This window comes from Oryctolagus cuniculus, chromosome 1 (genome assembly GCF_964237555.1).
Source record: "Oryctolagus cuniculus chromosome 1, mOryCun1.1, whole genome shotgun sequence".
NCBI lineage: Eukaryota > Metazoa > Chordata > Mammalia > Lagomorpha > Leporidae > Oryctolagus > Oryctolagus cuniculus.
In genome coordinates, this window is record NC_091432.1 from 20,773,805 (window position 1) to 21,054,824 (window position 281,020).

The 281,020-nt window shown below is 58.7% G+C and overlaps 2 protein-coding genes and 4 long non-coding RNA genes across 9 annotated transcripts in view; 2 read left to right on the forward strand and 4 right to left on the reverse strand.

Annotated features, from left to right (window-relative positions):
* Nucleotides 1-29,593: 29,593 nt before the first annotated feature.
* Nucleotides 29,594-41,818, reverse strand: LOC138849070 (uncharacterized). The gene is made up of 3 exons (XR_011387459.1): nt 41,733-41,818; nt 30,546-30,637; nt 29,594-29,727 (listed from the first exon to the last, which is right to left on the reverse strand). It is a non-coding gene; the product is annotated as an uncharacterized lncRNA (long non-coding RNA).
* Nucleotides 31,349-33,446, reverse strand: LOC138846454 (uncharacterized). Its single transcript, XR_011383946.1, has 2 exons — nt 32,781-33,446; nt 31,349-31,600 (listed from the first exon to the last, which is right to left on the reverse strand). It is a non-coding gene; the product is annotated as an uncharacterized lncRNA (long non-coding RNA).
* On the forward strand, nt 40,001-55,188 carry TP53I11 (tumor protein p53 inducible protein 11). The gene is made up of 8 exons (XM_017346154.3): nt 40,001-40,140; nt 51,073-51,151; nt 51,486-51,642; nt 51,949-52,007; nt 52,127-52,175; nt 52,522-52,618; nt 52,817-52,918; nt 53,327-55,188. The coding sequence occupies exons 3-8, from the start codon at nt 51,514-51,516 to the stop codon at nt 53,458-53,460; spliced, it is 570 nt and encodes a 189-aa protein (XP_017201643.2). The 5' UTR covers nt 40,001-40,140; nt 51,073-51,151; nt 51,486-51,513; the 3' UTR covers nt 53,461-55,188.
* Nucleotides 55,111-222,526, reverse strand: TSPAN18 (tetraspanin 18). Of its 4 annotated transcripts, XM_051852555.2 has the most exons (13): nt 221,747-221,887; nt 189,830-189,915; nt 177,283-177,403; nt 112,067-112,160; nt 78,805-78,888; nt 78,522-78,593; nt 73,058-73,130; nt 71,013-71,207; nt 65,531-65,605; nt 64,564-64,662; nt 63,944-64,126; nt 59,286-59,369; nt 55,111-57,612 (listed from the first exon to the last, which is right to left on the reverse strand). In XM_051852555.2, the coding sequence occupies exons 7-13, from the start codon at nt 73,118-73,120 to the stop codon at nt 57,565-57,567; spliced, it is 747 nt and encodes a 248-aa protein (XP_051708515.1). In that variant the 5' UTR covers nt 73,121-73,130; nt 78,522-78,593; nt 78,805-78,888; nt 112,067-112,160; nt 177,283-177,403; nt 189,830-189,915; nt 221,747-221,887; the 3' UTR covers nt 55,111-57,564. The 4 variants fall into 4 exon arrangements, with proteins under 4 accessions (XP_051708515.1, XP_051708508.1, XP_051708500.1 ...); XM_051852548.2 differs by lacking the exons at nt 177,283-177,403; nt 221,747-221,887 and adding an exon at nt 222,508-222,526; XM_051852540.2 differs by lacking the exon at nt 177,283-177,403 and having other exon boundaries at nt 221,747-222,055.
* On the forward strand, nt 149,155-151,243 carry LOC108177715 (uncharacterized). The gene is made up of 2 exons (XR_001794518.3): nt 149,155-149,251; nt 150,680-151,243. It is a non-coding gene; the product is annotated as an uncharacterized lncRNA (long non-coding RNA).
* A 50,207-nt stretch (nt 222,527-272,733) lies between the features above and the next one.
* LOC127492451 (uncharacterized) overlaps nt 272,734-281,020 on the reverse strand; it is an 11,361-nt gene continuing 3,074 nt past the window's right edge. The window contains exons 2-3 of the long non-coding RNA XR_007921940.2: nt 275,662-275,864; nt 272,734-273,469 (exon numbers count right to left, since the gene is read on the reverse strand). This is a non-coding gene — a long non-coding RNA (uncharacterized lncRNA). The remainder of the gene's footprint in view (nt 273,470-275,661; nt 275,865-281,020) is intronic.

A 281,020-nucleotide genomic window follows, 5' to 3' on the forward strand; every position in this document is an offset into this window, starting at 1 on the left:
TCAAATACATAAAGATTTTTTAAAAAAAATGAAAATGGGAGTATCCTTTGACCTACAAAGTGCTATCAAGGTATTTAGTGGTGACTTTTTGGAAGATGAGAAACGGCTCCCTTCTTTCCTAAGTTGTCAACCAATTAAAAAGCAATAAGCTGGTCATGGAAGATGTAGCTTTCTCCCCAGAGAAAATGATGAGAACACTGATACCCAGAATTGGGCAGAACACCCAGCGGGGGCTCTGGGCCCTCCAGGCCTGGGCTGGCTGGGCTGGGTCCCTGGCAGTTGACCTGGGGTCCCTGGTTACTCTGTGGAGCTGGAGCGGGGCGGCGCTGCCGGGCTTCCTGGTGGAGCTTGCACGTGTGGGAGGCCAGACAGGGAAGGAGCATGGCTCCTGTGTGCACAGCCTGAGAGGTCTTCACAGAAACGGGAAGTTGGAGCCAGCTTGCTGTGGCCCTCCCTGATAGGCCCCAGGGGCATCCAACCAGATGGATCCTTAACCTGGGTCAGTCTCTGAGCCCTGTCTCCACTGCTGTTCAGGGACCTGTGCCTTCAGTGTCCCGGGTGACTGTGGACGAGTGACAGGGGCAGGGGGTGGGGCCTGGGGCACCATTCTTTGCCAGTCGTCACGTGGACCTCACTGTGCCCAGGCCCACGTAAGCCCCACACTCTGTCTCCTCCACTCCAGGGCCACCTCCACGATCCAGGGTGCACCCTGGTGGGCCTGGGCACTGCGGATGTATAGGACATTGGGCTTGACCTTCAGGCAGGATCGACCTGGAGAGAGAGTCCGGCTGGGCTACACTTACCTCATCTTCTAAGAGGCGCAAACCCCGGCCTCACCACTCCCAGGCCAGGACCCTTCCCACTGCAGCCCCCTCCCCTTCAGACAAGCCCCCTTCCTTTCCAGGAAGGAAAGAGGGGGCTATTGTGCAGGCTTTGGGGGCCTGCATGACACAGCATGACGTGGCCCACTGAGAACCTCACCGTGCCCTTCTCCATTTCTTCCCTTGCAAACTGTCCCAGGATCACCCCAGTACTCCACCCCGATCACATACAGATCACACTGGGGAAAATGTTGTTTTCCCCCAGCTGGGAGCCCAGGCAGGGGCTGTGTGGGGGTGGTGTGTGGAACGGGGCTCCCCGCTTGCCTGGAATTTGACCCTGCGGAGCTGGGGGAGCGCCCTAGGCGTGGATCGACCAACGGAAAAATCCAGGGGCCCAGGGCAGAGGTCCCTCCCTGACGGGACAAAGTTTGGGCAGCGCTTGGCTGCCTGAGCCCACGTTCTGGGCACAGAACAGCCGCCAGGAAGGTCCGGGGCGCCTGGAAGGTGAGCTGAGGGCAGAGGTAGCGAAGCCAAGTTTAGTATGCAGACGGCTCTCCCTCCCCGCTTGCTCGGAGCTCCTGGGGAGATGGTACTAAGACCTCAGCCACTGAAATAGGCTTTTCCCTGGCTCCTAGGCCAATTAGCGGTCCACTTCTTTATTATCGCTTTCCGTGAATACACTAATCGCCTGTCGAGTGTCCTCCACTGCGGGCACCGCGCTAAGAGGCACTTAGGCTGCAGCGCGCTTAATTCCCGCATCGGCGCCGGAGCTGTGGTGCCCTCTGGTTCAGGGGACTGAGTCTGGAGAAGTTGGGCAGCTCACGCGAGGGCTCACAGCAGGGCAGCGGGAGGAGGAAGGAAACAGGTCCTGGAAGGCAGGGCTTGCCCTCCACTGGGCTGAGGTCTCGCTGCACCCAACAGAAAGGCAACTGGGGCCAGTGTGGGGGCGCAGCGGGTTCAGCCGCCGCCTGTGCCACTGGGATCCCAGTAAGCACAGGTTCGAGTCCCGGCTGCTCCACTTCTCATCCAGCTCCCTGCTAATGCGCCTGGGAAGGCAGTGGAGGATGGCTCAAGTGTTTGGGTCCCTGCACGCATGTGGGAGACCTATATTGAGTTCCAGGCTGCTGGTTTCAGCCTGTCCCAGCCCTGGCTGTTGTGGTCATTTAGGGGAGTGAACTAATAGATGAAAGACTTCCTCTTTCCCTGTCTCTCTGTCTGTAACTCTGCCTCTCGAATCAATAAATAAAATATAGGCTGGTGCCGTGGCTCACTAGGCTAATCCTCTGCCTGCAGCGCCGGCACTCTGGGTTCTAGTCCCGGTTGGGGCACCGGGTACTAGTCCCGGTTGCTCCTCTTCCAATTCAGCTCTCTGCTGTGGCCCTGGAAGGCAGTGGAGGATGGCCCAAGTGCTTGGGTCCCTGCACCTGCATGGGAGACGAGGAGGAAACACCCAGCTCCTGGCTTCGGATCAGCACAGCGCCGGCTGTAGCGGCCATTAGGGGAGTGAACCAACGGAAAGAAGACCTTTCTCTCTGTTTCTCTCACTCACTGTCTAACTCTGCCTGTCAAAAAAATTAAAAATAAATAAATAAATAAAATCTAGGATTTATTTATTCATTTGAAAGGCAGAGTTACCCAAAGAGAGGAAGAGATTGAGAGACACAGAGAAAATCTACCATCCGCTGGTTCACTCCTTAAAGGGCCACAGCAGGTGGGGCTGAGCCAAGCCAGAGCCAGGCCAAAGCCAGGAGCCGGGAGCTTCATCCAAGTCTCCCATGCAGGTCCAGGGGCCCAAGGACTTGGGCAATCTTCTAGTGCTTTCCCAGGTACATTAGCAGGGAGCTGGATCAGAAATGGAGCAGCCGGGACTTGAACCGGCGCCCATATGGGATACCGGTGCCACAGGCAGAGGCTTTATCCACTACGCCACAGTGCCAGCCCCAGGCAAGTCATTTTTACCTAATTCTTATATCCAACTTTCTTTTCTCCAACTTCCTTACTAGGGCGCTTGGAGTTTTCAAGGTAGAAAAACCACACCATCAGCAAATTGTTCTCATTTTCGCCTTCCTGTTCAGTGCGGATCATTTTCCCATTTGTGTTTTCTTAACCCTGGGGCCAGCTGGGGCGGTTCTTGCTGTGCAAGACGGGCTCCTGTCAAGGTGAGACAAGAGCCTCACACCCCTGAATGTCTCCTGCACATTTAGCATGCAGTCTGCTGGGTGCCATCACCTGCTGTGTGCACCAGCTCACCTGACCCACCCCGTGATCACCTGCTCAATCCCTAGCCGTACGCCAGACACAGGAAGTCAACGAAGCAACAAGTACACCAGACTGTGGCCCCGGATGGCCTCGAGCAGCACCCTCCCTGCTTCACAGAGGAGGCATGAAGGCCCCCATGGGAGAGTGACCGGCACACCTGGGGGTCACGGCTGAGGGGCAAGGCTCTGGTGCAGCTTGAGGCTGGGGGCAGCCCCCGGGCTTGCTCTAACCCAGAATCACAGTTCTTCCGGGGCCCAGATGGCCAGCTATTGCCCAGGCAGTGCCAGTTTCCTTGGCAGTGCCCATTATGGCTGGCTGAGGGCCATGGGTAGGGCTCTTTTTCTGCGACAACACCACCGTTGGCAGAGCTTCTGTGTAGGTCTGGAAGCCTTGGACCCCACAGCTGACACCACCCAGCAGGTCCTCCCTGCCCTCAGGGTTGGCCTGCCCCTGACTCCTACTTTCCTACCTGGTAGGTTGTGCCCTGGGAACTTAAGCTCTGGCCATTGGATGTGACCTGATTCTGTGCCGGTTGGTCATGTGGCCTTAGCCCCAGTTGAAAGCCAAGGCCAAGGCCAGGCCTTGCAAACCGGGAATGAATGTGGCCAGTAAATAGGAGGTCATGTTTGCTGATGCCTGCTGACTCCATGGTGACATAGAACCTTCTAGGGCTCCCACTTTTTACAAAACCAGTTCTCTCCCACAGCAGCCTTCATGTTCAAGGCCAGATGATGCTGTTCCCTATGCTCCACTTGTTTCCCACATGCACTCCCTCCATGTTCGCATATTCTGTTCCCTCCCCAGGATGGCTGTTCCCCTCTCACCACAATCCCCTCATCCACCATCCCACACAGTGCAGCTCACATGCCCCCTCCATCAAGCCTCATCCTCCCACTGCAGCTGCCTCTGAACTCAGCCTCAGACAGGCAGGTGTTTTGGCTGTGGAAGTTGATAGAGGTCCAGAGCCTCAGTTTCCCTCTTTGCAAAGTGGGGCTGCAATGCTCCTGCCTCAGGGGGTCGCAGGAGCAGAGGAGTCCTTGCTAGGTGCCGAGCACTGTTTAAGGGTCTTGGAATGCTACCCCGCTCATCCTCACAGCAACCCCGTCGGGCTGACGGCCGAGGCACAGGGCTGCAAGGGAGCAGGTGCAGGGGCTGGGTGATGGCAGTCTGGGTGCAGGTCCCTTACTGCGTGGGGAGCTTGTGTGTTTTCGAGGTGGCTTCAAAACACTCGTGGAAAACACATATTAGGAAAAAACCCAAAGTACATCTCAAAATTTTGCATACCACAATAAGCTTTATAAAGTCCATTTTCCCACAAATGTCTTTCAGTCCCCTTACACATGAGTGTGTGCCATGTGTGTAACAAACATATGTGTGTGTGGTATATTATGTGCATGCGCACATGCATATGTGCAGGCATGTGTGTTGCATGTGTGTGAATGTATATGCACACATGTGTAGGGTGTGCATGTGTGTGCATTGGATAGTGTGTGTATGTGTGTGTGTGTATGAGAGAGAGAGAGAGAGAGAGAGAGAGAGAGAGAGAGGAAGCACAGTAGTAGCACCACAAGACCTATCCCTCAGGGAACCTTGCCTTTCCGGAGACCCTTAGTGCTATCTCTCTTGGACGTGGTGCCTGATCTCCTGCCCCCGACTCCCACCCCCAACCAGAAGAGTCCTGGGAGGGTGGGGTCTGGGTCTCACTGTGCCTGAGGCTCCAGCACTGCACCCTGGTACCTGCCATGGGTCCTGCCCACAACATTCCCTCTGGTCCGTCCGGGGCTTGCACGATGCCTGGGGGACACCCCCATTCGCCGGAGCCTGACTGAGCTCCTCCCCTGGCCGTGGCGGAAGTGCTCTTCCTCTGATTGTTGCAAGTCTGGCTCAGGCCTCAACTCCCATGGCACGGGCCCAGGAGGTCAGCCCTGGCTCCTCTTCCTCAAACGGCCGCCAGGCCCCCAGCACCCTCCTCCTCCTCTTCACTCGCTTTCACTCTGGTAGATCGAGTTGCTGCCTGAGACCCTGGTATTCCTGTAGTGAGCTCCTGGTGCAAAGGGGGCTCCCCTGGGCTGTGTTCTGCCCGGGAGGCACTGGGCAGTCTCGCTACAAGGTAAATTCTGCGTTAATTTCCATTGAGAGGGAAGGGGCAGGGCCTGGGAGTCTGCATTTCCCACAGTGATGGGGACGCTTGGGTTTAAACTCGGAGACTATTACCTGTGTCCACGGCTCTGCTTCCCTAGCTGTCCGATGGGGCGATAATAGTGCCCTCTTCCCAGAGCTGCTGTGGAGATGGGCTGTGAGAGTTAACATGCATCAGCTGTCAATCACAGCCCCAGGGATTTGCCCACTGAGTGATTAGGACGTCAGCCAGAAGCTGTCAACAGGAGGTGACGTGAGCCGGAACAGAAGGTTGTACCAGGCCGGGCATGACCTAAGCAACCAGCTGCACCTGCTCACGCGGCTGCTGGCTTTCCCAGCACTACTACAGGCTTGGCCAAGCAGGAGGCGGGAGGCGCTGGTGAGCCAGCCAGGATCCGACGCCTGGACTGGCTGCTCGGGTAAGACAGGCATGTGGCTCACCCTGGCCCTGCAGGACTTGCGGTGACTCTGTCACCAGCCCAGGCGGGGGGACACCTGGTGAACTGATGGGGGCCCAGGTCAGCTGGTGAGCCAGCCCTTGCCTGAAGCCACACGAGGAAACCAGGGCTTGGGAATAGTGCTGGCCAGATCTGGGAGCAAACTAGCTGTCCCTGGATGGGGGAGAAGCAAGGGAGGCCTACGCAGAGGAAGACAAAAGCAGGTCCCTTCCCCGGGGGTCTCCATCTTCTTTCACCAGCTCCCCAGGGGCTGAGGGAGGCCCCAGAGCAAGTTCAGCTTCCCAAAGCTAACCTGCTCCTTAGCTCGGGCCCCAGGCCTGGGGACAGAAGGTGGCCCTGCTTCAGATAGGTCGGGGCCTTGTCTGTGCCAGGATTCCATCGTCACCCCCTTGGAGGCACAGACCCTTTGTTGGGGCATTATTTTTTAAGACTTGTTCATTTATTGAATGACAATGTGATAGAGAGAGAGGGAGGGAGAGGCAGAGAGAAAGATCTTCCACCTATGGCTTTATTCCCTACATGTCTGCGACAGCTGAGGCTGGAACAGGCCAAAGCCAGGAGCCAAGCACTCCACCTGGGTCTCCCACATGGCTAGCAGGGACCCGAGTACTTGAGCCATCATCTGATGCCTTCTCAAGCACATTAGTAGGGAGCTGGCTCAGAAGCGGAGCAGCCAGGACTCGAACCAGCACTCAGATATGGGACGCCAGCATCACAGGTAGCAGCTTAAGATGCTGCACCACAAGGCTCGCTCCTTCAGGGGATTGCTTTTAATTCGTAAAATGAAATAGAGGCAGAGAATTGGACAGACAGGCATACAGAGCTCCCATCTGCTGGTTCACTCCCCACAAGGTTCAGAGTCGGAAATCCAGTCCAGGTCTCCGTAGGGGCACAGGGGTGCAATGACTGGATCCATCTGGTGCTTCCCAGGGTGTGCACCTGCAGGAAGCTGGAGTCAGGAGCCGGAGGCGGGACTGGAACTCAGATACTCTGATGTGGAGCGCAGTCATCCCAACCAGCACCTTACCTGCTGGGCTAAACACCTTCCCCTAATTGCAGTTTGGATGTGCGATGCTTTTAACGTACGATGGGTTTATTGGGACAGAACTGCGTTGACAGTCGATGAGTACTTGTGCATAGCATTAAAATGGAAACCAATTACATTGTTAGAATAGGGTGATCAAAGTGAATCCCCCAAAATTACATTGTAGCAATACCTGGGCTGGCTTCCTTGTAAATTCATTAACGGGGGAGACCCAGCAGCGGTGAAATCTACCGTGATTTCCAGGTAGTGAGCACAAAGATTTCATATCCTGCCACAGCTAAGATATGACAGGGAAATCCCTGCGGTTTTTCTTGGCGACAAAGTAACCAGTGCTGCAAAGCACTGTGGTCAGTGTCCCCCGCACACTTGAAGGAAGCGCTAGACTTCAAAGAATAAAGATACCATTCCCCACACCTGCTTCAAATGCGCGGCTCTCAGCAAAGAGCTCTTTGCTGGCTGGAGCCAGGGAGCGGCACTGAGGCGGGTGACCGCTGGTGGGGAGTGCAGCTCTGGGGGTAGGAGAGAGACCTGTGGCCATCTCTTCTCTGTGTCTGCAGCCTGACCACCACGCCCGAGTCCCAGCCTGAGCCCTGATTCCTCCATGTTTCCTCACCAGCGTCTTAGCAGTCTGAAAAGTCCACTTGGGAAGAAAGGCTCGTGGGGAGAGTGGACCCCAAGTCCAGGGCTAGACTGCTTCTCCCCTGGGTTTGCACACACACACACACACACACACACACACACACACCGAGGTCAAGGGCATACCATAGTTGCAGAGGGCAGGAGGCACCACTTGGAGAAACTTGTTAGCATTCTTCCTCATTGGGGACAGTTCTTACTGTTGGTGGGACTTTCCTGCTCAGATCTCATTGAATCCTCACCACCCTCCTGGGGCTGGGAACAGCCACCTCTTCTTTACCTGCGAGGCTCAGAGGAACAGAGCGAGTGCCTCCGGTCACACAGCCGGAAAGCAAACATGCCTCCGTAGCTTGCCCTTTGCTGGGGATCCCTGCTGCTCAGGGAAGCAGAAATGGTTCTCTCACCTTTGCAATTGTGGCCAACTGACTGGGAAGATGGAATTTGTATTTAGGATCAGGCACCATTCTTCCTTCCTTCATGCATCTGTCCATCATCTGTCCATCCATCCATCCACCTACCCACCACCCATCAATCTATCTATATACCCACCTACCCATCCATCCATCCATCCATCCACCCACCCACTCATCCACCCACCCACCCATCCATCCATCCATCCATCCACCCACCCACCCATCCATCCATCAATCTATGAATTCATCCAACCACCTGCCCATCCATGCATACATGCTAGAACGTAGCTGGGATTCAGCAGAAATTGGGACGCCCTGCCCCAGAGCTGGAACAGAAGTATGAGCAGGTGCAGCAGGTGAAGAGAAAGGGGGGAGTGCGTCTGTGTGGAGCAGAGGCAGCTGTGGGTCAGGCAGGGGTCCAAGTCCCAGTGGCCACTGCCCAGCTGTGCAAACACGATGCGCCTTCATACCTTGAGCCCCGATTTCTGGGAAGCCAGGGTTGGGAGGAGGCCCCTTCATGGGAGTGTGATGCAGATTTAATGAGGTGAAGTGAGTCCGCCTCTCAGTGTGGTGCCTGACCCCCATAAGTGCTCTGATTCAGCACCTTAGCGCTCAGCAAGCGTGGACCAGGAATAAACAGATCCATTAGAGCACTTTGCAGGAAGGTCTGGCCATAGCACCGGCTGAGGGGGCCTGGGGAACGTTCTCCCAGACTGCCAGCAGTGGGTCAGCCTCAGCTGCACTCTACAATCACCCCGGGGCCCAGGGGACACCCCATACCAATTAAATAAGCAGGCTCTCTACAGAACGCTCTGGTATCAGCAGCCCTTAAGGCTCCTCTGTGGTTCCAATGCTCAGCCAAGGCCGAGAGCTACATTCTAGGAAGGCGGTTCCCTGAGCACAGCAGAGGGAGCCCCTGGGGCAGATGGTTGAAAGCATGGAAAAGACAGGGGAGGGGATGCAGGCACAGAAGCCTGGAGATCGGGGTGTGGCCTGGCACTCCGGAAATGAGGTGCGACAGAGACTGAGCTGTCCAGAGAGGTGGCCCACCTGGCACTGCGGTTGGGCACAGGTGCCTGGTGCCATGGCTGGAGAGGCTTGCAGGCGAGCGGGTCTGGGAGACCTCCCATCTGCAGGGCGGCCTCTGGGGAAGGAAAGACAAGCAGTGGCTAAGGGGCGGCTCGGCGCCTGCCAGCTGCCAGGACTGCAGTGGCTACGGAGGCCCTGGGTGGGCAAGCAGTCCCCGGCTAGAGCTGAGGATGTCACAAGGGTGACAGAGGGGCATGCTGGGATGAGTGTTTAGTGTCCAGCACCATTCTTCCTTCCTTCATGCATTTGTTCCTCCATCCACCCATCCTCCCATCTATCCACCCAGCCATCCTCCCAGCCATCCATCCACCCATCAATCTATCCATCCACCTACCCATCCATCCATCCATCCATCCATCCATCCATCAATCTATCCATCCACCTACTCATCCATCTGTCCATCCATCCATCCATTCATCCATCCATCCATCCATCAATCTATCCATCCACCTACTCATCCACCCAGCCATCCTCCCATCCATCCATCCACCCATCAATCTATCCATCCACCTACTCATCCATCCGTCCATCCAACCATCCATTCATCCATCCATCCATCAATCTATCCATCCACCTACTCATCCACCCAGCCATCCTCCCATCCATCCATCCACCCATCAATCTATCCATCCACCTACCCAACCATCCATTCATCCATCCATCCATCAATCTATCCATCCACCTACTCATCCATCTGTCCATCCATCCATCCATTCATCCATCCATCCATCAATCTATCCATCCACCTACTCATCCACCCAGCCATCCTCCCATCCATCCATCCACCCATCAATCTATCCATCCACCTACTCATCCATCCGTCCATCCAACCATCCATTCATCCATCCATCCATCAATCTATCCATCCACCTACTCATCCACCCAGCCATCCTCCCATCCATCCATCCACCCATCAATCTATCCATCCACCTACCCATCCATCCATCCATCCATCTGCCTGCCCATCCATCCATACACCCATACACCCATATACACATCCATATGTGCCAATCATTGCACTAAGTAAACCAAGGAGATGAGGTAAAAGTGGACACACCCGAGCCCCTGTGGAGCTTGAGCTGGGGTGGGGGACACACATAGCCAGCTAAGGATAATGGTGCAGTTGAATGAACGCAGCAACCGTGCCACGCACTCTGAAGGAGAGCCACGTGGTTGCTAGAACGTGCACTCTGTAATTTTTTTTCATGGCTTTTGACTTTTGAAAATTACACGATGTTGAAGAGGACCACCCTGGGGTTAGACTCTGTGCTCCAGTGTGTGGCCTGGGGGTGGTTAAGAGGCCTCTTGGGAGGCCAGCGTCTCACACAGAAGAGCCTGAGTTCAAGTCCCGGCTCCACTCCTCGCTCCAGCATCCTGCCGCTGAGCACCCTGGGAAGCAGCAGGTGAGGACTCACTTAGTTGGGTGCCTGCCACCCATGTGGGAGGCCCTGATGGAGTTTCTGGCTCCTGGCTTCAGCCTGGCCCCGCTGTACCTGTTGCTGGCATTTGGGGGAGTGAACCAGCAGATGAACGATCTCTGCCTATCCATGTGTCTCCCTGTCTTTCCAATAAATTAAACTAACAGAAAAGTGAGTACGTGGTCTCTCTGGCTCAGTTTCCTCTTGTGGATGCTAAGAGGTGTGGGCTGAGAACAGAGGCGGCGCAGCCGCTGTGGAGACCGCGGGGGCAGCAGTGCCATCAGCGCCCCCGGGAAGTTTCAGACGAGGAAACTGAGTCTCTGTTGAGCCACTCGGCCAGCTCCCACTGGTGGGAGCCTGCTGTGCCTGCAGGATGAGTGACACATGGCCCGTGCTTGTCGGAGGGTGGGGTGGGTCACAGGCATGCACACCGCTGTCCCGGGCACAGCAGTGGTAGAGAAAGGGACCTGAATGCTTCCCACGGGAGGGAGCGAGGGAAGTGAGAGAGAGGCCAATGCAGGCTGACAGGGGTGTGCGCTGGCCAAGGAGAGGAAGGCACACTGCACACGCCGCGTGGAGGGCACAGCGTTGGCAAAGGCTCAGAGCCATGGTATGCCAGCCACGGCGGAAGGGAAAGCCCAGAATTGAGGAAAGGGTGGCAGGGAGGGGCCTGAGCCTCCAGGAAGACGGACTGACCGGCGGGAGGAGACCCACGCCAATGTCAATCAGAGGGGAGGCGGGGCCGAGGCGGAGTCACAGAGGACATTCTCTCATCCGCCTCGCTGCTCCATCTGCAGCCTCCACCTGTTCAGTGGTGAGCGTGCCTTTCCCACTGCAGGCGTGTGTGCACACTCATACACACGCACGTGCACGCGCACTCAGCCTCCATGCTCACCTCGCCTGGGACCTAGGGAGGGTCGCAATTTGGCACCAGTTTTTACTAAAGCAAATGCAAGGGCACCATCCATACATACCTCAAGGCGGAAGCAGCAGGTGCCACGCTGCACCTGCCCACAGCTTCCCCAGCGCCAGTGCCCCGCCCCCTCCACCCAGCATCTTCTCGCCTCCCCAGTAACTTACTTACTGTCCTCTCACTCACTCCCTCAATGGCTATCCACGAGGGTGTGGTGCTTTGAGCTTTGTCTGTTTTGTTCTCGGATTTATCCCCACTACCTGGAGCTGTCTCAGAGGGAGAGGTTGGGCTTGGGGCGGGAGATGGAAAGCGCTCTTCCACCCACAGGTTTATTCCTCAAATGCCTGCGACAGCTATGGCTTAGCTACCTGCTTAGGGATGCCAATAAAACACAAACTTCCGCCCTTACAGGGAGAAATCCCAAAGGCACCCTAAGGGGCTAAAGTTAAGGTGCCTGAGGGACTGACTCCTTCCAGCGGCCCTTGGGGAGAACTCATTCCCTTTCTCTGGCAGCCTCGGGAGATTGCCGGCTTCCCCTGGCTCCTGGCCACGCCCCTCCAACCTCTGCTTCCAAGTTCACCGGACCGCCTCCCCGCGATTTTAGGGCGTGGGCGTGTAGAGCCCGTCCCTAGGGCGGCCGCAGGTGGGAAGTGATGGGAAACAGTGGGATTGGGCCTCCCTGGGAGACTGCTACCCCTTGGCTGTGACCACCCCCTCAAAGCTCATGTGTCGGAGGCGTGATCCCCCGATACCTAGGTTGGCGGTGTTTGCAGGAAGGTGATGGGGGGAGGGGCGTGGCGCTTCCGGGTTTGTGATCGGAGGGAGACCTGAGCTAGCGCGCTCATTGGGGCTCGGGCTCGCCATGCGCTGCCCTCCGCCGGGCTCCGCTGCTGCAAGGGGCCCCTCCCCGGATGCCAGGGCCATGCTCCTGCACTTGGCAACCTCCAGAACCGCAGGCCAAATAGACCTCTGTTCTTGACCCGTACCCCGGCCTGCGGCATTCGGGTACAGCCACGGAAAACGAACGGAGACCCAGACCATGGCCACCGCTGGCGGAGGGGACGAACGAGGGGCAGGAGGATTAACTCGACCTCTCTCCTCCTGCCAGAGCCTCTCACTGGGCTCAGTACCCCCCCACTCCTCCTGGGGGAATACAGCAGGGGGCCACTGGGACCCGGCACCCAGCTGGGAAGGGAAGGGACTGAGAAGGGACAGGAAAGAGCAGCCCAGGGAGTCTGTATTGGCCCTGATGGCGCAGGGCTGAGGCTTGGGACTTCAGGAGGGGGTCGGGGGCTGCTGCCTCTGCTCCAGTGTGTCCCTGTAGGGGAAGCAGCTCCTTCCCCGCCCTCCCTGTCCCCTCCCCCCCCATGGAGCCTGTGTAGTCTCTGAGCCAGGCTGTCAGGATTTGGGGCAAAGGAGCGGCTGGGGAAATTCAAAGCAAAGCGGCCAGAAGGCTCTTCAAAGCCCATCTCTGTGACAAAGGATGAGAGGAGGTCGGAACAAAAGGCGCCAGCCGGCAGGTGGCTGGCTGAGCCTCTGCCAGGCCGCGCTGAGAAAGGTGAGCTATATGAGGAAGCAATTAGAGCCCCCCTGCCCTCTGATCTTCCTGGAACCCCTCCCTGGTCCTTAAACAAATCCCTCCCGTGCCACCACCGGAGGCTGAGCATGGCGGGCCCAGGCACTCGGCACTGGGAATCTACAGATGGAGGAGCACTCCCAGCTCTGCCACGGCCTGGCTCTGACCCTGAACAAGGGACTGGCATTCTTTCTGCGGCTCAGTTTCACCATCCACGCAATGGGCATAACATCATTTGGTGACATAGGTCAAGGCTTCTTGGGCACGTGACTTGTTGGGAGGGGCTGTGCTCTCGCATAGAATTTGCAGGGAGTTGAGAGAGAAGCAGAGGCAGCAGCCGGAGATGGAACACTGGCAGCAAGAGCCTGGAGGAGGTGAGGAAGGCTCAGGAAATGCAGGTGGCCCCTAACAGAGCAGGTGAAGAAATGGGTCCAGAAAGGATCAGCCCTGCCGGCACCACGACTTTGGACTTCTGACCCCTGGCGCTGCCGGAGAACACACTGGTGCGGCGGCGGTCCTTACGGCGGCGATGGGGAACTCGTGCACCTGCCAGGGCCGGGTGGCCACACCACTCACCCGAGACTCCAAGTCCGTGTGTCAGCTCCGTTGTTACGGGTAAAAGGGCTGCAAAGAAAGGCAACTTCGGTTCTTTGTCTTACGTGAAAGAAGAATCTGCATGCAGACAAGGCAGTGAGCAAAGCGAGACTGATGTAAGTCAAAAGGCTGGATCTGCAGCCCTGTCTGTCCTGGGCAGCCTGCTCAGGATAGGATGAAAAAGCCACCAGAAGTGTGGCGTTGGGGATTTCTTCCTGTCTTCACAGTAAACTGAAAACTCAGAGGGTGGAGTCACTACTTCCTCTCTACGCTCCTGAGAACACGGGAAACTCGGGAAGAGTGGGATTGGCACTTCCAACTTGCTGAAGGCAGCTCTTGGGGGGAGCTAGCATTTTGCACCCCCCTAGTGACTTCCCCTCTCCTCACTCTGACGGGGACGACCTAACTGCCTATTAACTGGTCCATCTCCCTCATGCCACGGGCACCAGCCTAGTGAGCACCTGCAGGCACGGTGACACTGGCAGTGCTGTGCCAGCTCGCTTGCGATCCTCTCACCAATTCAGATTAGCCCTCCCCCCAACCCCAGCTCCCACGGGCTTTGGCCTCTGCCCACCCTGGGCCCCTGGGGCTGCTTTAACCTTGGGTGCACACAGCCAGAAGCCAGGGTGAGATCCCCAGTTGGAGACTGGTGGCCTTTTTATTTATTTAATTTTTTAAAATATTTATTTGCAAGGCAGAGTGACAGAGAGAGATCTTCCATCGACTGCTTCACTCTTCCACATTGCCCCAACAGCCGGGGCTATGCCAGGCTGCAGCCAGGAGCCAGGAACTCCATCTAGGTCTCCCACATGGGTGGCACCTGCTTTCTCAGGTGCATCAGCAGGAAGCTGGATCAGAAGTGGAGCAGCCAGGGCTGAAGCCGATGATCAAGACGCCAGCATTGCAAGTGCAGCCTAACCCTGGCACACAGTGCCCGCCCCGGGGGCCTTGCCTCAGGACTGACCGCTTTGGAGGGGTAGTCTATCCTGAGAGCACTACCTCCTTTCGCAGCATCCTGGCTGGGCTCCCCCTTCTCCCTCGTCCGAGCCCCTGGGAGTGTGCACCCTTCGTGAACCCCTGGCCCTGGATACCAGTCCCCATCTCGGGCTGTGCTGCTGGGGTCCGGCTGAACCACACAGAGCCGGGAACCTTTTCCATCTGGCCTCTGTTGTCCCCAGATGTGCCCAGGAAACCAACTTGCAGATCCAAGGGGTTAAGCCAGACTCTGGAGGGGGGGATCCCCCAGGCCAGGCGCTCCCAGCTTTGGGAAGAATCACCGGGGACAGGAAGTGGCTGTGCTCAATGAGCTGGGCTCTGTAGGAGAGAGGTTGCTGGGGCCTCTGCCTGGCTCATGCTAGCTTGGGGCCCTGTGAGGGGACCTCGGGGTGCTGCTGGGCCCTGAAATGTGGGTGCCGAAGCTGTGACTCCTGAGGCTGTGAGGACCATGGGAAACTGCTCAGTCTTCAGACGGATGCTCAGGTCAGACCCTGGCGAATGGCTCCCCCCTCCCCCATCTTCTCTGTGCCACTGGGATGACCTCACGGCCAGGATGGAGGCAGTGCTGATGGGGCGTGGCTAGGACAGAGCCTGCCCCAAGGCGGGGCTCCTTCCCTGCCAGTGAACTCTCTGGGCCTCAGTTTCTACATTTGTAAAATGGGCATAAGAAACCCCGCCATGGGCCATGGAGAAGAAACACTCCATACGGTGATGGGTTGCAGTGGGAGATCAAGAATCCCAATGCTGGATGACCCTAGAGCAGCTGCTCAACCTCTCTGGTTTGTGAGATGATCAGAGGGGTGCCAGCACACAGCAGGTGCTTAGCCAGCAATGGCTGCTTAACCTTGGGGTGCACGCGCACCTCCACTGCCCCACGGCTTTGCCTCTGCAGCTCCCGGGGCCCCAGCAGGCCTGGAGCATGGAGGTGATTTGTGACCCGTGTGCTTTCCCCACCCCCGGTTCTCATCCAACACTCCTGCTCCCTTCTCTCCCCTCCCAGGGCTCCCCGCTTGCCCTCAGCTAATGGGTGGTGGCTGCTCTGGAGCTGGCGGGGGGCCATGTGACTGCTCTCTCCTCCCAGTGCCCTGAGAGGTGGCTGGCCCCTGGGACCCCACAGGTGCACCTGCCTCCTCTCCCTGAAGAGCAGCTGAGGGAGCCTGGGACTAGATGCAGCCAGACAGGCGCCATCCCATGGCTCCTTGCCAGCAGGTGCACACTCGACAGAACTGCGTGGAAGCCCCTCGTGATGAATAGTTATCAACCATGATGAGATCGAGGTTTTGATAAAAACAAGAAAGGGCTCCATGAAGTCTGCCCCCTCCACACGTCTTCCCAGTCACTAGTGAGTAACCAGGACCTCTGTGCCTCGCAGATGGCGTGGGGAGGACACACAAACGCCCCCAGACTGCGAGACCTCAGCGCCTGGGTCTTTCCACCAGCCCCTCCTATCGTACTGTTCAGCGCATCTCTTCTTCTTACTTAAGGAAAACTTCACGTCTACTCTCACGTCCTGCCCTGGCCTGTCAATCATCATCGACACCAGGACAGGAACCCAGACCCATCCCTCCAGGTGTCCCCGCGACACAGCCTGAGTCGCGCTGCCAGAGCCCCTCCTGCCTCGACTCCGGGGGTTTGCACCTGTGCCTCTCTGCCCAGCTGGGGAAGTACATCAGTACATCCGGGGCCTGGACTGCGGACAGCACTGGGGCGGAGGGAGGGGCTTTCGCCTTCCTTTCCCTGGGCTGTGCAGTATTTGTCTCCTCCTCTCCTGCAGCTCAAAGTCCCAGGGCAGCCCGGAGCCAGCCCCCCTGCCTGCTGTACTCCCTCCAGCCAGGCTGGCCTTCTCCTTTGTCACCTCTTCTCTGCCATCCAGGCGCTCAGCCGGACCCTTGGCTAACCGAGGGGGAGAGACCAATCTTCCAGGCAAAACTGAACCAGGGCAGGCGAGGTTTTGCCTCCTTTGTCAGACAAAACCAACCTAAAAGGCAAATGACTCCCAATGCACCTGCCGCCTGCAGCCCAGCCAGGCTCGGCTGCCTCCAGCCAGTTCCAGCAGGTAAGCCGCGGTCAGGAGTAACAGCCCCCTAAGAGGATCCAGCAGAAGAGAGGTGAGAGTCCCTCTTGCAGAAGTGTCTCAAGACAGGTGTCCCAGGGAGGGCGTGGCCAAAGATGGCCCCAGGCAGGCAGGCAGGCAGGGTGGCTGGTGGCCGCCTGGGGTCCCGCTGGGTCTCGGGTGTCAGGGAGGGCCCCCTTGGATTCAGAGAAGGGCAGAGGTGCTTCCTGCACTTCTGCTGGTGCCCCAGAGGGCCCCTCCCTCCCCTGCTAAGCCCCAGAGCCACCTGTGTGGGGACCCACAGCTAGGGCAGGATGGGGGAGGCTGACTGCCACTTCCTGGGCCCCCCTCCCCCGACTATACTGTACAAGAAGCCAGAGCCGGATGCAGCAGCAGCCAGGAGGGCCAGCACGGGCAGCCCCGGCGCCACTGTCCGAAGAGAGTGTGTCTGGAGAGCTTCGTCCCTGCCTCCTACTTCCCTTGTGGCCATGACGTCTGCGATGGGCAGACAGCGTACTGCTGCCTGGCCCGAGTCTCGGGGCCTGGGAGTGAGGTCAGCACAGTGACTGACGTCTGATCTCGGCATTGCCATGGGGACACTCAGGATGCATGGCCACCTGCAGCCGAGCGGCCCCTCTTCCCCAGGGCGTGGAGCGGATGTCAGCCCGGAAAGGTCCCGCTCAGGGCTGCTGAATTGTTTGCTCCTGAACACGTGTGTTGTCAGCTCGCAGCCTGGCAGGGCGGCTGCAAGGGCTTGCGTAGGGCCTGCGGGCTCCATTGTGTGAGGCTGCATCCGGGGCATGGGGGTGGGGGCGGTGTTTGTTGGGCTGTGGGGTGCCCCAGTTTCTTGCCTCCCAGGGGCTGGGCTGGGCTGCGGCTCCCAGTTCTCCCGGATGGGCCCAGACCGACACTCACGGCAACGTGGTCTCCATAGCAACCAGCTGTGATGGCACAAGGAAGCCAGGGACCCTTTTAGCTGGAGGGAAGAAGCTTGAACGCATGTCTGGGGGGAGAAAAGGCATCTACTCCCCCTTCGGGGGGGCCCCTTGAGTGACAGGGAGGAGGTTCCAGAAACGCCTGGGGGCGGGGCGAGGAGGGTGCCACCAGCAAACACCAGGTTTTCCTCCAGGTTGCAAACCATGGCTTCTCGGCTGCTCGGGAGCTACAAACAGAGCCTAAGTGAATCTCGCTTCTCGCTCTTCCTCTCCCTCCCCCCACCCCTTACAAGACTGTACCTTGATTTCCTGCACCGTGAATGGGGCAAGCGGAAGCCACTCTTTATTGAGTGTTTATTGCGTGCCAGCCACTGTTGGCAGCGCCTTCCATGGGTTTTTCATTCACTTCCAAAGCACCCAGGGAAGTGGCTTCGTCTTCAGTGCTTTGTAGAAGCAGAGGAAGTGGAAGTGGGGCAGCAGGCTCTACGCACAGGGGCCTGACTTCCTGTGGGCTGGAGGATCACCCCAGCTTCTTCCTGCCCGCTGCCCTTCTCAGCAGCGGGCAGGAGGGAGCTTAGCAGAAGGACACATGGATGGAAGCTGGCTTCCACGGGGCCAGCCTCAAGCCAAGGGCCGTGGGAGCTGATGGACGGATGCTCCTGCCCATCAACCTGAGGCCCTTCCTCGCACTGGGGGGCAGGGAGGGGGAGAGGCGGCAGCATGGAGCCCCGGCCACCCATGGTGGGGACCTGATGGCGTACACTCTGCTGCGGGCTTGTCCTGCTGTCTTTTGTCTTCACTTATGCCAACCCCTCATTTCTGGCCCCTGGGGTCACCTCCGACGTAAACTCGCTACACGCAGGTCCTTGCAGGGGGTTCTGCTTCGAGAGGAACTAGGCAGTGGGGTGTGGGAGGGTGACAGGCCGTGGCTGGGTGAGCGCCACACGCCCCAGGCTGTCAGCTGCGAGGAAGTGCGTGGTGACACATGAGGGCACCAGCATTGCAGCAAGAGCGACATGGCAGCGACTGCGGGGAGCGTGGGGCTGGCTGCGTGCTGTGCGCTGCCTGGGAGACCTGAGAGACCTGAGAGAGAGGAACCCCCGGGCTCCTCGCAGCCCGCCGTGAAGACCGGATGCTTCACCGTGACGGCACAGGCTAGACAGGCATCCTAAGCCGGCGTCAGAGCCCCGCTCCTCCCCCTGCTCCGGGACTGCCAGCCACAGGGCCCCTGCGCCCGGACAAGGTCACGCTGGGCAAGGAGTCAGAGATTCTCCGGGGACTGATGCCTCCGAGACTCCGAGTGTGGAAGCAGTCCGATTCAGTAAAGTGCTTCTTGGGCAGCTGGAGCAGGGAGCCAGGGCTCGGCTTCCTCCAGGTGAGGTCACCAGGTCCCTTCCTCCCCACCCCTCCCCCTGCTTGGCTGGGTGGGTGGGGGGCACTGAGAAGCCCCTGGGGTGCAGGGAAGGCTGTGGAGGTCAAAAGCGGTGAACAGGCGCTTCCCCACCCCAGGGCCCCGCTGCACACCAGGCTGTGCCAACGGGCAGCTCCTGCTTCTGTTTCCAAAGTCCTTGCCGTGTGCAGGGTGAGATGGATGCTCAAGAACAAACCACAGCCCCACCAGGAGAGCTCAGCACTAGGCTCTGTGGGGAGTGCTCAGGAACACAGAGCCAGGAGGGCCCTAAGCCTAAGCCACGCCCACGGGGAAGAACCCCGTCCCGCGCCCCTTCTGAAGGAGCAGGTGCGGAGGCTGCCCTCTGACCCCAACGCCCTCCCTCTCTGCCCCCTCTTGCAGCTCGTGGATTTCGCCAGCGAGCGCCAGCCTCGACAGGAGAAAACACATTTGGCCTGCTGGGAAGGTTCTAGAAACCTGCCCGGAGAGGTGGCAAGTCCATTTAGGAATAAGCGTGTGGCACAGCCAGGATTAAGATGAGTCAGGACTCCAGTTTTGGCTCTAGCTGGCAGAAGCAGTTCAAGACCGCACACATGAGAACAGGCACCTGCCCTGGCCGCTGCCTGGTCCCCTGGGGCAGAGCCCCAGCGTGCAGAGCCCGGCTCTGCCCCTGCAGCCTGGGAGAGCAAGCGCTCCGGTTCTCAGGCTTCCCTCCCTGCTCCGGAGGATGGAGCTTTCCCAGATGGGAGGCGGGCTGGACTGGCAGCCAGGGCGCCCCCCACAGGCTGCTGCAACATGAAGGACGAGGCCGCCTCTGAGGCCCCTGTGCTGCTGCCTTCTAGAATCCTCGTCCCGAGCTGTCAGGAAGGACCAGGTCTGGGGACATGACTGCTTCTCCCACCCTCATGTCGGCTCCACTCGGCTCCACTCTGTGCCCAGAGCGGCTGGGTCAGCACATCTGTCTCTGTCTCAACGACATGTGACGCCTTGTCCCTCCTGCTCTCCACAAATCATCCCCCACCCCTGAAAGTCACATGATGAGCCTTCCTCCCAGAGCCTGCCGCTGGGGCGGGGTTGTGCAGGAAGCCCCGCCCCCTCCCCCCGGCCTGGGATTGCAGAGTGGTTATAGTAAGAGGGGGTCTTTGGCTCAGGCTGCGCAAACCTCCCCCAAAGTGCCTGCAACCGAGTACTCCCTCTGCACCCTCCTATCCTCTGCTCCCCACTCAGGCCAAATGTCAGGAAAGATTTTTTTTTTCTTTTCTGTTTCCTTTTTAATGATTTATTTGAAAGGCAGAGTTGCAGAGAGAGAGAGACAGAGATCTTCCATCCACTGGTTAACTCCCCAAATGGTTGCAACAGCCAAGGTGGGGCCAGGTCTCCATCCGGGTCTCCCACGCGGGTGCAGGGGCCCAAGCACTTGGGCCATCCTCCGCTGCTTTCCCAGGTGCATTAGCAGGGAGCTGGATCAGATGCGGAGCAGACGGGACTGGAACTGGCGCCATATGGGATGCCGGCATCACAGGTGGCACCTTAACCCTCTGCAACTTGACAAAGCCGACACCATTAGGATCCCCACTTGATGGATTAGGGAACCGAGGCAGAGAAATGGGGGAGCCTCCTGCTGAGGTCGTCCTGGAAGGACCCAGCGGGGAGGGGAGCTCTAACAGTGAGCTCAACTCGGAGAGAGGCCAAGAGACACGGGGCTGTGGTGCAACCGGCTCCTCCCCTCGCTCCCATGGCAAGGGGCAGGCCACAGGGGAGGAGCCCAGAAAAGGCCTGGTCAGTGGGGCAGGGTTGAACTTGAACCTCAAAGGACAAGAAGATTTGGGAAGAGGGAGGAGGCATTCCTTACTGCAAATCCAGTACCCGTGACTGCAAACTCAGAGTCCCCTTACTACAAATTCGGAGATCTCAGAAGCAGAGAGCTGGATCCCATCTGGGGACGGTTTCCCAGTGTGTGGAAGAAGCCACGCAAAGCTGAGGCTGTGCTTGGGAACCACGAGGACCTGGGTTGAATTCTGGCTTTGTCATTTCCTGCCAGTCACTCATCTCCTCTGCAAGGACAAGGACAGTGCCTCCAAGGAGCTTTCTGGGCCTAAAAGGAACACAGACAACGTTGTACCATTGCAGCAAGTAAGCACTCCATCAGTGTTGGCGGCTGCTTACCGCCGACCCAAGTCACTTAACCCCTGAGCCTCGGTTTTCTCAGCTGCAAAATGGGGCGATGATGCTTTTGAAACAGCACTGCTGGGAAGATGAACGAGATAGCATGCTCCCCTCCCCTCGAGGGCCTGGCACAACACGTTCATTGCTTCCAGCACACGTGAACTTGAACACACAGGTGTGAGCTGAGGAAGCGTCCAGCGTGCTTCCCTCCTTCCCGGTGACGCCGCCTCCTGGGCCTGGGGTGAGGCAGCCGCACACAGAGGAGGCATCCTCCGTACCCAAAAGCTCCTGCTGGGTTCAACTTCCGGGTTCCTCCTCCTCGGGCCCTGCTGGTGCAGTGAACGGGGCAGGGGCAGTGGGGGGCTGGGGGACGCGTCTACAAGGACATCCTTCCAGTTGGGTTGACCAGGGGGAAGGCAGAATGTTCTGGAAGCAGCGGCAGAGACAACGTGCTTCTCCCAAAGGCTGAGCCGCAGACCTCAGCTCTTGCTGTTTTTAAACAAACCACAAATTAATGAGCACTTATTATGTTCCAGGCAGTAGGCCAACAGTCTTCATGGATGCCAGCTGTTCCATCTGTGTGGCTTAAAGCAAACGACTTCGCGTCACTGAACCTCAGTCTCTTGATCCATGAAATGGCCTTAACAATCAGTGTCTGTCTTGCTAGGGCTGTGATGAGAGTTAAATGAGTTAATACGCTAGTAGCTGAGTCGAAGGCAAGCTAGACTTGGTGTGGCCGGCAGCCAGTTCATCAGCTTAATCCTTGCAATAACCCCGAAAGATGGAAATATGGCTTTCTTCACCCCCACTTTGTTTTTAAAAATTACTTATTTATTTGAAAGGCAGAATTACAGAGAGAGAGAGAGAGAGAGAGAGAGAGAGAGAGAGAGAGAGGTCTTCCATCTGCTGGTTCACTCCCCAGATGGCTGCAACAGCCAAAGCTGGGCCGATTGGAAGCCAGGAGCCAGGAGCTTCTTCTGGGTCTCCCACGCAGGTGCACCACAATGCAGACCCCTCACTCCCACTTTTTAAAAAGAGAAAATGAAGTTCAGGGAGATTAAAGTAGCTGTTGCTAAGTGCTGACCTGGTGCCATACAAAGGCACGTGGAGAACACGTGATCAAGCGGGTTCCTGCAGAGAGCGCTCTGTGCCGGGTCTGTAGCGTGTGCAGCATCCCAGGGATCTGCAGGTGGAGACGCCTAGGGGTCAGGGGGCTTGGTGGGGCCTATGTAGGCAGCAAGAGGCACAGGTGGAGGGAACACTGTGACCCAGCACTGACTATGAAGAGACTTCCCTGGCGAGTGCTGTGGCTCCTACTTTACCTCTCCCCAGGCCTGGGGGTTCCCGCTTGGCCTCTCTTTGAGAAGGAAGGAGGGCTGCGGGTGAGGGGCCACTCTTTTTTTTTTTTAAGATTTAATTGTTTATTTGAAAGCCAGAGTTACAGAGAGAGAGGGACAGTGAGAGATCTTCCATTCTCTGCTTCTTGCCCCAAGTGGCCACGAAGACTGGGGCTGGGGCTGGAGCTCCATCCGGGTCTCCCATGTGGGTGCAGGGACCCCAAGCACTTAAGGCCATTCTCCGCTGCTCTACCAGGTGCATTAGCAGGGAGCCGGATCAGAAGTGGAGCAGTCAGGACTCGATCCAGTGCTCATACGGGATGCTGGCACTGCAGGAGGCGGCTTTACCTGCTACGCCACAGCCCCAGCCCCAAGCGGTCACTCTTGAACAAGGTCATTCGTAGGCTACCTGCCCTGTCAGGGGTGTCTGTCCCCACAGCCACCTGAACCACGAACGCAGAGCACCCATCAGCTCTTGCAGAGGCAGGAAGATGTCTCCAGTGGGAAGGGACACTCCCCCCCGTGCCCACCGGCCATCCCCCTGCTGGCTCCACAGCTGTCCTGCCCACAGTCCGTCTCTGCCCTCGGGTGCTGCTGGGCACGTGGAGAGCCCCTGGCAAGCTCCAGGAGCTGCCAGAACAGTTGGTAATTTGCTCATTTTATTAATGAATGTGCACGGATGCCAACCACATGGAAACTGCTGCCTGGGAACCGGAGCCGGAACAGGCTCTGGGGAGTTTCCTGGCTGGACCCTGGCGACGGGAGAAACACAAGGGGACCTAGGGGGAGAAGGGAGGCAGGCAGCCAATGGCCTAAGTTAGGGCAGCTGGGGGGGCATCCAAGAACCTCAGAGATTGTGAGAAGCTTGGCAGGAAAAGGACAGCTGTGGAGAAGTGGCTGGAGAGGAGCCCGGAGCGCCGATCCTCAGCCGGAGGACCAGGCGCCTTGCTTAGCCGGGCACCAGGCACCTGGCACCGCTGTCCCCCAGGCTCTGTTGCCGGAGCAGGGTAGATGGCAGTGGTGCGGCACCTGCAGAGGGTCTTGGAAACCCTCAAAGCAATGGCGAGGACCCTCTCTCGAGGGGCTGCGGGGGCTGATGCCCAGTTCTAAGGACGGCGTGCAGGGCCTGGGGTGTGGCCCAGGGCAGCACCTGCAGGCTGCAAGGAGAGAGGCACTTCCGGGAAGTGGGCCTTCCTGCGGAAGTAGCCGGCAGGTGGACCCGCGTGCGGGGGTGGGGCAAGCTCAGGCCCTGGGTCCCGGGCGTGGGCACTGGAAGCACCCTCTCCTGCTGCCAGGATGTGTGTGCTATTACTGGCCGGCGAATAAATAATCCCTGAGCCTCAACGGGCTCTTTACCCTTTAAGGGAATGAACTCCAGCTGCTTTGGGAAATGAAAGCTGGGCTGGGGGAAGTGTTTCTCCAGCGCCTTGCTTTGCACTTGGTTTGGCCCTGAACTTGTGCTGGGTTAAATTAGTGGTGCTGGGAGGTGGGAGCTTAATCCAGCTCTGGCATGCGGGGGTTTGGGGTGGGGACTGGGGGGAGGGGGGAAGGGAACGGGCCAGGGGGTGGTCCTTAAGCCACTGAGGGCCTGCTCTCAGAAGGCCATTGTCTGTGGAAGGCCCCCTGGCTTTGGGCGCCCGGCCCCTTCCTACTTGCTGGCCACCACAGGACCCTCCCACGACCCACGCCCTGCCTCTCCTATTCTCTGTTCTCAGAGGCAAAGCTGATGGGGCTGTCTGAGTGTGGACTTGAACCTCCAACGCTGAGCTGAGTGACCCTTTTCTGTTTACAAAGTCAGCTTCTCACGGGTATCTCACTGTAGCCGTGAGAAGCTGAGGTACACGTGGGGTGAGTGAGAGAGACGGGCATGGAAGCCAGCGGGGACTTGAGGAGGCACGAGACAGGATCCCTCACCCGCAGGACACTGGACCCAGGGGCCGTAGCAGATGCCCACGCCAGCCCCGCCCTGGCCTCCTCATAGCCTAGCCTGGGCATCTCCGTCTAGTTTGTTTGTACCCTTAAAACTGCCAAATATGTTGCTCATGCTCACCCAATATATATATTCATGTATAAATAAGAACCCTGCTTTGCTGTATAATACATTACAAATGTCAACACATACATGAAAATATAATTAAAATACATATAATACTTTAAAATGTTTTAATAATTGTGATTTTTAAAAATTACTTATTTATCTGAAGGGTAGAGCAACAGAGAGAGAGAGGAGACATGGTAGAGATCTCCCCGCCAATTCCCTCCCGAATGGCTCCAGTAGGCAGAGCTGTGCCAGGCTAAAGCCAGGAGCTCAGAATTTCTCCACCTGGCTCTCTCACACATGTGAGGTTCATCCAGGTCTCCCACGTGGGTGCAGGGACCCAAGCACCTGGGCCATCTTCCACTGCTTTTCCCAGGCCGTAGCAGAGAGCTGGATCAGAAGTGGAGCAGCCGGGACTCGAACCGGCGCCCGTATGAGATGCAGGTGCTGCAGGCGTCGGATCTATCCACCGCGCCACAGCGCCAGCCCCTCGACTGGATCCTCTCACTGGTGCATGGGGTCGCAGAGCAGGGGCCACCAGGAGCGAGGCTGCGGCGCTCGGCCGAGTCCTGCAGGCAGCACGCTTCCCCAAGGCGCCTCTTTCCCTCTTCCCTTTGTTCTCCCTTCTGCTTTCTTTTGAAGTCCGCTGCCCATTTGGTGGAAATCTGTTGAAGGGCATTATTATCTAGAAATCCGCTAACTGGTCTCACATGGAGAGAAAAGTTCCTCCAACTGCTGGAGGCGAGGCTCAGAGCAGGGCTGCGCGCCTCCCTGTGTGGTCCCACTCCCAGGGTCCCACTCTACCCTGGGGACAGAGAAACCCAGTGTGGACACTGGTGCCATGCCTACATGCCTATAGACAGGAGGAGCTGGAAGCCCGCCCGCCCTTCCTCCCTCTGTCTCTCTCTCTCTCCCTCTCCCTCTCCCTCTCCCTCTCCCTCTCCCTCTCCCTCTCCCTCTCCCTCTCCCTCTCCCTCTCCCTCTCCCTCTCCCTCTCCCTCTCCCTCTCCATCTCCATCTCCATCTCCTTATCTCTCTCCCTCTCCCTCTCTCTCTTTCTTCTCATGGATGAGTGGGACTGGAGCTAAATTTTTAATAAGTCTTTCCCTTCCAAAGCTCCCCCTTAATCACCTCCTGGAGTGCTCCCCCTGGGGGACCTCAGGGTCAAGCTCCTGCCCGCCCCTTCCCTTCCTGTCCGGTCCATGTTGCATGCGATCATCGCTGGCATGAGCGAGGAGGGCGTGGCACGTGCAGATCCGTGCAGCCCCTGCCCCATCTCCTGCGAGCCTTAGGGAGAGTGACCCTGCTTAGCAGGTGTCTCGGATGGAACAGGACTTGGCACCCCAAATCATGCAGATGCTCACACCCCCAAAGCCGTACCTTAACAGCTCATGGATCAGTGCTGGTGGCGGATGGATTAGGGTGGAGGGCTGGCCTCATTATGGCGGTGGGTTCAGGGGGAGGTCTTGGAGTCACAGGGGCCTTGTGTTCAGCGGGGCGCTCCCCAGAGAGGGGGCGCTATTCAGGCTGAGTTGGGCCTCGCCGCTCTCTGTGTCCTGGCTCACTGCATGACGGTTCCTCCGCACCTGCTCCGTCATGGCCAGCGCCACCCAGCTCCAGGCTAATTGTGCCACCTGATCTGGTACTGCGAACCTCTATGAGCAGAAAGGAGCCCTATCCTTCCCAAGAGGCTCCTCTCGGGGACATCAGCTAAAGTACCAAAAAGCTGCCTATCACGGCAGGCCTGGCCCTGCCCTTGCTACCCGGCATGAACCCCTAGGGCCGTCTCAGCTCACTGGGCCCACGGGTCCCAGCCTCAATCCCCCCCTCAGAGAGGCCGGGGTCGGTCCCTACCCAAACAATATTGCACACGCACACGCACATGCACACACACACACACATCATTCTCTATCTCTGTACTTGCTCTGTGACCTTGAGAGCGTCCCTCTCATTGTGGACTCTGCCATCTCCACTGTACCAGAAGCCGGGGTACCCAGGGAGGACCTGCCTCTGTGTTATTGTGGCACGCTGGGAGCCCGGCATGGCCCCCGGACCACCGCAGGTGCTCAGTGAATGAGTGACGAAGTGAGGGAGCCAGTGCTGAGCGCTTTCCTGCACTGGGCTTGTCTGTGGTCGCAGCTCGGAGCTCCTGACCTTGGGGAGGCTGGCCTCTCCACTTCACGGCCCGGGTCTCTCCAGCGGCCTCCCTGACACCAAGAGCCGCGGGGGTACAGGTCCCAGGTGCTCAGACAAAGCCTGGAGTGGCTTCCCAGGGACAGAAGAGGCTGTGGACAACGTGGTGACCCCTGCCTCCTAGGAGGGCTGAGACCCTGGAGAGTCTGAGGGGACACACAGCAAGGTCAGAGTGAGAGAGCCATCAGGAAGGAAGGCAGGTGACAGGGGAGTCGGGGCTCTGGTGGGCTGAGCCTTCGGGGACAGGTGTGGCTGCTGGGGACAGGGGATGTGAGCCTCTATGGGGGTCAGAGGCTGGGACCTCCCCCACAGGAGGAGTCCCGGCCAGGGAGCTGCCCCTGCTCACCCGGCTGGCAAATGCCAGCGCACAGGTGCACGCCTGGGCCTCCCCCACACGAGGGCGTGCCCTTCCCTCTTGGTTCGAGCTGGCAGAGAAGAGCGGCGTGCAGGCATGGGGTGGGCGGGCTGCTTCTAGGAGGCCTTCCATCTAGGGCGCTGACCTTGACGATCTGAAACCAGCAGCCTAAGGGCCTCACGGTTGTCGTCTGGAAGGCTTCCTGAAGGAGGTGGGGACCTGTCTGGGTTGAGGATTTGCAGGAGGAAAAGCATGAGCAGATACAGAGTGGGGGTGCCAGGACAGGCTGCCCGGGCCTGGAGACCCTCGGCACAAGTGTGTCCCTAGGAGTCTCCAACAAGCCACCAGTGCCCACTCTGCCTCTGGCGATGGAGACGGAAGGCTCTGCCTCTGCCCAGGTTCCAGTTTCCCCATCAGCAGGTCCGGTGGAAAAGTCCAGAGCGAGTGACCGGGAGGCTGCTGTGGCCCGAGGTTGGCCCTTGTGGGCCCTGCACTCCTCCACCACCACCCCCCCCCCCCGCCCACGGCCTCTCCAGCTCACACCTCTCCCAGCCACCTCTCTCTGGCAGCTGGCTGCTGCGGCGGCGGCGGGGACCTGCTAATCCCCCTTAACCCCCTTGGCCCTGGCTGCTGTTGCCAAGGGCGGCCTTGGGGGCCTCCCCTCCCAGGAAGCAAGGATTGTGTGACTTACCGGGAGGAAGGGGCCGGCCTGACCTCTGTCCGGCCGCCCCCAGCCCATCTGTTCAGTAGGCTGGCTCCCAACAGAGAGACCATTCAGGTCCCAGCAGATGGCCCACCTGCCACCCTCCTTGGAGTTTCTGGAGACTTGAGGCCCCTGCTGGAAGCCAGGGAGAGGTGGGGAGGAAAGAGGGGCGGGGCAGGGGCGGCTATAGAGAAGGGGTCCGTGTCGGTGCCAGACTCCAGGTCCTGGGCACGAAGCCACTGTCCCTCTGTCCCTGGTTGCCAGACCTGGAGTCCCCCACCCCTCCTGCTGCCCAGCCAGCTTTGCTCCAGCCCCCTCAGAGCCCAGGGCCACGCCCTCAGGCCGGTCCATTGGGAGCCCATGGCTCCTGAGAGGACAAAGCAGACCACCCTGGAGGTCTGGCTGGTAAATCTACATTCTTTATTATTATTATTATTATTATTATTTGAAAGTTAGAGTTACACAGAGAGAGAAGGAGAGGCAGAGAGAGAGAGAGAGAGAGAAAGAGAGAGAGAGAGGTCCTCCATCCGCTGGTTCACTCCCCAAGTGGCTGCATCAGCCGGAGCTGCGCCGATCCGAAGCCAGAGCCAGGAGCTTCTTCCAAGTCTCCCATGAGGGTGCAGGGGCCCAAGGACTTGGGTCATCTTCCACGGCTTTCCCAGGATGGGAAGTGGAGCAGCCGGGTCTTGAACCAGTGCCCACATGGGATGCTGGCGCTTTAGGCCAGGGCGTTAATCCGCTGCGCCACAGTTCTTAACGAGCCTCCCAGGAGGTCTCACAGGTGGTGCCCTGGCTCTGCTTCTAGTCCAGTGATAACAAAAGGCTGTGGCCTGGTAGCTCCAGGAGGAATTATCTCACTAACAGGTGAGAGAATGAAGGCTCCCAAAGGCATGGGGTGGGGGGGCAGGACCCCCTCCCCTCCCCCTCCCCTGCACTCCCCCCACACCCCCAGGCCCTGAGAAGATTCCAGTGGCTCCTGTAGCACCTGTGAATCCTAAATAGAGACAGCTCTAAACTCAAAATAACTATAAGGAAATCCCCTGATGACAACAGTATTTTGTGTTTTTTTTTAATATTACATTTTTGACATATTAAATTGTTTAAAGCATCTCCCCTGCCCTGCTTCTGGGGCGCCCGGAGCCAGCCCCTGTCCCCAGTGCCCCATCCAGCGCGGGGGCTGGGCGAGGGCAGGCGCCCACCCCGTCCCAGGCCTGGTCCTTCCCCAGCAGGGGGAGGGGCTTCTCAGGCTTTTCCGGGGTGGGGGGGGAGGTTTAAGCTGAAGTCTCTTGCTTTCTCAGCTTCTGGGGGGCAAAGCCCAGAACCCCCCTCCCACCTAGAGAGGGACCCCCGTACTCCCTGTTTAGAGAAGAAGGCAGTGACCTGCGATGTGGGGGGACAGAGGGGCGCTGCTCTCCTCCTGGGACCGCAGTGTCAGGTGACGCTGGGGAAGAGAGAGGTAGAGGACCCAGGAGCTAGGAAAGGCGGGCTGTGTGTCCTTCCCTGAGTCGCCCACCCTCTCTGAGCCCTGTGCATTAAGCCTACAGCAAGACTGCAAGCACTGGTCCCTGTAACGCAATCAGCTCAGGGCTGGCTTCCCGGCACTCCCCGCCCCCATGAGCCAGCTCAGCACCCTAAGGACGAGCACTGGAGCAGGAGTCAAGACACCTGTGTCCTCATTTGGGCTCTGTCACGGATGGACGGGGTGACATTGAGCCATCCCCAAGCCCCTCAGGGCCTCAGTTTCCCCATCTGTACAATGGGCCAGTGGGACCAAGTGACAGCCCCAGTCCCTTTCAGAGCCAAGCTGCCATCACCCTGCCCCGTAGCTCCTGTTCCTCCCTCGTGGGCTCAGTTACACGTCTGGATCTCCAGGAACCCTGCCTCAAGATCCCTAAGCTCTGAGCCTGGCTGGGGACCCTCTGGAGCTGCCCTCCCCTCTTGGGGTCCCCCGCCCATTCCCAGGCAGGCTGTGGGACCCCCTTCATCAATGCCCAGCCCCGGAGACATTGGAGGCCAAGGCCACGCTTGGCCGGTGCCTTGGGGCTGACAGTTTTCCTTCTGCTGTGCACACGGAGGCAGCGTGGTCCTGGGTGTGAAACAAGCCCCTCTGGGCGGCTCAGGGAGCCTGGGAGCCCCAGCGCCTCCGCCCGGTTTTCGGCAGTGACTCAGGCCTCCGCGTTCGCCGCGGCCGCGATGACTCCTAAAATTGGTTATTTCTCACTGTTGCCTCCACTGTGTGGGCCTTTTTTTTTTTTTTTCAATGTGCATTCACCAGGCTGGGGTGGGGTGGGGGGAGGGGGTGTGAAGCGAGGCAGAAGGAAGAGAAAGAGAAAGAGAGGGGGCGGGCGAGCCGGACAGAAGAGAGAGGCCAGCGCGGCTGTGGGATTCTCACCATCTGCCAGGCTGCCCTGGCCCTGGGTGGGGGCGGGGCAGCAGGTGCGGGGGTGGGCGGGCAGTTCTCACCAGGCTTCTCAGAGGCCAGGGATCAGCGCCTGGGGGAGGGGGGGGAAGCTGAGCCCATCCCCTCCCTTCCCCACACTTTTCATCTTGAGTGCTAGGCACACGGACAATAAGGGGAACAGGTGCAGGCCTGCCCCCAGCTCCTTGCAGGCAGCCGGCCCTGGGCCCTGGGAACCCTGCGGCCAGGCCCTCAAGAGCTGTAGGCGGGTCAGCTTGGGGAGGGATGTCTGTGGGGGCCTGGGGGTGGTACAGGATGGGGGTGGGGTTCCGAAAGGTTTCTGGAGTAATTAATAGTCAAGCTTCGGTGAGAGAAAGACAGGCAGGAGCAGACAGAGACCGGGACCGGGACCGGATGGGGGTGCAGGTCCCAGCACAGATGAGCGCGAGGCCCAGGAGGGGCACCGGGAGCGGACGGCTCTCACTGCCCGGTCGCCAGATTATGAGCTTCTCTGATGCGAAACTGGGTGCAGTCACCACCCCGGCTCTGTTTGTATAGAGTGTGTGTGTATGCATTCATTCCTTCATTTGTTTTAGCTGGAACAATTTAAACTTCATTACCAAGCTTGCAGAATGAAGTGGCGGATCTATGATGGCCTGTTCCCTTGGGCGGCAACGTACTGCTGCACAGGCTGTGCACTGCATCACTCCATCTGCCGTAGGAGAAACACCCCACGGCCCTGCTCTGGAGTGTCAATTATTAGCAGTAACGCTTCTCCCCCACCCCTCTCTCCCCTTACATAATCGGTTTGGAATAAGGTGCTGGGAGTACAGTGGGGAGTGCGACAGAGAAGATAAAGTTCAGGTGTGCCATGAGCTGGGGGTCTGGGCAGACCTCTTCCGAGCTGATCTTTCAGCTAAGACCAGTGGTGAGAGGGAGGTGGCCACGAAAGAGGCCTGCGGGAAAAGCATTTCCAGCCCGAGCTGGGAAGCAGTTCAGCAAATGCAGGAAGCAGGAGGGCAGCTGTGGTCTTGCTTCCCAGTGAGAGTGAGAGGAGAGGGCCCGGGCGCGGGGATCAGAGTGGCTGCAGGCACAAGTGGGCTTTCCTCCCTCGCGGAGGAAAGCCAAGCTTCAGAATCTCTGCTTTGCTGCTGAGAGGGCGCTCCTGGGCTGCTGGCTGGGGCATGGCCTGGGGGAGGCAGCCCCAAGGGCTGGGGGAGCAGCTAGCAGGAATGACAGGCGCCCTGCCCTGCCCAGAGCTGACAGTGGCTGAGGGGAGGCGAGACCGATGGCAGCAGCCAAGCTGGAGGGGGACACAGAGCACAGAGGACAAACACACGGGGCTGCGGACTCCTGTCACTGGTCACTCTCAGTAGTAATAGGAACAATCACATTATCATTATTATTACTCATGAGTACTTCGCACATTTTTAAAAATTTATTTATTTGAAAGGCCCAGGTAGAGAGATAGAGATCTTCCCTCCCTCCGCTGTTTCACTCCCTAAATGGTCACATCCACCAGGGCTGGGCCAAGCCAAAGTCGGGAGCCTGGAGCTCCATCTGGGTCCCCCATGTGGGTGCAGGGGCCCAAGCACTTGGGCCATCCTCCGCTGCTTTCCCAGGTGCACTAGCGGAGCTGGATCAGAAGTGGAGCAGCCGGGACTTGAACCAGTGCCTGTATGGGATGCCGGGGACAGGGTGGGACTTAACCTGCTACGAAATACTTGGCATTTTACAGCCACTTTCAGCACTTGTAGAAGCAGACTAGGTGCTCGGCACAGTCCCATTTCCAGCTGTGTAAACTGTGGAGCCCTACTGAGGGCCCACTACCTGGAGGACACCCACAGGAACGCCCCCTTCACCCGCAAGACCCCCCCTCCACCCGCAGGACCCCCCTCCACCTGCAGGACCCCCCCTCCACCCGCAGGAACCCCCCTCCACCCTCAGGGACTCCCCATCCACTTGCAGGAACCCCCCTCCACCCTCAGGGACTCCCTATCCATCCACAGGACCCCCCCTCCACCTGCAGGACTCCCCCTCCACCCGCAGGAACCCCCCTTCACCTGCAGGGACTCCCCCTCCACCCGCAGGAGCCCCCCTCCACCTGCAGGAGCCCTCCTCCACCTGCAGGACTCCCCCTCCACCTGCAGGAACCCCCCTCCACCCACAGGAACCCCCCTCCACCCGCAGGGTTCCCCCTCCACCTGCAGGAACCCCCCCTCCACCCGCAAGAGCCCCCCCTCCACCTGCAGGACTCCCCCTCCACCCGCAGGAACCCCCCTCCACTTGCAGGGACTCCCCCTCCACCCGCAGCGACTCCCCCTTCACCTGCAGGGTCTCCCCCTCCAATTGCAGGGACTCCCCCTCCACCCGCAGCGACTCCCCCTTCACCTGCAGGGTCTCCCCCTCCACCCGCAGGAGCCCCCCTACACCCGCAGGGACTCCCCCTTCACTTGCAGTGTCTCCCCCTCCACCTGCAGAAACTCCCCCTTCACCCGCAGGGACTCCCCCTTCCCCCTGCAGGAGCCCCCCTCTACCCACAGGGACTCCACCTCCACCCGCAGGGACTCCCCCTTCACCTGCAGGGACTCCCCCTCCACCTGTAGGGACTCCCCCTCCACCCGCAGGGACTCCCCCTCCACCCACAGTGACTCCCCCTTCACCTGCAGGGACTCCCCCTCCCCCCGCAGGGACTCCCCCTCCACCTGCAGAGACACCCCCTCCACCTGCAGGGACTCCCCCTCCCCCCGCAGGAATGCCCCCTCCACCAGCAGGGACTCCCCCTCCACCTGCAGGGCTCCCCCTCCACCTGCAGGGCTCCCCCTCCCCCCGCAGGACCTCCCCCAACCCCATACCTCCTCTCTGTCTGCACCTGGCTGCGTGTCCAGGAAGCCTGGGGTGCAAAGTCCTCCTCTGGGAAGGGCTGTGTGGCTGCCAGGCTCACGGGTCTCTGTTTACTGCCCTGACTTGAGAAGGCATTCTAGCAATGACCAAACACAGGGCAGCTGCAGCCCGGCAGGTTGCGCCTTTCGCTGAAGTAGGAGAGGCTATAAAACAGTCATATGCTCGGAACACTTCCTTCTGCCAGGCCCTCCTGAGTCCCCCTCCTCAGCCCCAGCCCCCCAGGGAACTGAAACTGAAGGAGGCCAGTGCTTGGCTGAGCACCTACTCTTGGCTGCTCCTTAACTGCTTCTCACCGAATGATCCAAACCTCCTGGTGAGAGGGAGCTTAGAGACAAAGGCGCTGGAGACTCCCACCTGCCCAACCACAGTTGGAATCCAGGCTGTTCCTTAAGGCTGCTGACCTGGGGAGAGTAACTTATCTAGAAAATGGAGACCTTGGGTGCCCGTTTGAGTCTTGGCTGCTCCACTTTTGATCCAGCTCTCTGCTGTGGCCTGGGAAAGCAGTAGAAGATGGCCCAAGTCCTTGGGACCCTGCACCCGCGTGGGAGACCTAGAAGAAGCTCCTGGCTCCTGGCTTCAGATCAGCTCAGTTCAGGCCATAGCAGCCATTTGGGGAGTGAACCAGCAATCGGAAGATTCTCTCTCTCTCTCCCTCTCTCTCCCTCTCTCTCTCTCTGTAACTCTGCCTATTGAACAAGTAAATAAATCTTAAAAAAGAAAATGGAGATCATCTCAGATGCTTCCTCCCCAGTGCAGGCGTGTGGAATTCACGAAGTCAGCCACTGGCAGGTGCTTGGCCGCGGTGCTGGCAGGTAGTAAGTGTTCACTGAACACCAACAAGCCTCCTGAGACAGGGGTTGCAATTATTCCTGTTGCTCCAGCAGGGAAACAGAGCCCCAGGGAGGCTGCAGACTGCACAGCTCAGACCAGGCACCACCAATCCGACATTCAGTCTGACAGGGGTCACCTCTCTGTGTGGGACGAGGCGGGGTGGGGCAGGGCAGCTGGATGCCATGGACGCTGGCTTGGAGGCCTCAGGGGGGCCAGACAGATGACCACAGCTTCGGGGATGTGGTGTGGCAGGTGCTGGCCCGGGGCTCCCATCCCTGGGGAGGGTGAGGGGGTGGGGTGCGGGGAAGGACTGGGCCAAGAGGAGATCCTGCCATGGAGGAGAAGGGTGTTCTTAGCAGACGGGGACGGGGTGAGGTGAGGGTGGGGCTGAAGCCCCTGATCTGCGATTCAACAGACCCCCATCACCCTAAGCTGCAAGATGGGAGATGGGGAACACTGGCTTTAGGGCTGACAGATCTGAGGACTGAAATCCCTGGTGCATGAAGCCAGCCGCATCTGAGCCTCAGTTTCCCACTGAAAAGTATAGGCTCGCTCGCAGCGGCTGCCAGGACTTGGAGATGCACGCGGAAGTCACCAAACAGGTTGCTTTATCCTCCTCTTCTTATCCAAAGTCAGGGTGAGGGTGGGGCCGCAGGGGCGACTGCACGTGGGGGAGGAGCGGCTCTGGCTCAGTTTCTAGGGTCCCTGGGGGCAGGGAGCTGAGAATCTGTCTCCAGGGTCCCCTTCGCCCAGTGTGGAGAGCTGCACGCAGCCACGCTGTGGTTAACCCTGCTTCGGGCCGCCAGCCTGGGCTTGGGAGGAGGAGAGCGCAGGGCGGCGCGGATGAGGGCTGTGGCAGGTGCTCCCTCCACCCGCCGGCAGCCCAGAGCCCCGGAGTCTCCGAGCCCCCGAGCCCGGACCGCGGCGGCGCGCTCGCCCTGATCAGCAGCCTCTGGGAGCCCCCCCCTCCCGGACCTCCATTAGCAGGCGGCCAGCGGCGCGCCAGGGGGCCCGCGCCTCCACAAAGCAATTACATAAGGATCCTCCTCGGGGCGCGGTGCGCGGGCCGCCTCTGTGGCTTCCGTCCCCCCGCCTCGGCAGGGGCCCCGCGAGTCTCCATCAACCGCTCCCTCAGAATGCCGGGCTGGGCGCAGGCTCTGTAGACTGGGGTCCGGGTGCCTCCCAGGCCCGCCCCCGCACCTGCCCTCTGTGCCTCCCTGCGACCACCTTGTCCTGGTCTCCAGAATGCAAACCACGTTCCAGATCCCCAGCCCTGCAGTCTAGGCCCATGGCTTCCACAAAGGAGCTTCTCCAGAAGGCCTCAGTCTTCCCTGTGAAATGGGCCAACAATACCCAAGTGTCAGTTCAAATGAGGTCATCCAGGAATCTCTGCAACCCTGAAGCAGTGCTTGGCAGGCTTTGGCTTCTGCAGGACCCACCTGCCAAGCCTCCCCCAGGCCCCTGATTCTGTTGTTCAAAGCCACCTGGGAATCTGCGTTTCTAACAAGCCGCCACTGCCACCGCTGCCTCCTCCCCCATCCTGCACAAGCCAACCAAGCTCTGAGAGCCACATGACTCTGAAGGGGTTTGACCAACAAGAATCTGCTTGGCACATGTTCCCATGGGTCTGCCAAACTTGGGTGCTGACACTAGGGATGGCGTGGCCCTGCCCTGGCCAGCAACACAGCCAGCGGCATCTGGGGCTCCAATCCTGACCCCTCTGCTTTCCGTGGGCCTCAGTTTTCCATCAATGAAATGAGGCAAACAACAGCACCGACCTCCTGAGATTTGTTCCCATAGAGAAAAGCCCATGGATGGGCTCAGAAGACCACGCCCCCGGGTCCCAGCATCCCCTCGGGCAGCAGGCAGGTGAGGTGCTGGCCAGTCCAAAGCCATGGCCCCATAGCCTGGAGTGGCTGCCGTTAGTTGTCACCGTGAACGGGTCCCAAATCCACTACCTTCCTCCCTCTGCCCAACAGCAGTTCTTTCCTTGGCTAGGGTGGGGCTCCTAGAGAGAGTCTGCACCCAGCCCAAAGGGTCCAGGCTCCCTCCCATGTCAGCTTTGGGACTGTCCCTGTAGCATCAGCACACAGCACTGGGGATGTGGGCTTAGGCTCCCAGCCAGCCCTGCAGACACCAGTTCCCTCCCCCAGCACTGGAGGCAGGTTCCTGCAGCCAGCCGGCCACACCAGCCTCCCCTGACCCCTCCCACTGACATCCACCTGCCCATTCAGGGAGCACCTGCGGGGAGGCGGGCCCTGAGACTGACAGGCTGTCCCCCTTAGTTCAACTGCGCTGTGCGTCAGCATGATTTTCATCTTTCCATTTGACAGATGAACAAACTGAGGGTCAGAGAGGCCAAGCAACTTGCCTAATGCCATGAACTGACTTAGCAGAGGATCGGGCTTTGAGTCTCAATCCAGGTTGGTCTAATTCTCCATCCTCCTCACCGGAAGCAGGAAAGGGCTGGCCTTGGCCTTGCAGTCAGACTCTTCGATTTGGAGACACCTGCTCCTGGCTGCTTCCGCCCCCGCTGGATCAGTTCTCTCTCCCACAGGTAAGGAATTGCCTGACATTTTGCGGTCGCAGGGCACCCACAGCCAGCAGCGGCTTTGTAGGCATGAGTCACAAGAGGAAGGCAGCTGGGGGAGCGGGGAGGTGGGGTGGGGAATAGGAGGCCTGGTCAGCCTCCCCTGGTTGGAGGCAGGAAGCGTGGGGCAGGCCTGCCCCAAGGAGGGGGCTGCGGAGCCCAGGACCACCAGGGGCAGGGACGGAGGCCTCTCACCAGGCAGGCCTAGAGCTGGGGCTGTGTGGGAGGGGGCAAGCCAGCCAAGGGGATCTGGGGGAGCCCAGCTCCCCCCACTCGCTCCCTGTGTGCCTGGGGCAGCTTCAACTAACCCTGACTTGACACCTGTCACCCCTGGGCTGCCCTTGGCAGCTGACCCAGTGCCCGTACCCCTGAGGCCCTCTCTCTCCCCTCCCCCTGGGCTTCCCATAAAAGCCCCAGCCACAGCACAGAGGGCGGAACATGCACCTGCTCCCTTGAACTTCGAATCACGCCCAGGACGGTCGGCCTCATCCTTCTCCCCATTTTACAGGTGAGGGAGTGTTGCCTGAGTAACTGACACTCACTTGCCAGTGGCCACCTTGGCATGGCCTTCTCATTCCGCCACAAGGGAGCCGAGGTTTCTGAGAAGTGGAATCCCGGGCCCGGGCTCCCATGACCAGAATTTAACTCCAGTTTTGGCAGCTCCAGGATCCCAGAGTTCCCTCACACCAGGTCTCTGACAGCGTCCTCCCCTCCATCCAGAGAGTGTCCCTGCCCCACCCCGTTCCGGCCCCCCAGCCTCTCTCCTCCACCCCCACGTGCTGACACTGGCCCCACTCCACAGGGATTCCCACCCCAGACCCAGCCACACACCCCCATCCCCACCTGCGCAGGCGCCGACACACAGGCACACCTGTACACACGCGCTCACTCACCCCTGGGCACAAAGGATACAGCTGCCCTTGCTAAGGGAGATCAGGGCCGATGGGGCTACAGCCGTTCCCAGGCTCCCACAGGACCACCTTCTGGCTCCACACCCCCCCCACACACACACTCCCAGGGCTTCTTGGGAGGAATATTCCACCACGAAGCATCACAGTCCTAACGATAAATCGCAAATCAGCATTTGCAGTCCAAGAACCTTTCACGCATCCTGCACACTTGATTCTCACCAGCTCGGAGAGGCAGCGCGGCAGAGGGTCACAGAGCGAAGCCTGCACAGAGCCAGGGCCCCCAGCTCCTCCTCTCGCCCTGCAGGTCCTGGTCTTTGTCCTGCATGGCAAATCACATGGACAGCTCCTTGGCACCACACACCGAGCACCTACTCTCGCCTCCTAGCAAGCGGAGCTGTTTCCTGCCCCACGAAAAGATAAGCTGAAGAGGACAACAACAGAATGGCAGTCTCTGGAATGCTCCCGAACCAGATGCACAGGACTTCAGAAAGGGCCCACGTTGTGGCGCAGAGAACCAAGCTGCCACCCGTGGCGCCAGCATCCCATACTGGGGCACCAGTTCCAGTCCTGGCTGCTCTGCTTCTGATACAGCTCCTTGCTAATGCGCCTGGGAAAGCAGGCTTGGGCCCCTGCCATCCACGTGGGAGACCCGGCCTGACCCAGTCCCGGCCGTTGCCGCCATCTGGGGCAGTGAACCTATAGATGGAAGCTCTCTCTCTCTTCCAAATAAATAAATACATTCTTAACGTGTGCACGGAGAAAGAGACTAAGAGCCTCTGGATGGTGTTTTGGGGAGGGTGGGTGCGGCGTGGTGATGGGAGGTCTCTTCCTTCTCCTCCAGCCCCCCCCACCCCCAGCACTGTTGCTCCCACATGCAAGAGGCAGCCTTAGCGGTAGTGAGCATCCCCTCCCCCTACAGCAGCCTGCAGCAGAAGCCTGGGAGGAGCTGACACGGGGCGGGGCTCACACCTTAGGTGGTGGTGTTTGCTGATGAGGACCTTTGAGCTCTGGGTGTCAGGATTCTGCCTTCTCTTATCGAGAGCTGTTTCCGCTGCTGCACCTGACTCTTTGGAAACACAGGCAGCTCCCAGGGGTCTGGGGGCCCTCCAGGGATGGGACCCAGTCCCCGGCACGCAGTGTCTGGCCTAGGGGAGAAGAAGGGCGCAGCTGAGACTCTCTCTTCCGCAGAGGAAGATGGCACAGCCTTGGCGCCGTGTGTGCTCCTGGCCTGCCTGCTGGTGGGCTTAAGGCGACTGGGACATCCAGAGCTCAAAGGGTATCCCCAGTGAACACGCACATATGGTGGAATCGCTCCCCTGTTGCCCCTCATCAGCCCTTCCTGGTGTCTGCTTGTATGCTGCCGGTGACAGGGTGCTCACTCCCCTTGAAAGGCTGGGGTCCCTCCCTTGAGCAGCCCAGAGCCCAGCCCACAGGAGAGGCAGAAGAGGAAGCGAGGACTGAATGGTGCACCTGCACGTGAGTGTCTGACCCATCTCCCTCCCCCTTTTGTAATCACCAGGATTCAGGCATGGGAGCTGTATCCCGCTATTTCCAAAGACCCCCACCTCATATGAGAGTTGGATTAAGTTCCACCCTGGAACAGCAGCCGATCAGATCAGTTTGACCACGTGGCACCTTGGGGGCCTTTCAAACCCTACCCAAGCCATAGCAACACCCCAAAGCGATGCTGGCCCGGCGTCATTCTTCCAGTGCTTGCTTGTTCAGTCATTCACTACTGGCTATCCCAGGCCAAGTGCTTGGAGGCACCGTGGATTTAATCACCTTGGTAATCAGGACCGCTGACAGGTGCCCGGCGCTGCCCGCGAACCAGACACCGTTCGCTTCACTTCGCACACAGTTTTCTCAGCCGATCCCAGCTCTGGAGAGGGCAGCGAGAGTCTGTGTGCCATGCCAGCTCCGAGCGCCTGGCAACCAGTCGGCGCTCAATAAGCACCAGGTGCCGCTAGTTCACGCCAACCCTCCACGACAACCGTAGGGGCTCCTCGCTGCGGGTCACTCCCACTTTGTAGATGAGGACGGCGCAGAACAGAGCGGGAGGAACTTAGCTACTCAGGGCCACGAGTCCCTCCAAGGCACAGCGCCATCTGAAGCCACGCAGCTCAGTCCCAGAGCCTGCTGGGTTCACTCGGGAGGAACCGGCGCAGAAAGACCCAGTTAAGCTCAGTCTCCCCCAGCCTCCCCCCCACGCCCACAGCCCCGCCGCCCTCGCCGGCATCAGGATGAACGGGGGAGGGGTGTCTTATTATTTGACCCAGTCACACCAATGGGGGGAGGCGGGCGGGCCCAGGCTGCGCCTGCGGAAATCAAACAGTAACTGACAACCACCATCTACACAATGGGCCTCCAACGTCGCGGGGAGAATTAAACGCTCTTTTTCCTGGAAACGCTTCCAGCGCCCGGAGCCCGGCGCCACGCGGGCGCTCCGCACCCGGCGATCGCGGACTTGCACCTTGGGCATCGCCACCGGCTCGCGAAGCAACCCCTCCATGGCACACCCTGGGCTAGGCCCCGGGAAACCCCCTAAGGAGAGCGAGGGCAGCGAGCCGTGCCCGCGCGTGGGGGCGGGGCGGTCCCAGGAAAGGGGCGCCGTCCTCGCAACTTGCCGGCCGCCGAGCGCGCCGCTGGCTTCCCGCACTCGGGTTTCGGTGCCTGCGCCGGCTCCAGCCGGGGCGGGACAGCGCCCCCCGCAGGCCGCCGGCGGGAAAGCCTCGGCTGGAGCGCCCGGGCGCCCGCCCCGGCGGCCACCCTCGGGGGCGAGGCAGCCCGGCGCGTGGGAGGGGACGGCGCGCCATTGGCTCGCGCGCGGAACCGAGAGGAGGGACCAGCGCGGGCCGCCAGACTCGGGTAAAGGCCGGCGGCGCGGGGCGCGCAGTCCAGCCGGCCCTGCCCTGCCCTGCCCTGCCCGGCGCGGGCGGCGCGATGTGAGGCCCGCAGCTCCGCGCAGCACGCGCTAAGCACGTAAGTTGGGGGCCCCGCCGCCGGCCTCGCACCTCCCTGCCGGCAGCCGCCGCCGCCGCCGCCGCCTGCGCAGCCTGCCCGGCTCCCGCGGCCGGGGACTGCTGGGGGGCGGCGGGGTCCCAGTGTGCGCCAGCCGGGCGCCCCGGGACAGGCCGGCATCCGCGGGGTCGGGCTCTCCGCGGCTCGGGCCGCAGCGCCTCCTGCTCCCTTCCTCGGTGTCCCCTGCGGCCCCGCCCTCTGACTCGGTTTCCCTTTCTCCCCCGGCCTTCTGCCTGCGCCGGCCCCTTCCTCTGGGGCTATTGGTTTCCCTCCCGGCCTCCCCCTCTGCCTCGGAGCGAGAGAGCCACGGAGCGAAAAGCAGCCTCTCCGTCCGCGGGGTCTGGCTCTGCCCCCCGCGCTCGGCGCCGTCCCCTCCCCCTCCCGCCTTTGTTCCCGGCCGTAGGAGTGCGCCGCACAAACTTGCGAGTTCTCCCCTCCGCGCCCCCGCAGGGCCGCGGACCGAGGTGGCGGCGGCATTCCCCGCTGCCCACAGGTCCGGCCCGGGGGCTGGGGGTAGGCGGGGATCGGGCTGTAGGAGCCGGGGGCGGCGTGGGGGAGAGGGACGGACCGGAGAGGGAGAGCAAGGCTGGGGCAGACCCCGGTGCCCGGGCTGGAGAGGAGCCGGGAGAAACCCTGGCGGCGGCTGAGCCCCAGCGGGGCGGGGGGTGGTGGCGCGGGGCAGCGCAGGTGCAGGGGGCGCCCCCGGTCTCCCCTGGTGGCGCGATCGGCCCGGAGCGGGCCGTGCGGGGTCGCTGGCCCTGCGCGCGGGGGCTGGGGTCCCCTTGCCCGAGGCTCTGTATGGAGAGGGCAGTCCCTCGCCTCCCCCCAGCCCCGGGCCCCCGCCGCCCCCTCGCGGCCCAGGGCGGCGCGTTTCTGCTCGGGAGCCATGGGGGCGGGGCGAAGGCCGTGAACCCCGCGGCTCCCTCGTCGGAAGCCAGGCGCAGATGGCTGAAGCTGCCCCACCACCCGCACTTCCTGTTGGGTTTCTTTCCGACAAACTTTTCTCCACGGGACCAGCTGGCGGGGAGAAGTCCTCGGGGTTGCAGGGACGCCTCCCGGAACCGGGCAGCCCCAGGGATGGGGCCGGGCCCCCGCAGCCCGCGAGATCCCAGAGACGAGGGGGTCGCTTTGTTGAGGAGCCAGGAGGGGGCACTGTCCAGCCCTTAGCCGCCGCCGCCCGCAGCCTGTCTTTTTGAATTGCTGGGGAATAAGACAGTGCATGGTCCCCGGGGCCTGTGTTGTCCCATCTGTAAAATGGGCCATCTGGTTCCCTGAGGTCCCCCGCGGCCTCGGCATCCAGCTGCCCGCATGCTGTGGGCTTCACCCATGCTTCCCAGTCTGGAGTGGAGCCCCAGTCTGGCTGTCAGCATCCGAGGGGTTCCCAGTACGGAACTGATCTCTGCAGAGCCCTGCCCTGCCCCGGCCCCCACTTCCCCCTTCCCCTGCTCGCCCCCAGCCGCTTTCCACCAAGGTCGGACCTTGGCCCCACCCCGCGGGAGGAGGCCGGGAGCTCAGAGCAGGTGGGAGTCACTGTACCATGGACCCACACCTACCTGGGCTGTCCTCAGTGTATTGTATCCAGTGTTTGTGCCGGCTGCCCCAGAATGTATGGAGCCAAGTGTCGGGCACTTGTTTCTGGGGCTGGCAGCTAAGGGGAGGGGCAAGTCCCAAGCTCATAAGCAGATTGTGTGGTGTGCTGTGGGGAGGGGGGAGGGGGGAGCAAGCAGGTGCCAGACGTGGGGCAATCATGGAGGCTGCACTGAGGAGGTGACTACTTTGAGCTGAAGCCTGGGAGGAGGAGTGGAGCGAGCTGTGGGAAGCAAAGTCTTGCAGGGAGCAGCCCCGGCCCAGGCCCTGAGGCTGGAACATGGAGCTGGGAAGCAGTGACGGTGTGGGGAAGAGGGAGAAGGCGCTTCAGACCCTGGTGGAAAAGTGAATTAAAAAAATTATCTTGGTGCAAAAAAATATGAAATCTATGCAGAGGCAGGGCTGTTAAAGTTCCAGGGAAAGTCAGTCATGTGAAAAACTATGCATGGTTTCATGCCTATACAAATAAACTTTTTTAAAGATTTATTTATTTATTTGAAAGGCAGAGTTACAGAGAGAGGTAGAGAGAGAAAGACAGGTCTTCCATCTGCTGGTTCACTCCCCAGATGGCCACAACAGCTGGAGCTGTGCTGATCCGAAGCCAGGAGGGAGGAGCTTCCTCCGGGTCTCCCACGTGGGTGCAGGGGCCCAAGGACTTGCGCCATCTTCTACTGCTTTCCCAGGCCATAGAAGAGAGCTGGATTGGAAGTGGAGCAGCTGGGTCTTGACCTGGCGCCCATATGGGATGCCAGCACTGCAGGCAGCGGCTTTACCCGCTACACCACAGCACCATAGGCCCCACAAATAAACTTTTAATAGGAGGCCAGGCTGGCTGAGAAGGGATGAAGCTCCCCCACCCACCCACCCAGATGAGGGCAGAGACGCTCAGAGAGGGGATGTAACTGCCCTGGGGACACACAGCCCAGGAGTGGCAGCTGCAGCTGGGTGCCTGATGGGCTGACTCCCACGCAACTCCCGGCTGCCTACCCCACGCCCTGCGTCTCTCTACTGGCCAGGTGCTGGCGACCTGGAGGGGAGCCACCCAGGCTGAGTACCCCGGCGGGGGGGGGGGACTCCAGGCCGCCCCTGAACTGTGCCAGCCTGCTCCCCGGCTGCCTGGCCTCCGGCTGTCAGGTTTTCCTCCTGGCCCGGGGTGGTGCTGGCTCTCTCTCATCCCTCTTCCTGCCTTTGGCCAAGGGGAAGGAGTCCGGCTGGGGCTGGTTGGGTCAGGGGAGAAACAGAGGTTGAGAAGCATCTCCCAGTCTAAAAATACCCGTAGCAGGCACATTCATTACTGAGTGTTGACCCCCAGACACATCCTGTTCTGTGTGTTTGATGTGTGCTTTCTCATCGGTGAGAGGTAGTTCTCATTCCACCCATTTCACAGCTGAGAAGACTGAGGCCCAGGGAGGAGTCACTGGGCCAAGGCCATGGAACCCACGGGCAGTGGTGAGGATGTATGCAGAGGTCTTTTGAGTGGGGACCACAAAGCCTTGTCCCCAGTCATTGGGACTTGTTGATGCCCTGTGTGTGTGGCTCGTCCCTGGGCTGGGAGCTTGCGCCCGCCTCCCCCAGCCCCTGCACCTCACCACCTGCTTCTGAGAAACTAGGCTTCGCATGCTGGCGCTCCCAGGAACCTGGCTGCCTTCCCCTCCCACCCTCCTCCCCGCTGAGCGGCCCCAGGGCTGGGGCAGGGCCAGGCCAGGCATCCACTGCGTTCTCACAGGGAGCTCTGGCCCCTTGGGAGCTCGGAGCCAGGCTGCCCTGGAGGGCCTTGCCATGGTCACTGGGCTGGTGGGCGGAGGCTGGCCCCCGGCGTCGCAAGGGACAGTCTTCCTCCGTGTGCTCTGCCCTCTGTGTGTCCATCGGGACAGCCTGGACCCTCTGGGTGACCCCTGAGTGAGGGCGGGTGGACCGGCATCCCCGGGGAGGTCCCCTCCTTGCCGCTGCCCTGCCCTCTCTCTCTCTCCAACACTGCATGGAATGTTTATTTTGTCCCCAAGCTGTGAGCTGTTTGTGACACAACTCTGCCTTTCTGGGAACTGGGCACGCTCGGAAGAGAGGCCGCAGGGCTGTGCCACCCGGCTGCGGGTGGGACCTTGGGAAGTGCAGGGTTCCAAAGCCCGAATGTGGGCATCAGAGCCCACAGGGGCCCCAGGGCCCTGGCGCGGGGTTTTGTAGACCAGGAAGCCGAGTCTGCCCGTGACCTCGGCTGCCCCACCTGAGCCCAGTGACTCAGGGCCCGCCCTCCACTGCCAGCTGCCGGGATTCCTGTTCCTGGAGTTTCTTGGAAACCCGGCGCCTCGTCCTCTCTTGACTTCGTAGCTGTCGCAGCCCGGGGTTGCTGTGGCCACCGCCGATTCGCACTTGCTCCCTCCCGTCCCCGCCAGCTCCGCTCTGTGTCATCCGATGCACACCTTTGGGGCAGCTTTGGTGACAAGGGATGAGCAGTGAGGCTGAGATGATGACAGACAGCTGATGCGGCGCCGCCCGCCCTTAGGCTTCTCTGCCCTAGGCAAGCCGTCCTGCTCTCCAGGGGCCAGGCGACAGCTTGCCCCAGGGGCTGATGGGCCGGAGCCCTCTGCTGCCACCCCCCAGCCTGCAGGAGCCTCCCCCCTGCCACTTCTCTCTCCCCACCAGGGCCCCCTCCACCCTCTTCCAGACCCCATTTCCAGCTATTTTGCACCAGGGAGATAACAGAACAATGCCACTCTGGCTGCCCTGCCCAGCTCCTGCCCGAGTCACGGGGTCTTAATCCAGGACGGCTGGACCCCAGGGAGGAGTTCAGAGGCCGGGGGTCCCCCAAGGACTTCTGAGGGGGAGATGCAGGCGGCAAGGGGTGCAGAGCTTGGGTTCTTGGGGGGTGTCGGGTGCAGCAAACCCTCGCCTCTTCCAGCACCACACGTGCACACGTGCATGCACGCAAGCAAACACACGCTTGTACACACGCGCATGCGCACGTGCACACACCCAGCTTCTCGCGGGCGCTCTAGTTAAAGCAGAGTTGGCTTGCTTAGGATTCCAGCTCTGCCACTCCCATCAAGAGCACTGGCGTGAACTCGCTGGGGCCCTACTTTCCTTACCTGGGAAATGGGCCTTTCTCACCGGGGCACAGTGGGGATCTGGAAGCACCTGCAGCGCCCCCGGGGCAGGTGTCCCTGCTGGATGGGGAGGGCAGATGTGGCTCCTCTGATTCAGGGTCCCTTGGCTGTGGTGCTCCTACGTGGGGGGGGGGGGGGAGTGACTCACCGTGACTCACCAGGAGGCCCCTCCTCCCCTGGCCGGTCAGGTTTGCTACGCCAGCCCTCCTGGGCATATTCTCCTGTGGTTTCTATGGAAACCGGACTTCCTGGGAAGGCGCCCAGGGTGGTGGCAGGAGTCCTCTCGGACCCACAGGGGAATCCTATACCCTGCCCACCGCCTCTGCTGCCCCAGGGCCGTGCGTGGGCCACCGGCCTCTTCAGTGTCCGTTGCTGTCCTTGGTTGGCGCCCATAGCTGGTGCCAGCTCCCCTGGCTGCGTTTTCTCCACAAACCTCCGAGCTGAGTGGGAAACGTCATTGGGGTTCACAGATGCGGGCCTGAGACTGAGAGGCCAATAACTTTGCTGAGGTCACGGAGCCATCAGGGACTGAGCATACGACCCCTTCCCGCCATGCTCCACCCACCCCCCCACCGAAGTCCCTCTTTCCCTGGCCTGGCTCAGCCCCTGGGGGTGTGGCTCAGCTGTCTCGGCTGCTAGTGGGAGCTCTTTGGGATGTTCTTTCCTGCTTGCAAATGCACAGAGCCTCAGCCCCTCCCCGCTCACCAGCTCAATCAGAAATACTTGTTTTGCTCCTTATGCACCAGGAACTGTCCCAGGCACAGCAAAACCCCTAGAAAAGACCCTAGAAATGGGCACCTTGCAGACCCCTCAGTGTCCAGTGGCCTTGGCTCCCCCGCCCCGCCCCACTGTTCTCCAGCCCACGTGTCTGCATGGCTGGGTCCTATGCCAGCACCCTGCTGTCTGGGTCTTAGGCACCCCGGAAGTCAAGCACCCTTGTCTGATGCCCGGTGCTGTCACAGGCCTGGAGGCCACAGGACCAGTAGGGAGTGGTCAGATTTGAACCCAGCTCTGTCTCATTGCAAAGTCCTTGTCTTGTTCTGTGCCACCAGCTTTTGTGGGGCCTGGGACAGATATGCCTGCCCTGCACCTTGGCTGCCTGCCTGGCCAGTGTGTGGATGGGGCAGAGTCTCTGTCGGACCCGCCACGACTAAGCTGGGGGATTCAGGGAGGCCTCTCCCCTGTACCCCACAGCTGCTCATTGCCCTGTGTTGACAGCAGGAAACACTTGGGTAGGCAGAATCCCCACCCACCCTTGGGCCATTCAGTCTGGGGGAACTGAACTGACACAAAGTGACCTAGACCAAGGGCGGAAGTGGCCAGTGGCCGCCCACACAGACCTGGGTGGGGGATGGGGTTGGGGGGTGGAAGGCACTGCAGCTGAGGCAGGGGCTCCGTGCTGGGCTACTTGGGTGGATGTGCCCGCGTGGGTGAGAATCACTGGCCGGAGGCAGAGGGCAGAGGCCACGCGGGCCCTTGTCCTTGCCTGACAGGTGAGCACAGAGGTGGAATGGCGGCCCTGCTTGCCACGCCCAGCCTGGGGCAGGCAATCAGGCACCCCGGGGGCTGTCAGGAGGAGGAAGCTGAGCCAGACAGGAAACCCAAGGCCTGCCTGCGCTGGCTTTTTCCATGGTGCACGGCTGCACGGCTGAGTGCAGAAAGGGAAGTGGGAACAGCACCTGGCCCCAGGTGCACACCTGCCCTGCGCTCCTCTCCCACCACCGGCCATGCTGCACAATGGCCAGGCAGTGTCCTCGTTGTCGTCTTCTTTTTAAAAGATTTATATCGGGGGCTGGCACTGTGGCGTAGCAAGTAAAGCCACCGCCTGCCATGCCTGCATCCCATTTGGGTGCCGGTTCGAGTCCAGGCTGCTCCACTTCTGATCCAGCTCTCTGCTGTGGCCTGGGAAAGCAGTAGAAGATGGCCCAAGTCCTCGGGCCCCGGCACCCATGTGGGAGACCCGGAAGAAGCTCCTGGCTCCTGGCTTCAGATCACCCCAGCTCCGGCCGTTGGGGCCACCTGGGGAGTGAACCAACGGACGGGAGACCTCCCCCCCCCGCCTCTGTGTAACACTGCCTTTGAAATAATTCTATGAATCTTTCTAAAAGAATTTATTTATTTGAAAGGCAGAGACAGAGAGCTTCATCTACTGGTTCACTCCCCAAATGGCTGCAACAGCCAGGGCTGGGCCAGGCCAAAGTAAGAAGCCAGGAACTTGGGGCCAGCTGTGTTGTCATGAGTTAAGCTGCCGTCTGCAGCGCCGCCATCCCACGTGGACATTGTTTCGAGTCCTGGATGCTCCTCTTCCCGTTCAGCTCCCTGCTAATGTGCCTGGGAAGCAGTGGAGGATGACCCAAGGGCTTGGGCCCCTGCCACTCAGTGTGGGAGACCCGGATGCAGCTCCTGGCTCCTGGCTGCGTTGATTGGCCCAGTTGTGGATATATGGGAAGTGAACCAGCAGATCGAAGATATTTATCTCTGTCTCTGTCTCTCTCTCTCTCCCTGTAACTCTGCCTTTTGAATAAATAAATAAACCTTAAAAAAAAATAAAAGATCCAGGAACTCCATCTGGGTCTCCCACGTGGGTAGCAGGGACCCAAGGACTGGGCCATCATCCACTGCCCCCCAGGCACATTAGCAGGGAGCTGGGTCAGAGGCAGAGCAGCCAGGTCTCGGACCAGCCCTGTGATATGGGATACCAGCCTTGCAGGCGGCAGCTTGCCCCACTGTACCACGGCGCCTACCCCAGGTGGGCATTCTTCGTGCCTCCATTTGCCGGGGTGGGGTGCAAGGACGGAGTGGGGGCACTGGAGTGACTCGCCCTACACTGTGTAGCTCACAAGAGGGCAGAGCCAAGATTCGCACTCACGTCTACCTGCCCCAAAGCCAGTGTGGAGGATGGGGCCTGAGAATATGGGTGTTGGGGGCCTCAGTCCTGTGGGTGAGGTGGGGACAGAGCCCAGCGCTCTGAGCCATGCACTGGGCTGGGAGGTGGGTGTTGGTGGGCCCCCTTCCCTGGAGATAAAGGTCAAGACCCTGTCCTTGCTGGGTGGGTTGGGGGGAGCTTGTGGATGGCTGTGGGCAGACTGAGTGGTCTCCCCAGCCCAGACACCTGATGGCAATGCCTGTGGCTACAGCATGGCCTGCCCCCTAGTGGTGGCAGCTGGACACTGCAGGCCCCACTGTGTACCCACTCTGGAAGGTGGCACTGCAGGGGGCAGCGCTGCATGTGTGTTGTTGGAGAGGGGGTCTTCTGGCAGAGCTCAGCAGTGGCTGTAGTGCATGGAAGCTTCTAGACTGCGGGGTGGCCAGGACACAGCCCAGGCCTGATGGGCCGTGCCGACTGCCAGCCTTGTGCCCTGGTGCTGAGGTCTGGGGACGCTGTGGGGAAGAAGACGGGGAAGGCCAGTCCGGCAGCTCTGCTGACCTTGCCCTGCCCACCCCAGAGCCTCTGTCACCTGGGGGGACGTGGGGTGGGTGGCGGAGTCTGAGTCTGGCCGTTTTCCGTCTGCATCAAGCACCTGGTGCCGGCCAGCCACCGGCTCACCGTCTTCATGAACATTTTCTGTTGCACACTTGCAATACCCCTGGGGGCTAGGAGCCCATTTTCCCCAACTGCAGATGGGGAGACTGAGGCACGCAGCTGAGAAGTGGTTGATCCGGGATTCGAACCCAGGCTGCGGCGTCGGCGCTTGGGCTTCAGCTCTTTCTGGCTGTCACTTTGTTTCTCCAGCTCTAGGGGAAAACGCAAGGGTGGCTGTTCCCATTTCACAGATGGGAATGCTGGCGCTCGGCGAGAAGCGGCTTGCTCGGATCTGGGGCCAGCAGACCAGCGCCCCGCCACGCCCCATAGACCAGCGCCCCACCCAGCCTGCTGTGGGCCACCACCCCCATCCCTGCCTCAGAGCAGACCACAGCACTGTGTGGGCCCTGTGCTTTGACCCAGCCTCTGCTTCGCCCCTAAGAGCCTTGCGTGCGCGCGTGCGCACGTGTGTGTGACAGCTCCACTTCACAGATGGGAAAACTGAGACAGCTCAGGGCAGAGAGGTGACACCGCCATTGATGGACAGGGAGAGCTGGGCCAGGCAGAGCCTCAGGCCTGCTGGGAAGGGTCAGGAAGTGGGGAGAGCTAGTGAGGGGTGGGGCAAAGGCTGACCACAGGTAGGAGCGCAGCGCGCATGCGTGCTGCTGGGGACGACAGGCGCCAACTAGTCCTGGGGGGCAGCTGTGCGTCCCATACAGGTGTACTGCATGGAGAGGGAGTACTGTAGGGAGAGGGAGCAAAAGCGAAGCGCCGAGGCAGGCGTTGTGGGGCGGAGGGCTAAGCGGTGGCTCGGGACCCCTGTATCTCGGGACCCCTGTATCAGCTGTGGGAATGTGTGGGGTCCAGTCCCGCCTCTGCTTCCTACCCAGCTCCCCTGCCAACGCACACCCTAAGAGGCAGCAGTGATGGGCCAGGTGCTGGGCCCCTGCACCCGTGTGCTGGACCTGGAGGAAGCTCCTGGCTCCTGGCTTCAGCCTGACCCAGCCCTGTGGCCACCGAGGGAGGGAACCTGCAGATGGAAGATCTCGATCTCTCTCACACACACATGTTCTGCCTGTAAAGTATAAATACATAAGTAACTTCCTAAATGGTAAAATGATTTTAGTGAAGGGAGTTTTGAAATCCACGTGGATGAAAGGCCTTCAAGAAGTTCATGGGAAATGTGTACTATGAAATCAAAAAGAAGCCTCTGCGTGAATTTCAAGCTTATTTTTTTTTTACCAAAATATACTTATTTTTAAAAGTCATTCTGCACAAGTGCTTTGAAGTTCCCTCCTACCCGTCGGCAGTCTCGCTCTGGGCCATTTACCTTAGAGACTTGAAAACCAGTGGCCCTGCAGGACCACACTGCGTGTGTGTGTGTGTGTGTGTATGTGCACGCGTGTGTGTGTACACGTGGTGGCTCCACTCATCAGCAGAAGCCACGCAGTGTGCACCAGCGAGTGTGTGGGCACACGGGCTGGTGGGCGCTCCTCGGCACTCGGCTCCGCCCCACAAAGGAACCGACTCCGGAGCCGCGCCAGGCGTTGCATGAGGCTTCGCGGTGCCGCTGGTTGCTGGGGTGAGGGGTGGTTTGGAAACTGATGACCTGGCCCAGGTCCTGATGCTCTAGGAATCTATACATGTGTTACACTGTACAGCCAAATTGTACAGCCAAACAAGGTGCATTTTCCGGCATGTCTTACACAAGTGGGAGGGGGGGCTGCCGGAGGATGGACAGGGCCAGGGGACACCAGATGCACCCTGGGCCGAAGGATGGGCGACTCTGTGCGTCGCTCCCTGCAGTGGCCTGCTGGCCCTCAGTGGGCAGCAGGAGGGAAGCCGGGCTAATTATAGCCTCTCTGGTTTCACCAGAGGGTGGCCCCGAGTGACAGAGGTGCTGTCGCAGCACCTTGCTCTCCAGGAGCAGGAAACCGGGTCCCCATGACTGGGACCTGGGGGCCCCGTGTGCCAGGCTGGGAATGGCCGTCATGGCCACCAGCTGCCTCCCCACAGCCACCCCATTTGACAGATGAGAAACTAGAGGCGTGAGGTTAGGGCCATCTGGCCTGGGGATTGGGGGGGCGGGACGCGGGAGCGTCACACTCACTGAAAACCTCGACTTGCCATGAAGGTCCATGATTTCCAAACGTGAGCAGGTGCATGCCCCCACCCCCAGTTTCTCCTTCCTGTTATATTTTTCTGTGCTGGTGTTTGGTGCTTTGTTTATTATTTTTTGTAAGACGCTGGCAGGGGGCTGGCACTGTAGCAGGTAAAGGTGGCACCTGCAGTGCTGGCATGCCATATGGGCGCCAGTTCTAGTCTTGGCTGCTCCACTTCTGATCCAGCTCTCTGCTGTGGCCTGGGAAAACAGTGGAGGATGGCCCAGTCCTTGGGCCCCTGCACTCACATGGGAGATGGAAGATGTCTCTCTGCCTGTCTGTAACTCTGCCTTTCAAATAAACAAATCTTAAAAAAAAAAAAAAAGACACTGGCAGGTGCAAAAACAGGGGCAGAGGGTGCAGGCACTCGGGCTTTCTGCCCAGGTCAGCCCTGATGAGCTGAGGGGGAGTGTGGCAGGAGCATGGGGCTGGTGGGCAGACCGCGTGGGGTGTGGTCTCATCTGTAGAATGGGCATAAATCCCCATCTCTCCCCATTGGCGCTCCTGTCTCCTCGCACAGCCTGAGTGCCCACTGAAGAAGAGGACCCTCCTCTGCTCACCTGGCGCCCAGCACAGCCCCCGCCCCGTGCACACAGCAGGTGCTCAAGGCCGTTCCCCAGCTTCACTGGGTGGGGGTGGCTGGGGAGGTGTGGGGCGCAGGTGGGGAGATGGAAGGGAGGGAGACCCCCGATGCCTTTGCGCCCCATCCTCCCTCCCCCGGGGCGCTCTGGAGGTGGGCTCTGGCCAGTCCCCAGCGCCCCCTCCGGGGCCCACAGGGAGGCCCCACGCAGCCTGGTCCCCTGGCCAGTGCCACGGCTGCCCCAACCCATCTTCCACGCGGGGAAGCTGTGGCCCACAGGTGCTGGTGGGCCCTGGCGGGGTCTGCCTGCTCCGGAAGTGGGGGCGGGAGCAGCAGCCTCAGTCTCCCCTCAGCCCTCCGGCAGGGGGGGCTCCAGACAAGATGGCGGCCAAGCAGCCCCCGCCGCTGATGAAGAAGCACAGCCAGACGGACCTGGTGAGCCGCCTGAAGACGCGCAAGGTCCTGGGCGTGGGCGGGGAGGACGACGACGGGGAGGTGCATCGCTCCAAGGTAGGCGCGGCGCCTTTCTGGAACCTTCCAGGGGCAGTCTGGGGGGAAGAACCGCCAGAGCTGATGGCGCCTGGGGTGGGGTGGTGGGGAGCGGCTGCTCTCTAGGGGTTCCCTGGGGGACGGGGCCGTGTGTGCCCGCCCATGTCACGGAGGAGAAACTGAGGCCCCAACCTGGCAGGTGCCCGGGCTTCCGGGCCTCACCGCCTTACCCGCGGCTTCTCCTACCTCCGGGCGCTGAGGGGAGGCAGGGGCGGGCGGGCTGGGGGTGCCGGGGGCGGGGCTGCCTTCACCACCCTGTACCCACAGATCAGCCAGGTCCTAGGCAATGAAATCAAGTTTGCGGTTCGCGAGCCTTTGGGGCTCAGGTGAGCTTTGCCTTGCGGTGCTGGGGGAGGGGCAGGGTTGTCTGGAGTGAGACCCCAAAGACCCCCTGGCTGGAGAGGGAGGGTCCCCGGGGTGACCTGGCTTCCCACGTGCCCCGCAGGGTCTGGCAGTTTCTCTCCGCCGTGCTCTTCTCCGGCATCGCCGTCATGGTGAGCGGCCCCCACCCTCGTGCCCCCTTGGGTCTTGGCCCTGGGCGCGCCCACCCATCCCCAAGCCCTCTCGAGCCACCACTGGGGGGCCCAGCTGCGTCCCCCTCATACCCCGCGATGGCCCCATGCCGGGGCCCGGCCCCTGGGGGACACCCCGGCTTCCACCGTCTCTGGGCCCGACTCCTTGCCCTGGAAACCCCAGAGCGTCTGTCCCGGCATGGAGGGCTGGCAGGCAGTCGAAGTTTCGGCCCAAGGACCCTGCTCCTGGGGGAAGGAGGGGGCGTCCAGTGCACACAGGACCGGCACCCGGAGCCAGAGCTCTGAGCCCGGCTCCCACTGCCCGCAGGCCCTCGCCTTCCCCGACCAGCTCTACGATGCGGTGTTTGATGGAGCCGAGGTGACCAGCAAGACCCCCATCCGCCTCTACGGGGGCGCCCTCCTCAGTGAGTGCTGCCGGATGGACGCTGGGCGACCTCTCTTGGCCTGGGGCTCCCTTGCGTTTCCCCTGGCTGGTGCTCCTCACCCACCTGTGCTGGGCATGTGCTGCCATCTAGCGGCCGCTGGTGGAATGCTCCCGGGGGGGGGGGGGACTTGGCCATGGTTGAGCCACCCTCAGGTCCCCTGTTTGTCCCCTGCCCCAGGCATCTCCCTGATCATGTGGAATGCCCTCTACACGGCCGAGAAGGTCATCATTCGCTGGACTCTGCTCACCGAAGCCTGCTACTTTGGGGTCCAGTTCCTGGGTGAGTGTTTGGGGGCTGCTGCCCCCCCCCCAGCTGTCACCGCTGGGGTTTGTGGGAGGGGCTGGAAGCCTGTTTGAGAGAGGGACTCCTGTGGCTGTGTGTACCTGTGCACCTGCACACCTGTGCACACATACCTGACATGGACCTGTCTTCGTCAGTCCAGAGTCTTGTCCCGTCTCATGCCTGCACACACCTGCAGCCCAGCACCTGCTGTGTACACAACACCGGCTCTGTGTGGGCCCCTGCCCTGCCCAGCACCTGCCTGTGGAGTGGGCGGTGCCAGGTCCTGCATTCCCGGCAGGCGGGGCGGGCAGCCACCCCGGGGCTCCCAGTGCTATGTCGGGGGCGGTTAGGGTGCATTCTCTCCTCTGACATCTGTACCCTCGGCCCGGCCCTTCTCCCACACAGTGGTCACTGCCACCCTGGCCGAGACGGGCCTCACATCCCTGGGGATCCTGCTGCTCCTGGCCAGCCGCCTCGTCTTTGTCGCCATCAGCGTGTACTACTACTACCAAGTCGGCCGAAAACCCAAGAAAGTCTAGCCCGCCTCAGAGCCGGGGCCTGCCCACGCCTGGGGCCGCCGGCTTCCCTGTGCTTTCTGGAAGGCGGGAGGGTCCCCTCCCTCTCCCCACGCTGCTGTGGGGAGCTGTAGGCCTCTGCACCCGTCTCACCCCATGTGGAGACACCTCTGTGGTGGGACTCCCAGGGTCAGCGGGCAGAGTGGAGGCCAGGGAGGCCTGGATGAGAGAGAGAGAGAGAGAGAAAGAGAGAGAGAGAGGCTGCAGGCCACGCCCTGCTCTCTCTCCGACACCCCGGCCATCCTAGAGCCCAAGCAGCTGAACCGGGCTCTCTCTCTCTCTTTCTCTCTCTGCCTGGGAACCTGCAGACCTTGGCCTTGTGCCCTGACCCCTCCACCAGGGCTCTCCCCACATGTGGGGGCCCCTCTGCACCGGAACACACGCATGCACGGGACACGCGCACGCACAAGCCACGTACACAACGCGCCGCTTCCCATTGGCTGGTCGGGGCTGCCCTGCAGGGAGCACGAGTGGAGTGGGCACTGACTTTTCACACAGCCGGCAGCCCCGCCTCCCGCCCGGGGCCTTGCTGCCCAGTGCCTGCCCCCAGCCCAGGTCCCTGGGAGCTCTACTTCTGGCCTGGGTTCAGCCCGCCCGCAGCCAGCAGTGACCCCGGACAGATGGACACACAGATAGCCCCAGATGGAGGCCTGTGGGAGCGACAGGGTTTGCAGTCCAAGGAGGAGAAAGGCAAAGCTGTGGCCTTGGTTTACCCCCTGACACATCCTGTCCTGGCCTCCCATCCTGGGCTCAGCCCCTCTCCCGGGTGCCGCCCCAAGGCTAAGCCCAGGACTACTGCAGGGGAAATCCGTAGAAGGCTTCCACTTGCCCTGCTCCCCTCCGGGGAAGGCGGGCGGGGGGGCTCCCTTGCAGGCATAGGCCCCTGGCCCTGCCCGCCCCACAGGCTCACCCGCACATGCTGTGAGCCCCCCCAGAAATCCTCACTCCTCGCCTCCAGCACCCCAGGAACAGCAGCCCCTGGGTCCTGGGGACAGGCGTGGAGTGAGGCAGCCCCGGGCGCCAGGTGAGGGGTCCAGGGGCAGGCAGCTCTGCTTGGGGACCGGCTGGCCCACCCCTGTTCCCAAGGGCAGAGCCCACGCCCAGGCCTGCGCCTCTTGCCTCCTAGGTCTGTGCCTCTCTCCAAGGTCCTGCTGCTGAGCCCTGGCGGGCCGGGGGGCTCACTGCTGCTCCCCTAAGGCCATGTTTCTAGTGCCTGGGCCCATCGTTCGTTCTCCTTGGGGACATGGCAGGCAGGTGGCCAGGGAAGCAGAAGGCCATGAAGCTGGGCGCCAGGCTCTGCGGTGGGCGTCTGTGGGCCGAGACCACCGAGCTGCCGTCCTCCCCTGTGCAGTGGACGGGCTGGCCAGGCCCGCACCCAGCAGTGCTCTTGGCCTTGGGGCTTAGGGAAGCATTGTATGAGGTTTAGCAGGGGACCCAGAAGGCAAGGGGCTATGGTGAGGGGGAGGGGTAAGGGGACCCTCCAGTGCAGGGGGGAGGCCCGGTGCGGCCCGCCCTGCCAGACTGGGGATGACCTGTGCCCTCCCTCCCTCGCCTCTGCCTTCCGGCTTCTGCCCCCGCCCCCGGCCAGCCCCGCCCCCTGGAATCAAGACCACCTTTCTTCACGGTCACTATTTATTCTTCGTTCCTTTTTCTTTTGTAAGAAACAGTCACAAAAACCAGTGCAAAACCATCCGAGTGGGCGTCCTGTTTTATATTACAAAAGCTCTGGGTGATCCTAGAAAAGGCGGCGTTCTCGCGGGAGGGGGCCGCGGAAGGTCAGCTCTGCTGCTCCCTCGAGGCGCGACCGCAGGCTGGGGGATCCTCCGGGGCCCCTTGGGCCTGGACGGGGAGGGACAGAGGTGCCTGGGGGACGCCCGGGCCGCAAGGCTGGGAGTGGGGCAGGGCTTGGTCTGCAGGACATGGGCTTCCTGGAGAACGCCATTCCTGGCCTTGTTGGCTGGGTCGCGGGAAGTCGTGGGCGTGGGCTGTTGGATCCTGGAGTGCAAAGCAGAGGGGAGGCCTGGCCCGCTGTCCCCACCAGAACTGAGCGGCGGCATCCTGGTGCCCACGGGTCCTGGGCCCTAGGGGAAGCCCCAGTCTAGTGTAGGCGGGGCTTTCTTCACCATGCCCCCACCCTGTTCCAGGCTGGTCTCAGGCAGCCTCGCCCAGCACTAACAGCCTGGGCTCCCCTGCCTGTGTGGTGGGAACAGCAGCCCCGCCCAGCCTGGCTGTGGGTTTTCTTTTTTTTTTTGGTCAGCCTCCAAGCAGGCATTGCCTCTCCCAGGAGGCTGCAGCCACATGCAGGAGGGGTCCAGAGATGGGCAAAGCCCCGTGGCCTTCCCACGCTGGGCTGGGGTGCCCATCGCAGGTGCCCCTGCAGCCTCCAAGGGGCTCTGAGGTCAGCACAGCAGATGCCCCCAGGGACACTGGGAAGACGGCTTAGAGACGTGGTGAGCAGGGCCTGGACCAGTGGGCACAGCAGCAGGGGGCCTGGGGAATGGGGAGAGGGCCAAACTGAATCTCGCCAGTTGGCCCAGAGCTGCTGCCTGCAGCTCTCCCCAGGTGGCCGGTAAGCCCTAGGGGAGGCCAGGAGCTGGTACAGGGGCCAGTGGCAGGTGAGACACAAGGGTCTCTAACTAGGGCAGGCACCATGCTGTTCCTCCCATCCCCGTGCCCACGGCAGACGTCACTAGTCAAACTCGAGGTGTCCGACAGACATCACTAATCGAGATTCCATTGCCCTCTCTCACTGAGCCCAGACCAAGTCTGAGGTCCTCGGCACAGCCTTTGGCGGTCACTCCTGACCGATGGGCATGAGGCATCCGGCAGCCTAGCTGCCAACACTGGTGTAGAAGTTGAAGCCCTGGTGTCTGCGAGTGGTGCGTGGGCGTGAACGTGTGTCAGTGGGAAAATCTCTCTCTGCCTGAGCCTGGACGGGCAAGGGACAGGGAATGGTGGCACAGCCGAGAGGGCCCAGAGGCCCCAAGGGTTCTTCAGTCCAGGAAGAGACGCAGCGAGTGGGATGCCATGGCCAGAACCAGGGAAGTACAGAATGCTCTGCTGTGTAGTGAGCTAACGCTAGGTCAGAGCAGGCCAGAGGCAGAGGCTGCCTGGGGAGGTAGTAAGCTCTCCATCCCTGGAGGTATGCAAGGAGAGGGTGGCGAGGTCTTGGCAGGAACCCTGCAGAAGCCGTGCGGCCTCCGTTCTGGGTCGGGGGTGGGACTCTTCTCTCCCAGGAGCCAGGGAACAGACGTGGACAGGGACACGGGGATGTGGTGAGTGTACGTGAGTGTGTTCGTGGGGGCGGTGGGAGGGGGCAGGGGGCACAAAGTCCAGAATGTTCTTAGCCGTCGAGCTCGGCCTGCGGGGGGCGTCGGGAGGCTAAGGCCGCAGCACCCATGAGCAGCAGCAGCTCCGGCCGAGTCCCGGACACAGCGACCGCAGCCATGCGTGTGCTCTGCCGCCACCTCTCTCTGGGCCTCCAAGGGTGCGCGGCACGGTCCAACAGACCCTGCCAGCCAGGTCTTGGATGCCCATGGTTCCAAGCTGAAGCAGGGACAGCGCCACCCTCTGGCAGTCACGGGATTGCGCTTAGGTTGAGTCCTGGAATCTCCTTGACGACCCCCACTCCCCCCGCCCCGCCCCGCCCAACCCAGGGCTTCTGTGAGGTCGGCTGCTGCCTGCTCGCTGCTGAAATCCTCACTCGCTTGGCACCGGGTCCTGAAGCTGAGAGGAGAGAGGGTCCTGGCTGGGGGACGCCAGTGTCTGGCTGGGTCACAGAGGGGGCCCGGGACCGGTGCCCCTTTGGTTTCCGGAGCAGACCTGGTCCTGCATCAATGCTGGCGTCCCTGTGGAGGGCCCACGGCACCTGCCCTGGCGTCCAGGCCACAGTTTTGTCTTCATTTTGTTTTGTTAAAAAAATAGCTCTCTTCCCCCGGTCCTTCTCCTGGCCATACACCAGGCCGCTTCCTCCCCTGCGGCCCAGGACAGGGAGGGCGGGGCGGGGGGAAGGGGAGAGCGCTGGGTGCTGGGCAGCGGTGGGCAGGGCCAGTCCTCAGGCCACGCCCCCTACTGGATGCCCCGGAAGAGGCACATGGCGAAGACCATGACGCACAGCTGTGGAGGAAGCAGAGGTCGGCCTGTTAGGTGGGCGCTGCAGCCAGGGGGAGGGGCCCACTACTCCCGGGCCACACTCGGGGACGGGGTCTCGGGACACAGAGCCCAGGCAGCAGTCAGCTCCCTGATCCAGCAGGCACCCGGACCAAGCACCTCCCTTCGCTGGACCCCAGAAGGCAGCAGGAGCTTTCCCGGAATCCTTTCCCTTGACCAGGAAGTGAGGCTCAGAGAGGTCACAGGACCGCCTATGGTCACACAGCACAGGGCGGGAGCTAGGGTTTCAGCCTGGGCACTCTGAGCCCAGTGCTCGTGCTCATACTCCCCATGTTGTCCCTGTGTAGCGCACAGGACGCTGGGGAGACTGCCGTGCGGGGCGGGTCTCTAATGATGCGATGACACCTGGCACACGCTTAATTAAAGGTGACTCATGGGCAACTCCCCAGGCTCGAGCTCCATCACTGAGCACCCATCCAGGGCCCTGGAGCGGGTGGGGGAGGGCGGCAGAGACCCTCACTCAGGAACTCCCCTCTAGAGATTGATTGCTGTCCCCTCTGGCCAGGGGCTCCTTAGCCAGCAGCACAGGGAACGAGCCCCCAGACCACAGGCTTATGGCACAATGGTGGAGAGGCCCCATGGGGCAGGGGGTGATGAGGCTGGGCCAGGGTCCTGGTGTAGGATTCTGCCTCCCAGCAGGACTTGGTGCTAGGAGCCTGCTGATTGATGCCATTCTACGGATGAGCAGGCCGAGGCTCAGAGGACCTGGGTCTGGGGAGAGGCAGAGCTGGAGCGAGCGGGACACAGAGCCCGGGCTCTTCCCGCCCAGGACAGATCCTGCGATCTCCGGGGCCCAGGTGTGCAGTCTCCTGTTTCTTGTCTGTGGTTGCTCTGCCCGAGGGGACCCATCCAGCTACAGAGGTGCGGGCACACAGTAGGGGCTCCATAGGTGTTTTTGGAACAGATGAATGGATAATGAATGCGTGCGCCCCCATCTCTTCCACAGAACCGCACGGTTTAACCGAGCAAGGTGGCCCTGATGTTGCCAGGTGCTCCATGGGACGTGGGTCTGAGGATCAGGCTACCTTCCTTTCTCTGCGGGCTGGGGACCTGCTGGGCCCCCAGAGAGCTCCTTGCTGGGGCTGGGCGTGGCTCGGCGATGCTGGAGCCTGCCGCCTGAGAGCCCAGAGAGGCCTCCCCGTGGCTGAAGCGCCACCTAGTGGTGTCTACGAAGCCCGCAGCAGCTCAGCTTTGGAAGTGGCTCTGGGATGCCCCCAGGAAAGGGGCTAAGGTGTCCCTTGGGAGGTGAGGAAGGCTGCCCTGCCCTCTCCCAGGCCCTGAGCATCCTACAGAGCAGGGGGCTACCTGGGGCCACAGGCTGCAGCCACCACCCTGGTGAGCCCACTGCAAGGGCACACCCTGAACTTGGAGCTGGGGGAGGGGAGGGGATGGGGAGGAGGTGGAAGTGACTCTCAGGGCCTCCCATGTGTCCTGCTTGCGGTCCAAGGGTGGCTCTCAGGCTGCAGACAGACAAAGCCCGGCTTACCACCCACAGTGCCCAGAGCCTGGGAGATAGGGAGGCTGGGGGTGCAGGCCCCCAGGGAGAGGGGGATCTGCCCCAGACTCCATGTGTAGCTCCCTCCCCCAGGGGCGCAGCAGAAGTGGGGTCCACCACCTACCTCGATGGCCAGCACCCCGATGGCTAGGGCTCCGGCTAGGTAGACGTAGGTCTCGAAGGCATTGAGGATGACCGTGTAACAGCCCTGGGAGGGAAGGGCCACGGGTGAAGCAGCAGCCAGGGGGCCGGGGAGGCCTTGGATGCCAGCGTCAGCACTAGGGGCTTGGGGTCCATGGTGAGTGGGCCCACAGCTCAGGTGGCACCAGGTCTGCCTGCCAAGCCCCCCTTAGGCCAGCACAGGGGAGGTGGGAGGCCCACAGACCCCTGCCATCGGGCAACTGAAGGCCAGAGACCCACTTAGCCACCTGCCCCTAGGGCAGGGCCAAAATCCACCAGCTTCAGACCAGTCCGCCACAGACCCATGTGATGTCATTTTGACAGCGACCCGAATATTGGAAAATTTCCCACAAACATGTGGACGGCCCACTGCTCTGAAACACACACACACACACACAGACACACATACACACAGACACACACACACAGACACACACACAATGCAGCAGCAGGTGAACCTGCCCCTTGCAAGGCCTGCATCCCACAGGGGAGTGCCTGGCTTCGAGTCCCACCTCCACTTCCGATGCAGTGGCAGTGCTAGTGCACCCCCAGAAGGCACAGGTGAGGGCTCAGCTACGTGGGTCCCTGCCCCACACATCAGGGAGACCTGGATGGAGTTCCAGGCTCCCGGCTCTGGTCCGACCCAGCCCTGGCTGCCGTGAGCATTTGGGGAGGGAACCAGTGGATGGAAGACCTCTCTCTGCCTTTCAAATAAAGAATTTTTTTTTTTAAAGCACAGGGTCCAGCCCCGTGAGCCCTCCGGCCTCTGTCAGCCTCCCCAGGAGCTGCTCCCTGTGGATGGGACAAGTGCTCCCCAGGGGGCCCTACTGTCCCACACCCAGCGTCTCTCCCCCTCCTCACCACCTGCCAGGCTACGCAAGGATTTCCGGCTTTCAGTTTCTGCCCTGAGGCAGCACAGCCCATCTTCAAAACTTGGCTTCCATCCCACCTCCTTCGGGCAGCCCTCCAGGATCAGGCGGACCCACTGGGCCCTTTGACTGGATTTCTTTCCCATGCTCTTTTGCTCTCCCAAAGCATCCTGGGACTCAGAAACAGGAGACAGAGAGTGGAGGGGGGGAGAGGAGCTGCCCCCACCCCGACCACGGCCCCACAGGGCCCCAGTCACTCATACTGGCATCTTCCTGTCCACCCCCTGCGCAAGCCATGCTGAGCCGGCACTGTGGCATGGCAGCTGCTTAGAGTGAAGTGTACAGTTAAAGGCGACGGGGAGGGGTTTCTTTCCAGACCCCCATTTCACTGGACTGGGGATCAGAATTGTAGGCAGGTCCCCCAGGAAATTTTGAAGGCCTGCAGATAGCAACCAGGGCAGAACGTCACAGCTTCACCTTCAGGTCTGATTTCGCCTGCGCCATCGCTGGGGGCCCAGCCAAAGGCTGTGATGGAGCAGAGCCCTGGGAGGCCCAGGCGCCCTAGGAGCCCACTGCGGCTGGGAGGGGCGCCCGTCTGCCTGTAGACCCATGTTGCCCCTGACCTCAAACCTCTGTGTCGATGGCTTTGTAAAGTAATACGAGGATCTGGACCGAGCAGGGAGTTAGAGGGCGTGGAGCTGGAATTTCTGCACTGTGACTCGATTTCCCCACCTGTCTGACCCGCCACCTTCCCAGGATGCACCTGTGTCTCGTCTGGGGCCATGATGGCCATGTGGAGCTTGAACTCCACCTGGAGGCCATGGAAATCCCATGAAACTCCTGCACACTGACTGAGCTGTACCCAGGCCTCACCCCATCCTCAGGAAAAAGGCGAGAGCATGAGGGATCCTGCTCGGGCCTCCTGTCTCCAGCTCCCTCCTCAGAGGGGCTCTGAGGTCCGCTCATGATACATTTCTCCGTGTGGGGTGGCCCACGCTCACGCGTGAACGTGTGCTCACTCTCCCTCTTGAAGAAATCAATCCTGCTCTCGCGCAGGTCCCTTACTTAGGGGGTCTGGTCTCTGTGAGGCCAAGGGTGCCGACCAGTAAGGACTAAGACACCCAGGCCCAGAGCAGAACAGAGCTGCTCCGTGGGGGAGGAAAGGGAGATCCTGGGCTCCGTCCTGGGAGGGAGGGGTCCTTCTGGCCTCCTGCCCCTCCCCCCACAGCCCCTGTGTGCCCCCTGCCGGCGGGGACCCACCCCTCTCCCTCTCCTCCAGCTCACGCTCCAGGCTTGCGAGGGGCCATCAGCTGCTCTGTGCTCCTTGGTGTGCAGATCCTGAGTGGGGGGCGGGTGTCTGAGTACACAGGTGGGTGTCACTGCCCGGTACTTTCTCTCTCTCTCTCTCTCTCTCTCTCTCTCTCTCTCTCTCTCTCTCTCTCTCGGCCTGAGAAGCGGCAGGCTCCTTCCTAAGCACACAGCTGAGCTGGACACAGCTTACCTGGAGGACCGGCAGGTGCTGCCGGCACCTCCGAGCCTGCACCTGTTGCCTGGCACCTGGGACTTCACTGCTACATTCTCTTGGCAGACTGTAGCACCAACAAACCCCCCAGGCCCCTAGACGGATGCAAGCCCACCAGGAGGGTGAGCGGAGGCTTCCAGGGTACTGAGACACGGTGGGGGGGTGGGGGGGGTGGGGAGGAATGGACAGCCCAGCTGATGCTGCCCTCAGTGAGCGTCCCTCTGGAGGGTGCCGGGCTGGGGCCTTGGGTGCTCTTGGCTCTCTCTTAACCTGCACTGCAGCCCCTGGTGGCAGAGGGGTCCACCTGCCTTTTAGCCATGGGAAGGGAGGGAGAGAGGGAGCTGCGGCCCCAGCACTGGCTGGAGCAAGGGGAGCCGGGGTTTGCACTGAGCTGCACCCCCAGCTGTGCTGCTAGGTAGGGAAGGGAGCCGGGCATCGGCAAGGCCGGGTTCTGCCCCCAGCATGGGGGGGGGCAGGCCCTGGGCTCAGAGCCCACTCCTGGATATCGCCTCGCCCCATGACCCCGCAAGGTCCAGCCCTGCGCCACCCAGGGAGGCGCGTTGGGGGGACCGTCCCTCCCTGGGCCTGCCGCTGTGGACTGAGCAGGGAGGGACCGCCCCTCCACCCTCCACCCCAGCCCACCCCTCTGACGGGGCGCCCACTGCAACTCAACACTAAGCAGCTCTCATAGCTCCACCCCCACTGACCCATGGGGCACCTCGGCTCGGGTGCTGCAAAGGCACTGCACGCTCGCCCACTCTCGACGCACACGCCCCAAGCCAGGCTCGCCAGCCTCCCAGGACAGAAACCCCAGAGCCCCCATCCCCCACGAGGACCCAGCTCTCCCAGCATTCTCTCTGCAGGCTGCCAGCTGGGCTGCAGGGAACAGAGACAGTCCCACGTGGAGGGCGGCTGCAGGGTCATCCTCCCCGAGGGTGAATGCAGAAACAGCCCGTCAAGTGTGGCACAGCCCCGGGCACCATGCAGGTGGCCCCAGAAGTTTCCAGGTCGCAAGCACCCCTAACAGCCGGCGGCAACTCCTTTGTGGTTTGCATCAGATCCTGACCCCTGGCGGCCGCTCTGCTCTGCTCCCACAGAGCTGCCCGTGGCCCTGGCTCCCTCTCTCTGGATGCTCCCAGGGCTCTGTCACTAAACCACAGCCTGGGCGGGGTGGGGGAGGGGAGGTGCTGGCACAGCAGGTCCTCCTCGGGGCGTCACTCAAGGTGTAGGAATCATCTCTCTCTCCCAATTGGTAAGAAGTTGGGGACAGACACGGCTGCAAGGGAGCCAGGGAGGGGCAGCCCGTGCCTGGTGGTTGTAGGGAGTGACCCACAGCCTCTTCCCAAGGCCAAGGGTGTGAGTGGGGTCCGCAGGCCAGGCACTGTCTCTGCTGCAGCACGGGCAATCAGGTTCAGGGCGGGTGCCTGGGCCAAGGCGGCACTGCAGGCAATAATGAAGGCCTACTGCGGCCTCTCCTCGAGCCTGGGTGAGGCCCGGCCTGCCCCTCAGGACCAGGGCCGGCCCCGCCCCTGCTGGCCTCCCCCTGGAGAGCCTGACCAAGTGAAGGGCCCGGGGCACAACTCAGTCCACCCATCCCTTCCTCCCTCCCCTTCCACCCAGCCTGGTCTCCCCTGTACCCCTCCTACAGCTGTAGGTTCGGCCGGGGTGGAGGGTGTGGGTGGGAGGACTGGTCAGTGAAGAGGCGCAAGTACAAGGGCTCTCTGCATCTCGCGCAGGCGCACAGGGGACACTGTCGGGGCCTGTTTCCCAGAGGCCACACACGCAGGAAGTGGGGGGGTCTCTCCAAGGAGGAGAAGTCCTTGGGGTATGAGAGGCAGGGAGTCTGGAAGCATCCGCGACCTTGGAGGCTCAGGTCAGAGAGACCTTGTCCCTTGGCATGAGTGGGATGCATATGTGAGCTCCTTCAAAACGCAGTGCATGGCTGAGGAGGGGCCCCCACTGGGTACGTCGGGGGCTCCCCTCAACCTGTGCTGCAGAATCTCACCGAACCATAACCCTGCCCAGTGCCCCCTGCAGCCCTGGGCCACCTGCCACCCCGCCTTCTCCTCTGGAGTTGGGTCTCGGCAAGGACGGAGCCTCTGTCTGCTCCCACCAAGGTGCAGGAGCCCCAGATCCCCACGACACCTCCACGGGAGTGCAGGGGTGCCCCTCCCCGCCCCAGCCCTGGCCACCCCGGCCACGGCCTGGCACCTGCTTGTTGAGAAACGGGCTCCTTCCCAGAAGGCACTCCTCCCTGCTCAGCAGGACCCCGGCCCGCGCCTGGGGCTCTCTCCGGCAGCAGGCCTCTGGCACCTCTTCACTGTCCAGGGCCAGGAGTCGAAAAACAGATGCAACCTTGAAGTCCTCAGGGCCGTTGACCCCACAGCAACCAAACTAGGAGGAGAGCAGAGAGAAGGCGCAGGTGTAGGGGTGGGGCACGACCAGCCCCTCCAAAGGAGTGGGGTCGGAAGACCACTGGTGGGAGCTGGCTCCACCTGCCCTTCCTGTGTGACCCTGGGGAAGTCACTCAGCTTCTCTGAAGCAGAGGTGGTGGGGGCACTTAGTACCTGCTCAGTGAACGGTTGCTAGGTTACCATCACTTGAAAACCCTAGTGAGGGCAACCAAACAGGATGCACCCCAAGTTCAAATTGCAGTCCACCCGCCGGGCTGCCTGGGAGGCCGTGTGAGTACTGATTTCTAAGGCCAGGCCTGAGCTGGGTGGAGGAGTACTCTGATCGATTGTTGATGTCTGGCCCGGGCCGGGGAACAGAGAGGAGCAGGTGGCTGGAGTGTGCTGCCACAGGCATTGCAGCTCTGAGCGGTCACTCACCGTGATCATGACCGAGTTCCAGGTGGCGGAGAAGACGTCCGTGTCATTGTTGCCCTGGTAGTGCTTGGTGAGCTCCTTGGTGAAGAACTCCCGGGTGAGCTGGTGGCAGAGGGCAGGCGGCTGAGATGCGGCAGCTTGGTGCAGCCCCAGCCTGTGTGCCAGTCATCTGTCTGCTGGGGCTGGGGAGGGGGAGCGCCCCCTTGGGGAGATCCGAGGCCAGGGCTCCCTGGTATCCTCTCTGTACCCTGCAGCTCTTCTCAGCGGGAGGGTGTGGGGGCTTCTCCAGGGTGGGGGGCTTGCCCCCACCTGGTCCCTTCCATCCTGACTTGTTCCTCGGACACAGCCAGGCAGGCGCTTCCACCCAGTCCCAGCCTGGCCTTTGTACAGCCATGGTTCCCAGACGTCTTGGTAAGACGCTGCCTCTCTCAAAGCATTCTCCCAAGGTCTGGCCACCCTTTGTCCCGCTGCCCGGGGCACCCTTCTCTGCCCACAGCCGCCGCCGTGCCCCTCTGCCCCAAGGCCAGCTGTGCCTGCTGCTCCTCTGCCCCTCTGTCCCCTGTTCTGCTCCAGGCTTTGACTGTGGGGCTGGGCTCCTGTCCACTCCGGGGAGGGAGTTAACTCGGAGGGGTTGGGGCCTCTGGCATGGGGATGGGGGGCTGCGGGATGGGGCACCTGCACGCGTCCTAGGGTTTGGGCACAGCTCCCTCTGGGCAAGGTGTGGGGCTGCACTCTCAGACGCAGGGCAGACCGCAAGGGCCTCCTGTCTCTGGAACCTTCTGGAATAGCCCTTGCAGAAAGGGGCTCCCTGGGGATCTTGCTGGCTGCGCTGTGGGTCAGGATTTGGGCTGGAAGCGCTGCGTGAGGGAGGCTGCCAGCCCTGAGATGCTGTAGGAGGGGCGGGGTTTCTCAGAAAGGCCACGGGGTGGCAGCAGAGAGCAGGGCCTGGGGCCCGGGACCTGGTACCTACATTTTCCCTGAAGATGAAGGCCAGGATGGCTGCTGAGAGCTCCGCCAGGAAGATGATGAGGATGAACAGAAAGAACTGCGAAGAGAGGGAGGCGGGTTCCTGAGGCTGGCGGCTGGGTATCGCTCCTCCCTCTGTCCCACTGTTGATGGCCCCAGCTTTGTAAGACTAAGACACCCCGCAGCCACCACTTAGGTGTTTTTCATAAAAGTCACACCAATGACCCATCCTTGGAGGCCACAAGGTTGCCATCAGGACATGGAGAAAGTAAACAAATGACATAGCTTCCATGCAAAGGAACCCCCTTAGAAAGACAACTTTGTGCAGTGCACGGTCTGAACCACTGGACCAGGCAGCCCCAGAGGGAGATGGCTGGTGAGCCCGAGATGTGGGGACCCTGAGTTCTAGGGGATCCCCAGCCCACCAGCCCTGGTGGGAAGTGGGGAGTTCCTGTTTGTCCTCAGCAGAGATGAAGGAGAGAGACTGAGGAGCAGACACAGTGCCGGTGCGGACCGGAGAGCCGGGAGCTTGGTGTCCTGCTGTCTTCTCCGCACTTCTGGTTGTCCCCCAAGTTAACCATGGAGCCTCGCACACCAAGACCCCCACTTCTGCCAGGAAGGCCCCTCCCCACCTCGCCCATCCACGCCTCGGTTTTCTAGGCCAGGTGAAGCCCAGGTCTCTGCTGCGAGAAGCCTTCCACGACTCCCCTAGGACCTCTGGGGTCCCCCACGTCACAGAGGCACTTCCCCCCAGCCAGACACAGGGACCATGACCCAGCATGCAGCACTCCCCAAGCCCCCTGGCCGTCAGAGGAATGAATGCACAATGAGCCAACAGCCCGCCGAGAGAACCTCGCAGGAGGAAGACGAAGTGGCTGTGCTGTCCTGATTACTTCCTGTTGTGAGCTCCTGGGTGCCCCTGCAGGCACCGACTTCCGGTTCGCCAGCTGCCCTGGCCCTGCTGCCGGGGGGTGGGGGGAGGGATGGGAAGGACCTCCTGCAGGTGCACAGGGAGAGGTGCTGCTGGCTCAGGAGCAGCCACTCGGAGCCACTTCCTCACACCCACCCCTGAGCACCGCTGCCATCGCCTGGAGGAGTCTGTCCCAGCCAGATGGGGCTCTGTCACTTCCCCCCTCCCTGGGGAGCCCCGGCCACGCCCCCATGGGTTCCCCAGGGTTCTTCAAATCCCTTGGTCTGCTTTTGGGGAGAGAGGCTCGGGATGGATCAGAACCATGTCCATCTTGGAGATGGACATGAAGCATCCCCTGGGCCTGGCAGAGATGGCCAAGGCCAAGGCCAAACCCTTGGTGGGTGCAGCCCCTTGGCCAGTGATGGATGCTCATCCAGCTCCGGCTCGGGAAGACCTACGCTATCTGCCCCACACCCCCACGCTGCGGCCGCTGCCGGCACCTTGGCAGTGATCTCCCTCCGCGGGGGGTGCACCCGAGCTGGCCGTGGCATGGACGTGGGCGGTACCCCTCCATGGGTGGGGTGAGATCCAGGGTGACTGGGTGCAGAGCTCCGCCTAAAGCCGGCGGGCGCAGGTGGTTCACACAGCTGCGGCCAGTGGAGAGGGAGCTCCGTGTGTCCCAAGACAGGTGCCAGCGAGCGTGTCCTTGGCAGAACCAGCAGCCTCCACCACTGTGGAGCCCTGCTGATCCAGACCTGGGGACCCTTCCAGCAGCCTGGTGGGGCAGGGCTCTTGGCATCTTTCCCTGATGGAGACTGGCACCCCAAGGAGCTGGCACCGCTGGTGGGCACACACCAGGGACTGAGACACGGGCTCCGTGAGTCAGGATAGCCTCTCGATAGCATGTTCTCCTGGAAGCCCCAGAAACGCAGGCTAGAGGCCAGCAGCGATTCCGAGGAGTTAGGGAGCAGGTACCCCAAAGCCAGGCTCTTCCCTCCCCTCTGAGTGCCGCCTTCTCTCTGGCCCTCCGTCCCGGGGCTATTCTTGGAGCACCTGCTCCAGGCCAGGTCCTGTAGGCGGTGCTGCTGCGTGCGCTCGTACACACACGCACACACACACCAGTGGCCAGCTGCACGGAGCCGGAGCGTCGGGATGAGATGAATGAATGAGTGCCCTACATCACTGCCTCCCTGGAGGAGGCAGCCACGTGGGCAGGGGCTCCCGGGGCACAGCGACTGAGAGGTGTGTGCTAGGGGACATCCGGTGAGCAAGCGTGCATGCTGCCTACAGCGGTGACAACGCCACCTTCTCCACCTTGTCCCCCACCCCGGCCACCCACTTCACAGCGCCTGGGCTGGCCACTCGGCAGAGGGGCAGACGCCGTGGTTTGGCCCACTCATGGGCGTTTCTAGGCTTTTCTGGTGCACGCGCCTCCAGCAGTGGCTGCTTCCCGGGCTCCCAAGCAGACACACTTCGTGCCCACCCCAGTTCCCTCGTGTCCTCTGGAGGCACGCGTCTCAGGGCGGTGTCACGGCACAGTGGGCGCTGGTTCGGGGCCTCACTTCCTCGGCTTCCGGTCCAGGTCCCTGCTCATGCATCCTGGGATGCGGCGGAAGACGGCCCATGTGCCTGGGCCCCTGCCACTCACATGGCAGACCTGGAGGAAGTTCTGGGCTCCCGGCTTTGGCCTGGCCCAGCTCTGGCTGTGGCAAGCATTTGGGGCGTGAGTTAGCAGATGGAAGATGCTCTCTATCATTCTGCCTTTCAAGTAGATGGAAATAAATCAATAAACATTTGCAAACTGCATTCAGTTCTAAATTTTGGCCATCTTCCTTTCCAATTTAGCATATCTTTGTTATATTTTAAAAATTCGGACATCTAAATAAATTGGAGGCAAAACACCCTTGAAATACTCAAAGAGAAGCCAACAGGAAAAAGGTGCCATGGAAACTCACACACAGGCTGATCCTGCCACACTGCCCACGAGTGCTGTGGAACCCAGCCACGGGGCCAAGTTTGGAAATGTGTGTTTACATACGCTGATCAGCAGGGGGTTTGGTCATTAGGCCGACTGTCCCCAGCCCCGACTGTCCCCAGCCCTGGCTGTCCCCAGCCCTGGCTGTCCCAGCCCCCAACTGTCCCTGGCCCCGATTGGCCCAGGGCCCAGGGGTTTGCAGCCTTGGAGCAGATGATGGCGAATGACACACTCCCTCCTTTTGTCTCCCTCTCTCAGGCCCGCTCAATGCACCTGCATGCCCTCCCGGCCGGTGGAAGGGGCAGTCACTGGCTTCTAGAAGAACCCAGAGCCCACCAGGGGGCCCGCCCCACGCCCTACTCCTGATGGGTTCAGGTTGTCTCACGTTCTAAGTCTCGCATCTTTTTGGAAACCTTCTAGAAGCTGTGTGCCTTCCCCAGAGACGCGTACCCCCTACCCCATGAGCATGGACACACACACAGCACATATGCAACCAACTCACATAGAACACACACACACCACACATCCACAGTCATATGCATACCCCCAGCACAGACATGCGTGCATCCACACAGGGTGCACATGTGATGCAACACACACATGCGTACACACCAGCGTGCACACGCACACCACAACGGAACATTCTCCACGTGATTTTAGGCGGATTTTGGTCAGTCTGGGGCTCAGAGCCCCTCCCTGGGAGCCCCTCCATCTGGGAGACAGGAGACCAGGATCCCAGTGTCCCCTGCCTCTGACCCGCGCTGGGACCTCAGATGAGCCTGTGCTGGGTCTCAGAGAGAGGGGAGGGGAAGGAGCGATGGGCAGAGGCAAGGAACGGGGTGGGAGTGGATCCCGCGAGATCTGGGGTGGTGGAGGGGAGACAGGGAGGCTGCAGAGACGGAACAGAAGGCAGCCACCCAGACACCCAGAAGAGGGACAAAGGGATGAGTGGGGGGAGACGGAAAGGCCCGGCCCGTAGCCAGGTCCCACCTCTCCCGCGAGGGCAGTGCCGGTGCTGGGCCTGGGTCTGGCGGCCTCCTGCGTGTGCACTGGGAGGGATGCCGTCCTCAGCCAGCTGGCGGCCTCACAGCCAGCCACTTAGCTGGAGAGGCCTCTTGCTGCAGCCCAGGCCCCTGCCTGCTCCTTGCCAACAGCGCCAGCCTGGCTTCCTGTCTCAGCTTCAGTGCTGAGCTCATTAACAATGAATGAGCCCCCAGGGGCCGAGGTGAGGAGGGGGAAAGGGCCGTTTGCTGTGTGTCCTGGGACTCATATCCCAGTTCCTTGCTGAAGTCCGGGTCCCTAGCCAAGATGCTTCTGTGCCTGAGCCGACCTTGATAGAGAAGCTTCCACCAGGGGGCGCTCACGCCTTCCCTTTGTCTCCAGATGAAAAGTTTGCCTTGTTGATGTAGAGAGGCCGCTCGCTCCACTCAAGACACCCGGGCCACTCATCTCACAGCTGATTTCACTTCCTCTCCGGATGTGCAGCTGGGACAGGAGCGGGGCCCGTGACGTGTGCTCTCATCTAGGCCACATCACATCTCTGCTTCCCTGCTTGTCCACACCACCTGGCAAGATGTCCCGCTCACCAGCCTGGGGTTCCCCCACACTGCACACTCCGCACCACTCCCCCCACAACTCCCGCCCTGAGGAGTGGGACCCAGCCACACACATCCTTCTCTGTAGCAAGGCTAGAGCAGGACCAGAACCTGGAGAGCCCCCCTGGGCCCTTCAGGGAGGAGCAGTGCCACCCCTCCAGGCCAAGAAAACAAGCAAAGGCCCAAAGCACCAGAGTGCGTGGGAGTCCAGGGAACCAGAACAGCCAGGGTTTGTCTCATGTGTCCCTAAACTTCAGCTGAGCTGGCCGGGCCCCTCGCCGACAGGCTCAGAGAGGTCAAGAAACTAGCCTGGAGCCACAAAGCCAGGCCACGGGCAGGTGCGCACTTAAACACAAGCCGGCCGCCACTGCCAACTGCTCCCCATGGGCTCGGCTGCCTGTCCGCCTCGCCCAGCCACCCGTGCACTCCTCTCTGTTTTGGAACTGGATAGCTGAGAGCTGGCGCTTCATCCAGTAGCAGCCCGAGTTCTGTCGCGAAGCAGGGAGGGATGATCATTTCGGAGGGCAAGCATCAGGGCCAAGGTCAACGGCTCAGAAGCCGGGCTGTCACACCTGGAGGCCAAGGCCAGTCTGCAGGCTCTGGAAGCTGGGGCCCCCGAAGGCATGAGGCCGAGGTCGGAGCTTCCTGCTCCTGGAGGGCAGCGACAGTGGCTCCCACCTCCGGGCAAATCTCTGGTGGGCGGACCCATGCTGTGCCCCGGCTTGACTTGCGGGAGGAAGTCAGGTGCACTGGGACGCGGGAGGAGCTGCTGCCGCCGCAGGACCTCAGCTCCCGTGCCCTGTGCCGTGGACTTCCCATGGGGGCTCTGGGCTGCCCATGCTGGCCTCAGGGGGCCCTACTGCTGCCCACAGCCCCAAGTTTGGGACAAGCTGGTCAATTTCTGCATGCGAGCCAGGAGAGGCCCGCAGGTCAGCAGCCCCAGCCTCCCACCCACGGGCGTGTGTGTGTGTGTGTGTGTGTGTGTCTGTGGGGGGTGGGTACTCACAAACAGAAGCAGACACTTGTTCTCGCGCACGGCCCCGCAGCAGCCCAGGAAGCCGAGCAGGAAGAGCAGGCCCCCCATGGCCAGGAGGATGTAGGCGCCCGTGACGAGCAGCGGGGTGGCGGCCACGATCTCCCGGAAGCCCGTGGGGTCCACCATGACCCAGATGCCGACGCCCAGCAGGCAGGCCCCGCCCAGCTGCTCCCGGGCCAGCCGTGGGGGAAGAAAGGAGAAAGAGCACACACAGGAGAGTCAGACACTCCCTTTGCAACGTCAGTCAATGTCCCAGCAGCGGTACCCGGATCTTAGACGCCACCCGTACCCTCCAAGTGCAATATGTGAGCCACGCCCCGCTTTGGCTGCAGGAGAGCATCTCAGGATCACCAGGGCCTCCAATTGCACACTGAGGCCCAGAGAGGGCTCCCAGCTGGCTGGAGGTCACACAGCAAGGGACCAGGGAGCCCCAGGAACAGGTGGCTTAATCCACAGAAGAGGCTGGGCTCCTTCTCAGCTGTGGGATCTTAGCTAAGTGGCTTAACCTCTCTGAGCCTTAGCGGCCTCGTGTTTTAAAGGAAGAGTCTGGCTGGCACTTTGCAAAGGACGAATGCACAGAAGGCACAGGGATGTCTGTAGCGGATTTCAGTCCAGCCCCATTCTAGGTTTCACGGGCACAGACAAGGATGGGAAGTGGTTCTGTTGTGCAGGAGCCAAAGTTCCGCCCCCAGGGGGTCTGAGCCTTGGGCGACTTGGGGCAGGGGTGGGGCGAGAAGGGCAGACGACAAGAGCAGCCAATGACTGGCCAAGGCTGTCGTTACCCCTCTCCCCTGGCCCTGCAAAATCTTTCTCCTTCCCCCCGCCCTAATAAAACCTACTCTTCCTCATTGCTGGGAGAGGTCTGGGGGCTCGGGCACACAGGAAGCTGGCCCAGGGCTGCTGGGGCTGGAGGCGGGGTGGGCTTGCCTGGGTCCCCCCCAGCGTGGCAAGTGCAGGCCTTGGGCATGGAGTTCAAGTCTGCAGGGCTCCTGGCTCTTCAGGGTGGTGAGGCTGGGGGAGAACCTGCGGGAGGGACTGGGTTGTCTACTTCCGGGGCAGGCGCTTGGCACAGCTGTTAAGACTCCACTCAGAATGTCTGCGTCCCACAGGCGCACCCGTGGGTCCCGCCCCAGCTCTGCTCTGATCCCAGTTTCCTGCGGATGCGCACCCTAGGAGGCTGCAGGGATGGCTAAGCACTTGGGTCCCTGCCAGCCACATGGGAGACCCGGATGGATGCCAGCCTGGTCCAGCCCCAGCTGTCTGTGGGCATTTGGGGGAGTGGACCAGTGGATGGGCGCAGAGAGAGTCTTGGCTAGAGGGGGACCTCTCTCCCCTAGGACTGGCCCTGGGGAGGCTCAGTGCGCCAGATAGCACAGGTCTCAGTTGCACTAAGCCGGGAACGCGCTTCTGTCCCTAGGACAGGCCGCCATGCCTGAGCGGAACCTTCCAGAATGTTCTGGGCCCCCTGAGCACTCACAGCCGCTGACCCCTCCCACGCTGGAGAGGGGCTCAGCTCTGCTGGCCCCCACCTGCCAGGCACGTGGTGACCCTCCCTTGCGCCATCTTCAGAGAGCCTGCTGAGGTCAGCTACTGGGAGAGGAGACAGGGGTTCTGAGAAGCTAAGTGTGCGCCACGTCACGCCGCTGGTGCAATGGCCTTGGCCAAGCCTGCACAGCCTCCTGATCAAGTCAGTGGCCTCCCCGCCCAGCTCCTGCAGCTCTGATGGGGAGAAGGTTGGGGTCCCCTCTCGGTGCCCTCTGATGGCCCCCATCCCCTTCTCCCCTCCTCCCTACCAGGGGTCAGCTCCCAAGCACCAGGACCTAAGCTCACTCATGACCGCTACCCCCACATCTCCACCCCCACCCTTGCCTAAGCCAGACTCCGTGTGAAACTCTCCAGTGATGACACTGGGGTGAGCGCTGCGGGGCGGTGGCTCCGCCCCCTCCTGAAAGCTCCGCCTCCCACCCCCCCTCCCTCAGCCCATCAGGGGCCCAGGGAGACCCAGGAAGACTTACAAATATGAAGAAGTTAAACACAAACATCAGGTATTTCATGCAGTTCAGACAGTCGCCCTCCATGGTGATTGGCCTAGGAAACACAAAGCTGCCTCAGTGGCCCCCATACTGGGGCCCCCGCCCAGGAATAAAACCCCACGACCTCCCCAGAGGGGCCCCAAGGCCAGCCCTGCCCTGGCAGCTGGAGGAGGAGGAGGAGGGAGGCAGAGAATCCGGCTGGGGTTGGCAACAGGGAGCAGGCTGGAGCCAGCCTGCTGTGGTCCAAGCCCCAGCTCTACCACTCATGTGCTGTGTGACCCTGGGCAAATTACTCCACCTCTCTGGGTCTTAACCCCCACCCCCAACTTGAAAATGGAGATTAAAGCCAGAGCCTCATGTGATCAGTGGTTAGTTAGCACAGGCGTGAGTCTTCCATCGGCATAAGCAAAAACACAGGCTCAGAGCCTTGGGGGCTTGCTGAGGTCCCCAAGCCTGGATCGGAACCCAGGTCCTGTGCTCTGTGCAAGCACACACCCTCCAGCCACAGGACGGGAGGGCAGCCCTGGGTGCCAGCGAGGAGAGAGCATCCAGGAAAGGGGACACGGGCCCCTCCCAGGGCTCCAAGCCCTGCATCTTAGGCTCCAGCCGGAGCCCTCCGTGTCCCTCCCTAGACGGATGCCCGTGGGGGCGAGGCACGGAACACCGCGCTGTCCAGCCAGCTGTAACTGGGCAAGCCTCGGCGTGCCTGGCCCAGCTGTGTCGGCTCCCTCGTTTTGTTTGTAATTGACACTCAGTATTCCCACATCTTCTTTATCGCTGCTCTGGGGAGAGACTGGGGGCCAGGATTAGAGGTCCATGTGACAGAAGGACCATGACACGCCTGTGTCCCATGGGAGTCGGGGTGGGGGTGGCGCAGACCCCAGGTCCGTCCTGGGTTCCTCCTCGGGTGCTCCCGGCAGGTGGCATGAGCCTTTACGCCAGGACTTGGTGCAAAGCATTCTGAGAGTGTGTTGGGCGTGGGTGGATGTGGGGAGATGCTGCCTGGTTGCCTTGTGCAGCGCCTAGGTTCTCCCCTGGGACGTGGCTGGACTCAGTTCCAACCCGCCACAGAGGCAGGTGGCTGAGTGTGTGAGGTTTATTACTAATGCCATCACAAGTACTCTTTTAATATCCTGAGCAGTATTATAGTATTAGGAACATTAAACATCACCCTGTACCCCATACCTGTGCACAACTAGTCCTTAAAATAAAACCAATAGGGGCCGGCGCTGTGGCGCAGTGGGTTAAAGCCACTGCCTGCAGTGCCCGCGGCCCATATGGACACCGGTTTGAGTTCTGGCTGTTCCACTTCTGATCCAGCTCTCTGCTATGGTCTGGAAAAGCAGTGGAAGATGGCCCAAGTGCTTGGGCCCCTGCACATGTGTGGGAGACCTGGAAGAAGCTCCTGGCTCCTGGCTTCGGATTGGTGTAGCTCCAGCTGTTGTGGCCATCTGGGGAATGAGCCAACGGAATGGAAGACTTCTCTCTCTCTCTCTCTCTCTGGCTCTACCTCTCTCTGTAACTCTTTCTTTTCTTCTTTCTCTCTCTCTCTCTCTCTCTCTCTCTCTCTCTCTCTTTCTTTCTTTTTACAGGCAGAGTAGACAGTGAGAGAGAGAGAGACAGAGAGAAAGGTCTTCCTTCTCCATTGGTTCACCCACAATGGCCGCTGTGACTGGCATGCTGCAGCTGGCACACCACGCTGATCCGAAGCCAGGAGCCAGGTGCTTCTCCTGGTCTCCCATGCGGGTGCAGGGCTTAAGGACTTGGGCCATCCTCCACTGCACTCCCGGGCCACAGCAGAGAGCTGGACTGGAAGAGGAGCAATCGGGACAGAGTCCGGCGCCCCGACCGGGACTAGAACCCGGGTTGCCAGTGCCGCAGGCAGAGGATTAGCCTAGTAAGCTGCGGCACCGGCCAAGTAACTCTGTCTTTCAAAGAAATAAAATAATTTATTAAAAAAATATGGCTAGATGTGGCACCATGGGTTAGCTGCACTTGCAACACCAAAACCCCATACTGGAACACTGGTTTGAGTCCCGGATGCTCTGCTTCTGATCCGGCTCCCTGCTGAAATGCCTTAGAAAGCATCCTTGGGCCCCTGCCACCCACGAGGGAGACCAGGATGGAGTTCCTGGCTCCTGGCTTCAGCCTGGCCCAGCCCTGACTATTTCAGGCATTTGGGGAGTGAACCAGCAGATGGGTGATCTCTCTCTCTTTCTCTCCCTTGCTCTTTGTTGCTCTACCTTCCAAATACATACATAAATAAATCTTTAAAAACACAATGATAGCAGCCACTGTTTGGGGAAGAGGCAGGGTGCCAAGGGCTTTGCAGATATCATCACATCAAATTCCCACAGCAAGCAATGGGGCGATATTCAACGGCCAATCCCGACCTCAGGCCGGTGAAGTGGATGAAATAGCAGAGGGGCTAAGGAATTTGCCCAAGGCCACACCACTTGTAGGCGGTAGCACCAAAGCTTGTGTGGGGTGCCTGGCGCGAGGCGGGCACTCAGCCTTCTCTGCCTGAGACCCTAACCCAGCGCCCTCTCCAGCAGGCAAAGCCAACGCTCCCAGATTCCCAGGAGAGGCGCCTGGCAGCAGGGCCGGGGCCTTCTTCTCTCCTCGTGCGGCTTCTGCCGATGAGCCTGGTGTCTGTCCATCAGCCGACCTTGGCTGGTCAGTGCCCGTGACACCACTCAGGCACTGCGGCCCTGGGGAGGGTGTGACAGGCACACCCGCCGTTTGCTCTGGGTACCGGCCCCGTGGCACCTGGCTCTCTGCACCTGCTTCCTGCGCTATAGAAAAAACAGCTCAGCAGGTGGCACACGGGCAGGGCCACCCGGCATCGAAGCCAGGAGACGGGGGACCACTTGGAGCCCACCTGGGACGACACTCTTGTTTCACCCAAAGGGGAAACTGAGGCAGCAAGTCGCCCAGTGATGAACGCATGGCCGTGCAAAGAGGAAAGCATGGTGTGAACTGGAAGCAAGGCTCCAAGGACTTTATTTCAATTGGGTGGGAAGGGGAGGGGAGAGGAACGGCCCAGGTGGGGCCTCCTGCTCTGTGAGTCACTGCTGTGGGACCTCAGGCAAGCACGAGCCCTCTCTGATCTCAGCATCTGTAAACGAGCGGAAATGTAGTGGCCTGTCCATTTCTGACTTGGACCGGAGGTGCTGTGGGGAGGGAAGAGCAGCCCCGGCCCTGAGAGGCCAGGATGTGTGGGCTGCCCGGCCCAGTTGTCCCTCCCTGCTGCCCACCTCGGCAAAGCTTCTCTCCAGGGGGCCATCCTGCTTTTGCTGGCTCTGGCTGTTTAGCAATTAAGGAATAATAAAGACGGCAGCTCATAAAGGGGCTCCGGTGTTTATTGCGGCTCTGCAGCCGCTGCAGGTTGCATTTCACGGGCTGGGCTCTGCCCTGAAAGGAGACGTGTCTCCCGGGAACAGCCTGCGGCCACCTCAAGGGTGAGGAAGGTAGGAAAGCAGGTGCGGGCCAGAGGGTGGGGGATCCAGGGTCCGGCTTGAGGGCAGGGTGGGTGAGGGGTAACGAAGTGGACTTCCAGCCCTGCCAGGCTTGCCTGGGAGGCCAGGCTCCTGGATTGCGTGTGACCTGCTTCCTCATAAGGTGTGGAAGACACCGAGGGCAGAGCGTGGCACGAGGCGGCTAAGGACCGCAGCAGCGGGCACCGGCGGCCCCCGAATGCACGATTTCCCTGAGCCCCTCCAAGCTCCAGGAAGCAGGGAACGCCATTCCACTCTTCCAGGGCGGGAACTGAGGCTCGGAGAGGTGGGGTCGCTGGCCCAAGGTCACACAGCACCGAAGTGCCCGCCCAGAATTAGGACCCATGCCTCTCCGACTCTGCGGCCCCATCCCAATCATGGTTTTTCCCTGGATGTTTGTCCTGCAAAGTGCAGACCGGGCTTCAGGCCGCCATTTGTCTACTCTATGTCCCACTGTCCAGGGGAGACAGCCTCACGGGGCACCGCCCACCCGCCAGGCTGAAGTGAACAGAAAAACCGTCACTAGCTCCACCCCCTGAAAGGGCGGGGGCTTCTGAATGTGGGGACACATCTCCAGAGCACATTGGCTAGACTATCGTGACAGACACACAGGACATCCAATCTCTGCCTGGATCTGGCTTTAGAGCCCCTCCTCCCCTCAGAGCCTTCTAGAAGCTAAGTCATCCCTACCTAATTCTCTAATTTACTTTAAAGGAGAAGGGGGACACGGAGAAGCTCTGGCAAAGGAGGGGGAGCTAACAAGAACCCCGAGCCATCCTGTGAGTTTCTGAGCAGGGCTCGTATTTGGAGGGTCTCAAGCTGGGTTCCCCGAGACTAAAGCAACATCCTACAGTTATTTTCCGTATTTCCAATTGCAGCTCAGAACTGCACCTGTCACCGTAGGCTGGCTCAACAGGGGCGTGCCTTTGGTTTGGGGGCAATTAAACCACCCCAGGGTGGGGACCCCGTGTCTTAGCAGCTCTGGCCACAGCACGAAGATGAAGGAGAAAGCGTCAGGGGTCCCCAAGAAGGCAGCAGCACTCTCGTGAACCCTGGGGCCCCGAGGGAGGAAAGGCGGCGTCCGTGTCGCAGGCAGACTGACCCAGGGTGACTTCCACTGCCCACGCGGGAGCACTGAGACACTGTGGTCCTGCCCATCCTTCCACGCCACAGCGTCTGCCCCAGGGACCCCACGAATGGGCGCCCTGGATCTGCCCTGTGGGTCTCCTGTGCCTGTCACAGAGACAGTGAGCCCGGCCATGGGACTGTCCCGTACTTAGTGGGTGTTTATGCAGACGGCCTGACCCCCAGACGTGCCCGCCGGTCCTGTGTGTGTGTGGGGGGGGCAAACCCAGGTGCGCAGGGCTTGGAGGGAATCTAAGGGGAGCCTCTCTGTGATGTCACTGCTTGTTCCGCGCAGACCTGGACCCAGCCCTTGTGTAACTGACGCCACCAGTGTATCCACCGAAGCACTCGACAGACTTGGGTTCAGTTCCCTGCTCTGCTCCTGCCGGTGTAGCCCCTGGCAGGCAGCGGTGATGGCACAAGGCACGGATCGGGTGCCGGTCACTCCTGTGGGAGACCCGGATGGAGGTCCCGGCTCCAGGCGTCAGCCCTGGCGCAGCCTGGTCATTGCAGGCATTTGGGTGCGTGAATTAGTAGATAAGAGCCACCACCACCCCTAACCCCCTGCCTCTTCCTTTAAAATAAAATAAAATAAACTGTAAATAAAATAAAGGAATAAATAAAGGAAGGTCGCAGGTGTGAAAGGTCAGGGAGCAGTGACCCCGCCCAGCGCCCTCCTTTTGGTCACGAGGATTCTGCAAGGGGCTTTGGCCAATCCCAGAGTGGTCAGTGCTGGGTCTGAGGTTGGAAGCCCCGCCCCGGCGCTCCTTGCTGACTTCCAGAGCAGCCCGGAGACTGCGGAAGCCTCACCACCACACACTCACTTCTTTTGTCCGCTGCCACCGTCCTAGGGCTTGGAGCGGTGCCTGCCCAAGATGGCTCCTCAATGAATAAACCTGAATGAATGAAGAGTGGGGGTGAATGAGTGCACGCGGGAGAAGAGGAACCAGGGATAGCACAGAGAACAGTCAGCAGACCAGAGACACAGATAAAGCAAGTCCGAAGGGGAGGGAGAGGCAGAGCAGGAGGCGGCACAGGAGAGACAGACTCAGGGCGGGAGGCGGGCCACGGGCGCAGCCAGAGGACAGGTGACCGTGGACTCGGCACCTGGGCAGCTCTCCAGGCGTCAGCAGGACGGAGTCTTGTGCTCCGTAGGGCTCGCGTTCGCTTCTTTCGTCAGCCCAGCTTGTCCTGTAAGAGCAAATATTCAGTTACTACCGCAAATCAATATGGAGCCATTGATGACACCCGCCCTCCCAGTGCACACGCCCGGGGCCAGGGTCTTGCTCAGCCGCACCCATTAGCGCTAATGAAAAGCCGCAGCACCTGGGGCCACTCCAGCCGGGGAGGTCGGCTCCGGTGCCCGCCTCTGCCTGGACGGCGGTGCTAGGTGCCCTGGCCGGGGCCGGGTGGTGAGCCACATCTCCCAGAGGTGCGCAGGTCCTGGCCTGGGCCGTATCTCGGCTGATCTGGCTGCATGTGACTGAGGAGTTGACGGGAGATGCTGGGATCGGGGGCCCACGTGCCTGGATGCTACCCGGGTGCCACCTGCACCTGATTCACCGAACCTCCCCTGGAAACCCCGACTCTGAGCAGCCAGGAATTTGACGCTGGAAAGGCTTCCTCGGCTTTGCATGAGGATTTGCCAGAAGGTTCTCTTACGGGGCCGCTGCCAGTACTGGGAATGAGAGTTTGATTTCAGAAGTCAAACGGGCACCATCTGGAGACCCCTGTTCTAGCACCTGCGGGGGATTCCCCAGCCAGATCTGCTCAGACAGTGCTACAGGACAATCCTGAACAAACACGTGGCCCAGGGAGCTTGGGCTGTGGTGGGTGTTCCCGTGGGGAGGAATGGCGACATTTCCAGCTCTCAAGATACAAGTCTGCCTACAGCCTGTGAGGGGGCGGTGGGCGAAGGATTCCTCTACACCCACCCTCTCTCCTTCTTTCCCTTCATCTCCCATATCCATCCATCCTCCCATCCATCCATCTATCCATCCATCTAATCCATCTATCCATCTGTCCAACCATTCACCCATCTTCCCATGCATCACATCCATCTATTATCCATATCCATCCACCCATCCATCCATTCACCCATTCTCCTGCTCTCCCATCCATTCACCCATCTATACCCATCCATCCATCCATTCACCCATTCTCCCTCTCTCCCATCCATCCACTCATCTATACCCATCCATCCATCTATACCCATCCATCCATCTATACCCATCCATCCATCCATCCATCTGTACCCATCCACCCATCCATCCATTCTCCCTCTCTCCCATCCATCCATCCTCATCCATCCATCTACACCCATCCATCCATCTACCCATCCATCCATTCTCCCTCCCATCCATCCAACCCATCTATCCATCCCCATCTATCCATTCATCCACCCTCCCATCCATCCATCCATCCACCCATCCATCCCCATCCATCCATCCTCCCATCCCCTCTTCCCTTCCCTCTACTCATTCACCTGTCTACCCATCAAATATTCATTAGATGAATACTGAGCTCCTACTGTGTGTTGTGAGCTACACTGGGAGATATGGATGCAAATAAGCCCCTTCTCCCCGCAGCGCGTTAGGGGGAGCAGGAGGTGAGAGGAGCTAAGGCAGCACAGACAGCCACAGGGCTGGGGAGCCGGAGGAGGGGGGCTCACTCCACTGGTGTAATCATCCTGCAGGTGGAGGAGAGGACGGTGAAGGAGGGCTTGAGCGAGAGCTGAGATGGAGAGAAGCAGAGGGGCAGACAGCAAACGGGGCGTCCCCACTGAGCGCTCGCTATGGCCCAGGTGCTGGAAGCCCTGCGTGGCCTACACATGCGCACTGTGTGCACCAGCTTTGCATGTGACACGCACAATGGCACTGACACGCCTGAGCTCGCTGTATGCTCGGAGCATCCTAGGAGGTTGCACTTGTAGTATGGGACAGGAGTCCTGGAGAGGGGTGTGGCCTGTCCAGCATCACGCAGCCAGTAAGCGATGGATCCGACTGAGGGGGCTGGAATCAAGGGTGTCTCCTCCTGCGCAATTTCATTGAATTCCATTGGCTCCATTGAATCTACTGAAAAGTCGCTTGGCGGCTGGATTATCGACCCATTCTACAGAAGGAAGTGGAGGCTTGGCAAGGCAGTGGCAAAACTGGGCACCCTCCAGGGATTTCAAGCTGCTTTTAGAGCTTCAGGCAGCAAATCAGAAAAGCAGTTTGGGGGGATGTGGTTGGAGGAAGGGGAACAGGGCAGCACCCAAGAGGCCTCGGAACTGCCCTGGAGCAAGACACGCCCAGCAGGTGGATACCAGAAGGGACCGAGGGGAAGTCCTCTGGGCCCACAGACCCCCTCCGCAGCCTGGGGAATGGGACCCTGGGGCCCAGGGCCAAGGCTGTAGCTCCTGGCCCCCTACCCCGCCCCAGGGCTCTGAGCAGCAGGGAGAGGTCATGGCTCCCTCCTCTTCCTCTGCTCTGTTCCAGCTGTCATCCCCAATGTCACCCAACCTCTCCGTTCTCTCTTTGTCCTGCTTGGGCCCCCATCCCACGCTTGCCCTGGACCAGGACAGCCTGAGTGGTGCCTATGACTCCACCCCATCACTGCTGTCTCTGCAGTGCTGTGCACAGCGCCAGCCCTGGTCACTGCCCGGCCCCCTGCTCCGGGATGGAACCAGCCTGATCAACGGGAGCCGTAAGAATTCCTGGTTCTGTGGGGCTGGTGCTGTGGCGCAGCGGGTTAAAGCCCTGGCCTGTTGTGCCGGCATCCCATATGGGCGCCAATTCGAGTCCTGGCTGCTCCACTTCTGATCCAGCTCTCTGCTACGGCCTGGGAAAGCAGTAGGAGATGGCCCAAGTCCTTGGGTCCCTGCACCCATGTGGGAGGCCTGGAAGAAGCTCCTGGCTCCTGGCTTTGGATCGGTGCAGCTCCGGCTGTTGCGGCCATCTGGGGAGTGAACCAGCAGATGGAAGACCTCTCTCTCTGTCTCTACATCTCTCTGTAACTCTGTCTTTCAAATAAATAAAATAAATCTTTAAAAAAAAAAAAAAGAATTCCTGGTTCCGTGGGGGATGGGCAGGCCTGGAATGTGCCGCACGTGGTCCCCACGGGGAGCTCCTCCTAGCAGCCTCATCGTGGATCTGGAATAAGTGGGCGCTGATCATGGAAGGGTCACGTGGAGGGAATTGTGGGCTCTCGGCTGGCTCAGGACGACACCAACGTCTTCCCCAAATGGCCCCAATTCAGATGAATCATTGCAGTCTTGGGAGAGCTGAGCTTGACAACAGCGAACAGGACCGAGAGGCTGCCAGGGGCCCACGGCTGCCACACATGTCCATGTGTCTCCTCCTTCACCCCCAGCCAGGAGATGGATACCGTTAGGACCTCATTTTACAGGCGGCAAAACTGAGGCCCAGAGATGGAAATGAGCTGACCCAGGACCATGCGCCTGGCTTGTAAGACATGGCTAAGGTTAAGCGCCAAGCCTGCTGGGCTCCAAATCACAGCTCCTGACGGGGCTCCAGTCCACGGGGCAGGGCAGCAGAGAGGGTGCCGCAACCAGGGAGCGTCGTGTCTCAGTCTTCACCCCAGTTCTGACCTGAATCAGGCCCAGAGTCTCAGCCAGCCAGCCAGCTCCTGCCCTGAGCCAGCTGGAGGGCCCGGGGGGCTGACCCAGTGCTGCCATCGCCTGACAGATGGGAGCCTTGAGGCCCACAGCAGGGCTGGGAGGGGGCGGAGGTCGCACGGCGCCTCGGGGCTCCCACAGCAGGCTCCCGCCTGGGCCAGACAGCTTTATTAATCTCGCCCCTCCTGCTGCCCCAGATGGCGGCTCAGCCCCATCTGCGGGGCGTGGGCCCGGGAGGGGCTCTCTGATTAAGCAGCACAGCTCTGTTCATAAATCACTCCCCTGCCTTTCTCTGTCCCCAGCCCCTGGGCATGCTTTCTGGAGGGACGGACAAGGAGGCAGGTGGCCCAAGCCGGTAGAGATGCTCCCACTGGGAGGAGGCACGGGCAGAAACCCGAGGGGTGTGTTGTACCCACTCTGGCCAGGCGAGGGCGCTAGGGGCCTGGGGCAGAGCCACACAGGATCGGGTGTTTTCTCTGCAAGCCACGTTCCCTCCATCAGGGCTCTGCCCCAGGGACCCTAGAGCCTGGCTCCTCATCTGGGGTGGGGAGTCTCCGATCGGATTTCCGGGGTCACTTGGAGGATGAGAGAAGGTGATGCAGGTGAAAGCCCTGGACACGGTGTCCAGCACAGCCAGTTCCTGCCCTGTCCCGGCTCCTGCCAGGGCCAGCCTGGGCTTGGTCCAAGGCATGGAGACCAGCGGCCGCCCTCCCCAGAGCCCTGGGACGATCAATAAGGAGAGTTAACGGCAACATCAGCCAGGGCTCCAGGCAGGCTCAGCAAGACAGGAAACACTGCTTGCCAGCTGGGGCTGGAGGGGAGCCTGGAAGAGGGCGAGGCTGTGTGCAGAGGTCACGGCGGTGGGCAGGGGGCAGGGAGGAGCGAGATCTATGGAGCTCCCTTGGCATCACCCGCGCTGGGCTGGAGGCGGTCACCTACGATGATGATCTCACTTCCTCCTCCAGAAACCTTGGGGGAAGGGAGGGTTCCCTTTTACAGATGGGGACCCTGGCACCCACAGCGGGCTCGGGCACAGCGGGGCGGGGGATACCATTTAACAGGCTCCCGAGGGTCGGGGCCTGGGAGGGGGGTGATGGGGCCCCAGGGAAAGCTTGCTGGGAGCGCAGTTGGATCCGAAGTGTCCGGGATCCAGTCGCCCAGACCCGCTGAGTGGGGACAGAGAAGGCGCCTGAAGCGGCCTCATCGCTAGTCTGTGAGCTGAGCCAGGCTGGGCGCTCCGTGCCCGCTGCTGACCTGTCCTCTGCCCACCCCGAAGCCCGTCCTTCCCACCAGAATGGCCACAGAAAAGGAAGCTCCTTAGTGAGGCCTGTGTCCACCACCTCACGTCACATGGCGGAAGCTCTGGCTCAGAGAGGGACAGAGCGCAGCCCCGAGTCACACAGCGTGGCCAGAACCAGGAGGGACTGAGCATAAACCCGCTGGCTGGCTGCCCTTCCCGCCAAAGCAGGCAGCTTCCTGGACGGCTAAGGCTGCAGCCCTCTGAGAGGCCCTGAGGTACAGGACCTCGCTGGGCCCGCCCACGCGGGAGGCAGGCGCTCCTGTTCACAGGTGAGCCTCCCTGGCCCCCAGGACCCGCGGCAGGTCCATGGAGCTGGTGCAAGGAAACCAGACTCCGTGCTGTGCCCTGGTCTCCCTCCAGGGTGTGGCCCCAGGGACTTGACGCCCACCCAGCCTCAGTGACCATAACACAATCCACGCCTCCCATCCGCCCTACGCCGGGCACCAGGGCTGGGCCTCATCCACAGAGGGCGCTGGGCCCAGACACGGGTCAGGGGCTCTGTTCCCCTGCCTTGGGCACCTAACCCAGTGGGGACGTCACTGGCCTTTGCAGAGTCTCTGGGGACCCTCGTGCGGAGACCTCGACTTGGCCACTGTGAGCAGCTGAAGGCAGGGGTGCAGAGAGGGGTCACGGTGTGTGTGGGCAGCAGGCTGGGCCTCAGAGCCCACGTCCAGCGGGGGGCTGTGTGTGGGGGCTGCTGAAGCAGGTGAGAGTCCAGGAGGGCGGAGCTAGGGCACCCCTCCCCCAGGAAGCCCCTCCCCCAGGACGCCTCTCCCCTCACCCCCACCCCAGGCAGGCAATGCGGGGCAAGGCAGGTGTGAGGAGGAGGGAGGGGGCAGGCTCCCCCAGTACTCATTGGCCCCAGGACCCAGAGAGGCCAGGCTGCGGCAGGAAGCCCCAGTCAGGGCATGGGGGAGCCCCCGGGATGGGACAAAAGGCTGCCTGGGCCCGGGTTGACCCTGGGGAAGTGGCTGCCTGCAGAGGGTGCAGCAGCCTGGCTGCCTGCTCAGGATCCAGACGGCGCTCACCGCGCGGCCTCCCTGGCCGCCAAACACCAAGTCTCCTCCTGATCGCATCACTCGTGGGGCCAGGCACCCCGCCCCCCACCGCCGCCCCGAGCCGTCTCCTGCATGCCCCGCTGAGTGAGCGCCGGCCCAGGCAGGCAGACAGGAGGGGTGACCCCTGACCTTACTCCTGGGAGCTGGACTTGCGTCTGTGGGCTTGGCCAGCGGCTGCCTCTGAAGCTCCTCTGACAGCAGCCCTCCCCGGCTGCCCCAGGTGCTGCTGTGTCCCCAGGTCCCCAGAGACACCCCCCCCCCAACTTGGGCTCACTGCCACTGGGGTCTCGCCAAGCCTCACAGTGCCCCCTGCTCTCCCTGCACAAGCTGGCACTGCCAATAACACCTGTGCCTCATCGGTACCCAGTCTTTCTGGTTTTTTCAAATTTTATTGGAAAGGTGGAGAGATTCAGAGAGAGAGAGAGAGAGACAGACAGACAGAGACCCTATCCACTGGTTCACTCCCCGGATGCCTGCAACAGCTGGGACTGGGCCGGGCTGAAGCCAGGAGCTGGTAACTCCATCCGGTTTCCTACTTGGGACCCAAGTACGTGAGCCATCCCCAGCCACCTCCCAGGGTGTGCGTCCACAGGAAGCTGGAAGCCCAAGTGGAGGCAGGACTCGAACCCAGGCCCTCTGATGTGGGGCGAGGGCATCCAAGCCGCATCTTCCCCATGGCACCACACACCTATTCTGCTTCTCCTGGCTGCCTCCCAGCAGATGCTGTGAGACCTCATGCTACCCAGAGTCTGTTTAGCCTGCACTTACTATGCACCTGGCCTTGAACTAAGAGCAAACAGATCCGCAGGAGACTCCTGCAAGGGGATTTCTCAACACTGAACTGTGACTGAGCTGGGCTCCGAGATGGCGAGCTATCTGCCTTGGGTCTCTCAGCCGGTTGCAGGAGACACCCAGTGCGTCTCCCACCTCTTGCCACCACTCGAGCACGTAGGGGGCCTCTGGATCCCATTTTGATGCTTAAAATACAACACACGGGATTAAAAGGGCGGTCAACTATATTCAAAGAGTTATTGAAATGTTTTGCAGCAGAGGGTAGTTAATGCTTCTGCATTCGCACAGGAGACCGAAGGGTTGGGTGGCCAGGGAACGGAGGCGCACATGCTCTCAGGGGCTCTGCCGCGAGTTTCAGGATCTCTATGGGCCATGGAGTCACAAGTACTGCCCAAGCACGGAGGCTTCAGCCTGATTCCTACTGCAAGGAAATGGCCAACTTCAGTTACCCGTAGAGGAGGTGAAGACAGCCCACCCGCCCCCAACAAGCCCCCCACTTCAAGCTCATGGAACCCCAGATGAGAGCATGGTTCACCCTGAAAGTGACGCCCCAGCTGTGTCTCAGCAGCCCAACCTGCTCTCACCCATCTCCAGCCCTCCCCAGACAATCACCGCTCCCCTCCCCCCACCCCTGGCAGGGGGCAGGGTCTGTGGCAGGTGCAAATGGGCGGGGAGCAGTGAATTGGATTGGGTCAGAAGCTAAACTCCAGCTACAGAGCCTGTGAGCAGACAGAGCCCCTGGGAAGGGAGGCCCCCCTGGGTGGCAGTGGCTGTCCCCCTGCCCAGGGCGGGCAGCCAGTCTGAGTGGGGAGGCGGAGGCAGGGTCTGGAAACCTGCTGGCCATTGCCCTGAGGTCTGGATCCTGCGGGCTCCAGGAGGGGCCCTGAGGCCGGCCTTTCTGCATGCCCCCGGGGGCCTGCTCAGGTCCTCCAGGGCTCCAGGCAAGCTGACAATCAGACTCCCCCAAATTGGGGGGTACCCGCGAAACTAGCCGACGGCCACCTGCCAGTCAGGCTCCCGCAGGCCCCTTGCTGTCATCCCCAGCAGCTGAGCCAGGCTCGCAGACCCTGCCCTGCATGGGGTGGGGCTCCTGCTCCCAGTGCCACCTCCTCCGCATCACCTGCCCCCTGCCCGCCAAGGCAGCTGGAACCGGCCGAGGAGCTGATGCCAATGGCTTCCCGCTAGGAGCCAAGGCACAGGGCCCGCATGTCTGGAGGGCAGACTCATTCTCTAGGATTCCCCCTCCTCTGGGTGGGCGGCGGCAGACTTTTCTGCAGCCCCTGAGCTTTGCGATGGGGATGGGGAAGGGAACACAGAGTCGGGGGGCTCTGAGAAGAGCTGGGGTGTCGCTCCAGCCCCGACAGCCACCCACCCACACCCCAGGGAGTGCCGCCTACGTGAAGACCAGGAGGACCTCGCAGGCATGGCCGCATCCCCTGGGCTCACCTCCTCCATGGCACCCCCAGGAACAAGCGTGGGTCTTCATGCCCCTCCCCCGCCCCCCGCCAGGTGGCTTCCGTGCTGAGTGCCGGGCTGTCCTGGAGTCGGATGCTGGCAGAGGGGGCCGCGGAGAGGGGCTCAGAACATGCCCCATCATACAGCCCGGAGATGGAGCCCGGGGCCCGGGGGACTTGCTCGGAAGCATGCAGCTCAGTGAGGGCTGGATGGTATTGTGGCCTGGGTGCCTGCTCCCACACTCCCGTCATGCACCAGGCGGCCTCACGACACAGCCCCTGGAAAGATGAGCTTTGGGCTCAGCAGGTGCCAGGGACCCTCACACCAGGTCTGGGAGCATGAGGGAACAAGGCTCTCTGTCCTGTCCTGTTGAAAAACCCTCTGGTAGCGGGGGCTGGTTGTCCCTCCCACTTCTCGGAGTCCCCTTGAGGCGTACAGGGATGGGACACGGTGCCTCCCCAGTAATTTGGACGATACTGCTGCCAGTGTGCCGAGAGCTGCCCTAAGCACACTTTCCCGACATCACCTGCGCACAGGTGCTCATGCCCCAGTTGCCTTGGGGTAAGCTGAGGCGCAGAGGAGGTGAGGCGGCTTTCCATGGAGGCCCAGCTGCCAAGGGCAAGTGCAAGGGCTCTGACCCCGGAAGGTGCACTTCTGCCACTGGCCAGGGCCCCTTCCTGCGCCAGGCAGAAGCCGGTGGTGCGGAGACGGGTGTGGCAGGCTCGCGTGCTGGCTGCCAGTCCAGGCTCCGGCAGCCTGGCACCCTGGGCAAGGCCTGCCCTCTCTCTGACCTCCAACTGTCCGACTGCTTCTGGCTGCTTCTCAGCCTCCCCACAGTTCACCCTCCCCCGGGGTCCCTTGAAAGACTTCCTACAGGGCTCCATCCCAAAATATGCAGGGCTGTTGCTGGGGCAACCTGGCCCACCATACAGCCCAGATTTAAATATTTAATGGCTTCACGGGTATTAAGGGGGCCTGGGAACTGGGCGGGAGAGGGCACAGGGCTGAGGCAGGGGTGAGAGGAGAGGGGCTGGGGGAGGGGTGCCAAGGGTCTTGCTTCCCCCACTGCGTTTAGTGGCTGACAGAAGAGAGATGGCAACAGGCAAGACCCAGAATTCCAGGGCCGAGGGCATGTGCGCGCGCATGTGTGTGCATGTGTGTACATGTGTGCGTGTGTGTGCGTGTGCATGTGTGTGCGTGTGTGTGCGTGTGCATGTGTGTACATGTGTGCATGTGTGTGCATGTTCCCTTTGCAGGTGGACGGGGAAACCGGCTTTCCCACAGAGGCCAACTGTGCAGCAGCCGCTGTGCTGAGGTCCCCCCCACTTCCTTTGAGCCTCGCTCCCACCCCACGAGACAGCATTTGTCATTCCCAGCTGACAGCCGAGATAACGGGGGTCAGAGAGATGAAGCGACCCCCTCACCCCCCGGGCCACACAGCTGCCATGTGAAAGGCAGGGCGGCTCCAAAGCCCGTGCCCTCTCCCGTCCATCTGCAGGATCCAGGGCCAGAAACACGATGAGGGCGCCCGACACGGAGGAGGCGTCTGCTCAGGGCAGCGCGGGGGACGGTACGCACTCTACATCCCGCACATGGCCCTCACTGCATTTGGGAGGCCTGCTACCCCCATTTTACAGATGTGGAAACTGAGGCCTCAAGAGGAGAACTTCAGAACCAAGATCCCAGAGGCAAGGGCTGGACTCGAGCCTCAACAGTCGGGGTTCATCTTGGCCTGCATTTAGAAAACCAGAGGACAAAATCCGAATGCTAATCAGACGTCTCATCCGTTCTTCACCCTGGCGCTTCGTCCAAGGCCTCCCAAGTTGATGGGGGGCTCCAAGAGGAAATATCAGTGTCCTGCTCCCCACACAACAGAGACGCAGGCTCACATGCCCATGCCAGCAACTGCACACAGATGCACACGACAGCGGTGCAGACACACAGATAGAGGCAGCCAGGCCACCTCCCCCAGCACAGGGTCACTCCAACCGACAACGGTGTCACGAGAAAGGCCCCGCAGGCATTTGGCCAACAGCTCTGCCAGCGTGAGCCTCAGGACACCAAGGCCATCTTATTCTTCAAAGCCTCGGGGAGAGGACACACCCCCACCCCACCACCCCATTCCTGTGATGGGGATGTTCCGATCAGGCGCCCAGAGAAGCCAAGGGGCTCGTCTAGAGCTGTCACAGCTACCGCTCTGACTGGCTTCTCTCTCTCTCTCTCTCTTTTTTTTTTTTTTTTTTTGACAGGCAGAGTGGACAGTGAGAGAGAGAGACAGAGAGAAAGGTCTTCCTTTGCCGTTGGTTCACCCTCCAATGGCCACCACGGCCGGTGCACTGCGGCCGGCGCACCGAGCTGATCCAATGGCAGGAGCCAGGTACTTCTCCTGGTCTCCCATGGGGTGCAGGGCCCAAGCACTTGGGCCATCCTCCACTGCACTCCTGGGCCACAGCAGAGAGCTGGCCTGGAAGAGGGGCAACCAGGACAGAATCCGGCGCCCCGATCGGGACTAGAACCCCGGGTGTCGGCGCCGCAAGGCGGAGGATTAGCCTAGTGAGCCACGGCGCCAGCCGGCTTCTCTTGAGCCGGGTGCACAACTTTGATTGCACGGTGCCTTCAACTCTAACAGCCGTCACTGCATGCTCTCTGCAGTGAGTGTCCCGGCTCCTAGTGGATCTGCGTATCCTGCCTGGGTCCTGTCGGGGTGCAGCCCCGCCGCATGCAAGGGCCAACGGTCCTGCAGTCCCCCACCTGGCGGCAACAGGTGCCTCCCTTCCCCGAGACGCTGGGTTCCCTGTCCCAAAGGCGTTCTCTTCCTTCTCACTGCAGCCCCTCCCCACCCCCCGAATCCACGGCTGCCTTCCCTGCACCCCCAGGGCCCGGGAACCGTCATCGGAGCAGGAATGGGGCTCAGCCTGGGGCTGCCCCCTCCCACGGGGTATGCCGCCCCCTCCCACGCCCTGGGTGTGCATGCCCTGGGTGTGCTAAGCAATACGGAAGACATGAGGCTTTCCTAGGGCACCTGCCTGCGACGCTGCTCGTCTGGCCTGAATTAGGGATGGCCACAGGCCTTGCCCTGCAGGACCGACCACAGGTATGTGGGGGCCAAACCACTGCCAAACAGCGAGACTGTGGCCCACTGCTGGGAGAGGCCGTCAGGAAGCGAACCCGAGAGGCAGGCAGGGGCCGCGGCCTGGTGGATGGACAGGAGGGGTCAGGCAGTCCTGTTTTCTTTCCTCCCCCAGAAAAACATCCCAGCTGCTCCATGAGTCATAAAGAAAGATGTGCGTCAGGGCTGGGGGTGGGGGAAGGGCCAGGCTTGGGGGGCGGGGCGGGGGGGCGGAGACAGAGGGGCTCTAACAAAGGCGAGCTCAGAGGGCTCCTGTCCGACCCAACATCAGAGACCTCCGGGCCTGGAAGGAGGCCGCTCTTCCCTCCCGGGCTGAGCAAGTATCCGGGTTTGCAGCGTGCTGGGACAACATCCACTTCCTTCCAGCAAAGTCGTCATACAGGCTGGAGACCCTCACCCAAAATGCTTGCGACCCAGAGGGGCGTCCGATTTTAGAGTTTTCAGATCGCAGGACATTTGCACAGCCTTGGCCACTTGAGCATCCCCAGGCTGAAATATCAAGCTTTGTTGAGCCTCAGGTCAGCACCCAGAACGTCTCCGGGTCAGGAGCCCCTCGGATGTGGGATTCCAGACGCCCCACCTATACCAATGGCCATCCTCACCACCAGCTCCTCCAGGTCTCGTGCTTGCTATTGGCAGAGTGGGAACAGCGACCCTCATGTGGTCCAGTCCATGGGCGGGTGCTGGGCATGGCAGACGGAGCTTGGGGAAGAGAGGACTTGCCCAACCTTCATCTAGGTAGCACCAACTCCAGGGAGCCTGGTTCAAGCCCTGGGCCCAGGCTGTGCAGCTGCCCCCACGCCTATGCACCTCTCTGAGCCTCACACAGCCTCCTCCTGAACACAGAGCAAAGACAGCGACCCCTCCCCACCCCCACCCCCCAGGCTGCCACAAGGGTCAATGAGGCCCCCATGGGGTCAGGACAGTGTTGTAGCACTCGCGACACCGGTCAAGGGCTTGGTAAGGAAAGCGGCAGCAGGTGGAGTGTGGCTGTGCCTCCTGGAGCTGCTGAGGCTGGCCCAGGACACAGCATCGGAGCAGCCTGGACATGACCTTGCCAACCAAAGAGGGAACCGAGGAGCCCGAGCTGGCCAAGGCTCAGCTGTCCTATGGAACCCAGCAAAAGCCCCCGCCCTGTCCCCTAGCCTGGGATGGCTCGCATTGCCCTCAGCAGGTTGCTGGTGGGCCAGGAGGAGGAGGAGGCAGAGGTGGGCACAGGAGCAGAGGTGCTGACCCCCGGCTGGGCCGCCGCAAGCCTTCGTCCCCTTGCTGAGAGCATCATGGGTGTCAAGTGGCCCCTCCACACTGTATCACAAGCCAAGGGCATGCCCTCTGTTACCGGCTGTGCCTGGGAGGCCCCCTCCCTTCTCTGCTGAGGCGCCATAGCGACTGGAAGGAGCAGGGGGGCTGGAACCCGTCGTGTCCCCCACGCCCGCAGGCCACACCAGCAGTGGTGGCAACAAGGGTCCACACCGGCCCAGCGCTCCCCAAGGGCCGGCCGCCGGTCTCAACACTTGCCAGCTACTCCCTCATCCAACCTTGCTGACAATGTCCTTCCACCCATTTTATGGACCGGGAAACTGAAGGCACAGAGATGTAAAGTAACTCACCCAGGGTCACACAGCGAGGAAGTTGGCCTTGGAACCAGCATCTGGGCTCAAAGCGTACCCAGGATATCCCAGGACTCACAAAGGCAAAGCATGGAATCTTCTAGAATGAGAAAGCCCCCTCCCCCACCCCAGGAGGAGCACTGCCACGGCAGCCACGAGACCCGGGCTCTGGCCCTTGCTCGGCACTCAGCAGCTGTGCACGGCTGAGCAAGTTCCCCAGGGGCGGCCTGCGGAGCAGCCTGCCTGGCCCCAGCCTCTCCGAGCCCTGGAGCACCCTGGAATCCCAGGATCGCTGTGAACCCCGAACAAGACCGCACGGCACAAGACATGGGAGAACCCTGCAGAGACCCAGCCCGTTCTTGCCACGCCTTTTGCTCACCCTCCCTGGGTCACCAGGCCATGGCTCCAGGGGCTCCCAATGCAATGCTGTAAAAACAGCTGGGTGCCCTGGGCTCTATTTCTGGGTGGGAAGGATTCGACTCTTGTCCTTTTAGACACAGAAAATGGCAGTCTGAGCCTTTGATGAGCCATCTTCATCACTTAAAGGTGTGAACACAGGGGCGGGCAATGTGTGTGGTGGGTTTGGGCCCCCTTTTGGGGCACCTGCACCCCATATCGGAGTGCTAGTTAGTTAGAGCCCCGGCTGCTCTACTTCTGATCCAGTACCCTGCTAATGCACCCTGGGAGGTAGCAGGTGATGGTCCAAGTACTTGGGCCCCTGCCCCTCATGTAGGGGACCCTGGATGGAGTTCCTGGCTCCTGGCTTCGGCCTGGCCCAGCCCCAGCTCTTGTAGGCATTTGAAGAGTGGACCAGAGAATGGAATATCTCTCTCTCTCTCTGTGTCTCTCCCTCTGTCACTTTGACTTTCATATAAATAGTAAAATCTTTTTTAAATAAAAAAATGTAAGTGCAACCCCACGGGAGGCCTGCAGAGCTTAGAAATGTCAAAGAAATAAAGGGAGCGGATGAAGCGAGAGCTTCCAGGAGCAGACGCAAGGTGCATGTCGCTCTTCCTGGACGCCAGATCTCAGGGTCATGTGGCACAGGTGACACGGGCCATCCCATGGGGTGGGTGGGGCCGAGCTGGGCAGGGATGAGCACGGGCACACTCACACGGGCACACTTACACACACACACTCACGCTCACACACACACACTCACACACACACTCGCGCTACTCTGCTGGCCACAGAGCTCAGCGGGGCCGTGGCCCAGACAGTGGTCCTTGCCAGGCTGGGTTAGGGTGCTTATCGGAGGAGCCTCTACGCCAGCCTCACACAAGTACCTTGGCCATAGCTCCCAAGCAGGTGAAGAAGACCAAGGCATTGTCCTCGGTCCAGGGATCTGGGTTCAAGGTCAGGCTCCGAGGCACAGCCAGGCCTTGCTCTCTGGCCCTTGGATCCCGCACACCAGGCACTGCCTCTGCCCGTCACCACCGCAGGGTCTCATCTCTGCCTCTGCTCTCCTGCCCGTCTCTGAATGCCTGCGCACACACTGACCACTTCCTGCGAGGTGAGAAGGCTCCCACCTAACCCGGCTAGAACACATCCTTTGAAAACACCCCTCCCGTGGGGGCCTGGACATAAATCCCCTTAGCTGTGCCCTGGGCCCGTGACCCCCGGAGGACGACGGCCGCCTGTGATTTAGGGGCTCTGCAGGTGTGAGCTGATGGACAAAGCCGCTGGCTTGCCTGAGGGAGTGGCGGGGCGGTGGAGCCCTGCCGGGAGCAGGCGCTCCTAGGAAACTCAGTGCTGGGGAAAGGAAGAGGGGGCTAGGTGTCTCATTTCCCCTGGCTGCCCATTAGCCAGGCGGCGGGAGCACGCAGCCAGTCCGGGAGCAGATGGGGGCTGGGCGAGGAGCAGGCTGCCCCAGTGCCCTGTGCTCCGGGGGCAGCTCAGTCCACATTGGCGCCTCGCCGAGGCGACTCCAGTGCCGCCACAGGCAGAGCTGGGGCCCAGCCACGGAGGCCCCCGGGGAAGCCGGGCACCCCGTAGGTAACGTGACAGCCGGGAAGCCCAGTCTGAACTTTGCCTGCAGTCACTACTAACGGCCTCCAGCCTCCAGCCTCCGGAAGGGCGCGATGCCAAACAGGAAATGGAGTTTGAGAAGGCAGTCCCCAGAAATGGCTCCTCTACAGGAGGCGTCGCACGGGGCTTTGCAAGGTCAGGGTTGCCACGGGAGACAAACTGGAAGTTGAACCCAGAGTCTGTTTCCTGACCACCAACAGCCAGAAACAACAGGACCAGGGCCACCTATGGCTTCCTGCCTGCATACCCCGGGGTGGGCGGTGCCTCCCCTGCCAGGTGGGGTGGGCGGACCAGGTGGAGGGAGCTCAGAGCCGTGTCTGGAGTCCCATGGCGCCTTGTGTGGTCAGGCTCCCCGTGGCAGGCCACGGATGGTATGGCCACACGGAGGCCTTCTGAGGACCCTGCAAGGTATGAATTCCCCAGTTGGCAGACGAGCCCCGCCCCGCCCCAGGGTGGGGCGGAGGAGGGCTGCCGTGCAGGTGCCAGGATGGAGCCGGCCTTGTCTTTCTCTCTGTACGTGGCAGCTGCCTCGTGCCACTCACAGGTGGTGTTTCCCTCTGAAATATGCACTGGGGATGCCCAAAGAAACCCTTCCCACCCACGAGGCGCTGCGTGCGCTCCGAGGTGACTGCGGCCTGGCGGCTCCCACAGCGCCCTCCTGCGGGGCTCTGGGAAGCTGGAGCAGGGGGAAGCCCCTTCTCAGTTGCAGACTCAGCTCACTGGGGCAGTACCCAGCTGTGTCCCATCTCGGGGAACACACCCAGTACCAAGAACAGTTTGCACACACATTCTCACTGGCTCCCACAATCCAGTGTGGCGGGTTTGTCATCACCCCGACTCTTCCACTGTGCAAACTGAGGCTTGGAAAGGAGACGGCATCTGCTCAGGGTCCCACAGCCAGATGGTGCTAGATCTGCATCCCGGCAGCCCGGCTCCCGAGTCTGGGCCTCTAACCACTGCCCAACACTGCCCCCTCACCCTGTTGGGACAGCAGGAGCCCCAGGCCGGCTGCAGAACGGAGCCTGCACCTCCAGCCTGCAGTAGGTGGCTTTTCTGAGCAGCCCTGTGCAGCCACAAGGTGAAGGTGGGGGACTGCAGGCGGCTGCCCCCGCTTCTGCCACTCGTGCATCTTCGAGTTCACCCACAGGAAGGGATGAAGGCTTCCCGTGACTTAGGGAACGGCCATCCTTGGGACCTCCCTGCCGGGGGTGCCTGTGGGGTCGGCCTTTTGATGGCACAGCTTGGGTGGGATATGGCCACGAAGGGGCAGGACTGGACGGCGGCCCCAGCTTCCTTCCTTATGCCCCTCATCCTCTTCCCAGCTTGGTCCCCTTAGCGAGACGAGGCTGCTGGACCCAAAGAGCTCCTGTCCAGAGGTCTGTGCCTAGGAGAGGAGCCAGCTCTGCCAATGGCGGAGGCCCTGCTGGAGGCGGGCCCCCGGCCCTTGCCCAGGAACCCTGTACCCCCAGCTCTCAGACAGCAAGGAGACACCCTTGCTTCCCTCCACCTGCCATCCTGGCCTCCTGGAACTAACCAGGAGGCCACAGGCTTCCAGCTCGGGCCGCAGGGGTCCTCAACGCCCACCCGGGCCTTACAGCAGCATAAAAGGCCCGACAGCACCGGTGCCCTGCACTCCCCACCCCCCACCAAGCTCTTCCCTGACTGCCTTCCTCCTCCCCTGCCCTGCTGCAGCCAGCTCCAGCCCCAGTGGCTGCCTGCACGTGGTGAACACGTTCTGACCTCAGGACCTTTGCTCCTGCTTACCCCTTTGCTGGGAACAGCGACCCCCAGACCCACCATGAGGCTTGCACCTCCATGTCCCTCAGGTCTCTGATTCCTGTTCCTAAAACAGGCCTCTCCCCAGTCACACTTCCTGTGGACTTGCTGTAGATGAGGCTTCTGTGGCTTATCTCCTCTCCCCTTCTCTTGAAGCCAGGAGGACGGGGACTTTGTCCGGTTCATGGCCAAACCCTAGAGTGCAGTAGAGTGCTTGCCCCCCATTGGATGTTTGGGAGAGTGGGGGGCCAGGTAGGCTGGAGGGAAGCAGAGAGGGAGAGAGAGGGAACCCATGAGTGCCTCTTTCACACTGGGGCATCGGAGAGGCGCGGGGGGCTTGTCTGACATCATGCAACGTGGAAGCAGCGGCACCTTCTTCCCCAGGACTTAGCGCCTTGCAAATTCTCCCTCCTGAATGCTGGGGACCGGGCCCAGGGAAGACAGCGGCCTGTCAGCCTCCTGTTCTCGCCCACTCCTGCAGTGTTTCGTGTGCATTTTGCTTCCAAATCGATCCACAGCTGTAGTAACATCATCACAAGGTGTTATCCTGCCAACCTGCAGGGAGCGGCTCACCCTGAGGCTTGTGCACCTGCTGGTTCAATGTCAAGAGCATCCTGTGTCCCGTTTCCCAGGCCAGGCTCGGCAGCCGATGCTGCACAACAGATGCCAGCTTCGCTCCCTCATCTGCGCCTCCCTCCTGTTTGGCCCAAGGGAACCCTCTGCAAGGCCCCTTGCTCAGCCTGGGTGGGGACCTGGGTCTCATGCTCCCTCCAGAGCCCAGAGGGAGCCCCGGCTGGTGGCCCCTCCTGGGGAAGGTGGGAAGAGGCCAGCCCTATCACCCCTGCACAGGTTCGCTGGGGCTCTAATCGCTACATTGTTGCTGCAGTCTGATTTGGATGGGTTGGGCGGGGCTCTAGTGAGGGGCCAGGGCCTCTAAGGCTGTTGCCAAGGCGCTGGGAGGCGGCCTGAAACACTGTTTCGGTTTTTGGTGCTTTGCTTGGCAGCCCAATATCTTAATCCAGCACTGAAAGACACAAAGTCTTACATGTGCACAGGGGACCTGCTGGGTGAGAGTCTCCCGGGCCCAGGAGAGGGAGGGAGGGGCCGAGCTGTGGAAGGCGGGGCTGTCACAGGGAGAAGGCAAACAAAGACATCCATTTTTCCCGGGCTGAGGCACCAGCCCCTATTAACACTAATTAGGAGGACTGGGAATTCCCCAGAAGTTCATTACTGCCCGCAGACTTCTCAGCAGTGGGAGGGGATGGCCCCAGCCTCCTGCCAAGGCCAAGGTCGTGATGGCTCCATGAGCCGGCCAGTGGCTGTGACCTTTGCTCCTTCTCCCCCTCCCACTGGAATTCCCCAGGGACCCCAGATGCCCAGCAAGCTAGACCAGAACCCAGGAGCAGGGCTGGGGCCGCTCTCCCTGGCACATCCACGCCAAGGCTGCCTGCTGCCCGCTGCCCCAGGCTTGGGCTACCCCTTCCCGGTTGCCCGCCTTGCCTGCTCTGTCCCTACCCTGAACCTGAGATCCAGCAAGGTGGCAGGAGCAACACAGCAATGTCGACTGGCCCTGTCCCCAGCTTGCCACACTCTGTGGCGACATAGCTTAAGGAACCGCAGTGACGAAATCATGGGGACCCCTCGGCTGCCCGGAGGAGGGCAGGCCCAGGGGTTTCTGGCAAGGCCTGGCTCAGGCTGGCAAAGCCCCCCCCTTGGGGGAGTCTCCCTTCCTGTGGGGCAGAGGCACTGGCAGCTGCAGGCAGCACCGCTGTCCCCTCTGCCCTCCTCCCCCTCCCCCGGAGACCCCGAGTGCCGTCTGGGGCTGCAGACAGAAATGACTTTGTTCTCTGCTCTCTGCCCAGACTCGAGGTTGGCCCTGTCGTGGGCAGCTCCAAAGCTGCTTTCCTAACCGCATCAAGAGGGGGCTGAACTGGCGGGAGAGGGGGGCTGACTGTTGGTGACTCTCACTTCATTCTTTTTTATGTTGCATTCACTTTATGTTTTCACCAAGAAACCTGTGTTACTCATGTAGTTAAACCAAATCATCGTAAAGGGGCCTTTTAACCTCCACACTGTGGGGCAGCTGGGTCTTCATGGGCGCTGTAGCCTGGGCCTGGAGTACCCTCTCCTGCTTTGTTCGCCTGAAGAGCTCTTCATCACCCTCCAAGGCCCTGCTCAATGCCTCCTCTGCCAGGAAGTCTTCTCTGATTTCTCCAGCCTAGGCAGTGTTACCTTCAGCTTGATTCTGATGTTCTAATTTTTATTTGTTTATTTATTTATTTGAGGGGGGGGGAAGGAGAGAGTGAGAGTAAGTGTAAGAGTAAGAGAGAGAGAGAGAGAGAGATCATCCATACACTGGTCCACTTCTCTGATGGCTGAAAAGGCCAGGAATGGGTCAGGCCAAAGCCAGGAGCTTCTTCCAGGTCTCCCACATGGGTGCAGGGGCCAAGGACTTGGGCCACCCTCTGCTGCTTTCCCAGGTGCATTAGCAGGGAGCTGGGCAGGAAGTGGAGCAGCCGGGACTTGAACCGGTGCCTACATGGGATGCCGTGTGGTAGGCAGCGGCTTACCTGGGTATGTCACAGTGCCTGCCCTCATCCTGGCTACTTTGAGGCAGCTATCAACACTCCCATTTTCCAGGCGACAAACTGAGGCTGGCTGGAAATTTGCTGGCTTCCCTGAGTTGTTGATGCGCGCATCTCTGTGGGTGGGGCACGCCCCCGCTCCCAAGGCGGTCATGTGGATCTGATGAGCTGGTTGCGCAGGCCCAGGGCTCTGAGGTGCGAACGCTGCACGTTAGAGTTGCTCACTTCCTTTCCTAATCAACTGCCCTGCACCCAGCCCAGCTGAGGGTGGGCGGGGGAGGGGCGGGGCCCCCGGCGCCCCTCCCCCAGGAGCCCCAGCATGCAGACTTGCTCCTGGCCAGGGCAGGGCGCACTGTTCCAGGCTATTATTGCACTCTCCAGCTTCATCCGGACCAGGGGAAAGTGAAGGCTCTGCTGTTGGCCTAATTGCTCTGCCTGGGGACAGGGGTTCTCAGGAAAAGCCCATTAAGGGGCCTGGTCATTAGCAGCCTGCAAAGAGGCGGGCTCAAGGCTGGGCTGGCCGACTTTTCCAGGCCCACGCTGGACCAGAAGGGGGCCAGGGGCCAGAACGCAGGCTGGGTTCGGGGGTTGGGGGGCTGCTCCCAGGGGTCCTCCAGGGAAGGGGGGCCCACAGCAGGGGTGGGAGACGTGTGCCTCACCCCTGGGCTAGACAGGCTGAGTGGGTGGGCAGGCCACTGCCCTCCCCCTGCCCAGTCTCCCTGTTTTCCTCTTGCCTCTGCCTCTGCCACTGAGGTATGGGTGGGATTGGCTCTTGTTCGGATCCCAGGTCCTGAGTCTCGCTCCTGAGTTCCTCGGGCCAGGGCCACCCAAAGGGATGCCAGGCTCAGCAGATCCCTCGCTGCTGATGGGTGGGGAATCCCAAATCTGATCTAAAAAGCTGAACTGGACCAACACCGCCCCCCCCCCCCCAGCCTTCCCCAGACAGCTCCTGGCCAGGAACTGCTCCCCCTTGCTGGGTACATGTAAACCTGCAGGTCAAATCCCCCTTCCCCACACTGTCCTTTGCTGGGCTCCCACCCCCCACCCCAGGGTTTCCTGTGTCTCCCTCCAGTGTCTCTAGGCTATCTGGGCCTCCTCCACAGAGCAAGGCCCATACCCTTTTTACAGATGCATAGACTGAGGCTCGGAACTGGAGGAGTTTGCCCAGGCGTGCACAGCTGCCATGGTGGGGCAGGGGCGTGTTCTCATGCTTCCCACAGTGCCCCACTCGGCACCCCCTGTGGAGCAGGTGGAGGTAGCACCCCCACTCTGCAGGTGCAGGTCGAAGCTGGGATACATGAGGTCACCTGGTGGGCCTGAACGGAGGGGCTGGGAAGGCCGAGCGCAGATGAGCCCGAGAGGCCGACTGTGCTGTCTGCAGGCCCCGGCACGCCAGCCCCCCGCTGCTGCCCCCCCCCCCCCCATTCTGCCCCATCCTCTGCCCAGGGGCGCTGTGGAATGGCTGCCTCTGTATCCAGGCAACAGGCACATCCTGTCCCCTTGTCACACGTCTGCAAGTCAGGACAGTGTTCCCCGCAGACCTGCCTTGGGGGCTCATTTGCAGCTTTCCAGAAGGAAACAAGACCCCTGGAGCCCACATTCCCCAGCCCCTCCAGGCGTTTTCCATGTAGGCCTCCGTCCTACACAAACCTGGCCAAATGCTCCCCAGGCAGCCTGCCAGCCCCTTCCTCGCTGCCGGCTTCCCCCGAGCCGAGGGTCTGTCTGCTGAGCCTGCGTGCCCCTCTCGCTGTGGCTGTGAGCGCAACCATGCAACCCTGAGCTGCCCTGTGGTCTCCATCTTCCCAGATTCCCAGGGCCAAGTCTACAGCTCCCTGAAGCTGCCACAGGCCTCCAGGAGCACCCAGAATCTCTGGCCTAAGACCACACAGGTCCCTTGGGTGTCAGAAAAACTCCTGGGCCACCCTAAAATTCCATGGAGCTGCAGAGAGCCCCCAGGCTGTCATGGGGTACTGGGTCTTAGGGCTGTGTAGAAGCCCTGGGCTGCCCCGCGAGCCCTGGAATATCTGAGAATGGTGACGACCCCCTAATGCATCCTCCAACAACCCTCAACTGTTCATCTCTCACCTCCCACCCCTTACTCAGTCCTCTCCTCTCCTAACTTCAGCTTAAATGCTTCTTCCTCCAGGAAGCCTTCCCTGCTGCCTCCCCTCAAGTGAGCCCACTCTAACTACCAGCTATTGGTCAACACGCTAGCAACATTAGGCTCCCCTAGGGTCAGGGCCTGCAGCTCCCGCATTGATTGCTAACCACACAGCATGGCAAAAAGCTCTCGCTCCCCTGTGCCAGGCACTGCTCCCTACATTCCCCAGGGAATCGTCCTGGCCACCCTCCCCAAGGCTGGTGCAGGCTCCGGACTGAACTGTGTCCCTTCCCCCCACCCCCGCTGCCCCACAAATGCGGGGGTCAAAGCCCTAAGGTGACCGGCCTTGGAGGCGGGGCCTGCAGGGTGTACAGTTCACAGAGGCCACAGGGTGGGGCCTTCATCCAGAAGAGGAAGCCATCAGAGAGATCTCTCTGTCTTCCTGTTTGTGAATCTCTCTCGGCACAGCAGAGAAAAGTTCACATGGGGACACAGCAAGTGGCTTTCACCTGCTCCCTGAACCCACCTCCAAGTGCAAGGGCACAGGCTGGGCTCTCCAGAGACTGGTGACCAGGCCCCAGCAGCCTGTGCAAGGCATGGGAGCAGGCGCTGGGCACAACGCTTCCAAATTGTGTCCAGGCTCCACCTGCCGGGCTCAGCACCCCTGTAGGCTGGGATTGGCTGCTTCCTTGCATGACCCCAAGCTGAGCCTGCTCCACAGATAAGGGGGTAAGCTCCCCGTCCCTGGTGGTAGTCAGGCAGTGCTGTGGGATGGACCATCGCTCACTGGTGAGATGTGGGGGAAATGGACAGCATGAAGGACTGAATGTTTCTATCTCCCCGGATCCACGTGCTGAAATCCCAACCCCCAACGTGATGGGGTCAGGAGGTGGGGGGAGATTAGGTCACGAAGGCGGAGCCCTCATGGCTGGGATTAGTGCCCCCAAGAATGGGCAGGAGGGGCCGCTATTGTGGTGCAGTTGCCTGTGGTGCCAGCATCCCATAGGGGTGCCAGTTCGAGTCCCGGCTGCTCCACTTCCAACCCAGTTCCCTTCTAATGCATCTTGGGAAAGCAGTGGAAGATGACCCAGGTCTAGGGACCCTGCCACCCATGTGGGAGACCAGGATGGAGTTCCAACTTCCTGATTTTGGCTGGGGCTGGGTGGTAGCCATTTGGGGAACTAACTGTATCTCTCCCCCCCCCCCATAGCTCTGCCTTTCAAATAAATAAATCTTTAAAAAAGAGAGACACAGGGATTCGGTTCAGCACTTGAGATGCCCACGTCCCATACCAGAGGGCATAGGTTCCAGCTTCCGGCCAAAGCAGGAAGTGACGGCTCAAGTTCTTGGGTCCCTGGCTGGAGTTCCTGGTTTCAGACTTCAGCCTCACCCAGCCCTAGCTGTTATGGGCATTTGGTGGGGGTGAACCAATGGAGGGGAGATCTCTCTCTCTCTATCAATGAGAGCTGGTTGCAACCTCTCTGCTCCGAGAAGACACAAAGCAGCTCCTTGCCACAGGAAGTGGCCTCCACCAAGCACCCGGCTGTGCTGGACTCCGACCTTGACTTCCACCATCCCGAAGAGTGAAAAACCCGAGTTTGCTGTCTCAAGGTCCCAGGCCCTGGCCTTCCTGTTAGAGCAGCCTACGGGGACAGAGTGAGGCAGCACCGACATCCTCATTGGCCCCCTCTCGTCTCCAGCAGCTGGCAACGATGCACACGGCTGGAGGTTAGACCAGCTCATGGAAACCCTTCCCTATTGTGGGGAGCAACTGGGAGCAACTCGGACTAGACTAAGTTACTGGAATTAAGACTTATTCTATGCATCTGCTTTCCCACAATATGGCGCTGAGAAGGGAAACAGCTTCTACACAGCTGCCTCCAGTTCAACCAATAAACTGTGGGACCTGCTCCTGATTGGAGGAGAGCAGCGTACTCGGTGTGTGGGTAGCAGAGTTGGGATTGGTGGAAGAGGACTATAAAGGAGGAGAGAGACGGCATGCACCAGGAACATCTAAGGGGAACACCTGTGCAGCCCCCGAGAGAGCCGGCCGGCGGTGTGCCGCTCCCCTGCGGAAGTGGGGAATGTGGCAGGGGGAACCGCCCTTCCACGGAGGTGGAAGGGACGGCAGCCAACCCGGGAAGGACCAGCAGCCAACCCGGGAAGGACCAGCAGCAAACCCGGAGAGGACCAGCAGCAAACCCGGGGAGGGCCGAGCAGACAGAAGAACAGCGCAGGGTCCTGTGTCGTTCCTCCACGAAGAGGGGGAGTGACACCCTATCATCTCTGCTTATCAATTCCTGCTCATCTTTCAGGCCCCACCTCAGACACCACCTCCTCCATGAAGTCCTCCTTGCTTTTCCCACTCCCCACCCCCCCACATCCAGGTTGGCAGGCAGAGTTCAAGTGGAATGCAGTGCAGGTGTCAAAGGGTGGTTCTGAAACCAGAGACCCAAGGTGTCAATCCTGCCCTCCCTCTGCGTGACTTCTGGGTCAGTGCCTCACCCTCTCCAAGCGGCAGCTTCTTCACATGTCCATCTCAGAGGAAGGAAGCCCAGCTCACATGATGGCAGCAGCCCCGTCCTGGAGCGTGCAGTCAGACCTGAGTGTCTCCTTCAGTCCCTGACAGGTAGTGAGCTCCCTGACACTGGCTGTAACCAAGCAGAGGTGAGAGAGGCCCCGGCGTGGGAGCGGGCACAGAGGGTTTCTTTCTCCTGCTGCAATAGAGATTTTTTTTTTTTTTGACAGGCAGAGTGGACAGTGAAAGAGAGAGAGACAGAGAGAAAGGTCTTCCTTTGCCATTGGTTCACCCTCCAATGATCCGAAGGCAGGAGCCAGGTGCTTCTCCTGGTCTCCCATGGGGTGCAGGGCCCAAGCACTTAGGCCATCCTGCACTGCACTCCCGGGCCACAGCAGAGAGCTGGCCTGGAAGAGGAGCCACCGAGACAGAATCCGGCGCCCCGACCGGGACTAGAACCCAGTGTGCCGGCGCCGCAGGTGGAGGATTAGCCTAGTGAGCCGTGGCGCCAGCCTGCAATAGAGATTTTCAATGGGGTCTCCTAACTGGAGAAAGCACACTTGCAACTCGGCTTTGGTGCCCGCTGCTGAGCCAACTCTGCCTGCCCGCCCCGTGGCCTCGGGGTCCAGCTGTGCGAAGTGTCCGGGAAGGCAACTCTCCAGGGGCCGAGAGACACAGAGAGGGAGCCCGGCCTGGGGCGGGCGCGGGCTTTTTCCCAGGTGACGTGGAAAGTTCTGGCCCCGGCTGCCATGGAGGCTGAATTCAGCACAGACTGAATTCTCGCTGAGCCCTCGCCTTCAACGCGCGGCTTTGGTGGTGCCTGTAGCACTGCCCCGGGAAGAAGGAACTGAGCAGGGGCCCTCGGGGCTGAGTGTGCCCTGTGCGGAGGGTAGCAGCCACGGGCTGGGGTCCTGAGGTCAAAGGCACCAGCACTGGGGATGCCTCCTTCTCCACCCGAGGTTCTACACCGGCCCCTGCGGGTTCCTTCCTGGGCCAGGGCAGTTGAGGAAATGAAGCACACTCAGCAGGTGGCCCCAGGAAAACCTAGGGGTTAGGGGGACGATGCAGAGGGAGGGAGGGAGGGAGCAGGGGAGGGCTTGGAGCCCCAGGAGACCTGGGATGGGTGTGGAGAGCCTGGGGCAGGGGCTGTGTGGGGGCCTGGGGCATCCTGTGTTTTAGGGCCTCTGAGTTGAGGTAAGAGGCTCCATTGGGGGAAGGGGGCGCCGCACCCAGGGAAGTGCCAGGGAAGAGCTGACCTTGACCCTGCCAATGACACTGGAGGTGACACGGGGACCTGCCGAGATGCCGCATCCGGGCTCAGCCATGACCTGCAAGGAGATCCAGACCCCACGCAAGTCTGGCTCAAACCTCTTCAGAAGCAAACCCTAGGCCACAGGAAACCCGCGTTTTGGAAGGTAAAAGTAAGTGACAGGCCCGAGGCCACACAGAAAGTGGCAGGGGTGGGATTTGAACCCAGGGCCTGTGCAAAGCAAGGGAAGAACTTTCAAAGCAGTCACCAAGCACAGCTGTCTTGGTTGGAAGCGAGCGCCCGATCGCTGGGGGAATGGAAGCAGAGGCTCCATGGAACGGACCTTGGAGCTCCTCCCAGGCCAGGGAGCATGATGGGTCCCCTCAAGGGTTCCAGCTGCACTGCGGCCACCAGCAGCCCAGCTGTGAGCGCGCAGGGAGCAGAAGATGCCACGGGAACCCGGCCCCCGCAGCCGACGCCTGCGCCTGCCCCACGCTCCCTCCATCCTCACAGGGACACTGCACTCCCTCCCAGCTTCCAGGGTGCCCTGAGGACTCAGGGACTCCGGCTCCAACTTGCAAATTCCCTCTTCCCTGCCTCTCAGCAGGATGAACCCCTGGCGGGGGGGTGGGGGGGTGGGGGGGAGGAGCCTGCTCCCCTCCCCCCATTCCCTTTGGTGGGCCTGGCAGGAAGGTGGGGGCAGGTCTCTGAGGAAGGGGCTGGGCTGGGCTGGGGCATCCTCTGCCACCCCCTCTCTCGGGGGCTCCCCTCGCTGCCTGGCCCACACCCATGCAGAGGCTCCTGGCCCCAACCCCTGCAGGCCCACCTGCTGCCCTCCGGCTCCACATCCGGAGGGGCGTGCGGGCTCAGAAACCGCGTGTGCAGGAGGTGCTTTGCTCTGCTTTACCCCAGAGAAGGTGCAGAGGAGACTTGGGGGGAGCAGAGGGCGCGTGCAGAGGCGAAGCGCTACCCCAGAGAAGGTGCAGGGGAGACTTGGGGGGAGCAGAGGGCGCGTGCAGAGGTGAAGCACTGCCCTGGCCGGTACTGAACCCTGGTGAGGCGCTCAGACCCTCAGACCTGGCACTGGCCCTCTTCAGAAGCCCTGCAGGAATGTTCTAGCAACAGGGCAGGGCGCCCGCATGGCTGGGGGATTGGAGACGCAGCCCACCTCCTCAGCTGGTGGTTGTCAATGGCCGGAGCCCCAGCGGTGGCTGCAGCTGAGCCCAGGGGCCCCTCACCCTGGACTACCTCCTGCCATCTTGCCAGGGCACACGGGCTGCGTCGTCAGCTTGACCCCTTCCATGGCTCCCCAGTGCTCCCGGGAGGGGCGGGGGGGAGCCCAGACTCTCAGCATGAGACACCTACTTATGATGCCCTCCCTTACCCCTCCCTCTCCCCCCAGGGCCCCCACTGGCAGCTCCTGGAACTGCTTGTGCTCTGTGGGGCCCCCGGGACTTCGCACGTGCTGATCGCTCTGCCAGGAATCCACTGCTCTCTCCCGGTTCACACACAGGCTTCTTTGTCCACCTTTTAGTCATTCATAAACCAAGGCTCCGCCAGCGCCTCCTCCCCGCCCACCCGCCCAGCATGGGCTCCGCCACCCCTTCTATGGGCGACTGCACGGCTCTGGAGGAGACAGACCGGGGCCTGCTGGTGGTGACTTTCAACTGTGCCCCTGGAGAGCTTGTCCCCCCGCTGCTGGGTCCCGCTCCCTGGGTTTCTGATTCAGCCGGTCTGGTTCGGTCCGGTCCCGGCTGGAGATCAGCCAGCGTGCCTATCCCACCAGGTCTCACTGCGGCATTCGAGGCTCACTGGTTAGACCCTGAAGTCAGCCCCCTTTGACATCCCACCTCCAGCCTCTGGAAGAATCTGGTATACAGTCGGCACTTACTACCCGAAGGAAAGGCATGGGTTCACTCGCTGTAGCCTGTGCAGCTGTCAGGATGAATCACCAAGACAGTTTCTCTGGACTTGTTCACGCCATTGGGGGTCTTCTGTCCCCTTTGCCAAGGCCCTGACCGTGACTTTGGCTCCTATGCCCTGGGGGGGGGGGCAGACAGGAGCAGCTGGGCCTGGTGGATGGTCCTCCCTCTGTACTTGGCCACTTCCTCATGGACGCTAGGCTGGAGCCCGTGAGTGTGGAGCAGGGTAGGACCATGGGGAGGCAGGCCTGGGGTGGGGGAGCACCTTGGAAGACCAGCAAGGTGATTTCGTAGGGTCCCGACATCCCGGGCTCAGGTACCCTGTTCTCAAAACAGCTCCCCCACCCTCCACCAAGAGGTGACAAGGCTTCCAAGGGGTGACCCTCAGACACCCGGGGGGCAGACAGGGCTCTAAACACGGAAGCTCCTGTGCCGACTCCCAGCAGGTGGACAGGACGGAGCGGTTGTCCTGCCAGGCCCAGGGAAGCTGGGGGCTGGGCTGAGCGCCGGGCACCGTGACAGGACAGGGGGCCCCAGGCAGGTGGCTGTGCACCTGGCACTCCGAGCCTGGCCCAAGTGTGATACGGCGCTGATTGCCTCCTCCTTGGCACTCTGTGTCCTCAGAGACCCCTGGAGACCCTCAGCTTCATAGCCATCAGGTGCTGGGGGAGCCAGACTCAGGCGGCCAGCAGGCAGCCCCTGCCTCAGTGGGGCCACTTGGGCACCGGCCTTGAGACTTTTGTCCTGGGTCGCGATCGGCCCTGACACTCATGGGCTGCTGTCCCCTCTCGAAGGTGCACCTGTCTCCTGCCTTACAAGAAATAAAAGGAGAAGGCAACAAAAAGTTTCCATCTCAGGACGCTCCCCCGCCCCCACCGAGAAGGATGGGCTGCTGGGGAAGCGGTGGGGGAGGGGCGCTCCATCCTCCTTGAAATCCTTCCAGCTCATTAGCATTTTTAAGCAGCCTGCATTACTCTGTCACAATAACTTTTACAAGGAATTTCTTTCTGAAAAATGCCAAGCAGTTGGCAACAATCTGTTGGACAGGGTGAAGTTGTGTAACAAATAGCTTGAGGAGACTCACTAACCACACCCTCCCCCTCCCCCTCGTCCTCCCCCTCCTCAGCTGAGCCTGATTTTCTCGCTAAAACCCATCAGTTATTTAATCTGAAGCTCCCTACAGCCCCAGGGGGCAGCTGCTCCGGGTGAGAGCATAGAGCGGGAGAGAGACTAAACTCCACGGGCAAGGTCCCCCGGAGCCCTGGAGAGGGGCTGCCCACCAGCTCCGGCCCCCGCACCAGGGCACGCGCTGGGCCATCTCCCCAGCTGCGTCCAAGAGATCGTCAAGCTCCGAGCCACGTGTTTTGAGTCCACGCCACTAAGGACAGCTCCCCGGGGACCGAAATCAAACTGTCACAGGAACCCAGACCAAGAGATTAGTGTCTCTGACCTCGCTGACAGGCTGGACAGCGAGGGGGATGGCGGCTCCACTATCCTCTGTCCATTTGTCCGTCCTCTGGCAACCGCTGACTGATGCCAGCACACGCCAGGCTCTGAGGGACCCTGGAGACCAGAGTGGATGACGCAGCCGCAGCCGCCAGGAAAGGGCACAGCAAAGGCGAGGTGAGGCAGGACCTCGGTGCCTTCCAGCACGCAGGCTTTGCATCATCTGGAAATGCCCCAAAGCCCACGCGATTCAGGACCGGAGCAAGCGAGAAAGGGAACACGGGAGTCACACTCAGCAGCACGCCCATCTCCTCTCCGTATTTCTTCAGCCCGCACTGGGACTGGCAACCCACCCCCTTGCAGCCGCAGGTACTGCACGGGTCCAGGCTGGCTTAGCGGGGTCCCTGGCATTGCACCCTGGCCTCAGCCCAGGTGCGGGAAGTGGGGTGGGATATTTCCGCAGGCTCCTCCCTGCAGACCGGAGCTCCTGGGTGCAGAGAGCCTGAGGGTACAGTTCATGGGACCACACGTGCTGCTCAGGCACCCAGGCATACAGCAAGTGCTCTACCAAGTGTTTGATGAATGAATACATGTGATTCTAGGGAAGGCGGCTCCACCACCACCTCCTCAACACCAAGGTTTCTGGGACATGGACCAACAGGTACCTACACACCCAAGACTCTACCCAGGATTCCTCCCACAGAGGAATTCCAGAAGTCTGTCTCCCAGGCACATTAGCAGAGAGCTGGATCAGAAGCGGGGCAGCTGGGATGTGAACCAGAGTCCTGACGGGATGCTGGCTTTGCAGGCGGTGGCTTACCCCACTGTGCCATGATGCCCGGTGCCTTGTGTCCTGCCCAGCACAGTCTTCCCAGCCTCAGGGCTCTGCCTGCGGGCCCTGCTCTCACGGTGCCGCCCTCCTGCAATGCCCTCCCCTCACCTGCCCTGCAGCCAAGCCAGTTTCCCAGGCCCAGCCCCATGGCCTCCCTCTGGCCTTTGAACTCCAAAGTTTCCTTTCCGCGCCTGCTCAGAACCCTCCCACTCTTGACCTTGGAAGAAGGGTCTCTCTAGAGAGGCTCTCACGAAGGCACCTGTTGCGTGCGTGAAATGAATAAAGAACAAGAGAGCCTGGGACGATTCTGGGTTGACCTGTGCAGCTCCTGGCCAGGTCTGCAACAGACCTCCACCGGGGAGCCCTCCTGGCTCTCAGGGGCCATCCTGCGAGGTGAGGAGCACACCATGCCACTCTTTGCAGCATTGGGCACAGGTCGGAGCTCCGAGAAAGGGCCGGAAAGTGGCCAAACTGTGAACACCAGGCGGCCCGATGAGGGTGCGGTGCTGAGCCAGTCTCAGCGAGGGACTGGGGATTCGGCACCCACAGGCGGCTCTGCGGAGGGCAGGGCCTCTGGGCTTTGCCGACTCAGTTCCCAGCATCTAAAAGACGGCCGGGCACACAGTAGGTGCTCAGCTGCCATTGGCTGAGTCAGTGAATGCGCACACCTGGCACCCAGTAGGTGCTCAGCGAATGCACATGCACTGACCGAGAAGCACTGAGCATGCCACGGAGGGCAGGGAGGTGCTGAATGCTGGGTTAGCCTGCACCACACAGTGCAGGAGAGAGCGAGTGAGATCAAGAGCGAGAGCAAAGAGTGAGACTGGTGTAGGGCCAAGAGGTTTCTGGTTGACCAAACCCAAGCCAGGGGCAGATCTTAAACAGCACTTGGCCACGGTTGCCTGGGAGACAGCCTCCTAAGGCTGTAGTTTTTCAACTTTTCTCCGCACAGTCATCTTTTGTCAAATGAAATCTCACAGGGCACCTGAACGCGTAACAGAGCTGCTGTGTCCATGGTGGACGCTGTAGGGGCCGCACGGCTGGGCCGATACACAGAGCCGTGTCATCAGAGGCTGTCGCCTGCTCCTCCCCCTCCCTCCACAGGGCTTCAGAGAAGCAAGGCTGCGGCTGGTCCCCTAAGAAGGGGCCCAGGGGAGCCCGCCCGAGGCCCTAGGTCTCCTGAGAGGCCATTAGGGGCAAAGAAACCCTAGGGAGGCCCCAGCAGCTCTCTCTCTCTCTCTTTTAAAGATTTATTTATTCATTTGAAAGGCAGAGAGAGAGAGTGAGAGAGTGAGAGAGAGGTCTTCCATCTGCTGGTTCACTCCCCAAATGGCCACAATGGCTGGAGCTTCTTCCAGGTCTCCCACGTGGGTGCAGGGGCCCAAGGACTTGGGCCATCTTCTACTGCTTTCCCAGACCATAGCAGAGAGCTGGATGGAAGTGGAACAGTTGTTACTTGAACCAGCGCCCATATGGGATGCCAGCGCTGCAGGTGGTGGCTTTACCCGCTACATCACAGCGCCGGCCCCCAAACTTATCTTCTAATTTCATTTTTCCATGAACTTTTGGAAGTAGCTTCATACATCGTGTGTGTGGTATGTGTGCACGTGCATGTGCGTGTGCGAGGTGGGGGAGGGAGAGAGTTCAGATACCACATTCACTAAAAACCAGGCACCTGCCAGGAGGCCCACCCTGGTATCATAAACCACGTAGGGCCAAATCAGACCACGGGCCCCAGCTCCCGCCACGGCACCATGAGGGAGCACCTGCTGCTCTGTCCGCTCTGCCAGGCATCGCTCTCCTCCTTCTAACAAGGGTATCTGAGCTCTGCCTGTGGGGACCCTCCCCTTCCAGACACGCAGGTCAAGCCCCTCCTCCCCCACCCACGACACACTGTCTGCCAGCACCACCCAGCGCTGACCTCCTCTGCCCATTCAGAATATTCTCTCTTCCGGGTTCCAGTGATTGGCCCGAGGCGGTCAGGTGACCCACAAGCAGCCAATGAGCCTCCACTCTGACACTGGGGTTGGAACTCCTGGGGAAGAAGCTGCGCTCCTGCCAATGAAATGGGCAGCTGCTGGTCCCTGCCCTGCTGCCCCACGGGGGAGCCCCCAAGGCAGGAGGGAGGCAGAGGCACAGGTGTGATGAGGCAGGGTCCCAGGGGCCTCCCTCGCGTACGCCTGGGACTCCAATAAATGCTGCCCAAATTCCACTTTATTGGAAACCAATAAAAAGTAAACAAATTGCCTGTCTTGCTCAATCTGGTTTGAGTTCTGGTGCCGAGTGCTGCAGCCTCCAGTTTCAGCTCAGCCCCTGCCCTGCCTCTCATGGTCCTGGTGGCCAACTTTGACCTCTAACCCCTGAACAGCGGCCCCCTCCCTTCTCCAGATGGGCCTGGGACTGAGCCTGGGGCAGGAGCCTGGGTCTGTCCACACCCCAGGATTCCAGCCATTCAGCTCCTCCCAGGGCTGTGTCTCAGTAGGCCTGGTGAGGCTCTGAAACCCAGGCTTAGATTCATTCTTTCTCCCCTCTCCTTGATGCCCTGCCCCCACAAATGCCGGGTACTAAACAAAGAATTCCAGGGCCGCCCCAGAGCTTTGGTTCCCAGTGTCAGAGAGATGGGAGGGGAGAGTACAGTCCCGGGGTCGGGGAGTGGTGTCGCTCAGGCCACAAAACATTCCTAGATCTCGCACCCACTGTGACAGCTTCCAAACGGGGACCCAACCCCCACGCACCTACTACTGCAATCCACAGAACCATTGGCTCTCCTTGCCGGGGAGCAGGAGGAGCCAGCAGGAACTCCCATGCGCTGCAGGTGGGGATGCCAAAGCGGAGAGGCGCTTGGGAAGCGAGCCTGGTAGGTTCTCCAGGAGCTCCGTCAAGTCCCACCACCCAAGCCAGCGGCGCGTGCCCCTCGGCGTATCCCCAAATCAGCTGAAAACACAGCTCCACCCCAGAAACCTGCACGCCAACATTTACAGCAGCTTGTTTGTCACTGTCCCAAATTGGAAGCAACTCAGACGTCCATCGAGAAGGGAACAGAAAAACAAGGTAGGGCACACCCGAGGGAACATTATATAGCAATGAAAAGCAGTGAGCTCTCAAACCACAGAAAGACACAGAGGAAGCTCTGGGCACATCACTAAGTGACAGGAGCTGGTCTGGAAGGCCACATACACACCCTGTGGCTCCAACTATGGAACATTCTAGAAAAGGCAATGGCCACCCAGACTTAGGATGACAGTTCCCAGCCTTCCTTGCAGCTAGGGCTGCAGGTGACACATCTGCCCAGCGGGACCTGAGCTCTTTAGAAAGAAGGCGCGCCTTCTCCTTCGGGTGTCTGCTCTCCTGCTGGCCAGCATGGAGACATCAGGGCGGGCCAGGGAGGAGCGGCGAGAGCAGCGACAGTGGCGCCGCAGTGCGGAAGGACTCCGGGCCCGGGGTGCTTTTTCTGAAGGCCTGGACTTAGCTCAGAATCACACCTGAGAAGCATCACCCACTCTCTTGGTTGAGGACCTGCCACTTGGGTTTTTTGTCACCTAGGGCCACGCCCTCCCCTCACTAGCACAGGTGCTCCGAGGATTGGGCTAAGATTCTGTGCGCCATAGAGAAAGCACCTTCACTCTCACTCACTTATTCATTCATCCTCTCACCAAATAACGGGCCACTTCCTAGGCTGGAATCTGGGGATTCCAGGTGACAGCCCTGCCTTCCTCAAGTCCATGTTCTAGTTCAGGGGTCGGCCAGGAAGGCGAGAGGGAGCCAACTTCCGGGCTGTAATCCACCCACCATTTACAGGGTCCTCAGCTCTAGGGAAAGCATCACTCCTATGTGCTCTCACTTCCTCTCCACCACCAGCTCAAGAGAGGGGTACTGTGACACAGAGAGGTTGAGGACAACAGCCGAAGTGGCAGAGATGCCTGAGCCGAACAAACCCAGCCTCCCTTACCTGCGTCTGTGGCACTGGAAAGTTCTAGATGTCAGATTCCAGGACCCCGAGCGAGGTGACCACAGAAGCAGGAGGCCACGCCAGAGCCGTGCACCTGTGGGAGACAGAGCAGACCCAGCCGTGACTGCCTGGTGGGGGAGCTCTCCCACTGCCCTCTGCCTGCCCTCCCTTCTCCCCGTGCAGAACGCCCACCCCCCAACCCGCCCACAACATGCAGGGCTGGGGTACGCAGCGGGACCGGGGCCACCTCAGCTGGGAAATAAGCACGAGATGCAAAGACCCGCACAAGCCTGGATGTGTGTGTGTCTGGAGTATAAGTGTGTAAGCATCACGCCCACTGCGTCCCTCGTCCCGTCTCATCTCTCACAGCACCCTTTACAGAGCGGGGAGGCTGCAAACATTCCCATTGGCTTTGACGTACAATGTAATCTTATCTGTCTGAGTGAGTGGGAGGGAGCTCCAAGAGTCTGAGCCCATTGAAGAAAACTCCTGGCTTGTGTGAAAATCCATTCTCGTGCCACACAGCACCACGCAGCCAGAGCGACGGCCCCAGAGTGATGCCCAGAGAGGGACAGTGACTGGCCCGAAGCCACACAGCAGGTGTAAGACCTAACCTTGGGCACTCTCCTGACTGATGGCTGCAGCCTGCTCCTAGACTGTACCCTCCTTAGCGCTTGACAAACTTGGCAGCCACTAGAGCAGCCTTGGGCACACTGTGGGAGCAGCCGCAGGCCTGCGTGTGGCTGTGTGCCACTTCCACCCAGCTGTGGGTCCAACAGAGAACTGCGGCCCACCATGACCAGGAGTGTGGGCTTTGGAAATGCGTCGCCCTGGAAGTCGGACCCTGGGGGACCCAGGGGACCTCACACAGCATCAGTCTCCTCATCTGTGACACAGGGGCACCTCTCCAGTGGACATTACTCAAAAACGTTAGGGAGTGGCTCAGAGGAGAGCGTGTGCATGAGTGCATGAGTGTGTGTGGGTGTGTGTGTGCAGGCACGCACGCCCGGGCAAGGGAGCCCCGGGCTGGCAGCGGCCGTGTGTCCCCGGCAGTGTCTCTGCATCCTGTGAGCTGTTGCCTCCCTCTGCCACCACCTTCAGGGACCAGCGTGGCCCCCACGCCGCGAGGCCCTCACCCGTCCGCCCCGGGGCCACCAAGTGCAGCCTGGCATTTCACCAGCCAGCAGAATGCAAATGCCATCAGCTCTCTGCAGGCTGTTGCGCCAGAAGGCAGCCAGAGCGTGAGAACCCGGAGAGGCGCGAGGGCGTGTGCGGCCCCAGGAGCGGTGGCATTCTTCCAAAAGGGGGCTGATAAAGGAAACAAACCCCCGGCTGCAGGGAAGAGGTGACAAGCCAGAGACTCCAGCAGCAGGATGCGCAGCTGTGCCATCCTCGTGGGGTCACCATGGACCTCCCCCGTCCTTGCTCCGGGGACCCCAGCCCCAGCCTGTGTGTGTCCCGCAGCTTCTCTGGGGCCCATCAGCATCTCCCTGGTGTGTCTCCCTCTCTTGTCTGCCCCCTCCCCTGCCCAGTGCACACACACACTGGGACCCCCAGCCCCTACGCAATCACCAGCTCAGAGAAGGCAGTGGCTCCCCCTAAGAGGCGGGTCCTGGGTCCTGGTCCCTGCACCCCACTGGCTTGCTATGAGCACTGGGGCACACCCTTGCCTGCATGGGGTCTTGGTTTCTCCATCTGTGAAAGCCCTAGTTCACGGCCGCCATCTCTCAGGGTAACCCACAGGAAGAGAGGCTGAGTGGCAGGCTCCTCCTCCTCCTCCTCTCATTTCCCTAGTCACACCAGCAGGTGCAGGGAGGCTTCTTGGAGGAGGCGGCAGATATGCATGCGTGGAGATGAGGGTAGGGTACTGCAGTATTTAGGACCTAGAGCAAGGAGTGGGACATGAGATGGAAAAGCCTTGTGCCCGGTACTTTACTCGCCTTTCCTCATTTATTCTGAACTCCCATGCACAGATGAGAAATGGAGGCTCAGAACCGGTGGACACACAGCAGGGAACCAGACTGGATTTGAACCTGTAGTTGATGTACCAGGGGGAGCGCTTGTTCCCTGTCAGCTGCTGCCCTCTGGACTGTTGAAAATGGGACACGGACTCACAAAGCTCGGGAGGGCACACCTGGCACGTGAGGGTGTGTGTGGCGGGGGCTCCGGGTGTGTTCACTTGAACTTGGACCTCATCATCAAATACAGCTCCTTTCTCAAGTGCACGCCCAGAAACACCGGCTGGGAAGGACACGGCTGGATGGGGCTGGGGGTGGCCAGGCCCAAGGCCCTGACCATCCCGCTGCAGCCCAGCAAGCTGAGAGCGCTGTGAGTCGGAAGCGGCCACATGGCCTGTCCTGGGGCCCCACCCTCCCTGGGGGCAGACTGCCCCACTGCCAGGGAGCACCGCGCGGCCCCACACTGTGTCCTGCGAGGTCCCCCAGGCTGCCGGCCCCAGGCAGACCTGCGCTCTGACCCCGCCCACCATAGCCACTGGCTGTGTGATCCGGGCAGGCAACCAACCTCTCTGAGCCTCAGCGAAACCTCACGGAGCCTGTGAGATGACTCATCACGGGGAGAGTGTGTACAAGCCGCAAAGTGCTGTGCCCGCTGACAGGGTGTGGCTCTGATCCCAGGGGCCAAAATGACCCAGAAAACAGCAAGGGCACTGAGAATCCAGCCCATGCCTTTCCAGAGGTCCCCCCCTTCTGCCTCAGTTTCCCCATCTGCAAAACCCGGGAGCCTGGCGCTCAGAGGCAGAGTGGTGCCCAGCACGTGTGTGTCTTGCTTTCTTCGCTGTTTCGCCCTGCGAACATCACAGCTGCAGTCCCTTCGCGAGAAGCAGCGGGCCATTCCTGCAGCAGCGAGCCAAGTCACTGAGGCCCCAGGCGGGCATGACGGGGTGGGAGAGAGGAAGATGGTTTTCTTTTGAAGAAACGTGATGCTCGCAGGAAGACACGGGAAGCCAGCAGGGAGGGGAGGCGGAGGGGGGGAAGTAGGTGGGACTTGAACCACGAAATCTCCTGGATTTGTAGTGGGCTGGTCTTGAACTCAACACAAGAGCTCCATCCTGGAGACCACAAAGAACATGAGCAGTCGCTCTTTGGAAAGCATTAATCTAGCGCCTGCTGTATACCTGGGACTCCATGGGCAGCTGGGTGGAGAGCACAAAGAATGCTTTCAAAGGTCTCATGTTTTGGTGGGAGAAGTCAAGTTCAAGGTGGCCAAGGAGGGGCTCCCTGCCCACCAGCCATGAGTTCAGAGGAGAAAAGGGCCGTGGAGGGCGGGGAAACTTTGGCTGCGTGGAGACGGGAGGAAGGCACTTTGGGCAGAGGGGCCAGGGTGAGCACAGGCACACAGACGCCCAGGTGTGGGAGGCCTGTGCAAGACCATGAGCCCGGGCCGCCTGCTGGGGCACAGTGGGAATCAGGGTGAGATGGCAAGAGCAAGAGCCGATGGTTAAGGTTGTTGAATGCCAAGTCCAGGATGATGAACTTTACCCCCCGGCACTGGGGAGCCACGGAAGGTCACAGAGCAGAGGGGTGCTGCAGGCTGCTGAAAAGCAGCAAGGGGCCCTGGCAAAGGGACCTGGAAGAGAGGGTGGGGCTGAAGAGATGACGGGGGTGGGGAGGGGCAGATGCGCTGAGTCTGCACACCAGCTCAGCTACTGCTCCCCACGGTGGCCATGCCCATCTAATCCCTCAGGGCCTCAGGTTCCTCCCCTATACAATGGGGAAAATAAGGTCACCGGACAGGCACGGGGGACCCCAAAGCAGATTATAAACGAGGCGCACTCGGGCCCCAGGCGTGACTGCAGTGTGCCGGCTTTCTGTCATTTTTGTCTACTGTCACGAACTTGTGACGCCTTCCCCCTTACAAGGGAGAACTCTGAAGCTCAAGGCCAAGTGGAAGTGGTCAGCCTGGCCCTGCCCTCGTGGGGGAAGCAAAGCAAGTTAGGAGCAAACGCCCGTGGGACAGCTCCGAGTCTTGACTTTCAAACATCGCCACGGCAAAAGACTGTTTTACGGCTTGTACGCGGTGTGCTTGTTAAACCCATGCTATGGATGTGAACTAATGAGTAAAATGAGTTAAGCTAATGAAAAAAAATCAGCCTTCGGGACGGATCCCTGTCACCTAACAGCAGTCGATAAACACGCACATAAAATTTTAAAATGCAAGAATGAATTGCAGTGCCCAGCAGCTCAAGGAAGCTGCAGTCTCTTGGTCTGAAAAAATAAAAGCTATTGATTTTCGCTGGGTTCTCACTGCTCCCGAGTACGTCTTCGGGAAGTCATAAAGAAGGAATTATTTCCGACTGTTTATTTGCTGAGGATCATATGTAGTGAACGTAACTCGTCTCCGATTCCTAATTAGAACAAACCAAATTACAACCTGGCACTGCAGACCTGGAATGGCCCCCGGGGGCCTCCCGGCTCAGCCCTCTGTTTTACAGGCCTGGAAGCAGATAAACAGAGAAGGACAGCAGCTCGCCCAACACCACACAGCAAGGCTGGGATCCAGGCCCGAGCCAGGGCCCCTGAGTCCAGCACAACACCTGGCTCTGGTCTCCGCAGCCCCTGTGATGACGTCACTCCAGCCAGGCCTAACAGGTGCACGGGGGTGGGTTCCTACACCGAGAATTTCTCTCCCAGCTGCTGGGACTCAGAGCTTTCCCGAGGAAGGACCCGCAAAGCCAAACGCAGCGGCAAGGGTCCAGGAGGGGACAGAGGACAAGGTGTGTAGGCGGAGCCCTGGGGACCCTGTGTCCACCGGGCGTGGCCGGCCAGCTCAGCCAGGAAGGAGACACAGCCTGGGGTGCTGGTGCCCTCAAGTCCAGGCCAGGCCCTCCCTACATCCCCGGTGAAGCCAGGCCCTCCTAACAGCCAGGCTGTGTGCAACACACACGCATGCACGCATGCACACACACATGAATGAGCACGGAGGCATGGACATGCATGCGCGTGTGTATGTGTGTATGCATACGTGTGTGTGTGTGAAGCTTCAAGCCCCACAAGATGACGAAGCAGATGTTTAATTACTACCTGAGTGTAATTAATCAGCATGATTACTACACAACCCACACCACATGATTACTTTGCAATTACACCAAAAGGAAATAGGTTATTGCTAAGGGTTTGCCAATGACCTGGCCTGCCAAAGGACAGGTATCACGGACAGCAGTTTTTCTTCCTTCCCTCCCTCCTCTCCTCCAGTATCATCCTCTCATTAATCTTCTGGGCCTGGGGCCGGGGCTGTGGTGTAGCAGGTAAAACTGCGGCCTTCAGCGCCTGCATCCCATATGAACGCTGGTTCGAATCCCAGCTTCTACACTTCTGATCCAGCTCTCTGCTGTGGCCCAGGAAAGCAGTAGAAGATGTCCCAAGGCCTTGGGCCCCTGCACCCGTGTGGGAGACCTGGAAGAAGCTCCTGGCTCCTGGCTTTGGATTGGCGCAGCTTGGGCTATCGCACCCATTTGGGGAGTGAACCAGCAGATGGAAGATCTCTCTCTCTCTCTCTCTCTCTCTCTCTCTCTGCCTCTTCTCTCTCTGTGTAACTCTGACTTTCAAAGAAATAAATAAATCTTTAAAAAACATCTCCTGGGCTGAAGCCCCCATTGTACGGGACGGGGAGCCCACGCAGGCTGCTGCCCGCGCATGGTGACCCTGCCTCTGTGCTCAGGTCAAATGCAAGCCGTGAGTCTCCTGCTCCTGCCCCCTACTCAGCCTGGAAATGCACGTGTCTTCCCAACACCAAGACGGCCTCATGCAGGTGGCCCAGAGCAGAATCCTGGCTCTGCTGGGTGTTCTATGTCAATGTAGCAGTGCCTCAGTTTCCCCAAGGGAGCAGTCATCACTTCGGGGATTCTTGGGTCTACTTGAAGCTATGAAGTGCATGTGACAATCAGCTCTGGGCCTGGCACGCAGTGGCACCTTGGTGGCACCTAAATAATCAATACTAGTCTGATCCTGCCAGAACCGGCCCCACCGGGAATCCTCCCGCCATGCAGTTCCCCCAGCTTCTGGCTCCTTACATCGCACTGCCTGCCCCCAACAGTGCAGTCCCACCTCCCCACCCCCTCCACAGGCCCCGCCTCCTGGATTCCAGCCTTCATCCCCTCTCACCTGACCACAGCTGTAGCTGGCCCTGCCTGTAGTCCCTCCATTGCGCCCTCTACCAGCAAGCTCCTCAGGAGTAGAGCTGGGACCAGGCTGCTCTCCTGCTCAACAACCTCCCATAGCTCACCATCGCCTAGGCATGCGCGTCCACCACCCTTTCTGGTGTTTCAGGTCCCAGAGGAGCTTCTGGGGAGCCCGGGGGCATGGACAGGACGAATGAGTGTTGGGGAGACTTTATAGACGCCAGAGTTGTGCCAACATGCATATCTGTGCAGGAGCCCCCTGGAGGGGGACTTGATCTGCCACCGTTCACCCCCAGAGTCTCTGGGTACCTGCGCCCTCCCCTGGACAAATGCCCTCCCTAAACCCAGCTGCATCTACGTTAGGGTGCAAACTACAAGTCCAAAAAAGAGACCCCATAAGGACCGTCGGACGCAGGGACCAGGACACGGGCTGCTGCAGGGTGGGGCGTCACGGCGCAGGGAGAGATCCTGGCACACAGCCCGCATGGCAGAGCCAGCGCCGGGCGTGCACAGAGACCCGAGGCAGCCACTGCTGAGTGGGAACTGGCGGCCTCCTTCAGTTAGCAAAGTAGCAAAGAGCCAGCGTCGCTCCTTCAGTCTCACAGCAGCCGTGAGACGCCGGGCGCTGGAGTCAGGGTGCTGGGGATCCGGTCCTGTCCCTCAGCTGGGTGACGGCGGGCAAACGCCCTCCCTTCTCTGAGCCTCAGTTTGAAGTTGTAAGAAGAGGACACTCAGCCTGCCTGCGATAGCATGTGATGACTGCCACCTGTCACACACTTTGGCCGGCACCTGGCACATAGGGAGGGCTGGCGTGAGCTACGGCGTTGGTGAGGTTCTGATCATTCAAAAGAACGATTAGCCCTGGGAACGCGGACCCTGGTGCTGAGAGCCAAACACGGCACACAGCCCCGGGCCCCTGGGGGCACCAGTCCCCACTGGAACCTCCTGCAGAGGGCAGTCAAGGGACAGCATCGGCTCGACATTCACTCAGCAAACACTTAGAGTGCTTACTGTGGGAGTCCCTGCGGAAGGCACAGGCAGGGCAGAGGGACTTGGCAGGGAAGCAGAGCGGGGGGACGGGCTCATCGCCACGGCTGGGGCGTGTTTGCAGTGCCTCGAGATGCAGACAGGGCGGCAGCACGCGGGCGGCTGGGCTCTGTTCCAGCATAAGGGCTGGAGAAGAGGAGGAAAGGCAGGGAGAGCCGAGGGCACAGGCACAGCTGGCCAGGGGTGGGGAGCAGCACGCAGGCCCAGAATGTGTCCAGAGAACACGGGGCCGGGGCTCCTGTGTGGGATTTGCAGGAAGCTCGCTGCTCAGTCACTGGCTGGGCCCCAGGGAGCGCGCCCGGGCTGGGGGCCTCAAGCACTGGGAAATGGGAAGTGCAGGCCTCCAGCGCGAGTCCGGAGGGGAAGCACTCCCAGGACACAGCAGCTCTCACCCCGCTCAGGCTGTGCACAAGGACCCACGGGGGGAGCGAGCCGCTTCCTTCCTGCTCCATGCACAGTCACATCCCCGCACGCACACATGCACGCCGCTCTCAGGCACGGCCAAGGCTGGGCTCCAAGTGCAGCCAAAGCGTCCACAGGCCAAGGATGCGGGGGCGGGCGATGGGTGCGGTGGTTAAGGCGCCCACACGCAGCATCCGAGTGCCTGGGTTCAAGTCCCGGCTCTGCTCCCCGTTTCAGCCTTCTGCTCCCACACACCCTAGGTGGCAGCAGCGAGGGCTCCACTAGTGGGGTCTTGCCACCCACGTGAGCAGCCCTGCTGGAGATTCTGGGCTCCAGTTTCAGCACCCTCGGCCACTGCGGGTGTCTGGGGAGCAAACCAGCAGATGGAGCACTCTCTCTCACCTCCCCGCCCTTCCTCTCTCAAATAAGAAATAGGTTAAGGATGCTGACTAAATGGTAGGAAACCCTTACTGTTTTAAAGACATTGATTTATTTGACAGAGCTGCAGAGAGAGAGAGGGAGGGAGAGAGAGAGAGAGAGAGAGAGAGATCAATTCCATCTGTTGGTTCACTCCACAGATGGCTGCAACAGCCAGGGCTGAGCCAGGAACTTCCTAAAGGTCTCTCACCTGGGTGCAGGGGCCGAAGGCCTTGGGCCATCTTCCACTGCTTTCCCAGGCCATAGCAGAGAGCTGGATCAGAACTGAAGCAGCCGGGACATGAATCAGCGCCAACATGGATGCTGGCGGTGCAGGCAATGGTTTTACCCACTATGCTATGATGCCAGCCCCTGAAACTCTTTTATTTTAGGACAGCTTTGCTGTGTGCCGTAGGGCAGGTCAAGTTCCTCTCTGGGCATTCAATAATATTCTACCCTCGAGGGAGAGGAAGGGCTAAGGTCCTACCACTGGGTATGGGTGAGGTGAGGATGAAGCAGAAGCAACTGAGCAAGGGAGCAATGAACCTGAACCTTTCTGCTCCGTACACACACTCACATATAGGGATGGAGCCTGTACCTGGGACGGAGCCTGTACCTGGGATGGAGCCTGTACCTGGGACGGAGCCTGTACCTGGGACGGAGCCTGTACCTGAGATAGAGCCTGTACCTGGGATGGAGCCTGTACCTGGGACGGAGCCTGTACCTGGGTCAGAGCCTGTACCTGGGACGGAGCCTGCTGGGACACACAGGGGCAAGACTCAGGGTCCCCTGAGCCTCATCTCCTAAGAGGCTTGAGCTGGGCCCCCAGCTCCAACACTCACTGCAGGAACTCCGCCACCATTTGTGAACCTTAGCCTCAGTTTCTCCACCCATTACAATGGGGACAACAACACTTCTCACATACAGAGTTCAAGTTGAAGACACGAGAGGTTGCCCCGGAGCCTCAGTGAGTGGAGGCGAGCACTCACGTCACAGCTGTGGGTGCAGTTGGGGCACTGCTCTGTGCCATGCCCACGCCAGCAGGTTCCCAGGGACGTGGGAAGGTGTGAGTCCGACGGCAGCCCCGCCCTGAAGGGGAACTTCCCTGCCCACACCCCAGCCACACAGGGACGTGGAGCTGACATCGGCCAGGGGCCACTGGAGCGCGGGGATGGAACCTGGCATTAGGGTGTCGGACTGCACCTGCCCCGGCTACTTCTACAAACAGACGCATCCACTTACAACCTCTAAATTACAATGGCCCATCAGAGCATGGACGCCTCTGGAAATTCGCCAGGCCTCAGGGGCCCCAGGGATCACCCACCCACTTCTCCCGCTGTGCTGCTCAGCCCAGGAGGAAGGAGCCAGGAACAATGGCCTTCCCCTCGGCTGGCCAAGGACGGGGTTACTAGGGGTCACCTGTCTGCCGCCCACTGTTCGGAGGGAGGGAGCTCAGCGGAGCCAGGCCAGGCAGGGCAGATTGCACGTTGGGTTGGGGGGAGCGGCTTGGGGGAGCCCCCAACCCAATGCTGCTGTTGAGGCTTGCTTAGACCCCGGGAAGCCACCCCCCCCACCCGTAAAGCGGCAGTAGGGGCTTCACATTGAGGTCCATCTCCTGCTATAGCAGGTGTTTCTCCAGAATTTTGGGGTATGTGGGGGCTGCATCCTGACCCTCCACCCTGCACGGAGCACCTCCCGCCCTGGCTGCAGCGGCACTGCTGTGGGACTGCCCTGGCTGCAGGGACCCCTCTCCTGGAGATGGGGTGAGCACTGCCCTGACCCCTGTCAGACATAGCCCAGGAGCCCCCAGCACACTGCCGCGGGCATCAGCCCAGCCCTCTTGTCCCTGCTGGGGACACACCCTAGAGGCCGCTCACACCCAGCAGCCCCTATGTGACCTGGCTGGCGCCCGAGGAGTGCTCTTGAACCTCACCCTTGCTCAGCTGCTTCTTCCGCCCTCTCCCGCATTCTGCCTGCAGAGGGCCTGGTCCAGGAGAGGCAGCTCATCTGGGAGACGGACAGGCAGACACAGCTCCCGCCACTGCAGGACCCAGTGTCCAGGCCTCAGGCAGGGACCCACAGAGACGCCAGCATGTCCGTGACAACCGTTCCCCGCACTCCCGCCTGGAAGGGAAGAGCTCACTGCCAGGCATGGCCCCTCCAGATTCTGATGGGACCAGCGAACCCCCCAAGAGAGTGAGTGCCCACTGCAGAGACGGACAAGCTGAGACCCGGGCAGACAGGTCACCGGGTCACTGGAACTCAGCTCTGCCTGACCGCTGGGTCCCTGCCCCTACCTCCCACCAGCAAAGCGGGCCTGAACACAGGAGCAGCGATGTGGCAAGGGTGAACCCGACACTGAGCTGCACCCCCCATCACCTTATGTCACTCATGGGCCACAGATTGGGGGAGGCAACTCCCCAAGGAAGGGAGGGCCTGGGGCTACTCCAGCAGCAGCCTCCCTGGGCACCACGGTGGCATCCAGCCCATCACAGGCCCAGGGTGCACTCCCTCTTGGGGATGCTAATGCTGCCTCCTCCTCACCCCCGCTCCTCCTCCCTGCTCCCACTTCCTGTTCTGCGGGGGGCCCAAGCTGAGAACAGCTTGTTAAGCCCATTCCTTCGGCATCTGAGCCCCTGCTGCGTCTCAAGCCTGAACAGCTCCCGAAGGAGCGGGGGGGCAAAATGGTGAAGGGGGACTCCGCCATTGGCAGTTAGGGGGCTCCCCTAGGCGAGATCCAACAGCCACCTCACTATGCCCCAAGGCAGGAAGGGGGCTTGCTCCAGGGCGCCCGCCACCTGCTCGCTCTGCCCCGTCCTCGCTGGCCAAAAGGCAGCAAGAGAACTCAGCAGGTGGGGGAGACCCTTCTCCTCCTCTTCCCACCCACACCTGCAGCCTCTTTAACATGAACTCTGCCCAGGGTGAATAAGTCTGCACCGCCATGGGCACTGGACGTGTGTAACCCTCAAATCCCTTCCCATCTACCCCGCCTGAAACAGCTCTCCCTATTACAGACGTAGAAGCTGAGCTCCAAACAGGTGCCTGGTGTATTCTCAAAATGTCCCCACACAGGACTCCACAAGGTTTATACTCCAAAGCACCAGAGATGGGCACACACATGTTCATAGCAGCATTGGCCCTCGCATGCAACAGGTGGAGAGAACCCAAATGCCCATGGACGTTAGAGTGGGTGAACCAATTTCTGTGGTATGTTTCCAGGCAATGGAATACTATGCAGTCATGAAAAGGAATGGAGTGGGACTCACGCTAAAAGGCCAAAGAGCCTGTACAAGGTGTTGGTGAGGGCCAGCAGACACAGTGGGTCATGCAGTGGTGAGTCCATTCTCACGAGATAGCTGGAACAGGTGCACACATAGGAAGCAAGGTAGTGGCTGCCAGAGATGGGGAGGGGGAAGGGCAGCTGGGTAGCTTGGGGCGCAGGCGTCCTGTCTTGGGGGGTGATGATCCTTTGTAACATGACAGAGTGCAGTTGCACAACACTGCGGACGAATTACATGCTACCGAAGTGTACGCTTCAGACGGCTTATTCTGTGATGTGAATTCTACGTCCATCAAAGGAAAAATGGAGTGACGTAAGTCACTAACGGTCAGAGCCCTCATGACTTCACGGCCTTGGCCACACCCTCTGTTGTCTGCCCCGTCCTTGTCCAACCTCTGGGCCTCTGCTACTGCTGCAGCCTCTACCAGGAAAACTCTCTCCCCTGGTTTCTACTGTCAACATCCCACCCATCCTTCCAGGGCCGTGGGTAAAAGTCACCACCTCCCAGAAGCCTTGCTTGTTTCTCCCTCTCTGCCTCGGAGGTCCTGGAGCCCCACAGCCCTGTATGCTGCCCCCCTTGCAGCCTGGCACGGGTCCTTGAGAGAGAGAGTTCAGTGATACGAACACCTAGAGAAGTCTCGGCTCTGTGCTTGGGATGTAGTCAGACGGTGCTCAACAGATGGGGCTGTGAGTGGGTGCTGAGAAGTGGGCACCTACATGATCTGCAAGGTCTCATCCAACACGGGCGGAATGGAAGGGGAGAGAGGGACCCCTTCCTCCCTTCCCTCTGGCCAGCAAGCCTGTCTTAGTTCTCAGGTTTTTAAAATAAATGCAACTGCATGTCCTCTTGGCTGGTTGGCTCCCAGTGCACATGCGCACACACACACACCCACACACACACACGCACCCCTTTGCCTTGGCCCTTGGAGGAGCCTAGCCCACGGCTGCCTCTGTCTAGGAAATGACCAGGACTCTTCACACCAGCCCAGCCCTAAGACCCCTCCCCGACCAGGCTGTGCAGGGCAGGGGGCAAGCATGAGTTCCGCCTTCCAGGGAGACAGGCTCCTGCCACACTCTCTCCTACTTCACGGTGGTCTCATTCTCCCCACTGCACAGATGCAGTAAGTGAGGTCCAGCAAGACAAGCAGTCTGTCATTTTTAAAAAGGACTCATTTACTCTTACTTGAAAGGCAGAGAGAGAGAGAGAGAGAGAGAGAGAGAGAGAGAGAGAGAGAGAGATTGTTCATCTGTTGGCTCACTTCCCAAATGGCTACAGTAGCCAGATCTGGTCAGGCTGAAGCCAGGAGCCCACAACCCCATCCAGGTCTCCGGCACGGATGCAGGGACCCAAGCACTTGGGTCATCCTCTGCTGCCTTCCCAGGCACAGTAGCAGGGAGCTGGACCAGAAGTAGGGCAGCTGGGACTTGAACCCATGCTCGGACATGGGATGTGGGCTTCCCAAGCAGTGGCTTGACACACTGCACTGCAACAGTATCCCCATGGAAGGCCAGTTGTCAAGTGAGACACACCCAGAGCTGTCACTGCTGCCTTGGGAACCTGGCCCTGGGTGTGGCACTGGGGCTGGCTCAGCTGCTGAGCAGAGACAGCAGAGAGAACTGAGGCTGAGCTGCAGGGGGTGTGTTGAACGTGTTCTCTATTGGGTCCTTAGCAGGGAGCATGGTGCCTGGCATTTGCACAGCAGGAAGCCAGAACACCCTGAACCGTGAAGGACTCTCTTGAATTCTGCTTGGATGTTGGCTTGTGTGCTCAAGGGACTCACTCAACTGTGCCCCTTGACCTGGGCCAGTCCTCGGGGAATGTCCATGGGATAGGTCTCTAATATTCACAGCCACTCCTACCTTGCTGGATTAAACAAATAAACACTCAACAAGACAATCACCAGGGAGGCTCCTTATCAAGAAACCCCAAGAATTACATGCATTCAGAGTAGCCCCAGCACTAAGGAAGCACCCCATTGACATTCCTGTCTTCCCTTTCAAATGATACCCAGACTCCACTGTAATAGTGAATCAAACAGCAAACCACACAGGAGACGCTTGTGTGATACACGGGTATCCCATAGACAAGAATTCAGAATATATAATGAACTCCTGCAAATCCGTAAGTAAAGAATAAGGAAAGAGCCATGTTTAAAGTTGAATAAACCTGAATAGGTATTTTCCAAAAGAAGGTTTGCACCCAGCAGACAAGCAGATGGAAATGGACCCCAGTGTGCAATCACTACAGATCCAACAGTTGGCTGCAAGCAAACAGACCAAGTGCTCCAAGTGTGGCCAAGGGGTGGAGCAACTCAAACTCTTCCACACGCTGGCAGGACAGGTGGATGGTGACACAGGACAGGCAGAAGGTGATGATGCCACTGCAGCTCCACCCTGGACTCAGCTTTCTGCCCCCAGCTCCCCAGCAGGGAAATGCCCACACACAGACACAAAGACACCATGCACCACGCTTGTCATCAGTATCAAGAACGAGACACCACCTGATGTCCAGGCACAGAAGGATGGATAAGTACAATCACCATCTGTCAGTGCGATGGAATATTACACAGCAAGGAAGAACAGACTACGGCTAGAGACGATGCACGGGTGGATCATAAACTCACTCCACTAAGTTAAAGACACCGGAGGGAGAGGAGTGCAAACCATGTGACACACTGATAGAAGGTTCAAGAGCAGGCACAGCTGCTTCCTGATGGAAGAAGCCAGAACAGTGAGTGCCTGGGGTGGGGGAGGGGGAGGTTACATGAGGTGGGGAAAGGAGGGCGTTCATGGGAATGGGGCGTGGGAGAGCCTTCTGGAGGGACGGGAAAGGTCTTCAGTTTTATCTGGACGGTGGCCCCTTTGAGGATAAACATGATGGCACACTTTGCTGGGTTCAGGTTAGACCCAAGCAGGCTTTATTTTATTGACAGGGGAGGCTGCAGTGGGTGGCACCACCTCCCAGGCCCGCCCACTCTGTCATTTGCCAAGTCTCAGCCGCCCAGGCTGCAACTCCAGGATTCTGTGCTCATCCTACTCCTTCTCACCCCTTCTCCATCACCGAGGCTGCCCGGGGAGGCCTTCCTCTCTCCCGGATTGTGTACCAGCCAACAAGCCCCCTGGACTTCTTCACCCCATCCACACAAAGGGTGCCACACTGGTGGACTGCGCTCCAGAGGGGAGAGACGTGGGCGTGCATGGAAAACACTCCCGAATGTGTGGTGCAGTCCCTGAGCTGCTAACAGGTGCATTGCTGCCAGGGGGCCAGTGCGCTCAGGCAGAGAGCACATGAGGGCAGTGTTCAGACCGCAGGCAGGGCCCATGGGTGTGGGAGCAGGAGGCATCATGAGCAAGGGGTGGCGTGGGAAGGACCAGTGCTGACCTGGCCCCTCGTCCTTGATGGAGACCGAGGTGGTGCCCAGCCGGGACTGCATGGAGCCCTTTCCTTAAGCGTGGTGCAGTCAGTTCTGCACATTCAGCCCCATTGCACAGTTGGGTAAACTGAGCCTCCCATAACCCCGCTCCAGGTTCCCTGACAGTAGTGGCTGGTCTCGGGAGTTTTCTCCCCACGGAGGAATTGGCCAGGGTAGCACATCCGTTTCTCATGGACAAAGCCCAGGATGGTCTTGGATGGGGCTTGCTCCCACTGGGGCTGTGCACTCAGGGTGGCTCTGAGCTGTGGGCTCCACTCCCAGCTCTGCCAGGAACCAAGGACAGCTTCGTGCCCTGAGTGGCATCCAGGAGTGTGGGGAGTGTGCTTGGGACAGCAGAACCCGGCTCCAGGCCATGGAGGGAGCCAGGGACTCCACACACCACGTCCCCTTGGCCACCCTGGACAGCCGTGGTTGGTGGGCGGCTACCCACCTGCCCTGCCCCCTGCCTGCTCACTGCTGGCCAAAGCCCCCCACCCCTGTCCCCTTATGGATCTCTGAGCTTTGCCCCCATTACCACCCCCACCCCTGCCTGTGGACTCGGTGCCCTGATGGTGCTGTCTTGGCTCCTGGAAGCAGTGAGGCAGATGAGCAAGGCAGAGAGAGGCAGGGGTGGAGCAGAGCGCGAGGGCAGGATGGCAGCCTGGGGAGCAGGGTCCAAGCCATGGGCCCACAGCACCGCGGCTTCCCACCAGCGTGAAATCACAAATGAACACGCACGTTTGCCAAGACGTCCTAACTTCCCAGGAACCTTCTCTCCATGACCTGTCTAGCGCTGCATGCTCACCCTGGGCCGGGCGAGGAGCTTCCCCCTGCAGCTGCCCTGGTGTCCCCCCCCTCCCATAGGTCTCCGGCTCAGCTCCGTGTGCACCTTCAGGACAGGGACTGTGCTGACCGCTGTCACCAGGGACTACCTTGGAGCTCCCCACTCCCCTGCACAGGGAGCCAGAAGCACCTGGGAACTTTCATGCCTCCCTTACCCTCGGTGGCCCCGAGCCCATGGCTGGGCTGTGGGAGGGCGGAAGCCCAGCCCTCCCGTCTCAAATTGAGACAGACCCAGCCCTCTGGGGGACAGTGCCAGGAGTCACCCCCTTGCTTGCCTTCTCCTCCCCTGCCCTGCTCCCTTAATGCCCTTACTGCGAATCACCCTCCATAAACTCTTCCTCCACGTAGGCCTGCCTCAGGACCTACTTCTGGGCTGTCTGGATCCACCTTGGAGGCAAGTGCTATGACTGTTCCCATTTTCCAGATGAGAAAACTGAGGCCTGGAGTTGACAATATGCCCACACCACAGAGTGAGTAAGTCTCTAGGCAGCGTTGTGCCAGGATCCCTCCTCGCTGCCCAGAGAAGCTACAGAGAAGCAGCTCACAGTTGCGAACTCCTGGGGGGCTGGGGAGGGTGGAATTGGAGGGTCGTGGGCAGAGGGTTGGGAATAGAATTGGGCTGGGGTGGACAGGCGGAGTGGGGGGATGAGGGCAGGAGAGGGAGCAGAGGTTAGGAACGCAGCCGTCCCCACTCAGAGGGACACTCGCAAGAGTCGTTCATTCACTCCAGGCATGGACACATGGGTGCTGGAAATACAGGCCCCAAGGGGATGGGAAGGGGACCGCGGGGGGCAGATGGCTTGGGTTCAACCCCTCCGGACGCAGACTTGGGCTTTACCGTGTGCCGCCCCTGGCCTCATCTGAAGGGGGCGTGTCACGAATGGAGGACCCGAGCAGATGTCTGGGCCGTGAGTCAAGGGCATGGCCACACGGCCAGCACCTCCCAGGCACTGCAACGGGGCAGGGATGGCCTCTGCTCGCTGCCCCCATGTCCTCATCCTCCTGGACCCAGCATCTCTCCTCTGCCCCTTGAACCCTGAGCAGTTCCACGTCGGGGCTGTGGCACTGGCTCGCCCTGCCTGGAATCTCTCTTATCCAGGGCCTCAGCTTGGCTCCCTCCACTCAGACACTCAGGTGTCTTCCCAGATGTCCCCTCCTCAGAGAGGCCTCTCCAGACCAGGGCCGGGGCTCCACCCCACCGGCCACTGCAGCCGGACCCTGCGAGACGGCAGGTCGCGGTTCACCTGCTGCCATGTGCCCTGCAGCAGGCCAGCTCTCATGGGAGAGACCTTGTCCCTGGCTCCCCAGAGCACAGGGCATAGCAAGCACTCAGTGGCCAGATGTGAGCGAAGGCCGGAGCCGGGGGTGGATAGCGGACTACAAACAAGCACAGTGGGAGCCAGGGTTCCAAAGCCAAGGTTGGTCCAGGTTCCCCTGAGGCTTGCTGGGGCCTGGCCGAGGGACCTTGATCACAAGGTCAAGCAAGCAGGAAGTGCAACATCACAGTCCGTTCTGGTGCACTGCTAAGTCCTGGCGCCGGTCCTCCGGCCCCGGCTCTGTTGGCCTGAGCCCACAGCTCGGAGCACGCATTAGCTTTTCATCAGTTCCTGAGCGGGAGCCGGCCTTTCAGCAAGTCTGATGGGGTGGGACGGACAGGCACCCCCAGGGGGCCTCTGTGCTTTGCTGTTTCCTCCACTCGCAGCCAGAGCCGGAACCCAGTGCCTGGAAGACCGCAGCTCTGTGTCGGCACAGTGGCAGTTTTTGAAATGGTGAATTGGATCAACAATATTTCACCGCTGGAAAAGAGCTCTTGGGGGGAAAAATCTGAATTTCCAGGGCCAGCGCTATGGCGTAGGGAGTTAAGCCGCCTCCTATAATGTCAGTATCCCATAGGGGGGCCCGTTTGAGACCCGGCTGCTCCACTTTCAATCCAGCTCCTTGCTAATTCACCTGGGAAAGCACTGGAAGATGACCCAAGTACCTAGGCCCCTGCACCCACATGGGAGAAGCTCCTGGCTCCAGCTCAGCCCAGCTCTGGCCATTGTGGCCATCTGGGGAGTGAACCAGTGGATAGGAGACCTCTCTCTCTCTCTGCCTTTCCAGCATCCAAGATAAAAGTTTTTAAAAGAAACTTGCACACCAATGTCTGCGGCAGCTTTCAGCACAGACTGCCAGAAAAGCCCTAGCTTCCAAGATGTCCCTCAACAGGTGAATGGATAAACAAACCCTGGCCATTCAGACAGCAGAATTCATATTCAGCGATGAAAAGAAATGAGCTATCATATGCAAAAAGACAGAGGGAAACGGAAATGCATACTGGAGAGTAAAAGAAGCCTGTCGGGGGAGGATGCGCAGGTCTGATTCCAATCATGGCAAAACCAGAGGCAGGAAAAAGAGCAGTGATTCTGAAGGGCCTGGGGGAGGGGAGCAGGGAGGGATGAACAGAGCAGGTGCAGGGAATTTGTGGGGTGAAACCGCTGAGACAGCAACAGCAGACACAGGTCTCCCGCTCCTTACACTGCCCAGGAGCTACACTACAAAATGTATCAGCATCAGCTCAGTTGTAACAAAAGCATCCCAGTCATCCAAGATGTAAATAGAAGGGGAAACCACGTGTCTGTTGGGAGGCGGGTGTATTTGAGAGCTGTACTTCTTGATTTTTTTTTTGTAAACTTGAAACTGACCTAAAAAAAAATAAAGCCAATAAAATTTTAAACAAACTTATGATATGTCTTAAAAAATTATTACAGTAGAGGCAGTTGATTGGTGGGAGAAGCAAGAGGAGAGATGTATTAATTAATTCACTTTTCTTTTTTCATTTGCAAAGCAGAGAGAGAGATCTCCCATTTGCTGGTTCACTCCCCAAATACTTGTAGCAGCCAGGGCTGAAGCCAGGCCAAAGCCAGGGCCCAGGAACTCAATTCCGGTCTCCCAAGTGGGTGGCAGGGACCTGAGCCATCACCTGATGCACATCAGCGGGAAGCTGGGATTGGGAGCAGAGCTGGGGTTTGAACCCAGGCACTCTGACATGGGATGTGAGCACCCCAGTGTCTGCCTGAGAGGGGGCTTTGATGAGGGACGGGTGGCAAGAAGGGGGTGGGGTCCTCCTCTCCTGTGTTTGGGAGAGAGAGTGGGGAAGACCTGAGGATGGGGGAGGGGGAAGAGAGAGTCAGGAGGATTCCCTGGAAGGGAGCGCCGGAAGCTGCTCTGTCCCTGAGGTGCCCGTGGGACATCCGGGCACTGGTGGTGCAGGTCTGGAGTGCAGGAAAGAGGTCTGGCAAAATTCAGGAATCGTCCTCACATTGATGACAGCTCAAGCCACGGGCATGAGCTCACCATTCCTACCCTGCCATGGAAGCTGCCGAACTGCAGAAGTCCTTCGAAGGCCTCAAGGACCTCCCCTCCACCGTACAGGGGATCTGCAGACACCAGGAGCCGGGCAGAGGGAGGGCAAGCGCTCTGCTGACTCCACCCCACCCCTGCCATCGAGGGCCGCCCACACTAAGGACTGCAACAGAGCGCGCACCAGCAGGAACACTCCCAGCAGGATCCCTGCTGTGTAGACGGGGATGAAGAGGATCCACCAAGCAGATTCATCAAGTGCAAGGGCTGAACTGGCCTCATGCCTGAAGCTGTTAGGGACACGGCCAGACCCTGAGACTCACAGAGGAGGGGGTCCCACGTGGACCCATCAAGCCAGGCACACCAGCCCTGTCCCGGGAGCAGCCTGCCTCTGCTGGTGCCCGGGGACCTGACAGTCAGGCCCTCCCCCAGCCCCGTATGCAGTATCCGTGACAACCAGGTGCTGGAGTCACCCCCCACCCTCAGCTGCCTCCTTCCTAGTGGGTCACTCACTTAACTTGGCTGGGCCCCTGTGCCCTCAACTGTGAAGTGGGGATAAAAATTAGCCCCACCTGGTAGGATGTCCTAGGGTAAATGGTGACAGTCCCCATGGACAGGACTACGTAAGGGTTAGACTCTACCTGACGCCTTCCAGGGCCTTTTGGTCTGGGAGATGCAGCAGCAATGGAGGGGCTGGGGGAACCCCTCTCGCGGCGCTGCACCCTGACTCATGCCCATCCCCTAGGGGCGGAGCCAGTCCCTGAGTCTACAGCAGGGTTTTCAAGCCCTGAACAGTGACCCTGTGTTTAGTGTCCCTGTCCAGGACCAGGGAAGGGGAGAGGGAGGATGGGGGTGCAGCTGGTGATGAGACTCCCAGTACCACGCAGCCCACTGTTCCCAATAAATGCCAGGGGATGAGTGTCGGAATGCATGGCTGGTGGCAGAATCCCCTGAAAGGGGAGTTATCTCAACACTAACAGCCACCACTCAAATCAGCCATTTCCAGCTCTCTTGCTGGCTGTCAGGAGCCAACACCAGAACTCCAGGCACAGCCCCACGGGCCCTGGGCGTTATCTCCCAGCTTTCTCCTTCCTCCCATTGTCAGGTCCCAGCTTCCCACAGCCCCAGGCCAAGGGCCGCCTTTGTTTGGAGGTCAGGGGCAGCCAGGATGGCCCCGGAGGTGTCAGGTTGGAGCAGCGGGCCCACTTCCCCTGTATCCTGCCACCACCACCGCTGCCACCGCCACTTTCCCACTATGGCTGGGTTTCCCCAGAGACAAGGAGGCCACCACATCCCCTGTGCCCACTCCCATCCGGCCCAAGGGCCAGTGCTCAGGGCCCCAACGAGGCCAGGGTATCCTCAAAGGTGAAGGGTGGGTGGGCAACTAGTGGCCGAGGCAAAGACACAACCACGACTCCAACAGTGGGAGGTTAAATGGTGACAGCTAGGAGTGGGTGCAGCCTGAGGAGCGCCCCCCTCCCCCAAGGATGCAAAGGCACTGGGAAGGGAAGCCTGAGGATCCGGGCTAAGCCCTGAAGGCAGGAGGTGGATGCCTGGTTTCAGAGGCTGGCGGGAGAGAAGCCCTCGCTACCACGTGGAACGCCACCCCCTTTCTCTCCAGTGAACACTTCTGCCAGCTGCTGCTGCTGCTGCCGCCTGTGCTGCGCTAACCACTGAGCTCAGAAGTCCGCCTCTTACAGCACCAACAGCACCTCGGGCTCTCAGCCATCAGCAAGGATGCCTGAGAGCCTCAGGGCTGGGCCAGAAGGGCTCAAATCAGGACAGGCGTTGATGGAGCACCTGCCACCCCGGGGGCTGGCCTGTCCCATCCATACATGCCACACACACACACACACACACACTCATGCACACACACGCATGTGCAAATGCATACACACACATGCATGCACATATGTGCAAACACACACTCATGCATGCACACACATGTGCAAATGCATACACACATGCATGCACATATGCAAACACACATACACACTCATGCACGCACACACACGTGCAAATGCATATACACGCATGCACACATGTGAAAACACACACATGCACACACATATGCGCACACACACACACGCTGGCCTCTCCATCACTCACTCCACCCCACCCACACTCCTTCGATCCTCTTTCTCCTGCTGTTCACAGCCAGAATTCTCATAGGAGCTGTCTACACCTCCTTTCTACACCTCCCACTCACTTCTCAACCCCCACTGGTCTGGCGTCCACTCCCAAGTCTTCCCCAAAGCAGAGGTCGGCCCGTCCCCCGGGGCCACCCCAGCACAGAGTACCCCGTCTCCTCGGCTCATTCTCGGTTCCTGTGTCTTCCCTTATCTGTGGGGAGGAGCTTCCAAGACCCCCCCATGGACTCCTGAGACTGGAATAGCACCAAGCCCTACTGAGGCTACGCATTTTCCTCTCCATATATACCCACAATAAAGTTTAATTTGTAAATTAGGCTCAGTAAGGGAACAGCAATTAATTATAAAATGTGACAATTACAGCAACATACTGCATAAAAGCTATGTGAACTCTCTCTCTCTCTCTCTCTCTCTCTCATTGCACTGTACTCATCCTTCATTGTGGTCATGTGAGAGGACACAAAGGAAGAACTGGGGCCAGCGCCGGGGGAGCCGCTGCCTGAGATCCAGGCATCCCACACGCACACCAGTTCGAGTCCTGGCTGCTCCACTTCCCATCCAGCTCCCTGCTAATGTACCTGGGAAAGCAGTGGAAGGTGGCCCAAGTGCTTGCACCCCCTCCCACTCATAAGAGAGACCTGAGCTGGTGCTGCGGCTCGCTAGGCTAATCCTCCGCATGTGGCGCCAGCACACTGGGTTCTAGTCCCGGTTGGGGCACCGGTTCTGTCCTGGTTGTCCAGCTCTCTGCTGTGGCCCAGGAGGGCAGTGGAGGATGGCCCAAGTCCTTGGGCTCTGTAACCACATGGGAGACCAGGAGAAACACCTGGCTCCTGCCTTTGGATCGGCACAGCGCCGGCCGTAGCAGCCATTTGGGGGGTGAACCAACGTAAGGAAGACCTTTCTCTCTGTCTCTCTCTCACTGTCTAACTCTGCCTGTCCAAAAAAAAAAAAAAAAAAAAAAAGAGAGAGAGAGAGAGAGAGAGACCCGGATAGAGTTCTAAGATCCTGGCCTCAGCCTGGCCCCACCCTGGGTATTTAGGTTACTTGAGGGGAGTGAACCAGTAGATAGAAGATCTCTCTCTCTCTCAATCTCTCTCTGTCTGTCTCTCCTTCTCTGTTACTTTGCCTTTCAAATAAATCTTTAAAAAAAATGCAAGGCGAACTCTGGTCATTGGCAATCCATCTGAATTGCCAGCGTCCCTACTTTTGTGTTTTGCGGTTATTATTAAATAGAATAAGGGCTCCATGAACACCAGCATTGTGCTACCATGACCGTCTGTCTGGTGGCCACGATGGCTACTGAGTGACAGGCGAGCAGGCGCGGCACCCGGCCTGGTCCCACTGTGGCTGGGAGTGAGACTTCTGCACGCTCCTCAGAACGGCAAGCGATCTGGATCTTATGGATTGTTTATTTCCGGAATTTGCCACTGCATGTTTCCAGACCACAATGACTGTGGGGAACTGAAACCACAGAAAGCAAACCATGGCTAAGGAGGGGTTCTCTGGGTTATCTTAGTTCACTTCCTGCTGCGCAAACAGACCAGCACAGGCTGCGGAGTTTATACAGAAAAGCAACTTACCGTCCCACAGCACTGGAGAAATCCCCACAGCGAGGTGCCCGCCTCACCCCGTGGCAGAAGGAGGGAGGGCAAGAGAGCACACAAGACAGAGGGAGGGGCGGGAAGCATCCTTTTGGAAGCATCCAGAAGCCCACTCACTCCCAAGACAGTGAAGGCAGACCCCTGACAACCCGATCACATCTTGATTCAATCACACTGGCCGTTAAATGCCACGGAGAGTTTGGGAGGGGACAGTGGTGGCCCCGCCTCTCAGCATGCAGCTGCCCACCCTCTGGATTCCTCACTACTACCTTCCGGAGTCATCTAGCTCATTTCTAGAACTTTCTGCCTAAGTGCACTGCATGCTAGACCACGTGCCAGCCTGGGATGAGGAAGAGGAAGAGGAGGCGGAGCAGCGGCCGTCCCTGTCCTTCCGAGTCTCTCAGTCGGGAGAGCATATCCAGTTTTCAGATCAGGACGCTGAGTGTCTAAGAAGACAATACAGCAGTGGTCTGGGCAGAGGACCGGCGAAGATGCCGCACCGGGACAAGCCGAGACCTTAACTGGCCTCCCAGCCGAGGACGAAGCCAAGGAGCAGAGCGATCCCAGGGGCACCTCTGCTTCTACCCGGCGTCCTCTGTCGTGTTCTAATGGAAGCTAAGCACTCTCAGGAATCTCCAGTGAGACCGCAGGACATGTCCCGGCCTTCACTTTAGCTCTGTGAGAGTCCAGTGCTGTGGGAGTCCAAACCGTGTGACCTTCAAGACGGGTTACGAGCCCTCTGCGTGGGCCATTGGCCCCACGTGCTCAGCAAGAGGGCTGGACCCTGTGATCTCTTGGCTCCCTGCAGACGCCACTGCTCCCCCTCGCTCCTCAGGCCCAGGCGGCTGCGCCACCTGTCACCCCCACGAAGGTCAACCCTGGATTGAGTGCTTGTCTGGCGGCCACAACCTTGAACCTGTTTGTCTTTCCCCACAACCTAGGAAGCCATGCTGTCATGGTTCAGAGAAGAATACCATGGCCCAAAAGCCTTCAGTAACTTGCCCAGGTATGTGGCCAAGCCAGGATTTGAACCCACGCCATCTAGCTCTGGAGTGCTATGGTGGCATCTGCCACAGTCCCTCTGTCCACTTGCCCAGGCTGATGGCAGCAGGGAAGGCTGACCCCGACCTCAGCAGTGTAAGGGATATTGCAGGGTAGGAGGCCTGGCGGTTGGAGGCCCAGTGAGGTGGGGGAGCCCCGGTGGGAGAAGGCCTCGGGGGAGCGGAGGCCTGGTGGGAGGGGAGGCATAATGCAGGGGAGGTCTGTGGGATGGAGGCCCGGTGGGCTGAGGCCTGGAGGGGCAGAGGCCTGGGGGGGGGGGGCGCAGGCCCGGTGTGGGGGGAGGTTCAGTGGGTGGAGGCATCCGCCTGTGGATGGGGCGAAGCAGAACTGGAACCACAGGAGGTCTCAGAGCAGTCAGCAGGTGCTTCGACACCAGTTAGGAGACCAAGAGCCAATGAGCCACCCTGGGCAAGGCTGCTGAGAGAGAGAGAGAGGAAGGGAGAGAAAGAGAGAGAGGGAGAGATGGGGGGGAGAGAGGGAGAGAGAAAGAAAATGCAGCAGTTTCCTTGTGCCACGAGGTGCCCATTCCCCTCCTGGATTTTCCCAGGGCCTGGCTGTACCCTGCCCGCCGCTTCCCTTGAGGGGCAGAGGTGCAGGTGGCCCCGTGCATCCTACAGTCCCCAGGAGCTCACGAAAGGCAAAATCTCAGAGCAAATGGACTCCTCTTTTTGCCAGACAAGCGATGCTGGGTGTGACTGTACCTGAACAAACCCCCAGAGCCCTTGTGGCAAACAAGCCACCCGCATAGGCCCTGGACTTTCCAGCAACACAGAGATTTTTGCTGTCACAATATTTACGATATTAGGGTTGGACAAACCGAAGACTGGTGTGCGAGACAGTCTGCGTATAGAGAAAAAGAGAGAGAGAAAGGGGGGGATGGTGGGAAAGAAAGCTTCCCAGCTCAAGAAAATGGAAAAAGCAGAGTGCATAACAGAGGGGAGAAAAGTCAATTAAATCATGATAATTACTTCCGCCGCCGTGCCCGCGAGCAGCATGAACCTCTATTAATTAGGAGTTGCGTGTTGACTGAGGCCGTTTGACTTCCACGGGGCTGCCAGTGTGCTCAGTAATAACCTTCTCCCGGAGAGTCAATGTGTGAAAATATTTTCACCCCGACAATTAATGGTTTTAAAGAACCCAACACACACATGAGCGTGCACACACACACACACACACAGCCAGGTTCTCTGCGTTCCTGTGACTGGCAGGAGACACAGCCATTGCTGCTGTCCCCAAAGCCCCCTCCCCAGCAGCCAGGGCGCCCCCAAGCCCAGGCCCCATCACTACCGGCTCCTGGAGTCACTTGTCTGGGAGCACATCCCCACCCGGAGTGGCCGAGGGTTGTTTTGTCCAGCCCCCTGCCTCAGACAGGCCCCGCCCAAACCACCCAGGAGAGGAGCCCTGAATGAAGATGACTTTGAAGGAAGAGTTCCGTTCCGGACCGGACTGCGGCACACCCACGTGTGGACACCAGGCCCATCCAGGGCGGAGAATCTGCGGAATGTTCCAGGGTGGGGACTCTTCTCTGCCAAGGGCTACTTCGATGTTGATGACATTCCCAGGCCACACACAACAAACAACTTAAAAATTAGCCTAGGGGAAGCCGCCACCCGTGATGTATCCCATATTACAAGTGCCAGTTCCTTTCCCGGCTGCCCCACTTCCCATCCCAGCTCCCTGCTAATGACCCGGGAAAGCAGCAAAAAATGGCCCAAGTGCTCGGGGCCCCTGCACCCTCATGGGAGACCCAGATGAAACTCCAGGCTCCTGGTTTCAGATTGGCTCAGCCCTGGCTGTTGCGGCTATTTGGGGAGTGAACCAGTGGATGGAAAAATCTCTCCCTCTCTTCTTCTCTCTCTAACTCTGGCTGATCCACGGCACATTCTCTCCTGTCCTGTCACTCCCTTGCAATTCTGGCTACAGAGTGCCGGCTGTGTGGGAGAAGCCCAGTAACTGACGGTCCACGCCCCGTCCTGCCCGCTGTGAGGATGCAGGCAGACAGAGGCTTCCGGGTCTCCCAGCCCTGGGGCACCAGGAGAGGAGCTGCAGGGAGGGCCATGGGGTCCGGTGGTCTGGTTTTTCGCAGCATGAAGTGGGTACTGGCCTCCCCGCTTACTTCTCAAAAGGAGAGAAGTGGGGAACCGGTCGCCGGCCCAGGCGCGGACCCTGCTAATGCTCTCTGCACTGCGGGGACTGGCCAGGAAATCCTGCAGGCCTCGGGGCCCCAGACTTGCTCTGGCTTCAGAGCCAGGGGCAGAGGAAGGCGAGGGTCACAGTCCCGGGAGGCTTTGTCCTGGAGGATGTATAGAAATAGCGTCCCCTGCCCAGGCGGGCTGCCACGGGAAAACGGCTTTCCTGCCATTCACCAACCACGCGGCACCAGCCAAGTTCAACAACAGGATTTGCCCGGGAAGCGCACCTGGCCCGCTGCAGAGGCTGCACATCCTGGCTCGGGGGCGAATGCTCCCTGTCCTCCTAACCTAAAAGGAACAGACACTAGCTATGGGTCTAAGAGCTACGGGCAGCCTCCTTGGCCCTGGCTGGGTGACCTTAGCTACGGGCCTCTCCTCTCTGGCCTTGACTTCCTACTGACAAAGCCGGAGTAAGCCGCAATTACCCCGAGGACCGCTGCCAGTTCATGGAAACCACACTGGGAGTGGTGCCCGGTCCTGGTGGCTCAGGGCTGAGAGCCAGAGCCGGTGGCCTGGCCCAGCCCTCAGCTCCAGGGGCCTCCCTCCCCCGACTGCGCGCTGTGCAAGGCCCCAAGGGAAGGCCCAGGAGGATGAGCTGCGGTCACGGTCAATGTCCCGCACCGCACCGTGGCGAGAGCCTGAGTGGCAGCTCCCGATAAAAGAATCACTTAGCGCGCCCCGTGGGCAGAGGGGCTGCCCACCCCGTTGATGTGGCCATGTGACCTGCTTTGACCAATGGGACGCCAGAGTAGAGGTCTGGCTGTGCCTGGTGCCGGGGGCTGGGGGCCCTCTTGCCCTGTGGTCTGTTGCTGTCAGAAGAATGTGTTTCCGTAGCCACTGCCCCTCTGGTCTGGGCCTCACGAGACAGACAGACAGACACACAGATAGACACACACAGCAGATCCCAGACCCTAGGCCACTGCAGCTCCAAGAAGGAAGAAAGCCACGTGGATCAGACCCAATCCTAAGCTACAGCTGGAGCCCGGAGCCCAACACCTGGGTCTGGGCCCACCTGGCCCTGGAACAGGAAAATCAGTGGTGCCTGAGGCCACTGAGCTTTGGAGTCTTGGGTGCATGGCAGGATTGTGGTGCTCACCCATGCAACTCCTGTTTCACCCTGAGAAAGAGGTGGGGCGGCTTGTGCAAGCTCATGACACCGGGAGACAAGGAAGCCAGGGCTGGGCCCCAGGACGGTGCCCGCAGAGGGGCGGGTGAGTGTGGTGTGGCCCAGTGCGGCTGCTGGCCTCTGCGCTCTCGGTTACCTTCCCAGAGCCAGCACAAGGTCACGTGGGCCCGTGTCCAGTCCTGGATGCAGCGACAGAGGTTTGAGGTAAAGGCAGAGCTGCACTCTGGCCTGCCCATCCCCACCCCGAGCCTGGATCCATGGGTCAAGGTGGAAGTCAGGGCTCAGAAGACCCCCAGCAGTAGCTGCCCCCATGGTGTAGGCAGGAGCCCATGTGGGCTTCATTGCACACTGGCCAAGCCCCTGGCAGGTGCTCCAGGGTAAGGCTTCTAGGAGCATCAGCCACCTGCCACTGAGCACTTCCCAGCCCCTGGGGCCTGAGACCTCCTTTTGGCCCCCACCCGCTTACTAAGCACCAGTACCACCTGCCACTCCGGACCCCGTGTCAGCTGCCCCACGCCGTGCCCACTTCCACCTCAAGGCCTTGGTGCTTGCTGCTCCCTAGGCCAGGAATGTCCTGCCAGCCCCCTGCGTGCACCGGTTCTTCCCTCGATTCAGGGCCTCTTCACCTAATCAGAGAGACTTGCCCAACCACCCCCACTGTTGACCTGCCTGGTCTTTTCACTCTGAAATCGCCTCATTGATTTGCTTTCTTTAGTTTTATCTGCCTGCCCTAGCAGATTGTAAACACCACGAGTCCCTGTTCATCATCTGTGTTCCTAGGTGGTTGACCTGTTGAAGTGGTTCAGTAAGGTGTGGATGAGTGAATGATGCGTGGATGGGTGGAAGGATGCGTGTGCACGTGGATGGATGCATGCTTGGATGGATGGATGCATGGACGAAGGGATGGATGAATGGATGAATGGATTCATGGATTCAAGGATGGATGGATGCATGCATGGGTGGATGGATTCATGGCTGGCTGGCTGGCTGATTGAAGGGTTCTAGGGCCAGCTCCCCAGGGGGTGCAGTCCTCCCTGATGGCATTTTCCTTTGAAGCCCAGAACTAACGGAGACAACGGTGCCTGGCACGGAACAGACTCAAGGTGTTGCTGAGTGAGCACACTGTCCTCACTGTCTTGTTTTCAGGGTCTCGGCTTGCACGTTGCAGAATGGGCCAGGACTATTGGACGCTCTTCAAAGCACGGAAGCACGGAGCTGGAATGCTCCGGCAGGGTCCCCACTGCCGCTCTGCTGCTGCCGTCTTCCCGTGAGCAAACCAAAGGGAGACTGTGGGTGAGCAGTGCCCTCCTTGTAAGGCGCGCTCCGAACTCTCCAGGGAGACCGTGGGTGTGCAGTGTCCTCCGTGTAAGGCGTGCTCCATCCTCTCCGCAGGGCCAGGGAGCGGATATTCTTGTCCCTGGGCATGCCGGTCAAAGGCGGATTTTGTTTTTTTGTTTTTGTTTTTTAACATCCTTCTTCGGCCGCAGGAAGGGATCGGCAACCAGCTGCACATGCCAATGCTGGCTTTTTTGAACAAAAATCGTTCTTTAAAGGAAGTGACGTCTCGAGCCTCCGCCCCGGTGGAGACGCCACACAAACAACGAGGCGTTTTCCACCCAACAGTGAAGAAGTAAACCACCCAAGGCCTCCTTTTTTTTGCTTTTGTCTGTTTTGTATTTTGGTTTCCTTTGGAAAAAACAGGCGGTTTCGCCGCTGTTTGCTGACCGCGTCGAAGCTCTGTCTCCACGCGTCCCATGCCCAGGGCCTCGGAGTCCTGGACTTTAAGTTTCAAAGCGCAGCCCCTGTGCAGCTCAGACTTTTCTCCAGGTCTGGGAATGCTTGGCTCCCCAGAATGTGCAGGACCCAGGTGGGCTCTGCTGGGCTCAGCTCAGCCCTCCGTGGAGGTCCGCCAGCGACCACTGCCCCCGGCACAGGCGCTCCTTCCCAGGCCTGAGCGCGCTGGGGGCTGCCCATCTTGCAGAGTGACGGCCTCTGGATGGCTTTTTCCTGCCATGCGTGCGGCTGGGACCTGGCACTGGTAGTGGGGGCGTGACCCCTGTGCTTAGCCGCATTCAGAGAGCCCGGATCTTACTCAAGGTCATACACCACAGCCAGTTCTTCAAGGTCTTTCTCCCAGAGCTCCTGCTGAGTGGAAATGTCAAGAGCCCTTTGGCAGCTGCTCCCAGACGGGAGGAAAAGCAAGCCTGCGTCCAGTTTACTCACACTGCGCTCACGCCTGCCGGGCGCTCAGCATGGCGGCTGCATTGTCCCAACCCCGAAGACTCAAATGCGGATCGGGATCTCGGCTTGCCACCATGGGAACTGAGGCCTAGAGATGCCCCGACTTGCCCGCAGTCACATAGCCAGCAATCAGCAGGGAAGGGGCACGCACAACCGTTCCCTTTGTCTGAGTCCCCACGGGTGCTCTGCATGGGGTCACCTGTCTAGGGAAAGCATGGCTAGTAGCCGTCTTGCGGGAGGAGAGAGCTCAGGGCTGCTCAGGTCAGGAGTGGACTGACAAGGCTGGTGACAATCCCAGCCACCTATGTGCCAGGAGGGGGAGGGATCCGGCACCAAGGACAGCCTATCCGGCTGTGTGGCACCGCAGGAAGGCGCCTCTGTAGCGGGAGCTACTGAGGGACAGGGCGGTGCCCCGTGGGTCAAGCATTGGCTTGTACACATGGAATATTAATTTCTGTCCAGAGCAAAACATGTCTGTGTGCATGTGTGTGTGCACAACTGTGTGTATAAGTGTGTGTACATATGTATATACAAGTCTGCATGTGTGTGCATACAAGTGTGTGTGTACAAGTGTCTGTGTGCATGCATATGTATACAAGCGTGAGTGCACAACTTTGTGAGCATACAAATGTCTGTGTGTATGTGTGTACGTGTGTGTGCACAACTGTGTATGCATGCGTGTACACAAGTGTGTGTACGTGTGTATACAAGTCTGTGTGTATGTGCATGCAAGTGTCTGTGCACAAGTGTCTGTGTGCATGCATGCGTGCATGTGTGTACAAATGTTGGTTTGCACAAGAGTATGTGTACAAGTGTCTGCATGTGCATGTACAAGAGTGTGTGCACAAGTGTCTGTGTGCATGCGTGTGTGTACAAGTGTGTGTGTGCACAAGTGTCTGTGTGCACGGATGCATTCAGACATCCCTGGGACCCTTGCTGTGTCCCAGCAACAGCAGCAGGGGCTGGGGGCTGCCCATGGCACCTCGTCCCTCCCTCAGGTGTCCCTTTGGCTGGGAATCCTCCGTGCTCTCCTTGGGCCCAGTGAACAGTCTCACGAAGCTGGCCTTGCCTTGGGGAGGCCTCGTGCCCTTCGGGGCTGCAGGTTGGCCACGGGGTGGGGGGACATCACTCCCATGCTGAGCTATCCAAATCCCACGGGTGTTCCCACCTGCCTCGTTGCCATGGGACTGGCCAGTTCCGCAGGGTACAGAAGCCCAAGGAACTCCTCTGCACACCAAAGACAGACCCAAACCTCAAGTCCAATCCTAACTCCTTATGTAGCAAGGCAGCCTGAGGTTTGACCCTGAACACGTGCCTGCTTCTGCCAGCCTGCACCCGCACACCCAGCAGGGCACCTCGGACCACGCTGCTCCCCTTGTCTGAGATGCCATTGCCTCTGCCCGCCCTGAGTCCTGCACGGGGAAGGCCAGCGGCCCCTCTCTGCCAGGTAAACTTCTTTTCAGCCTCCAGGAATGTGGGGTCCACCCCCCCATCCAAGGTGGCCGTCCCAGCCCTGTGTCCCAGAAGCACCCGGTACCCTTCTGAGACACTGTTTACATGACATCCTACTAGCAGGGGAGCCCATCAGTTTAGCCATGGCATCCAAAGTGGCCGGAGCATGAAGGAAGGAGGAATGGGACCCAGGAACGGCAACCACAGAACGGAACCCTGGGCCAGGCACTCTGCTGAGCACATCACAAGCTTAGGCATCAAGTCATGGTCATCATGGTCATTCTATTGGGGGAAGGTTATGTCATCTGTCCAAGGTCACAAGCCAGGAAGTGGCCAGGTTTGGATTCAAACCCAGGCCTGCATTGGATCTGCAAAGTACACGTTCTAACACCCTGCTGACGGCAATGGCCGGAGCTCGGAGGCTCACCTGGTGGAGACTTTCCAGGCCTGTTAGGGTTACTCAGAGTGGAATGGAAGAGGGAGCCATGGCGTGGAATGATAAGGAGGCTGAGGGACAGCTGTCACCCTAGGAGGCGGTCTGACCTTTATGCTGTTCTCCTGGGTCCCCCTACCACCACCAGCATTCTCCACACAGCACATCGAAACACGCTGTGACTGCCTCACTGACCGAAAGGTGCAGGGCCTGACCACACACTCAGAGCTGAAGGAAACACTTTTCCCAAAGCATCGAATGGGGTGGGCATTTGGCACGGTGGTTAAATCGCTGCTCGAGATAACCCCCATCCCATATCGGTTTGAGTCCCAGCTCCTCCACTTCCGATCCGGCTCCCTGCTAATGTGCACTACAGGAGAAGCAGGTGATGGCTCAGGTCCTTAGGACCCTGCATGGGAGACCCAGATGGAGCTCCTGGCTCCTGGCTTAGCCTGGCCCAGCCCTGGCTGTTGTGGGCATTTGGGGAGTGAACCAGCAGATGGAAGGTGTCTCTGTATCTGTCTCCCTATCTTTCAAATACAATGAAAATAAATAAAACTTTAAAAAAGAAACTAAAACTGTAAAACGTGGTACCTGGCATCAAGGATTAAGCACTAGAAGATGCACTGCGCTTCAGCTGCACGGCGCATCATGGAGACGACTTCACCCATGACTGCGCTGGGAAAGAAAGCCCAAACCTCAGAGGAGGTTCACACACACCCTCCAGGTGCCGCCTCCCAGCTGCACAGCAAGCAGCGGAAAGGCTGGGATGAGTGTCACAAGGCATATGCGTGTGCATGTGTGCACGCACACAGGTACACATGGCTGTTAAAAAACTCCTGTTGCTGGGGCCAGGGCTGTGGCATAGCGGGTAAAGCCACTGCCTGCAGTGCTGGCATCCCATATGGGTGCCGGTTCAAGTCCCAGCTGCTCTGCTTCCAATCCAGTTCTCTGCTATGGCCTGGGAAAGCAGGGGAAGATGGCCCAAGTGCTTGGACCCCTGCACCCACATGGGTGACCAGGAGAAGCTTCTGGCTTCTGGCTTTGGATTGGCACAACTCAGGCCATTGCAGCCAACTGGGGAGTGAACCAGCAGATGGAAGACCTCTCTCTCTCTCTCTCTCTCTCTCTCTCTCTCTCTCTCTCTCTGCCTCTCTGTAACTTCCAAATAAATAAATCTTAAAAAAAAAAAAAAAGGAACTGAAATCTGGTGATCAAACACAGCAGGATGGCTCACAATCACCAACCAATGCACATATCCCAAGTTCCATCAGCAGATGAGTGAATGAACCAATCATGCGGTATCCACACACTGGGATATTATTCCGTCCGAAAAAGGAAGGAAGTTTGAAACTGAAATTGTACAACATTATGCAAGAAACCAGCTGCCCAAGGCTATGAAATGTAAGAGTACAAGTGTGGGGAAGATCCCGGACAGGGGATGCCACAGAGCTGGGAGGCAAACTCGTGACTGTCCCAGGCTGGGGGCACTGGGGAGTGGGGACAGGGTGCCGGGAATGCCTCGGAACCTGACAGAGGTGGGAGCTGCCCAACCCCGAGAGCGCACTCAACGCCGCTGAATTGTTCACTTTCTTTCTTCTTCTTCTTTTTTTAAAGATTTATTTATTTTATTATTTGGAAAAGCAGAGCTACAGAGAGGCAGAGGCAGAGAGAAAGAGAGAGAGATTTTCCATGTACCGGTTCATTCCCCAGATGGCTGCAAAGGCCGGAGCTGTGCCCATCCAAAGTCAGGAGCTTCTTCTGTGTCTCCCACATGGGTGCAGGGGCCCAAGGACTCGGGCCATCTTCCACTGCTTTCCCAGGCCATAGCAGAGACCTGGATCGGAAGTGGAGCAGTCAGAACTTGAACCAGAGCCCATATGGGATGCTGGCGCTGTAGGAGGCAGCTTTACCCTCTACGCCACCGCACCAGCTCCAAATTGTTCACTTTCAAATGCTTAACTGATGTTATGGGAACTTCACTTTATTAAATTATGTTTAGAGAATCAGACAAAAAATAGTCAGCCAGCAACGTGGCTCATTGGGCTAAGACGCTGCTTGTGATGCCGGCAACCCATATGAGCGCCAGGCTCGAGTCCCCACTGCTCTGCTTCTGATCCAGCTCCGTGCCTATGTGCCTGGGACAGCAGTGCAGTGGGCCAAGTGCTTGGGCCCCTGCAGCCACATGAGAGAGCCAGACGAAATTTCAGGCTCCTGGATTCGGCCTGGCCCAGCCCCAACCACTCTGGCTAGTGGATGGAAGATCTCTTTCTCTCTCTGCCTCTTCCTCTCTGTCACGCTACTTTCAAAATCAATCAATCAATCTTTGAAAAGAATTAAGGAAAACCTGCGTCCCCCCAAGGACACGAAGGCGACGGGGTGTCGCATCAGAAGCCTGAGCCTGCTCTTCCTCCGCCCCCCTCTAAGCCCGTGACCGAAGCCCAGCTCATTCGTGGACTCAGCCTCACCAGGCTGTGTGAGGATCCGGCTGGGACAGTGACCTTGCAAATGTAAGATGTGCTCGGCTATCGCTTCTTGAGGTCTGTGGCCAAGCACAATGCTTTTCACTGTGCAACTCACTTCATCCCCGCAACAAACCCATTGTACAGAAGACACACTGAGGTCGAAAGAAAATCAGTGGTAGATCCAGGATTGCAGCACAGGCTGCTGTGGACCACGCTGCCACGCAGCCTCCCGGTGATGTGGTCACCGCCACTGGGCAGAAGAGGAAGTGCCCATCTGGACATAACCAAGCCCTCCAGCTTCGGGGGCCGGCCTCTGCTCACCACTCACACTCAGCATCAAGCAAGTCGCTGGCATCCTGCCCGAGTCTGCAGACTCACGCCTCTCAGCTTCTCCCATGGCTTCTTCCTGATTTCCTGGCACCGACTGATGTGCACTTCCCCGAAAGGGAAGTTCAAGATCAAGTCCTTTTGTTACCAGGGCATTCTTGAGCAGTTGCCACGTGCCAAGTGCCACGCTGGGTCCCGAGGGTGCAGGACTGAGCGAGCTCCTGGCCTCTGCTTCAGAGGACACGCAGTGGACATGAAGGGGACAACCAACAAGTACGCCCTGCTCCGTCCCTGTCCCCCAGCATCATCGGGTCTGTGACGGACACCCGCACAGCGCGTGCTGGGCGCGTGGAACGGGGCCTCCGGGGGAACGCGGGCTGAGAAAATGTTCTAATCCCGCAGCCTGGTTCTAACCCTGCTTTTGAAGCAGAGGAGCCATGTGGCCATGGGTAGTCCCTGCCCTCTCTGCTCCTTCTCACGGGGTGATGCTGAGGGTTAAATAGCTCCAGCCAAGGGAGGGACTTAGAACAAAGCCTCACAGCTGATTGCTACCCGATGGGCCCTGCTCTTGTCTCAGAGCAGGTGTAGGCCTAGGTAGAAGGTACCACGTGAAGTTCAAGAAGGACCCCCGTTTCTGCTGTGATGAACTGAGATGCACCGGGTTAAGCCACTGCCCGGGAAGCCGGCGTCGTGTATCTGGTTTGAGTCTGGCTCCTCTGCTTCCGATTCTGCTTCCTGCGAATGCACACTCCAGGAGGCAGCAGATGACGGCTTAAGTAGGTGGGTCCCTGCCGTCCCCACGCGAGACCAGGACTGAGCTCATAACTCCAGGAGTTAACCAATGAGTGGAAGGGCTCTCTCTCTTTGTCTCTCTGTCTCTCCCTTTCTCTGCTGTTCTGCCTTTCAACTAAATACAAATAAATTCAAAACACACACACACACACACAAAGAACCCTTGCTGAACCATACAGATCCAAATGCCGTACTAATGCAGGCCTCTTTCAAGTTCAAGTCCTGTGACTTGAGCATCACAGGAATGAGGGCAGGCAGGAGCCATCACAGACCAGCCCAGGGAGACCCAGGGCCGCCCAGCCCGAGTGCTGGGGAGCAGAGAATAGCAATTCTGAAGCAACACTAAGTTCTGCCCTCCTCCCTGTGTAGCTGCCAGACCCCAGGGAGTCATTTCATGGTCAAATTGCTTTTTAATCCCCTGAGATCACAACTCCCTCCCCAGCACCTCCCCACTCTCCTCTCCCGACCGCTGCCCTCTCCAGGGGATGTGTTCGGACAGCTCACCCGCACACTACAGAGATACGCGCCAGCCACATGCATGGCAGGTGAGGGACAGAAATGCAGGTGCAATGCACGCAATGCGCGCAATCGCCTAGGGGCTGCCCCACCCCCGGGGGAGCTGTTCTGAGACCCAGGATTCTGTACTCAGTTCCCGCCCCCTTTCCCAGGTTGGCTCATTGCAGCCATTGCTCTCTGAATCAGGGTCAGAAACACCCACTCCCCGCAGGTGTTGGGTGCAGTGGTTAAAGCTGGCACTCAGCCTGCGTGCCCTAGCATGGTGCCTGGTTTGAGTCCTGGCTACCGCGCTTTCAATCCAGCTTCCTGCAGTGCTGGCATCCCATACAGACACTGGTTCAAGTTCCGGCTGCTCCACTTCTGATCCAGCTCCCTGTTAATTTTCCTGGGAGCAGCAGAAGATGGCCCACATGCTTCGGTCCCCAGACCTACATGGAGGCCTGGAAGAAGCTCCTAGCTCCTGGCTTTGGTCTGGCCCACCCCTAGCTATTGCCAACCACTATTTGGGAAGTGGACTAGTGGATGGAAGAGTTCTCTGTCTGTCTCTCCCTGTCTCTGTAACTCTACCTTTCAAATAAAGTGATTCTTTTTTTTTTTTTTAAAAAGCACAAAGCAAGGCAAAGCTCCTGGCCTGGGTGAGTGGCTTCTGTCAGTCCCCGGGGACTGGTGGAGCCTCTGATCTCACAGCCACATCCCACCCAGATCAGCGCTCTCTCCTGCATAGCACCCCACAGAGAAGAGCTCACTCAGGGGCTCACCCCATTTCACAGATGGAAACACTGAGGTTACTAGTCAGTGGAACAGAGATCAGAGATTCCAATCCAGGGAGGAAGGCCCGGCTACCCAATCCACTCACCCAGATTGGAGTCATCCTGTTGCTACCTGGTGTGTACAGCAGGCAGCCCACGGCATTCTCCAGTCACTCACTTGACCCTAACCTTGGCCCACCTGTGTACTCTTTACTCTATGTCTTCCAAATGACTTAAAACCAACTCATTTCTTAAACGTAACCTGATCTTCCATGCAGGAAAGCATGGATTTGGTGAGCGGCATATCATATAACCAAGTGCTCATTCAGATAACCACACACCCGGCCAAATAAACATGCCCCGGTTCACGCGAGTCCCACTTAAGCCTGGCTGGCAGACCGCACGCCGCTCATGGCTGATGTGCTCCCCCCTCCCCCACGCTAGAGAGGTGTGGAAGGCACCTACCACACCAAGGTCCTCGTGGCTTAGATCTGCCCAAGTCTCCTCAGATCACCCAGCCAACGTTCCAACAACTGAACGAGACAATCCTGAGTCACAGAGCACTCTTTCATCTCTTAACACATGCTGGACCGAATTTTCCAGCAGAACAAGTGACAAGGAAAGTGTAGCTTTCACCACAGTCTTTAGCAGTCCACACAAGTTCAAGGTTGTCTGCGGTGGACATCCCAGGGGTTGTCCCAGAGGGGCTGCATTTCCTAGAAAGAGCCCCTGCTCTTGGAAACACCCTTCCAGGCTAACAGCCATTCGGCCAAGTTCAGCGGACGTCTGCTTGCTCTGGGTGAGACCGGCAGGTGCACAGCGGCGTCTTCTGGGTCTCCTGGGCCCCTCCCCAGCACGTGGCACCCCATGGACGTTAGTCACCGTTGATAACAATGTGTGTCTGACCTCACAAGGTACGGTGACAATTCAAGGGGGCAAGGTATCCTGGCTTGAAGAGTCTCCTCCCCGGTTTCACATCCACCCAAACCCTTTGCACATGACCTTATTTGGACAAAGAGTTATTTGCAGATGTAGTGGGGATGAGGTCATCTTGGATTACGATGACCTAAACCCAGCGACTGTGTCCTTATAAGAGCAGAGGACACACAGAGGGACAGATACCCGGAGGGCAGATGCCGTGTGAGGGGAGTGATGGATCACCCAGCACAGCCAGCCACCGGCAGCAGCTGGGAGAGGTAAGGTAGGATTTGCCCCTGGAGCCTCCCGCACCACCATGGATCACATGCCTCTTGCTCTAAGCTGCCCGTTGGCCAGGGGAGATGTGCAGAAGGCCAGGGCCAAGGAGCCCAGTGAGGCTGAGGGAGGAGCCGAGATCCCATAGCCGGCAAATGTCAGCCCTGGGACTGGAACTCACCATCCAGCCTTGGGGCCCCCAAGTCCCCTGAGGAAGCCCAGAAGCTTCCTAGAAACCCTCAGGCAGAACACAATGGAAGCACCTACCCTGTACCCCTCTCCGCACCCCTGCCGCATCTTCCCGAATTTAACACAGAACCCCCCAACCCCCAAACGGAACAAGCCTCAGCCAGAAAGCAGCTCTGGGTGTGACGTGTGCATCACAAAAAGCTGTGTAAAGTGGCCAGAAATGCCACCCTGCCCGCCGCAGCATTGGGGAGAACCAGGGGCCCGCTCTGCTCTCCTGGGCAGTGGCCCATGCCAGCTCCTCCAGCCCGCGGTGAGGACACACTCCCACCCACAAGGTGGCGGTCCTATGGTGCCAGTCACTCCCGCTCCCCACCCCAGGGCTTCCCTGCTAAATGCAGCGACCAGAAGAAAGTCTTCATTTCTCCGGAAACCGATTTCTTCCCTTGCTTCTTCCCAGGGCGCCTGCACTTAAACGCCCCGTGGTGTTTTTATGGCTCTGAGCTCCAGCGAAGGGCTGGAAGGAGTGGTTCTTGCGGTCTCCACTCCCTCCACCTCCCTTCCACCTCCCCACCCCCCTGCCTCCTCAAAAATGCAGCCCACGTTGTTGTTTTAGGCTGCGATTTGTAAAAGTCTTTGGACTTGAAAGAAAAACTGTGGACCCAGACCCGAGGGATAAACAGCGGGGCAGGCTTGGCAGCCACAGAGCCCAGCTCTGTACCCACAGTGTGCCCAGGATGGCGCATCCGCACAGAGCAGCTGAGGGGCCTCTGGGGCCAGGCCCTGCGCATGCTCAGGGGGAAGAGGCTCCCCCTGCCCGCTCCTCCCCTTCCTTCCCTTCGCGTCTCCTAGCTGAGCCCTCCATTGCCGGCCATGGACTGTGCTGGATTCTGGGTCCTCAAGAGGTAGAAAGGACTGGTGGGGCCCCTGCATCGCGGCCTCCCAGGGAGCGCCATCTAGAAGCAGAAATGACAAAGAAACCGAGCAAAGATGAAGATCAGGGCTGGGGTGTGGTGCTGTGATATCAGCATCTCGTAGGAGCGCTGGTTCGAGTCCCGACTGCTCCTCTTCTGATCCAGCTCCCTGCTAATGTGCCTGGGAAAGCAGCAGAAGATGGCCCAAGTGCTTGGGTCTTCCTGGCTCCTGGCTTCAACTTGGCCGAGCTCTGGCCATTGTGGTCATCTGGGGAGTGAACCAGCGGATAGAAGATCTCTCTCTCTCTCTCTCTCTCTCTCTCTCTGCAGCTCTGGCTTTCAGATCAATCAACGTTCTAAAAACAGATGAAGAACGGGCAGGCTCTGGCTGGCTGCACGTCCACCCCCGGGCTGAGCGAGCACTGCTGGAACAGCTTCTGACGTACGAGGCGGTGGAGGAAGAACCCCAACTCCTCTGCCCGCCGCCGAGTTCATCCCCACTCAGGCCCCTCCCACCAGCCCTTTCCCTTCTCTGAGTGTCCATCGCTTTCCTTCGGAGTGCCAACAATCCCCAAGGCAACTCAGCTAAAAGGCTCAGAGTGGTTCTGCCCTTGCCTGACCAATCCCTGCCAAGGTCCCCAGGTCGTCCTGTTGCCTCCTACCCCCACCCCCTTCCTCCATCCCCAGGTCTCTGCTATGCTTCAGGCCCATGTCTTCTACGGCTCAGACAGCTGCAGTAGACAATCATCCCAGCCTCTCACCTCCTCCACTCCATCCTCTCCATGCCTACCAGAGTCAGATCCTCAGACCACTGGCCTGATCCCAAACCTTCAAAGCCACTCCATGGTCAGACAACTGCCCTAATTCAGTACGAAGAACTTCTATACACCAGCACAGCCAAGTTTCCCTGTTGATTATTTCCCTACTCCTCCAAGTGTCCCCAGGATTGGCCCCCCAAAGGGACCAGGCTTTCCTTGTTGAAGACGTCCACTCATGCTGTCCCATGCCCACGCATTGGAAACCGCTGGCCGCTGCTGGAATGCCCCCCCCCCGCCAAGCCCGTCCTGTAAGGTTCCCTCCATAAAGACTTTTGCAACTCCTTCCTCAACGCTGGTTCCCTAAAAACCTTCCCCTTCCCAAGTGGATTTTGCTGTCTCCCCTGGGTCACAGTCTGTGTCTACTCCTATTGCTCTCCTTAGCAGGCTGAACTCCAGGGTGGTAAAAATGGGGTCTCACAGACCAGCGAGTAGCTCTGGGCTCCTGCCCATGGCCCAGAAACATGAGTGTGCGTGAAAGGAGGTGCTCACGCCACCTGCCCACGCCCCTGCCCTGACCACAGCACTGCCCCCACCACTAAGGCGCTGGAGCATCCCAGGGCCACAGCAGGTGCCTGAGCAGATGGGGCAGGGCGGGGCAGGGCCCCCCAGGATGGCTCCGTGTGTCATCTTCTTTCATCATTCATTTCCTGCCCAGCTTTTGGGGGACCACTGTGGACACGCTGATGTTGCTGTCCCCCTGGCCAGATGCTCTGGGGTCCCCACCCACAGCCTCTCCCTGCTGCAGCCCCACCATCCCTCCCCTGGACAGAAACAGGCCATGCATCTCTCTGTGTGTGTGTGTGTGAGAGAGAGAGAGAGAGAGAGAGAGAAAGAGAGATACACACACACACACACACGCACACACACACACACCCTGGTGGAGCTGGTAGGGCAGCCCTGACTGCCATCCCCCACACCTCTGCTCGCTCCTCTCCTCTTTTTCCTCCTATAATCCATTCTCCACGCAGCAGCCAGAGGGATTTATTTAAAATGCAAATTAGAACCTGGAGGGCCTCCACATAAAACCCTCCCCTCCTCCTCCGATGGCTGCTGGCTGCACTGAGAAGAAAATCCGAACTCTTCCAGACCCTGCAGCCCCCACCGCTGCCCCTCGTGCCATTATCCCACCCCCACCCCCACCCCAGCAAGCCACACTGCACTCTGCTTTTCCGGGTCCCGGGACCTGTCTCAGAGCCCACGTGTTTGCCGTGCACTCTCCTGCAGGGCCCCTGGTCCATGGCAGGTCCAGAGAGCCCACCTTGCCCCTAGGCAGCCCTGTAGGAGCTGATGGCACAGGTGTTTCCTGGGTGCTGGCTCTGTGGTCAGCTCTGTGCAAGGCGGCACAGGAAAGCCACGGTGAGCGAGAGAGAGACAGGCGCAAAGAGCGAGCTCATGAAGGAACTGTAGGCCGGACCAAGCCCACGGAGGAAGCGAAGGAGGAAGCTGCTGTTTTGGTTCAGCAAAGCAAGGAAGGTCTTCCTGCGGCGGTAACTTTCGGTTCGTCATTTTAACACAGTTGTGGAAGTTTTCAAGCACGCACATGGTGGGGATGGGGGGGGGGGCGGGGACACAAAGACTACAAACGAACCCCCAGGTACCAATTCTGCCACCCTTATGTTGTCGCTCTTTAAAAATAAACAGGGCCTGGCGCTGTAGTGCAGCGGGTTGAGCTGCTGGCTGCTCCATTTCTGATCTAGCTCCCTGTTAAGGCTCCTGGGAAAGCAGTAGAGGATGGCCCAAGTCCTTGGGCCCCTGCACCTTTGTAGGAGACCCGGAAGAAGCTCCTGGCTTCAGGTTGGCCCAGCTCCAGCCATTGAGGCAATCTGGGGAGTGAACCGGTAGATGGAAGACCTCTGTCTCTAGGTCTCTCATCTCTCTCTATAACTCTGACTTTCAAATAAATAAATGAATCTTTAAAATAACTAATAAATAAATAAACAATAAATACATGTATACAGCTTAGAAAGCATGGGACTGGCTCTTCTGGGAGTCTGATATGAGCTTTGGTCTGGGTCCTGTCCCGGTCAGCCTATGCAACCTTGCGCTGCAAGGTCAGGGTCAGGGTCAGGGTCTCCATGTGAACAAGAGACCTTGTGCCCTCTTGGCTTTCTCCTAGGAGTCGGCAGCCCAAGGGGGCACTGAGCGCCTGTGTGCATGTGCCCTGCCATTAGCTCCACATGTGGCCCCACGTACTTCCTGGGCAGCTGCCCTCTCAAGGAGGGGCCACCAGGGGCCTGGGGGAATCTCGTCCAGGTGCTGCAGACAGGTCCCTGCCTGGGCAGCGAGGAAGAGGCCCCCGCGAGGATCAGTGCCAAATGCGCTTCATGCAGAGTTTCCCGGGTCTGTGCAAATGCAAGTCCATGGGAGAAGACTCCACAGCGCCCCCCACAGCCAGAGCAGCCCACCCAGCCCAGGCCCTGGTCAGGGCTTTCACTGCACACGTCCCGAGCATCGGCACGGGGCAGAGGGCTCAGCTGCAATGCAAGCGACCGGGAGAGGTTCTAAGCCCAGGCTTGCCAGATCCACAGGCTCTGGGGCCTCCGGTGATCTCGTTCACCCCTCTTGGAGTCTCAGTTTCTCCATCATGAAAATGGGTGCTTCGCTAGCTGTGTATCGTGAATCCAAAGCCACACCATCCTAGTGCCTAGCGAATACCTCCTTGCCACACACCTAACACGTGCAGTGGGCATGGGAGGGCAGCCCTGAGGGCAGCCTGGCTCTGCCACTCCCCGGCACCATGCCTCCTGCCTCAGTTTCCCCTTCTACAGGGAGGGAAGGGCAGTGGGGCCCACGTCAAGGGGTCGTCGTGAGCTGGCACGTAGCAGACACTAAACGTGGCTCTGTACACCCCGCCCGGGAGCGGCCTCACTGGCTCTCCCCGCCGGGAACCATGGCTGTTCCTCCCTTGCAGGGGCCTGGAGATGTTTGTGGAATTGAAATGCAGTTGAACAGGGGTTTGGGGAGACGCGAAGGAAGAAGGGACTGGCTAATCTAATAAGACCGTTAAATCCGGGACTGGCACTGCATGATGGCCAGGGCTGGGGGACGCCACAGAGCTGAGGGCGGACCAAGTCCCTCTCCCCACCAAGCCAGCTGAGTCTGGTTTTCCAAGGGTTCAGGAAGGTCCTGGGCAGGGCTGAGGAATGCTGGCCGGGGCCCCTGGGAAGCGGCCGGGCCTGCGGGCTGCACAACAGCGCCATTGTCATCCCTCCCCACGACGGCCCCCACTGCGGCCACTCTCTGGGGGGCTCCCAGAGGAACAAAACCCGCAGAGGCCAAGGGTGGGGTGGGGGAGGCGGCTGCAGGGCGTGACCTGGCACAGCACAAAGGCTGGGGCGGGGGGGGGGCGCGGGGCTGGGGACCCCCTGTCCCACTCAGTTCAACAAGCAGGGACGTGGGAGGGGTGGGAACGGCGCAGCCTGCCTGGGTCCGAATGAGCCGTCCGTATTTGTCCCGATGCACCCCTGCAAAGCACAGACTTGAAACCCTAAGCCCCGCCCCCTTCCCTGTTGCTTTTGGATGCCGCTGTGTCTGGCAGGCTCCCCCTGCTCTTGCCTGAGCCCCTGACCAAAATTATACCCGTTTCCTGTTGAAAGCTCTCGGGTTCCATGGGCTTCTCCTAGTCTCAGCCCCAGCTCCAGGATGGCTGGGGGGCAGGGGGGAGCGTAGAGGGGCACCTCTGGGGAAGGCAGAGTCCAGGCCCAAGTTGGCCATGTACACTGCAAACCTGTCCCCGCCCCCACCCTGTGGCATGGCTGGGGGTGGGCAGTGGCCAGGCTCGGGGGCAGGGGCGGGGGTCCTGCCTGCCTTCCTGGGACTACATCCTGCTCTGGATCTGGTAGCTGAGTGACAACCAAGGGCCCTCACCCTGCCACAAGCTTTGCTCTCCCCACGTGAGTGAGGACGCTGATAAGAGCATTACATGGATGCCCCAGGCTGTACTCGAGAGTTCCCAGGAGCCAATTGTGTGGGGGAGGACGCTACGCCCCCCCCCACCCCACCCCCCTCCAGGGACAGCCCGCAGCTGAGCAGACCTGAGGGGGGCTGCCACGCGGGGCTGGGGAGCGCAGGAACAGCGCAGCTGAAAGAGACTCCTTCGTGCAGGACTTAGCAGAGCCTTGATGCGACCCAGCACGCATGCCCACTCTCCAGCAAGGGAGGCTGGGCTCACACTGGCCCCAAACCTCTCTAGAGTACGGCTGCAGGGCCAGGGGCCACTGCTCTGCCTCGCCCACCTAGCGGAAGGCCAGCTGCGGATTTCCATTTGGCTGGGAAAATTAACTCTTTCTGTCTTGCTCCGGCGCACCCGACCTCACCACCTGCACATTTCGGGGGAAGCCATGACGAACCTGGCACAGCAAAGGTCCTGGAGAATCTTTTTGGGGGGCGGGCATTTGGTGCAGTGGACAAGATGTCACTGGGGACACACACACCCCATATCGGAGTGTCTGGATTCGAGTCGCAGCTGTGCTTCAGATTTGAGCTTCTTGCTAATGTGCACCCCAGGGGTCAGCAGGTCACCATTCAAGTACTTGGGTCCCTGCCACCCACGTGGGAGAGGCCTGGGTTGGGGTCCCTTCCTGGCTCTTGTGAGCATTTGAGGAGTGCACTAGTCGAGGGAAGATCTCTGTCTCTCTGCCTTTCAAATAATTAACTTTTAAAAAGAATCTTTCATTCTCACCAGGGAGATGTTCACAGGGAGTGTGCTGCCCCCTCCCCCACTCTCACTAATGGTGGGCTTCTTCTCCCGGATGTTCAGGCACAAAAATCCACCACTCTCTACCCCCCGACCGCCATCCCTCACATGTACCCGCAAGCTCCGCCAAATCTACCTCCCCCACGCGTCCCAAATCCAACCTCTGCTCACCATCCCTAACTGCTACTGCACGGGCCCCAGTTCCTACCACCTGGTGCCTGGATGCTGTGGTTCCCTCCTCGTTGATCTCTGGTTTCCACCCTTGCCTGGTCAGAATCTATTCTCCACAGAACTAACTAGAATCTGATCACGCCACTCTCGAGCTTGAAGCTACCTCATAGCTCCCTTACCTTCTAAACCCAAACCAAGCTCCCTGCGTCTTCTACAGATTGAACTCGATGGGCTCCCTCACTTGTGCAGACGGGTAAGCCCCAAAGCCACTGCTAGCAGCTCATAGATTAGTGCTGCTGGCTGATGGATGAGGGTGCTGGCCTGGCCCACTTAAGGCGGCTGGGAGGTGGGCCCAGGGGGAGGCGTTCGGGTCATGGGGCCCGGCCCTAGGCAGGCAACTCTCCAGAGAGGGCACTTACGTGAGCTGAGCCGGGCCTCGCTTCTCTCTGTGTCCTGGCTCATCTGTGACTGCTCCTCCTGCACCTGCTCTGCCATTGCCCGCCTCCCCCAGACCTCGGGCTAATGCGGCTGCCTGATCTTGGCTATGAACCTCCAGACAGCGAGCCGAAACGAGCCTGGTCCTTCCCCGGGAGCTGCTTGAGATTGGATTTTATTTTAATTTTGTAGTTTCATTTACTTATTTTGAAAGTCAGAGTTACAGAGAGAGACGAAGAGAGAGAGAATCTTCCAACACTGTTGCATTCCCTCAAATGGTTGCAATGGCCAGGACTGAGCTGATCAGAAGCCAGGAGCCAGGAGCTTCTTCCAGGTTTCCCACGGGGGTGCAGGGGCCCAAGCACTGAGGTCATCCTCCACTGCTTTCCCAGGCGCATTAGCAGGGAGCTGGATCGGAAGGATGGGATGCCAGCACTGTGGGCGGTGGGCTTACCTCCGGTGCCACAGCGCTGGCTCCTGCTTGGGTATTTTCCATAAAGTCACAAAAGGCTGACTAACAAACCCGCCTTGGTCCTCTCTCTGCAGGCCGCCCGGGGCGTGGTCCCGTCTGTCCCGGTCTTGCTGTCTCTCTGAAGGAGGCAGCGTGCTCCAGAATCCCTTGCTAAGAGACAAGGGGAGGAGAATGCTGTAAAGCAAGCGGCGGAGGCACCGCATTGGGGCATCGGGGAGGACGGCCCCTGGGACTGGTGCAGCTGGGAGAGCCCCCTCTGCACCTCAGTGCCCCCAGGCCCGGGGACAAGGACCGGGCTCTCAGGGCCTGGGCACACAGCCAGGAGTCGGCCCCACTGGGAAGTCGTGGCTGACGGCTGTGCCACGCGCTGTGCTAGGTACTTCTGCACCCAGGAGAGGACTTGGAAATGCTTCCCTTCAACCCTGACGGGTAGGTTCCTTCCTCCTCGTAGTAGCTACGATCCCACGGCAGCCAGTCTAGGGAGCAGCAGACCACTGCCAGGTCCTCCCTTCCAAAACCAGCCTGCCACTGGGGCTGTGGCAAACCAACACAAAGAATGAATGAATGGAGATGGATGGATGGATGGCTCAGAGCCTTTTTCCCTCCTAACCCCCTCCTCTTTGAGAGAGAGAGAGAGAGAGAGAGAGAGAGAGAGAGTCTTCCTTCCACTGCTTCACTCCCCAAATGGCTGCAAGAGCCGAAGCCAGGAGCAGGAACTCTATCCAGGTCTCCCTCCCACATGGCAGCAGGGGCCCAAGCATTTGGGTCACCTGCTGCTTTCCCGGGTGCGTTAGCAGGCAGCTGGAATGGAAGCAGAGCAGCGGAGACTCGGACAGCGCCCTGATATGGGATGCTGGTGCTGCAGGTGGCGGCTTACTCCACGGTGCCACAGGGCAGCCCCCAGCCCCTCCTCTTTGACCCCCTAACGCCGTACCCCCTCAGGCTACATGGGGCTCCAATATCCAGAGTCTGTTTTGTGAACTCACTGGCTGCATGCCCTCAGGGGAATCAACTGAGGCCTTGATGTTCTCATCTGCAAAATGGGCAGAGTGAGCCTTGCTTTGTCTGCCTCCGTGGGTTGTTAGGAGAAACTGGATGAACCAACAGTGCAATGGGGGGACTGTTGTTGCAGACTCCCTCGTGGATGAGCCACTCATGCCCAGAGTGAAGAGGGCAAGGCTTGCCCCCGGACAAAGCTCCTCCAGAGGGAGAATGTGGGTCCCCTGATTTCTGAGATGAGAGGGTGCTGTTGGGGGGGAGGGGACTGGCACCTCCGGCACCTTTGAAGCCAGTCACATCAGAAACCCACCAGGTGCAGCACTGAAGATGCCCCACTCATAAGCACACCCCCTTCGTCAGCATCTCCAGGTGAGTGGCCGTGAACTTGAGCAAGCCCTTGGCCCTGCCTGGGGCCCAGGAATGTGCACTTAACTCACTCCCCTGGACTCCCTATAATGAGCCTGCCAGGGCAGGCAGGAGAGAGGTGAGCGGGCTCATGCTGAGTTGGTGGCCGCTGTGTGACTGAGGACACCCTGGTCCCTCTCTGGTCACTGCTGCCCTCATGCATAATACAAGTGGGGAGAGCAGTGGCTACCCACACTTCCCTCTACGGGGACAGCTCGCTCCGTTCCGGGCACTCTGAGGGGACATCGCCCAGAGAGGACCAGCATGAAAACCCAAGGATAAGAAATCCACAGGAAACAAAGCAATGTCAGCCATCCCATGAGGCCCTGAGTGCCAAGATCATTCGAAAACACAGAGACCTGCAGGGGCGGGGGCAGCAGTGCGGGAGGTGATGCCAGCAGCCGTGTCCTGAGCCAATCAGCAGACATCGCCAAAGCTGAAACCCAATCTCTCCCGGCCAAGTCTGCTCCCCGCGTGGAATGCACACCTCGGGTCACGTGGCTGTGGACTCAGAAGCACGATCGTAAATAATCAAAATGAAATGACAGCCGTCAGGATAAATTAGCAGAGCACCAGGAGCTCCACCCTGGCCCCAATGCCGCCCTGGGAGCTCTCAGTTCGCCGCTTTGGGAACAGGAGCAAGGCCTGGGTAATGCGTAAGTGGCCGGGGCTCACCCCTGAGGCTCAGGACGGGCAGTGCCAGCCACAGGCTACAACCCCACTGACGGCGGGCCTGGGGCCAGTCCTCGGTCACTCTCCAGCCCAGGACGGCACTGGAGCAAGCCTGCGGTGGGCTCAGGACATGGTGCACCCCATTTCTGCACCCCCAGAGGCCCCCAGGAGAGGGGTCTTGGGCCCAGAGACCTGTACAGCCAGCAGCGACAGGAGTATGGGGGTGGCAGCTGCAGGCCCGACTGTCACACCTGTGTGGGAATTCCAGGCTGGCCACCACCAGCACTGGCCTCCTGCCTGGGCTGCTGCCCTATAGTTTGGACCAGTGGAGGTGGGACTCAGTAGGCCCATATATCACAGATGGGGAAACTGAGGCTGAGATGACCCATCCAGCTCGTGGTCCCAGGAAAGGGAATGGCACACTGGCTCTGCACCCAGGCGGGCTGGCGCTGGGCGGGCATCTTAAACTCACATGGAGACGACATCAGGACCAGGCAAGCAGGGGGCGGCAGCTCTTGGTCGCTGGGGCTGGCCAGTGAGGAGCGGATGGTGATGGGAGAGCAGCCCCTGGTGTGAGGACAGGGGCTGGCCCGGCTTGTGGGGGGCACCCAGAGAGGCCAGTGGCAGGAGCAAAGTGAGTGAGCCCCCGCTCAGTGAGGCGGGAAGATGAGGCTGCAGGAGCCAGCGCCACGAGGACCTCAGAGCTGATGTGAAGTGAGCTGGGAAGATCTGGGGGTTCTGGGGACACACAGCCGCAGCTGTGGCTTGGGCAGTGCCCCTGAGCTTCATTCCAAGTGGCCCCCTTCTCCCCACAGAGACGCCTTATCACAGGGAACGCTGGGGTGGGCACTGGTGTGGCAGCAATGCCATGGTCCCATCAGAGGGCCTGGGTTCCAGTCCCGACTCGGCTCCTGATTCCAGCTTCCTGTTACTGCGAACCCTGGGAGGCAGCAGGTGAGGGCTCAAGTAGGTTGGGTCCCTGCCACCCACACGGGAGACCTGGACTGGGTCCCCGGCTCCTGGTTTCAGGGCATTCGGGGAGTGAATCAGCAGATGCTGTGTCTCTGTGTCTCCACTTTCAAATAAATATCATCCATTTTTTTAAAGATGCTTGACCATTAAAATACACATAGCATTTATTAAGTACCTACGGTATGCTAGACACCATGTTCAGCACTGGTACATAATTCGTTCTCATTCAATCCTTACACCAACTTCAAGAGATGTTTGTTACTAGACCCATTTTACAGATGAAGAAACAGAGGCTTCAACAGGTTGAGTAGCTTGTCCAACACCTCAGTCTCTGGCAGAGCCAGAAGTTGGAGCTACCTGTGTGTGAGTGCACAGCCTGAGTCCTTAATCCCAACACCCCCCACAGCTCCACACACACACACACACACACACACACACTCTCTCTCTCTCTCTCCCCCGACTCCCCAGCTGGTGGCACATACAGTGCTGTAATTTATCAAACACAACTTGACCGTAGCCCTTTCTCTTCCTTTCTCTCGCCAGGCGTCCAGTGGCAGCCCCTGTGCTGGAGATGGGGTGCCAGGAGGAGGGGTCCTGCCGCCCCCTCCTCTAATGGCTCACCTTGGCTCCCGGAGGAAGCAATCGGAGCCTGAGCCTGAGGATTAACTTGCTTTCAAGTCCCACCCGCTGACAGATCGCCTCACTCCCCCCACCCAGTTCCTCAACCTTTCAGAAAAAATGAGGCCGGCTTGCTTATCTGAGTGTGCGGTTGCCGTGGAGACGGCATCCCTTGTGAAATGCGCTGTGTAACGTTAAAGACACAGCCAGCTCCTCTCCCAGACTCAGGCCAGGAGCAGCGGGGGTCAAACGGATGGCAGGGTCCGGGGTGGGGGGGAATGCAGGCAGCAGCAGAGAACTGCAGGGACCCCTATCTGCTGTCATCATCCAGGGGCCTGAGGCCCCCTGGTGTGTGGCAGGTGGGGGGCCCACAGAGCCGACACTTCAGGCCATGCCCTGTCCTCACCTGCCACCCCATGGCGTTGGTTCTGCATGGCTACTTCAGAAAGTTCATGGAAAATGGGCCGGCGCTGCAGCTCACTAGGCTAATCCTCCACCTAGCGGTGCCGGCACACCGGGTTCTAGTCCTGGTCGGGGCGCTGGATTCTGTCCCGGTTGCCCCCTTCCAGGCCAGCTCTCTGCTGTGGCCCGGGAGTGCAGTGGAGGATGGCCCAGGTGCTTGGGTCCTGCACCCCATGGGAGACCAGGAGAAGCACCTGGCTCCTGCCTTCGGATCAGCGCGGTGCGCCAGCCGAATATTTATTTTACTTATTTGAAAGGCAGAGTTACAGAGATAGAAACCAAGAGAGAGAGAGAGAGAGGGCTATCGTCCATCTGCTGCAAATGGCTCCAATGGCCAGAGCTGAGCCAACCTGAAGCCAGGAGCCAGAAGCTTCTCCCAGGTCTCCCATGTGAGTGCAGGGGCCCCAGGACTTGGGCCATCTTCTACTGCTTTCCCAGGCCACAGCAGAGAGCTGGATGGGAAGTGGAGCAGCCAGGACTCAAACCAGCACCCATATGGGATGCCGGCATCACAGGCGGTGGCTTTGCCCGCTATGCCACAGCGCCGGTGCCTGTGCTGTCATTATACAGAAGAGAAAATTGAGACTCAAGGGGTTGCAACACTGTAGCAAATCCTGTTGGTGCTCCAGGTAACCGAACATCCTGGCTTTATTTTTTAAATTAATTGTGATTTTCTCTGAGGGGGGCAGCGCACTCCCTGTATGGCTACAGCAGCCAGGAGCCCTGGAACCCAACCCGAGTTTCCCACGGGTCTCAGGGACCCAAGAACCTGAGCCATCATCCACTACCTTCCAGAGTACATGTGAGCAGGAGGCTTACTCAGAAGCGGAACAGCTGAGAGTTGGCCCAGGCACCTCCACGGAGGCTGCAGGAGAGCCCTGGGTCCCGGCAGGGCATGGCAGTCACCGTGGCTCCTGGCGACTCCCCTCTGACGCCTCGCCTCAGTGCACCCGCTTCCCCCTGTGCACCTGCGACTCCTTCAGTGGGGGCGGGGGTGCCCTCAGTCCTGGAGCTGCTGGGCTCTCACAAGCCGACTCAGGGGTTCTCTGAACCACCTCACCTCCCTGCCCGATAGTCTTCTAGCCAATGACTGACAGGCACTGACAGGCAATGTCCTTTCCCCACGAGTCACTTTCCTGACCTCAGGGCCTTGGCACATGCTACCCGTCTGCTCATTCCTCCAGGGCTGTGGGAGCAAGCTGAGGGGAGGGCGTCGAGCCTTGTGGCTAAAACTTCAACATCCCCATCAGGGTACCATTCCCAGCTCCAGCTTCCTGCTAATGCAGACCCTGGGAGGGGAGGCGGCAGGGATGGCCCAGTAGGTAGGTCCCTGCCACTGACCTGGGAGGCCTAGGTTGAGTTCTGAGCTTCCAGGTTTGGCCCAGCCTAGTCTGGCCATTGCAGGCATTCGGGGGGTGAACAAGCAGACAGGTGCTCTGTCTCCTTCTTTCTCTAACTCTCTAATAAGAAAATGCTAATGAGACATAAGTGAACGAGAGGGCACTGATGCGGCCCGTGCACCAGCAAGGCAGATGCTGCAGCCCTGGGCTGGCAAGGCCACTGGCCACGCCCCTCACCTCTGTCCACTTGGCCCCACCTCCCCACCCCCGCCCCACAGCAGTGCAGCCCTGAGGCTCCCTCTGCCCTCCGTGGATGCTCGATGCTGGGGGCTGCTCCCTCACCTCCTGACTCTGTCCAAACGTCAGCCTGCTTAGAGGTCTCCATGATGCTGGGGACAACAGGTCCCCCGCCATCACTCGCCCAGGACAACAGCGCCTTGCCCTGTTCCGGCTGCCATCTTACAGGCACCGTTGGTGCTCTTGGCTGTGTACTGGTCTGTTCTCGAACTTTGAGAATTAGTCCCACTTTACAGACGGGGAAGCTGAGGCTCAGAGGAGGCCGCGGGATACATAAACCTCTTGCTCTGCTTAAGCAGGTCCAGACATCAGCCAGCCCAGGTCCTTTTTGAGTCTTCTATGGCTCAGAGCACACATACACACACATACATACACACTCATGTACATGTGTGCGTGCACACACATGTGAACACACATGCAACACACACCATGCATGCGCACACATGCACATGTACGTATAAGCACCCATGCACACACGTACACACACACACACCATCCATAACCCTTCCCTGGCCTTTCATTGCCCAGTAGTGAGGCTGCTGTCCCAGGGACCAGCCAAGGGCAGTGGGTCCATGAGAGCTGGGGTCCTGGACGCAGAGACAGGACGAGACACCCGCACAGGGACCCCAGAAAACCCTGAGAGTCCCAGGATCATCTCCCGGGTCCCCAGCAGTTGGAAAGGGCTCAGGGCGGGGGGCAAGGGCCCCTTTTCACCCTGCACAGCCCCACACGGATAAGAAGTGGAAGGAGGAGGGCAGGCCGCTCTCCCCAGAGCCCCCGGAGATCCGTTCTGTTATTGTTTTTTCCTTCGCCAGTGCTTGCGGTGTCCTGCCGACAGGCTATGAAAATAAAGACTCATTTCCTACCGATCTGGGGTATGTTTGCTTCTCATGCCACAGAGGCCACGGCTCCGGGTGGAGGGCTCGCAAGGCCTCCCTGGTGTGCTCGGGATCAGCCTCACTAATCTCCAAGTCCCCCGGAGAGCACAGCTCCCAGCCCGGCCCCACGCTCCATCTCGCAGAATTCCCGCCAGCCCCTGTGAGCTCGCGATGCCTGCCTTTGTCAGACCAGAGGGCTGAAGCTCAGAGAAGCTAACTAGCGTGTACCACACTACGCAGCACGTTCATGGAGGGACAGACTGATCCTTTTCCTTAGCAGACATAAGAGCCAACAGAGCCATTTTTCTTCCAGAAGCCCTATGTTAAGTCATTTACCTCCCCATCAACTAGAGCTGGGGAAACCCCGCCACGATGTGACGCTGGTGGGAGGTTTCTTGCCCCGCCTGGGACTGACTTCTGCTGGGGCCCAGGAGCCTTGGCTTCGCCCGATGTCACCTGCTAGGCCTCTTACAAACACCGCAGGCTGGGGAAAGAGCTCCCCCGGTGGGTAAAAGCCAGTGCCCGACGTGAGGGTGTCACTGCCAGCTTAGCAGACTGCCTGGGCTCGGGTCCTGGCTCTGTTTCGGATTCCAGCTTCCTGCTACTGCACACTTTGGGAGGCAGCAGAGGATGGCTCAAGTCCCCGGGCCCCTGCCACTCACGTGGGAGACCTGGATGGAGGTCCTGGCTTTGGCCTTGTCCAGTCCCGGCTGTTAGAAGCATATGGGGAATGAACCAGCAGATGCAAGATCTATCCCTTAGGGCTGGTGCTGTGGCATAGTAGGCTGGACTCTGCCTGCAGTGTTGGCATCCCATGTAGGTGCTGGTTCGAGTCCCAGCTACTCCTATTCCGATTCTGCTCTCTATTATTGCCTGGGAAAGCAGTGGAAGATGGCGTAAGTGCTTGGGCCCCTGCACCCATATGGGAGACCTGGAAGAAGCTCCTGGCTTCGGATTGGCCCAGCTCTGGCCATTGTGGCCATTTAGGGAGTGAACTGTGGGGAGCAACTCAGACTAGACTGTTACTGGAATTAAGACTTATTCTATACATCTGCTCTCCCACAATATGGCGCTAGGAGAGGAGTAAACTTCTACACAGCTGCCTCTCGCCAATTTGATTGACTGAGCTGCAGGAGCTGATCCTGCTCCTGAATGGTGGAGAGCAGCGTACTCGGCGTGTGGGTAGCAGAGTTGGGATTGGTGGAAGAGGACTATAAAGGAGGAGAGAGACAACATGCACCAGGAACATCTAAGAGGAACACCTGTGCAGCCCCCGAGAGAGCCGGCCAGCGGTGTGCCGCTCCCCCGCGGAAGTGGGGAAAGTGGCAGGGGGAACCGCCCTTCCACGGAGGTGGAAGGGACGGCAGCCAACCCGGGAAGAACCAGCAGCAAACCCGGGGAGGGCCGAGCAGACGAAAGAACAGCGCAGGGTCCTGTGTTGTTCCTCCACGAAGAGGGGGAGCGACATAATGGTGCCGTGACTCGGATAGGAAACCTAGGCAGGGTTTAGTGTCGTTCCTCCATGAAGAGGGGGAGCGACAGTGAACCAGTGGATAGAAGACCTCTCTCTCTCTCTCTCTCTCTCTCTCTCTCTCTGTGTGTGTGTGTGTGTGTGTCTGTAGCTCTGACTCTCAAATAAAGGAATAAAATCTTAAAAAAAAATCTACCCCTCTCTGCCTTCCAAATAATAAACGAATAAATAAAACTTGTAAAGTGAAAGGCTGCTGCAAAGAGAATTCCTGCAGGTGTTTCTCCCTTTGCCGCCCCTGTTCCTCTCCAGATGCCACGCGTGGCTGCAGGGCCCAGGCGTGAGGCCCCCTGCGGTTCTGTCCCCACGCACATGCAGGTACCTGCGGCCACACACGTGGATGCTTCGGCAGCATCCTCTCTCTTGCAGCAGCGGGGAGGGAATCAGTGTAAAACCAGCTCTGACGCATGACCCCCATCCCATCCAGTGTCTGCGGCCCAGGAGGACCTGCCACCAGCAAGGTGCCAGCGTGGCCCATGCAGGAAGCCCCCCCCTCCCACCTGCACTCACAATGGGGCAGCCACCGGCCACGTGTGGCTCTGCACCTGTTAGTAGAGATGACGGAAAATGCCGGTCCTTCCTTTCCACAGTCGCCTTTAGAAGCATTCAATGTGGCAATGGCTCTCATCTCGGCCAATGGACACAGGGACAGACCAGGTCTGTCCTCATAGAAAGTTCTAGAGGACATCAGGACTGCCCCAAGAGCGGCTGAGACCGCAGACCTACAGGCAATAATCACACCCACCCTGGGAGCGGGGCCTGGGATGAGCACTGCTCCCTGGCTCCCCCAAACGTCTCCCTGCCCACGGCTCCCAGGGGCTCCTGGGCCCTATGGGACTCAGTTTCTGAATCTGTAAAATGGGATTCCATTGATTAAGTTAATGCAAGTGCTCGAGGAATGTGGGAAGTACTCAAAATGCAGCTCATGTCGTTATTTTCCTTCCAAAGTCTAAATTTGGTCCCAGTGTGCTCAGACCTGGAATCCATCGTATCTGTCACAGCTCAGAACAAATCCTGTGGCTTTGTCTTCACCCCACAGGCAGCATAAAATCCCCTTCCTGCTCTGGCTAACGGTGCGCAGAGTTTGCCTCCTACGACTGCCCCAACAATGAGGGAGGGAAAGGGGGCGATCCCGAACAAGAGTGCCTGGTCCCATCCCGGCTGCTCCACTTCCAGTCCAGCTCTCTGCTAACGCACCTGGGAGGGCAATGATGATGGCCCAAGTGCTTGGGGCCCTGACACCCACACAGGAGACCCGGATGGCACTCTGGGTTCCTTCCTGGCTTTGCGCTGGCCCAGCCCTTGCTGTTTCAGGCATTTGGGGAGTGAACCAGTGGATGGAAGATCTCTCTGTCTCCCCAAATATACATATAATAGTTATATTAATATGTATTACATATATTAATACATTATATTTTATATAATACACACTATAATATAATGTATTATATATCAATATGTAATATTATATATAACTATGTAGAAACATAGTCACATATAATTATATACATTACTACCTTCAAATAAACAAATACATAAATGGGGGCTGGCACTATGACGTAGCAGGTAAAGCTGCTGCCTGCAGTGCCAGCATCCCAAATGGGCGCCAGTTAGTCCCGGCTGCTCCACTTCTGATCCAGCTCCCTGCTAATGCACCTGGGAAAGCAGTAGAAGATGGCCCAAGTCCTTGGGTCTCTCCACTCAATAGGAGACCCAGAAGAACTTCCTGGCTCCTGGCTTCGAATGAGCTCAGCTCCAGCCATTGCGGCCATTTGGGGAGTGAACCAGCAGATGGAACACCTTCTCTCTCCCTCTCTCCCTCTCTCCCTCTCTCCCTCTCCCTCTCTGTCTCTCCCTCTCTCTCTTCAGCTGTGCCTTTCAAATAAAATAAATCAATCTTTAAATAAATAAATAAGTCTTTAAAAAAAAAAGACCTCAGCCTGTCTTGGACACCTCCCATCCTGCCCCTCTGACCACCAACACCCCCACAGCAGCACCGCAGCTGCCCGCACCACCTGGTCCCCAGACAGCAAGAGTGAGAGGCGCCAGGAACGAGCGGCCGCTGAGTCTGAAGTCCTGCCAAGTCCAGCCCACGGCCTGGTACAGAGGGGTGGGAGGATGGTGTGGCAGTTCAGCCAGCCCTTGGGACGCCCACGTCCCCTGTCCAAGGGCCTGGGTGCGAGTCCTGGCTCCGCTCCTGATTCCAGCTTCCTGCTGCAGCAGCCCAAGAGGCTGTGTCCCTGGAATCCATGTGGGAGAGCCCAGAGTGGGGAGTGAAGCAGCCAGCAAGAGCCCCTCCCCCTCAAATAAAACAAACAAATGCCCGCTAGAGGGAAGGAAAGGTGGGCAAAGGCCTTCAGACAGAGGGAACTTTATAAATCATGCCCAAGTCTCTTGCCAAAGCCATGAACTTTGTGGAAAAAACACTCACAGGGGATGCAGTATGGGCCATAGCAGAAAAAGGCATGGCGGGAGGGGAGCAGGCTCCAGGGGGTGAGGGTGGGGCGGGGCAGAGGTACAGGGCTGCAGGGGTGGGGCTGGGAGCCCTGGGGTCCCCGTCCATGGCACCAGGGCTCCACACACTGAATGCATATATAACTGAACAGAAAGTATTAAAGCAATCGATGTGGAAAAGTCATTAGGAAAAATAGGGAGAGGAGGCTGAATGGAAAATCCAGGATGGGAAAGGGAAGCCGGCAGTGCACACGGGACCCTTTGGTAATTGTGGGTCTGGGGCTGGCACTCGGGTTCAGTACGCGGCTCTAATGGATCCCCCACTGAATGCGTAAGTAGCCTCTTGCATCTCATCAGCATTTACCCAAGGCGTGCACGGTGCGAAACACGTCAGGCCCCTATGAAAGCCACGCATTACAGCCCGGCCCTGCGCAGCCTGAGAAGGATGCTTTGTCTGGCTCATTACTGTGGTTAGGGATGATTAAAATCTCCTTAGACGTTTTTAACGACATGGCACTTACACTGCGCTTCGCATCTTTATAGCGCTCACCACTCATGTTACTGGCGAATCATTTGGACTAAGGAGTGCAGCCTCCCTGGGGTATAAGTACTGGAAAATCAGGCCTGCGGTGCCCTTGTGCCCCTGCCTCTTGCCTGCTGCGGGACCCTGAGCAAGCCTGAAAACTCCCCACAGCCTCAGTTTCCCAATCAGGAAAGTGGGAATAAGGGGCTGGTGCTGTCTTGCCTGATGGTGACAGGTTAGTTACCTCTGAGTGGCCACGTGCTTGCTGAGCACAGCCCTGAGTGCTGGCCTGGACACAGAAGGCCAGGGCCACAGGGCCAGAGGCAGGCCCACAGAGCCTGGAGGCCAAGCAAGGGTCCAGGGATGGATCCCAAGGACTGGAGCTGACCCACGGCACCACGGCTGCTCCGCGAAGATCACTCTGGCAGCAAGAAGTGGGGGCCACAGGACTGGGCCAGGCCCGGCAGGTGCCTGGAGACAGCAGGTCCCCAGCGCTGGTCAGCTCCTTCCCGACAGTGCCCTTTCCAGCGGTGCCGCCCCGATGACTTCTCTCGCTTCTCCAACTCTCCTCTGTGGCCCCTCTTTGTGATGTCTGGCCTCAGAAATCTTTGCCTACCACAAGGTCATGAAGATGCTCTATGTTTTTTTTTCTTTGAAAATAAAGAATTCCATTAACTGCATGTTCAAAAAGAGACACGGAGGATACTAAGGTATGGCTAGATAAGAGAGAATTTCTAGCGGTCTACTGCGCGGTGGGGTGACAGAGAGCGATAATGCTCTGTGTGTTTCAAAAACACTACAAGAAAGGGCTCTGAATGGTTTTGGCACTGAGAAATGATAAACATATGAGGAGACGGAGACGCTTACCCCGACTAGAACCTCACACAAGGATTCCACGTGCCAAACGTCATCATCCCACAGTACCCCAGAAGTGCCACTTCTATGCCGATTTAAATTAAATGAAAACTAAGAACAAGACAAACCATCCAATAAAGGTGGACAAAAGACTTGAACAAGTGTCTCAGAAAAAAGTAAGCAAATGACAATGTGAAAAGACGCCCAGGGCCGTCAGCTAACTAGGGAGGTGGAAGTGCAAAGTGTAAAGAGAAGCGACTGTCAGACGACCTGAGATTAAAATGCTAAGCAGGCCACGCGCTGGCCAGGGTGTGCAGGAACTGGCACGTGCTCTGTAAGGTGATGCAACCATGTTGGAAAACAGTCTGGCAGTTTCTTATCAATTCAACATCCGCCTACCCTAGGAGCTCACACTAAGGCTTGCCCTCAAATGTTCATGGCAGCTTGATACAGAGTAGCCAAAAAACAAAACCCAACCAAGCCGGAGACAACAAAGTATCCACCAAGGGGTGACTGTATATGGGAAGGAGTTCACTCCGCAATGAAAAGCAAGGAGCTACTGCTACAGGCAACGTGGCTGTATCTTGGAAACATTAAGCAGAGTGCAGGATACCCAGCACAGAGCACCTCCTGGACAATTCCCTTCCAAGAAGGTTCTAGAACAGGGGAGTCAGTCAACCAATGGTCAGAGGTTGCTCCTGGGAGGGAACAGGGATTGACTGCAGGTGCTTGGGTCCCTGCCATCCAGGTGGGAGACCCAAATGGAGTTCCAGGCTCCTTGCTTTGGCTTATTCCAGCCCCAGCCATTGCGGGGATGTGGGGAGTAAACCAGCAGATGGGAGAGTTCTCTCTCTCTCTCTCTCTCTCTCTCTTTCTCTCGAATAATCCAGGTAAATAAATGGACAATTTAAATAAATAAAAGACTCTGCAGTCCTGTGTTGTTACCACGCCCAGGGAGGTGAGGGAAGACATTCCCACGGTCTGGAGCTGCTGGAAGATTTCGCTTTTTCAGCATCTGACAAGGACCCGTGGGCTCCTCTGAGTGCAGTCACAGCCCCTGGAGGAGCTCAGGCACACAGGATGGAGTCCCCTGCACCAGGAAGCTAGCAGCCACCCTGCACAGGTGTGTGGGTGCACGCATGCCCAGGTGTCTCACTCCTCCAGAACAAAGACCAAAACATTGGTCGTATTGTCCAGGACCAATTCAAAGTGTTGCAACATTTAAGAAAGAAACAAGGCAGCCCCTCAGCAGCTGCACCCCCTCGCGGAGCACCCAGGGGAGGGCAACGGGGCCTCCTGGAAGAATCTGAGTGACACTAGGTTGCCTTCCGGCGACACTCAGCACGCAGCTCCCAGCGAGGTGTCCCAAGCCTTCGCCAGCACGTTCCAGTCTCCCTACTTTGTAGCCAGGTATGACAGCGGTGGCAGCCCCGAGAGGGCCAAGCCCCCCAGTGCCTGGCTGCTCCTCCCATCCCTTGCAGAAGCCTCTAGAGCATCCTGTCTCCTAGGGACAGAGAGAAGAAACTGACAGAGGCAGGCTGAACATAGGCAGCCCACAGCTAGGCCCAGACTGGCGGGCCACGTGAACCTCGGCACCCTGACCGGCGACCCCTGTTTTAAAGTGGGTTTGGTTTGATGGACACAGAAATCCCCAAGTCAGTGCTCACAGCTGCTGTCCAACCAGGCCAAGGCCCTCCTCCCTGGCAGTCAGGTGCCACAACTGCTGTTCTACAGAAGGGGAAACTGAGGCTCCAGGATGAGGCCACACAGCTGACAAGCAGCAAAGACTGGACGCCAGAGCTTCTGGTTCCAGAAGTGAGTATCCACATCCTTTACCCTTAGCAAACCTTGGAACCTGCAGCTCACGAAGGAAATGCGGAAGCGGGTGGACTGTGGCAAGCTGAGCCCCATAGGGGCAAGCGCCAGGTCTGGGGCTGCATGGCTGCTCTCAGTACGCACAGAATGTATGAACAGGTGGATGTGGGAATGAATGAATGAATGAATGAATGAACGAACACAGGGTGAGGTGAAACAGAAGAGCAGCCAGGCTCGAAGGGCACCTACACCAGGTCCAGATTTTTCCCTGACTCAAACTTCTGCCGCAGACACCAGTTGGGCACTGCTTCTGGTTATAGGTCGTGAATAATCCGTAGTTCTACAGGCCCAGAGCAGTGAAACAGGCCAGCCTGGCCCAAGGCTAAGCTGCACATGTGAAGGCGTGTGTGTGTGTGTGTGCATGTGTGTGTGTATGCACGCACATTGCATTTGGTGGGCATGGGCAGGGAGGATGTGTGCTTGCAATGAGAGGGAAGGACCTGGGGCTGGGGGAGGGGGATTGGGGCAGGTGTATGAGAGAGGCACATGAGGGCTGTGTGCAAGGAGGGAGGTGTGCATGGTGATGTGAGTACAGACAGGTGCATGCGTACTCTGGGGATAATAGAGGTAGGGATGTGTGGGTGCTTGGGTAGGAGTGTGCAGGGCATGTGTCAATGTGCCCAGGTAAACGGTGTAGGCATGTGACTGGTTGTGTGGGAAAGCAGGTGCAGGCATGGGTGGAGGTGTGCACAGGTGAGCATGGCTATTTGCAGGGACGTGGGGACTACATACAGGTGTGCATGAAGGTGTGAACAAGTAGTGGGTATGCATAGGTGTGCTAGGTAGGTATGCACAGGTGAGTGGCTGGGTGTGACAGTTGTGTGTATAGGTTTACACCAATGTGTGGGTGCGTGTGCACAGGTTAGTGGGGTGTGTATATAGATGTGTGTATAGGTGAGTAGGTAAGTGTGTGGGTATGCACAGGAGTATGGGTAGACAGATACAGGTAGGTAAGCATATGTGGTATGCATAGATATGTGGCTATGCACAGGTGAGCATGCAGGTGTGTACGCGGGTGTGTGCAGGTGTGGGTATGGGGAGGTGAGAGTGAAGGCATGGGTGAATAGCACAGGCTCTCACTGTCTGAGTCCTGGCAAGGCCCCAGGGCTAACAGATTTCTTCTTCTTTTTAAAGATTTATTTATTTATTTGAAAGAAAGAGTTACAGAGAGGTCAGAGGCAGAGGCAGAGAGAGAGTCTTCCATCCACCGGTTCACTCCCCAAATGGCTGCAACAGCTGGAGTGTGCCATTCCGAAGCTGGGAGCCAGGTGCTTCCTCCAGGTCTCCCACATGGGTGCAGGGGACTTGGGCCATCTACCACTGCCCTCCCAGGCCATAGCAGAGAGCTAGATCAGAGGTGGAGTAGCTGGGACTCGAACCAGTGCCCAAATGGGATGCCGGCACTGCAGGCAGTGGCTTCACCCAGCACGCCACAGAGCCAGCCCCAGGGCTGACAGACTTCTGTCACAGCTCTGAGCCCCAGGGTTCCAGAACTAGAAGTCCCTACCCTTCCTGCTAACCCTCCCCAGGGTCTGGCCCCACTGAGTTGATCCGAAGTCAGGAGCCAGGAGCTTCCTCCAGGTCCCCCATGTGAGGTCCAAGGACTTGGGTCATCCTCGGCTGCTTTCCCAGGTGCATTAGCAGGGAGCTGGATCAGAAGTGGAGCAGCCGGGACTCAAACCAGCACCCATATAGGATGGCAGCACTGCAGACCAGGGTTTTAACCCGCTGTGCCACAGAGCCGGCCCATAGATGGTGCTCTGATCAGCATCTGGGAGCATGTGGGCTTGAAACTGGTGCTCCCTGGCCCTATTTTGGAACCTGACAGGGAAGGGCTGGTTCCACATCACATGCCCTGGGTGGCACCACCAGGAACCCTCTCGAAAATCCACAGGCACACCTGAGCACCACGGGAGGAGGTGTGGCAAGAGGAGGGGTAAAGTGTGAATACAGAAGGAACTAGAACAGAGTATAATGGAAGCTTCTCCCACGCTGAGGAGGGCCAGTGGTCAATCCTGGGCTGACTCCTGGGCCGAGGGTCTCAGAAGGACAAGCTCAGCTCCTTCCTCGGCTCAGCAAGACCCAGAGCCTGGGCTGCTGGTCTTACTGCACAGCCAGGACCTGTGAGCATCCAGCCGTCCCCCAGGATGCCTGGTGCATGCACCCAAAGACCTAGACCAGTGTCCCCAGGGATCCCCACATCCTCCACCCATCGCACAGGTGGCCACACTGGCTGCCCCTTGTCTGCAAGTCAGGGCCAGCCCTGCCCAGAGCTGGAAGTTCTGAGAGCCAGACCACCAAGACTGTTGGCTCCAGGCTGGCGGATGACTGGGTACTCTCTGCACCCTCAACCCCTACCCAGTGCCAGCCATAGCAGGTGCACAATGGCCCTTCATGCATAGATGGAGGAAATGAGTGGGTTACAAATGCTGGAGTCTTCCTTCTCCCCATTTTACAGATGAGGAGATCGAGGCCTGGAGAGAGGCAGCCTGAGGCTGCTCTAAGTTCCCCTACATGCCTTTAGTAGCACTGCCTGGGGTAGACTGGCAGTGCCTGCCTTACTCGCTCCCTGGAGGATCCCAGGGCCAGTGGAGGTACTGGCCATTTGCCCCTCCAAGGGTTTGCTGGGCTCTTCCCTCTGCCTGTATGCCCTTCTTCCTGTGCACAAATCCTTCACGGCACCCCTTTGGCTGGGCAAGTCTCCCTGGGGGGCCTGCCGACAGAATCCACCCATGCACACAGGTGCTCATGCCAGTGCCCTCAGCCTGGGAACTAGAGCTTGGCATACAGTAGGCACTCATAAATGCACAGGGAATTAAAGCGGCCCCTCTGGAGACTGCGAGGAATGCCCTGGGAGGAAGCAGCGGGGAGGCTCGGGAAGGCAGGCGTCAGGGAGCACAGTGGGATCTGATAACAGGGGCATGGGAGGGAGAACGAGTTCATTTCTCCCCATGGCCATTGGCCTGCAAATATTCACAAAGCATGCCACGTCTCTGGGCCTTCCCCATCAACAGAGACACATATGTAAACCAGCTCTACCCCCAGTGCAGCAGTGACTGGGTTCTGAGCTGCGCCCCAACCCCCAGGAGTCCCGAGGCCACACCAGGTGCCCCTCCCCAACCTGCCGAGGTTCCAGCGGCCACCACACAGAAGCCGCTGTGCCCCTTGCATCCCTAAAGGAGAAACACAAACACCTTTGGAAGTGCCAGCAAGGCCCGCTTCTGCAGAGGAAGCACAGAAGCGCCCCGAGGGGCTCTTGCAAGGCCAGCGGGGTTGGGGGTGGATTTCCCCTCCCCAGTCTGCCCACAGACACCCTGGGCCACCGACAGGGAGCCCAGGCCTGGAGCTCAGCTCTGCTGAAATGCTCACAACAGTGGCACAGCGGCGAAGACACCTGTTTGGGACGCTCATGCCCAATATCAGAGAGCCTGGGTTTCAGTCTGGTCTCCAGTTCCGATCCAGCTCCCCGCTAATGCAACCTGGGAAGGCAGCAGGTAGTGGCTCAAGGGCTTGGGTCCCTGCCACCCTTGTGGGAGCTGAGGATGGAGTGTGGGGCTCCTGGCTTCAGCCTAGCTCCGCCCCAGCTGTGATGAGCATTTGGGGAGAAAACCAGCAGATGAAGGATCTCTCTCTCTCTCTTCCTCTCTCCCTCTCTCCCTCTCTCCCTTTCAAATAAATAAAAATAAGTAAAGTTTAAAAAAAAAAAAAAGAAAAGAAAGAAAGCCAAATAAAGTGCTCAGAATTGAACCCAATCCACGGAAGCCTGGGGAGCCTGGACTTGTTCAGCCAAGTCCCAGAACCTCAAGGTCAAACCCTGACAAGGCACCAGCCCCAGCTCAGGGTCCCCTTCTTTGAATCCTCACAGCAGCCCATTTTAGGGATGGGAAACTGAGGACCAGCGCTCTGCTCACACAGGGAGCGGGGGATGGAGTCGGGACTCCAGGCCAGGCAGGCTGGTTGTGGCAGCCACCAGGACGCAAACCCACCAGCACCTGGAGACAGAACAGTGGAACAGACAGAAGCCAGGGGCGGGGCTCCGGGGTGAGGGGATATCTCATGATGGTGCTTGTTCTCCTTAAATACATGATGGCCTGCTGTGCATCCCACCCAACGGCACCGCTCCACTGAACGAAGAGGGGTCATCACACCCAATGCACAGATAAAGCCACCGAGGCTTCTAAAACTTAATGACCTTCTCCCAGCCAGCAAGCAAGAGCCAGGAATTCAATCTGGGCCAATACCACGGTCACCTCTGCCGACTTCAGGTCAGCTCCCTCACCAGCCCCATGCAACTTGGGCAAGCCCTTTTTCCCGGGTGGATCTCAGTTTCCACATCCACACAATGGGCTTACTGAACTCGCTTCCTGAGCCCCAGCCCCGGGGAGGTAGCTGGGGAGATGGAACGAGACAGCTGCAGATGTGCAGGGGCTGCTGCCGTGGGCTCTGAAAGCTCAGGAAGATTGACATCTACAACAGCGTGCCCCATGGCCCGCAGGAGCCTCTGCCAGCAAAGATTCAATTATGGTCATTACGGTGCACTTAGGAAAACCAGGGCGCCGGCTAATACATCGGAGAGGGACTGCCAACAACAGAGGTTGCGTCAAAACCCGTTTTCTACTTAACCCTCACTTAAACAGAAAATCCATTTAACCACGAGGCAACACTCTGTCTTCCCAGCCTCCCACCACTTGGCTTTTATCACTGTCTGCCACTTGGCTCGATATTTTTATCATCCTGAAGCTGCCTAAGAAGGGAAAAAAAATGAATCCACGGACGGACAGGAAGGTGTCACCCACCTCCATGGCTGTACAGCCCTGGACCAGTGCCTTCCAACCCTCACTGCCTCCAACGTGGCAGGAGGAAGACAGTTCTTATTCCCACAGCCTGCCATGGATGTTGGCAGGACCTGGAGGAAGCAGCTCAGGGGGTGGGAGGTGGAGGGAACACTGACTCGCACCCCCCACCTTTCCCTCCCACTCCCCCGCCCCCAGACAGGGAGCACACATCTGGAGTGATCAGGGGCTCCCAGGCTGTGCCTTACGGGGATCACAGGCACCCAGCAGTCTCTCAGGGTGCCGAGCCGCGGGGCAGCCTGGATGGCAGCCGCCAGGGGAGGCATGAAGGACACTGGACAGTGCTCCCCACACAATGGGAAAGCAAAACCCACCAGCCACATCACCGTCTCTGCTGTCACATACAGCAGCGTGGACTACTCCGTGGAAAAAGACATGCCAGGCACGGGGCTGCCGGAGCAAGCTGAACTTGAACTTCTAGGTACACAACAAATACTGCGGTGTACCTCTCTCATAGCACACGGAGCAAATACCGCATGGGCTAAAATCATGCTATAAATTTAACTCATTGGTTATATAAAGTCCAAAAAAATTGTTAAACTTTTATTTTTCTTTATCCAGTTGCGAGGTGGACACACACACACACACACACACACACACCCTACATGTACCATCTGTTGGGTCATGACCCGAAGGGGCCACAATGGCTGGGAGATGGAAGGTGAGGAACACAATCCAGGTCCCCACGTGTGTGGGTGGCAGGGAACCAATCCCTAGAGCCGTCACTGCTGCTTCCCAGGGGCTACACTGACAGGAAGCTGGAGCCAGAGCCACAGACCAAACCCAGGCACTTTGATGTGGGATGCGGTACCTTCACTGCTCCGCCAAATGCCCTCCCTCAGAGTTCAAGTCCAAGCAGGTGTCCTGTGATTGTGTCCCCTAGACCCAGGAGGCTCGCAGGTGACAGGGACGCTGGGAGCAGGTGGTGTGACCCACAGTGGGGGAGGGGGCAGTTCCAGGAAGGAACCCCACGCGCAGCAAGGGGTGGGGCGCAAAGAAAAGCAGGAAGCCGGACTGAGCGGATTTTCTGATGATGGCCGTGTCCGCGCCCGGCCTGGGTGTGCACAAAAGCAGGAAGCCGAGGGGCCTCTGTCCGGGCCGGGCAGCGGAATGATCTCTTTCCCGTCTGTTTTCCAAGCGTCCTGATGATGGTTTCACGATAACGGCCACGTATCCACAACCCAGGGGCCGGCCTCCTCTGTGTGTGTGTGTGTGGCGGGAGCCCTGGGGTTCTGTGAGGTGGGTGGGCTTGGTGGCAGGTGGCCCCTGGGTGCTCAGTAAGAGATGACGGGCAGAAAGGAAGAGAGGAGAGGAGCGGGCAGGAGGACCCTGGTTTGCAGGCACAAAGGCAAGGTCGGGGCGACCGCGAGTCTCTGACTTCCGGGGGGCACAGGGAGCTGCCTCCGATCTGGGTCCTCCTTCTCCCAGGGGACAGGGCCCTTGTGGTCCAGGGCCAGTGGTCTGCATCCCCATCACCCCACGTGGCTGGCATGTGCTACAGAACTCAGGGCCCAGGCTGCGGAGCTGGCCCCCGAGACGAGACGATGAGACGAAAGCAGATTCCACATCCTCACCCTCTGCCTCCTCCCTCTCCCGGGGGATGCGCCTACCTCGTGGTTCAAGTTCAGTTTAAACAGATGTCGTGTTCCTCAGAAGCCCCGTCTTTGAAGTCTGGGAGGAAAACTTCAGCTCCAAAGGGAACTTTCCTACCAAAAAGGCTCTCCGGGGAGTCTGGGCAGAAATAAGAAAACAAAACCCCTGGATCCTTATCTCCCGGTATTTATGAGATTTTTTAATTAGTACAGCTGCCTCTGCAGACTGTGCTGCTGCACGGGAAGTGGCTGGAGGAGGAAGGAAGGACGGAGCTAGGGCTCCAGCTGAGTGGGGCGGGATCTCCTCCCCCGGGCGGGCGGGTGTAGCCTGGCAGCCACCAGGGTGAACAACCTTCTGCACTTGGGGCCTCCAGGGCCCAGGGCTCCAAGACCAGGCTCAGGTGCACTGCTGGCGCCCTGTCGGAACTGCAGCCCCAGGCTTCCCTGTGCTGGTTCTGTCCTGCCTCCTCTCTCGCCTGGAAACCACCTGGCCACATAGCAGGATGAAGCCGCAGCCCGTCTCCCCCTTCTTTCCACCTGCCATCCCCCACCTTCTAGCAACATCCCACACGGGAGTCCCCAGGTTCAAGTGTGACCTCCGCTCTCAATTCCCGCTTGCTGCTGATGCAGACCCTGGGAGGCAGCATGACAGTGCTGGTAACTGGGCCCCTGCCACCCACATGGAAGGCCTGGATTGAGTTTCCAGTTTCCAGTTTGTGCCACTGTAGGCAGCTGGGCAGTGAACCAGCAGGTGCGAGCGCTCTCGTGCCCTTCCTCTCTCTGCCTCTGAACTAGATAAAGGAAAATGTTTCTTTTGTAATCTTGCTACAGGTGCACCAAGACTGGGGCAGCGGCTGCCCTTCCAGGCAGCTTGGCAGTAAGGGGCATGGATTGCCAGTGGGGAATTCAACAACAGACCCCAAACCAACTCCAAATCAGCAGCCCTGCGCAGCGGCAATGATAATGCAGCCTCCTTTGAATGAGACGCGCGGTGACCTCAGTTCTAACTATCGCTGCCGTGGCTGGTGAGTTTTAATTATACATGGGGAAGCTTGAATTGAGCACATTTGTATTACACAGCCTGGGCAAACCGTTGTGCTTGTGTGGACATTCACCGAGGGAACCCCCACGTCCTCCGGCAGATTCCAGCCCTTGCAGGCTCTTGCGACACGTGTGAACTTGCCATGCAGAACAGGGCAAGTTCTTGTTGCGTGCAGCTCAAGTCTCCGACAACCCTGGCAGGGCTGCACGGCCCTGTGCTTACACAGAGAAGGAAAACAAACGGCAGCACGGCGACACCGAGGACAGGGTCACAGACACTGGGACACTGCTAGCACCTCTGAGCCACGTGGCGTTCCCTTTCAAAGGGTGTTTCACCTCTTCTCTCTCTCTTTTTTAAAGATTCCCAGTAATGTAATTAAAATGTGATAACTCACGACTTTCCTTTTCTGGGTTGCAACGGCCACTTCCTGCGGTGGTTATGAGGTTCACTGAAAATCTCCCCTCCTATCTTTCCCAGCCATGGTGATAAGTGCTTGGATAGCATCATTATGACTGAATAGGACCTTGTTGTGCAGAAAAGGCGGGTCTGGCCAAACTGCCTGTCCCAGGTGTCACTCTACAATAAGAGCCACTCTTCTGTGCCAACGTGCCCAGGCCACAGCCTGCCTGGCATGCGGTCAGATGTCACTCTGACATTTCCCAGGGTAGCCTGAGAAAAGCAGGCCACCTCCCTGGTGGGAGTGGACCTTGTCCGATGGGCTAAAGGCCAAGGGCTATGGCTGGCACTTGGCCCCTTCTAGAATTCAGGTGTTGCAACGCCAAGGCCAATGCAAGGCCACGGAAAGGGGATGGCCCAAGAGTGCTGCTCCCTTGGGACTGCAATGGATATCCCTAGAAAACAGGCTCTGGGCAGGGTTCAGTCTCCCGCCCGTCCGCCTTCCTCCACGTGCGGACACAGCAAACCTCCTCACCCGAGGATAGAGCCCTTGCCAGACCACGAAACCTGCTGGCACCTTGGTCTTGACCTTGTCAGCCTCCGGGAATGTGGGAGAATGCATCCCCGTGCCTTCCAAATCCCCCATGCTGGGGCGTCTGGTTGCAGCAGCAGGAAGCAGACACTAAGAGCTGGAGGAGCTCCCCCTGGAGCTGCGGGACCTCGGTGCGCTCCTGACCTTGGACCAGAACTCTCATCGTGGGCTCTCCTGAGTCTCTAACTTGCCAGCTGCAGACCTGGGGACATCTCAGCGTCTTTAATGAACCAGTCCCTAGGACTAAATCTCTATGCACGTGCACACATGCGCAAACAAGCACACACACACACACACACATGTGCACAGGGGGACACCCTGCTGGTTCTGTTTCTCTAGGGAATCCTCAGTGCAACACCCCGCTGTGCTCCTACCACAGCTCTCACAGCTGATGTTGAGCAGCGGTGGCTTTCCGGGAAGGCATTGATGGCCACTTACCTCGGGACCCAGCTGAAGAGCTCCGTGCCTGTGGCACAGTCAGCACTTGGTAAGTGTCTTCAATGGAATGAATGAAGCTGGAACGCAGGACAAGCACAGACCTTCATTCCTCCCTCGGTCCTCAAGCCCCTGCCTCTGTCCCTGCCCTAAGATGCACACCTCCATTCCAGTCCCCTGCCTGGCACCGGGACTTACTCCAGTTACGTGCGACTGCCCAGGAGAGTGGCTCAGACCTCTCACCTTCCCCCCACACCTGCTCTCCTGAAGTCCCTCCCGGGCAGCCTCCTTAAAGCTGCAGGTGTGAGACACGCTCTCAACTGACGGCTCCCGCATCTGTGTCTCCAGCCCCAGCCCCAACCTCACCCCTGAACTCCATCCTCCACCTCCATCGCCATCTCTCCACCTCCACTTGGGTGGCTAACAGGCATCTCGCCTTAAGATGCCCCCAACAGAACTCGGCACACCCTGCCCCACCCCTCCACCCCCGCCCAGCCCAGCTCTGACCCCTTCATCTCTAGCCAGACCCTGCGGTTTATCCCCAATTCCTTCCTGTTTCTTGCACCTGCCCCCCAACCCCAGCCAACCTATCCATGAGTCCCATTAGCCTTGAACTTCATGGCTCCTGACACTGCCCCATGGCCATCTGGCTTCTGTCTCCCCCAACTAGGAGGCAAGGTCCAGGAAGATGAGGCTGCACCATTTCATTTACTGCAGCACTCCCGGCATGGAAGGCAGTGTCAGTGCTGGCAGCCAATATGCGCTGAATGAATGAATGAACAGGGACTCACATCTGACATTTGCCTGCCAATCACCTCTGGGCCTGGGCATTGTCATCACCACACCCATTCTGCAGATGCAGAAACTGAGGCTCAGAGAACAGAAGAGATTAACCCCTGAGACCTCGCAGATAGCTGGGGACAGAGCCAGGATCACAGCACAGGTTTTGGAAAACAGGAAATCAATAGAAAAAATTAATAAAACCAGCAGCTGCTCCTTTGAAATGATTTGTAAAATCCATAAGCCTCGTGTTGGGTTCACGGAGGAAAAGAAAGAGCCGGTGCTCAAGCTGCTCGTGGCAGAAGTGGACTGGGAGTCATCACAACGGTCCCTACAGACGCTGGAGGGACCACGAGGGAAGGAACCCACTCCGCATCTACAGACTGGATGATAGACAGACGCAGACCAGCTCCTCGGAAGACACAAAGTGGCAGCACTCACATGAGAAGCTGCTGAAACCCTGAACAGGCCTGGCTCTATATACGGCATCAGGCCCAGGTGGGGTCACGGCGAGTCCCACCAAACATTTAAAGGAGAAATTGTACATTTCTCACCAATCTCTTCCAACACAGAGAAGCAAAGAGGGTGCTTCCTGACTCATCCTACGAGGCCAGCATTATGCTTTCACCAAACTCAAGGACACTGTAAGACGAGAAAGTCACACATCAGTATCTCACCAACACTGATGGAAAACTCCTGGACAAACATCAACCGATGGAATGGAACGATTTAGATAAAGAATTGCATGCCGTGGTCACGTGGGATTTCTCCCAGGTGGGCAACGCTGGTTCAGGATGCAAACATTAGTTAATGTAATCCATCACATCAACCAGCCTAGAAGATATGACACACGATCATATCAACAGGGGAAGAAAAGGAGTTTAAGAAAACCCAACACCCCTTTCTTTGTGGTGTAATGGGTGAGGCTGCTGCTTGTAGTGCTGGCATCCCATATGGGCACCTGTTCGAGTCCCGGCTGCTCTACTTCCGATCCAGCTCTCTGCTGTGGCCTGGAAGAGCAGTAGAAGATGGCCCAAGTCCTTGGGCCCCTGCACTCCCGTGGGAGACCTGGAGAAAATTCTTATCTCCTGGCTTCAGATCAGCACAGCTCTGGCTGTTGTGGCCATCTGGGGAGTGAGCCAGCAGATGGAAGACTTCTCTCTCTCTCTCTCTCTCCCCCATCCCTCTACCTTTCTGTCACTCTGCTTTTCAAACAAATAAATAAATCTTTTTAAAAATTTCTTTATTCATTCCAAAAGCAGAGTGACAGAGAGAGAGAAAGAGAAAGAGAGACAGACAGACAGACAGAGAGAGAGAGAGAGATTCATCTTCCATTCACTGGGTCACTCCCCAATTGCCCACAAATATTGGGTGTGAGCCAGGCTGAAGCCAGGAGTCAGGAACTCCACTTGGGTCTCCACGTGGATGGCAGGGACTGAAATACTTGAGCCATGACCTGCTGCTTCCAGGGCCTTAGCAGGGAGCTGGATTGGAATCGGAGCAGCCGGGACTTGAACCAGCCACTGTGTCAAGTAGCAGCTTAACTCACTGCACCACAACAGGTGCCCTCGCAACACCCATTTCTGATTCAGAAACAAAACATCTCTGCAAACTAGGAAGAGAAATCTTATTTACTTAATAAAGAACATCTATAAAAATACCACAGTTAATGGCGAGAGACACGAGGCTTTCCTGTTAAAATCGGGAAGGCAAGGATGCGCCCTGTGGCTGCCCCTTTCCAACATTGTATGGCTCAGCTAAAATACTGAGACAAGAAAAGGAGATAAGAAACACACAGAGAATGAAGGAGTAAAACTCTCTTTGCTTGCAGATGACAAGATTATGCAAAAAGAAAAATCTAAAAGAAATGAAAAAAAAATCCCGAAACAAGCAATTACAGCAAGGTTGCCGGATACAAGGTAAATAAACAAAAGCCCGTGGGTTTCCTCCACACCAGCAGTGATCAAGTGGTCTCTGAGGGGAAGAACACAGAGCCAGGACAGGCATCGCTGGGGCATCGGGTTAGGCGGGCGCTTGGAACGCTCACCTCTGGGATCAGGATGCCAGTTGGAATCCCAGACGCTCTGTGCTGCTGACTCAGCTCCCTGCTAAGGCACCTGGGAGGCAGCAGAGGCCAGACGGCCCTCGTACGTGGGTTGCTGCCACCCACGTGGGAGACCTGGCTGGAGTTCTGGGCTTCTGGCTCCAGCAGGGAGGATTGTTGCAGGCACTTGGAGAGTGAACTGGCAGATGGAAGATCTGCCTTGCATATAAAATAAATGAATCTTTAAGACATACACACACATACACACACACACACAGCCGCTTCTACCAGCACCCAAAGAAAGGAAGTAGGTACAAACCCACCAAAATAGGTGGCAGATCTAGATGAGAACTACCAGATGGTGGTGAAAGACGTCACAGGCAAAGTAAAGAAATGGAGAGGAGAGGGCTCGGGCCGTTCGCCGTGGTAGGCGGCAGCCCTTCTCAGCCTCATCTCCAGAGGTGACACGATCCAAGCAAAACCCCACAAGCCTTCTTGTGGACACCAACAAATGCTTCTAAAGTTTATACGGCGAGGCCAAAACAGCAGAGGAACCGATACAATATTGAAGGAGAAGACCAGCTAAGGACTGACACTTCCAGACCTGCAGACTTACTCCAAGGCTACGGTAACCAAGACCGTGGGGTCCTGGCACAGGCGTAGGCAAACAGATCAACGGAACAGGAGAAAGAGGCCCAGGAACAGACCACGGGCAACTGCCGCCCGGTGAGGCAGCAGAGGCAGCGCGGTGGGGAGCAGTTTTCACTAACAGCTGAACATCCGCATGCGAAACAATAGCAACGACAACAATAATAATAATCCAGACATGGACCTTGTACCCGGCCCAAAAAGTAACTGAAAATGGAACACAGACCTATACGTAAACCTCAGAACTACACAACTCCAGGCGGTACAGGATAAAGTCTAGATGACTTGGGGTATTGCAATGGAATATATTTTTTAAAAAATCAAAGGAATGACCCATTAAAGAAATAATTGGTAAACAGGAGTTCAGAAAGAAATAAAATCTTGGATTCTGTGAAAGACAATGGTAAGAGAAGGTCCAGGCAAGCTGCAGCCTGGGACACATCTGTCCCAAATAAACAGAGAACTCACAAATAAACAGAGAACTCACAGTGAGGAAACAGACAACCCAATTAAAACAGTGAAAGTCCTGAGCAGATAACCTCATCGGAGAAGATAGGCAGCTGCTAAATAAGCATACGAAAAGATGTTCAGCACCATTTGTCCTAGGAAAATCGAGAATTCAACCGAGATACCACTCCCATTAGAATGGCCAAAATGCAAAACACTGAAGACACCAAACGCAGGGCCCCTTAGTCACTGCTGGTGGCAGTGCAAAAACGGTGCAGCCATTGTGGAAGGCAAGTTGGCAGCTGCCCGAGGACCGAGCCGCGCTCCTACCATTGGATCTGTCCATCAAATGAGCTGAGAGCTTCCGGGCGCACAGACACCTGCACCCAGATGTTTACCAGATGTTTTGCTCACCCCTGGCAAAACCTGGGAGCCACACGATGTCCTTCAGTAGGTGAAAGGGTAAACACGCTATGGGAATCCAGACGAGGAAGTGCCATTCATCCAACTCAGCGGCACCATTCACAGCAGTGGAAGCCACGGCGGCAGCCACCCACGTGTCCATCACCAGGCTGATGCATGGATGGATGGGCGCAGAGGTGGTACAGACCAACAATGGACTATCGTGCAACCTTAAGAAGGGAGGAGGAGCCGGCGCTGTGGTGTAGTAGCGGGAAAAGTCGCTGCCTGCAGTGCCTGCATCCCATATGGGCTGCTCTGCTTCCAATCCAGCTCTCTGCTGTGGCCTGGGAAAGCAGTAGAGGATGGCCCAAGTCCTTGGGCCCCTGCGCTCACGTGGGAGACTCAGAGGAGGCTCCTGGCTCCTGGCTTCGGATCGGCGCAGCTCTGGCTGTTGCGGCCAACTGGGGAGTGAACCAGTGGATGGAAGACCTCTCTGTCTGCCTTTGTCTCTCTGTCTTTCAAATAAATAAATAAATAAATCTTACAAAAAAAAAAAAAAAAAAGCTGGTCACAAAGAGTAGATATCGCCTGGCGCTGCTTACATGGGATACACCCGGCAGTCTGAATCGTGGAGACAGAAGGCGGCATGGTGCCTTGCAGGGGCTGGAGGAGAGCCAGTTGGGGGAGTTACTGTGCAATGGGCAGAGTGCCTGCTAGAATGGGGACGTGCACACGGCCCCAGCTGTTCAAATTCAGGATAAGGCGCAACCATGGGGACACACAAGAGATCAGCCGTCACCAGGAGCGAGCGCGAGGGAGGAACAGTGATGACCTGTTGACCGGGCGGGCGGACCCCAGTGGGGATGCCCAGGGCGGTGAATACCTCTGTGCGATACTGCGGCAGGGGTGGGGGGTGGGGGGGCATCTGCTCTCTCTGATGTCTATTTAGCACGTGTTACGGTAGTGTATTCGCCATTGTATTTGTCAAAACCTGCGGACCTCGACACCAAGAGCGCAGCCTAGCGTGTTTGCAGGGGCCGCGGCATCCACACGGGCTCCCCGGACGCGGTGCCCACAGCGCTTTGGGGCCAGGCGGCAGCAGCGGACCACGCGTGTGTGCAGCGGCCCGGCAGGACACGTAGGGTCACTCTTGGGAGCCCGCGCGCTCCATCCGCTGTGACCCTGGAAGCGCTCCGGCAGGGACAGCCCCGTTCTTTCACAGCTGAGCTGCAGAGTCCAGAGCCCCCTGGCCTCCCTCCCTCCAGCCCGGAACGAGGGGCGGCGCCTCCACAAACCACAGAGCGCAATCACAGGCCGGCCCCTTCTCTCCCCTTGGCGACTCAGGGCAGGTAAGGAACGCTCTGCCAGCCGACAAAGCAGCTGCCGGCTGAGTGAGGCTTTGGCCTTCGGTTGTAGGCTGCTAACAAAAACGTCCTACTTCACCCTTTAGCCACCGGGGCCAGCAGACCAGAGCAGGAGCCTGGCAGAAGAGGCCCGTCGGTCCTGTTGGGTGGTGCTGTGTGACGTCCAGCCAGCCACTTGCCCTCTCTGATGCTGATGTGCCCTCCCTCTCTGCCACATCTGGCTGCCCCAGGGTTCTTCTCCAGCTGTGATGACAGCCCAGATAGACACTATTAAAACCTGATAACAACGCCTCTTTCAGGCAGCGATGTGCACCTTTTTACAACTTTTTTTTTTTTTCATTTATTTCTTTGAAAGAGAGATTGGGAGAAAGATTTTCTATGCACTGATTTGCTCCCCAAATGACCACAACAGCCAGGGCTGGGCCAGGGAGAAGCCAGGAGCCTGGAACTCAGTGTGGGGGGGGTGCTGGCAGGAACCTGCTTGTAAAAATTAAAAACTGAACTTGAAACAGGAGGACATAAGAGGGGCGGAGATGGCAGGGGCTGTCCTGAGTTACAGGCGGACACCAGGCTGGCCTAGGTCAGAAAGTTCCAACAGACACTGGGCCAGGATGAGCGGGAAGCTGGGCGCCTGTTTTCCCAGCCGCTGGCACCGGTGTCCTGGGCACAAAGTAAGGGGGTCAGGGCTTGAGCTGCAAGTGCTGGGACTAAAGATGGCCTTGGGATGACAATGGTGGTGACGTCACTGTGGCCTTTCAGCCAGCCAATGAGAAGGTGTGGAGCGGGGACCCGGGAGAATGCCTGCAAAAACAACACCACTGGTCTGCAGCCCGGTCGGCAGATCTGGGCAGGGAGGTGGAGGCTAGAGGAAGATGGATTTTGGCTCAGCGCAAGGAGGCTGCAGCCGAGGCAGCAGGTGCTACAAGGGAGCCTGCAGGGGGCGCAGATGAGCACTGGCTGACAACCCCTGGGAGGGAACACTGTGGGGGAATTTCGCCCTGCACCCATTCGCCTTTGAGGCTCTGCCACCTTTGCAGAGCTGGCCTGGGTGAGCCTCCCTTGGCCTTTGCACGAACAGGTGGAGAATACTGACCCAGCGAGGCTGAGTGATGTGAGACCTGGGTACTCCCCCAGATCATAGTGGTGCAGGCAGGAGGCTCACCAAGCTCAGCTGTTCCACCGGCCTCTGATCTGACCTTTGGCATCTCCCAGGCCTCCTGGAACTAGGAAGGATCAGAAATCTCCCTTATAACCTCCCAACTCCATCCAGTCTCTCCACCCCACAACGGCTGCTTTGCTTCCAGGCCACATCCTCCATGCCCTGAACCGTCCAGGATCAATCTGCCAGTCTCACAAATGTCCCCCCCCCCCCCGCAACTGTGCCTCATCTCTCTCTACAAGTCAGGGGTGCTCAACTTTATCCATGGGAATCCCCACCAAAACGTTAAACATAAGGCCAGAATAGTCAAGAGGGTGTGGCGTAAGGAAAGACGAAGAGACCAATGGGACAGAAATAAACCCCCAATCTCTATGGCCAACTGAACAAAGTCCCAAGACTGCCCAATAGGGAAAGGACAGTCTCTTTAACAGCTGGTATCCATATGCAGTAGAATGAAGTTGGACCCCTACCTCACACCATACAAAATTCACTCCAAAAGGATAAAAGAAGCATAAGGATAAACGTTCATGATCTTGAATTTGGCCATGAAGTTTTAGGTCAGATACCAAAAGTACAAGCAACAAAAGAAACACTAAACTGGAGCCCAAGTGTAGACTCTGCTTTGACAGCCAGGCCTCCGCCCCCTTCCTCCTGCTGTCGGATCCCAGAACACATCATCGGAACTGGCTCAGCTTGCCGCCCGGGGCTGGCTGGGGAGACGGACCCCGGGAGACTCACCTTGCTGCTTGAGTGCGGCACTGTGTGAAAGGCTGGGTGGGGAATCCAGGCCGCTGTGCGTGCACGTGGGGGCCAAGTGGTGCTGGGCCGGGGTTGCCGCTGCACACACACACGGTCCTTGGGCCAGGAGCCCTGTGTTTGCGTCTTGCCTGGCTGCTCTTTAGGCATGCAGCCTGGAAGCCTTTCACTGTCTTTGTACCCCAGGTGGCTGCACCTGCAAACGGCTGATGGGTGCCTGCCTCCCAGGTGTGGGCGTGATGAAGATGGCTGGCAGTGGCATGCCAGCTGCAGGGTAAAGGCTCAGGAGGAAACATTCCCACGGGAGGTGGCCCCGAGCCCCAGGGTGGCAGACAGGGAGCTGACGCAGCCCAAGCCCCTCTCTCAGCCCGTTTTTAGCTCCCACGCTGTAAGAGGCATGTGTCTCCGGGGAAACTCTGCTCCTTGTTCACAAACACCCGGCTCTGTAATCCGAGAGCATCAACCTCCTCAAAGAGATCACCTTGGGAGGCCCCGTTACTCCAAAGGGGTTGCCACTGGCGCTGCCCTCATGCTCACAACCACCTGGCTAAGGGGTATGCTGTTTGCCTATTTTATTGATGGGAAGACTGAGGCTGCCGGGTGGTCCTATCATTCACCCAGGTCAAACAGCTACCAAAGGGCCGAGCTGGACTCAGCCTCCACCTTCCTGGCTGGGACGCCCCGCAAGGCTTTCCCAGGGCAGCCCACGCCTCTCTGCCCGTGGCCTGGGGCTCTCTTTCTGCTTTCCCTGTGACTGTAGCTTGTTTTTCTAAGCTGAGCCGGTCGGCTCCCTGGGCTCCTCCTGGAAGAGCAGCCCCCCACTGCCCGTTCCGTACTTACAGAGCTGTCTCCTCTCCTGCCCCAAGGCTTCCTCAATGGAAAAACAGTGGGCACTGCAGGCCTAAAGCTTGCCCAGCCCCCCTGGTGGGACCAGGCTCTGTGAGGAGGCAGCTGCAGGCAGCAGTTTACAACCAAGATAATCACCAGAGCTGGGGGAGCTGCAGGGCACAGACGCGGACAGGGCACAGCGAGCAGAGCAGGCCCCGCGCCTCGCCACCCTCGCCCCTGCCCACGCAGGCCTTGGCCTGGCCCTGCTTTTGGGATGCAGCCTAAGGGAACCCTGGTGGGGCCAGCAGTAAGTGTCAGGCCAGTGGCTAACACGTGGCTTCCTCACCCTGGATGGGGGCCGGAGGAGAGAGAAGGCTCCGGCATTGCTTTTCAGTACACATGTCCCCGTGTACCCCCCCGGGGGGGGGGAGAGGGAGATAGCGGTGGGGGGTGCAGGGAGCACTATACGCGGGATGGGTGTGGGCAGATTGTGCGGGCTGCCTCAGTTTACCTTTCCCCGGAACAAGCAGGGGGAGCCTAAGTAGGTGTTATGCTCCCCTTTGGGAGATCAGAAAGCCAAGGCCCACAGGGTTTTGTGACATGCCCAAGGTTAAGGAGAGAGAGTGAGAGGGAGAGAGAATTCTAGGACAGGAAACAGACACGTTTCATGCTTTCTCAGGAAATGCAAGTGCAGGGAGGTGATTTGGGGTCATTTTTAACCTAAAGCTTCAAGGCCCAGGGCTGGGAAGCAACAGATGGGAGAGCGGCAGGCTCAGGTGGCGGCTCCGGACCCTGACTACAGTACCCAATGCTGCGTGACCTTAGGCAAGTCACTCAGCTTTCTCCCCGCGTGGAGGAATACTCGCGACCACAGGAGGCGCACCGTGACCACAGGAGGCGCACCACGCCCACTCTGGTCCCCTTAGCCCGTTCGACTCCTATGCTCAATAGGAATTGTGCCCCAGGCACAGACCCCAGAGCACGTCTCCCTGGAGCCTCCAGACCCTGCCCCACCCCCTCTGCCTCCTTGCTGCCCCCAACCCTGCCCCCACCCTATCACTTCCTCCAGTCCTGAGGGTTGGGATTCCAGTCCCAGCTGCCTCATTGCACTGACAAGGAAACCAGGCCCAAGGAGGAAAAAAATGTGCGAGGCACACTGGTGGCCGGGGCCAGCCAGGGGACGGAAGCCCTGGCCCAGGACACTGCCGCAAGCCCACTCAGCTCCACCCACATCCCAGGGTCATGGGCAGCCCAAGGCCGTTCCACCCTCACTTCTCCACCAAGCGTGGTCGCCTGTTCCAGGCCTTGGGGATTTGAATTCCATCCAAGAGGGTTCTGGGGGTGGAGTTCTGGATGCTTCCCACATGCCAAGACTGGTGCAGGTGGCTGAGGGCAGGGAGGGAGGGGCGGGGCGTGGGGAGCTCCTGCCCCTGCTCTAGGTGCCCTCCCGTGATTCCCCAGAACTTGGCTTTTCCCTTGCAGGTTTCGCTCTCTTCCACTGATTGGCTCCCACTTCCTGATCAAGTCTCTGCCCCTTTACCCCTGGTAAGCATGTGGGGGGTGGGACAGGACAAGCCCAGAAGGGTGGGTCTGCAGGGCAGGGAGAGGAGGGAGACGTGGGGACACGGGTGTTGGGATGCAAGAGAGGCCGCCCCGTGATGCTCGGTCTTACCTCTGCCAACCGGCACCTTCCGTTGCCGCCCACGGGGGCCAAGGGTCTCCCCAGCTCTCCTCCTGATGCTGGCCTCAGGATAAACCCTAGAAGGAGACAGAGAGACTTTTTTAACAGGCAAGGGTCTGTGGGGCACGTGACTTCCGGGGGCCAAGTCCGTCCACACGTGGCTGCCTGCCCTCCTCTCTCCTGGCAGGTGCAGAAGCCACGCAGTGTCCCTTTGCCTGGAGAAGCAGAGTTGAGCCCTGAGCCCTGACATGGCGGGGGTAGGGTGAGAGGGGTAGGGGGCAGGGGTCCCACAGCACTGTCCATCTTCCCAGGTCAGCCTCAGCTTGCACACCGGCCACGAGAGGCCATCGGACACGCTAATGAAAACACCACAACGCGCTCCTCCGCCACCAGCTGGAGCGTCTGCAACTGGTGCCCAGTTTCCTCGGGCGGAGAGAGATCTTAGTGGGTCATTTGGAAAAGGGGGCAGAGAATGAATGCTTGCCCGAGAAGGGTGGGCTGTCCAGGTAGACCAACACTTTGAAGACCGGCATCCAAGAAGAGAGGAATAATAAGAGGAGACGGCTTTGGTGGTGAGAAAATTACTCAGTCCTAGCATGTGGGAGCCAGCAGTCCGCCCTTCCTACTCTGCCCCCATCGGGTTGACGAAGACTCGCCAGGTCACAGGAAAAGGATCCAATTTACCCGGTCCACACCACCTACTGCCTGACTGAGAGCCAGCTCGTTCACAGGTACCGGTGAGAAACAACGGAGCAACCCTCCCTCCAGGGCGGTGCCAGACCCTCCTCCCCTGATGATGAGCACAGTGGGGCTGCCAGAGGAAGCCATGGCCAAGTTCATGAGCTCCTGAGTAACAGCAGCAGCCCCGATGCAGTCCCGATACAGCCCCGCTTTGCGGAGAAGGACCCTGGGCTCAGAGCTCATCAGTAACTTGTTGCCCAAGGTCTTGTTACTGAGATGCAGCAGCCAGGGCTGGCGTTCAGGCCACGGGAAGTGGAGCCTGGTGCCAGGGCCACGCCCACAGCAAGGGGAGGTTCAAGCAGCAGAGCTGTGAGGTCACCGTGTACTCCACAGTCCCCCGCATCAGCACCCCCATCCCTCAGCGCTCCTGGGAACTGATGAGGAAGAGGCCTTGGCTGGAGGACGTGGCCCCGGGTCTTTCTGACTCCCTGCAGTGGTTTGGACCTGGAGTGTCCCCCACGGGCTCATCTGTTGGAAGCTGGGTCCCTGGAGTGGTAACGCGAAGAGGTGGTGGCACCTTTAAGAGGTGGGGCCTGGTGGGAGGTGGCTAGGTCACTGGGGGGTGTCGCCCTTGGAAGGGATTAATGCAGCTCCCTGGGAACCCTGTTGGTTCTAGGGGGCACTGCCCCTGCTGCCCACTTCCTGTCTTGCCATGTGAGCGCTTCTCTTACATTTCCTTCCACCATGGCGGCATCTACCCTACGATGCAGCCAAGGGGATCCTCCCCAGAGCTGAGCAGCCAAGGGGGTCCTCCCCAGAGCCGAGCTGGTGTCAGCCCCATGCTCTTGAACCTGCAAACCTGTCAGCTAAATAAACCCCTTTTCTTGATCAAGTTCCAGTCTCGGTTCTTTTTTTTTTTTTTTTCCTTTTAAAGCTTTTATTTATTTATTTGAGAAGCAGAGTGAAAGACAGGCAGAGACATAGAGAGAGAGAGAGAGAGAGAGAGAGAGAGGTCTTCCATCTGCTGCTTCATTCCAAAATGGGGACAACGGCCAGAGCTGCACCAATCCGAAGCCAGGAGCCAGGAGCTTCTTCTGGGTCTCCCATGCGGGTGCAGAGGTCCAAGCACTTGGGCCATCTTCTACTTCTTTCCCAGGCCTAGCAGAGAGCCGGGTCAGAAGTGGAGCAGCCGGTATTCAAACTAGTGCCCATATGGGATTCTGGTGCCACAAGTGGAGGCTCTACCCACTAAGCCGCAGCACCCACCCAGCCTCGGATCTTTTGTTCTAGTAACAGAAGATGGGGCGAGACACTGGTTCTTCCTCAAAGGTCCACCCAGACTGTCAGGCTGGGGCAGTCCCAGGCACAGGACTGTGCTCCATATGAACATGTGCACGCACATATCCATACACGCATTCAAACACAAACATGCACGTATCCGTACATTCACACATGTGCACATATCTGCACATGTACTCACATGTGCACATGCACAAATCCATACAGGCACTCACACACGCACATGCACATTTCTATACACACTCACATGCACACATACATATCGGAGCATGCACTCACACACAGGTGTGCACATATCTGTACACACATTCATAGTGCACATATCCATACGCACATTCACACACATGTGCACATATCTATACACACAGTCACACACACACACATATCCATATATGCACTCACATGCATGCACATATCCATACACACACTCACATGCATACACACACGTGTGTACACACACTCACACATGCATATCCCTATATGCACTCACACACATGCACATATCCATACATACACTCACATGCATACACACACATATCCATACATGCACTCACACACACATCCCTATATGCACTCACACACATGCACATATCCATACATACACTCACATGCATACACACACATGTCTGTACACACACTCTCACACACACATATCCATACACACACTCACATGCATACACGTCTGTACACACACTCACACACACATATCCCTATATGCACTCACACACATGCACATATCCATACATACACTCACATGCATACACACACATGTCTGTACACACACTCTCACACACATATCCATACACACACTCACATGCATACACGCACATATCCATACATGCACTCACACTCATATATCCACATGCACACTCACACATGTGTGCACATATCCATACACACATGTTCACATGTCTGTACATGCACTCACACACATGTGCATGTATCCAAACATGCACTGACATGTGCATATGCACTGACACATGCACACACACTTATCCATACATGCACACACACACATATTTGTACGCGCACTCACACATGCACATGCGCACTCACAACAGTGGACACTTGTCCTTCCCAGGTATCTCGGGTAACTGAATTGCTGCAGACACTGCCTGGGGACCCTCGAGACTCTGGTCCACCTGATCACGTGGTGTGCACGTGTGTGAGCAGCTGCTTCTGTGGGCACGCATGCAGACGGCATGAAAGTCACACAAGTGCACCTTCCGAGCCTCACCCATTCCACACCGTCATGCGTCGGCAATGTCATGTTCAGCCAGGACCCAAGATGGCCCCAGTCTCAGTCATGGTGCAGAGCGTGGGGACCCAGTGTAGGCACTACTTACTGAGCACCATCGGGGCCATTGCAGCCTCGTCCCGTGACCCCTGGGCGCCCAGCGTGTGCTCTGTGTCCCATACTGGACAGACACCCTCCCGAAACACTGCAGTCACTTCAAAGAGCAGGAGGAGGGGAACTACCTTAGCAAATTCTAACTCGGGGCTCTGCCTACAGTTTCCGGTTACCTCTCTATGGCTGGGGGGGGGGGCTGTGTCCTGGACAAAGGGAGGAGTTGGCCACTTGGCTCCCAAGGAAGTGGGCTGCTCCCGCTGCCTGGGGCCACCCTGAGAGGGGAGCTGCATTTACTGGCTGGGAACTGATAATGAGCTTTTATGGGCTCTGGGGACCGCGCAGAGCGGGGATTAATGTCAGGCGCGCTGGTGAGCGCGCAGCCTGGGTGAATGTCACACAGCAAAGAAATGAAAGGCCCTGGCCAGGTGGGGAGGGAGCCGCGGGCGGCGTGTCGCCTCGCTAACAAACTGACTTCCCAGGTTTGGAGCTGTGGAGCCTTAAGCTGTCTCCAGTCCTGGGTGGCAGGAAAGCAGATCGCTTTATCACCCGCCTGCCCGCAGAGGCAAAATCCAGCACTAATCCTAATGCCCATTTACGCAAATCCGCATTGTGCGAGAGAAGCCAAGCTGGGCTTGGAATTTTTTCCTCCTGAGCTCTGCCTCCAGCCCCTCCACTCCACAGGGGCGGAGGTGGCCACAGAGGGGAGGGCCGGAGCCCTCCCGCGACACAGAGAATGCCAGGGGTTAGAGAGAGGAAAGGAAGCTGGGAAAGACGGAGGTGGGGGGCACCCTTGACCTGAAGACAGAACTGGGGGCAGGAAGACAGGTCAAGGGCAGGGAGCAGCCCGGGCTCTGCCGCCTCTCCCCTGCCATCATCACCTCTCACGCCCCAGATTGGCTCCGGCTTCCTGCCAGGTCCCCGTAAGGTTGGCACATGTTGAAATCTTACGCTGTGCAGCTCTGGCCGTCAGAGGCCTCCCCGTGCCAGGCCTGGGCTCCTCGGCCAGGCAGCAGCCGGGCTCACAGCTACCCGAGTCCTGAGTGCGAATCTCTGTGGATCCTAACCAGACCGTCATTCTACCTCCTTCCAAGAAGGAGAAGACCCCGCTGGTGCATTTCATGATGGCCTTGCTTATTTCACACGGCACATCCTGACTTCAAAGACATCCAAATGGAAAGACAAGAGCGTGCCTTAGAAGCTACAAACTGGGGCCGGTGCTGTGCACAGCGGGTTAATGCCCTGGCCTGAAGTGCCGGCATCCCATATGGGCACCGGTTTGAGACCCGGCTGCTCCACTTCCGATCCAGCTTTCTGCTATGACCTGGAAAAGCACTGGAAGATGGCCCAAGTCCTTGGGCCCCTGCACCCATGTGGGAAGACCCGAAGGAAGCTCCTGGCTCCTGGCTTCGGATCGGCACAGCTCCGGCTGTTGCAGCCATCTGGGGAGTGAACCATCGGATGGAAGACCTCTCTCTCTCTCTCTCTCTCCTCTCTCTGTGTAACTCTGACTTTCAAATAAATAAATGAAAAAGAAGCTACTTACTATAGCAAAGGCTTCCTAAATGGCAGAGGTGGGTGGGATCTCTCTCTCTCTCTACCTTTCAAATAAATAGAATAAAAATTTTAAATAATAGGAATAAAGGGTAATGGATGTGGTGACTACTAGCTAAGACCATATATTTTACAAGATCTACTCAGAAGTTAAAACTTCTTTCTCCTTCCTGCGAAACCAAGGGCTGAGCTCTCAATTCCTAACAGAAACCCCAAGAGCTACGTCACTGGCCTGGATGAGGCCCGGATGAGAACCGCCAAGGTCTGCCCCGTGACCCTTACACCGGAACACACACACAGCACGGTGCACGCATCATGAGAGCACAACCCACCGCATTCTCACGAGTGCAACGCCCTGCACGCTGACACCCAGCTGCACGCTGACACCCGGGTCTCGCCGCCCTGCTTCCCCCTGGCCGCTGTGCCGGTCCACGGGCCCTGCTCTCTGCAGCCTGCCCTCTCATTAGCTGTCTGGGGGAACGCACAGACGGAGAGCACTGGGCCTCTGGCTTCGGTGGGCTCCTGGCCTCCCCCAGCCCGCACATGTACCCCGTCAGCATCAGCTCCCAAGTGCCTTCAGGGTTTATCTTCACGTCCTGGTCCAGTCACAGGCTCAGCCCAGCCTTGCTGATGCCCCCCAAGCCTGGAACCCGCTCTGTCCCTTCCTAACCTTGAGCTTCACCCCTCCCCCATCTGGCAAACTCCTGCTCAGCCTTCAGAACCTTCCTCAACTATCTCCTCTGAGAAACCTGCCCAGCCCCCTCCCTGGGGCCCCACAATTCTGTGTGGCCAGAGGTACCAATACGGCTTTTGTCCATGGCTTCCTCAATGACAGGACCGGCACCTCACACCCTCTGCGGGCCTCGGTCCCCCGCTCAGCCAATGACACTTGGATGGGCGAGGACAGACAAATGGGTGGGTAGAGAAGGAATCCATTGGAAGACTTGGATGGTGAAAAAGAGGAACCAGGTTGTAACTGGCTGACAGAGTGATGGGCGCGGGGATGGATGGATGGATGGATGGATGGATGGATGGACGGATAGAGGGACACATGGAAGTCGAGCGGATCTGTGAAGTGGGGAGTTAAATGACTGTGGGCAGGCAGAACTGGGCTAACGGAGACAAGCTAGGGCATGGGGAATTCTCTTATCTACTTGGACAACTCCGTGTAGGCTCTGAGAGCCCAGCCAGGAAGAGGAGGCAAAGCAATGAGAGAAGGAAGGAGATGACCAGCCTTTTTATTTTTATTTTTTCAAGATTTATTTATTTATTTATTTGAAAGGCAGAGAGAGAGAAAATCTTCCACCTGCCGGTCACTCCCCAGTTGGCCGCAATGGCCAGAGCTGAGCCAATCTGAAGCCAGGAGCCAGGATCTTCTTCCGGGTCTCCCACGCGGGTGCAGGCGCCCAAGGACTTGGGCCATCTTCTACTGCTTTCCCAGGCCATAGCAGGAAGCCGGATAGGAAGTGGAGCAGCCGGGACTTGAACCGGTGCCCATATGGGATGCTGGCAGTGGCAGCTTTACCTGCTACACCACAGCACGGGCCCCCAGCCTTTATTATGACTAGCTCCTGCCAGCTCTCTCTCTCTTTTCTCTCTCTCTCTCCCTTTTCTCTCTCTTTCTCCATCTCTCTCTCCCCCTCATTCCTATTCATATCCTCTCTTTCTCTCTCCATTTCCCCTCTTCACCCCTCCATGGCCTCCAGGCTTCTGCCTGGGAAGAGCCACATTTCCCAGTCCCGAGACCACCACAAGTCTTGGTCCTGCGCCCCCAGGAAGGAGCAGCAGCTCAGAGAGAACCTGGTGGCGCCTGCCTGGGCCTCTCCCTGGCCGCCCTTGGACCCGGCTGGGCGGCTGCCAGTCTCACGGCTGCCTGTTGACAGATAAAAGCTCTATAGCATGGGGGCTTTGTGTGGCTTTGCCTTACGCTGGCACTGCAGGGGCCTGGATGGGGGTGGGAAAGGACCCCAGCCCAAGGCAGCTCCGGACGGACATCTTGCAGCATCCCGCCTCTCACTGCCCTCCCAGGCAGCCCCGCTGGGCATCTCTCCTCCTGTCCTTGTCCCCAGGGCACGCCCTGTCGCTCAGCCCACCACCCTGTCTTCCAGCCTTGAGTTGGCGAGCTCTGAGAGACCCCCAGGGCCTCAGTGAGGCGGAGGTGGGAGCCGTGACCGTAAGGAGTGCAGGGCTGCTCCCTGCGTGTACCCAAGGCCAGCGCAGGGGACTCTGGGCGCTGTACTCCCACCTGAGTCCATTGGTTCCTGGCAGCCTGGGGAGGCTGGAGGGAAGGCCCAGCGCTGTCGCTCGCTCGCAGGAGGAGCTGTGGATTCCCGACGCCACTGCCATTCATCCCGTCCCCTGCAGCTGGGGCCACGTCTCTCCATGTAGTCCTGCATTAGGTGGCCGTGGCCACGTAGCCCAGCAGGCAGGAAGGAGACTGTGGGCCCTGGTCACCCGCGGGCGTCACCCTGCACCTGCTGCCACGCTGTCCTGCCTGGAAGCCTCCCTTTACACCTGAACTTTGCTCACTCCTCCCACCCCTGCCCAGGGTCGGCAGCACTAGGTTAGGGGGGTCCTCTCCCCATTTCACAGACAGGGAAGTGGGCTGCTGCACTCTGGTGCTGCAACCCGCGTCCCTAGAGAAAGGGCAAGGGACACTGAACGAGTCCCTCACCAGACGCGGAAGGAAGCCAGCATTCCAGGTTCGAATCCTGGCTGCTCTGCTTCTGATGCCGCTGCCTGCTAACGCACCTGGGAAGGTAACAGATGATGGCTCAGGTGCTTGGGCCCCTGCCACGCATGTAGGAGACCAGGATGGAGTTCCTGGCTCCCGATTTCAGCCTAGCTCACAGCTGGCTGTTGGAGCCATTGGGGAAGTTGACCGGCAGATGGAATCGATCTCTGTCTCTCTCTCTCTCTCCTCCACGCACACACACTCTGGCTTTCAAATAAATAAATCTTTAAAAAAAAAAAAAAAGATTCCACCAGCAATGTCTGCCATGGATCCCTCATTCTCACGGGGCGGGGGATGGGGGGGGCTCCTTGCACACCTGCAGGGCTGTAGCCCAGCAGCCAGCTCCTGGGGGCTTTTGGTACCAGAGGGACCTGGAAACCCTGGAGGTGGAGCTTTGACTGTGCCCTTCCCCGAAATCACACGCCACTTCTACTGTGAAATCGGCCTCCACAAACTTCTGAGATGCGGGCCCCATAACCCTTCTCCCTGGAAAATGGCCAGTGTTCACCGCTAGCAAAGGTGTGAGCTGAGGTTCGGAGAGGCCACAAGCCTTGTCTGCACCTGCAGAGCTAAACAGGCAGAGAGGACACGGAGTCCAGCCTCCATGCAGGGCACGTGCGGTCCACAGCAGCGGTCAACCCCCACCCCAAAAATCTCTCTCACCTCCTCTCTCTCACCCTAAGATCCCAAGGTCAGAGAGGGGCCAGGAGCACTGTGCTGCTTAAACAAACACGCAAAACCACAACAGCGGTTGGTGCCCTGGCACGCAGCTTAAGAACAGACAGCATCTCTGTGCTAGACCCAGAACTTGACCTCCACGGGGAAGCAACACGAAGGCTTAGACTCGGGGCTGCATGTTCAGGGATGCCCCGTCTCCAAGAGAAGCCACACGCTGGTCATCCCCAGATGCTTCTGAACGGGCCACCCGTGACAGGTGAGGGGCCGGACACCAAGAACGGGAACCCGGGAACCAGGCGCAGAGCGCAGGGCTCAGCTTTCCCCCAGGGGGGGCCGTGCACGCAGACTCTGCACCCCAACTCGGGCAAGCCCTGCCTGCTTCAGTCCTTGTACATGTATTCCAACACAAATGGGGGCAGCTGCCAGAGGGAAGCCGCAGAACCATTAGCATTTTGATGGTTTTTCCCAACACGGGCAGCCCCAGAAACTTCACAATTCATCCTGCACAGGAACCCCTCAAGGCACACTCCACCCCACCTAGAACTTCCTTCCCCTGGAGACCTTGGCTGGCACAGTGAGGGAATCAGAGAGTCCTGGAGAGACGAGACAGGACCGGGCTTCCAGACCCTGCACAGATGGCCAAATGGTGGGGTGGGGAGATGGCTACCACGCCGCGTCGGGGTGCGGAGAGGAGCCCCTGCCCGTCCCCAACAGCGAGGCTCCCTCTGAGTGTCACTGATAAGGCCAGGTCCCTCCATGTCCCCGTCCCTTAGCAAGCACGGTTAAGTGACACCACGCACCCCACGTGAGACGCTTGGCTAGAAGGATCTGGAAGACGGTTCCACCCAATAAATCCCTGAGCTCAAGAAACTCTGTCTGCATGTCAACAATGACAATAAAAACTGGTGGGGGACCACAGCAACTTCAGCTGCCTGGGACCCTCCCACACACACCCCACCACACCCCACCCCACCTCTGGTGGTGGGTGGGGCCCCCAGGCTGCGCTTCTGAACAGCTCACAGAAGTCAGTCCCCACCCTCGGGGAGATTCCCAGCCCTGCCTCGACCCTTCCTCTGCCCAGGAGTGTGCAGAAATCCTGGGGGTCCAAGAGGAGGCACAGTTTTCCAGTGTGTACGCTCAGGAAGAAGACCCAGGTCCTGCTCAGAGCAAGGACCCCGGACACGGAGGTGAGAGAGGACCACCGCTCAGCAAGGCCCTCCCAGGACCACCTCCCCATCCGGGTAGCTTTGCTGTGTGACGTTGCATGTGGACTTACAGCCTGCTGAGCTGGTACAGAAGAGAGCCCTGAGGCTGTGGCTTCACGGATCCATTTTGCATCTGATCCAGGCATCTCGTCCCAGCACCCCCACCCCCCATGCCTGGTGGACCACCAACCTGCTGCTCCCTCGCTCATGTCTGAGGTCAGTCTCGGATCCCGTGCACACGAGTCATGGTTCTCATTTTTTTTTTTTTTGAAAATGATACAGGCATGCCCAATTCTACATACATTCACACAGATAAACACACACACGTGAACTGTCAAAGAACAAAAGGGCAATGATCTGCATTTTTTTTTTAAAGACTGATTGATTGATTCGAAAGTCAGCCTTTCAGAGAGATAGAGAGAGGGGCCTTCCATCCCCTGGTTCAATCCCCAAGTGGCTGCAACAGCCAGGGCTGGACCAGGCCGAAGCCAGGAGCCAGGAACTTCCTCCAGGTCTCCCATGTGGGTACAGGGGCCCAAGCACCTGGGCCATCTGTTGTTGCTTTCCCAGGTGCATTAGCAGGGAGCTGGATCAGAAGTGGAGCAGCAGGGACACGAACCTGCGCACACATGGGGTGTCGGCATGACATCACAGGTGGAGGCTGCTACCCACCGACAATCTGCATTTTCATGATTGATTTACCGGGCAGCACCCACCTAGGAAGTAGCAAGTTGCTCCAGTGGACTGAGCTGAGATGGCACAGAAGACTCAAGAAAGCAGAAGGAAGGTGGCTCGTTTGAAAGTGCATGTCCTTGTATGGGTTTAGAGGGGGAGGGGACTCCCTCATCATTCGGGCTGACACTGGTCTGCCTGGGGATTTGGCTGTCATTCTCCAGGACTCCCCTGAAGGGTGGATTTGATAAATCCACAGCTTTGGCTTCAGCTTGGCGATGTGGAACTTAGCACGAGTGGCTCCATTTCGGTCGCGTCTGTTGCAGCCAAATGCAAGAGCGCAGACCAAAAAAACTGCCCATGAACTCCGTAACACACACACACACACACACACACACACAGATGCAAAGGGAAGGACATTGGAAAGAAAGATGGGCAAAATCGTATGTTTACGTAGGCGGCCTGCATGTATGTATGACTTGGATAAATCAGAAAAAGAAAGTGATGAACACCACTTTAAAAAAAATTATTTCTCTTGGAGCCAACACTGTGGCATAGCAGGTAAAGCTGCCACCTGCAGTGCTGCCATCCCATATGGGTGCTCGTTTGAGTCCTGGCTGCTCCACTTCCAATCCAGCTCCCTGCTGATGCACCTGGGAAAGCAGTGGAGGATGGCCCAAGTGCTTGGGCCCCTGTCATCCAAGTGGGAGACCCGGAAGAAGCTCCTGGCAGTGCAGCTCCTGCCATTGTGGCCATTTGGGGAGTGAACCAGCGGATGGAAGATCTCTCTATCTCTTCCTCTCTCTCTCTATCTGTAACACTGCCTTTCAAATAAATAAATAAATCTATAAAATAAAAATTTTTTTAAATGATTTATTTGAGAGGCAGAGAGACTCATCTGCTGGTTTACTTCCCAAATGCCTGTAACAGCCCTGGGCCACCAGGTCAAGGCCAAGAGCCAGGAACTCAATCCAGCTCCCCCATATTGGGGTTGGAAGCCAAGGACTTGAACCACCACCACCACCGCTTCCCATGTCTGCAACAGCAGGGAGCCGGGCCCAGGCGCCAGAGCCGGGAATTGAAGTTGGGTACTCTGATGAGGAACACGGGCGTCTTGACCGCCAGGCTACAACCCCCCGCCCCCAATTCTTTTCCTTTTTTTTTTTTTTTAACACACAGACACAACCTCCCTTCTAAGATTCCACAAAGTACTAGCAAATGCAAACCGTTGCTTGCTTCCCAATGGGCAGCTTATGTAGATGTGTGGCCTCGCAAAGCCCTATGGGAAAAGTGCCACTGCCCACACAGTGGAGGGAGAGGAGGAGGAGGCATAGGCCCTGGACCGGGGTCCCCTGCACACAGGGCCGCACCGAGACCCAGGCTGCCGCCACTGTGCCAGGTGCCCACTGGCCTCCCGCGTGCAACAAGAAAACATAAACCCATCTGGCAGGCTGCCGGGCTCATGCCAGGGGAAGAGCGAGTTCCCCGCCCACGCCCGGACCAGGGAGCGCGCAGGAAGCTGGGCACAAGCCCTGCCAGCCCGGGACTCAGCCCACGCGTGTCTCCCCACATTGCAGGCAGAGCCCGGGCTTCTAGCATGCGGCTCCGGCCCCTCTGCCCACTCTGCTCATTTAGGCGCTCCTGACGGCCGGCCTCGGGGGAACGGCTCGCTCTGTCTCTCCCTTTGCCCATGCTAAGCGAAGCAATGGCGGCGTGTGCCGGGAAGGGGCCCAGCCTTGGACACCTAGAGTCCACGTGGGCGCTGACTCCCGGTCACCTGGTGACCTTGGCCAAGCCATCAAGCCTCGCCACATGGGAATGCCTGCATCCCCATTCCAAGTGCCTGGTTCGAGTCCCAGTTACCCAACTTCTGATGCAGCTCCCAGCTAAAGCATCCAGTAGATGACAATAAATATACTTTTTTAAAGATTTATTTATTTATTTGAGAGGTAGAGTTAGAGAGAGAGAGAGACAGAGAGAGAGAGGGAGAGGTCCTCCATCTGCTGGCCATAATGGCTGGAGCTGCACTGATCCGAAGCCAGGAGCCAGGAGCTTCCTCAGGGCCTCCCACGGGGATGCAGGGGCCCAAGGACTTGCGCCATCTTCTACTGCTTTCCCAGGCCATGGCAGAGAGCTGGATCGGAAGTAGAGAAGCCAGGACTTGAACCAGCACCCATGTTGGGTGCCAGCACTGCAGGTGGAGGCTTAGCCTACTATGCCACAGTGCCAGCACAAATAAATAAATATTAAAAAAAAAAATAGAATAGGGCTCCTGCAAGCCCCTAGTAAGGGTTCCCTTGTACATTCACTCCAGTCACAATGTGTATTTATTTATTTTGCCAAGTGTGTTTTCCCAGGTCTCTGAGTGCCTGCAGATTCTGGCAGGATTATTTGGGTAAGTACTATGTTTCAAAAGCTTGCACATGAAAAGTTCCATTTTCCTCACTTTAACAGTCAATCTCCATGCAGCCTTTACCTGCGACTGCAAGGAGGGTGAGAGAGAGAACGACGCAGAAACGTCAGCCCCTAAGTCAGCAGCAACACTGAAAGACGCGTCTCCAGGGGCTGGGTTAAGATCCCCGGCCACGAGGCTGCGATGCAAACGGCTCCGGCAGATGGGGCGGCTGTGGGGCCTGGGGTAGCCGCTGCCCCTCGAGTTGGTACCAGGGTCTGCGGTAGCGGGAAGCCGGAGTCAGGAGCTGGAGCCAGGAATACGACTCCAAAAGAGAGGCACTCGCCGCCCCTGTCTGGGTCTCAGTTTCATTCTCTGTCACCTGAGCACCTGTGATTTTTTTAAGATTTATTTACTTGAAAGGCAGAGTTACAGAGAGACAGAAGCAGAGAGAGAGAGAGGGAGAGAGAGATTGAGAGAGAGAGAGAGAGAGAGGGGTCGGTCTTCCATCCACTGGTTCACTCCCCAACTGGCAGCAATGGCCGGAACTGTGCCAATCTGAAGCCAGGACCCAGGAGCTTCTTCCAGGTCTCCCACACAAGTGCAGGGGCCCAAGGACTTGGGGCATTTCCTACTGCTTTCCCAGGCCATAGCAGAGAGCTGGATCAGAAGAGGAACAGCTGGGACTTGAACCAGCACCCATATGGGATGACGGTACTGCAGGCGGAGACTTAACCTACTATGCCACGGCGCCGGCCGCAAATGGAGAACTTGAGATTCAGAGAAGTTAGGCCACTGCCTAAGGCCACACAGCTCCTCCGTAGGGATTTAACCCCGGCACACTGACTTATAGTCACTGCCTGAAACACGCTGACCACAGAGACCCAAGAGGATGCAGCAGGAGGCAGGGGGCTGGCTGGACACGTCTCTCTCCTGCACCTGACGGTGGGTAGCTACCGCCCAAAGAGGGGTTGACTAAGCCCAAGGTTCATGAGCTTGTAGAGAACAGGATGAAAGCTCAGACTCCAGTCCTCCAATCCTGTCTCTCCAATCCACCTCGCCCCCACCCCCCCGGGCCACTCAGGGCTGCAGTTTGCTGGTCACAGCGTGGGTCAAGACACAGAGCAGCAGGTGCAGGCTCAGCTGTGCCACTAAGGAGCTGCGAGACGCTCAGGCAGGCCCCCAGCCGCACTGTGCTCCAGTCTTATCGCCGTGAAGGTCTCCCCCAGCCCGGAGGGCTCTGCTGGACCATGCATGCCACGTGGTATGTTCTAGAAAATGCCAGCTCCCTTTGTCCCTGGAACTTGGCACGGGGGAGGGGGTGGTGGCATATCTGGGGGATTTCATGCAGGAAACACAGCATCTTTATCTTGATTCCCACCACACGCTGCCCTGGGCCAGTGGGCACCTGACGACTGCCTCAGTTTCCCCAGTCAGCTCAGTGGGGCTCAGGATTGAAAGTGAGAGAGAGAGAGAGTCACTATCCTGAGCGTTCTGCTTTATTCTGTGTAGCTCAAAATAAAAAGATACATGTCTTCAGTACCAAGTAAAGGTGAAAACATCTTTCCAGGCTGGCCAGTGGCTTCCAGAGCCACGGAGCTGAGGATGTGCAGAGAGCCTTCGCCCTGATCTCTCTGAATGCACACTGGTGGACAGAGAGGAGGCTGGCCCAGAGAGGTCAGGTGACCCGGCCCATGTGACACAGCCATAGAGCTGGTCGGGGTGGGGGGAAACTGTGTCCCCTGATCTGGCTGCAGTGTGGGTGTGGGGGGGGGGATGGTGGGAGTGAGGGAGGGCAGGGTGTGCACAGGCGTGTGTGTGTGTGTGTGTGTGGTTGCAGCAGAGGCAGGCGTCCCACGAGCGTGGGAGCCACCTGCACTTTTTTTGGGTGTGAGAAGCAGAGAGGGAGCCGACGAATGAGCAGGAGTGTGCGGGAGGATGTGAGTGAGAGGAAATCCAGGCGCTGGGAGAGACGGGTGGGGATGTTTGGGCCATTTTCAAGTTCCCACAGTTGCATAAATCAAAACAGATTGCCCTGAGACAAAGCCTGTGTCCAACCGCATCCTCCACGCCAAACCCACCCCAAGCAGCACCTCGTGACCAAGCATCATAGCAACAGAAACACAGTTACATGGGGGAGCCCCAACGGTGAGCCAGCCCCAATACCAATGTTTCCCACTCACCGCAGTCCTCAGGGTGGTGTGTGCCCATTTTCCAGATAAGACTACTGAGGCTCGGAGAGGCAAAGTCCCTCGGACCCCACGCCTCTCTGCCCACATAATTTCGGGGATGAGAAGGCAGCAGGCTTCACACTAAAGCCTTGTGTTCCTGAGGCTCGGCTGCTTCTGGCTGCTGCAGGGAGTGAGGAGAAGGCAGGCGCCAGGGAGCTGGCATGGACCAGGCGCCAGCTGTCCTAGAAGGCAAAGCAGATGCGTGCCTGCGGAGGAGGGCCTGGCGTTGCAACTGCTAGGCTCGGCCGCAGGAGGCTTCGGTCACTGCCTCCTCGGACGCCATCAGTTCTGGGGGGGGCCCCGCCCTCTGCTGAGAGCCAGGCAGGGTGCACAGGCCTGGGCCAGGGAGGAGGGCACTGCCAGCAAAGGAGGGGCTGGGTCTGCACAGCTACCCCCAGGATCCAGTCTTCCCTCCTCCCACAGGAGCGAGGAGGTAGCACCAGGCGGCCTGGGGGAAGTGGACCTGTGAATCTGCACTGGGCATCCACGCCCACCAGGCGGCGCGCTGCGCTTTTCCTAATCGCTATCTCAACCTAACCCTGAAGCGGTCTCTCCTGGGGGGCAAACGGGGGCTCTGAGACGAAACCGCTCACCCAGGGGTGCCACGTGGCACAGCGGTGAAGTCGCTGCTGGGAACACCGGCAGCCCGGAACGGAGCTGGTTCATCTCCTGGTTCCTCTTAGGATCCAGCTTCCTGCTACAGCGCACCCGGAACACAGCAGGTGATGGCTCAGGCACCTGCCTCCCTGCTACTCACTCGGGAGCCGTCCCCAGCAGTCACGGGCACTTGGGGAGTGAATGAAGTCTCCAGCTGTTGGAAGATCTTCCTGCCTCTCTCTCTCTCTCTCTCACTTGATCTACAGTCACATGACACATGCCCTTTCACACGTGATGGCTTTTTAAAGATTTATTTATGTATTTATTTGAAAGGCACAGTTACAGAGAGAGAGAGAGAGAGAGAGTTCTTCCATTGGCTGGTTCACTCCCCAGCACTCTGTACAACAGCCAGAGCTGGGCCAAACCAAAGCCAGGAGCCAGGAACTTCATCCAAGACTCCCACATGCGTGCAGGAGCCCAAGTACTTGGGCCATCTCTCACTGCTTTCCCAGGAGCATTAGTAGGGAGCTGGAGCAGAAGTGGAGCAGCAGATGGAAGACCTCTCTCTCTCTCTCTCTGTCCTCTCTCTAACTTTGCCTTTCCTATAAAATAATCTTTTAAAAAGTTCCTTGAGAGGCAGAGGGACAGACAAAAAGCTCTCGTCTGCTGGTTCACTCCCCGAATGTCTGCAATGGCCTGGGCTGAGCTGGGCTGGGCTGGGCTGGGCTGGGGCAGAAGCTGGGGGCCAGGAGCTCAAATCCAGGTCCCCTGTGCGGGTGGCAGGAACTCACTGCCACACTGCTGCCTCCCAGGGTCTGCATTCGTAGACAGGCAGAATTGGGAGCCCGAGCAGGACGGGAAACCAGGCACCCTGATGCGGAACCTGGTGTCTTAATCGAGTGCCTTCCCTGCGGGGCCAATGCCCACGCGGTGTGCACGGCACCAAACACGGGAGCGCCGTGGGGCTGGCCATGGGCCACCGTGCCGCATCCTGCTCCCGTCCGTGCCTTTCACTCACGGGACATGTCCTTGTGACTCATGGCGTCTCACACATTCACGCAGCCCCGCCAGGCGAGGGCTGGCTCCCTGCGAGGTGCTGACGAAGGGATGAGGGCTGAGCGGGTGGCCAGGGACTGCCCCGTGTGCTTCTCTCCAGGATGAGGTCACGTGAACACCAGCCGAGCAGCCTCTTCCAAACACCCGCACTCAGCAACACACAAGGGCACCCCCGTGGGCCCAGCCAGGTCTCCTGAGCAAGGGAGACTGAAATCCAGTCCAGCTGAGAGCCATCGCCGGAGGTCACGGAGGGAGCAAAGCCAAAGCACCCAGGTGCCTGACTCTACCCAGTACCCTCCCCCTGCCCCCTCCCCTAACCCCGACAGACATCAATAATTCATCCCGGCACTCCTTCTGCTGAGCCTGGATAAACCAACCTCAGGAACCTTTCAGCTGGGCGCGACACAGACTCTACCAATCGATCAGAGAGGGAAAGCATTTGCAACCCAGGTATTACCACATCATGCTCCTTTCTTAATCAGTTCGGCTCTCCCGGTCCTTTTGTTCTAATGGAAGCAGAGAGAGATCCAAACTCAAGCCTGGCCCCTTTCTTCGGCTTCTTTGCTCCTACTCCCCCAGAAAGCTGGCTAAGAAAGCAATCCCTCTCTGCCCTCTTACGTCATTGTTTATGTGTTTGTTTCTCATTCCTTTCCCAGGTTCTCCTACTGGCACTTGGGCCCAGAGAGGGCTAGCGTCTCACTTGAGGTCACCCAGCTCTGCTGGAACCTGACCATCCACCTCCCACCCTCTCCAACCCTAGGCTCTTTCTCCCTACCTCACGGGGTCTCTTGCAGCCCATTAGGAAGCCCCGGGGAAGCCAGAAAGTGGCCGTGACCTCATCCTTCTCAAGCAGGCACATGGGTTGCACTTCTTCCTTGCTCAGCAGTAACCAGTGCAGACAGAGCCCAGCTAGCACAGGGACAAGACCGCAGCCCAGGGAGGCGGGGGCCAGGGCCAGCCAGCTCCTTGGTGTGCTGTCCTCCTCCCTCATGCTAAGAGAAATTGCAAACAATCTCAAATACAACTCTGGAGGCCACTTTCAGCCACAAGGCTTCAGCATGGTCCTGGGGCTGTGTCACAGCGGTGGTCCCCCCACCCACCCAGCCAACTCCAGCTCTGGGGCAGGGGAGGCCCTGGAGGCAGAGGCAGGACTGGCAATGCAGCTGCGGGGCTTGGCAACCTTCCGCTGCTCCCATGGGTGCAAGGGGCAAAGGCCCCAGGGGCAATCAGGCTGTGGCAAATTCCCTGTCCCCAGGGAGGCCCCAGCAGCCCCAGCCTCCCACCTACCCAGCCACCTGCACCACAGCAGCGCCACACAGAAGGAGAAGGAAACAGCAGGACTGAACAGACGGAGAGCGAGCGGCCGGCCCGGAACACATCTACCATGGCCTCAGCGCTAACCACTGCACCACACGGCTCTTTCCAGGACCCAGCGGGCAAGGCCTGGCCGAATCCTGCTGCTCCTCACCCCAGAGACCCTGCTGTCCTCTGCCTTCAGGTCACACGGATTCCCAACAGGACCTCTGGGGACACGCTAAGGCGCAGGCTCAGGGCAGAACCCCTCCCTGTGGGATTCCTTCTGGGGGGTAAAGTGTCACTCCTGTTAGCCCCTGCTCACTGACAGGTGGGGCAGCTGAGGCCGATCCACCCACTCCCCTGAGAGATGATTTGGAGACGGCTCCGAGGCAAGGGCACCCCTGAGGCTCAGGGTTCAGGCAGGTGTCAGGTCCCCTGCACCAGGCAGGGAGACCCTGGACCCAACCAAGACCCCCAAGGGAAGATCCCCCACCACCTGCTGTGAGAGCTAGCAAATTCCTCGGTACCTCAGTCTTCCATTCTGTAAAATGTATGCAAAAGTCTCATCCCCACAGCCTTGCTGAGTATCCAATGAAATACAACGTACGCAGGTCCAGTGTGCGCAGGGAAAACTGTCCCCTGGAGAAGGGACAGGGAGCGGAGGGGCAGGCAGGGGTGAGGAAGGACTGCTGTGCCTGCACAGGGCCGGGCACTTTGGTCCTGGGTTTGCTGTGTCCTTTTTCCAGGTGAACAAACTGAGGCTCCAGTGGGCTGGACACCTTGGTAAAGGCACACAGCGTGGGGAGGGGCAGAGGCAGGACTTGAACCCAGACCTGTGGGACTTTGGAGCTGGAATTCGGCCCCCTGGCTTGCAAGCCCCCTTCAAACCTCAGGCTGCCTCCCTGCTGGCTGCTGCTCCGTTTCTGTCCTAGCCGTTTCTCACTAGTGGACGCGCAAGATCTGCCGTGGGCGAGGCCATCAAACGTTACTGCTACCATTACTATTTTTCCAAAAAGATTCCATCAATGAGGCCTTCTTTCTTCACACACTACACACGCACACACACATACACACACACACACACACACACCACTCCTTAAACAGGCTTGAATAAACCTTTGTGAGTGGTTGGGATACTTTGAAACAAAAACACCCCATTATTTAAATTTGATTACATAGCAACCACCTTTTACAAAGAATACTTTTACTAGAGCTCATTGGAGAGCAATTCATCAGAGGTTTTCTCCCTCTAAGCTACTTTGAGAAGAAGAAATTAGCAAATGAAAGGGCGGCGCCTGGGGTTGTCCTCTGGATTTATTTAAACACCACCCCATGGCCAGCCAGCAACACAGCAGCGCTTCCTGCGAGATTTCCTCGGGTGATGGGAGGCTCAGGGCCACGCACCTGGAGACTGAGAGTTAGGGCAGACCCCGGGGGCTCTAGAGCTGGCAGCCGGCCTGGGTTAGACCCCGGGGCTCCAGAGCTGGCAGCCGGCCTGGAGAACCCACTGCCCACTCCCTGCTGCAGATAAGATACCAGATGCCCCAGGAGACATGCGGGATTGTTAGACGAGCCTGGACTCCCAGTGCCTGGACTCCCAGTCCAGTGCTCCTCCCCATGTCACTGGGGAACAGTTTTCAAATTTTCCTTTTTATATATGTGAATGCAGAGAAGCAGAGAGAGGGACAGAGATCCCCTACTTGCTGGTTCCTGGGCCAGGCTGAAGCCACAAGCCCAGAACTCCATCCAGGTCTCCCACGCAGGTAGCAGAGATACAATTATTTGAAGCATCACCTGCTGGCGCCCAGGGTGAGCATCAGGAAGCGGCTGGACCTGGAAGGGGAGTCCGGACTCGAATGCAGGCGCTCCGGTGCAGGACATGGGTGTCCCACACGGCAGCACAGCCACTGCACCCAACACTGCCCCCAGCTCAGTTAGGTCCCGGCTGTGGCCCAACTCCCCAGTTGCATCATAATCACACCACCAGGCCTGCTGGATCTGCTGCAGACCCCCGGCCTCTGAGCTCACTCTCTCACCACCCCCACGCTCCCAAGGGTCTCCAGGTGCAGAGGGAGAGACAGCTGCACCTGTAGCCCTAGCATGAGCCCCTGAGCAGGGCCAAGGCCGTGACACCTCCCCAGCTCCCGGCTGGGTCCTGCCCACTGTTTGCCTTGGCTGTAAGGGCTGTTTTCCCAGCAAAAAGCTTCTAGAAAGGAAAATCAAACACCATAAAGCCCTTTGATCCACCAAGCTCCCCTACCCCGCCTCCAGCACCCACGAGGAAGGCAGAAATCATCCTCTAGGCTGACCCCTGGCCCCTGCCCAGACCCCTCCTAGCCCCAGGCCCTGGGCCCTGTGATGGCAAATGGACAAGATGATGCTTGTGCGGGCCCCGCGGGGATGGGCAGGGGGAGGAGCCCAGAGAGGCCCAACAACCGTGGGCGAGGACACAGCCACCAGGCAGGCTGCTCGCTGCCACACTGCTCTCGGCACACTGTGGGCTTCTGGGGTGTCGGGAAGGCCCATGGGTGGGAATGCCCGTATCACGGCTATCCACGCAGGACAATGTGGCCAGGCACGCATCACGCTGCGTGGGCTGGGCCTCTCCACATCCCACGATCCACCCAGAAGAGCCCCTGTCAGGGCTAGCATTGTGGCAGAGCGGGTTACGCCGCCAGCTGCAACACCAATTTCCCATATTGGAGCACCTGTTCCGGGTCTGGCCGCTCTGTTTCCCAACCCAGCTCCCTGCTAATGTGCCTGGGAAGGCAGCGGGAGGTGGCCCCAGTCCTTGGACTCTTGCTTCCAATGTGGGAGACCCAGATGTAGTTCCTGGCTTTGGGCTGACTCAGGGCAGGCATTATGGGCATTTGGGGAATGAACCAGTGGACAGCAGATCTTTCTCTGTCTCTCCCTCTCTGACACTCTAAAATAAATGAGTCTTCACTCTGGGAGCCCCACCTCCAGGACCCCCTCCAGGCTCTCAGGGATAGCCCTGGGGCAGCCCCCAGCCAGCTTAGACAGGAGCTGGTGAACAGACCGCTGTGTGCCCGCAACGCTTGAAGGAATGACCGGGAGGCGTGCAGCACAGTCACGGGTCCCCTGGGAGGTGCAGGGACCAGGGGTCTCCTCCTCTCCCAGCCCACTCACTCCTCCTCATGTAGAAACCATCCCCACCCAGATCCAGGCTCAGGGCTGCGGCTGGAGTCACCCAACTCAAAGATGGAGAAGGGGACAGGTGCCGACACTGAACAAGGGAAGAGAGGCAGGCTAAGGCGTGCAGTGGCCCCTCGCTGTCCACAAGCGCCCAGTGGAGTCGGGCTTGCTGTGACTGGGTCCCTAGGGAACATGGCCGCACTGAATACCGTGTCACAGTGACTCGCAGGGCGGGTTCCGGTTCACCGTGCTGGGTGAGGAATCTGCAGAGCAGGGTGCGGGTGATGTGCAAACACACACCGAAGAGATTCCAGTAACTGTGGATGTTGCTATCTGCAGGGGTCCCCCAGCCACAGAGCAGCGGGGACGACTATGGCACGCCTGGGACCCCACCAGGTACTTAAAACAAAGGGTGTGTGCCCAGGGATGTGCGCATTCACAGAGAGAATCCTGCAGCAGAGACCTGGCGCTGGCAGCATGGGAGCTGGGGGCTCGGGGCTCGGGGCTCGGGGGCTGGTGGCAGACTGGCAGTGACCTCCCACTGTCCAAGCCTTTGTTCTGTTTTTATATTCTCTTATGGGTTTAATTTTTTAAAAATTATTTTTTTTAATTTGAAAGTCAGTTACAGAGAGAAGAGAGAGCTTCCATCCACTGGTTTACTCCCCAGATGGTTGCAAAGGCCAGCGCTAGGCCAGCTGAAGCCAGGAGCCAGGAGCTTCTTCCGGGTCTCCCATAAGGGTGCAGGGACCCAAGGACTTGGGCCATCTTCTACTGCTTCCCCAGGCCATTAGCAGAGAGCTGGATTGGAAGTGGAGCAGCTGGGACTCGAACCAGCACCCATATAGGATGCCAGCATTGCAGGAGATGGCTTTACCCACTACGCCACAGCACCGGCTCCTTTTTTCCTAAGCCATTCATCAGTAAAACCTGACTGTCTGCAAGGAGCTGGTAGATCCTGAAGTTCTTTTTGAAAAGTGAACTTGGAAGAGGGAGACCCTCCTGGATTGAGAAGCCCCTTACTTCCGGGGACCTGCGGTTTCCCACCCACCGCACTGTGGCCTCAGCCCCTCCAGTTCCCCCACAGGTCTGACACTGCCATTGAACAAACGGCTGCAGCTAGGAGGGGACCAAGGGCCAGGGGAGAGGCGGCTGAGACCCCTGGATCCCAATTTCCTCCCCTCCCTGGCTGAGCTACAAACCAGGGCTCCCCCAGGGGACACCCAGGGCTCCCCTGGCCAGGGGAGCATTGCTAGGAGACAGCATCTAGAGGCAGGGTGGGGGCTGCAGGTCCAGACCACCTGGTTTGCCTCTGCACACCCCTGCTGACAGCTGTGTGACCCTGCACAAGCGACTTAACCCCTCTGTGCTCTGGTTTCGCAGGCTGTGGATTATCACAGTACTGGATCGCAAAGCACAGCTGGCTGGGTTCTGTTCCCCCAAGTTCATGTTGAAGTCCCAACGCCCAGTACTGTGACTGGGTTTGGAGAAGTGATTACGATAACATGAGGTCTCCGGGGTGAGCCCTGATCTCACTGAGCCCCTAATCCCGGACACACAGGACACACAGGAGACTCCCGGGGAAGCAGCGTGTGAGGGTGTGGCAAGGCGGCGGCAGCTCCAAGCCAAGGAGAGAGGGCTCAGAAGAAAGCAGGCCGGCCAGCACCGCGAAGCTGGACGCCCCGCCTCCACAACTGGGAGGCAACGAGCTGGACAGGAACTCATGCGTGGAACCCTGACAACAACTCATCCAGAAGGCATTATTTTGAGTCCCATTTTACAGATGGGAAAAATGAGGTGCAGAGAGGTTGAGCAACTTGCCCAAGGTTGCAGCGCAGGGAAAGGGGTAAAGCTGGGCCTTGAAGCAGGTGGGCTCTGCAGGCCTGGGTGTCAGCCCCTCCTCCAGCCGGCGAGCTCAGACTTGCGAGAACCTGGCACTCAGCAAGGGCTGGCTACAGGTTAACTCTGATCGGTACTCAAAGCAACCTGAAGAAAAAATAAAATAAAATAAAGAGCGACTGCAGAGGCAGCAATGCAGGGAAACCAGGAGAATTTCTCAGGTACCATCTGAGCAGCCGCCAGGTGCCGGGGCCTGTGCCAGGTGCCTGGGACACAGGGACGAGCAGCCAGACTCGGTCCCTGCCTAGAATGTGTGAGATGGATGCTGAACAACCACACAAAGTCAGCAATCACCAAACGGTGACAAAACGCCATGCGAGAGAGGCTGACGGAGCAATTAAGAGCCAACAGAGGGGGAATCTGGCTCACTCAGGAATCAAGGAGGGCTTCCTGGAGGAAGTGACACAGGGGCTGAAATCCAAAGGATGAAGGAGGACTCAGGTAACTAATGAGGAGGGAAAAGGTAGTCTCGGGGGAGGAAGCGCATGAAATGACCTGTGGGGTGGGGACAAGAGACAGAGGGAGCCTGGGCGGGGCGGGGCGGGACAGAGGCTGTGTCAAGGCCTTTGAGACACGAGGGAGGATGGATGAAGGGCTTCCAGCCCCAGGGCTCCCACGATCACCTTACACAGCAGACGCCTTCCCGAGCCAAGTGTGTACAGTGGACTTCTGCTAATCCAATCGTGTCTCTAAGGCAGCAGGGCGCAGTGGGAATCCGAGAGTTCATCTGTCTCTAAATTGCATAAGGACTCTGAGACAGCTGGCACTCCCCCAGACCCGGCCTGCCTCAAGTGAGCTCGCACCTGCCAGGCAGGAACCTGAGACAAGCGCCGGCCTTTCCAGGGTGTGTGGGGGCCGCCACGCCGCTCCCCAGGGGCAGCCCCATATTCTCGAGGTGGCTCCCCACTGGCCCATTGCACCTCCCTGCTTGCAGGGACCACAATCTGCAGGGCCCCTTCCTCAGCTTCCCCCCATCCTCCCCATGGGCAGGCGCTCTCCGCCCCCAGCCCTGAGCATCCTCATGGCGTCCACAGTTCCCTTCGGTCTTGGTTGCCATGGTAACCCCAGTGGGCTCCACATCAGAGGGGCTTACAGGTAGAGGCCTCTGTGCACAGTGAGGAACAGGTGGTCCCCAGGAATCATTCATTCACTCCAGCACGTGGACCCCGGACATCTGTTCACCCCAGGCATTGCGCTCCACCCTACAAGTTCTAGTTCCGTGGGGAACAAAGCAGACTCAACTCCACGTCCTTTCTAGGGAGGGAAACAGAAGACCGGGAAGACATGTGAAATAGTTCTAACATCCAGCGGGCACTGGTGGCGGCCAGCCTCCAGCCTGGCGGACACGATCGTGCCTTTTCATCTTCTTCTATCTTCGAAAACCCTCATGAATGATCAGCCAGGTGCGAGGAGGCGATGGGACAAGGACCCCACAGGAGGCTGTGCTCAGAAACCGCCTCCCCAGGCCTCGATGTCAGCTGCTGCACCCTGCCACACACACAGATGCCCCGTCATGTCCCTGGGGTCAGGAGCCCCACCTGCAAAAGTCACAGGGATTTGGGGGCCACAGGTAAGCCGGGATACATGAGCAATTCCTCCCAGGTGATTCCCCTGACCTGACAGCAGATGGAGCCGCAGACGACAATGACAGAGAGGCCCCTTTCGCTCCATCGGCTCCAATGGTGACTTCCAGAAGACGCCCGTCTCCGACAGGCTGTAATCCAGAAATGCTGATGTTGCCAGAGCCCAGACAGAGGAGAGCACTCAGCACCTTCCCGGCCGTGGGAGGGGGGTGCGGATACACAACCACGGCTGGCAAGGGCTGGGCTGTTGACAAAGAGGGCTGTGGCACGGACACTCACCTCCTCGTGGACTCTTGCCTCCTCTGAGCTCATCAATAGGCTACAAGGTGGGCACAAATGCCCACACTCCTCTTGGCAGTAAGACTGAAACCCACAGAGAATAATTCACCTGTCACTGGCTGGCTGGCTGAACCGTTGGACAAATGTGGGGATACCCCAAACTCCTCGGCCCTGGTTATAGGACAGAGCAATGATATGATCTGTCCATTATGGGGTGAATCATGCCCCCCAACAAGACCACTGAAGTCCAACCTGGGCGGATGCCTGGGTGCAGGGTCTCACTGGGAAATGGGGTCTTTGTAGAGAGGGTCAAGTTCAGATGAGCTCCTTAGGGTGGGCCCGGATCCAGCACCATTGGTGTGCTTATCAGCAGACAGACAGACGCACGGGGTGAATGCTTTGTCACAGGGAGGCAGAGAGGGACAGACAGAATGCCGTCTGTCTACAAGCCACAGAATGCCAAGGGCTGCCAGTAGGCGAGGCAGAGGAAAGGAGAATCCTCCTGGAGACCACAGTCCAATCCACACGGCGACCGCCGGCTCTCGCATCCAGAGCCACCAGCAGAGGTGGCCGCTTTTTAAGCGCTGCCTGTGGCCTGTGCCACACCAACCAGTCGCCCCACTGTGTTCCACATGGGACGGCTGCAGAGCTGAGGTGTGTCTGAGGGACCCCACGGTGCCCGAGCCCCAGGCAAAGCTGGCCTGGGTCCCCTGTGATGCTGTTAACAGAAGCCAGTGGCCAGCACACCTCCTTGTGTCTCCAAGGCACCTGCAGGGGAGTGCCACTTTCTTCAGTGCCCAGGGACAAGTGTCTACCACGCCTGGGTGGGAACACATTACCTTGGAACCCCACCTCAGGGAGCCACCCTCTTCCCAGCGTCCAGTCCACCCAGCCAGCCTGTGGGCTCCACTGCGGGAAGCATTTCCGTTAGGGTTGGCGAAGCGCCTGATTCCCTGATTCCAGTGAGCCAATGAGCAGTGAGCGCACTGGGCCGGCCCTGCTGGAGGAAGCCCTAAATGTCAGGCAACAGGTGGTGGGGGGCTGCTCCCCCAGGAGGCTCTGCGCACTTGGCCAGTGACAGCGCTCAGCAATCTGTCCCAGCAGGAGACGTGGCAACGTGGGGGCGGGGTGGGTGGCAGGGAGCCGCTCCCAGCAGCACCCCCAAGCCTCATGCACACAGTGGTGGTTAGGCACGAGAAGAGGGGCCCAAATCCAAGGGCCAGGCTCCAGATTTTCTCCTTCTGGATAGCAACCATATTGGCTCAATGGGAGAGCCCAGCCTGAGGTGCCCGGGGATGGGAGCCGGGCGTCAGAGCAGGTGCATAGGGCTGCCGCTCCCCAGGGGCCATTCTCTAGCTAAGGGCGGCTCTTTCTGCTCACTCAGGTGGGATGGATGTGCAAGCATGCTGACGCCTGCCGTGTGCCGGGGGCTTCGGCCAGCTCCATAGCTTCCCTGGGTGCTTCCCAGTTTGCAGAGAAAACTGAGGCCAGTTCGGGACTTGAATGGGAGAAAATAAGAGGAGTCAGGAGTTGAGCCTGGGCCTGGCCGTCCTACTGCCCCCAGAGAAACAGGGCTGGAAATCCTGGTGAAAGCCCCTCCCACTGCCTGCCCCAATCCTGCAGGAGGCGAACAGCCAGCAGGGACCAGAGAAGCAGGGAGCGTGCCCAGAGCTTGAATGCACACAGCGACGCCCAAAGCAGTGGATGCCCAGAGTCACAGCGTCTCTCCCCTCCTGCCCTGCCTTCTCCCTCAGCCTCCCCCGCCCCTCACCTTGCACACACAGAGGCCCAACATCCAGGCCCCACACCATGAGGGGATGGCAGGAGAAGCCAGGAGCAGCAGTAGGTTCTGGAAGATGCAGGAAGGAGTCCTGGAAAAAGTTCTCGAAGCAGTAAATTTGGGTAAACCTAAGGTCACAGGAGCGCTGGACTTGAAAAGCAAGGGCTCGGCTTAGTGTGCACGCTGTGGATCCGCTAGCCAACCCTGCGGCCTCTGTGGGCCTCCCCTTCCCCCCAGCATATTCTAGGCACAGCGGGGTCTGCTCGGAATTCATGGCCATACACACAGTCGGCAATCCACAAAGAGCCACACGGCGCTGGCGCTGTGGTGCAGCGGCTTCAGCCACTGCTTGCCACACCAGCATCCTGTGTCACAGCGCTAGTTCAGGTCCTCTGCTTCCCAGACAGCTAATGCACCTGCGGACCTGCCACCCACATGGGAGACCCGCATGGAGTTCCTGGCTCATGGGTTCAGCCTGGCTCAGCCCGGGCTGTTGCGGCCATTTGGGGAGTGAACCAGAAGATGGAAGACTCTCTCTCTCTCTCTCTCTCTCTCTCTCTGCCTTTCAAATAAATAAATCTATTTTAAAAAAATAAAACAAGAGCAGCACACACCAGGGAAAGAAACTTCGTGTTTGAGAACCAGGGCTATGCTCTAAGCTTTGAAGGCGTCACTTCCGTTACTCCCCACGAGCCCCGACAGGTAACAGTAAATGCTGAGGGTAAGTGCCCACCCCTGGCATTCCCAGCCACCCCTGGGCAGCTTCTGATCGATGCCCTGGGGCTGTCGGGATGTGCGCCCCTCCCACTGCCACAGTGACTATGAACATGAACGTGGCTTTCCCATGCCCTCTTCCCTTCTATAGCTCCCTCAGATGTCACACACTCCCATCGTGCAGTGACACGGACGCCTGGGCCCCTGTGATACTGTGTGGAGCAGAGCCACATGCTGGACAAGAACTATACCTGCCGCATTACAGCGCTGAGACTGGGGGTCGTCGGCCGTGGCAGCTGGTGCCACTTAGCGCCACGGTATTAAGGATGCTACTCTGATTTTCACAGATACATAAGGCAGGGCTGAGTCTCACTGTGGGCTTCCCCAGGCCTTTGAGGCTCGTGGGGGCTTTGGATGCATGAAGAACCGTTATCTGCTGGCTCAGAGCACAGGCTGGAGGGGCAGGGCCACCCGGGTTCAACGCTCAGCCCCACCACTCACTCTCTCAGTTCTTCTGTCAAACGGGGCCAGTATCTGAGCCACGCTGTGGGCAGAGACATTGTCCTGTGGCCAGCCAAGGGCACACACTCCCACGACACCGCTCTGGGTGGCGCAGAGCAGTCTTCTGCCTGGAAGGACAGGATCCGGCACCCGGGCAGTCTGGCGTGCCCCCTCCCAAACCACCAGAGGCGGTCGTCCCAACCAAGTCCCCCTGCAGCAGGCCTGGGGCACGGCGCGGGGGTGTGGGGCCAGCAGACAGAACGCAGAGCCACAGAGCAGTTGGCGCATTTGGAGTCCCCAGCGTCTCCTGGAGAGACTGCCTCTGATTGGGGCAAGTCTGGGAGGGGCTGATCAGCTTAAACTCATTATCTGCACATATGGTCTCCGTACAGTGGTGAAGAGTGGGACGCAAAGGGTGGAGGAGGAAGAGCAAACCCCAGCTGATGAAAAATTAGCCCCCCAGAGCCAGAACCCAGGGTCTTCCCAGGGCCGTCCCACTGGGCTTCCTGCCGTGGGGGACAGGGCTCCCCTGTGGGCAATCCTGAGACCCCAGGAGTCCCTCGAGGAGGCAGGGAGAGGAAGAAAAGACGGAAGAAGCGGCTCGCCCACCCTTGCCTTCCCACACCCACAGACACAAGCCCAGATTATCGGGAAAGACCAAAGCTTATGCCTCCCAGGTGACACTGACTGGAACACTGATGATAATTGCGAAAACAGTGACCGCTCATGGAGCACTCAGGATGTACCAGGTCCTGTGCTGATCTCATTGGCAACTCACAACAATCTGATGCAGTGATACTAGACCCATTCTACAGACCAGGACACTGAGGCCCTGGAGCTTAAATGGCCTGAGGTCCCACAACTGAGAAGCAGGAGGAAGCCTGCATTGGAACCCAGGCAGTCTAACCACCGTGTCAGGCTGCCTCTACAGAGAAACAGGAAAACAGGCTCCGAGCAGGGTGACAGTTACATGTGGACCGGGGCTAGAACACAAGCCTCCTGACTCCTGTTTCAGCCGCCCTCCCACTCCATCCTGGTCCACACACACACACACACACAAATGCACACACCCACACACACACACACACACTCACATGTGCACTCACGAGTGCGACCAGGGAACGTGTTTCTGCTCTTCTCCTAGTTGCCTAATGCACTAATTCAGCCAGCAGGCTCGGATGCACGGCGGGCTAGGCTGATGCGCGGTAGCCAGTTGTAGGCACCGGGGCTCAGCATTGCACCCCCCCTCTCATTTCCAAAAGCCTCACAGCCTGCCCCCTCTCCCTTGGATGGCACGCCGCTGTGCTCCAAGGGGCCAGCCACCCGGTGGCAGGAGGAGCCCAAGCTGGCACGTTTGCCCATCGGGTGTCATCTGCTCCGTGGGACAACGTGCCGGCTTCCAAGTCCCCTCCCTTCGCTGCGGCCCAGTTGAGCAGGAACAAATGTTCCTGATTTCCCTTCTCCGTACGTAGCTGGTGAAATGGGCCAGGAGAGCAGCCCTCTGCAAAGGGAGGGGTCCCCGAAACACGCGGCCCCGCCGCAGACACTTGGCGCTCCCAGGGGAAGAGCGGGGGCTGGCCGGGAATCCAACTCGAGGCAACTCACATGGGGCTCTGAGCGGGACCCTCTCTGTCCCAAACCGCCCAGCTTTCTGTCTGTCCAGGAGCTGGGCTCTGAGTCTGATGGCGGTGGGCAGAGAGGGGCAAGACAGACCGGAGAGGCTGAGCACGGGTGCGACCCGGGTTTGACTTGCAACCTCTCGGGCCAACTCCACAGGCTGCAAAGGCAAGCTCAAGGGTAGAAGTGACTTGCCTGAGGCCACACCGATGGCCCAGAGCAGCGGGAGTTCCAATCTGCTATTCCCCCACAGCAAGACCCCCGGAATCGCCTGCAAACCTGGCGTGTCCAGCTCCTGTCCTGCAGCCACTATTTCCAAGCTGCCGTGGAAGTTTATTAAGTGCAGGGGGTACTTCCTGGAGTCCCCCAAAAGTGTCCTGAGCCCAGCTCCAGATTAATTTCTGCTGCTAGTAAGTGGAGGCTGGAGCCTTCACGGCTGCCGTTGGTCACTTACATGGATCTGGACAGGGGCGAGCAGCAAGCAGAGTGCCCGAGACGTGACATTCGCAGAACGGGAGCCCTTGGTGTTTGCCTGGGAGGTGGGTGTCCGAATCCATGCATGAACCCACGCACGACAGGGAGATCCAACCACAGCCCTCAGCAGCCCAAAAGGGCCACAACGGTGTCTTCAATGTGTGAGATGGGTGGGGTGTGGGTTGGGGGTGCAGAGCAGGGACAGAACCAGAAGGTGCCAGCCTTTGGGGCATGGCTCCCACGAAGGTTCCCAGGGCAGGGCAGGCTTCCCAAGGCACAAAAACAAGAGTCACTGAAAGCAAAACAAAACCCAGCCCTCCTTTTGTTTTCTGGCCCCCTGGAATGTCTTAAAGACAAATCCAGAGACAACAGCCTCTCCACCCTTTCCTCTCTCCGCTCTCTCCTCCTCCTCTTCCACTCAAACACCACGCCGAGCCTTCTCCCTGGCAACTGGGCCCCAGAGCTCCCCACTGAAATATCTATTTGGTGGGTCGCCCTGGAGGTGGGAACTGTCCCTCCCGTCTGGGGAGTACCCCATTCCCATCACCTCTGGGTGAGCACCTGTTAGCCAAGAGCAGGTAAGAACTCCCCAGGCCACCTGCTTTGATCTGCTCATCTGTGCAGCATCTGGGTGCAGGTGCGCAGTGGAGGGAGGGAGGGAGGGAGAGAGGGAGGGAGAAAGATGGGGCCCCAGGGCTGCCAGTGTCCCTTCAGTGTCCCACAACCCCACACATGCCAAAGAAGGCGACAGTGTTCAGAGATGCCACCGGCCGCTGTGCTTTCCAAGGCACCCAGGGGTTCTGAGCACCCCGGCCCAGCACCCAGGGGCTTGCAGCAGGTTCCCACCAATCAGTAGAAGCAGGGGAGCTGGGTGCAGGGAGCCCTTGGCCATCCAGGGATTCCACCCTTCCGCCTGGACCCAACTAGTACTCCGGAACCCTCACACTGTCCTCTGCCGACCTGCACCCAGGGAGAGGCGGGAGAGGTGTGGGTGGCCCCCAGGACTCCCTCCTGCCCACGCCCGGAGAGGGGGCCAGAGCCGGAGAACAAGGGTGCAACTTGTACAGAACCTGTGCGCGCTGCCACCTGGGGTTCAGCAACTCCAAGTCATCCCCAAAGTGAGTTCCCCAGCCCGCTCTCTCCACGCCAGGTCGCTGTTAGTGTCAAGGGTCTCTCTGGTTCCTCTGGGGGGTGAATTCTTTACGCACCCACTTAGCCCCAGTCTCCCGGGCAAAGTCAGCCGGTGTCCGGAAGGCTGCCCAGCACGCGGCGCGCGGCCACCCGGGACACGGCAGGGCGGCCCGCGACGGGGAGGGGGACGCGAGCGCCGAGGTCCGTGGTCCCCGTGACCTCCCGGTTTCCGTGCAGTCGGCTTCTCTGGGAGCGGGGAGCCGGGAGCCGGGAGCCGGGAGCCGGGAGCCGGGAGCTAGGGCTCGCCTTCCCGGGCGCGCTAGGGCCGGAGAAGGACGCCCCCTGGCGGGATCCCATTGCTCTCCAGCCAGCCGAGACCCCGAGCCGACGCGAACCCACCCCAGCCAGTCAGCTCTCCCGGCGGACGCCCCCCAAATCCGCCCCGGCCCTAGCTCCGGAGCCACCCAGCACCACCACCGAGGCTCCACGTCCCCAAACCGCACACACCTTGCAGCGCATAAGCGGCGCGCGGGAAGAAAGCGTGGCTCCCCCAGCTCGGCTCGCCCCGCCCCACCCCGCTGCCAGGGACCCCGGAGGCAGCAGCGTGCGCTCCCCGGACCCTATCCCCGCTCCGGGTCCCCAGGCCCCACCCGTGCTCCTGCAGGGTGGCGGGGCGCGCAGCCCCTCCCTCGGGCACAGCGCCCGACCTGGAGACCACACCTGCCACCCCACACAGTTTTCTGGGCGCCTCCACTGGCCCCGCACGGCGCTCAGCGCCCACCCGCGTTGCACCTGTCTGGGCTAAGGCCCCCGCCCGCGGGCGACTCGGGGCACGGGTGGAGCGAGAGCGTCTCCCCTGCCCCACTCCCCCACGCTAGTTTGAGTGGAACTTGGATCCCTGGGACCCCCCCCCCCATACCCCCACGGCCCCACCGGCTCCAGCGCTTTCCCCGGGGAGCGCGCGCGGGGTCTTCAGGTCCCCGGGGGCGCCACGGCGGAGCGCACGGCGGGCCCGGAGGTGCGCAGCCCCCTACCTTCCAGCGGCGGCGGCGGCGGCGGGACCCCGCGCCAACTCCTGCGGGCGGCCGCGGGGGAAACTTTCCCGGGGCGGGCGGAGCGGCGCGTCCGCAACTTGCTCGGCTCGGGCTGCCTTCCCGGCGGCGGCGACGCGGCCGGGGATCCCGCGGCACAGGCGGCCCAGCTCGCTCGGGGCTCGGGGCTCGGGGCTCGGGGCTCGGGGCTCGGGGCTCGGGCCCGGGCTGGGGCCAGGGCTCGCGCGGCCTCGTGCGGCTCCGCGCTGGATCGCTCGGCGCTGCGTCCGCCCCGCAGCCTGGAGCCGCCGCGACGCCGGCGGCAGCTGGAGCCGCCCGCCCGCCCGCCGGCCCCACCTCCCCGCCGCTCCGTCCCTCCCTCCCCTCGCTCCCTCCCCTCCCCAAACCTCCGCCCCTCCGGGCTCCAGCAGCCGCCGCTGCCGCCGCCGCCGCCGCTGCCGTGGCGTCTCCTCCGCGGGCTGCCCCTCGCCTCCTGCCTGCCGCCGGCTCCGCCTTCGCCCCGCGCCCAGGCCTCGCTCGGGGTGGGGGAGGAGGAGTCCCCCGAGACCACCCTCTGCCCCTCCACACCCGACCACCTCCCCACTCTTCTCCTGGCCCTTGCTTCGCCTGGAGTCGGAAGATCGGCTGGGCGAGGGCGGAGAGCGGCTTGCTGGCCCCCGAGTGGGATCTGGAAGAGCCGGCACGGCAGAGCGGGGGCGGGGGCCTGCGACCCCTGGCTGGGCTGCCCGCGGCGCTGCAAGTACCTCCGCGGACAGTCGGAGCTCCTGCAGGCAGGGACTGACCCCAGACCAGCGACGACGCCTTCATTCCGAGGGCCCGGGCTGTGTCTCCCACCGCTGCGTCTTGGGGGGTGTGGGGGCTGTCTTGTCTTCTTTGTGTTACTGCCGCGGCCACACCCCCTCCCCAGCCCGAGACACTGGGCTTCCCGGGGACATTTCACTTCTGGGAAGTAGTGGCCCAGCCCTAACCCAGACAAAACAGCGAGTCAGAACAGACCGCCCCCAGGGATTGCGCCTGGCGACCCCCGCGGAAGAGAGGGGGCTCAGGGTGCCCGCTCCTCTTCCCTCGGCAACTCCGAGTCCCAACGCTCAAGCCTCCGCACCCATTCCCTGTGGGCCTGAGCGCTCATAGCACACAGGGGTTCTGTGGGCAGCCCCTTGGGCCCGCTGATTCTCACTAGGGAGTGAGTGACTGATGCGGGCTGAAGAGGCTCCTGTCTTGGAAGTGCTGGTTAGTGATGTCAGGCCACGGAGCCGAGTTTCCAGCGGCCGGAAGTTGCTGCTTTTCCGTGCCTACATTCCAGGAAACAGATTCCTTCCTGCAAGGACTTGGGGGGATGCCTGGGTCGTCTTAGGAACCCTCACTGAGACACAGGGGACGTGGAGAGAGGCTGGGAGAGAAAGGCCTGGGTCCCCAGGTTTTCAGGGTGCCCACCGTGAGCAGCGTTTGTGTCTAGTAGCGGAATTCTTGTAAAGTAAGGACAGGGACCAGGGGGTCCACTCTCTGCGGCCGGCCGTTTGAGAGCTGATCCCGCCCACCACCGACCCCCTGCCGGAGCTCCCGGAAGGGCCCTCTGCCTAGGCCTCCGTGGATGCCAGGACCCAGCAAGCTTAAGGAGGAAAGAGCATGATCCTGGTGAGGGTGCTGGCGGCTGGAGGCTGAGGTCAGACAAAGCCAGAGGAAGGAAGGGAGGGAGGGAGGCGCTGGGGGGGGGGGGGTGTCCGGAGGTTGTTAGCGCTGGAGGCGCGAATGGAGGCGCTGGGAACTCACAGGCCAGGCTGGGAGGCTCACTCCTGCTCAGCCCTTGGCCACCTGCCTGCCTCCACGGAGGGGGCACCAGGCAGGGCCCCCTTCTCTAAATCAACTCTTATCTTATTTAAATGAGCTTGCTCTTTTAAAAAAAAAAAAAGAGATATGTTATATCATGACCATAAATGGAAACTCAGTATCACATTACTATAAATAGCAAGTAACCATAAAAATAAATGCAATGAAAATAAAACGGTGTTATTAAATTCTAGCGATGTATCTTTAACCACAATAAAAAACATTCCAGCGAGATCCTGCTACCCTAGGAAGGCGAAGAAGGCGCTGAGACCTGGGCCCCACTCTCTGGAAGGGACGCATCAGCCAGGGCCAAAAAGGGGTGCTGAAGACTCAGCCACGGGCTTGTGGACAAGGGTGGGGAGAGAACTGCCAAAGACCCCTACACCCACCGAGGGACCCCCACACCCAAGGGAAACCCACACCCACCAAGAGATCCTACACACCCATCAAGGGACCCCCCATACCCACCAAGGCACCCCCACATCCACCAAGGGACCCCCACATCCACCAAGGGACCCCCACACCCACTGAGGGATCCCACATACACCAAGGGACCCCCACACCCACCAAGAGACCCCCACACACACCAAGGCACCCCTACATGCATCAAGAAACTCCCCACACCCACCAAGAGACTCCCACACCCTCTGATGGACCCCTCACACCCTCTGAGGGACCCCCACACCCACCAAGGGACCCCCACACCCACTGAAGGGTCCCCACACCTGCTGCTTGCCGAGTCAGTCGGGGGAGACGTCTGGTGTCCATGGTGGAGAATCACGATTCCGTGTGTACTGTGCAGCAGTACTCCCAGAGCTGAGTCCTTCACAGAAGGCGGCAGCTCCTGGCAGCGAAGGAAGTGCCACCCTCTCACTCGGTGATGAGAAGCTGATCTCTCCTCTGACCTCAGTGTTTCCACCTGTACAATGGGTCATGGGCAGATGGGCCATAGCCTGCCTTTGGCTATTCTGTAATGAAAGCAAGAAAGGAAGCACAAGGCTGGGAAAGGGACAGAGGGCTGGGGCTGGGGACGCGGAGCTGGGAAGGCCAGGCCTGAGCACTGGAATCCGGGTTGGCAAAAACCCGGAAGTGGCCTGGGGCCTGGCCCAGAAGGTTCTAGACTCCCCCTTCCAGAAGGCAGCTGGTGGGTAATTCACTGTAATTCACTGCCGCTTACAGATGTTGAAACCGAGGTGAAAACAGACGAGAACGCCACCAGGGGTGGAGAGCTGGCGTCTGACTCGTGTCACCTGGCCCCTGCTCTTGGAGACGTACAAGCCATGGCGGCTCTCAGGTTCTGGAAAAAAAGTCAGAGTTGGCCTGCAAGCCCCAGATGTGCCAGAGGTGGCTGGGGCTCAGACCCCCCCCCCCAAAGGTCACAGCATCTGTACACGGGCATGCTGGGAGCAAACCCAGCCTAGGAGCCAGCAGACATGGATTCCAGCCCTGGACATCATCTCCCTTCCCTTCCTGGCTCCCTGGGCCTCGGCGCCCCCATCTGCAAAATGAGGCATTCAGACAAGATAGGCAGATGGAGCCCAGAAGCCCTGCTCCCGGGATATTAAGGAGCAGGGCAAGGGAGAGATGTGTGATGGTGTCTCACAGAAGATTTTCGGGAACCCTGCCCTGCCCTTAAAGGGTTGAAACCACCACTGGCAGGCATGGCCTCTGGCCCGTGACGGTAACTCCACGCGTGATTAGACCGTGAGCCCCCCAGGGCTGGCGCCCTGCCTCGTTCGGCTCTGAGACTCTGGGGCTGGTTCTGAGGATTTCATTGACTTCTCGCGTGCCCGTCACTCACACTCCCAGACGCTTTCCCAGGTGGGCAGTGTGGGGGCTGGCGTGTGGCCTGACCCATGTGTAGGGAGCCCTTTGAGGCGCTCTCTGCCCACATTGGGTTCGAGTCCCAGCTCTGCTCCTGGCTCCGGCTTCCTGCTAAAGTGCACCCTGGGAGGCGGCTGGGATGAGTGGTGTAATTGGGTTCCCGCACCCAGGTGGGAGACCCGGCTTGTGTTCCTGGCAGCGGGAGCACTTGGGGATGAGCCAATAGATGGGCGCACTCCTTGCCCTTGCTCTCTGCATCCCTTGTTCCCTGAAATGCATAAAAAAGAAATTAAAATAGGCATTGTCACCGTCCCCCCTCCCCCCATTGTTGGGTGGCAGGGTCAAGAAAGCGCCTGGCACCTGGCAAACGCTCCAGGAAGCTGAGCGTGGCGCACGGCCGCCTAGGTGACCCTGGAGGGGCACCCCGCCGCCCCCCCAAGGCGTGTTGACCTCCCAACCCAGCGTTCCCAAGGCAGTGTGCATTTGAAACGTGTAATCATTGCCCTGATTTTTTTTCTGAATTGTCTCCTTTTATATGTAATTTGCAATCATTTCCCAAAAAATGACAGTTCATTAAATGTACAACTGAGAGTGATTAAATTTGTTTATCTTTGCAATGACTTTCATAGAAATAGATTCACAAACCCTAGGAGCAGCCTTTGGGGGTTTGAAGGATATGGTCTTGACCCTTCCGCGCCGGAAGGATGGCAGACCCCCGCAGTTTCTCCCCTTGCCCCCTGCAGCTGCCCCGGGGCCACAGCACAGCTAACCACCCCCTGCGATGCAGCTGCCCAGAGCTGCAGGGAAGAGGTGGTGTCCACACACACACATGCACACACCACACACTGTACACTGCACACACCACACACTCCACACACTGCACACTCCATACACACCACATACACAGCACACACACCACATACACATATCACATATACACACATTGCACACACACCATGCACCACACACCACATACACATCACACACTGCACACACTACACATACCACATACCCATCACTCATAGCACACACCACACACACATTCCACATACATACACACACTCACACACATTGCACACACCACACACACATAGCACCCATCACACACTCCACACACCACATACACACCACACACACACTGTGAACACACACACACACTGCACACACCGTGCACACATCCCCACCACACACACACTGCACACGCTGCTCACCCTGGAGGAGAGGGGACAGAGTTTGGGTACTTCTGCTGGAAGGGCCCCGGGTTCCTGAGCCCCCCGGGGTGCCTTGCAGCTCCATGGGGACAGCAAAGCCGTGCTGCCCTGGGAGGAGCTGCAGGACCCCCCCCCCCCCGCCCACCTGCAGGTCTTAAATGAGCGTGACACAGGCTCCCATGGGGGCACCAGTACCCGCTCAGTCACACCACAAGTGTTTGTGAAGGTGCACCTGTCAGCCGGGACCTGGCTCCTGGCCTGGGCACCCATGCCTGCGTCGAACAAAGGCCGGGCCAGACAACACGGGCAACGCAGGTAGTGAATTGTTTTATTTCAGACTCACTTGAGCACCAGCGCTCCCATTCTGCGGGTTGAGTGGGAGGTGGGCGGGGTGACTTCTCCCAGCGGGCCAAGCTGCTTTCCATGTGCCGGGGCATTTGGGTCTTGCTTCCCGGGCTGCTGCTCTGTAGCAAACACCTGCCTCCTTTGCTGTGCTCACTCAGGGTGCCGCTTGGAGGTGGATTCGCTCATCCTCTGAGCATCCCCACGCCCCCCGGGCCTTGCGCATCCACGCCCTGAGCAGGTCGAGGGGCAAAGGCAATCGAACAGTCAGCCAGGGGCCCCAGGTGGCATGCAGAATGTTCTAGAAGTGGGCTCCTGGCTGGGGGGGGGCTCTCCTGCACCTGCTCGGGGGCTACCTGCTCGTGTGTCACAGTGTGGAAGGTCACCTTCCGTGCAGGGTCAGGGTGGTGTCACTCTGCAGTGCCCGGAGCAGACTGGACGGAGGCTGAAGTCTCGGCGCCGCTGGGACCTGCGCAAGGCCACAGAAGCTCAGTTTCTTCCTGGGAGAAGTGGGGGTGATAACGCTCGCCTAGGGGTTGGGAGGTGACCTGTCACGTTCTGACCACTGGGGACACGGTGAGAATCAGAGGCTGTGGGTCGACTCTCCGCGCCCAGCAAGGCTCATGCTTGCACAAGGAGCACCTTGAGGGCCTACTGTGTGCTCCCGGGGAGGGAAGGCTGTAACCCCACCAGCCAGGACCCGCACGGAGACCTCCCAGTATCGTTTTGGAGGGAGCTCCCGGGCGGTCCTTGAGCTTCTCTAACCCCCCACCTCCGTTGATCCCTCCTGTCGGCCCTTGTGGAAAAGACTCGTAACGTCCTGTGTGTTATAGACGGCACCGCAGAGCCTCCAGGTTAAGTGGATACCCAGCTGGGGAGTGGCGGGGCTGGGATTTGAACCCAGGGAGCCCTGGGCCCCGGCTCCTGGTCCTGACTCACGCTGCTCTGTGCCCTTCTCTCCTCTGGTCTTCCCAGTGGCTATGCGCACTGTTCCCACTTTACAGATGAGCAGAGTGAGGTTCCGTGAGGTGGACGCATCGCTGAGCAATGCAAGGGCAGAGCGGAAAGAACTCCAGGTGCTTTGACTGCTACGGTCATGGCTGCAGAGAAAGCGCATGTGACTGGCCAACAGGTCCCCCTTAGTTGGTCCAGGCTGCCTGCCCTGAAGCTAAGTGACCCCAACTGAGTCATATGGGGGGCGTGGGCCACAGGGGCCAGTGCTGGCAGTGGCGACTTCAATGCTTGCTCCATGTTGTGCACTGACTGCCAGTCAGCGGGACCCAGCACCTGTGTCCCTCCTGGGCCATCTCCAGGATCCAGCACAGATCTGCTCTTGGCTGTCATGGTGACAGGGCCACGGGTCAGCCCAGACCTGTCAGCCCACGTGCACACAGACACACACAGACATGTGCACGCACACACACAAACATGCACACATGGACACATGTGCACGCGTGCACACAGAGACATACACACAGATATGTGTGTGCATACATATACACACAGTTATGTGTGTGCGCATGTAGACACACAGACACGCACACACAGACACACAAAAACATGCACGCACAGAGACATGCACACACACATGCATACACAGATACGTGCACACACAGACATGTGCACACGCAGAGACATACACACAGACACATGTGTGTGCACACATAGAGACACACAGGCACATACAGAGACACACAGACACATGCATACACACACAAACATACATACAGAGACATGTGCACACACAGACACACACAGACGTGCACAGAGACATACACACAGACACATGTGTGCATGTGCACACACAGAGACACACGTGGACATATGCACACGTAGACATACACATGCATGTACACACACACACACACCCAGTGGCCCAGCCTGGCTCTGGGCCTGAGTCTCGGGTCCTGGCTTGGAGAGGGTCTCTGCGCCACGAGACCCTGACCAACACATCAGCGCAGTTATCCAAGGGGAGTGGGGGCCTGGGACCACATGCCAAGGAGACAGGGCAGATGTGCAGGGAGAAGGCCACATGCGGAGGACGCAGAGCGAGGACGGGGGCTGCTGTGAGCCGAGTGCGCAGGCGCTGCCCCCTGGGAAGCAGCTGGTGGCAAGGGCCGAGTCCGCGGGACCCTGGGAGGGAGCGACGCCCGGCGACGCCCCCACTCTCACATCCCAGCCCACAGCCCCGAGCCGGGAACCTTCTGTCCCTCGGTGCTTGGCTGTGGCTGCCCTGGCAACAGTACCCTCCTCATTCCACACTGACGCCCCACGGTGACCCCACCCCAAGGCCTCGCGGTCCCTGGAGCCGGTGCCCGCGCTGGGCCCCGCAGCTTCTCCGCCTGGGAAATGGCTCCGTTGATGGAGCTCTCACCTTGCAGGGCCCTGGCCGGCTGCCGGGTCTCTTCCGAGTCCCGGATCCTCAGGCCTCTGGTGGTACCCATTTTACAGATGGGAAAATGAAGCCACAGAGCAGCAAAGTAATCCAGGCTCAGGCCATCTGGCTCCGGGCATCCGACCTCTTCACAGCTTCCACTTGCCTCTCTAATAGCGCTATCTTGTGGCATCAGCTTCCCTGTCTGTTAAATGGGAACAGTCTTCAGGCACGGGCAGAAATCCAAGCACGTGCGTGGGCACTGGGCCCCCACTTCCCTTCGTGAAACTCACAGAGCCTGGTGGTGGGGGGAGGGACATAGTCCCTGTATATTGTGCATGTGTGTGTGAGAGAGAGAGAGAGAGAGAGAGAGAGAGAGAGAGAGAGAAGAGAGAGAGAGATGCTTGGCGGGGGCGGCACACACCCGTGCTTGTGTGTGTATCCATATGTGTGCTGGTACGTGACGGTTCTACTCACTCAAATTAACGTTCACTTCTTGCCTGCCTCATTTAACAGGAACAGCTAGTTCATGGGCCAGTGTGTGCCCTGACGCCGGGACCTGAGACCCGCTCACCAGAACCCAGTGAGTGCTCCGCCTTCCGCCTTTCCTCCACGTCTCCCGTTCTCACAGCGCTGCCTTCAGCCCCGTCTGCATTCCGACCCCGGTCTGCATTCCGACAGCACAAGATGATGCAAGCTGGCCAACAAAGCCCCACCCCAGACAAGAGGAACAGGGGAGCAGTTTATCATGTATCAGAAGCCATTTTTTTCTTTTTAAATATTTATTTATTAAGAGGCAGAGTTACAGAGAGAGACACACACACAGAAGAGAGAGAGGTCGTCCATCCACTGGTTCACTCCCCAGATGGCTGCAAAGGCCAGGGCTGGGCCAGGCCAAAGCCAGGAGCCAGGAGCTTCATCCAGGTCTCTCACATGTGTGCAGAAGCCCAAGCACTCGGGCCATCCTCTGCTGCTTTCCCAGGTGCATTAGCAGGGAGCGGGATGGGAAGTGGAGCAGCTGGGACTTGAACCGGCGCCCATGTGCTATCAACTGGCTGGGCCACAGCACCGGCCCCCAGAAGCCACTTTACCCAAGCAACTTTCTTTGCAGGAGAGGGCTCTGGCAGGCTGGCGTGGGTGAGGCCATGACCAAGGTCATCTGCTGGTTTGCGGCAGACCCAAGGCAAGGGTCCGTGAGTCCAGGCGTCCGCTTCTCTCCTAGTGTTTCTTCTTCCCGGAACTTTCTCGGTCTTGGCTACTGCCTGACTGATTCCCTGCCTTTTAACCCAGTGTGCAGCCGTCTAACAAACCTGGAGGCAGGCTGATGCCCGATGCCTCCCAGCGACAGAGGAGCCACCGCCAGTTAGAAGTTGGATTGAAGTTTTGAGATGTGCCGCCCAGCATAAGCGGCTGAGAGTATTTGCTCAGTGGCTCTGTGTGTTAAGAGGTTGCCGTTTGCTGCAGTGTAGCCGCTGACACCTGCCTGCATGGGCATGAGCTGGCCACGATGGAACAGCCTTGTCTAGGGCTTCACTCGCACTGCCTGGCCACTTGTTGGGATGCTCAACAAGCATCCAAGGAACCAAAGAGTGAGTGGAATGATCAATAAATATTAGCTGAATAATCAATAAATATTAGCTCCAGCAAACCAGAACCAGGAGGTTAAATCCTCCAAGGGGGAAAATTCCTCCCTCACCCAGAAGATCTTGCCTGCTGGCTTCTCTGAGCCACTGAGCACCCCGTTGCGGGAGATGCTGGTGGCCTTCTGGGAGCTGAGCCCCCGTAACTGAGATTTCATTGGTTCCTGTCACAGTTAATGGACTGCTCCCATGGTGGCAGCTCTGCCACATAACCACGGCACAGGTCCCGGGGAGTCTGACAGAGGGGACCCTGTTCTGGGGAGCTCACACGTATCAAGGGGCTGCAGAAGCAACTTCACATTCCAGGGCCGACAAAGAACCCCTGAGTTGGGGCCGGCGCCGCGGCTCACTAGGCTAATCCTCCTCCTGCAGCGCCGGCACACCGGGTTCTAGTCCCGGTCGGGGCGCCGGATTCTGTCCCGGTTGCCCCCCTTCCAGGCCAGCTCTCTGCTGTGGCCAAGGAGTGCAGCGGAGGATGGCCCAAGTGCTTGGGCCCTGCACCCCATGGGAGACCAGGAGAAGCACCTGGCTCCTGCCTCGGATCAACGTGGTGCGCCGGCCACAGCATACCGGCCGTGGCGGCCATTGGAGGGTGAACCAATGGAAAAGGAAGACCTTTCTCTCTGTCTCTCTCTCTCACTGTCCACTCTGCCTGTCAAAAAACAAACAAACAAACAAACAAACAAAAACCCTGAGTTGGCTATGGGGACAGTGGGTGGCTCCTCCTTCCCCCCACCCCAGGAGGCCAGGCCAAGGCGAACAGGAGCACTTCGGGACCAAAGCATCAAACACCACCCCAGGGGTGGGCACTGACTCAGCAGCTAAGCTCCCGGCTCCAGCTGCCTGCTCATGTACACCCTGGGAGACAGCCAGGGACGGCTCCAGGAGCTGAGTCCCGGCTGAGATCTGGATGGAGTTCCAGGCTCCTGGCTTTGTCCTGGTCCAACCCCAGCTGTGGTGGGAATTTGGGGAGCAGATCAGCTGATAAATCAATCTCTCTCTCTCTCTGCCTTTCAAATTAAATAAATAAATAAGTAAAATGGGAAAAAATCATCCCTTGTACATCCTATACCTAACTCTTTATATAGAGCCTGGAGCACTGCCCCCCAACAACACACACAACAGAGAAACCAATGAGACATCAAGGGCTCTGTGGAGCTTCGAGTGCCCCCAGCACCAGGAGGCAGTGGGGTGGGGGGCACATGCTGGACCTCAGCCAATCAGTGCTCTCGCTTTGCTGGAGATGCGCTGGTGGCCTGGACAAGGCCCGGCCCTCTCTGGCTTGTCCTGATTGGCTGAGATGAGCCACGCATCCTGATCTCTATAAATCTATCTCCTCCCCCTGTTTTTGAGCCTGTGCTCTGGGTAGCATCCTGCTGGCTTCCAGATTGTTCCATGGGATTGATACCAGCGCCTTCTCATTCACAGGCGTGTCCTGGTTTGTTGGTGAATTGCATGGCCACCTCGCATTCCCCCTGCACCTTCTCATCTTCATTTTCCTCTGTCTTCCAAGAGGCTCCTGGACCCCTGCTCAGCCTCGGTATGGTCTCCAAGAACGGAGGACCCCTTGTGTCCTCCCCGGGTCAGGTCTCAGGAGTTGCCACCTTCTCACCACCACGTGTCTGAGAAGCCGGGGCCCGAGTGCCTCCCCCGTACGTGTTGGGGATCCAGCAAGTTTTCTAGGGAGTCACCCTCAGGTCTGGGGGGAGCTCCTGCTGTCGCTGCTGTGCCAAGAAGTCAAAGGGTGAAGGCACCAGTGCGGGTGGTGCAGGCGCCCAGGGAGCCCCCTGGGCTGAGGTCAGATTGCTGATGCACACCCAGCTCAGACTCAGCCCTGGCCCTCCTGTGGTTGCTGCAGGCTTGGACTCACGGCCTTTGTCTCTGTCATGTGTAGGAAGTGCAGCCCGCCCCCACACATGTCTCTGAGAAGCAGGGTGGACGCTGATCTGGGAGCCAGGCCTGCCTTTGTCCTTTCTCTTGCTCGGGGGAGAGCTGAAGTCCTGACCGTGGTGCTCTGTCAGCCCCTCCCCTGCCTGAGACCACCCCCCGCCCTGCTCTTACTGCTCCAGCCATTCCTCTCAGCCCAACATGCTGGGCAGGACCCACTCCTGAGCCTCAGTGTGCACTGCTGCCCTGTCTGGAATGTTCATCCCCTGGGGAGCTCCAGAACTCTGCCTCATCTCTCCCGAGGCTTCCCAGAAATGTGGTCTTGGCAGCGGCTCCATTTAAAATTGCAATCCTGATACCACTTATCTTGTCCTATTTTTCATCACCCTTAGGATTCTGTGAGATTCTGCATTATAGACTTATTTTAGGGGAGAAGGAAAACTGCTTGTAGGTGGGGATCATTGTTTTACTCACTGCTATGTTCCTGCAAAAATAGAGTGAAATCCAGTACAAACTCCTGGACATTGAATAGATGGATGGACTCCTGGATGCGTGGATTAATGGGTGGATGGATGGATGGGAGGATGGATGGAAGGGAGGATGGATGGATGATGGATGAGAGGATGGATGGATGGGTGGGAGGATGGATGGATGAATGGATGGTTGAATGGAAAGGAGGATGGATGGATTAATGAGTGGATGGATGGATGGAAGGGAGGATGGATGGATGGATGGATAGATGGATGCATGAATGGATGGATGGACTAATGAGTGGTTGGATAGATGGATGGATGGAAGGGAGGATGGATGGATGGATGGATAGATGGATGCATGAATGGATGGACTAATGAGTGGTTGGATAGATGGATGGATGGAAGGGAGGATGGATGAATAGATGGATGGATGGATGGATTAATGAGTGGATGGATGGATGGGTGGATGGATGAGAGGATGGATAGATGACTGAGAGGGTGGGTGGATGGATGATGAATGAGTGGGTGGATGGGTGGATGGGTGGATGGATTAGTGAGTGGATGGATAGATGGGTGGATGGATGGATGGATTGATGGATGAGTGGGAGGATGGATGATGGATTAATGAGTGGTTGGGTGGATCTCTAAGGATGGGACTTTGTTCCCATGCAACACGCTGATACTTCCTCTGAGCCAGGCCCAGTGTTAGGCACCATCTGGTTGGTCACTGCCACTGCACGTGGTTATTCAGCCCTCACCCTGCCCCACACTCCTCCACAGGCTTGTGTGTGTTAACTCATTCTCTCCTGCAGCTGCCCCATTTGGTGGATTCTTTTATCATCCCCACTCTTGGATGGGGAAACTGAGGCAGAGAGCAGTGCAGTGAACCTCTCAAAGGCTCCGTGTTGGAAGAGCTGGGACCTGGATCCAGAGCGTCTGACCCTGGAGTCCATGTTGCCCTCAGGGGGATCGCAGACTGATAGAGGAGACTGCTGTGTAAAAAACCCACAGTGGCCCAAGTGACAGCAGCAGTGACAAGGCGTAAGCCCAAGTATGCCGAGGAAGCAAAAAGGAGACATTGGTATAAAATACGGTTGGTGAGGCTGAGGAAAGCCGATCAGGAAAACTGACGCTCTACTTGGGTCTTGCAGGACGTATAGGAGTTCTCCAGCTGGAGAAAGGGTCAGGGTTTGGAGAAGCAAGCAGCCTTCTGGGAATGAGACGGGGTGGCATGATTAACCCAATGGATGCCCACGGGGGAGGGGGAGGAGGCAAAGCTGGAGACATGGGTGAGACAGTCAGGAAAGCCAAGCTGAGGTGCTCAGACGATGAGGAGCCTGGAGGCTGGGCTTTTAAGCAGAGTGGTGGATTCATTTGTTCATTCAAAGGAGAGACGTCCTCCAAATGTCCACCATGGGCCAGGCACAGTCCTACTCCTGGGACCTGTGTTCCAAGATCACTCCTAGCAGATGGGAAGGGCACTTGGCTCCCATCCTGAATCCCAGCAGAGGGTCCATCTTGCCTGCTAGAGAATGAGTGAATGAATGAACAGCTGAATGAATGACGCGAGTTTTCTAGGGCACCCTCGGCCAAGTGGAGCCCAAAATGTTTGGCCCGGAAACCTGGGAATGGAACTTGGAAGCACTGCTCCAGGCACCAGCTTTTCTGGCGAGGAGCAAGACCCAGGAGGACCGTGGTGGCTCTTAGGGATCACCCACCAGCGAAGCAGAGCCCGCAGGAAACACAGGGTGACACGAGGGAGCCCCTGCCTGGGGTGGGGGGCGGGGCAGGCACCAGCACCACGGGCAGCGCCTGTGCCCCTGGCCTGCTCGCTGCTTGCCCTGCTCCAGGGGCGGAAGAGGCGGGCTAGGCCCTGCCTCCTGGAGCCCCTTCTGGCTCCCGGGCTCAAAGCTCTGGGACAGGAGTGGAAAGGACGGAAAAGAGAGGCCAGGCAAGCCCGGCGGCCTGAGATCATGACAGAATCTGTTCGCAAAAGGGGTTTAGACATAAATGTGATTATTTCCTTTATGTCTTCTTAAACCTCTCCAATCTTCTCTAATCCCCTCTGTGTTTACAGAGCCTGGTTGGGGCATGTAGGGAACACAGGGAAGCTCTGAGGAACGAGCCAGGCAGGCAGACACATGTATGGAGTGCCTACTGTATACAACATGCCACGCTGGAAGTCACCCAGAGGGCAACTTGGTAGACGCAACACTGATGGGCACAGCTGCCGGCACCTGTTCTCAGCAGGTGGTCCTCTCTGATCTGTGATGTCAACTCGTCCCAGGCTCGCGACAGCCCTCAGCAGACTGGGCCTCTTATGATCCCCCTGCGTCACAGGAGAGGAAACCGTGGCACCACTGGGAAGGCTGCTGTCCCAGGGATGATGCGCCTGACAGTAACCCTGCGACGGGACGGGATGCTCGTGCCTGCCCGTCGGCGGGAGGGGTGCAGGCGTGGCGAGGGAGCTGCGTGCGCATGCGCCTGTTTGTAGCTCAAGCAGACTTTGCACCGACGATGTACAGGAGGGTTTGAGATGTCTTCAGGGTTTTTGATAGTTTCTTCTTCACAAGGTGGAGCCTAGTTCTCCACCCCTTGGGTATGGGCCAGACCGAGGGATCTCCTTGTAAGGCATGATTGTGGCAGAAGGGACAGGGTAGGACTTCTGGAACGCGATCAAGAGGGGCTGCCACGGTGAGGCTCCTGTGGGGAGGAACCGAGGCCTTCCGCCAACAGCCGGGAAGGAACCACCATGGGAAGGGGTCCTCCCGTCCCTGCCCAGCCTTTAGATGACACCGCAGCCCTGGCTGCCATTCTGACCACAGCTGCATGAGAGCCCCGGCCCAAACCCCACGGATTCCTGGCCCACGGAACTGTGGGAGATGGCAGGTGCCACCGATGTGGGGTGGCTTGCACTTCAGCCATGGATGGTGCCTGGTGTGGGCCGGCCTTAGGAGGGCGGCTCCTGGGGACTTGGGGTGGGGGGATATCAGAGAAGAGGCTGCCTAGAGGTAGCCAAGGAGCGAGCCCGTGGGTTGGCCAGAAAGGATTAGCGGCGGGGAGCCCATGTTCCCACTGGGTCCCGTGTGACGGCAGTTATGTATCAGGCCCCATATACAGATGGGTAAACTGAGCCTTCCTGAGGTCACCATGCTGAGCTGAGTCGGGATTTGGCTGGAGACAGACTGAGCCCAAAGTGGGTGCCCCCCCCCGTCACTGCCTGCAGGCAGAACCCAGGAGCGCCGGGCTCTGGGCAGAGTTTCCAGCTGGGGAACACGAGCGAGGCTCCAGCCAGCTGGTGGCCGACTGCTGTCAGGCTGAGGGAGAGCCGGGAGCACCTGAGAGCGAGCGGGAGGGCTTCGAAGCCTGGCCTTGGCCGAGCATAGGGCTCCTGTCCTCGGGGCCACGTTCACTTCTGCCCAGTTGGGAGTGGTTCCTGGCACCCGGGTTCCAATCAGTGGGAAGCGGGGATGAGAGCCTGGAGGAGGTACAGGCATGGTCTTAAGCCCCAGGCCTGGGGGCAGCACACGTGACTTCCTATCGCAGTCTGCCGGCTGGCCAGGACCTGGTCAGTGACCACGCCCAGGTGCAGAGGATGCTGGGAGATGGCATCGCTAGACATCCACGCACACCTGTACAGCTTTGTTACCCCTGAGGAAGAAGCAAGGGGCTTGGTGGATCTCAGGAGAGACTTGCAGGTCACCTGAGCCAATGCGTGGGATGCTGTGGGCGTAACCCTGACCACGCCCCGCCTTTTAAAGGTAACGGACACATATGAAGATCCAACCTCAGAAGCATATCTATAGGCACCATTCTGTGTTTCAACACAGGGCTTTAGAAAGTCCTTCAAGTTAAGAATCCCTGATTTAGAAAGTGCTTGAGAAATGCATTAGTTGCTGTAAAACAGATCTGAGCTTCCCGGCAGCCAAGGCAAAAAGAGGATCCTGGGTTTCCCAGGCCTCATCTGTCTGCAGGGAAGAAACACAACAGTCATTTCTTTGAAAGAGGAATTCTCTTTCCTGGCATCTTGGCTGGGGGGAACGTGTCTCTTGGCAGCAAAGCAGGCGCTGTTGTCTTCCCACGGAGCAGGAGCTGCCCGTTGCCTGGGAGCCCAGCCTGCAGAGATGGCGACACTACCTGGGGTGGAAAACGCGCTCAGCTCCCTTTCCCCAGCAGGAGGCCGTCACCTGCCCCGGCTGCAAACACAGCCGCAGGGCGAGGCGGCTCGCTCAACACAGGCAAGGGCCACAGCTGGCTGTGTGCGGCCAGCAGCCAGCCTGCTGCTGCCATTCCTGCCCCCAGGGACAGCTGGGCCCACTGCCTCGGGGCCCGGGACGTTCTCATGGGACACCTCCTGGCGGGGACAGGGGCTGCACCCCAGTGGCCCTCCCTGGGGTCTCTTATGTACAGGCTGGCGTGGGATTGGGCTGGGGGCCGCCCCCTGTGCCCTGGGCCCAGGGATTACCATGCAGCCTCCCTCCATCTCCACTCGCTCCCGCTTATCTCCCTGCTTCGAACTCATGGCCTTGCTATGGGCTTAGGCTCTCTGGGCTGCCCTCTGCTCCGTTCTGGTCTCTGCCCTGTCCCCCCACCCACCAGTGCCCTGCACCTGCTTCTCCCTCCAGCTCGGCCTCTGTCCCCTCCCCCATCACTCTCCACCGCTGTGAGCGCTTCCCTGGCGTCGGCCTCTCTGTGTCTGTCTCTACGGCTGCTTTTCTGTTTTCTGCCAATTCCCTGCCCCCCGACCCAGGTTTGCTCCCTGGCCTTTGGCCTCTCTCATCAGTGTTGGTCTCTCTCTCTCTCATCGACGTCGGTCTCTCTCTCTCTCATCAGTGTCAGTCCCTCTCTCTCATCGGCGTCGGTCTCTCTCTCTCAGCCCCTCACTCGTCTTCCTTCCCTGATTCCCAGAGCAGGAGACTGGCCCCCAAGAATCCTGTGCTGTTTGAGGCCCAGGGCTGTTCCTCAACTTCAGACGCCCGAACCTGTGCCTTACAGGTGACCCCCCCTTTCCCGCAGCCCTTCCCCACCCAGCCCGTGGGCCACCCCGACCCCCACCCCCACCCAGACACACACACAGTGGCCCCTGAGCTGCTGGTCTGCGGGTCTCTCTGTGGGCCTGGCCTCGTTCCACTCCCCTGCACCCCACCTGGTTACCATGGTTACCACCCTCTCAGAAGCCACGGGGGCTGGCTGGTGCCAGTGGCTGGGACTCACTGGGCTCCCATGCCCCTCCACAGGCCTCACGCCTCCTCTGCCAGTGACTATAGCCCGGAGAAGCCACCATAATTCTCCAAGAGGGGGCAGACCTGCCCAGAGGGGCATCACTGGGAATTCATCGAGAAGAGAAGTTGGGCCCAGGGCTGGCTCATTTCACAACTGGCCAAGTGTGGGTCAGACTGAGACCAGAGCTGCTGAGTCCCTGCTAACAGCCATTCATTCATTCAGACATTTGGGGACCGAGAACTGGGCAAGTGTCCAACTTTGAGAAACTGAGAAGGGCAGAGGTTCAATCTCTTTGCCTCTGACGCATCAAAGCAGTGGCCCCCAGCTGGGCCCCAGCTGGTGATCGTGGCAAGAGAAAGTGGTGACTAGTATTTGAGGCAAATGACCTGGCTGTGCAAAGGCACTGGGGCAGGGGAAATGGTGAGGGTGGATGACAGTGAGAAGCGAGGGCCGTGGCACCAGAGTGGATGCTGACACGTGAGCAGGGAGCCGGCGAATGAGGGAGGGAGCTGCAAGAGGCTTGGTGGAGGCTGGGGCACAGGGGCCTGGCGGGGATGGAGGGAGGTGTTTGGGGAGTGTCTCAGTCCATCCCGTGCTGCTGTTGCCAAATCCGGGGTGATTTATAATGGGCAGAAGAGCAATGGGCTCACGGTTCTGGAACCTCGGAAGTCTGAGCCATCAACCATGGTGCTTTCTCAGTGCAACACCCCATGGCCGAAGGAGGAAGGGTGAGAGCCCCAAATTCCAGCCTTAAATGCTTCTGGAATGATGGACGCGGAGCCCTCCCCCGGGGGTGGAGCCCTGACCACCTCAACACCCCCTGCCACCCGTGTGGGAGACCATATTGAGTTCCTGGCTCCTGGCTTCAGTCTGGCCCAACCCTTGCTGTTCCAGGCATCTGGGGAGTAAACCAGTGAATGGAAAATCTCTCTCTTGCTCTATCGACGCATGTGGGTGCCTTTCAAATAAATACAGCTTTTTAATCGGACAGAACTTGGTGGTTCTTGAAGGTGATGCAGTGAAGGGAGAAATTTTGAAGGTATTTTTCTAAAGGGAGAACTTTTTTCCTAATTCATCCCTCTGGCCGACTCCCCCAGACCACGCCCAAGCCTCACCTTCTTCCAATTGACCACAATGGCCAGGGCTACGCCAAGTCTCGAAGCCAGGAGCCAAGAACTCCACCCTGGTCTCCCACGTGAGTGGCAGGGGTCCAAGCACTTGGGTCATCTTCTGCTGCCTTACCAGGAGCATTAGCAGGGAGCTGGATGGGAAGTGGAGCAGCTGGGACTTGAACCGGTGCCCACATGGGAAGCAGACACTGCAGGAAGTGGCTTAACCCACTACGCCGTAACAGAGGTCCCCATAGCAAGAACTGGCTCTTGGTCACCTGCTGCTGGGGACCCTGGGGAGCTGAGCAGTCACTCTCCCAATCTCCCTCGCAGGCCTATGAGAGACTCACAGGAACCCTAAGACAGAGGACCCCGCTGAATTAGGCCCGGCTCCTGACCCAGCAAAGCTGCAGGCAACCCACATGTGGTACCTTCTGCCACCAAGCCTGGGGCTGGTTTGCCACACAGCAGGAGCTGGTGGATGTCCCGCCGTCAGGCTGAGCCCGCGCTGGTTGGCACCCCATCTTCTCCTTCCCCTCCCCCCATCTCTGGGATACCTCCAAGAGCTCCAGCCCAGCCTCCGCTGTCCTGGAGAAGCAGGTTAGGCCGGGGAGGGCCCCACCTGGGGAGGTCGGGGGACGAGGAGCCCCAGCAGGTGCAGAGGATGGGGTGTTGGCTCTGCTGGTGTGCACGGCAGGGTTCTGGGTGAAATCTGTGTTTTGTACGGAAGCGTGCAGATGAGGGGTGCAGAATCCCTAAGCCTGTCTCACGTCCGGCCAAGCAGAGAGCCTCTGTCAGTGGGTGGACCCAGGCATTCGTGCGCAGGTGCAGGAACGCGCAGCGTGCAGGCTCAGCTAGGGCCAGAGCAGGCGGCCAGGGGTGGGGGCTCGGGCGGGCCCTGTGATCTGAATCTCAGGCAGGCCCTCCTGGCCACAGCCCCTCCCCCGCCACACAGGCCAGACCCACTGGCCTCTGTCCCCTCTCCTGGAGGTAGTGCTATTTATAGAAGATAACATCTCAGCCCCACCGGCCTCCAGCCCTGGGACTCGGACCCTCGGACCCTCGTGGCTCTCGGCCACTTCCTTCCCTCTTCCTGCCCTGTGCGCCCGGGAGGCCACAGCCTTGGATCAGAGAGGCCCATCCCCTCCTTTCTTTCCTCCTTATCTGCCTCCCAGCCGTATTTCCTGCCAGGGGAGACAGGGATGGAAAACAGGCCCCCTGGGAGGCTCAAATGCTGCGGGTGGCCAGGAAGACATAGGGCTGGCCACGCCCCGCCCCGCCCAGCCTGGTCCCCCTGCCAGGGCGGAGTATGCAGGTGTGGGCCCCAGGTACATGGGGGACCAACAGGGAGGAGCCAGGTATGGGGGTTCCCTGCTGGGTGTGTGTGGCTTAGCTCAGAGAGTGAGCTTTGCCTCCGCCTGCCTCCGTGTCCCTCAGCCTCTGTTTCTCCAGGACACCGGCCACAGGCTGTGGAGGTGTGGAGGAGGCCATGGAAGGGCACGGGATGCCTGGCTTCCTCCGTGAGGGCGGATGACCCTGCAGGAGCCCTGTGGGGGAGGGAGGGGCGCAGGTGCACTCCCTGTCTGCTGAGCTCAGGTCTGGCGCTTGCTCCCCTAGGCTGGGGGTTTGCTAGTGAGCACGCACACGCATGCACACGAATGCACAGCAAGGGTGGAGGCACCTCCTGCCCGTGGTCCTCTTGCAGCAAGCACGAGACAGGTCCACTGAGACCCTGGATTCCGCAAGGAGTCTGAGCAGCTCTTCCCAGCCAGTGGCTCGGAGCCAGGTCCCCTTTCAGGAGAACGAGCGGGGCTGACTCTCATGGAAGACTCAGCTGATGGCTCCTGGGCGGCCCGGGCACTCTGAGTGCTTGCTGGGCATCTCTCCCACGACGGCATCCTGGATCTCATGCAATCACCCAGCCAAGGTTTCCAAGCACCTCCTCTGGACCATGCATGGCGCTAGGCCCTGGGGGGATGCAGACAGGACCCCCAAGGGGGAGGGTCCAGGCTCCGGCACTGGGCGGAGCCAGCGAGGAGTACCAGAACCATGCAGGCGACCAGCTGGGGTGAGAGTGGCGTTGAGGACTACCGAGGGCTCAGGCAGAGCGGCCGGCTCTGTGTGGCAGGGGCCAGGGCAGGTGCCCAGCCCTGGCCATGCTGAGACCTGGTTGGGGGGGGGGGCTGTTCCAGGTTGGGGAACAGCACATGGCGTGGTAGGGAGAGCTCAGAAGGAGATGTCCCAGCGCTGACCGATGTTCCGCGGGTGTTTGTGCCTCCTCCACCATCACCTGCTTCCCCAGGTGATCTGGGGGCTGTTCCTCACCTGGGACCTGCAGCTCACCTGTCAGGAGGCTGCTAACTCCACCTCTGCCACAGCCCTGCCATCTTCCTCCCACCCCCACTCCCAGCCCGGACCACTGAGACACCTGCTCGCAACCCCACAGCCTTGACTCACCCTCCCAGTTCAAGCAGCCATCTTGCTCAACCACCTGCCGTGAAGTGAACAGGAGCCTGAGCAGTGGATCAGCCCCAGGCAAAGGTTTCGGCTCAGCCGCTTTACCTGGGTGCTCTCAGTTTTCTCATCTGTAGAATGGGGCCGCGTTCGGACCTCTCCCGGCGGACTGGTGTGGTGACGACATGACACATTTAACCAGGGGGCTCTGCTGCGAGGGAATGTTTTAGAAATGGGGAGGGCATTCGTATGGACCCAGATTGGGGGTATGGGGGAGCCCCATTGCATTTAGGCAGGAAGGTGATGAGCAGAGAGCCGGACAGTTCCGCCGAGTGGGAAATCGTTCCTCCCGCGCACACGACTCGCACGCAGCGTGCTGGGGGAAGGAAACGTGTTAGTCATTACCCACGTCTAGACTTACCTCTGTGCTATGTATAAACATCAGGGGTTCTGCACAGCTTGGATGCAACACACAAACAGAAAGATGTCTGTCTTTAAGTTGATTCAGAACACGCTAAGCATGGTTCATAGGTTTGGAGGCGCGCATGCAGCAGGCACCCAGCTGGGGTGCGGTCCCCTGCGCCTCTGCGTAGCCCCCTGCTTTGGGGGCGCTTTATATGTCCTCCGGGGCGGTGGGGCCTGAGCCCGACACCTCCACGCATGGATTTTTTCATGACAGGATGTGGCTCATGTTGCCCTTTATATTCTAGTTGGAATGCTACATACGGGGGTTTGAAACTCGGCGTCCTCAGGGCCCTCCCTGGAATATTAAAGGAGATGGTTCACATCTTTCATGCAGGGAGGGGCTGGGCATGAAAGAGTCGTGTTCTGGGGCGGTGTTTGGCCGAGTGGTTTGGGAGGCCCACATCCGAGTGCCCTGGGTTCAAGTCCTGGCTCTGCTTCCAATTCCAGCTCCCTGCTAATGTGCATCTGGAAGGCAGCAGGTGATGGCTCAAGTACTTGGGTCCGTGCCAACCACATGGGAGACCCGGATGGAGTTCCCAGTTCCTGGCTTTGGCCTGGTACAGCTCTGACCGTGGGCAGGCATTTGAGGAGTGGGCCAGCAGATGGGAACTCTCTGTCTCTCTCTAATAGATTAAATAAGTAAATAAAAATTAAGAAAAAATGCCAGAGTTTTGTTGTGGACTCTGGTGATGTGGTAAGAATTCAGATGTCAACATTGGCTCTCAGCACGCACTTGGTGGGTGAATGAATGAAGGACTAGACACCTGCTGGTGAATGTGCCCCTTGTGTTACCACTCTTGCCTGGGTGTCTGCTCCCAGTTCCAGAACCTTCCACAGGGTGAGCTAAGCCCAAGGTTTCCTTGACATCAGCAGCCAGGTGGCTCCCTGCAGGGTTGGGAGGGAGCTCAGAGCAGCCTCAGCCCTGTCTTTGGGCCCACTGGGCAGAAGCCATGTGCATGTGAAAGCCAGCCAAGGTCAGCTCAAGGGTGGGGCGCACAGCTCTAGGTGTCAGACGCCTTCCGGCTGGCCATTCAAATCCCCACCTTTGCTGCAAATTTCAACTATGTCTATATTTTCTCTGTATAAGTATGCACTCTTATAAAGAGCTCCAAGGGGCCAATGCTGTGGAACAGTGGGTAAAAGCCCTGGCCTGAAGTGCTGGCATCCTGTATGGGTGCTGGTTTGAGACCCGGCTGCTCCACTTCCCATCCAGCTCTCTGCTATGGCCTGGGAAAGCAGTAGAAGATGGTCCAAGTCCTTGGGCCCCTGCACCCATGTGGGAGACCCAGAAGAAGCTCCTGGCTCCTGGCTTCAGATCAGCCCAGCTCCGGCCATTGCAGCCAACTGGGGAGTGAACCAACGGGTGGAAGACCCTCTCTCTCTTTCTCTCTCTCTCTTTCTCTCTTTGTGTATGTGTGTGTGTGTGTGTGTGTAACTCTTTCAAATAAATAAATAAATCTTAAAAAAAAAAAGAGCTATAAGAGTGCGGGGGTGCGGGTTCAATTTTCCATCCCCTCTTTCTCAGTGACCTTGTACAGCTCAGTCCATGCCCTTGACGCCTCCACGAGCCCCCAGCCCGCTCATTTCAGCTCTCCATTTTCCCTCTGCAAGACGCAGGTCAGACTGGATTTGTTACTCTGCAACCTGCATTCGCACTAAGTGATGGGCCAGGGATGCTTCCCCTGGCCACACACACACACACACACATACAGCAACTGCTTTCTTTCTTCTAAGCTTTTATTTATTTATTTATTTGAGAGACAGAGTTACAGACAGTAAGAAGGAGGGACAGAGAGAGAGAGAGAGAGAGAGAGAGATCTTCCATCCACTGGTTCATTCCCTAAATGGCCACAACAGCCGGAGCTGTGCCAATCTGAAACCAGAATCCAGGAGCTTCCTCTTGGTCTCCCACATGGACCATCTTCTACTGCTTTCTCAGGCCATAGCAGAGAGCAGGATCGGAAGAGGAGCAGCCAGGTCTCGAACCAACACCCATATGGGATGCCAGCACCACAGGCCAGGGCATTAACCCGCTGCACCACAGCACTGGTCCCAGCTACTGCTTTCTTTCCGCCACGACTTCTCTGTGGCTGCACCTCTGGTGGTTTATCTTTAGATTCTTTTCATTAAACATGTTGTTTCCTGTGGGGAGCAACTCGGACTAGACTGTTACTCGAATTAAGACTTATTCTATGCATCTGCTCTCCCACAATATGGCGCTGGGAGAGGAGTAAACAGCTTCTACGCAGCTGCCTCTCGCCAACTTGAGTGATGACCTGCAGGAGCTGATCCTGCTCCTGATTGGAGGAGAGCAGCGTACTCGGCGTGTGGGTAGCAGAGTTGGGATTGGTGGAAGAGGACTATAAAGGAGGAGAGAGACAACATGTACCAGGAACATCTATCCGAATAACACCTGAGCAGCCCCCGAGAGAGCCGGCCGGCGGTGTGCCGCTCCCCCATGGAAGTGGGGAAAGTGGCAGGAGGAACCGCCCTTCCACGGAGGTGGAAGGGTCGGTAGCCAACCCGGGAAGAACCAGCAGCAAACCCGGGGAGGGCCGAGCAAACAAAAGAACAGCGCAGGGTCCTGTGTCGTTCCTCCACGAAGAGGGGGAGCGACAGTTTCCCCCATAGCATGAGCATGTGCTGAGGGTTAGACATTTTTTAAGTCTCTACACTCCCAAACAGGGTAAGTTTATTTTTCATTAAAAAAAAAAAACTTATTTGAAAGGCAGAGAGAAAGAGAGAGAGATTGAGTTTTCATCCACTGGTTCACTCTCCACACGGCCAAAACAGGCAGGGCTGGACCAGGCCGAAGCCAGGAGCTAGGAGCTCCATCAGGGCCTCCCAGGACCCAACTGCCTGACCATGGCTGCTGCCTCCCAGTGTGTGCATTAGCAGGCAGCTGGGTGGGAACTGGCAGAGCAGGGGTTGAACTTGCACTTGGATATGGTATGCCACTGTTAGGGGTGGCAGCCCAACCTGCTGCACCTCCCTCTTTTATAAACTAAACTGCAAAATGATAATAATGATAATAATTTGTGTGTCCTTTTTGCCCACTTTGGGCACTGACTACTGATGAACCACACATAAAAGCCGAGGGAATTCGTGATCAGCCCCTAATGCTTGCTGCCTGTGTAATTTCATTTTATATTGAGAAGGTTAATACTATTTGCATTCTATTTTACTGCTATAGCTGGAATTGACTACAACACGGAAAGCTAACAGCCAATATTTTCAGTCATTGCTAACACTTATAAAGCCCTTAACCGTATCCCGGTATTGTTTGATGCACTCTTCAGGGCCGTTAACTTGTTTAACCCTCACAGTCACACTTGGCAATGGCAATCACCTCTGTCATTAGCCCCATTTTACAGACCAGGAACCTGAGGCACAGGAAAGCGGAGGAGCCTGCTGACGATGGCTTAGCTAACCCCTGGCGGATGGCGGTGGGGGGCGGGGCCTGGCTGCTCCTGGGAGCTGTTCTTGGCTATGGGACTGTGGTGGAATGAGAAGGCCATGCCAAGATGGCCGCTGGCAAGCCAGATACTTCCTGGCAACAGGCTGTGATTGGTTAAGGCATAGACCGCCCCTTGACCGGATTGGCTGCCTTGGCTATATAAGCTGCTGTACCAACTGAAATAAACGAGTCTGCAAGCTGCTTTCCCCTGGCTGCTTTCACCCAACTCCCCGGGTCTGTGTGGTGACTGCACCTCTTGCCCCCACCACGCTCCTCCTCTCAGAACGAATCCACAGCAACATGGGACTGCCTGTCTGTGACTGTGTCACATTTCTCTGAAGCATGGACACACCCCTTCACGTGAGCCTCTCTCCTTGCCAAGTTACAGGTGCAGAAAAGTAAGCGGGGAACGGCTGAGGATACCCCCGCCCCCACCGGCGCTGGCCTCTGGGCTTAGTTGGGAGAGTCACTCTTGCAGGTGGAACTCCCATTGAGCTTCACCGTGATCCCTTAGGCAGGTCCTGCTGCCACCCTCAGGCGAGTCGGAGGACAGGGAGGGAAGCAGAGGTTATGCCACAGCAGGGGGAGGCCCCGCTCTGGATCCATGTTTGCCCGGTGCCGTGTCCAGGGCAGGCTGGCAGTGGCTGGGTGGTACCAGCCTCATCAGAGGCAGCCCCTCATGGAGTTGCCCAGCAAAAGGTCAACGTGTGGGTCCAGCTGGTCCTGAGCAGCCTGCGGCTCTGCCGGATCCCGCTTTGCTGGGTGGCCGTGGGCCAGCCTGGCTGTGCGGGAGTATGAGAGAGAGAGACCCCTGCCTCTGTGTGAAGTCTTGGTGTGTGGGGGGGAATTAATGGGTGGCACCAGTAACCTCTGAGCCCACCGCGAAGTCTGCGAGGAGAGGCCAGCACTGGGACCCTGGACGCCACCCCCTCCCCGGCCTGCTGCCCTCCCCCACACCCACCTCCCGGTCAGCCTCCTTTCCCCACCCTCTCAGCCGAGGTGGGGTCCAGGACTGCGGACTCCAGGCCGTGAAGCGGGAGGAACTCTCATCACTTCCCGAACCCCAGGTCCCGGTTTCGGGGCAAGCAGCACAGGCCTGGGACCCGGATGCTGCAGAGATTGCCCATCCCCCACCCCCTCCATCCATGCGCACTGGGTGGGGCCGCCTCTGCCCTGGATCCCTGACTCCAGGGGCGGTCACGTGATTCCGACCTGTCCAATCAGCTCCTCTGTCTCTCAGGCCATGGTGATTAGTTTAGACTTCCGGACCCGGGTTTCCCCACCCTGGGCAGGGGGAGGATGCGAGCGTTGAGGACAGGCAAGCTTTGGTAAATGATCCCATTCTTGTGCAGTTGCTTATTTCTACAAATACATGAAGGCGCCCCCCCAAAACCTACAGCGAGGTGAATGAAGGATTATGGGTGGTACAATCTGGGATTCAAGTTCAACACCGAGAAAACCACGACTCCCTCAGCACTTGGGACTCAGGGCAGGGAGCTGCGCTTTCTGAGCTGGCCTGGGCATCAGCGGTGAGCCCGGGGCCTCCGTGGCCCCTGAGTGAGCTGGCCAGCACCGAGATGATGCAAGAGCTGGGTCCCGCTGTGCCTGAAGCCAGACGTGGCCACAGTCCCGCGGCGTGACCAGAGTTCCTCTATTGGTTCAACCCAAGCAAACCCCGAGCACTCCCCTGGGGGTCGCTCCCGAGCCAGGCAAGTGTGGAGGCAGGAGGAGGCGGCACGGGTCAGGTGCACGCGCGAGCAGAGAGTTCTGAGAAGGGAGAGAGAGGCAGAGGCGAGAGGCAGCGGGGTGCGGCAGCTGGGGGATTCTGGAGATTCTGGGAGGTGGACGAGGGAAGTGCACAGGCGTGAGAATCCGGAGGGCAAAGACTGCGTGGTGCGAAGAGGCCTGGGCGGGGAGGTCAGGCCACCTGGAGAGCCCGCTCTGGTGGTGATGTCAGCACAGGCGGCAGTGTAACGCCAAGGCTGGGTCAAGGTCAGACCCAGGACAAGCAGACGTCACGGCAGCCCGTGCAGCCTCCGGATGGCTTGGGAGAGTCCTGCAGAGCACCCTGTCTGGCTCCATCTTTGCTCACTTGGGTCTGCTGGGCCTCTGTGCGGGCCACAGTAGAGGAGGGGCTGGGTGGACCCTGGAGGGCTGGACCGGTCCGTGGGTCACGGCTGACGCCGATGTGCGTGTGCTCCTTGGCAGGCACGCACTCAATGAGTTCTCGCAATAACTGGGTGAGGGAGGTGCCCTCTCATCTCCGATTTACGGATGGGGAGACCAGGATGCAGCAAGGCACAGGGACGTGGCCAAGGTCACACAGCTGAGATCTGAGCCCAGGTGCACTGGCTCTGCCCAGGCCACAGCTCCTCTCTCCAGGAAGTCCAAGGATTTCATCCTAGCAGCCTGGCAGGAGCGGTCATTGGTGGCTTCGTCTGGGTCTCTGGCGCCTCCTCTGCTGTCACTGAAGAGAGCTTGTGAGCTCCCAAGGGCTGGGGCCCGGATGGAAACTGAGCGCACTGTCTCCCTGTTTCACGCTGCCACGGATGCGCTGAACACAAGGAAGAGGCTGAGATCCGAACAGGTGGGAGGCCCAGCCCCCGGGAGCCATTCACAACTGCTGAAATCATAATGGTTGCAAAAAAGGAAAAAAACAACCGGAAATGACCACGTCTTGGAGCCACGGGGAGATGACGTGGCCTCAGAGGCACTGCAGGCTGCCTGGGACCAGCCAGGTGGCGCTGTTTGTCACAGGGCTGCAAGCTCCCGGTGGGGGCGGAGCGGAAGACACCTGCTCCTAGGAGCGCTGAAGGGCGGGCTGAGAACACAGCTTTGCCACCAGCCAGTCCTGGCTTCTGGGCTCTGGGTTCCAGTTCTGCCTCCACTGCTCACTCTGGGACCCGTAGGCAAGCTCTTCCCCTTCTCTGCTTTCGCTTCCCTCTTGGGGAAGGACTTTGGGTCAAGGTCAGCGGCAGAGGCAGAGGCAGAGGCAGAGGCAGAGGCAGTATTTGAGGGTGAGTCGTCCCTGCTGCTTAAGCCTGAGTTTGGTGAACAAATGAGAGATGAGATAGCCCAGGGCCTCGCATGAGACAGGTGTTTTAATGGCTTTTGCTGTTATTATCTTTTTTATTATCCATTTTTTCTTTTCAATTTTTTTTTTTGACAGGCAGAGTGGACAGTGAGAGAGAGAGAGACAGAGAGAAAGGTCTTCCTTTTCTGTTGGTTCACCCTCCAATGGCCGCCGCAGCTGACGGCGAGCCAGAGCAAGGTACTTCTCCTGGTCTCCCATGCTGGTGCAGGGCCCAAGGACTTGGGCCATCCTCCACTGCCCTCCCTGGCCACAGCAGAGAGCTGGCCTGGAAGAGGGGCAACCGAAACAGGAACCGGCGCCCCGAACAGGACTAGAATCCGGTGTGCCGACGCCGCAGGCAGAGGATTAGCCTATTGAGCCACAGTGCCGGCCTCTTTTCAATTTTTAAAAAAGGTTTATTTTATATATTTGAGAGGGAGAATTACAGACAGAGGGAGATGATAGATAGAGAGATTGATATAGAAAAAGAGAGAGAAAGAGATCTTCCAGCTGCTGGCTCGGCTCACTCTCCCAATGGCTGCAATGCCTGGGGCTTCATTCTGGTCTTCCTCATGGGTGCAGGGTTCCACTGCTTCCCCAGGTGCATTAGCAGGGAGCTGGATCAGAAGTGGAGCAGCCAGGACTTGAACCAGCGCCCGCATGTGATGCCCACACTGTAGGTGATGGCTTCACCTGCTGTACCACAACACTGACTCCAATCTTTCAAATTAAAAAAAAATTTTCAATTTCAGAATCATTTTGAGTTTATAAAGCAAAAATTGTGGAATAGTGCTGGAGTTCCCACACGCCCGACACCCAGCTTCCCCTGCGGCCAGCATCCTACAGTAGTGATGTGTCTGTGCAGTCTCTACACCACGCCCAACTTCTGCCACCAGCATCTCACGTCAGTGTGTTTGCCACAATGACAGAGCCATGCTCAGCTTCCCCCACCTTTTTAAATTCCAATGTCCTCTACCCCTGCCATGCCCACCCCCAGCTCCAGCAGTCAGCAGTCTGGGCGAAGATGGAGGGTACGAGAAGACCCCGTGGTATTTGTCTTCGTGCGTCTGACCCATTTCACTTTACATGTTACCCTCCAGCTCCATCTATTTTGCTGCAAATAACAGGATTTCCTTATTTTTTATGGCTGAAGGGTATTCCATTGTGAGGATGCACCATATTTTTTTTTTAAGATTTATTTATTTATTTGAAAGGCAGAGTTACACATATGCAGAGGCAGAGATAGAGAGAGAGAGAGAGAGAGAGAGAGAGGTCTTCCATCTGCTGGTTCACTCCCCAAATGGCTACAGCAGTCGGAGCTGGGCTGATCTGAAGCCAGGAGCCAGGAGCTTCTTCTGGGTCTCCCACATGGGCACAGGGGTCCAAGGACTTGGGCCATCTTCTACTGCTTTCCCAGGCCATAGCAGAGAGCTGGATGGGAAGTGGAGCAGCCAGGATTAGAACTGGCACCCCTATGGGATGCCGGCACTGTGGGTGGCGGCTTTACCCTGTAAGCCACAGCTCTGGCTCCACCCCGCATTCATCTGGGGATGGATACCTTGGTTGGTTCCGTATTTGAGCCATTGTGCACGTGCCGCTATGAACATGGTGGTGGGGGATCTCTCTGATATAAGGAATTTGTGTCTTTGGGGTATATGCCCCAAAGCGGGGTTGCTGGGTTATATGGCAGTTCTAGTTCCAGTTTTTGAATGCATTTCTGCACTATTTTTCCCGTAGCTGCCCTGATTTGCATTCCCACCAGCGATGTGTGAGTTCCCCTTTCTCCACAGCCTTTGTCACGCTCCGTCCTTCGCATAAAGCCACTCTAAGAGGCGTCGGCGGATGCCTCACTGTGGCTGGGACTTGCTGTTTCCTTCCTGCTGGCCAGTGATGTTGAGCGTTTTCCATACCTTTGTTGCCACTTGTATTTCTTCGTTGGAGAACTGTCTATGGAGGTCCTTTGCCCACTTCCTAACTGACTGGGTTGCTTTGTTGCTGTTGGCTTTTTTGAGTTCCTGAATTTCACAGCTACCCATCTTTTGTTGAATAAGTAGCTTGCAAATATCTTCTCCCGTTCTGTAGTCTGGCTCTTCACTCTGTTGCTTCCTTCGCTGTGCAGAGCGTCTTGGTTTGCTTTTGTGGTCTTATCTGAGAAATCATTGCCTACACCAGGGTCTTGAAAGGTTTCTATGCTTGCTTCTGGTGAGTTTACGTATTTAGGTCTTTGATCCACCTTGAGTTGATTTTTGTATGAGGTAAACGGTAAGGATCTAATTTCATTCTTCTACATATGTATGGCCAGCTTCGCCAGCGCCATTTATTGAAGAGAGTCTCCTTTTTCCAATGTCTGTTCTTGGCACCTTGGTCAAAAGTAATTTGGTTGATGGAGCTGGCACCGTGGTATAGCAGGTTAAGCTGCTGCCTGTGGCACAAGTGGGCACCTGTTCGAGTCCCGGCTGTTCCACTTCAGATCCAGGTCCCTGCTAATGCACCTGAGAAAGCAGCAGAAGGTGGCCCAAGTTCTTGGGCACCTGCACCCACATGGGAGACCCGGAAGAAGCTCCTGGCTTCAGCCTGGCCATTTGGGGAGTGACCCTGCAAATGGAAGACCTCTCTCTCTCTCTCTCTCTGTCTCTATCTCTATCTCTTTCTTCCTGTAACTCAGCCTTTTAAATAAGTAAAATAAATCTTAAAAAAAAAAAGTTTTGTTGTATGTGTGTGGATTAATTTCTGGGCTCTCCATTTTGTTTCAGTGGTCTGTGTCAGTTTTTGTGGCAGAACAATGCTTTTTTTTTTTGCTTTGTTTTTGTTTTAAGATGCATTTTATTTATTTGAAAGTCAGAGTTACACACAGAAAGAAGGAAAGGCAGAGAGAGAGAGGTCGGTCTCCCATCTGTTGGTTCACTCCCTAGATGGTCGCAACAGCTGGAGCTGCACTGATCTGAAGCCAGGAGTCAGGAGCTTCTTCCAGGTCTCCCACGCAGGTGCAGGGCCCAAGGACTTGGGCCATCTTCCACTACTTTCCCAGGCCATAGCAGAGAGCTGGATGGGAAGTGGAGCAGCCGGGTCTTGAACCGGCACCATTTGGGATGCCAGCACTGCAGGCAGCAGCCTCACCCACTATGCCACAGCCCTATCCCCAGAATAATGCTGTTTTAATGACAATAGCTTTGTAATATGCTTTGAAATCAGGTGTTGTGATGCCCCAGCTTGAGTTTTGCTCAGAGTCAGTTTAGCTATTCTGGGTCTTCTAAGGTTTCGTATGAATTTTAGGGTAGATTTTTCTACTTCCATGAGGAATGTCAGTGCTAATTTGATAGGGATTGTGTGGAATCTGCAGATGGCTTTGGGCAGTGTGGCCATTTCGATGATATTGAAATGTCTTCCTGTTTTCTGTGTCCCGGACGAGCTCTCTCACCAGCAGTTTGTGACTTGTCCGCGGCCGTACCCCCGCGAACGCGCCCAGCCTCAGCTATTCGCACGCTCTTCCTGAGTGGAACAGCATGAATGACACACTGCGGTGAGTGGGAACCATGGCCTGGAGAGCTCAGGCAGGAGAAAACGCGCAGGCTGCTCGCCTGGCTCCAGGTGCACCTGCGAGCTTGGACAGCAAGAGACTGGCTCCAGGCGCACCTGCGAGCTTGGACGGCGAGAGACGCTGGCAGGGACAAGCCCAGATCCCGGGCAGTGGGGCTCCAGGGGGAGAGGGCGGCACCACACGTGACAGGGCCCCCGCCGAATTCTTTCTTCCGCGTCCTGGCCGTCTGCTTAGAGAAGCAGTCTCAGCACAGGCACATATGCGGTGCACAAAGTGATAAAGCGGATTTCAAAGGCGAGGAAGCAAACACACGCGCGTGGGCGCAGTTAAGGAGTGGCACACGCTGGAAGGAGAGAAGCTACAGCTCAGCAGCTCCTTTTCATTCTTTTTATTTTATTATTTTTTAAAGATTTTATTTATTTATTTATCTGAGAGGTAAAGCTACAGACAGAGAGAGGGAGAGACAGAGAGAAAGGTCTTCCATCCTCTGGTTCACTCTCCAAACGGCTGCAATGGCCAGAGCTGGGCTGATCCAAAATCAGGAGCCAGGAGCTTCTTCCAGGTCTCCTATGGGGTGCAGGGGCCCAAGCACTTGGGCCATCTTCTACTGCTTTCCCAGGCCACAGCAGAGAGCTGAATTGGAAATGGAGCAGCCGGGACTTGAACCGGTGCCCATATGAGATGCCGGCACCGCAGGTGGAGGCTTAGCTCACTATACCACAGTGCCAGTCCCAGCACCTCTTATATGAGGCCCTGTGGTCACCTGGGAGATTTATAACACCTCCATGAGATGCCACGTGGAACTTAATGTGCATATTCACACGGCACCTTCTCCCCAGGCCCAGGACGAAAGCGAGGCATCCCCTGGAAGGCGGCACTCTGATTGGCAAGGAGGCCAGGATTACCTGGTGGGGCGGGGAGTGGGTCGTGACCTCGAGCTCAGCTGGCTCCCTGATCCCGTGTCACAGCTGTGCGTCCCCACATCCAGCATCGCAGGGACACGTGTGCACTGGAGTTGGCCTGGCCGGATCCTCTGTCCCTCCCACTACACAGGGAGGAAGCCGAGGGCCTGGACGCACACCGGGATCTGCCCCCTCCCAGCCCGCCGTCCTCCCTTGTAGAGACCCAGGAAGCTGACCCAACACGTGTGCAATGTGTGCACAATCCCGCGGCTGAGGCACCGGCTTGCTGTAGCCTGGGCTTCCGGGGGGGGCAGGAGGGAGCAGGCTGCGGGAGGTGAAGCCCTTTCCCCTCTCTCCACCTGCCCCACCTCCTGGAGCCCCCAGCCGCCCCCCACCCCCGGAGCCCCTGCCTTCTGCATGCCCCGTGCTAGCCCCCAGCCCAGATAGGGGAGGCCCTGATGGGAGAAGCAGATGGCGCTCTGGAGGGGGGGTGTGTTGAGTGCCTAGGAGAGATGCCACCAGCTGCAGAGCTAACGGCATTAGCAGGCTTGAAGTGTGGGCACGTTCAGCCCTTGTCCTGGGCCCTGGGGGGCGGCAAAATGTGAGAGCAGACATTGGCACACGTGCCGGGCCCCCCACCAGCCTCACCGAAGCTCCCGGGTCCCGGGGAGGGCAGGGCGGGGCTCGGCTGCGGGGTTAACAAGAGGGGGAAAAGAGCGACAGTTCTCTCCGTCTGTTGATGCTCGCCAGGCACAGCCCGGGCTACGGCGCCCTTCTGACCTAAGTGCGGTGTTGTCCCTATTTGGTCTCCAATGGAACCAGAGAGGTGCAGTCATTTGCCCCGGGTTACACAGCATCCAACCCAGGTGAGAAGGGATCTGTCTCCCACCCTTTGACCATGAAGGCTAGGTGACCCTCCCAAAGGCAGTAACCATGGACTCATTGGAGGTGCTGGCAAAATGCAGATTCCTGGGCCCCACCCTGACCCACCATGCTCAGACGCCAGGGGAGTGAGGCTGTGGGAGCCTATATTTTTAAAATATTTATTTATTTTATTTATTTGAAAGGCAGAATTATAGACAGAGGTAGAGATGGAGAGAGAGAGAGAGAGAGAGAGAGAGAGAGAGGTCTTCCTTCAGCTGGTTCACTCCCCCAAATGGCCGCAATGACCAGAGCTGGGCCAGACTAAAACCAGGAGCTTCTAAGTACTTGGGCCATCATCCACTGCTTTCCCAGATGCATTAGCAGGGAGTGGATCGGAAGTGGAGCAGCCGGGACTTGAACTGGCGCTCATATGGGATGCCGGCGCTGCTGGCTGGAGCTTTAACCCACTGCACCATAGTGCCAGCCTCAAGCCATATTTTTTTTCTAAAAGCATGATTTATTTGAAAGGCAGAGTGACAGAGAAAGAGGGAAGCAGAGAGGGAAGGGGGAGAGAAAGATCTTCTATCAACTGGTCTGCTCCCCAAATGCCCGCAAAAGCCAGGCCTGGGCCAGGCAGAAGTAGGAACCAGGAACTCCATCCTCGTGTCCACATGGTGGTCAGGGGCCCAAGCATTTGAGCCAACATCTGCTGCCTCCCCTGGCACATTAGCAGGCGCTGGATTGGAAGCATGGAGCAGCCAGGACTAGAACCAGGCGCTCTGATGTGGGACACGGGTGTCGCGAGCAGTGGCTTAGCCCTGCGCCCACAACGCCCTCCCTGTGGAAGCCGTGTTTCTGGTTAGGGCCCTCGGCGATCACGGTGCTCAGGCAAAATCCTGCACTGAGGCCATCGGAGGGTTCCCCTCCCCCCGACCCCACAAAGTGCCGGGGAGGACCCAGACTGTAACCTTGCACTTCTAAGGTGTGTGGGAGGCAGGGTCTCTCTGGACATCCAGAGAGGTGGACAAGAGGGGGTGGACATCCAGGAGATGGACAAGAGGCCCCCCCAGGGGGCCAGTGGGGGACTGTGTGCTCCCTCCCTCTCTTCCCGGCATCCTGTTGTCTGGCAGCCTGGACAGAACACGAGGTCAAAGGCCGTGTCTAAAAGACCCTGGCAGGTGCAAGGCTGGGAGCCCCCGGGGGAGAGGCCTGGCGGGCGGGCGGCAGATGGACACGTCTCTCCCTGGCGCCAGGCAGGAGCCATTCCCGGCTCCTCTTCCCAGGCCCCCGCTTGCCCCCTTGCCAAGCCCAGCCCTCCCATGTCCCGTGAGGCCCCGCTGGTCACCGCAGCACAGCCGCCTCCTCACAGGAGCACGGCGGCGCTGGCACAGTGGTGGCCGTGTTGCCCATCACAGCCGCCCTGGGAGAGGAGCAGGGCACTCTGCGGCCCCCACCTCACCGGAGAGGCCAGGAGTTGGGGGAGGGTGTGCAGTGTGTTGGGGCCCCCTGCTGCAGGGCAGGCAGGGGCTTCAGCCCAAGGAGTTGCTGCCCAATCGTACCCTGGAGCCAGGTTGTGTCGGGAGTGGCCAGTTCTCCACTTGCACATGCAGCAGGGTGGGGGTGGGGGGTCGTCTGCAGGAGGAGGTCAGGAGTGGCCCCAGGGTCACACCAGATGGTCCCAATCCCGGAAGCGCTGCTCCGAGAGACCCATCAGTCCCCCTCCCTTCAGGTCCAGAGCTCTTGTTCAAATAATGTGCTTTTTTAAAAAAATAAAATATTTATTTATTTGAAAGTCAGAGTTAGAGACAGAGAAGGAGAGAGAGGGGGAGAGTGGTATCTATCATCTACTGGTTCATCCTCCAGGTGGTTGGATCGGCTGGGGCTGGGCCAGGGCCAGGCCAGGAGCCTGGAACTCCATCCGGGTCTCCCAGGTAGGTGGCAGGAGCGGGAGTACTTGGGCCATCTTCCATCACTTTCCCAGGCGCATTAGCAGGGAGCTGGATCGGAAGCGGAGCAGCCGAGACTTGAAGGAGTGCTCCCATATGGGATGCCAGTGCCACAGGAGGTGACTTAACCCCCACAATGCCAGCCCCTAAACAACCATTTTCCTGTGCTGCTTCTGCACCGGGCCCTTCAGGTGGATTACCTCGTTGAATCCTAAAAACCACATCCCGCATCGCTGCTGTTATTATTGCTGTTCTAAAGAAGAGATAGCACCCATGAAACGGGTGCAGCTGCTCAGACGTGGGCGGGGGAGGGGGCTGGGGGGCCGAGGCCTGGACACAGCGTGTGTGCCTGGAGAGGACACACATGGGGCAGTGGGCCACTTTCAGTTTAAGCTGGGACGGCTCCTCCCACCACCTGAGCGGCTTCCTAGGGTCTCGCCGCCCCCATGTTCCAGGAAAGGGTGGGGACGCTTCCCTGTGGGTGGTTTTATCTGCCCCGGCTCCACCTGGCCCTTCTTCCTGAGGGTTCTGCCCTCTCCCAAGTCCATCTCCTGCTTAAAGAGGGGTTGCCTGTCCTCATAGGTCCCTTCGCCTGGTCGATAAGTCTAGGGGTGGTAATTTGATCCCAGCTGGGCCAAGGAGAGTTCTTCTCATGTTTCAAGCCAGAGCAGAGGGGAGGAAGCCGCAGGTTGCAAGGTGGGGCTCCAGGGGGACGGCAGGCAGGGCGACAGAGGCCCGCGGTGTCCCACTTCCTGCTGCCAGCGCTGCCCAGCCCATCCTCCGCCCTTGGTCTGTTTCCACTCCCTTTCTGTGCTGGCCACGCTTAAGCAAAGTCCATGTCTGTTGCTTCACACACACATGACAGCATGCACACACATGTACACACGGGTAGAAGGACACAGCTGCCCCCAGCCGTGGCTGTTCCTGGGGCACGGTCTCAGTTGCCCACTCCACAGCCATCCCCGCCCTTCTGTGGTGCTGGCGGCCCTGGGTCCCGGCCAGCCAGGCTTCCTGGCAGAGAGAGAACAGCACAGGGGGACCTGAGCCGCTGGGACATCCGGGGAGTCTGACAATGGTGCTAGTGGCGAGTGGAGCACCTGGGAAGCTCTCCTGGTTGCTCAAGGGGACAACGGTGCGTGGTATTGCCTCTGTAGATTTTAGCCGGGCATGCGGCCACCCAGCCAAAGGGCGCGTTACCCAGCCTCCGTGGCAGCCAGGCGGCCGTGCAACGAAATTATAACCAAGTGATGGGTGCCACGTCTGAGGCTGTACCCACAGGTGGGGGGCTGTCCTCCCCTCCTTCCCCTCCTCCTCCCTGGTGACTGCAGTACCAACATAAGGTGAACCATCCCACCCTTGTCCATTACGGCACTGGGCTGCCACGCCAACCTGAAACGGGCAACCAACTCTCAAGGAGTGGAAAATAGACTTCTATCTTTTCTAATCCACTGTTCTTTGGGTTCTTGTTAGAGCAGCTGGATCAGTGACTAATAAAGCAACTCTTGCCTTCCTGCTTTAGATCTTGCTGTGATGTCTGGAACGGTGACAGCCATATTGTGCCATGAGGGGAAAGCCAAGAGGGGAGTTGGGAAGCCAATTGAATCTACACCCAGTGAGTTAGAGGATTTGCCAACTCCGGCTGATCTGTCTGCTTGCTCTGGGCATCTCATTAGGCAAGAGAATCAAGTCCCATTATCCAAGCTGTTCTCCTTGGTGCTTCTATCCTGTACAGACAAAGTATGCCAATCAAGGGACTCTGGGAGATCTGTCGATGAAGCTGCCCCATGTCACACCCGGGCCAGGAGCAGTGGATGACCACAGCCCCAGTGGGGAGTTGTGGGACCCAATCCCTCCCTCTATCAGGAAGCTGTGCTCCTTCCTCCCCCGTGGGCTGAAGTTCAAGTCCAGCCTTGGCCTCTGTTGCATAGAGTGGCTGCCAGCAGTGTTGCTAAAACAGAGCAGCCTTGCTTATCCTTCAAGGCAGCAGGTAAGAGGAGAAGACACTGTCCCCACGCGTGCGGGGGCGACACAGTGACCACAGTCTCCAAGCCCACGCGAACGTGAGTCGTCCCGGGCCCCGGCAGCTTCCACCCGGGCATCTTCAGTTCTGCATTTCACGGGCCCAGCTGTTCCTACAGATGGCGCGAGGGTGTCGGAAGGGAGCGCCAGTCCGGTCGGCTCTGACTGCGAGCAGGATGTAGGGCCGGACAGAGGCCGAGGGGACCCAGGGGCCAGCAGCAGCAGGACGGCGCGGGGGTTGGGGTGGGAGTGGGGAGCAGAGAGAGTGTAGCCCGGCAGGCAGAGGGGTCACTCCCGGGCACCACAGCCAAGCCCCAGCTGGAAACCCTGCCACCTCCTTCTCCTCCCGCCCCCTGGCTTCCTGCTCAGGGAGCCTGAGAGGCGCAAACCTTCCAGGTCACCCTACGGGGCAGGGAGGGGCAGCGAGCAGGCTGGGGTGCGCTGGAGAGGGGCCGGCCCGTCCCGCTCGCCCTGCAGCCGGCATGCAGCAGCCAGAGTCGGGGCGGGGGAAGATGGGGGGGAGCAGTGGGCAAGGCTCCTGGGCCCTGGTGGTTCTGAGGGTGGAAGGGCGAGTTGGGAGGCCGCCGAGCGGGCAGCTGGCGCGAGACCGTCTTCCGGGAAGGGAGAAGCAGCCAGGGCTGCGGGAGGGCAGAGCCAGCTCCCCTGGCAGGCGGGCACCCGAGGGGCTCGCAGGAAGAGCCCTTGCAAATCAATGGCAAACGATGAAAAATGCAGACAGATAAATAACTTAAAAGAGCCAGGCTTGCTGGAAACGGCTTGTGATGTCAGCCCCGCTGCTGGGCAGCCAGGCTGCCGGCCTCTATTTTTAATCAGAGACAGCTGGGTGCGGACAACCAGGTCCTCGGGGTGGCTTTGAGAGGGGGCTCTGCCTCTGCTTCCCTGCTGGGCTGCTTGCGCCCCGCCGCAGTGTGAGAAAGGTCACGGGGAGCCGCTGGCTCCGTGGGCAGGAAGGGGAGACCACGGGTGCGCCTGTCCCTGTCCCGGCTCCACTACCTACGCCCCGCTTGGGTTCTCAGTCACTCACTCTCTCCGACCCTCAGCCGCAGCGGCTGTGGCGTGGGGTCACGATGGCACCTCATTCCCTCCCCCCCCCGCCCCGCCTTCTTCACCTGGATTGTTCGGATGCACAGCTCTTGGCGCACTCTGCTCCTGCTCATGAACGTGAACTTGGTGCCCAACCTGCAGGACGCACTAGCGGGATGGGAGCCAAGGCGGTGGTTATTGTCATTCCCTGAGAAGCCTGGGAGGAAGGGGCACCCAGTGCACTGTAGAGGGGTCTGTACTGCGGGGGGGGGGGGGTGTGGAGGGCTGGGCCCCCACCTACCCCGAGCCCTGATCTCTCCTCCTCATGGGACTAGGAACTGACTGGGGACAGAGCAGCACCGAGGGGCAGGAGCGGGTGTGACCAGCGCCCTGGAGAGGAGCTGGAGCCTTGTGTCGCCTGCCTGGGTCCTGAGCCCCGGCTCCTCCCCGGGCAGGACTGCTCCCAGCTCAGCGGTGAGGGCTGTAGGCAAAGGACCAGGGCCTGGCTTACAAGACAAGGCCAGCATTCCAACGAACTCTTCCTTGGGCAGAATCAGGGTCTCTAACACACTGGGGGGAAGAGAAGCAAACAGTTCCCCTTGAAGAAGGGACGGAGACACGACGTGCGATGTGGTGCACCTGCCCCTGGGGTGGGGGCCGCTCAGAAATGCCACGGTCCCTGGGGCAGGGGCGTGACCAGGGAGGAGCCCGTGAGCCGGCAGCCTTCCACCTGTTCCCTCTCCTCCCGGAGCCTGCAATCCCTAGCTGATCCAAGACACGGCACCCATCCCCCCCACCCAAGTTGCATGGCACCTGCCGCAGCCAGGAGTCCCGGGCTGGCCCAAGCTGGGTGCTCAGGGAGTCACACTGCGCTGGGTCCCTGGGTTCCCGCTCACAGGCACTCCCACGTCTACTGTCACCTCCAGGCCCACGGGAGTGGCCTCACCACCGCCGTGTGAGCAGCTCAGACGGACCTCGAGGTCCCAGCTCCCGTCACACTCTGGGGATTGGCTATTCCTCTCCAGTGACAGGTGAAGGCGGTTTGGGAGTCTGGGGATTATTATATTTTTGATCAGCCCAGTTGAGATGAGCTTTACTTGCTCGCGTCACTTCATTCTCCTAGCAGCTTTGGAAGGTAAGTGCTGCAATGTCCCCATTTCACAGGAGTAGAGACTGAGGCTTAGTGTAGCGCTCCCTGCCTCTGGGAGCCATGACTTGGGACCAGGTCCCTTCTGCCTTCAACCTCCATGCTCCACTGCCCAGTGTTCTCGCCCCCACCTCTTAGGCCAGTCTGGGGGCCAGGTGAGCCCTCTTCCCACAAGGCACGGACATCACCTGTGGAGGCCACCTGCTCTCACCCCATCCCCCACTCCCAGGATGAGGCAGAGGAAGGGACAGGGGTGGACATAGAGAAGCGACACGTCATCAGGGGCCCCAGGACTGTCAACCGTCAAACCCAGGATCGGGACGGAGGCTTGCTGGGCCCCAGAGCCTGAGCTCCCGAGCGTCGCGCAGTGTCACCCTGGATCCCATTTGCCGTCGTGTTTACAGAAAGTCCTGCTTTAGAAGGAAATACTTAGAGTTCATGGATTTCTCGCTCTGTGGCTTTTACACGTCACATTGTAAAGAAGAGGTCAACCATTAAGCTTAAGGGTCCAGTGCGACCCGCATGGGGTGCGTGGTCCCTGCAGAGGGGAGGGGTCTCCCCGTGGCTCCTGTGCCCCCTGGAGCAAGCACTGGGTCTCCATCTCCTTTGCAGCGGGGGCGCCTGGCACAGCCTTGGAGCTTGGAGACACTGCAGTGACTGCAGTGGATGATCTGGGCCTCCAGCCGCGTGTGCTGGGTCCAGAGCCCCTGAGAAAAACTCCAGTGGCTTCACTTTGCTTGAAAAGCAGAGATACAGAGAGGTCTTCCACCTGCTGGTTCACTCCTCCTAACTGTCCACAACAGACGAGGCCAGACCAGGCCAAAGCCAGGAGCCCAGAACTCAATCCAGGTCTCCCTCGTGGGTGCCAGAGACCCAAGTCCTCCCAGGACGCGCAATAGCAGGAAGCTAGGTCCAAAGCGGAGGAGCCAGGTCTTGAACCCAGGCCCGATTAGGGAATGCAGGTGGCGTCCCTAAGCTTGCCCCAGCCTGGGTCCAAATTCTGATTGCGTCACGTGTGAGTTAAGGCACCTGGGGGCAGTTACCTAGCCTCTCCCGTCACCAGAGGAGCCATGGCCAAGGCTGCGGGGATAGGCGGTCACTGCCCACCTCTCCCTCCCCCGCCCCTCCCTGCAGAGGCCTCTGTACGCGGCACTCTACTAACTGGAGAGTCAGCGCCTTAACGCCACTCCTCCCTGCAGCCAGCTCCGTCCTCCTGCCTGGCCAAATACCTAAAGCCTTGTTAATAACCCCCAGTCCCTGTCTGCCTCGATGAACGCTGGAGCTCCGGGCGGATGCACAGCCCGGTCTGAATGAGCTGGCCCAGCTGATGAGGCCCCGTGGGAGGCGTTCCTACGGCGCGCCTCTTGTTGCCTGTAATGCGATCATAATGTTAATGTGATTTCAATTAGGACTGCCTTACAGAACACAGGTGTTGGAGGGAGCTGCGGGCGGGCTAGGCTCCCCGGGGGACTCATTTTCCTGGGAAAGGTACCTGTGTTTCCAAAGACGCCTCCAGCCTCAGGCCAAAGCCAGTTACCCAGGCTAAGGGGAAACTGTGGGAGCAGAGTTATGCGAGGGGCCAGAGCCCACCTGCGTAGCGCGCCGGGGAGCCCCAGACAAGCGCCACATGTCTCCCTTGCCAGGAAGATGTGCCCTGCGGCCGCCCACAGGGTCCCCTTGAGAAACACTGGCCCAGAGCTGGCCGAAACCTCGTGCTAGGAAAATGGGAGTAACCACCTGCGACGGTGGGACCCTGTCCCGAAAACTGGCAATGGTGGAAAAGCCCTCGCGCAGGCGTTGGGGGAGGGGAGGGCTTGGAGCGCTTTATGTAGATGACATCGTGGCTTGCTTTTTTTTTTTCCCACTCAAATGAAAGCCTGCAAACGTTTGTCGGACAATTTTCGTAGACAGCCAGGAACCTGCCAGCAGCAGCACTCTCCTAGGTCCCTGTCTTGAGACACCCCAGCCCGGAGCCGCCAGGCCAGATGGGACATGGGGGAGCCCTGGGCCAGTCCTTGCTCTCCACATGAGCAAAGTGACAGCCAGAGAGAGGCGGGGGCTGGCGCAGGGTCTCCCAGCCAATCAAGGGCCAAGAGACGGTCAGGGGACCCCCGGCAACCTGCCTCCCAGCCTGCTTTTGTCACCATGCACACCATAAAGAGGAGAAAGCACAAGGCATCCCAACCTCCACTGCCTAGAACTTTGCATCATGAACATCCCGGAACATTCTTCCAGTCTTTTCCCTACATGTATACACACGCTTCTGGCAGAAGAGAGTGAAGAGCCTACTGGGCCGCTTGGTATTTCTCCCTGCCGAAACGGAGCAGGTAGGTGGGCGGCGCTGGGACACCTGTCTGAGACTCGCATCATTGCAGAGACCCCGCAGGCTCAGCGGGGACCTTCCCAGAAGCCTCGCCTTGTCCCGATTTCCCCACGATGCCTCTGTTCCAGACCCTGAACGCTGTGCAATGTCTCCGGTCGGGTCGTTTCAATGGCCACGGGCTCTCTGGCTTCTCTCAGTAAAGCCTTCCTCTACTTGGCAGAATGGCGCCCAAGGCAAACACCACCTCTGCAGGGAAGCCTTTGCCGGCTGCCCTCCTCTCCGCGCGACCCTCCCCCTCTGGGAGGACTCCCTATAGGGCCCTGTTGGAGCACTGTCACCTTGTATTTCTGCTGCTCAGGGTGTTATATACAATGTGGAAACTCAAGGAAATTTACATAATGTTGTACACAAAGTGTGGTCGAAGACATTTTCAAATGTTGTATATAGATATACCATTATTATTATTATTATTATTATTATCTGTGTCTCTGGACTTATGGCTACCCAGCACTTTCACAGATCAGTCTCCCTCACTCCAAGATGAGCCCCAGAAGTCAGAGACATGGCACCGCCTACATATTTGTATCTCCAGGGACGTATCTAAGTGACTATGGATCTCCATTTCCTCATCTGTGATATGGGACCCTTTGAATAGAGGTAGATTCAATGAGAAAATGAACGAGGGATTAGCACACATAATGGGCTTTTAATAGTGGCTGTGATTGTTTGCAATATTATTACTATTATTATGCTATTAATCCTATGGCTTTTGGAACAAGGGGTGCACAGAGTGAGAGAGGTATGTCCGGAGGAATAGCTGATAGATGGATGGATGATGGATGGAAGAGGATAGGTGATGCCTAGAGGGTGGATGGGTAGCCTTAGAATGGTTAGATGAATGGATGGATGGATGGTGGATGGATGGATGGGTGAAGAATGGGTGAGTGGATGGATGGTTGGTAGATACATGGGTGTGTGGATGAGTGAGTGGGTGGATGGGTGAGTGGATGGGTGGTGCTTGGTTGATGGGTGAGTAGGCAGATAAGTGAATGCATATGTGAATGAATGGGTTGATGTATGTTTGTATGGATGGATGGATGGATGGATGGATAGATGGATGGATGGGTGATGAATGGATGGGTGAGTGATGGGTGATGATGGATGGATGGTAGATGCGTGGATGTGTGGATGAGTGAGTAGATGGATGGATGGATGGATGGGTGAGTGATGGGTGATGATGGATGGATGGTAGATGCATGGAAGTGTGGATGAGTGAGTGGGTAGATGGATGGGTGGATGGATGGGTGAGTGATGATGGATGGTTGATGGATGGGTGGGTGGATGGATGAATGGATGGATGGATGGGTGATGAATGGATGGGTGAGTGATAGGTGATGATGGATGGATGGTAGATGCGTGGATGTGTGGATGAGTGAGTGGGTAGATGGACGGATGGATGGGTGAGTGATGATGGATGGTTGATAGATGGATGGATTTGTGGATGAGTGAGTGGGTAGATGGATGGATGGATGGGTGAGTGATGGGTGATGATGGATGGTTGATGGATGGGTGGGTGGATGAGTGAGTGGGTGGATGGATGGATGGATGGATGCTGGATGTATGGTGAATGGATAGGTGGGTGGATGAGTGGATTCATGGGCAGATGCATGAATGGTGTGCGGATGGATGGAGGAAGAGCCCATCTTCTCCTTTACAAATTAGAAGGAAAGATGCAACAGGACAGCAGGAAGACCAAAGGTCACGGGAGCTGCTGTCACTCAAGCCTTTGGCCACAGAGCAGACTTCCAGTAGGTTCCTCATTTGGCCTCCCTGTGACCGTTGCTAAGTCAGCTTGAGCCAGGTCTGCGAGCTCGGTGGAGACTTCCTGTGGCGCTCCCGAGCTCACGTGCTGAGCCAGGACACTGCCACTGCCTGGAGAGGCTCCCTGAGCGGTTTGTGAGTGTGTAGCTCACGGATGACCGAGTCTCTCCTCTGGGCAGAGAAGCCCTGAGTCCCTCCTCCTCTGTAGCCATCACGGTGGCCTGAGGGGTCTGGAAGCAGAGCCCCCAGAGCTGCCCAGCTGGCCCGAGCCTCAGACATACCCCGGAGAGGGCTCAGGGAAAAGTCTCCAACCCGCTGTCCATGAGGACTAAAGGCCAGGAAAGGAGACCAAACCCTGGAGCAGCAGGGCCCAGGCTCCTCCAGGCCCCGCCCACTGGGCCGATGGGAGTGGGCAGCAGCTTCCCTAGGGGCCCTAGAGACTTGAAGGCAGATCCTAGGCCTTGGGTTCTCTCCTGATCCTGCCTGCCACTGGGCCCTGTAAGTTCTCCCTGGGCTGCCAGGAGGCACTATGCATGCTCCAGGGAGCCCCAAGGCCTAGCCATCAGCTGTGGCTGGGTGCAGGTCCCTGGGGGTGGGGATGGAGGGCAGTTGGTATTGAGAAACTGGCGTGCCTTTCACTACCCCACCATGTCCTCTAAGTGAGTTGCCCTCCATGGCTCCTGGCCACTGACCACCCCCAGACCCTGCAGCCTGTGGAAGGCTGGTCGGGGCCACGTGTGTGAGCCCCTGTCCTCATTTCTGGGACTCTGACCTGAGGAAGGAGCCAGGAGGACATGGAGGAACCTCAATCAGACCCACAAAGTCCCCAGCCCTCTGCGGTGGAGCCAGAGCGTCCAGGATTAAGGATGTGGCCTCCAGTGAGGCGCTGTCCTTCTGCCTCTAATTCATGGCTGGATACAGGGGGCTGGGCCCAGGGCTGCGGGGAAGGGTAGCCTGAGAGGAGAGAGGACCATGAGGCGTGCACTTCAGGGCCCAGAAGCCGCGAGGAGAGAGTGCGCGGGGGCCAGGGGACTTGGAAGTGGCAGACTCCGGCCTGTGTGCCCTCCGCACCCAAGGATCACAGAGAGTGGCAGTGGATGTGGGGAGGGCAAGATCTCCATCTTTTACTAAACCGGACCATCTGGGGGTTCCTCAAAAAGTTCACGGGAAAATGGAATCCAAAGATAAGTTTGCTTTGCTTTTTAAAAAAATTAAATGCCAGGCATATATACTTTTAAAAGTGCATGGGAGTGGCAGGTGCTGGGGGTTAAGTGGCCACTTGGGACACCCGTATCCCATATGCAAGCACCTGCGAGAGTGCTGGCTACTGTGCTTCCAATCCAGCTCACTGCTAATGTGCCAAGAAAGCAACGGGGGGTGGCTCAGGTACTGGAGACAACACCACCCAAATGGGAGCCCCAGATAGAGTTCTAACTCCTGGCTGCGGCCCGACCCAGCCCTGGCTGTTGTGGGCATTTGGAGAGTGAACCTGTGTCACTCTGCCTTTCAAATAAATAAATACATCTTTTTTTAAAAGTGCATGAAAATGTGTATTATGAAAAAACTACCCATGGATTTCAATGTTTTGCATCAAAAAATAACCTTACCTTTTTATGTATTTATTTTCCCTTTATTTGAAAGGCAGGAGAGACAGAAGCAGACAGAGGGAGGGGCTTCCACTCACTGCTTCACGCTCCCAAAATGCCCACAGCAGCTGGAGCGGGGCCAGGCTGCAGCCAGGAGCCCAGAACTTAATTCTGATCTCCCTTGTGGGTGGAAAGGGCCCGAGCACTCGAACCCTCGCCTCCTAGGTGTGCATAAGCAGGACACTGGATTGAAAGCCGAGGAGCCAGGACTGGAACCAGGCGCTCTGATACAGAATATGAGAGTGACAAGTGGCGACTTAACCACTACACCCCATGCCCACCCTGATAAAAGCATCTGTTAATTCCATTTTCTGTGAGCTATTTAAGGACTTTCATGCTTGCTGTGTGCTCTAAGGTCTGATCTCACCCAGGAGAGAGGACAGCCCGGAGGAGGAAGCGGGTCTCCCATACACAGCCTCCTCTGTGAACGGCAGGGTCTGGGCTGAGTTCCAGCCACAGAGGTATCACAGATGACCCTGTGTGGGCTCAGATCCGCACCACACACCGTGGGGGCCTGGGAGGGATTGCACTGACTCACACCCGTCCCTGCTGCCTCCCACACCTGCCCACCCGAGGAGGCTGCCGGGAGGAGGAAGAGGAGGAAGGCAGGAGGCAGGAGGCAGGTGCAACCGGCAACCACTGCCTAGCGGCCCAGAGGCCTTTGCTGCAAGTCCCACCCAGCTCCAGTGCTGAAACGGGGGGTGATGTGCTCTCAGGGGTAGAGGGGGAGGCAAGCAGAATAAGGGTCTTTGGAAGAACGGATTTGAGAGCAAAGATCCTATTCGCTGCCTGGATTGCCCACCCGGCCCCTTTCAGCCTCTTCCTTCCACACATGGCTGGCCGTGTTCCAGGATGAGTCATTATGACACAGGAGTCGGCCAGGGACTGTTAAAACACACGTGACACCAAGAGGAAGTGCGTGGAAGGCTCTGCTACAGTCCGACCAGGATTTGCCTTCCCAACTCACGCAGAGATACAAAGCCCAAAGTTGCGGGTGGGTGGGACTAGGAGGTGGGCGCTTGCTCCCATTATCTGGCTAGGAGGTGAGCTTACTGGGGGGTCCTTAGGTCACTGGGGTGAGCCCTTGGAGGGCACTGTCATGGGAGCATTGGGTATGAAAACTGAGTCAGACCTCACAGCTGTTTTCCAGGTCACCACGTGATTATTCCTCTACCATCCCATTGGCTTCAACAGTCTCGGTACCCACGGGCTGCCCCATCTTGGACTATTGGACCTCCCAAACCATAAGAGGGAATAAAACCCCTCCCTTCCTAAGTGGCCCGGCTCAGGTACCTGTTACAGCAGCCAACGATTAATGAAGATGCACAAGCAGAAGGCAAAAGAGCCGACATCACAAGGGGATTTTGCAAAACCACAGAGGGGGAGTCGCCCGCAGATTGGTCCATGGATGCAAAGAGGTTGCAGGTGATCTGCCCTCCAGGAACCAGGACGTGGGTTCCACAGGCACCGAGACAGTGAGAAGGCGAGTGGGGGGCACTCAAGAAAGGAGTGGAAGCAACAGACGAAGACATCTGGAATTACAAAGGCGTCCCGAAAATAAGACAAATGACACAGAGGATAACAGAGACACGGAGGAGCACCTGAAGAAAACCACACCCCAAGCATGGAGAACAGAGACCGAGACGAGCCGTGCGTCTGTTTTGTGGGGCTGTTGTCACACAGCGCCACCGAGGCCCGGCTTCAGGCACGAGACAGTCGCTGGCTCGCAGTTCTGAGGCTGGGACTCTGACACCTGGCTGCTGGCAGGGACAGCTGCCTCTGAGCACCTCACGGGACAGTCTGGCCCGCGACCCCTCCCAGCTTCCGGGGACGCTGCTGTCCCTGAGGTTCCTCAGCTTCCAACTGCCACACTCCGGTCTCCGCCTTCACCACCCCACGTCGCTTTCTCTCTGTGGATCTGCGTCTCTTCTCCTCCTCCTATAAGAACCAGGCCTGTGCTGTAGTAGGTTAGGCATCCACCTGTGACGCCGGCATTCCACAGGGGCGTTGGTTCAAGTCCCAGGTGCTCCTCTTCCGATCCAGCTCTCTGCTGTGGCCTGGGAAAGCAGTAGAAGATGGCTTGAGTGCTTGGGCCCCCGCACCCACGTGGGAGACCCGGAAGAAGCTCCTGGCTCCTGGCTTCGGATTAGCACAGCTCTGGCCATTACGGCCATGTGGGGAGTGAACCAGTGGATGGAAGACCCCTCCCTCTGTCTCTGCCTCTCTCTGTCCGTAACTCTGCCTCTCAAGTAATACATAAATCTTTAAAAAAATATAAGAGCCCGTCCTGTTGGAATCCAGTCTACCCTACTCTCACAGACTTCATAGCCTGAGACCCAGATCTGCCATGGATCTCCCATGAGGTCACATTCCGAGGGGCTGGGTTAGGGCTTCGATGTACCCCATAGCAGTCACAGGGAAGCAGGAAAGGCCAGGAGGGCATCCCAGAGAGCCAGGACACTCACATTGCGAGCGCGCTTGGAAAGAAAACCAGAAACCACAACCATGGAAAACTTTATTTTCTGAAATAAAAGGTTGAATGTGGAGACAGGAAGCTGGCTCAGGACCGTGAGCATCCAGTTTTATATTCTTTTTTTTTTTTTTTTTACTTTTTATTTATTTGAGAGAGACAGATGGAAGTAGAGACAGAGCTCCCATCTGGTTCACTCCCCAGTTGTCCCCAGATGGCCCCAGCTGCCAGTAGCCCAATCCAGGTCTCCCAAGTGGATGGCAGGGACTACCCAGACACTTGAGTCGTCACCACTGCCTCCCAGGTGTGCAGGAGCCAGAAACTGGAGTCGGGGGCTAGACCCGGGACTGGAACTCAGGTACTCCGAGACGTGACGTGGGCATCTCAACTGCTGGCCCATTGCATTCTGATGAGGTACCGAGTTGCAAGGCTAAAGAAGGACTCCTATAGCAGCCAGGCAAAAGTCTCCAGTCACACAAGTGGGGGCAATCGGGTTGTTTTCATATTTCTCTAGAAACACAGTGTGCTGGAGGCAGTGGAGCAACGTCGACAAGGTCCACTACAAGGATAGAAAGTGTGACCCAAGAAACTGATACCCAACTAAGTGTCCTTCAAACACAGAGCCCACAGATAGACATTTCTGAGCATTTGATAACTTAGGGGAAGACTGCGTCACAGTTCCTCGTAAAATAATTGGGCAATGAAATTGAGTCAACGGGAGTGGCTGTTTGGCACAGCAGCTAAGATGCTGTTCGGACACCTGCGCCCCTCTCAGAGTGCCTGGGTTTGGGTTCTGCCTCCACTCCAGGTTTCAGCTCCCTGCTAATGTGTAGTGGAATGAGAAGGCCATGCCAAGATGGCCGCTGGCAAGCCAGCGTCAGTTACTCAGGAATGGCTTCAGAACCCACCTGGCAATGGAGCCTGCCTGGCAACAGGCTGTGGTTGGATGGCTTTGGAAACCACATGGCAACAGAGCCTGTCTGGCAACAGGCTGTGATTGGATGGCTTCAGATACTGCCTGGCAACAGGCTGTGATTGGTTAGGGCATAAACGGCCCTTTGACTGGATTGGCTGCCTTGGCTATATAAGCTGCTGTACCAACTGAAATAAATGAGTCTGTGGGCTGCTTGCCTCTGGCCTGCTTTCACCCAACTTCCCCCGGGGTCTGTGTGGTGACTCTGCACCTCTTGCCCCTACCATGCTCCTCCTCTCAAAACGAATCCACAGCATCACTAATAAACACCCTGGAGACAGTGGTGAGATCCTGAGTAGGTAGCTTAATGCCATCCCGTGGAAGACCCAGATTCAGTTCCATTCCTGGCTTCCCAGTCCCAGCTGTCACAGGCATTTGGGAAGTGAACCAGAGGATGAGAGCTCTTGTCAGCCTCTCTCTCTGTCTCTCTACCTTTTTAATAAATAAAATAATTCAATAAGCAAAATGTTTAAAAAAGAAAACAAATCTAGTCAACAAAGGACTTTGTCAACATAAAAATCTCAGAAGGTAAAACCAGGATAAACATATTGGTGATCAGAGCAGAATCCATTCCAATAAGTAAATCAGAAACTTAGTGAATTTGGACTGTAGAACACAGTGCTAATGTTATAGACACCAACAACACGAACAATATTAATGAGACTAATGAGCGTTGAGAGATGGGGCAGGAGGGCTTGAATAAGTATGAATGTGCTATTTTCTCATTTTCCACAGCAAGAATCAGTTGCTATGGGATGAAGATGAAAGATGTCGAGCCGGCGCCGTGGCTCAATAGGCTAATCCTCCACCTTGCGGCGCTGGCACACCGGGTTCTAGTCCCGGTTGGGGCGCCGGATTCTGTCCCGGTTGCCCCTCTTCCAGGCCAGCTCTCTGCTATGGCCAGGGAGTGCAGTGGAGGATGGCCCAGGTGCTTGGGCCCTGCACCCCATGGGAGACCAGGAAAAGCACCTGGCTCCTGGCTCCTGCCAGGATCAGCGCGGTGCGCCGGCTGCAGCGGCGGCCATTGGAGGGTGAACCAGCGGCAAAGGAAGACCTTTCTCTCTCTGTCTCTCTCTCTCACTGTCCACTCTGCCTGTCAAAAAAAAAAAAAAAAAAAAAAGAAGATGAAAGATGTCACTTAAAAAATAACATGATGTGGGACTGGTGCTGTGGCGCAGTGGGTTAATGCCCTGGCCTGAAGCGCCAGCATCCCATATGGGAGCTGGTTCACATCCCGGCTGCTCCACTTCTGATCCAGCTCTCTGCTATGGCCTGGGAAAGCAGTAGAAGATGGCACAAGTCCTTGGGCCCCTCTGCCTGTATGGGAGACCTGGAAGAAGCTCCTGGCTCCTGGCTTCGGATCGGCACAGCTCTGGCTGTTGCAGCCAACTGGGGAGTGAACCATCAGATGGAAGACCTCTCTCTCTCTCTCTCTACCTCTCCTCTCTCTGTGAAACTCTGCCTTCAAATAAATAAATAAATCTTTTAAAAAATAACATGATGATTATAATCTTATAATTAATACTTTACACGATTATGTTTCTTAAAGATCCTGATAGGAACTCATGTCATGTAAAAAGTCATTCATCTAAAATTTAGCAATTTCTTCTGTTGTGATGCACGAATTATATTTTGAAATGGTTTTAGATTTGCAGACAGTGTGCAGGGTTTCGCTCATATGTGTTGCCCAGTAACGTCTTATGTAACCAAGGTCCACTTGTCCACACTCAGACGCTAACATTGGTGTAATATTAGCAGCTGCATTTTAGACGCTATTCAGGTTTCACCAGTTTTTCACGAACCTCCTTTTCTGTACCAGAAGCCAACCCAGGGTACCACATTGCCTCTAGTAGCCCTGCTTCTGTGCTTGCCCCCACCATGGGGTCTCCTGTTGATGCCTCCCCCCCAACAAGGGTGCCCCTGCTGTTTCCCCAGCTGTGTCTCAGTTCCTTCCCCAGAGCCCCCTACCCCACTCCGTTAAGACTTTTTTAAAAATTTGAAATCCACAAAGACATAAAGTTCCCATCCACTGGCTCCTTCCCCAAGTGCCCCCAACACTGGGGCTGGGCCAGGCCACAGTCAGTAGCCAGTGAACTCAATGGGGTCTCCCATGCGGGTGTCGGGGACCTGGGTACTCAAGCCAACACCTGCTGCCTCCAGGGTGTGCATTAGCAGGAGGCTGGACAAGAAACAGAGCTAGGACTCCAACTCAGGCAAGTGGAACATAAGACATGGACACCCCAAACAACGGTTTAACCTCTGTACCAAGCACCCTTCCTGGTCTCTATTGCTAGGTTCCAGCCCTAAGTGTCGGGTTAGCAAATCATTGTTTCTTAGGTGGTTGTTACAGGCTTCACCACCAAGCTGACCTCAGTCGGTTCTGAACTGGACCGGGGCTGACCGCCTTGCGAACGGCAGGGTTCTGCTCTATGGATGGCCCCGGAACGAAAGTTGCGCTCCCCACCCACGGAACTGAAAATGGCGGAATGAGCGGAAGTAGAAGAGTCCGACATCTTTAAGAAGCTAGATGGTCCTAGGCTCACTGCATCCACGTACTCACAGGAGGGGACCTCACCCCCCCTGCCACTCACCCCACCCCCCGCAGGGGGAGAGGAGCATCAAGGAATGTACGGACAAATGCTAAAATCCTCTCCATGATGACTAAATATTTTCAGAGAGCTGCCCTGGGGACATCATCCAGCCGCCTGGCCTCAGGAGACTGCCCCTGTGTTCTATGGGCTCCTCTGCTGCCCTCACTCCTCCCAAGCTGCCGTGTGGAACTCTCTGTGAAGATCTGTCCTTTGTCATGATTGAGTCAATCATGTGTTCGTACCAGTACGACCTCATGAATATTTATTCTTGGGAGTGCAATTCAATACCACCATTATCTATTTCATTGCTTAAAATATTCCAGCCGTGGCCTTTGGGAGTTTTTATTAAGGTTGGCTCTTGTGTCTTTTTTTTTTTAAATCCTTTCTTCTTCTTTCTTTCTTTATTTTGGTCATTACTTCATTGACTTTATCTTTTAGAGCGGTTTCAGGTTCGCAGCAGAGCTGAGCAGAAAGTTCAGAGTTCCCGTCCAGTCCTTCGCACCCACGGTATCCCGATCATTAACACCTTGCATTAGTGGCGCGCGTATGCGACTGGCGATGAGCCAACAGCGGTCCATGACTGTGTGGATCTTGGAATGGCACATTCTCTGGGCTTCCACACATGTATACCAGCATGTGGCTACCCTCACAGGATCAGACACAGGAGTTCCACAGGTTTAAAAATCCTGTGCTCCACCTCTGCATCCCCCCCACCTCTTCCTGCACCCCTGGCAAACACCGATGTTTTGACTCTCTGTTGTTTTGCCTTTTCCAGAATGCCTGTAGTTGGAGCTACACAGTACTTTCTTCCACTTAGGATGTGCACTTAGGGCGCCACCATGTCTTTGTCCAGCTCATTCTTCTCTCTGAATAATATTCCGTGGCCTGGATGTTGTGTATCCATGCACCTGTTGAAGGGCACCTTGGTTGCTTCCAAGTCTTGGCAGTTATGAGTGGAGCTGTTGTGAATGTTTGCATGTATTCATTTTTTTATGCAGACCTAAATTTTCAATTCATTTTGTTTGTTACCAGAGGTGGCTGGAACAGAGGTTCTTCTCTTTCCTTAAGAAAAAAATTTCAGACGTGAGACAGAGATTGGCCGTGAGCAAGCAAGCAGGGTCTAATGAACAGAATATACCTGACAGGCGAAGAACCAAGATTGGAGTGGCTGGGAGCACAGGGCCCACTGTTTCTCCGCCCCCTCTGTCCTCTCCTGAGATCCGCTGGGCAGAAGCCTCTCCAGGTGTGGAATTCGTTAAATTCCTCCTGTGGCTTTATCAGCATGGGGTTATTGAGTCAAGTAGCCACCCTTTCCCCTCCCCTTCCCTCCCCCCCCCCACGCATACACAGGGGTTTTGGACACAGGCCTAGCAGGGTAAGGGGTTATGGAGTTTTGTAAGAAGTTGCCAAGCCACTCCCCAAGTGGCTGCACCATTTTGCCTTCCCACCGGCCACGAGCGAGCTCTGTGGCTTCACCTCCTCACTCCCTGGCCTTTGGTGTAATCGTGGGTGTGTGTGAGGATTGTTGTGGGAGGCGAGTGAATGAGGCTGGCATTGCACGTGCTGGCAGAATTCACCACAGCCCTCAGGGTGTGCAGTCGGATTTCTTGAACACAGTGCAAGGGAGCAGCAGGCAAGATAGCCAGCGGCTATGTGCTGCAGCATGGACTACACGCCAAAGAAGCATACTTGTTACCACAGTTCCTTTCTTAGTTAGAGTGAGTTTTTCCCATGATTCAGCAGTTTTTCCCAGGTAGGTCATTTGCATTTCTGGGCAGAACTGGGGGCCTGTATGCTCCTTAGTTGTGGGATTTCCCAGGGCCCTGGGGCAGCTCTCCACAAGTATCTCAGGCTCTAATTTGTAATTCCCTAGTGTTGAGTAGCCACTGTCCTGGCTTGCCTCCATCCTCTTTCTTTTTTGGTAAATATTTTCTTGCTTTTTGGCACCAAAGGTGTTCAAGAATCATCTTTTTTCTTTTTTTTTTTTTTTTTTTAAGATTTACTGATTTGGAAAGTAGAATGACAAGGGAGAGAGGGAGAGACAGATGGAGATCTTCCATCCACTGGTTCACTCCTCAAATTTCTGTAACAGCCAGGGCCAGGTCAAAGCCAGGAGCCAGGAATCCCATTCTGGTCTCCCATGTAGATAGCAGGGGCCCAGGATTTTAGGCCGGCGTCCTTTGCAGCCTTCCCAGGTGCATTAGCAGGGAGCTGTGGAGGGATCAGAGCAGCTGGGACCCAAACTGGCCCTCAGACACGGGTGGCACGCAGAGGCTTAGCTCACGGCCCCACAGTGCCAGCCCCGCCACCAGCACCTTGTATTTTCTTGGGTGCAGTTCTAGAATCGCCATTTCTGCAGGTAGCCCAGGGGCCTGTACTGGAAAATGTTTAGAGATCAAGATGTGGGTGCGAGCAGGGGCCTATCGCTCCTGCCGCATCCCAGCCCCCAGCCCCTGTCTGAGGACAGAGCTAGGACAGACACGCATACCCGGAGCGCCGTTTATTTCTGTGCCTTGCTGCGTGTATATGAAACATGAGTTCATACTGACATCTCTGGCTGGCATCCAGCAGTACAGCATTCGTTCTAACTTCCCCCACGCCCTCCTCATAACCTCTTTTTCTCAAAGTGAAAATCCTGCCTCTGGTTGTCTACCCTGTGCACCTGAGGGGTGTTCAAATACTCCATGGAAAATTCTAAGTCGGAAAAGATCATGCATGGATTTCAAAGTTTCTGTGTCACCGTAAACCTATCTTCTAATTCCATTTCCTATGAACTCCTTGTTTGTTCAACCTCGTATTTTAGCAAGGTCGGCCTGGAATTGCTAACCTGGACCCTATAACCTACCCACCCATCCTCTGTCTATAGGAGTGCCTAAGAGACACCCCCAGAATTGTACGCATCACATCTCAGTAGCAGCTACTTCTGGGTGAAGGGGGTTTGGGTGACTTTTTCCCTTTGTCACCAGTGCATATCAGTTGGCGTATTCGTTGTTATGTCTAGATGATTTTGACAATAAAGGAACTGCTCTCCTTTATTGGTCGACACACGGAACACTGCTGGGGGGAGGGGAGCGGAGGCTCCCTACTGGGTTTAGTGCTACAGAGAGCATCCCTGAGCCCAAGGAGGGTCAACGTGCTGAGCGAGGTGACGGGACAGGAGCCAGACTGGCTGGGCCGAGGACTGGAAGGAAGGCGAGGATGAGGAAGTGGCCAAGGCGAGTGCTGTTGTTTTTATCGCCCGTCTTGTATCTTACCTTCTCCCACCTTAGGTGCCTGGGAACCACACCCACAAGCCTGCTCCCACCTGTCCTGGGCCTCCCCCTGCCTCCACAGGTTCCACTCCACAGGGCTCAGGTGGCACTGGTCGCTTGCTTTCCTCAGCGGCTCCCAGGTCACCCTGGCACTGTGGTCCCAAGCGACGTTGATGAGTCTTAGGTCTCCAGAGACGATCCAGGGGCTGTGGGAGGCAGGAGGGGACAGTGGCTGGATTGACCTAAGTCATGAAGGGAAATCGCTTTGTTTCAATTGTTTTTGGTGTTGTCGTTTTTAAAGGTTTTACTGATTTATTTGAAAGGCAGAGAGACAGAGAGAGCAGGGAGAAAGAGAGCTTCCGTCCACCGGTTCACTACCCAAATGGCTGCCATGGCCAGAGCTGGGCCAGGCAGAAACCAGGAGCCAGGAGCTCCATCTGGGTCTCCCACGTGGGTGCAGGGACCTAACTACCTGGGTCATCTTCCACTGCTTTCCCAGGCATATTCGCAGAGAGCTGGATCAGAAGTGGAGCAATGGGGACCTAAACCAGTATTCCCCGTGTGGGATGCTGGCATTCCAACCGGCAGCTTGGCCAGCTATGCCACCATACCGGTCCCCTGTTGTCTGGTTTTTTTTTTTTTTTTAATCTCTGTCTTTTTTTTTTTTTTTTTTTTTGACAGGCAGAGTGGACAGTGAGAGAGAGAGACAGAGAGAAAGGTCTTCCTTTTCCGTTGGTTCACCCCCCCAATGGCCGCTGCAGCTGGCGCGCTGCGGCCAGCACACTGCGCTGATCCGAAGCCAGGAGCCAGGTGCTTTTCCTGGTCTCCCATGAGGGTGCAGGGCCCAAGCACTTGGGCCATCCTCCACTGCCCTCCCTGGCCACAGCAGAGAGCTGGACAGGAAGAGGAGCGACCAAGACAGAATCCGGTGCCCCAACCGGGACTAGAACCCCGTGTGCCGGCGCCACAGGCAGAGGATTAGCCTAGTGAGCCACGGCGCTGTCCCTGTTGTCTGTTTTTTATAGGCACTTAATAGCACATGTTCCAAAAAATGAGATTATTATAAAGAATAAAGAAATCAAAAGAGAGGAGGTTTTTTTTTTTTTTTTTTTTTTTTTGACAGGCAGAGTGGACAGTGAGAGAGAGACAGAGAGAAAGGGCTTCCTTTCCGCTGGTTCACTCCCCAAGTGACTGCTATGGCCGGCGCACTACACTGATCCGAAGGCAGGAGCCAGGTGCCTTCTCCTGGTCTCCCATGCGGGTGCAGGGCCCAAGCACTTGGGCCATCCTCCACTGCCTTCCTGGGCCACAGCAGAGAGCTGGACTGGAAGATGAGCAACCGGGACAGAATCCAGCGCTCTGACCGGGACTAGAACCCAGGGTGCTGGCGCCGCAGGCAGAGGATTAGCCTAGTGAGCTGCCAAGAGAGGTGATTTTAACACATCCTTCTCAATAACTTTTAGGGAAAGCTGACAAAAAAATCCAGTAAGAAACAGATGTTATAAATAACATAACTAACAAAATATTCCTGGTATATCTTGAGACACACATAAGAATAGAATTATTTTCAAGGATACATAGAATTTGCTATAATTCTCCTGGGCCATAAAATAAGTCTCAACACATTTCAAAAGGTCAAAATGTGACCACTGTGAAACCTGTAGTGACAGAACAACAAAATTTCCGAATGTCTAGAACTTTTCCCATTCGTTCTGTTCACTTTGCACAGAGAAACAAGTTCACATTTCAGAAAAAAGTTGCAAAAATAAAAGCAGTACAAAGACCACCCAAAGATCGCTTACCCAGAGTCACTTATGCATCCCTATTACTGCACAATGCTTTCTCCTGCTTCCCTCTCTCCTTCCTCCAGGCCTCTCACTGCGCGCATACACACACACACACACACGCATCAACCTTCCAGAGTGGACCCCCAGCCTCCTCTTGGGCTGCCCCAGCCATTGCTGCATGCAGCAGAGAGACAGGCCTTCCCCCAAACTACTTATTTCTGAGCTAACTAAAAGGGGTCCGGGGGCTGGCGTTGCAGCACAGTGGGTTAAGCGTCTGCTGGCGACACAGATGTCTCAGTCTGCATCCCCTATGAGTTGGTGTCCTGGTTGCTTTGCTTGCAATCCAGCTCCCTGCTAGTGCTCCTAGGAGGGCATCAGAGGATGGCCTGAGTACTTGGGCCCCTGACTCACACTTGGGAGACTTGGATGGAGCGCCTATCTTCAGCCTGGCCCAGCCCCAGCCATTGGGGCCATCTGGGGAGTGAACAAGCAGATGGAAGCGTGCTCTCTCTCTCTCTCTCAATATCTCTATTATCATCTCTACCTCTACCTCTATGTCTCTCTCAATCTCTGTGTCATTCTAACGCCAGTGCGTTCTGGGGTGCTTTGGTGCCGAGCCGTCAGAGCTGCAAGCGACATGGTGCAGCGTGGAGAGCTGAGTGGCCCTGGGGTCCCCTAGTGCATGCGGGGTATGACGAGGCCCCCTGAGGCCCCTGCATCTCCAGGGCAACCATCTGCCCAGGGGCGGGGTGGGGCGATGGCTTTCTCCCCGTCCTGGTGCAGCTAAGGAGGAACACCCGCAAGGCTGGGACTTCCTGGGCGAGTGCAAGAGAAAGATGGAGGAGGAATCCAGGAACCGCAAGAGAGCTGCGGAAATGGTGAGCCCTCTGATTCCTGCTTGCAAACGGAAAGCAGGAGGGCAGAAGCCGGCCACCAGAAAGCAGGCGGTGGAGGGGCCGGGCGCTGCAGACAGACCTGGGCAGGAGGGAGGGAAGTAGATAAGGGAGTGGCTCCCGGGCAGGACGGGGAGCAGGGCTAGCGACCCCATGGGCATCTGCGGCCTGCCTGGGGCCTTCCTCCTCTGGCTACTCTGGCTTGTCTCAACCTTCAACCTTCCCCAGCCACCCAACACCCCTCCATCAGGAGCCCTGATCACCCTGGATTCGCTTGGGGTCTCCCCAGCTGTCCCCCTGAAGCCTGGCCCTGGGCGTTGGTCAGGCACTGGTCAGGCACATCAGGGATTGGGGGTGAGTCTGAGTCTGAAGGGGCCTTGACCTTGGGGGCGTTCAACACCCACCTTACGGCAGGTAAAATGGGAGGCCAGAGAGGTTAGCAAACCTGCCTGGGATGGCACAGCAGACCTGCCCCTTGACTGAAGCTGCTGCAGCTGATAAGACCAGAGAGAGGAGGGGACAGCTGGGACGAAGCCCTGGAACCTGTGCTCTCTGCCTGTGAGGGCGCTGGGTGCAGTGGGGGACTCCCCTCCATTGCCAAGAGGCTGCCGCTCAGGAAGGAGGCTACAGGGGCAAGCTGGGTGGGGGCCCTGAAAGCTCCCCCTCCCCTACCCCCACGGCCAGCGTCTCATCCACTCATTCACCCGCTCACTCACCCATCGTACCTCCGCAGGCTCCCTATCCCTCCATCGCCCTGGCCCTTTGCCTCCTGCAGGTCTTGGGTTCCCGATGCCCCGCCCCTGCTGGGTGAATGGTTAGCCATACAGGACCCATGGCTGAGGGGTCTGAGGTCATGGGCATGGGGACAGACGCTGGGGCTATGTGGGCTTCTGAGGTGGCAGGTGGCGTCTCCTGCCCAGGCTGAGAGGTGCCCCGGGCAGACTCCCTTCCCTGGACCTTCCCGCCCCCAGCATCCCTGGCCTTTCCCAACTCCGGTCCAGGTGGCTCCCTGCCATCCGTGGAGCAGAGGCCCCGCCCAGTAACCGAACTTCCGGGTCTTCCTCTCCCCTCCACCCCCATTCGGTGCACAGCTCTCCCCGCGGAGCCCCTGTAGGACGTCGGCACCCAAAGCTGAAATACCGTGTTCACCTGCTCGTTCAGTCACTCACTCAACAAACGCTCACGGGGCACCTCCTCTGAGCCAGGCCCTGCAAAGAGGACAAAAGCAGCGGGAGAGAGGGCAGGGCAGTGAGTGCTGGAGGCAGAAGGCAGGGGAGCGAGCAGCGCTGTGCGGCACAGCACTGCCGGAGCGGGGATGCTCGTCTTTACTCCGACCCAGAGAGGGGCAGCTGGCCAAGCAGCAAGCAGCCTCCCGGCCTGGCCTCCCTCCCCCTCCCCCCAGCCTGCAAAGGTTACCTCTGTGGTGATCTCAGCCTGGAAAAGACAATGAGGAGGCCACCCAGAGAGCTGCCACGCTTGCCAGCAAGGACAGCCAGCTGGCATGGAGGCGGGCGCAGGCCCCGCCCCTCCAGGAGTCTGATCCTGGGGTGGGGGTGCGGCTGGGGGGCCGACAAGGAAACAGGGGCTCCCTGTCTGGGGGCCCAGCCTTGGGCTCCTGCGTTGGCTCAGACCCCAGGAACCCTCCTCTAAAGAGGTCCTGCTGCGTGTGTAGCTCCTGCCGTGGGAAGGCCCCGCGCTGGTGGTGTCCCACGCCCTTTTAGGGGTCCCCCTTGCCTCTGGTCCGGAGTCAGAGGAAGAGCCCCAAAGGGCAGCCAGAAGTTTGGGTTCCAGCCCGGCCCTGCTTGCCTGCCTCGTCTGGTAGCTGGTTGGGTCCGGTCAGCTCTCTGTGTGTCACAGTCCCATGAATGCAATTTTGGGGGAGTCCCTGTCTCGGGAGGAGGAAACTTGCAGAGGGAGACGGACTTTCCACTGATCTAGGTTTTTTAAAAATATATATTTATTTATTCATTTGAAAGGCAGAGTTACAGAGCAGAAGAGGGAGAGAGGGAGAGAGAGAGAGAGAGAAAGAAAAAGAGAGAGAGGTCTTCCATCCTCTGGTTCACTCCCTAGATGGCTGCAATGGCTGGAGCTGAACCGATCCAAAGCCAGGAGCCAGGAGCTTCTTCCAGGTCTCCCACACGGGAGCAGGGACCCAAGGACTTGGGCCATCTCCCACTGCTTTCCCAGGCCATAGCGGAGAGCTGGATCAGAAGTGGAGCAGCCAGGACTTGAACTGGTGCCCATATGGGATGCCTGCGCTCCAGGCGGCGGCTTTAACCCACTGCCCCACAGCGCCAGCCCCTGATCCACGTTTCTGACGCTGTGTCTTACCAGCATATAAAGACGAAACTACAAGCGTTCGCTGAGCTATGTCGAGGCTCCTGAGTTTATCCCAGGGCCCGTCTTGCAAGTGACACTATCTGGGGACCTGGAGCCCCCTCCACCATCATCTCCTGGGAACCGTGGGTGCACCTGCCTTCCCCACGCACACCCACTGCAGTCAGGCCTCTTGGAGCACCAGGGCCTCCCTGATTTCCCCCACAGCCAAGCACACGCAGCTGGGCAGACACATGCATGTGCACTGGCAGAGGCACACAGACACAGCCGCAGGCACACACTCCAGCCCTAGACATCACACGCTCCCCCGCCCGCCCCTGGGGGCTTTACACATCCCTCAGTCAG

Bases quoted from the DNA above. Each gene is read 5' to 3' on its own strand.
- TP53I11 (XM_017346154.3), top strand. From the start codon at position 51,514: ATGGCGGCCAAGCAGCCCCCGCCGCTGATGAAGAAGCACAGCCAGACG. The intron at 51,643-51,948 runs GTAGGCGCGGCG...CTGTACCCACAG, and splicing joins GGGAGGTGCATCGCTCCAAG to ATCAGCCAGGTCCTAGGCAA. The intron at 52,008-52,126 runs GTGAGCTTTGCC...CGTGCCCCGCAG, and splicing joins CGCGAGCCTTTGGGGCTCAG to GGTCTGGCAGTTTCTCTCCG.
- TSPAN18 (XM_051852548.2), bottom strand. From the start codon at position 73,120: ATGGAGGGCGACTGTCTGAACTGCATGAAATACCTGATGTTTGTGTTT. The intron at 64,127-64,563 runs GTGAGTGACCGC...CTCTCCTCCTAG, and splicing joins GGAACTCGGTCATGATCACG to TTTGGTTGCTGTGGGGTCAA. The intron at 59,370-63,943 runs GTGCCAGGCCGT...CTTCCCTCCCAG, and splicing joins GCCCGTTTCTCAACAAGCAG to GGCTGTTACACGGTCATCCT.